This window comes from Plodia interpunctella, chromosome 7 (genome assembly GCF_027563975.2).
Source record: "Plodia interpunctella isolate USDA-ARS_2022_Savannah chromosome 7, ilPloInte3.2, whole genome shotgun sequence".
Classification (NCBI taxonomy): domain Eukaryota; kingdom Metazoa; phylum Arthropoda; class Insecta; order Lepidoptera; family Pyralidae; genus Plodia; species Plodia interpunctella.
Window position 1 is genome coordinate 5,478,784 of NC_071300.1, and position 288,358 is coordinate 5,767,141.

At 32.9% G+C, this 288,358-nt stretch overlaps 5 protein-coding genes and 1 long non-coding RNA gene across 15 annotated transcripts; 4 read left to right on the plus strand and 2 right to left on the minus strand.

The window, feature by feature from the left end:
- The first annotated feature begins 11,668 nt into the window (after positions 1-11,668).
- Positions 11,669-143,269, plus strand: LOC128671609 (uncharacterized protein). 6 transcript variants are annotated; one of them, XM_064436048.1, is made up of 7 exons: positions 53,198-53,261; positions 55,354-55,639; positions 84,480-84,533; positions 90,862-90,891; positions 130,482-130,575; positions 140,661-140,820; positions 141,908-143,269. In XM_064436048.1, exons 3-7 carry the CDS (start codon positions 84,482-84,484, stop codon positions 142,070-142,072), a joined length of 501 nt encoding a protein of 166 aa, XP_064292118.1. In that variant the 5' UTR covers positions 53,198-53,261; positions 55,354-55,639; positions 84,480-84,481; the 3' UTR covers positions 142,073-143,269. The 6 variants fall into 6 exon arrangements, with proteins under 6 accessions (XP_053604232.1, XP_053604233.1, XP_064292118.1 ...); XM_053748260.2 differs by having other exon boundaries at positions 53,200-53,475; XM_053748257.1 differs by lacking the exons at positions 53,198-53,261; positions 55,354-55,639 and adding an exon at positions 11,669-12,123.
- On the minus strand, positions 116,057-117,176 carry LOC128671607 (uncharacterized). Its single transcript, XM_053748255.2, has 2 exons — positions 116,738-117,176; positions 116,057-116,639 (listed from the first exon to the last, which is right to left on the minus strand). The coding sequence occupies exons 1-2, from the start codon at positions 117,083-117,085 to the stop codon at positions 116,175-116,177; spliced, it is 813 nt and encodes a 270-aa protein (XP_053604230.1). The 5' UTR covers positions 117,086-117,176; the 3' UTR covers positions 116,057-116,174.
- Positions 118,979-120,285, minus strand: LOC128671608 (uncharacterized). The gene is made up of 2 exons (XM_053748256.2): positions 119,862-120,285; positions 118,979-119,462 (listed from the first exon to the last, which is right to left on the minus strand). Exons 1-2 carry the CDS (start codon positions 120,186-120,188, stop codon positions 119,034-119,036), a joined length of 756 nt encoding a protein of 251 aa, XP_053604231.1. The 5' UTR covers positions 120,189-120,285; the 3' UTR covers positions 118,979-119,033.
- Positions 143,270-144,892: 1,623 nt separating the features above from the next.
- LOC128671373 (uncharacterized) lies at positions 144,893-146,974 on the plus strand. The gene is made up of 3 exons (XR_008404843.1): positions 144,893-145,164; positions 146,532-146,698; positions 146,797-146,974. It is a non-coding gene; the product is annotated as an uncharacterized LOC128671373 (long non-coding RNA).
- A 24,234-nt stretch (positions 146,975-171,208) lies between these two features.
- LOC128671363 (CLIP domain-containing serine protease B4-like) lies at positions 171,209-175,618 on the plus strand. Its single transcript, XM_053747789.2, has 7 exons — positions 171,209-171,542; positions 171,883-172,077; positions 172,473-172,701; positions 173,582-173,694; positions 173,892-174,053; positions 174,300-174,462; positions 174,879-175,618. Exons 1-7 carry the CDS (start codon positions 171,309-171,311, stop codon positions 175,106-175,108), a joined length of 1,326 nt encoding a protein of 441 aa, XP_053603764.1. The 5' UTR covers positions 171,209-171,308; the 3' UTR covers positions 175,109-175,618.
- Positions 175,619-189,091: 13,473 nt separating this feature from the next.
- Positions 189,092-277,057, plus strand: LOC128671271 (uncharacterized). 5 transcript variants are annotated; one of them, XM_053747612.2, is made up of 13 exons: positions 189,092-189,595; positions 254,311-254,562; positions 255,788-255,966; positions 262,616-262,662; positions 263,450-263,592; positions 268,187-268,345; positions 269,252-269,308; positions 271,508-271,574; positions 272,529-273,052; positions 273,173-273,365; positions 273,677-273,849; positions 273,924-274,293; positions 274,381-277,057. In XM_053747612.2, the coding sequence occupies exons 1-13, from the start codon at positions 189,146-189,148 to the stop codon at positions 274,833-274,835; spliced, it is 3,069 nt and encodes a 1,022-aa protein (XP_053603587.1). In that variant the 5' UTR covers positions 189,092-189,145; the 3' UTR covers positions 274,836-277,057. The 5 variants fall into 5 exon arrangements, with proteins under 5 accessions (XP_053603587.1, XP_053603589.1, XP_053603588.1 ...); XM_053747614.2 differs by having other exon boundaries at positions 273,728-273,849; XM_053747613.2 differs by having other exon boundaries at positions 255,806-255,966.
- The last annotated feature ends 11,301 nt before the right edge of the window (positions 277,058-288,358 follow it).

Below are 288,358 nucleotides of genomic sequence, written 5' to 3' on the forward strand. Positions count from 1 at the left end.
TAAACATATTATATAATATAGAGATGAAGTATGATCCTTATCTAACAATATAATAAATAAGGACCATTAATGCCACGGGCCACATGTTGGGTAATAAGAGTGTATCGGCGTCTTGTATTCGAGGTGATCTGGTCATGATGACCTAGACAACTGTCTATGTACCTCGGTGATCGATCAGGTCTTCTAACTATCGATCGGGATACCCAATATTTTACGTTCAAATTTCAGGGCTTCTAACACGAACTTTTTTTCTTAAAAGATAACACAATAAAACCAGCTACTATATAATATAAGTGTATGGGAAAATTTATATGTAAGTTGGAAAACAGCACTTACGGAATTAGAGGCTTTTTATTTGTGACAAATTTCCTACGGGTTTATAATTCGGTTTTTTGACTATTGGTTGGAATTGGAAGGCTTATGAAATATTTGCGGTATATATACTTACCAAAGTCTCGAATCTTTCATAATAATGTATTCTTACATTATTCTTTTCATGAACCTTAATTTTATAAAAAAAAATCATCGTAATATAGATTTGTTTAGCATAGTTATACTATATGCATTTTCTTGTTACTGAAATATGATTATTATGCCTGTGACAATAACGAAAGTGGAATAGATGTATAAATAGTCAACTTGCACTTTCGTCGAATAGAAAGTGGTTTTTTGACGTTTTGTTCACGTTTCATAAATGTATACAGAATAAGGCTTTCATAAGATTTTGTGTTACCATTAATTTTATGTAACTTTTGTTTGGTATATACCTACACTTAAAATTTTATTGACCGGAAATAATTATATATTTTTTAAATATTATTTTAAGAGAATGCCAACTTCATGTCTCTCATGCCAACTCATGTCTGTATCTAATAACAATGCATTATTACTTAACACCCTCGCTAGACTAAAAAGCAGACACCATAAACGATAACTACAAATTTATTTTATACGGTTTTTCAAGATTTTACTGTCCTTTTGATTCCTGACATTCGTACGTCTGTGCATTTAAACAAAAGAAAACTTAATTGTAATATGATAAATATGTCACTGTTTATATTTCATAATTATAAAATTTAATTAGTTCAATGCATTCCATTCATTTCATATTTACAGCATCATTAATGTTACTGTTATTCAAAGCACGTGAGATGCCGGTATTATTCAATGCTACGATGTCAAGGATTCCTTAGCTTATGTCGAGCTTAGCAACGTCTAAATTATATTACTACGACTTCGACGTAAACAGGTATTCCAAAGATATACATCCCGCTAGACAACACAAGCCTGTTTTTTAGGTTTCCCTAAGTATATAACAATACTTACGCAGAACGTTAAAAATTTAATACGGTGGCGAATTTTTGACTTATAGAATGACTTGCACCAGTCAACTTTGATGTTAACTGTGATCTTCGCGTTGTTTAAAGTTATATAATATGTTATCATGTAGATTGCATATGTACAATAAATGAAAATAAAGTACGGGTACAAGCTAACTGGATCATATTCGGATTAGAGTTAGCACACAGAGAACGAAAATATCAAAATGTCGAAAAAGTCAGTAATCAGCAGCAGATCGTTTTCAGAAAAATGTCACAAGTAGATCCTTTTCCTCATTAGGTTGAGAATTTAAGAAAAAAAAAGACAATGAAATTCTCAACTTTTAGATTTTGGGTTGTTCATTACACTTTTTGCTTCTCTTCGTGAAATCAATTATGATTTAGCAAAACTGTGCTTATGATAATAATTTAATACATACATATATCACGCCTGTTTCCTAATACTCGTACATAATTTAATTTATTTTATAATAGTTAGGGAAACCACGAACGAAGCAAGTAGCGTGATCTAGCGAGTTGTATGTCAATACAGTAACCGATACAAGGTTAAAAATCTTGTGATGTTACATATATAGGTGCCGTAGTTTACTGAAAACCCTTGTGGTCTGTCTGACTGTGGTCCCTTGTTTGGAAATGTCATGTGCTTATGAGCAATTTCTCTGCAGCGTAACCGAAATGCTGAACACATATCTGTGAATAAGTACAATAGAATCATGCAGGCTCTATGAAAATGACAAATTTTGACTTATAGTCACCAAGTTATACATAAGTAATTGATATTCAAATTTAGATATTTTGGTAATATAAATTTATAATTTTTTATCCTACAATTGAAAACTTAATTAAAGCAATAAATACCTTAATAAGTACTAAAAGCTTTAAACCCGAAGAAAGATCTTTAAAGATGTCAATACTTTTTGCCCAATACTCGCTAATGTCAAGGAGATGCTTAAGGTCCTTATTTCCAAGGTAATTAAAATTTAAAGTATTTTCTTGGGAAGAAGTAATAGTTACCTACCGTTTGAAACTATATGACAGATGTGCCCACCAGTAGTGTATCCATGAATTTTTGCGAGAAGATATGCAATAATATGCAATAATTTGTTGAAATTTTCCATGCCTCTTCAGTTTCTATGACAAAGCGTGTTTATGATAATTATGACCGTACCATCTGGTCATAATCATTTAACCCAGAATCGGCTTCTAACGAGGGAACGCTTTGACGATTTATTGCATGGATATTATTTTTTGTCACGGGTTTGATTGTAACAATATCACTGACTAAATAAAGCTTGTCTTAAAAAAGTATTTATATAAAAACCTTGTTTTCGGTTCATTTTGATATTTAGCCTTTATCTTATTAGGTCTAAAAGATCTTAGGACGTGACGTCCTTTATTCATGGTCAATAAATATTTTCAATTGTACAAATTAGTGAATCTGAAATACACCTCTCGTAAGGTTGTCGAACTTAGCGAGGACAAATATAGTTCGTTTATTTACTGTTTGGTTTCAATTCATTGCCTTTGTCATAAAACTAAATTGGCCATTAATTTGCCTTGAACAAATATTTTATTACTTACATTATATAATTAGGTGTATAATAACTTGATCGTTATTTGCTCACGGACACGAGAGTGGATGTAGTATCCTTTCTCTCATTGATTTTTGATAATACATAAAAAAATAAAAATCTACTGATGTTAGAAAAGCATGTAAAAAATAGACATGGATTAAACTTTTTTTTCCAGTGCAATGCATGTAGCCAGTCTGCGGCTGCATTACCGAGGCACCTACTTTCTCTGCACAGTCGGCTCGCCTTGTGATGTTGTTATGTATCATCGCACCACTTGTTATTTTAATTAGCAATTAGCACTCACTTTCTGAGAAATTCAGTGATTCTGATTCTTTTTTCTTATAGGTTCGTATCTGTGTTCTTTTTTTGATAATTTTTAAATTTCTTCTGTAGAAGCGTTTTTTCTTTCTTTAACTAAAGCCGGGTCCACTGCGCCATGTTTTGAACAGAACATTTGTTCAAAAACATAAAAAGGGGCGTGGCCAAATGTATTTTACAATGAAAAAATTATGTTTTTGAACAATGTTCTGTTCAAAACATGGCGCAGCAGACCCGCCTTTACACATACATCAGTAATGTATCCACAATTGAATTAAATTACTTCTTTCTGAAATAAGATACTGACAAAAAGAAAAGCCTAATGTAACTTCTCCTTTACTGACAAAACGAATGGATTTTTATAGGATTTATTAATATTTGTCTTCTATATTTAATTTAATTATGATCATAATTTATTTTAGAAGAAGCTTTTAGTAATCTAGCAATTATTCAATCTTACGGTTTTGCAAATTTAGGAACATTAAAATCTAAAGATAAAATATTAAAAATAGTATTTGTGAATTGCTTAATTAATTCATAATCATTATGATGAAATCAGATCTGTCACAGATTAGCTCTTTTTCTAGCTAATGTAAACACACCACATCACAGATGTTTTAAAAAAGTTCTAACTGCGTCCGGTTTGGAAACAATTTCTTCATTTTTACTAATTAAGTTTAGAATTATCAACGAATATTTTTTAAAATTCCGTTTGCAGCTGGGTGATTAATAATTTTAAAGGTTGAGTTGATCATGACGTTAAAGACGACCTTAACAGGAAAATATCGTTTATTACTTGGAAGCAAGTGTTTATGTGACATCGAAGAGTTGGTTATTGAGTACTCTTTGTACACATGCAGTAAACGATGTTTCTTTATTCACTTCCCTGTAATATTTCACATTGTTTGTTTTTTTTTTAAATCAATGATGATGCTGAAGAAATGTTGATGACGCAGAACACTGGCACAATAGGAATTAAAATAAATTACTTGGAGGATCACTCGCCAAAACGTGAGTATAATTCCGCATACCCACTGAAAGTTCCATATTGATGTCGACATAAATATTGTATATAATGGAGTTAATGTCAGGATCACAAAATAAGATTATTTTTTTGTCAGAATATAGATTGAATTTTCAAGAATTTCAGAAATACTTATGTGAATATGAACCTAATTCCATTATTTTACATTGTACGAGGGCTGCTATTTATGTATCCGGAATAACAAAATTAAACAAACATATATTATTACATATGGTTTTATTGTTTCTCGAAGTATTCTCCGCGATGATCTATGCACTTCTGCATACGATGAAACCAATTTTCAAAGCACTTTTTCCATTCTGATTGAGGTATGTCCAAAACGTGTGTTTTGAACGCATCAACGGCCTCTTCGCGGCTCGAAAAACGTTGACCACGTAATTTATTTTTAATGTTTGGAAATAAATAAAAATCATTGGGTGCCAGGTCGGGGCTGTATGGCGGATGACCCGTCAATTCAATCTTTTGACCCTCCAAAAAATTATTTGTTTCAGCCGACTTGTGGCAGCTAGCATTGTCGTGATGAAGTATGATTCTGCGTTGTGGGTTGTTCTTTCGTATTTTTTCAAAGACTTCTGGCAAACAAATGGTGGTGTACCATTCAGAATTAACCGTCCTACTATTCTCTAGTGGCACTGTAGCTACATGTCCGTTGATACCAAAAAAACAAGCGACCATTTGCTTTAAAGTGCTTCTCGCACGAACAACTTTTGTTGGATTCGGTTCATCTTGAAAGACCCACACCGTTGACTGCTGTTTAGTTTCAGGGTCATAAGCATAGATCCAGGTTTCGTCACCTGTGTAGATATTATAAACAGCTTTTGACGTGCCACGGTTGTATTTTTTTATCATTTTCTTACACCAGTCGACACGAGCCTGTTTTTGATCTACGCTCAAGTTGTGCGGAATCCAACGCGAACAAATTTTTTTAACAATTAAATGTTCGTGTAATATCGCGTGTATACTCGTCATACTAATGCCCAGAGATGCCTCTATCTCGCGGTATGTAACATGACGATCTTGCATTACTAATTGTCGCACAGCATCAATATTTTGTTGTACCACTACCGATTTAGGACGACCCTCCTTAATTTCATCCGTGAGCATAGACCGTCCACGTTGAAATTCCTTAAACCAATAATACACAGCGGTTTTCGATGGTGCTTCATCTCCAAAAGTTAAAATCAGTTGTTCGATGCACTGTTTTTGAGTTAATCCACGCCGAAAATCATAATAAATCATCGCGCGAAAATGTTCACGAGTTAAATCCATGGCAATGAAGACAAGCTATTTTCAAAATTGGCGCCAATTGAAAAAAACAAATGACAGGGACATGAAAAATATTTATTCTCTAGCCGAAGAGTTCTATTTTCAAATGTTGTAATTACTTTTTAAATATTCTAGAATTATTGGCCAGTTCCGGATACATAAATAGCAGCCTATGTATTAAGTAAAAAGGTATTTAAGTACATTTCGTTTTATTTTTTTAAATATTATAATAGGTAGGTGACAAGGTTAGAAAATTGAAAAATTGATGTATTCTCTAGATAAAATACCTATATATATTTAAAATCATTGTGATAATTCATGTCTATGAATGTAACAATAATGATCTAGCAGTCATTTTTCGAAGATTTCAAGTAATAAAATTACATAAATATATTCAACGATCCTAAAAAACTAAAATTTTATTAAGAAGACATCACCATAAAGGCAATAACTAAGGTTGCTGTCAAAAAACCTAGCTATTTTTGCTAAGATAGTCACATTAGAGTATGATTTAGTATGGGGCGTTTGAACGTGTCCGAAAATGTGTAATTTTATTTTTGTCGTCTACCTTATTTGATTTGTCCTATTTGATTGATTTTGACGTACTATGTACTTTGATAAGTAAGAATTACTAATCAGTGATATTTTGATACGAAAGTTTGAAACAACTTTCTATATTGGACAAAATTTTGCTTCATGCACGTTTAGCACAATTAAAAAAATATATTTTGATCAAAAATTTCTTTGCAGATATTTTTAGCTTGCAGTATCTAAATGCTTTTCAAATGTTATTCCTATTTCAGCACGATAAGGTTCAGTTTTTAGAGACAGGTGTGCAATATTTACTAATACTCAAGACGTCACAATATAGTATGTATGCACAAACTTTCTCCTCAAGTAATTTTTCTTGAAGTGACTTTCGACGAAATATTTTATAAATATAGTATGTTCATTTTTTGACAATATATATATGTACGTTGTAGACCCTCTTATGAAAACATTTTGGTTTGTGACAAATTGCATCTTCTACATCAATCAAGCCAAATAATAGAAATAAAACTTCAGACTAAGGTGTTGCCCGCAACTTTTTTTTTATGTGTGTTTTATCTATCAGTCAGCTATAGCAGAGTATAATATAAACTTATGATAGACATAAGTTACGCTGAGTTAGATCTATTAAAAATACGCTAGCAGTCGTAGCTTTACTAACGGGTGAATTCTGGAATCTATCAAAGGGTTGGATTATTGTGTCACCAAAGTCGTGACATGATACATGATTTTTATGCATATAAAAGAAAAAAATAAAGAAGTGACCAGATAAAAGCCTTTACCAACGCACCTCTAAATCAAAACGTTTACCAAACATCGGTTTACACTACGACTGCTTTTCCAAAAGGACGAAGATGGAGGAAAGTTAATAATGAATAAACATACGGCATGTATTAAATATGTACGTATATAGTAGAACCTATATAGAACCAATGCTTGATCAGATTTAATTTTACAACCGTATAAATTTTATTAATATCAAGCGCGTTTAAAGTTTATTATTATTATTTTATTTATTTCATTGAAAACTTTCACATTAAGTACATTATAATAATGCTTTCCTTGAACCACGAAGGTTTGTATGGATGCACTACAATTTGCATACAATCGAAGTTATCATGCACAACATTATAATAAAATAGGCACATTTCGAAATTACCATATTAAATTGATCCTGCAAACTTAACACTTCCATTATTTCGATATTAGAAATCTAGTTGCAACAAAATTAATAACCTTAGCATACTATCGCCGCAAAGATTTACTTTCATTAGATGCTAGATAACATTTTATTTGTAAAATTTGCAGCCAACAACGTGTATAATGAAGCTGCAATAACACTAGTGTACTTATTTTTAATTAATTTTGCAATTTACGCAATTTGCGTTAGTTTATTGTGATATAATAGTACAACATATATAAAAAAGTTGACGCAGTATATTTTTGTGCCAAAATGTATATTGATCATTGTTTTTGAAAAATATATAAAGGTTATAATAAAAAAATGCTTGTAGAAATAAGGTAATATTTTTATCTGGTAATTAAATTACCCTTAGAGATGCCACATTATTTTTGCAGCAGAGATCGTAAACTTTATTCATTTTATTCCACCTTTTAATGTCTACTTCTGATTCCTTAATAGCCTGAGGTTTTTATTGCTCAAGGGTTGATAAGTTAGGTTAGGTGCAATAGCCTCTTCTGTTTTGTTTATTTAGAGTTTATACAATCCATTTCATTGTGCCTTTGTAGTATGTGATAGCAAATTGCGAACTCCTTTTTCAGTAATTCAAGTTGTCTTTTCGGTTATAAAATAAGTTATAAAATAAGTAATATGTGTTAACTGTATACTTATTACATTTTTAATTTTTATCAAATTTATTAATTTACAGTTTAATGAAATGGTTTTATGGGAATTTTTTTAAAGACCGCTATTAGGATTTAGCAATTGGATATGTGGGAATAAAGATATATAATATTTAAAATATCGATATTTTATAAATAAGCGACCCGTTACAATAATTATACCTAAAACGTTATGTTTGTCTTCTCCAAAGTGTTAATAATGCGTAAACATTGACGTCAAAAATAAATAAATCATATTAGTGATTAACGACTAATACAAATTCGTGATTTTTTTTAGAGGTCAAAGTGGCATCTATACACTCATTTGATTGGATTCAAGCAGCCTCATATTACAAATGGCACTCATGTATCTTTTTTGGATAACGTTGATTTTTTTCAAACATAATGACTAATCACACACAGTCTCATACCATTCTCATACCACGGATCACTTTTAAACATGGGTTTAATGATTCTCAGATTATAACATATCATATCCAAGTACAGTAAAATTATAAAGACTCCAAGCTTTGGGTTTTGATCTAAATGTAAATTCCTACATAATAGTAGTCCCAGGAAATTCATTTCTACACTAACTTAGAAACAATATTTGTTTGATTTAGAATAGGCAATGAGAATTTCTCCCTCAATTTAATTGGAGCCCCAATAAGATAGAACTCTCATGCAACTACTAGTATTATAAAACATTATACATAATATTATAAAACGCTTGTATTAAGTTAGTAGAGCTTATACCTACAAGGCTAGTAGAAACTCCTAGTTTCTCCTCTACTATGAAGCCTCTTCTAGGTCAACTGAGCATCCACGTCAGGGTTTAACGACCTATACGTCGGTAAAAAGCGATTTAATTGAAACACCATAAACGGTCTCGAGCCTCAAGTCAGTCGAGACGCACCTGCACGTAGTCGCATCGTAACTTAACATAATGACTCCAAAGGATACACGCCCTGGTGTGAAAACTTCTGACCAAAATTAGGTTTAGTTAGTGTAATTGTTATTTATTTATTTGTTAAGTAGTTTCAGAGATTAGCGATTAAAAACAGAAAGGCAGATATTTTTTACAAATTTTATTCTAGGTACTACTATTTTCACATCACCATAAATTATTTTTTAGGAAATGCATTCAATGTACAGACACAATTGTTTACTGTATTATTATGTATTGATCAGCTTTTGCCCGCGACTTCGCCCGCGTTTTTCCTACGGATTTTTTTTTCTTGGTATTAAAATTACTCTTTACCTACTAGGTATGTCCTTCTCAGTAGTCTTCAAGTAGTCTTCAAACTAAATATATGCAAAAGTTCAAGAAGTTGTTTAAGCAGAAAAAGCGTGATGAGGTAATAAACATAAATACAAACATAATTACTTTCGCATTTATAATTTTAGTTAGGTAGGATGCACTGATACACTAATACAGAAATAAACAAAAAAATACACAAAAAAATACAGATCAAAAGCAGATCTCTTATACAACAATTATTATTTAATATTTACTTGACCAAAAATTATTACACCAAAAGATTTTTAACTGGAGTGTGTGGTGTCCTCTTCCAAGAAGATGTCAACATGGATAAGGAGACTACAAAAGTGGAGAATGGATGAAGAAGATACATAAGTACTTACATAATACTGTAATAAGATATAGAATAATAGAAGCACAATATGCTATGTACAATTTTGATTATCTAGAGAGGTAATAAACCGAACGCGACTTTTAATGTCTAATGCGATGTTCAATACGTGTTTTGTACGATTTTAAAAAATCAATAAATTTCACATGGTATTACATATTAACAACAAATATATATTCTATCACTCGATCATAGTTAATAAACTAACATATCATAGTTAATAACAGGGATAACTTAATTCAAGGTTTGCGTTAAAAATGATGCAAATATTTTAGTTAAAAAGTTTTTTCAGCCTTGAGTTATACTTAAATAACGATTGTTTTGTCTTTCATTATGAGTAGATAGGAATTAAAATATCTAGGTGTACTATTGAAAATGTTAATTTAGAAATCTAAATAGTAATGTTAAAAGCAATCGAATTGGTATAAAATCGATTTGATGAATGGTCATAAACGCGCCATTTCGAATTTTCTCCGCAACTTCGTTTGAAGACATTTAGTTCTGTCGGATCTCTTGTTTCAGGCTTTTTATATGCTGATTTGTGAAAGGGCAATAAAAATCTCACGTACCTACTTATTTAAATAGATTCCTTTCATCAATAGGAAAAAAGTATAGAGTTTTGTTCCCTTTTGTTAGCATGGTAGGGACAGGTGTACTTGTAGGTACCTCCAGAAGATATGATTATACTATTCAATTTCATCTTGAATTAATTAATCTATAATCACAGTCTGTAATCACTATTAAACATTTAAAAAATAATATGCGTAAAGTAACTGTAAAATGAGATAGAATAAGTTTTTTACTTCTGCTGTTGCAGTCGATTGAGGGTTTTCTCCTTTTGCTGTCCCCATGTCCTTAGTCGCTCGATCTACTTCTTCTAGGGGCGAAGAAGTTATTTTAGATTTTTTGGGGGTTTTTATCACCAAATAAGTTAATGAAAACATTTATAGCTCGCTTTACATATTTAAATGTTTTGTACAAAATTAAATAGTTATTGTAAATTTTTGCAAAAAAGAACTGAGCAAAAAATATTTCCGCGTATTCTTTTGTGATTTTTTTTATGCTTTTGTTACGAATATTTTATAATAGTGATATTATACTGAATTTTATGTTTTGAGAAATACTTTTCAATCATTAGCAAGAATAGATCAACAAATAAGGAAAAAAAATCGGTGATTTATGAACATGTTTAAAGGCTTTTTTACCTCGTATGTTTTGAATGGATTTGTATCATTGACAAGTTAATCTAAAAGGTATCTTGTACATTTACGTAAATGTACGTGATACCTTTTAGATTAGGTACCCTTTTTTGTGTTTGGTATACATAATAATATTTGCATTGATATGACAAAATACCATATAGGTAATTTTTGAGCGACACGTTAGCGACTTAGCGACTTAGCTGGCTTAGCTACAAACTACTTAATTTATGATAAGGCAACCGCCTTTGTTTTTTTTACAAATGTGGCTATGTTAAGAACATAGCCACATTTGTAAAAAAAACAAAGGCGGCACAATCTAGTCGTACAATCTAGTCGTTCATTGGACTACATCTAGTACTGTGTAGTGTACGACTACATGCATCAGTCACTTGAAAGTATCACCAACCTATCTAGGTACGTTCAGGGCGAACGAGTCTTGCGACCTTGGGGTCCACCGCGGATATTTTGCTTGTTGTATTTTACGCTTTTTCCGCAAATACACTAATCAAGACTGGCGAATCTTTACGATATGGTTGCAGAAACTAATAACAACAATGCGAACACAGTCACGTTTTTAGCATTTTACTATCACGCAGAGCAAATTAACATTTGAGATACAGTCCATAAACTGTACTGTGCTGCGATTGTAAATACTAAACTACGTAATTTTAACTATAAAGGCTTTCCATGTAATTAAGTGTAAAAACAAGTTTTTAAGTAAAGAGAAAATTACAGAATGGAAATGTCGACATGATAATGAGAAACGGGCATTGAACGCAGCATTATCCTCGAGAGGGCAAAAGGTGGCTTGATATGATAGCTTAGGGCTCTAGTGCGGTCGAGGCCGGGTGTCCAGGAGTGGTGGCGCGCACGCTCAGCTCATTCAGTATACAATCGCGCGGCCCAAGTGCTGCGCGCACGCACCGCTCACTGCAACCCGCGCACTTGTCGTCGTTGACCGTTTTATCGACGCCTTCCGCTCCTTCTGTCGGAATTCCGATTGACAGATGCCATCGCTCGTGCCAAATAATTCGCAAGCCACGCGATAGGCCGAGTGATGCCGTGATAGCGTGCGCCACAGACTTCGCGTCGCCCGATGAACCAGCTTATGTGTCCCGCTTCTGTGTCCAAGGAGATAACGTGATGTGACAGCGATCCGTGCAGTGTCAGTGGAATAGTTTTGTGAAAGTGCACATCAACCGTGAGCAGGCTGCCGGCGCGGCCGGCGCCCAGTGACAATGTTGAATTGCACCGATCTGGAATGCATCCTGCACCACCATCATTACTACGCTCACTTGCACCACATACATCATCTTCAAAATGCCCAGGATTCAGGTGAGTGTCTGTTACTCTGTAAAGAATATTCCCGGCATCAGAACAATGAAAAAAAATAATGGTAAGAACAATGATCTTGTTTGTTTTAAGAGCTGCCGATGAGTGTTAATGATAACAAATGAGAAGAGCAAAACGAATGGACCTCGAATGGAATCCTTCATTGATATAGATGTAAAATGTTGAATTTTAGCCAAAACTGAGTTTTTACGTCGATCTTGACCTTTGTAAATAATGAAACATGAAACGAGTACGATTGTTCTAAAGAGTCTCAAATACAAGGTTCGTTGCGGTAACTAACAGGTGTTAGAGGCAGATATCACGCAACGCGCGGCTCGCTGCAAACGTTTTCACTCGGTAAACCCGCGACTAAGCCGGACGACATTAAAACCTGCTGACGAACTTGACGCGAAATATTTCTACATATTTCTACAAACAAATTTGATTTCGAAATATTTCTACAAACAAATAACTTTATTTTCTCTTCCTACTGGCGAGTAAATCTTATGCTGGGTTTGCTTGCTCTTCTGGTGCTTTCAAATTAATTCGGAATTCGACTGCTAGTGACGTATTATACGTTATCTGAGTGGGCATATCCATGTCAATTAGTGAAACTGATATAAAGGCAAATGGGTGTGCTAATGAGTTGATGTAATGAATGCGGCAGAGTGAGAAAGCCGACGCGTCTCGGTGACTGACGATGACGGCGTTTATGTAAATAACATTGATTTAGCAAATGTATTTTAATAATATACATACTATTTTTGTAATTTTTAATATGCCACACGTATTAAAATTTGTAGTATAGATAAATACTACGTAATTATCCTAGGTTTGAATTCAAATTCAAATTTAGAGGGAACCGCACGACCCGGCCCACGACACCACCACCAGATTGACCATTTGAGTGAGCATGACACACTCGATTCCCATGACTTCATAATCTTGATCGTCATAGCATTCCAAAACATCCTCTCCTCTTTTTTTAAAATCATATTTATGTGTATTCGTTTTAGACATAATCAGAACCGAGCTTCAGAAGGAGCAATTCATCAACTTCTTCTAATAACTTCTATGTGTTGTATCCTTTATTTTTATGCAATCTGGTAAAAAAGTCTGGCGCGTATGAAGTCGTAATATTAAAGATTTATTTATATATTCATAAGCTTAAAATCGTCACATCAATGCGATAGACAAACAAACCATTTCAGTTATTATAATTTATAATGTATAAAGATACATTAAACATAACCAATGAAAAGCTTAAAAACCTAAAACGTTCGAAGGTGTTTATGAAAAGTGTTCTTCAGTGGATACATAATTCAGTGAGATTCATTCTTCTATTGATTCATTGCCTTATTATAATATTGATATAATTTGGACAATGACAGTCGCGTGCTTGTTCATAACATTCCCTCCTGCCTATAGGTAGATATTCAATTAATAAAAACAACACACGTAGTTGAATGTACGAATCATACTTCGCGATGTTTTAATTCGTTTTTATGTCGTAGTTCCGGTCGATATCTGATCCAAAGTATTTATCTGGTCATCCAAAACGGCAGGAGTTTTGGGAACTTTTGATTTGGGGAATATAGCTTTAATAAAAATATATTATGTAATTTTTAAAGTATGTGATTATTTTAATAAGTATACAAACAATTAATTTTATAAACAAAATGGGCTAACACGTCAGTACCACGTCAGTAAACTTTTTCAATTTGCTAGTAAAAAAATAAGAAAATGAAGAATATCAGATCGATATTGAAAACATTATATTTCATTTGCAAACATTACCTACTCACAATAAATCTGATTAGGAACTTTCTGTTAGTCATGTTTTTAACCAAAAATCAAGTACCTATTTAATTATAGAGACACAAGTATGTTTGGCTTGTCTAGATCTGTTTCTCGAAATTATTATTTCCATCCAACCAATAAAATTCTTCTGTTCAAGCCTATGATCAAGCATGTGTAATTAGTGATATTAGATCAGTAGTCCAAGACCACAAGATGTTATTTAATGACTTAAGAAAATTTTCTAAGCGGTGGCTATTTTGTTTACCTTAATTTGGGTCCTACACTATACCTTCATTTGATCTTGCTTATGTCTAGTCTGGAAGGATCAATGCATACCAGATGAAATTTGTGTGAATTTTGAAAAAGAATTGTTAAGAAGACCGAATTAACCATGTAAATGTGGTCGTATATATTATAGGCGGATTTTACTATACACTACAGTATGCTTACAAAATCTTTAAATTATTATTCAGATCTATCCATAGAATTAGGTAACCGGATGTAAAAACATAGTAATAATCTCGCAACACTAACCTTGTCACCTTATTCCTACTAGTTGCAATTTATTATTGTAATTAATACTCAATAGTTTCAATATTATGAAGTTTTGCAAATGTCGGTTATTATAACAGATCAATTGGACAGATTGCTTGCATGATAAAAACACGTAGTCAGGGTTACTTGACAAATATTAAATCACACTGCAAAGACAAATTTGATTCTTGAAGTCCATTTTTTTACATATAAGAGAAACAAGGATCTGCAAGAAGTAAACCTGTGGATTTCTGGAACGTGAATCAATTGGGTTTTCATGTAAACCTACCCTGTGCCCATTGAATTTTGAAAATAAGCCAAATAGAACTAACGTAGAAGATAAAACTGAGGTAGAATTTACTTTGTAGCTAAGAATACTACAATTTGTTTTAAATTTGATACGTATTGATCTTGTGAAGTGTATTTTATAGCGACAGGTATTTTTATATAGAGGACGTTAGATATCACTTTTACTATAAAATTTTAGTTTTAAAAGTTCTATATATCAGCATTAGCAGATACTAATACAGCACCTGCACCGTAGTTGAAGAATACGTATATGTGACTCTCATTTATGACGATTGAGGCATTTCAATCGTAAAAACCTATGACCTAGTAATCAACGGCTTCAACGATATCTTGCAAATTCCGGTTCCGACATTTAATTACTCGTTCTTGATATATGAACAATAATACATAAAATACCACGCTATTAATTTCGTCATTACGATCTGATACTGGTTTTCTGCTCGCATTATTAGCAGCCAGAAACATCATAATCGTAACCCTTTACTTTGTAAATGATTAGTGTGCATTACAAAATCTCTAGGCTTCCAAAATTCACTTCAAGGGTTTGGATTTTTTTAACTTTTCTAATGTATTTATGTAGAAGAGAAAATAAGAACTGCTGCTGATAATAAAAACTTGGCTAGTGTTTCATGAGTTCAGCAACTATAAAGCAGCATTACTGCTAGACTCCAGCTTTATATTTTTTATCTCATATCATGACGTTGTATGTACACTAATAATGAAATATCTGTGCAAAATTCCCCGTATTTCACGATTTTGTGTCTGTAGAGCTACTTACATTCTAGAAGATCATTTGTATGGTAAATTAAAAGAGTGGATATAGATTTTTGAACGTGGATTTATCCTTCTTCTGTATGTGCCTATTCATTACTGAAAGTTGGCCGTCTTCAAATTATTTCTTATCCAGAACTAGTCTGAATAATTGTTCGACTCTTTTGCCTCCCGTCCACTTAGATATCCACGGATATAGATATCCTTATGTTTTTTTGTAAATTGTGCAATGAAGAGTTCTTTACTTGATTCGACTCATTTTTTACTGAGTTTCAAGTTATGTAACTACCACGTCTTCTAGTTTACAACATTAAAATGTAACTGGAACTATTAAATAAGTCGAAAGAAATTATAAATAGCCGTGTTGTTCAAAATGCGATAACATGATTTTAATGTATTTAGTGGACTGAATGAGACTGATTTGATAATTTATGTTTGGACAGTGGAGTGATAAGATACCTTTTGACAAGTTCCTGATATTTATAATTCTGACTGACACGTCTAACTTTATTGTTTTGAGTTATTTTGCATAACCCGATTACTCGGAGCAGTGACATTGTCTTGTATTTGTCAGGTAGTTACCTACTATCTAAATAAGAAAGTAGATTAAACAAATAATTACTTGCTTTTATAACTTACATAGTCTACTTATTCATGTGAGGATTAAATCGTATTATAGTGAACGGTACCTGTGCATGCATCGATTGAAATGTTGGAATGCACTGTTATTTTAAAATTCCAATATTTCATTGGCTGCAAAAAATTAGGTAATTTACATTTGTCAATTCGTATCTTCTTTTTCTTGGACTGCTCGAACAATGCAATGACGATAGTGTTGACAATGGACTATTTATTATTTTGTTATTAGTAAAGTTCAAATAATAATGCTGCTGCACACACATTCATAGTATAATTCCTTATAATATTTAATACTAGCTGTGGACGTCTGAAATATATACTTATAGAGATGTCACCGTAAAAATAATAATGTAAAATAACAAGTTGTTTCGTTTTATGAACCCTTTGTGTGTATACTGTTAATACGGCATGTACAATACATTTTATAACAGAAGCTCGTTGTTTTCACAAAATGGCCATGATAAATCTGTCAAACTTTCATACAACTTTCAGCTCAGTTACATCACTATTCAAACTACAGGCAAAGCAATAGCGTAATCTTTATGCGGTCGTAATAACAGCGTATTTGCAATGTCACGAGGGAAGTGGAAAAGCTGTTAAACGTACTAAACATAACAGGTAATAACATACCTTAGGAAGTCGCGGCATTCAAATAATGTAAATACGATTACCGATTATAAACTTAGTTCGATTTTATAGATGTGGAATGTCGGAATCGAAGGCTACTGAAATCGAGTTAATTCGAGGGACTACCTTTTTAGATTTTAAATAACGATAAAACAGATAAAATATTATACTGACACATTTTTGAGCCATAAAATACTCGTAGAGCATGAAATATACAAGTATAAAGTTCCATGTATAGTCATACATATGTCAAGTTATCCTTCAGAGACCTTTACATATACAGTATCACGTCTTTATCCCTTACGGGGAAGACAGAGCAAACAGTTGAGAAACTCGAAGGCCATGTTTAGTTATATGGCTATGTTGTGTCAATAACGACTAATTTGCAATAAAATTGCTACACTGCCCAGTATTTTCTGTAGTATCAAACATAGCATGTCACGTTATCTTTCAAGAATTTCTGTACCGGTAATTTGGGCGATTTTGCAATGAATTTGGGTAGGTTAAAGTTCTATTGAAGTTATATCCGACATAAGAAATAAAAAATATTCCCGGATAACTGTCTTGCATGTGACATAGTCAATAATTATAATCGCGTGTCAGAACTGGATCATTAATTCTGATTAAATAGTGTGACTTCTAATAAGTCAGTTGATTGCTATTTGTCTCGGATACTTATTATCCACAATGATATGGTCAACTATTTGCTATTTTCCCCTCAATAAAATTCGAAGTGGCTACAACAGAAGTAAATGATAAATTCATCTTTCTTAGCGCTTAGGTTATAGGCCTCTTAATGTAGGCCTCCTATTGTTGATTATAGGCCTCTTAATGTTGTTTCAAATTTCTGCCGATCGTATCTAGGTCTTGCCGATAACTTTGTAAATATTATTGGCATCAATATTTACCTCCAGCCGGTTCTAGGTCTCAAGTCCGCAATCTTGCACGCCAATTGACCGTCTTCTCTCCTGCTCATGTAACCAGCTAATCTCCATTTCATCCTAGTCACCTATTAGCGCAATATCAGTTACTGGTCTAGGAATATCGCTTAAAGATCTTATACGAAACACGCTGATAAGGAAATGATAAATTAATAAAAAATATATATACATAATTATTATGGAGTTCTTCCTATTTTATGTTTATATTAAAATATAATATGTAGGCGAAATAAATGTCATGATAAATCGTGTTATGGTTTTCCCAAGACGTTTATTTCATTGGTGATAAAACAACTGGCAAATACAGCTTTACACAGGGTCACTGACATAAATGAATTAATTTTATTATTTGTTAACAGAAATCCTATTATTATTTCATTTCCTATAAATAACTCGTGTATATCCTGTGTCTGTATCAATGGAAATGATATTTACGTCGTGTTTTGATGTTGACCTATGAGTTTTAATGTCAACGTGTAACGAAATTGTTCACTATGTTTGTGTATGAAATGTGACGGAATGTATGGTTAGGTACTTTTTGCAATTTTATATTTTGAAATCTAATGTTGTATAATAGACCTCACTAAAATTAACAAAAAACTTAAAATGTACGGTAATGTTACGGTTACTTACATTAGATGGCGCATAAAGATAAACGCGGTAAAGTTTGTTTCACATGATTTTTATAGGAATATGAGTTATTAAAGGTACAGCTAACTGCATGTTAAGTATTACGTCGCATTGAAATACGCATTGGGGTTCCGTAGAAAGCAAGAAAAGGTCTCAAACTTATTTAAATAAGTTTGAGACCTGTTGCCTACTATTAATCGTAAACAATTTATCGTAGACTAAAAAAGTCATAGTATAGGTAAATACCTATTTAAGTGCATTTATCTATGAGATTGTATGCAGGAAATTAAACACATTTTTATTTGTACCGTGCTATATTTGTCATGGTTTCTAACTGTATTTTACGTAAGATTCCGTAACATTAAGTTATCGAACGACCTACATACATTTACTTTATCTAAAACTTGTCTTCGATAACCACAAACAGGTCAATAGTGATCTAGTACTTAGCAACTAATAATGTTATTATATATTTTCCCCAACAAACAATTATTATAAATGTTTCAATAAAGACAAATAAATCGATATCGGAATCGAAAATGCAAGTTGATTAAATAATAGTTGCATTTCTTTTAAAGCCAGTCTTATGTGGCATATGAATGCATAATTAATATTAAAATTTATAAATACTTAAGTAAATATGCGATTTTTGACAAAAGATTTTAGATAATATAATTTTATCTAATAAAGTAACTAATTATTTATGAAGTAAGTAGTAACATTAGTCGTAAATTTTATATATTCGCAGTAAATGATCTGAATTGAGCGAAAAAAATTACAAAGTAAAATGGGCCTCCTGTGATACCATTAAGTAGATATTAAGTACAATCACTTTGTTACTGGTTAATTGGAAATGTTTTGATGAATACTTAAGCTGATAAAGGTGTCTTAGATTTTTTAATTGTGTAACTTGACATGAAAATAATTATACATCAATGTATAATTATTTTCATGTCAAGTTACACAATCAAAACATCTATTTCTGTCTTATATCCTAACTGAATACACGGACCTCTACATGAAGAGGTAAAAATGATGATTTATCTATTTGTTTTTAAAAGTTTATTTATTTATTACATACAATTACAAGTCATTTGTTACAATTAAATATTCTACAAGCTAAAAATTTCGTCTAACACGTCTCCTCCAGACACAGTGCCCAAAATGCTAGCAGCGTTTCCTCTTTGAATTATAAGGCTGATTCTTTGAGCCAGGAAGCTGCCAGCTCTGCGGTTGAGTTGTCTCGAAGAGGCGTGCCGATAAGTCACCAATTATTTTTTTGGCTCCGGGACCCCAGGGACCCAAAGCCTCAAAGCCTAATGGCGAGAACATGTAGCTTCCAGATAACTCAGATTTCAGATCTATTTTTATCTTCATGTACAGCATATCTCCATGTTTCAGATGGAGATTTTATATTATGTCGTTCTAGAGTCCACTATCGAGATTTCAATTTAGGTTGTTATGTTATGCAATATTCTTCTTGTCATAATGATTTAGGTACTTAAGATTAATTTCAGTCGTTTAACAAACATAATTCCGATTATCCATCCTCACAAACTTTTATGACTGATTATATTATTGGGAAGTATGGACCACTATTGAGTTATCTATGAGTAAATACACTTTACCGCGTCGGAGGTCAAGTACCACTACACAATATCACGTGAAAGCAACCAAGGCTTGAGTGAATTCATCGAGGAACTCCGCGTCAATTTGCCTCTACAACCAAATAGTCCATTTCCTATCCTTCTAACTGCTTGATCGTTTGACAAAATTTGCATCAATTTCGTTACATAACAACATATCTATAGAGGTTTCTAGATGGAGTTTTTTTGGAGTATGCCTAATTATTTTGTAATTGTTGTGATATATGCTACCTAAACGATACTAACTATAAATTTTATTTGGGCTGTTTATTTACGAGATATTTTTAAAAACTTTGGCAAGAAGGTGATTATAAATCAAGTACTTAGAAATATTTTTGGAACGAACTGAAAATATATATACTGAGATTTATTTTTCTGTACTAGTTATTTATTAAAAACATGATATCTAAGTTTAGTGGATTGCTGATTTGTTTTACGAAATGAAAAATCATTAAATCGTTCATGATGTCAACCATCCGTATGTACCTCTAGGATGTGCACATGCGTGATGTGAGCCTTTCTTTACTTATGCAATCTGCGGCCTTTGTTCAAGAGACATCAACAAATAACATGATGGACTGCCATTTGTTGGAAGATATTATTTATACGTTAGTATATTTAAAATGTCAAACCACATAATGTGATAGGTTTCCTCGTAGTTCGTAGAAGCATATATCAAGATCATTGATCACTTGAAAAAGTATTGCTGGATATCACACGTGCAAGATGCGTGGATTGGATTCTTTGTAGATTATGACCTAAAGGGAATATAAGGGAACATATTACGCACGTTAAAAAACTTCAGTAAATAAATAAATATATAGGGATAAAACACACAAATACGTCTCTTAATGATGTCACTTGCTCTCGGGTCCATCCGGGCAACTATCTTCACACAAAAAGTCAAACTAATTAATTTCTCTGCCTTGATGTAAAATAGACTTGATAGAAGGACATACAATCACACATTTACAATTGTAATTTACTAGCTGCGCCTGTGTCACCCCCATCTCCCCAACTAACTACATACAAAAAATTCACTTCTTCATTCATTTACTTGGTGTCTTTCCACTTGTCAGCTGAGCTATGCATGCCACATGTCACGTTCTCAGATGATATCTAAGAAGATCGGTTGGTCGTCAACCTCATAATATCTTAACAGATAAGATGATATCGTAATCTCTTTCTCGAATATCAACGAATGATTTGTATATGTTTTTAGATGATTAGTTTATATGTTAACGGTTCGTATATCGTTTTATAATTGTGGCGAGTGGTATCGCCCTAGACTATGACCACACCATATCCTTCCTTGCCTTGTCAGCTGTCAGACAACAATAGTATTTCAAGGACGGTTGAAGTGAGGCAAGTTGCAGGTAGATCTTCATAATTTGTTCATTTTGTATGCAAAGATGGGAGAGATATCACACTATCACAAAACTCTGATAAAGAACTTCAGTAGTCAAGTATGGATACAGACCATAGGTGTATGTGTGTATGGATGTACCGGTTAGCTGTCGCAAGATACGTTTCTCAACAACTGACACCGTTGCGTTATTCGTATTCATTGTCTTTTTACGATAGATATTGTAAAGAAATTTACGAATAAAAGTGAGAAAAGTAAATCTTAAGTAACCTATTATTATTTAGAAATCTTGTCACAACGCTCAGATTAGAACTTGTAAAAGTGATTTTACTCTTTATTATTTCGCTATGCGCTATAGAAGACAACATTTTGAATGCGTTGGCGCAACCTAGACAGACAAGATTTTCAGTACGAAGAAAATGCAATGCGGAATAAGTATTTCATAACGCCATTTCATATTTTCCCATGAGCAATACTTACGAACAATTCTTTAACCAAATGTATAAAATTATGAGAAAACGTCTTCGAACCACAGAGCGGTTGCATAAACGCTTCAGTTGTGACAGTGGGCAGCCATGTTACATGGAGATCACGCACTTGACCCTGCCTATTGTTACGTCCGTCGTAGGCGGTAATAGCGCTAAATTGATTAACATTGAATTACATAAACGTCTGGACTAGGAACTGACGTCATCGGGAATTATACATTTGGAAAAAGGAAATGTTTATTGTTGAACAATTTTACAAAATATTAGGAGTTAAAAGCTATTGGAATGTTCACTGGATAATGTTCAATTTATTTTGTTTTATTCTAATTCTATTTTAATTATATTGCGTTCAAGTTTTTTTTCTTCTTCTGTTTTATTAATTATATTTTAATATATAAGGATAAGTCCTTTTATAAAATCCATTTTTATTGTTGGATTCATGATTTATGTTGTACAGTGTAAAAAGTTTTTTTTTTCCGAGATAAATGTCATGCAATAATCGTACTTTGGTTAACCCTAGGACCACATTAATAGATCAGTCCTCATTGACTAGTTCTCTTTAAATTATTTGGTCAACAAAAATTTTGAAACAAAAATGCAAAATATACATAGGTAACGGTTGTCATACCATAAAAAGATTTGTTTACGAAACGGAAGTTGTCTAATTTATAGAACCCACATCTAACATGGAAAATAAACATTTGACCGTTAACTTCAAGGCGCAGCGTGTTCTGTGTTGTGGTTTATAGAACAATGTGTTATACAAAGTACAAATAAAATAAAACAAATGAGACGTCAATAACCTTAGTTTATGTTTGTGTACCGTACGAGTAAAACATATCTCCGCACGTCATAGTATTAGTGGGGATCGGCCTTAATATATATTTTTATTTTTTTATTTATTAGGCACACAACCAGAATCAAGATAATACAGTAGTACATAATTTCATTTAACAATAGTTTTAAACTAATGTATAATCCAATACCGTGTACACAGCATAACATAATAAATTTATTGGATAAGCAAGCCTTCAATAATTGTATCAGAATAATTAAATAAGTATATTAATAAATTCTAAATTAATGACATTCGTGATAATCACATGTCTAATGATACAGCTAATAATTTTATAAACTGTGAAAAATTTGAGTTAAAAATATCATAATATATGCAATATTTCAGATACTTATATAATTATTGTCCTACAAAAATAAAATATAATGAAATATTAATCTATGACGACAGCGTATTGTATAATTATAATATATGCCGTTGCTAAAACCAATCTACCAATGTCACAAACAGCCACCTGTGTTTGTAAAATAGACTATTAGTTAAAAATATATAATTACATCATTACATATCATAAGAATGTTATATTAAAAATCCAATAAAGAAATGCTATTGTCACTTTCATGATAAGATGTAATATAGAGATAACAACGTAACACTTGATTGACAACATTGTGAACTTCATTAACCTAAATAGAGGAAACGGTCACCAGAATCAATAGATCTATCACTTGTAGGTGTCATGAAATATACTGTCGACTCGTATGGGAGGTAAGGTTATGTTGGTTTTGTGTAAGGTCAATGTTTAGATTGTTTACAGAAAGCCTAATGTGGGTCATGGGTGTTGAATCATGCGTGATACGGTCGAATTCGTAATCAGCAGGGTATAATTGAGCGTTGAAAGGGACATTGACATTTTCGGTTCATTGGGCGGTTATGTAAAATTTATTATGCTACTATTATGTCTTGATCTTGTCGCGTCGTGTGCGATAGACCTTAGAGATAGCTGACAAATGTTCGGTTAAACCCGATTGCTTTTTAATTTTAATTTTAATTGCATAACTCTTTATGATTTCTCGGAAGTTTTATTTACAATTTCGTGGCATACCTTAATCGAAATTTAATTGCGATAGGTGGTGTAATTTTCCTGTATTATTTTGATATTAACAGTAAATAACACGTGCATGGTATACACAATGGCGAAGAGGCGAGTGATGGTCCTTCCTAGAATAGGATCTAATATCCTACTGTAGAAATTGTTGGCGACAGCCTTGGCAACTATAAGCAACAATAGCATTTAAATTGCGGCGTCGCAGCCTGGAATTTAACTGGGAATATGTGAGAGTATGATTAATAATACGTACGATTGGAGATAAAATTCATCGTGTGATTTGAGAAAGCGGACTAAGATTTGTGTTGTTGTGGTTGATACGGATGGCGTATCGGAATTCCGCCACGCCTTATCAAATTCATACGCTGGTTACAGTGCACAACGTGATGTTTAATGTTAACGTGAATTTAGCGAATATTCTGCATAGGATATTGCTTTTTAAAGTACTTATCAAGGGCTTTCCTGCATACAATTTTTTTTAGTTATAATTATTTTATCTGACATGATCTATGAAGAAATAATTATATATTTTGGATTTAAACTGTTATTGTTAATTCGTGAACATAATTACATTTAAGTACTATAAATCGCGATTGTGCTTATCAAATCGATGGACCTACCTACCTAATGCTTATAATAAGTACTTTTTCTTTGTTTTACTCACTTGACGTAGTAATTAGTAAATAAATCTCATCTTTCTGGATAATATTATTAATTTTCACACGAGATTAATATCTTTTTATTTATCTCTAGTTAAAATCGTAAAATCCAAAACATTTAAAAGTACATTCAATAGTAAAATATTGGTCATTTGGTTAAGGTTAAAACAGTAATAAATAAACTATTTATTAATAACAATAAAAATCAATCGCTCTACATAAAGTTTGCACGCGATCCGAGTCGAACCTAACATAAACGGTATCTTTTACTGACTATTTATCTTTGTAGTGATGACATATAGGGATGGCAGTAAACACTTTCCATAAAATGATGGATGCGTACCAATGGTCTGACAACTAGGTAATACTGAAGACCGTGTGTGAAGTGGAGATGAAAAATTTAAAAGCCTCCAGGTTTTCATTCTCAACGGCTGCAGAAGAAACCAAGGAAACGCCTGAAAGAGAGACTTATATCATAAAATGTGGGAGAAATGAGAATTGGATATGTATAAGATATTAGATATATTGTAATATGTATAAGAAATCATTTAATAGGTAAGTTACGGCAAATACAATCGTCGAGCAATATAGATGATCTATATCGATCTAAGTATCTGTGGAATACCACAGATAATATTCTGTGCACAATGGAGGGGCATTGTACACTGAATATTATCTGTGGAATATATAGTATTCTGTTTGACATTCACATTATACACCTGACATTTGGGCCAAAAACCGCGCCTCGCACAGTGTCGAAACACTGCCATACCGAATTCTGTGTTGAAAATTTCCAAGTTGTAACAATTTGTTTTAGTGCCTTATTGCATCTATCTATTGATATATTTGAAAGTTAATGCCAAAATTATGGACCGGAGATTAATTAAGTGCTCAATTTCGAAATACATTTTGTAAAACAAACTATTTATTCTGTTATTTTAAATTTGTGACCTTTTTTATTATTTATCACAGATAGTTTAAAAGGGTCATTGTCGTTTTGAGTCTTCATTAAGAGAACGCGTTGTCACTGAAAAATATGAGTATTTGTGTATTTATAAGAGTCTACTTTAGATTAATAAAAAAAATAGACCCGGACATTTAAAGCGTCAGAAAATTTTCGGAATAACTACGTAGTTCGACGTATTTCAATTCAAAATATACAAATAACTTGAAAATATACAATAACTTTTGCAATTTTCAACTCTACTGACTGATGCGATAAATCTCTTTCTACACATAACATAAGATTGCCAATGGCTGGAACTCTGGATTGCTGCTATGCTCTGCTGTGCTAACGGAAGCTAAGTTTCTAACGACCAATATAATTTTGTTATTGACATAGCAAAGCATAGCATTAGTAGAGATTGACTTCATCGACAATATTGATGCGCTGTAATCACCAGCTAATTTATTACACGTTTCTAGACATGTGTGGTGTGTCTATCTCTGAAAATATCACGCCAACCATTTGCATATAACTACTATATTACGATAGTTGCAATATCATCAAGCACCGCATAATCAGCTCGTTAAAATATAATAAGTCATGTAAGTCAATATTTATTATCGATAAATAACTACAACATTTGTAACATTTGTTAATGCGAACACTTCTGGACTTTGATATTTTTATAAGTTGGTTCAAACTATAGTAATAAATTTAATAGGATAAACTTCATTCATTATATAAAGCCGTCATATTAGTATAGAAAACAAACGAATTGCATAATTTTTCTAGCACATCAACGGCCAGTAGGTGCATAAAATAGAGAAATCATGTCCTGTCTGCGAAGAGTTGCGAATAACCTGAGTGGAATCATTGTCGACGACCGGATAAGTCGGGTTTATCTGGTTATTTATATGCGGATGTGGAATCTACGTTAGATATAGCTATTACTCTAATATAAATCTCTCTCTCTCTCTCTCTCTCTTTCTCAACTGAATGGGTTTTCTAGTTTCATTCTAAGTAGGTGAATTCAAGAATTTTGAAGATTCGTCTGTAACTTTACCACCTGTTTGGTCATCTAAGGTGGGATGGGAAACATATCTAATAATCTTTCCCTCACTCCAGATTCAGTAACGCCAGATTTGCCTGCTATTCTATTAGATACAAATACTTAGGTTATTAAACTTTGAATGCATACCTATCTGCAATTTCAAAATAACTGAGATTTTTTTAGTCGCACATTATTATCTATAATCTAAGATAGTTATTAACCCACTTACATTCCAGTAAGTAAAATGTAGTTTTAGATTTTTGTCTATTTGTTTGTCCAGGATAATCTTTAAAACGACTTATCGTATTTTGTTGGGATTTGATTTGGATGATCACGAGATACGAGGAAAACAGGCTATACAATTTAGTCATTTAGATATAGCCCGATGCATAAAATTATACTTTTTATGTAAAGGAAATTCACGCGGGCTAAGCTGTGGGCAAAAACTAGTACTAGTAGTATCTAGATATTAATATTGATCTTGAATTTGAATCACTAAACGTAAATTGAATTTGATCTCTCCGTTTCATTCATTCAATAGACAAAGCAGGGATTGGAATAATTATAGGCGCCTGTCTAATAAACACCGCCTGGTGTTTATCGCCACGCCGCGAACAGTCTAGAACAGTTGGGCACTGAGCTAGATTTTAGAAAATTCTAGCGACATTAGAAAGTCATACGCTTAGTTGCTTATAATTTACATTTACGCGAGTAGTATGGTTCGTTTGCAACAGTCACACTATTTACGTTGTACATAAAGTGTATATGAGTACCCGCAGCATGTGGTTCAACAGCATTCCCAAGGAGGGTCGACCTCAAGCCGATTGTAAAATCACAGTCTTTGTTTACGCAGACTCGGGCTTCGCGGCGCCTTAGCCCCATTACGCAACCAGAAAGATGCGGAGATGAGAGAGAGAGAGCATATTGCATATTGGTTCTCGTTTTTATATATATTATTTATTATATTTATTTCCGATTGGTTTTAGTATGTGATAACATACGAAACTGAATCAGATGTGATACAGCCACAATATTCTTGACCTGTTAAAAAACGAGTCGAGCGGGAAGTCAGCATGCAGAGGTGAACGAAAAGTAGCGCGTTTTTAATGATAAGAGATCCCGCCTCCATGATATTGAGATAATGATAATGGGAATATGTCATTATTGATTATTACATCTCACTTATGGCAAAGGACATATTTTGACTATAAAAATGATCCTTAAAACGGATACGGACAGCGTTCTCTCCGTAATTGGACGTTTCAGCAATATGGGCTGACAATGAGTGGTAATAACAATAAATTAAATCTGCTATAGCAATTTCCAACCGTATTTAAAAACGTAATTATTTATATTTTTATGTTGAGAAACAGAGGTGAAGAAAATGACAATATGTGTAATTTATCTCTAATGTTTAGATGTTAATTGTACAATTATGAGTCTCTAAAACTAATGAGTTTCTGTGATGATTCTATAAAATAAATACTAATTCTATCAATAGAAATATATGAACTCCATTTTAAGCTAACATGTAATACTTTAAAATACTGCTCCACATTTCTTACCTATCATTAATGCCGCTCATTTATTTGCTTGTGTGGTATCGTGTTCGCGCAAAAAGGAAAGGGTATTGAAGGAATTTAAGAAACGGAATGGCATAAAGGTTACTTTTATACCAAAATTCTCACTGAAACAGTACAATCTAAACAACAGATCTAACTAGTTACCTATATAGTAGACTAGCTGCGCCCTGGGACTTCGCTCCCGTGGGAATTTCGGCATAAAATGTATCATATGTGTTATTCCAGGTTATAATTCTACTCATGCACAAAATTTCATAACAATCCGTCCATTAGAATTCGCGTGAAAGAGTAACCAACATACACATACATTCTCACAAACTTTCGCATTTATAATATTTGTAGGACCTGGATACCTGTATGTTTCCTAGTGCCTGTTACAAAATATGAAGGGTGGTGGTTCCTACTTACTGGCTTAGAGCAATGAATTTACATATTTATAACATAACTACTACATGCTGCCTTTGTATTGCTTCATTAAGAGAACTGGGCGAGAAAACTTATGGTTTTTATGTCTGTTTGTTATTTAGACATTTGTTTGTTGCTTAATGAGATTGACTGTTACATTGTCTGTTACATGTATTATGAATTAGTCATTTTTCACCTATGGAAAATTACTTTAATACGTCTTTGAATTACGTATAATCTAGTGGCAGAGAATTTCAAGTAAAAATAACAATGTTTTTTCTTAATCTAATATTATCATCTGTGTACAAATATGCCAGTTACAATTTTCCTCTATTGGGTATAGAGGCTTTTCTTTTAGTGAAGAGTATTTGGTATTATGATTAACTTTTCAATGTAATATTTCAAAAATAAGTATTTCCAAAGATAAAAAATATACCAATATTTACATACAATGGTTTGTATTTTTACAACTAATTGAGTTAAGATATAAATGTATTTGAAAATTTACTTAGCTGCGCATAAGTTTAATAACAACAAAATTCCATTTCAATGACATAAGACTTTTCTAGAATATGATTAACTGTCGCTTATATTCTCAAGGTAATTGAATTTTATACATTATTTAATTAGGTGTGACAAAATGACAATGGCGTTATGGCATGAGGAGGAACGTAATGCTTGGTCTGCAATATCTGCCATGATCGTCACAAATCGTAATGCCGGCTCCACAATATCATCAAACTCAGACAGATGCCGACGCGAATGCACGAACATTGCGTTGTTTGTATGAGTGTTTTTATTTATCGCAATGAAAAACCTTACATTAAAATTAAGTAATGTCAATTCGCCACGAACATAGCCAAATGTGTATGTATAGGACTGTAGAAGCCGAACGGTACTGCCGGCAATGTCAATATCAACAAAATTAATTTCATGTAAAATAAATATTTGTACTCAATTTTGTTCGACGAAATCTAGTAACATTATAAATTTTCCACATACATAGATACTATGCTTTATGAGATCTTGTATTTTTTTCAATCTGTCAAACCTTATGACACTCCAAACCAAGTGACAACAATTCAACTAATTAACTTCCAAATAAAATCAAGTCGTTACGAAATTGTTATGAAGTGGTAATAAAACATCCTCCTTTTCGAAATTGGTAAACAAAAGATTAACAAAAACGTAAATATGGTAAATACATTTAGCCCTGTGGAAAAATAACGAAGTCAAGAATAATGACCAGAGAATCTTTACGCGTTCCGTGTTGATACAACTGAGCCGTTTACGATAGCGTTTCCTGATGTTTATAAATTAAACGTGGGAAAATGGAAACCTCCAGTTTCGATCTGAAGTAACACCTCAGTACAGCGATAACATTGTAGTACAACACACATTATAGTTTAAAAAATAAATTACGATTTAAAAATACTCGACACATAAACAATATTCAGTACATAGAGAATTTTGCATAATGACTTCTTATTTAATTTCGCTAAATGCTCGGCATGGATTTAGAAATACTTCGAGTTCTCCGTCACGTTGACGGATCAACCCAGAATAACGTACAAATTGTATGAGGCTTTGCCGTACTTCAAAACACGTCATTGTCAAAACCGACGGAGTACAATTACGGAGCCGCAACGTACTGCGACATCGCAACGGAGCGCGAATGAGCAATGATGCCTCGCTCTTAATCAACCTGTTCTAATTTTTAAAAGCTTTTTCACTTATCATTTTAAATAGTGACCAGTTAATTCGATTCTATTTTTGACCCTGGCCGACAGATGGAGAGGTGTTATAAGTTTAACGTGTCTGTATATCTGTAACTATGTCTTTACCTTTGTCATTGTAACAGCCAAATAGCTGAACCGAGTTCGATCTAGTTTTTTTTTATTTAAAAGAGAATTCAATTGACTGTTTTCTTAGATATGATTTTAAAATCATATCTAAGAAAACAGTCATTTCAGATTCATCTGTTTGGAACCCAACAGCTCTTTTAGCAGACGAGAGGCTGTAAGCTACTTTCACAGGCCGGTTTGTGTTGTTGTCATGAGGCGTAGTGTATTTTTTTTAAATTAATTTTTTATTTTAAACCACCTTGTCTCCGTAATCATAGAGGATGAAGACCGAAAATGTCACAGTGAATTTCAAAGAGAAGGTCGTTTTCGTAAGCAATATGTTCTCAATATGTTTAATGTCTTTTTAAATAGACTCTCGATGTCTGAGACAAATAAGTTATGTGGAGGGAGCTTAGTATTATCGGTGCTATATACATTTTGATTATTCTCATGGTTTTTTTCAAACGAAAAAATATATAATAAAATACGACTCCACTAAAAGCAGAGCGGAGTTTTCATGCAAGCAATAGAATTTCGTCATTTGTTTTTATTGATTGTCCAAAACCTATAGAATTTCAATTTCTTTTCAACCTATAAAATTATAAAAAAAAAAACGGTCCTATTCGCTAGAGTCCTAGCCTTATCCCGTATCTAATTGGTGTCCGTTCTCCTAATATGGCATTCTGTATACGAAATAACCTATTTCTATCTATCTATCTATCAATACATAGCTTACGTATGACAATTAATTATATTTTTGTAATGATAATTATTATTTTTTTGTTCGAAGCCTAGTAACGGTCCGCTTCGCTAGTATCCTAGCATTATCCCATATCTAATTGATCTCCGTTCTCTTAATAGGCCATTCTGTATACAAAATAATCTATTTCTATCAATACATACGCTTACGCATGTTAATTATCTTTTTTTTGGGTTAAACCCAAACAAGAGACGCATTTAGTTCAAACCTGGATACAAAAAGAAGACATAAATTACATAAATAGTGCGCATCTCAGTTTGTTAGTTAACAGTAAGTACTATCGACTCATTCGGCGATTGCGTCAGGGAGGCACAATAGCTGTGAAAGTATAATAGAAAGTGCAAGTCGGGTCAACTCACGTACACATTATATCAGAAGGGGATTTACATAACAATTACATTTGTGGGTAACTGGAGCGCTGTTATGGGTAAAGTATTATTTAACGCGAAGGTCACGCATTGATCGATTGATAATAAAATAGTTACGATCTCAAGTCATATTTTTTGGCATTAAATAAAATGCAAAAAAAATTGAAATGTGGATAAATTATGGATGACTAGCTGTTGCCTGCGGTTGCCTCATGTTGGACCTCGATTAACTATGTCTATTCTAAATATCATCAAAATCGGCCCAGCGATTTACCTGTGAAAGCGTGATAGACACAGTTTGGCATTTATAATATTTGTGTGAATGTAACGTAAATGGAAATGTAAATGTTGGTAGTTGTCAACTGTTTCAAACAGCTAAGTCGAATGGTTCATCAACAAAGCACTCAAATCTATAGATTTTGATTATGACCTGAAATGAGTTTATTGTATATGTAATTATTTCCTAAATGCCGTACGCAGGGATGATTTATAAATTGAAAAATTGCTCGGAACCTCGTTATCCTCGGTGTTATTTATTACAATAACATATCCAAACAATCTTTGATGTAACGTTTGAATCTTTAGAATTATAAAAAAATGACGGAGCAGTAATAAATTTTTTGCCGCCGAAACTAAAATGATTTCATAATTAAATACGATACAAGCTATAAATGGTATTCCCACAGTCACAGTCAAATACTGTCTGTTATGCTTTATTAATTCGGTCAGACTACGAGATAAACAGATACACACAGTCGATACCTTTGTAACACAATTCATTCTATTCATTGTTAAAATTTTGATTTTTATCATTCACTTGCATTACTATATTTTACTTCACTATATTTTGCATTTTTTAATCTATACATATATATATATATATATATATATATATAGTAATATATATATATATATATATATATATATATATATATATATATATATATATATATATATATATATATATATATATATATATATATATATATATATATATATATATATATAGTAATATATATATATATATATATTACTATATGGCTGATTGACAGACTGACATACAACGCACAGCTGAAACTACTGGAATCGGATCTTTACACACATACGAAGTTGTGGGCAAAAGCTAGTAAAATATAAAAATAAAATATAACTCCGAATCTTACTCACTGTTGAATTAAGTTCTTGAAAACGAGTCTAATTAAATTTTTTACAATAGCTTCTCGAAGTGAATATCCCTCCTTTTCGCTTCGACGTACTCGGATAAAAATCCGATGTCTCTCATAAATATTAAAAAATAAGGACTAATAGTTTGCTAAAGTTGTTGCAATTATGGTTATTACTAGCTGTTGCCTGCGGCCAAAATTATTATTATTACACTCTGCTCTAGCTCTCCAACTATATCCACATCAAAAATCACCATAAACCGTTGCTCCGTTTTGACGTGAAAGATTGACAAACAAACACACTTTCACATTTATAATATTAGTATGGGTAAAGAACACTCAATAAAAGCAGGTTAACTTTGTAAAAGCTAGTGAAAAGCTTCTATAAATACATTTGGATTTAGTTGTTGTATTTGTTATAATTATACATAGGTTCAGAATTAAAAAAAAAATTAACACAGTACTTTGCTAAATCAGTATTATTTCAAGATAAATATTCGTTAATATAATGTTTATAGAAAATAAATTGTTTAATAACTTTTGTGATCGTGTGTCTCTCATTAGTTTGAGTTGACGCTATGGTCTATGGTTGTCGCAAAAATAACAAATAAGTAGTTTGTTATGTAAGTCTGTACAATTTACTCTTGAATACTGTTGTATTATAACAAAACGAGTAACCGAAACCGCTGTTTGACGTAGAATTTATCAGTCTTTCACATAATTTTATTTAGGGTACTTAGAATATAATTATTTTAATGCAATTATGTTCTAAATTAAATATGCTACCTACAAGTAAAGAAGAATAAGCTCAAAATCAGATTTTACAAAACAGAAATTACTACTAAGTTCTTGATAGTAATAATAACGTCAAATAAGTACCAATATTAGATCGCTGTGCTGTAGTTAAGTCTTATGTCGGCTCCACATTGCCGTGCGGAAATGTTCTCGAACTTTGAAGGGTTCAGCATACATTGCCGGTTTTTCATTACGAAAGTATTTTGTTAAACAAACGCAGTTATTTTTTATTATTATTTTTAGTTTAGTGAAAGTTTTAGCATGAAGATTCACGTAGCGAAGGTATTAGTTCTGGTCGATTTCCCGAGATGGCACTCGTTGTCGTTAAACATTTAGTCAAGTACCGCAATTTTCGTACTTACACAAGTAATAATTATATCCAATCAACTATTTATTACCTATGTACAAAAAAAACTGACTCACGCAATTAGCAAATCAACGTGGATTTTACATATTCGTAAGAATGAGATTTCCCAGTTTAAACACTCAGATCATACCTTTAAAATATATTTTAATGGCTCTATTATAAGATTAGTGGCTTTATTTGTCAAAGTCATTACAATGTATAGGCTTTAAGTAATGATTTGGTAATCACGCTCGGTCACGACGACTACATTTGACAACTATGCGACAAGGCTGCGCACTTTGGCGCGATGTGATAATATAATGCAGACTCCACACTGTCGTCGAACAGTTTGCCAAACTTGGCGGATAATATATTGCTGGTTTTTCATTGCGGTAAATAAAAGCACTCATACTAACTACGCAATGTTCTCGCATTCGCGTCATGCTGGCACTATGCATGTCAGAAGACATTTTACCAAACTTTGGAGGTTGCAACGTACATTGCTGGATTTTTCTTGCGGTAAAAAAGCACACGTACTAACTAAGCAATGTACATTCCTTACCGTCAGCATAGTCTGTGTACATACATTGAATTGAAATTCAGTATTTTTGCTCAAGCTGATCACCCCAGCTGTATGAACGCGCACTTCTCTCGCATTTCGGCGAAGATAATAAGGTAAAGAATATTAATACATTTTAGCAATTACTGGATACATGAGTAACTAGATGTAAGAAGTACCTACCCGTATATTTTGGAAAACTCAACCAGACGAAGCTATCGACCATAATAGTACCTATTTAATTATTTTCAGTAATCTAAGCTTATTTAAAAGGTGAGTTAAGAAATAGAAAATATAATAAATTGTTTACATCTTCACATAAGTATTTGATATGTGGGTTGCTGCTAAATTAAAAATGAGCATTGATAAAGGTTATTTACGGCAGCCTTAGGCATTATCACAATAGTCCACGTTTATTGTAGGTCAAGGTGTTTTCCGATGTTCTCGAAAGCACTATGCAAACAGGTTTTCAGCAGACAATGAGAAGGCATATGAATGGTAGTGGCGTAGCTATGTAGCTACGCCACTACTCATATGCTTTCAGAATCAACAGAACCTATGTAGGCTCTGGTGAAAAAATCAGATTCAGATTCAAATTTTATTGCAAGTCACAAGTTATACAGGTTGGTTACATGCATAAGTTGATTTTATAGTTCAAGTGACACCCTGGAAGGGCTTAGCAAACATAGAGGGCAACTAGATGCCTGTTTTACTTATAAATTTAATTTAATTATACTTCAGATTACATTATTCGGTGGAGAAATCAAAGCATTTCACATTTGTCGTCAAAAAATTCGAACAGATTATAACAGCATTTAGTAACGAGAAACTATTTTACATCTGTGGCCCGCACATTACTAAGCTGGTATAAAATGGGCAGGGAGGCCCTGCCACGGGGCGCAATGGATAATCCACAACCGGTCTCAAGTTCCCAGGGGACAGTATCGAATGACCGTCTTCAGTGTACTTACGACGATAAAAACAGGTCACTTGTCTGGTTTAAGGGCTCTCTGAGTTTGGGGAGCCCGATGCGGCACCGTATATCCCTCCGATAGCTACGTCACTGTGGAATGGTTAATGGTAATGCGTTATTGTCTTTTATCGACGAACTAATGATTGTGATCTCATCAAGGAAATGGATCCATGCATTCAAAGTATATACGCAGCTCATTTACATTGATTGGTTCCTAGGAAATAAGTAATGCAATAATATTTCGGAGAGATGTATAATAATCAATTATCAGGTTAATAATCAATTACGAGGTTTATGTGAAAGGTACGATAAACAGCAGGGATGATGAAGATTCTATTGAAAAAAAAATCGATTATCTATCGAATAAAAAAGCTACGGAGGTGATCGATGTTTCTGTATAATATTTAATTTTGTTTAATTAGAAAGTCAGTAAGTAGACACTTAAATAATGTTATGATGTCACGGTCCACAGGAAGTGATGTTAAAGAGATAAAACGACGCTTTTAAATGGGTATATGCAGGTGGACATTCATACTCATATCCCATACACATTCTCGTGTCATTGTGCAAAACACATTAGTTACGCTCGCTGCACATTTAGATAAATCAACTCCAGGTGGTAAATTAGGGGCCGTATACACTATGTGAAAACCACACAACATAGTTAAAGGTACATCGTTTATATCGCTTCACATGACATCCATACTATACATACTAAAATGTTAAAAAAGAAAACATTTGTATTTTTTGTTTTGTTTGTAATTAATATATTTAAAACTACTGGACTAAGGTAATAAGGTAACAAACTCGCTAAATGCCTAAAAAGATGCACATGTTTCAAAACATTAGAAATAAGATTATTTTTACTGATATTTATTTTAATGGAATAGAAAAAATATAATTTGGATAATAAATAGACTCTTCGATCGAAGAGGCGAAAAAGTACTAGTCACGTAGAGAAAGACCTTACAAATTAAAAGTTTGTGTTGTGTGAACTTGACTTTATTTAAAAGCAAGTGTCTCGTTACCTGGCATTTGCCTCTAGATTATGGCAAGTTCAATAGACCGCGTTGTCCTTAAAATCTGTCCTTGGATAGTATTTAGAGCAAGAACGATTATTTTGATTGAAAAAAAAATTGTGATTGAAATTATTTTTACATTGACACCGGGCTTTGTGGCATCATAGCCCCGATTGCAAGCGGAAACGGAGACGAGAGAGAGTTAATAAGTTAAGTTTTTAATTAATTACACTATTATCTTCTCTTTGTATGTTGAATGTTGCATTTCCTTTACTTTCTCAGCGAGTTTTTAATTAAAATAGGAAATTTTACATTGCAAATTAATATAAAGATAACTCATAAGCTTCTTTATACATATAACAATCTAATTAATAATGCAAAATCTTGTGTAAACCTTGGACCTGTACCTGGAATCCACTTACTTGCAAATATTATTGAAATAAGGCCCTTAGGCAGGTAAACATGTCATTTACCCGTACCCTGATTATAGAGTTGCTAAACTACCTAACAGCCTCACTACCTAAACTACCAAATTATTATTCTCCGATTCAATCTCTCAATTTTGGGATAACTATCGATAAGCATAACAGTGAAAAAAAGTTTTCGAGCCATCAAAATCAGTTTCTAACCAAAATTATCTTTGAGTTATCTGCAAAACATGGAAATGTATTTTCATTTTAGAAAATCTCGTATATCTGCTTGCCTGTCACCAAATGTTTACGTACCTGTATTTTGAAAATCAAAATATTGCAACATCCGAAATAGCACAGTATAATCACACTGGATTTGACACGGAAATCGAACCCGTAGTAGTAGCTCACCTTAAGACTCACAACGTGATTAACAACTCGACCGTTGACTACTTTATGTTACTTGATAATTCTTACCCATAATCGTAAATAGAATACTGAATGAATATGCAAATGGAGAAAGAACATATGAACATTGCATATAACCACTTTATGTACAAATACATCCATTTAAGGCAATGCCCTGCAAGTAGGTACGTTGACAACATATCATCAGTTGGTAAACATTATAATTATTTTCGATATTTTTCGTATAAATACCGCGAATTCTTATTTCCTGTCAGGATTCCCGTTAGCAATGAAAAGGTACGAACCTGGATAGACTAAGTAGAAACATACGTTGATATCAGGTTTAGAATAAATTTATTTATCATAAGAATTACATAAAATCTTATGAGACAACTCAATAGTTACAATATATTTTATATAATCAATAACAAACAAAAAAAACAATGAAACATAAAAGAGCTTACATAATCAATAACAAATAAAAAAAACAACAAGGTACGATTTTATAATTTTTAGGATTTTCGGAAGTTTGTGGGCTATTCAGACAGTCTAAAAAATAAGTGTATAACTGAACAATGGTTTGGAAGTTTAACAATGACCGATAAGAGCAATTGAACCGGAGCAACCAATGCTTCAAGTCAGAATACTAGATTATAAATTGTACCTCTAAATAACCAGTTATACTGAACTAGGGATTTCGACCCAGCTTCACGTATCAGAACAGCTTCAGTATGTAGTATACTTGAAAACAATACCAAAATTTATCACTTAGGCAGTTCAGAAGATCAGACAGATAGAACTTTTATTTGTAATAAAAATATAATATGTTGTATTCGTACGTAGGTAGATGAAAAAGGGCTCATTATTTTTACAAAGTTTCTTAACCGATTGCCGGGGCCGATGTGGTCCAAGCGAGGAGTCAAGTCTGACATGGTCCAACTTTTTATACCGTTGTGTTGGTCAATTTTCATGTCATCTTTCAAAACGTGAAAGACAGTTTTAGGGTAAGGTTAAATAATGAGATTCTTTTAATTGCATAAATTACTGAATATATTTGTAGGTAGGTATTCAAAAACTTTCTTTTTCTACCAATAAAAAATAAAATATCAACCATTACGACGAATTGTCGTACATTGTTTATTTTTACCCCCGATGATAGAAGGTTCATGGCATCGTACCAGCCACACGTCTGAATCGATATTTGATTTAGTTTTTTTCTTATATTATTACCAAAAATTTATTGTGGAATAAAAAAACAAGAAAGAAATCTCTCAGGCAAAATTCTGGTTAAGTCAATTAAAAGTCAAAAGATTGAAAGTCATCAGTATGGCGTGATAAAAAGCCGATTTGCCGAAGGCTCAGTAAAATTCGAGACAGGTTTTAGCAATGTTGAAATTTTACGAAATTACAGTTTTTTGGAGATAGCGGCATCTCGGATGGAGGGTAATTTTAATGGGATAGAGTAATGATATGGTCGTTCATTCCATTAAAAAATAATAAGGTATAAAAAGTATAGATAGATTCTTTAGGATATATATAGATAGGCTTCAGGAAAGGACCTATTACACAAGCGAGCGTTAGAACAACGTGTCTATAAAAATATAATCTAAAAGTATTTCTAAATATAAAATATTAAATAGGTCGTTGTTTAGTAATTGGTAGTATTTATCGATAGTAGATATGGTTATTCTATTCAGTCTAGCTTTTGGAAATTAGCAAGCACATACCTACGTACTTGCAGTAATGGCAATGTGAGCAGTTACAAGTAATCTTGAATAAAGAAGTTCTTTAGCACAAACAGGGACAGCTAGTGTGTGTCAATGACTACAATTTATATTGTAGTCATTGACACACACTAGCTTCTTATTGAAGATAATTTATACGTAGTCTTATTATCTTGCTTACATAATGTCCATTCATGGCTCCATGTGTGGTAAAAAATTTGAGTTTTTACGGGTTGACATCAAAAGCAGAGTTCGACGACCTTATGACATCATTAAGAAAGGTATTGGCCAACCGAAAATAATCGTGTAAAAAAATACTCGTTAATATAACATTGTTACAAAAAAATTATGCTCAACAAATACTTTCTTTGACCACAGTAGTAACAGTAATAAATTGCTATTAGATTTGCTTATACTTTCATGTGCCGATAACATTAATAGTGATCAAAGCACAGATATTAGAACATTACATGTAATTCAAAGCAGCTATATGTATAATAACATAAGCTGAGTAGGTATTGATTTATTTAGTTACATAGTTCTGCTGGTTGACAAAGAGGTCCTTTTTATCTTAGTTGCAATTAGGAATAGCAATGGTATGCATTGTAATCAGTAAAATAAAGTAACTATTTAAGAACCATACGTTCATAATCTACATCCTAAATCTAGCTTCAATCAGTCAGCATTTATAACATTAATGTATATACACATAACATTAATGTAACACAAATATGCATACTCGATCGAAAACGCAAGTAGGTACGTAAGCTTTACTTGCATAATTTATCTTAAAATTGTAAGTCAGCTGGTATTAAAAACAAGCGTGTTCCAAACAATAGGTACGCTTACTTCGGCCCAAATTTTTTACAAGCTTTCATTTAACTGGCAATGTAACTGTGTACGTCCATATGTCTATATGAATAAATCCTTGTCGTTCTCGGCCTAAAATCACAATTATTCTATAAACCCTCGTGCATTTAGCACAAGGCAATTAAGGTTTAAAAACGTTCCCAAAGAAGGTTGACGTCAGGCAGGTGGTTATAAAATCTCTTGACATTCACTAAACTACATCTTGTGTTATTTTCTTGCGTATATCTTGGAATATAAATGTCAGTTGGACGAGTTCCTCAATAGAAAAAAAACAATCGCTATGATAACAATGCACACCTGCTATTATTTCACAGTTATGTAATTACCGTCGACGGAATTAATAATTATGGCCATCTATGAAATAAGTGTATCTGTGGATTTCTGAGTTTTGATTTGATGCATTATGTCTGTATTAATATAATTTTATCTAATTTTACAATTATTTACTACATAGTAGGTAATTAGGTACGCCACACAATGTCAATCTTCCATTTTTTTAGTTTATTTTTCCCATGATGTAGCCGTGATCATGAAGATGTTTACAAGAAGGTAGTTGCGAGTAAATTTGATAAAAGACTGCGGAAGCCAAAAGTGTGGTAACAAATATGTTGGGATTATTTGATGGATGCCGGTTTACAATTTGCATAACCTACCTGGTAGATGAAGCAAAAGTAATCTTAATTCAAATAAGTAACTATTTATGATAGAGAGTTAAAATTGCATATACTTACATCCTTTATCATTAACTTAATTTTACATTATAATGTCGCGAGAAAACGAAAATTGTTGATGCGAAATGTTTAGTAAAGGCTCCACTTTGGCATTGTCCATATGTTACGATATATAAGCATGTTAAACTAACCTAATAAGTCATTAATAAATGCGTTGCTCAGCTTCATTTTATACTTACTATGAAATGCACGCTGGCAACATTGCGCGACTAGCGCAACTCCGCAACTCCGACAAGACGAAAGAATAAATAAACATCAAAATAGACAGATGTCACTGAAAGTAGGTGGATAATTAATTTGTATTGTTAATTATAAAATTGTATTTGTTATCGATAGACTTTGACGTTTATATTAACCCGCGCAAAAAAACGCAAAGAACGTGCTGTGCGCGCTGCGTATGTTAAATGTCAAATGTTAACTGGTACAATTGTATATGTTGCTATACTATCTGGAAATAATGTAATCATAGTTCTAGTTATTCTTATGAAAATGTCATGTGACATTTTCATTTTCACGCCGTGCTACAACGTGCCACTAATCTCTAGTTGTCAAAAGTGACACACTTCTAGTCAACATCTAGACAACTTCCACAGATTATGTCATACCATGTACTTAAGCTGTGTTCTCACTGATTACAATGATGTTAAATATCTGTCTAGACTTCAATCTAGAGAAAATAGTTTTGTGTAACATGCATGACGTGTTTGATTTTGTTGAGTTGTAATTTTATAGAGCTTTCTTTTGTGCAGTGCCTTCACTTGCGCGCTGTTGCAAGGCAAGGGTTGTGGTCAAGACTTTGTGCTACAATGCATTAATGCTATCTCTTTCGCTAATTATAATAACGAAAGGGCAGTTCCATGGAATTAGTAGGTACTCCGTTAAATCCTCGGGCAGTTTACAGTATTCATCGCGTAAACTGTCGTGACAAGCTTCGTTATGGTCAGCATTAAACAAATAACACTTGTGCTCTACATATTAAAAGTACATTTCTTTTTTCTTATAAACGCAAATCCCTGGTCTTATTATGAAAACATGACTTATGTAATATAAAGGAAGATTATGGCTAGTGCGTTCTTTATTATGTATTATGTGTTCATGGTATGCTTTTTATGTAGAGCGTAACACAAAATCTTGATAACTACACTTATAACTACAATTAAAATATGTACCAAATAACATTTTATGCTATGTATGATGCCTATGCCTTCTTTTTTTATTTTAGTTAAAATTGCTGTAAAGTCGTTATTAATTTAAACCGAATCTTATCGAATTATTATAATAAGAACTGTTATGAAATCATCATCTTTCTACCCAACTATGTATGTATGCTTTTTGTGGAGTGGATTCAGCATGTCCCTCCACTCTGATACCAAGTGTTCAAAATCATGTTATATCCCACGTTCCTTTCTCCAATTCTTATTTCATTCAAAGAGAAGAAAAAATATTTAAGTAATTAAAGTGCAAACCTATAAATTATAATATAAAAAGACACTAGAACTAGATTTTAAAAAATAATTTGCAAAATGTAGTCAAGATCTAGGTCGACTACAAAACAAATCTTATTGTAACGGTGCCTTGACAAGTTGTATTCGCAAACAATCATTAAAACATCGTTAGTTATTAGTGTAGCAGGAGATAATATTAACTTTTTCTGACGATTAATTTCGTGATAAAAACTAACGGAACGATCCCCGCAGTTATTTGGTCAAGGCTTAAACTATAGAACTGCTTAGGATAAACGAGTTTCTAATGTTTGTTTCATTTGTATATTTTTATCAATATTAGTACCTATGTAAATAAGTACATCACCTTTTTTTATTACCTAATTATTACTTTTATATTTTAAGTAAATAAAATACAAGAAGTTTGAGTTTGTTCAGTAACCTTACTTAGCTAGTACTAGCTTAGTGTAGCTTTAATATACATATATCTTTGATCAGTTCTCGGAACCATTAATGTCCTTATTATGTTTTTTAAGAATCAATGATATTGTATATAGTGTCAATTATTAGCTTAACCAGTTGCTCTTAACAAAGAATTTTCCTCATGACGTCATTAGGTGCGAATAATTTTGTGTGTCTGTGTGTTTAAGTGATATTTAAAAAAATCCTGTTTTAAAAATAATAATTTCAAAAATATGAAATACCATTGACATATCACAAATAAAATTTTGACAGAATTTTGCACATAGGTTATAAGGTTCCAAATTTCTGACAAATTTTATATACAACTGTGACATTATCTATATAAAATTCTACGATTTATTTAAAGTTATAGCTAAAAGTAATAATTAGATATTCAAGAATCTTTTGAGGTACCGTTATTTATTTTTCGAGTTCTAGAATTGAATTCGTGTAGTGAAATATGATACTACGTATAGTACATTTGACCTCGATATATAGAAACTATGCGAGTTAGAAAACTGGCATAAAATAAACTAGTGTGCCTTGATCCGCAACTGGCCAAGCGTGATCATGCGCGTATGGCATTAAGTCAACATGCGTGTATGACCTACCCCATTGCTCAATATAAACTGCACACGCGCTCAATTTCCATTGCTAATACTGAACTCGGTGACAGTGTGGTGTGATTCCCTACTATTAGTTTTCGAACGAAAGAAAAAAACGAAATAAAACACAAAATATTTTTCATAATTTTGAGCTACAAAAGTTGTAAATATAATTAAGACTATATAATACATTGTACTGTTTAGTCAACTGCGTCATCCAGCATGGATTTCTATACTGTTGCTGGTAATAGAGGCGAATTTGGTAGTCGACGTGATGTCGCCTGTATTTATAATAAACATCGTGGGTTTCAAGTCATAGTTATTTAATTCATGTGGCTTTAAGGATATCCTTATATATTAATAAGGATGTCCTTATATATTATAAAATAAATCTCTTTGTTGCATCTGTCTATATAAACGCCGTAAACTCATAAACTACTGGACGGATTTATTTAAGGATTTCACCAATAGATAGTGTGGATACTTGAGGAAGGCTTAGGAGCAAAATTTATGAAGGTTTTACCCGGGCGAAGCCGGTTTGGTCCACTAGAGTAATATGTAATTGAAATTTTGAATGCGTGTTTCCTTAAGACTAATCATAAACCAAGAAGTTGTTATTAATTTTTTAGGCATTAAGTATGTACGGTTCAATAACGAAATTGTCAGCTTAAGTAGTTATTAGTAGTTGTCAGATATTATATGTGTATAATTTAATTACAACTTCTGAATTAATATGATGGAAACATAAGGATGTAATTTTCTCTAATAGAATTACATTTCTGATGTAGGTAGGAATTCATTTCATATCCAAGTGCACTATATGCAATATAGTATTTTTTATTAAGAATGATAAAAATGTTAAATTCAAACCAAGTAGAAAAGGCCATATATAGAAAATATTTTTTTCTAATTATAATTCCTGATACCTATTTAATTAACGGTATGTTAGATTAAAGGGTTTACGTTTCACATAGACTATACTTGGGTGTGTAGTACGGCGTGTGGTTCCACCCTAGAGTGCGACCACTCCATTCTTCGCGTGGATGTCATACGAGGCGACTATGGGACACATAGTGGTAGATGATAGGCAACAAAACCATTCTCAAAGAGGGTTAAAGTCAGCCGGTCATAATATAACAGTCGGCTGTTATTTGAAAATTGTAACTTGAGGACGAGAGTGAGACATCAATATGGTAAGGGATCTAGGATCGCGTGTTTCGACGTCAATCTAGCACAAGCATTGCGCGTAGACTCTTAACTCACATGATAATGAGATTAACGGTAGTCTTTCTGTTAGATTCTCAAACTAGTTTAATTTTATAAATACATGTAGCTCGTAAAAAATAATAATGGAAATAATTTAATTTCAGAAAGGAAGTGTAGAGTTTATGAAACTTTTAAGCACAAATAATTCAGTGATTGTGCATGTTTTTTTGATTAAACATAGTACGTTTTTTTTGTAAAGCAATTGAAATTAACACTTAATAGCATTAAAAGTAAATTTATGAATTTGAACTAAAACTAAAGTGTTTAAATAAATGTCCCAACTAGGAAGTTAGTGAATGATCACTTGAAACAGAAATTATATTGCAAAATTTTAAAATGCTGTGTTTCACAATTAGAAATACCGATTCGCAAGTAGTAATAGATATGTGGACATCGAAAGTTATAATTTGTACAGATTTTCCTGTTCTGTCGTAAGACGAAATTTCCACGCAATATACGTAACAAAATATGATTTGGCAGGTTTCATAGGGGTAGGAAACCTATCACGAATATCTTACAAGTTAGGACATAAAGTTGAAGTAATTATTATAAATTAATAATAATTTTATTAAATAAAAAAATATTTTTTTCTCAACTGTTTGTTTGATCCCAAAGCTTTGTAGTGTATTTCCCTATTACTAAATTAAGTATTGACATCATCATGAGTTACTACTCATGATGATGTCAATACTTATATTATATATATGTTTAAATACCAAACCGAAGTCAAAAATATTTTAACGTCAAAAAAATATTATATGTAAAAAAGTATGTGTCCCAAAATGCTACGACGTGACTGGTTTTTTATTTATTCACAGTTTTAATATTTCTAACAAATTTATCGAAGTTATTATATTTGTTAAAAAAAAACAGTAACCAACTTAGTAGAAGGTTTTATTGCGTATATTTTTCGCAACATAATATAACATTTAAGGAACTCCCGAAGCTGGACGTCCTCCAAATATTCATTACCATAGAGCTAGTATAACTTTCAGATAGTAAACTATTTAGAGAGCGTGTGCAAATCAATATGCATTAGCATTGAAAGATAGTAACACTGGGCACAACATTTGGATTTTATTGCAAAAAATTTCACGATTAAAATATTTATGACAATTTTTATCGAATAAGGTATAGAAAAATATTTATTAAGTATTTTGATAAATAGAATAGAAATAGGAGTAAAATAATTTAGTAATATGTAAGCAATTTTATTGAATAATTAATTAGTAGAGGAGCATTGACACTGGTAAGGTCGCAGGAAAGCAGTGGATGCAGCTTTCAACCGGTCGACCTATGCTATCGTGAAAACTTATCTCCTTTTATCAGTGGTCCCATGATCGGACTGTTGAAACTTTTCTACTTACGGTACTGTGTTTATGGGAAATGTTTCTTTAAAAGATAATTAACAAAGTTCTATTTTTAATAATATTTTTATTTATTTACTTCACTTTATCAGTAAAATGCGGGTTGATGCGGCGGATCGACTTCTAGGCTAGTATCATCCATAATCGTGACTATCTATCCATCTTACAATAACTTCGAGTGGAAAATAACTGTCGATCGAGCGCTAGTTATCCTAGGTCGTGTTGTCAGCAGGCGTTCATAGGAAATTGACTAGTTTAATTTGATTTTTCTGACAAGATTTTAACTCCCTTTTACATGTGATATCATTCACTACAACGTATCCCATGTGTTTCCATATTTCTATATTTGAGAGTGCTCTTTGGGAAGCCAATATCTATTACCTTATCAATTTTATTGCCGAATAAGTTTTAAAATTTATTTTTATTGACACGCTTATAGTCGGTAAGTAATAAAAGTTAGAACGATATGTCATTTTCCTTAATTATTATGCAGAAACTACTTTACTAGAGATCATCGAATACTTGAGAGACTTTGAATGAGTTATTGACTGTGGGATCAAAAAATGTTATGGTCAAGTGCGCCTGTGGATCGAAAGGCCCCAGATTTGAATTCTACTCGTGCCACATGAGTTTGTATATCAATCTGACTCATGTATTGTAGTTAGTTTTCATCGACCAACACATGCTTCTAGTGAAGGAAAACAACGTGAGGAACACAGGTTTGATTTAGTAACGTGTGTGAAATGGAGAAGGAAAGGGATGATCCACGATCCTCAGCCATGGAGGAATATGACTATGAAGAAGTTCTTTTTATCTGGAGTCTTATTTGAGACTATTGATTCGATACTATAATATATTTGCCATTTCATCAGTTATATAGTCATAATCCTGATAATTTTACTACGGTATTTCCTTATGCTTAATATTCAGCTGCAAATTAATGTTTACTACATAATCCGGCGTCCTAGCTGGGCGACTGAATGTTGAACGATGCGTTGGTATGCGCGAATGACGGCTACATATATTATCATCCTACATCTATTCTTTCAATATTTATTTACCCATCGCGCTGCATGGTGCTGCCGTGTAGCGTTTCTCGCTCACATAGGACACGAGTAAAGCAACATGTAACATATGATGCAATGTTGTTAACGCTGCATCAATGACGCCGGCGAGTGTAAGGAATGCCATATAAACATAGTAGAACTAGAATTACTTGGAATTTCTACCGGAACTGTCTTGTCTGTCGGTTGGACTTGAATCGAAGCATTTATATTATGGAAACTTTGTCGATTTTATTTAACGCTATACTAAATAGTAATAAGCTTAATTAATATCTTTGATTTTATTTGATTCAGTTTAGAATTTTGGAATAACAATTCTCACGCAATTCTCGTAGTTAAAATCTCATAAATTTTCTCAAAAATTTAAGGTATTAAACAAAATCGCTTCACAACACAAATTTTTTGTAAGGACAGAAAATATAGTCATAATCGGTCTCAGACAGAAATAAACGTTAAGTCATAGATTTTAAAAGGGTTGATAATTTCCTTATATTTAACCAGTATTGGATATCATTAAAAATTTAAACGATCCTTTGTTTTATTATTTATATATAATGTAATTATTTGTTTTATTGTCTGTGGTCAGTCGTAACATCAGAGTAAAAAGAAATCGCTGGGATTTTCCTAACTCGTCTTCACTAAATAATAATTTTGTAATTTTTGTGCTGATGCAACTCGACCTTTTACAAAATATGGGGCCGAACTCATTATATATTATGCGAAGCAAAAACTCATCATCAGGATCGAAAGAGTGTGCAAAATCAAATAAATATTTGTGGCCGACTGAGTCCAGTAGGTTCAAAATATATAAATGTACTTATTAGCTAACATGGCAGCGTTTTAGAAGCTCTTTTTTCCTACAATCTATTTTCGATTGACAAAATGAAACAATATAAAAAACCTACTCTAATGAAGGCTATTGATCAAGGAAAATGGAAATTTTCTTTAATTTTTCTTTACATTTCTTATAATTTACTTTCCCTGTAATTTTCAGAAGTGTTTGAAAACATGTAGATATTTATTAAATGGTGAACAGTAGTGGAAAATGCCATAAAAACGTGTTTATTAATAAAGAAATGTTTTGTTTACTTTTATTTTCTGTTGTTTTAAATTGTCAATAAATAGTTATATACAATTGTTGATATGTTGAGTTCAAAATCCTGCAGACTTCCTGCATTCACTACAGTGTGCAGTTTTAGTGAACGGACAGGACATCGCCATTGCCATGCAGAGTTTGGGTGAAGTGAGTTGAAAGCTTAATTAATTCAAAAATTCTTTATTTCTGTATATCTGCCCATCTGTCCGTCCCTGTCACAGATATGAGAGATATTTGATAATATCACTGTGGTTGATTTTTATTTTCTTCTTGTGATGCGTTGTGTCTGAAATCTATGTTCCATTGCAGTTTGTATGTAACTGTGCAAAGTGAAAATGATAAAGTAAACGCACTTTGAGCTTTGACGTTTTGTGACTGAGAAGAAACCAGGAAATAGCCCTGATGAAAGAGAGAGGAGTTTAATTTTAATGTTTTTATTTTTCAATTTTGTCGAATTATTGAATTCACAAGGTATTCTTTAATGTGGATCATCTACAACATCTACATCTACCTAAAGGTATTTTTCAGTTTTGGATTTGAAACCGGAAGAAGTATCTAATTTACTAAACATACTATTTAAACTTAGCTGGGGCGAAAGATACTTATCTTCACCTTATGTCCTTATTAAAACCTGTAATTGATACCTACTTGTTATTAGAATTTCGATAATATTTTATTTATACCTACTGCCCTATAGATTAGCGAAAACCTATTGTTGGAATGCGTCATAAACACCACACTATACAAAGAAGCGTGCATCACGAATTACGAGTAAAATGATAATTGTCTACACTAATATTGTGTTGAATATCAAAAGGATTCCTGATCCTTCAATTTAAACAATCAGGTTATTTTATGCACATTAAGTTTTAAAAGCATGAAGTAGCTCTAAACTGAATGTTATGTTTCAGGTAAATGATGTTCTCACAGATATTACATATGGAAGATTTATTTATGTTCATAAAATTTGTAAAACAGTAAGTAGTAGCAGTGTGGTGGTAAAACTGTATAGTTTTACCAACGTAAGTTATAATTTGTCTTATACATATAATTTACTTATATTCTTTCCCAAAAACTGTGTCTATAAAGTAACATATTTATACACAAATATACATATATTCTTTTTCTGATTATATCATATTTTTTACAAAATGTAAATTTATGGATCTAGGTTTATTTTGATCTGAGATTTTAGTATGAAAAATGGAAGTTCTCACATAACGGGTGTATGTGAAAACTTCCATTTTATCATTAATTACTATTCAACCAATTGCTTGACGTAATATCTGTTTTCGAAAATAACTGTAAAAAAGACTCTCTGATAACAATAAAAGCTTGTGTCAAAAATTTAATTTTTGTAAAAAAACTTATTATTCGGACATTTCTGATGGGTTGTATCCGCGAACAACCGGAAGATACGCGCGTTTATTGCTTCTCGAAGTACCTACATGTTATAATCAACGGAGTCTAATTTGTGGAAACATTTTGCTCGACAACGTTTCGTTAGCAAAATTAGGGGTTACTTGCAAATTGCAGAGCCGCAGCCGGCGTAATACTGATGAATCATTTGTCAGTCACGAACAAGATACAATAACAATTTTTTTGTTTATACTTTTTGGTACTTTAATTTCTAAGTCTCTACAGCATCTTGCATTGCATTGCATTGTATGATTTCATTTCGTTTCATTCAGTATGCGAAAAATACTCATATGCTCTTGTTCCAATACTCAAATATATGTTTAATTATGTCTATTTTTGAACACAATGGCTGACATATTTTGGACAGCCATGTAAAAATGTATATGATTTTTCTCAAGGTGAAAATATTTGCCTATATCATTTGCAAATTATATGATAACAAAAATTTATGTCGTATTCAGTCGCGGAAAGATAAACCTGACCCAACAAAGCTATCAAGTTAAGCACGGATTTTTGAGGAGTTGGAGGCGGTAGCGATTTTGAAAAATGAATTCTTTAAAAAATAGGAATATAAACAAATCTTAGGGTGACGGTTTTCTGTTCGGTGATCTATTTGTATTGATTCGCAATAAAATCACACAAGAATTAATAATAGCTGTAAATTAATAAAATATTAATTATTTTAGTTTTAATTTTTAATTTTAACTTATAGTAGGAACTTATGTTGTAAATACTTTTATTCTTTTATAATAGCTTGACAATTATGTAACTTAACCGTAAGGACATTATAACTATGTTTCGTTCAATTCTTCTACAATACTTCTGCGATAAGGTTACATATCGCTAAACAGTACGCCGAAATTTGGCGGATTCGGCATACATTGCTGATGAAGCTATTGTACAAACTACGCAATGTTTATTCATTCGCATCGGAATCTGTCTGAGCTCGTCGATAGTGTGCAGGCATAATACGTTAAAGATAAATTGTAATATGTAGCTTGTTCCAAGGATTTTGTGTTTAAAATTAATCATTATATGTTTGAATGATGTACACATCGTCATATTCCTCAACGATGTACTTACTATGTACTTGCTACTTATATGCATACCATTTAGTTGTGATCCAATATTTAAATATGTATAAAATCAAAAACTATATGGTTGCACTTGTTTTATTAAGTATTTGATGTAAAAATTACACAGACTTTTACGATAAAACAATAATGAATCATCAAACTTGAATCCCATTAGTCGAAATTTTTGGCGGAAAATTGGTTGAAAACTAACACTCTGCCCATTACTTTTTAGTATTATTGACTCACGTCCAAATGTGACGTAAATATTACCATAATCTTCAATTGTTCAGGCAAGACAGTGTACATACCATGACAATTTTAATTTCGTTAGAGATTCGTCCACTTTGTATGCAAAAGGAATGAAGTAGTGATAATATTTCTGTATCTTTATATAAATGTAGAATACAGAATGGAGGCCTGTTCTCGGTAAATTGTTATTCAAAACATATTAACAAGAAAGGTTATAAAGAAAACATGCAAAGACGACGCCGTTCTGTCTGCTTATTATTCAATTAAGTGGTTCAAACCTGAAAAGTAACTTATTTAACATATCTACTCGTGATAAAATCGAGTTTCGCCCGAGTCTCGTTTTCATCCTGTGCAATTTATTTAAATTTTTAGTTGATATTTTGGTCTACTCATTATATTTTTCTTTTGAGTTATTTTTGGGTTGTATCAGTAGGGGTAAGAAGCTCTCTATTTCTTTTATGTTAGCGTTTTCCTGGTTCCTTCATCAGTCGCAGAACGTCCGCCAAATCCATACAATTGATTTGACCAAAGATAGACTTGACCGACCACCTGCTTGACGTCAACGCTTCAATGCCTATCATCATCAGGGCATCATACCCCTTAGTCGCTTCACCAATCCTTATCCTTACGTGGATGTCGTATGAGGCGACTATGGACACACCTAGGCGGCTGATATACAACAATAGTATTCATAAGGTGTGTTGACAAAAATAATATTTTTTTACCCTGGCCCCGGGCTTCGCGGCTTTACAACCTCGAACACAACAGGGAACACGCATAAAATGAAAATTGTCTCAAAATAATGTAAGGGCTTGATAACTGTGATGAGATTCGGAGTGCTTAGTTTTTATGACAATTCTTAAGGAAACGTGTCTTCGACATTTTTTAACACGAATAATTTCACTTATTATGTAGAAATAAATTAACGAAAACAAACTACGCAGTACATACAAAACTATGTTTTACTAGGTTTTACTCAACAAACTAATATATCGTTGGTTTTAGTTGACATTTATGTTTTTAGGGTTCGGTGCCTCAAAAGATCTTAACAGAAACCTTATAGGATCACTTCGCTATCTGCCAGTCTGTCTATGGGTACATCTGTCAAGAACATTTTTATCTTAAGAACGCGTAGACATATGGAGTCAAAATGTAATTATATATCTAAACTCGACGGTCTTTTTTAGCTGCGAAAAAACTTGAAAGCTAAAACAATAAAAATACGAAACTATTTATATCGCATATTTTGCAATTTCGTTAGCGAACCAAATCCAATAGCACTTCCAATTGATCATTATAGGCTTTTAGGAAGATAGTTATCATGGGTTACAATACAGATAAAAGACAAAACAATATATATAATTTACCTATGTTGTATTTTATTTTATTTTATTTTTTTCTTTATTTATTATGTTGGGTACGTGTATGTAGCTATAGTCAATGTTTATTGTATAAGTAATATATCAATCGTAGTTATATATCTCCTTCTTCACTGTTAATATACACACTCACCGTTCGCACACTGATTCAGGTCACATCTGAAAATCAGTGTGCGAATATATCGCCCCTCTGGGTGATATGTGTACTGAGATGGGCCTTTTTGTATTGCTGCAACACAGTACACTTGCTCAATTGTGCTATGTGAATACTGCGTTTTATTTTGTATTTTTAGTCTGGTTGTGTATTGTGTTGTTGCTTTACAAATAAATGTTTTATCTATCTATCTATATATAAAAATGAAAAATACTAATGATGCTCCGGCCTCGGTGCGCGTGTCCCACTCGCATTTGTCCGTTTTTTAATAATTTACTCGTAGTTCGATATTTGTAATAATGTACATATTATACATATATATAATACCATACTTATGTCATAAAAATAATTAACTACTCGATTCTACATTTTTGAAAATGTATAGTAGATAAAATTTGAGTGGATCGTACCTATATAGTTTTTATATATTTATTATTTACTGTTGTTATATTCATTAATATATATATACGAATTTACATACAGCAAGTACGATAGCACTTGTATAATGTAATTACTCTTTACCTATTCACTTTTATTTTAATACGTTTTTTGTAGAATTAATTTATGGATCAGAAGGACTTCTTTCAGAAAGGTATATATTTTTGTTTAATTTTTCGATTAGATGCCATATAAAAAATTCAGTTTTTCTTTTAAATCTAAATGATTAATGATTGAACAAAATCTTTGCCAAAACTTACAAACCTACTAATTTCATCAATACGTAAGTCTTTTGGTCTGTCTGTCATGCTTTCACAGCCAAACTGTTAGGATGATTTTAATAACATTTGGAATAAATATAGTTAATGACCCGATGTCAAGCATAGGCAAGGGAAGCTGCGGTTAATATCTAGTATTACATAATGCTTTGATATCTCTAAATTATTCAAGCTTTTTTACACACATGTAGTTTTGATTAATTGAGTGAATCATGATGATAAATTGAAGGGTTCACACGTGCAAAAGTGGTCTTGCTAATGCCCGATTGATTAATGTAACAGATAAAAAACACAAGTCAGCATACGTAAACGTCCGCTCTCCGAGCCTGTTTCGGAACCGACGCAATTCAGATTCGATCCACGCTCATTTTATTCGTTTATCAATCACCAACGCTCATCGGTGCATCGATCATGACGTGCGCTGGACACCGGCCAGATTTTCCGCCAGCAAAGCCTTCGGCCGCCCTGCAAACTCGATCGAAAACGTAATTATGGTTGTAAACAATGGACGAGACGCAAGGCGGCATTCGTGCGTTGAACACCGTGCTGCTCGCACGCGCGCCTGTATCGCAAACAGGTACAAAATTATCGCCGGCAACACCTAGTTTATTTGTGCCTTATCGTGTTCATTACGTCCTTTTTTTCGACATTGTTCCAACGAGATGCACTTATCATGACGCGCTAGGGCGGGATGTGATATGGACTGCTTTATCGCTGCTCTTGAGATTGAATGTTCTTGACATTGGTAGCAAGCGATCTCGCGTGAAATTCGTTTCGAAACCCGAAAATAAGTGAGTTAGAATTTTTAAATTTTTCGTGTTAATTAATTGTCGTGATTACAGTGGCCGCCTTCGTTTTGAATATTCATGTTTTTGTATTTATCCGGAAAACGGGTTTATCTTTGCTTATTGTTCTGGAAATCATTGTTATGGAGATATACGCTGGGCTCGTTACACGTAAACAGTACAAAATGAGTAAAGATTAGCGGAAATGACGATTCAATTACCTTGTCATGTGGTCTCGCTTCTCGCTTATTTTTTTCTAAGTATAAACTATCGGCGACATTAATTGTATGGTCTCTTCTTTCCATCACTGAACCATTGAGCAGTCGAGACAGAGACAGTATGTATGTGAGTAATGTATATTATTACTACTCCGGAAAATCTATGAAAACTAGTGCTGTATTTTGTCACGTGCTTGTTTGTGCGAAATATTTTTTATATTTTTATAGTTTTTATTGTGACAAATTACATTACATGCTTTACACAAGTACTGTTGGTTATTTGTAACTTTACAAGATTTCAGTAAGTGACTAAAATAGTTTATTATTTTGCTTATTTTTACCATCATAATGTAAGATAAGAATATACAATTTCCAGTAGGTACCTATTAAATAAATAGACAATTTTGTTTTTTGCTTTTTGTGATGGATATGCCTATTGTTCAAAAAACTTCAATTTGGTGGAGAACATATTTTACAAAACACTGCCTTATCATTCACAATCACAACGAGATTCTGACGTTCAAGTGGCATGTGACAGAAATTGTCAATGTAAATAAAAGATAAACATAGATAAACAGTTATATAGTCAACAAAACTAAGAACCGAGCGATTTTGTCACTGGACCCTATTACATACATTATACTATATGTAACAGGGTCCAGTGACAAAATCGCTCGGTTACTACAAGCCTTCAGCAATATGATACCTGAACCTGACCAAATTTTAGTGCTACTAGGTACCTAATACAAAGTTCCATTATTTTGTGTCTCATCCCGCATTTGAACACATTTAAGATTCTCTCCTGAGCCACAGAGAGGCTCTGAGAGGCGGTTCCAGCCTTCTTTCATTTTCTTCTCTCCTTTATCGATATTTTAGGTTTAAAAAATACGTTAAAATGTTTCATTGGTTATTTAATTGCCGCTACTAATACATTTATATTAATCAAGTTACACAAATGAATCAGCAATTGTTAAAATTACTACGAGTACCATAAAATATTTCGCACTTTACTAGCCTCCACCATAAATTCCAAAAAATAAACCATAAAATACGCGACGTGAGTGATGGTGGTGACACAGCAATGAAAATTCACGTGATTTATTGTCGTGTGTAACCTAACGTTCCTTTAGTTATCATTAGTTGTAAATTCAATTTCGAATTTTCCAATACAGATAATGAAACTTTTAAGATTCAACTAGTTTTAACACTAAAAAACTTCTACTTTATTTGACATTGTTATAAAATGATAGTATCATTACAGGCTGTAAACATTTTTTGCGACAACTATTGCAAGGTTTTTCTAAGAATAACCTTATTCATCTTAATGCCAATGATGTATAAACATCAGATTTGCGATAAGTAAACCGGTTTCATTAACACGTGAAAATTGTATAATTTTTGTGAAAAAACCGCAATAAAGATATCACAGCAAGGCCAGCCAGTTGATGGAAATAATTGTTGCACAGGAAAGAAGAGACATACATTATTTACCTATATTATTGAGTACAATTGTGATAACCTAAAATTTTGTTAGATAAGTTTATTATACTTAATTAAAAATCAATTTCATAGTCGATCGTTAATAAAAGACGTGTATTCGAATACTAATATGTAGTTTATTGACAACCTAGATTGGAAAATTATACCATTAATTTTTCTTTTATAGAAGTCGAAAGATCACCTGGATTGTTCAAATCTTTGATCGATCTGCAACGAAAAGAGAAACGGAAGAGGAAACGCTAAGTTTCACGCGTCAGTGACTAAAAAGGTGATTTATCCAGTGACTCCAGAGTGAAGTGATCGTGTGAGTGAAAGACTGGTGTACTCGTGATGTCACGTGTGCCATAACGTGTTCGTTTTGAGTTAGGACTTAGAAGAAAAACTGGAGGTCGACACGTATGAGGTGTCAGTTGTCGTCCAGCTGACAACAGATGTCATCCCGATCGAAGACGGTGAGTTCCATCCCCTGGGTTGGGAGGTTTTTCGACTTGTCCACCTTCACATTGAGCCTTCACATTAAGTTCAAGTAGTGTACCAAGGAGAAGAAAAAAATCGCTTAACATATTTATTATATATAACATAATTACATCATCACTCAAAATGTTCCCGACATAATTCTCATTCTTCAAGTATTTTAAGAATGTCGTATAGACTTCAGTAAAATCTGAATATTACAAAATTATAGGGTCCTTAATAAAAAATATGCAGATTACAGTTTCTACGATTTCTATGAGACACGGTAATAATGATGCGGAAATAAAATCAACTTTTATTTATAAATCAACGGTATATCAGATCTAGCGCATATTATTATTTTTCCTTGATCACTCTGTACGTCAAGACATCGACCTTGTTTGCAGCTCTAGTGTTATCCTGTCAATTGCTGTTTACAAAGATATGAGACACAATGGATAAGGATAAATATTGAAGAAAAGATTTAAATGACACTATATATTTGTCTCATCGAGAAGTAATTGTTTTTCATTGGTATCAGCTAGATTGCACTTCAACTAAACTGACGGTAAATATTTGCTACTTACAAGCGTGCTTGTTTGAATGATCGCAAAGCCAATTATGTAGATATATCGATTGTCTTATGTTTACTATATTATTAGAAAACTGTTTTTCAGTTTGTATGGTTTAAAACCTTACCTTGAAAGTGTTAACAAAAGTCTGATCAATACTAATTTACATACATCGACTCTCCGCAGCATTTATTATTATAAAAACACAAACATTTGCTTAGGAGTTATTTTTGTTCCTCAATCATAAAAAAACAAAAGGATTTGAGTAAATAACATAATTTGGACTTTATACCTATAATGTTTGTTTGTCTAAAATTTTTAGTCTAGTTGTGGTGTGTGGTGTGTCCCGCCCTAAAATTGGACCACTCCATATCCTTCCGTGGATGTCGCACGAGGCGACTAAGGGACACATAGCCAGTTAATAGGCAACAATACTTTCCCAAAGAGGGTTGACGACAGGCGAACAAATATACCGATTTTCAAAATTCTATTACCTACATTACTTATGAGTGACATAATAGGCCACTTTTTATTCTGATATTTCAATGGAAGCGAAGCAATAGAAAAAATAACGCAACTAGTGTTTCATAAAAACAGCAAGTAAACAAAACCATGAGGAAAACTTTGTAATATTTTCATAATTGGGTACCCAATATTATCAAAATATTGATGGACTATTATTATTATCAATAGAAGAATCTTTTTAATCAATTTCTTTTGAAAAAAAAATACACCTATTTTCATTGCATAGATATAGTCAAGCTGTGCGCCGCGGAGTGGAGGGTACGCAGTGTAGAGTCGTAGGCACAGTTCGTAGCACGGTGGAAGAATATTTATGGCTATTTCAAAATATAGAATTACACTTATTAACATATCTTTAATACTCCAAGTTAATACGTACTTGTGATAATCCGCAAGGGTTAACATGTCTACTTTGTTATAACTTAAAATATAGTTATTTTATGTTATTAGATTACGACAATTTTAGTTAAGTAAACGCAGATACGATATATATATATATAAGTAAAACATAAGATTGAACAGTGATGACATGCTCTCCGGACAAACCTTCATGGTGATGATTGCATAGAATTTTTGATGAATTGAAACTACTTTTATGTCAGTAAATATAAATAAAATAATAACTTATAAAAAAAATCCGAACTAGATACCTAATAAAAGTATTTTCTCCCAGCTAATAAGAAAAAGCAGAGAAGAGAGATGAAAAGGAATGATAAAATTATGTGAAGTTAATTTTTGTATTGTTAGTTCTGATAAATTTTAAATTTAATAGAAACCAATAACTCTTAGGTCTTTTTCGAACGGATGTAATTATGACGTCGCATTAGGGTGAATATTTGAGTGTTTCGACCGCGCTGCTACTCATTATTATACTGTGCGGAGTGTGTTGCAGTCGTGATTATTATATCATATCATCATACGAACATCATTCTTCATTATCATAAAATAATAACCGTTAAAATATTGCGATTATTTTATCATAGAAAATGTTAAAAGAACAGGTTTTTTGCATTTGATATGTAAAAATCGCGTTCCAAGAGAAACTTTTCCTTATTTGAGTTAGTGTGAATTTTTAGGTGCGGTCTCTCAAACACAATATTTTATTATACTTTATTTTTATATGGTAGCCCTATATAGAGTGCCTGTGTTATATATAAGCCGCACACAGGTGTCACTCGAAGCGTCACGCTCAATTCGTTTGACCTTCGCAGGAACAATATATCATGTCGTCGAGTTACCTCACAAGGAAGCGCGGTTATGAACTTCCAGTTTGTATTAGACAACGTAACTACATAATACCTATTTGTACGCGTGGTATAATTAGAAATTGAAGTGATGGGGGTCCAGTAGTTGAGACCGTCCGCCTGTGGACAAACTTGAAAGTTAAATTACATACGCAAAAGGCGACCATATCGCTGCGAACAATTTCATCCAAGCAACCTTATGGAGAATTACATGAAAATAATAAAGTAGTACAGGATGGTTTCAGAAATAAATGAACCTGGAGTAAACATACATAAATACTTATTTTATATACATAAAACTGATATCTATAATAAATTTTGATGTCGTGTTTATAAAAAAAATGTGTGTGAAAGATATGAAAACGCAATAAAATAAATATTCATAGCAATTTGTTAGATTCAATGATCTGTCGATATATTATTATCTCCGCGTCAGTTACTATTTGCTTATCGCTGCGAATATAAGTCAAGTTTATTTGTCCCTTTGTGCTATTTTTACATTCTAAGATAATTGATAATAGTATTATTTACATACTAAACTGTGTGAAGGTCGACGTACTCTCAATCGTCTAGTCAAATTCTATTTACGGTGTGTGTGTCTTTTTTATTAACTAAATAACAAGAAATTTGCGACTATTCTTTGAGTACTTATACTATTTTATTAAGTCTCTCTGACGATGTTGTTCTCACTCCTGATGCACAACTAAGTTTCAGTTCAGTATGCATGGGATTTTATAATTTTACTTTTCGCCGCATCAGCCGCATATTCATTATGAAACCTTATTTACCTTTATTATATGACACTTTATAACGTAGAAAAACATAGAAAAACACATTTTTACAGAAACGAAGCGCATATTTTTACAACTTATCACTCAGCATTGACAAAAAATTCTCTTTATTTTGCATACACTACTTACTCCACAGACGACTAGAATCCACCCAGACTAGCCAATCAACACGTCACAGAATTAAATGCCAAGCCCAAATGTCAGCCCTAAATAAATGAACAACCATGCAAGTATTAAAAGTTACAGTCTCTACGTAGATGTTCATTTGAAATTCCGACCTTCAACTGTCAAGCATTACTTATGAGGTGGGTTCGGCTCGATTTTCACAGAGATAATGTTTATTTTAAGATTGTTTACATATTTTAAGAGACGACGCAAAATATATATATATACTTCAAGTTCTGAAAAACGGCTTATCTCATATTTTATTAAAATTGTTTAATTTTGCATTCGTGAAGAATTTTGAATTCTGGACAGCCTAAGGAACTCTCTCATGAATATGGATATTATCCTTCAAGTCCCACGGGACTACCCAATGGCACATATATATTTTTTTGGATCAGTACTTAGTAATACTACGTTTTATTGAAACAAACGAACTAAATTCTGCTTTATTTTAATGTATTTAATTTATTGAGCCTTTATTTTAGTGTATTCTGCCTAATTTTATTTTTATTAAAATAAATTAATAAATTTTATTAATTTAATACACTAAATCTCCATTTCATACACTAGCTCATTTTCTTTTATTGAAAGTAATATATAAAGAAATGACATATTTGTTTAGATTTTTTTTCCATTATAATGATATAATTATGTATATATATATATATATATATATATATATATATATATATATATATATATATATATATATATATATATATATATATATATATATATATATATATATATATATATCTAAAATCAACAATGTTGGAGATAATATTTTGGCCACGAATATTTTGTATTTTTAAAGTATAGCATAATACAATGTTAATTTTAAGCCAAATCTTATTACCAATTTAAATAACAATCATTTGACACATGTAACAGTACAACAGTACGAGAGAATACAATTTACTTTACCTTCACAATTGGTATTTACATAATTTCGTCGCAAGTCGAATGTATGAAAACACCTGTTAAGTCACACAGTCACATAAAAGTATAATAATTGAATAAGTTAACAACTATTTAGCTATTAGCTTTACATTGATTCCTTCTTGTATCACATTTTCAGACTTACGAGAATTTCTAAATATGCAAGTGTAGATCAGAGGCACAGTCGATCAGTATCGACTAGGTATATCATCTACGTTTGAATGTCGGGGAACAAATTAAACTTTATATATTTATACAAATCATAGTTTTGATGATACATATAAAAAACGACGGAAAAGCCATCAAACACCCAATCAGCCATCATCAAACAAAGCCATCATCCCCTAACAAGACAATAAGTGACGCTAGTATTCATGCGGTGCCACCCACATTCGACCTTCGCTCCAAGACGTCAGAGCCTCTCCCATGTTCCATTTCGCCGACCTTCCATGCTAGTGACATTGAGCTCGCAAAATAGCGACAAAAAATTTAATCTTAAGTCTTATTGCAACCCATTGGATGGATACTATAAAAACAGTGGCCCTTTCTAGAGTAGATATAGTTTTCACCAGGAACAAGCAACAGGTAGAAGTAAAGCACTTGTGCAGAGCGAATAGGTGCTAGCACGGGATCTGGGGTGGTCCTGACATGTGTGCTAAAGTCATTTAGCAAAATAAGAAGAAAATAATTGGCCAAAGAATGGTTACGTAAAATCATGCCAGCATATGGCCAAATAAGCACTTCAAAGACAAAAATTATTATATTGTAAAAACATGAGTTTAAATTGTTTTACAATGCGATGTTAAAAAAAACTTCAACAGTTATTAGCTAAAACTTTATGAACCGGACCAGGGACCACTCTGTCGGGTTGCAATCAAATTGGACGGTGCAACTCATCATTAGAAAAAAGAAAATTTTGGATCTCCTTTTATTTTTCTTTCTGACCCCAGGCGGACGATATGATGAAAGTCGCAGATCGCATATGGACGATAGACACAGCACAGGGGGTAGCGTACACACGAATACAGGTCTATACTCAGCAGTAGGCAGAAAAATTTGAACTGATGATGGTAATGATGACACCAGGCTCAACTGTGTTGTACTATTAAAGAGCTATTATTAATGTGCCCAAATAAAAATAAAATAAATTTATTTCAGCTGAGAACTATAAATTGATATAAAATTAATAAACATGTCAGTAGCTTTTAATAAATAACATTAAATGCTATAGGAAGGGTCTCTATTTTCCACTATGACACTACCAAATAATACCAGTAGTTGTGTTTTTTAGACTTCCGCGCTTTGAACACATAACTACATAAACTATATTAACGGGACTTAGCACGAACCTTTTTTATTACTACCAATATTATTTATTAATATTATAAGTACAGATACCAGTAGTACCTCAGGGATCTGTTCTTCCGTAATAACTCTTCCTTATGACACAACTAATCACAATCGCGATAACAATCCTCGTTGTATTTAGTCGGTAGGGATAAGTTAAATAATTATTGAAATAGAATATATTGTAATTGGTTTACAAACTCTCAAATATATTGTTTATGTATAAGTAATGTTAATTAAGTGGATTTCCCCATATCATTTATGAAATTCAATTAGGTATAATTCCATTATACAAAGTCTTATTGAGAAACATTAAATTTTTTCTCTTTGACACTTAGGTGTATATTTTTTGTACCAGTATACAGTTGTATCATTCTCAAATCATTTTAGTCTTATGAGTGAGTCAGATGTACAGAAATTATAGTTTTAAATATATACATAAACACGTGACAGTACCTACATTTTTTATGTCCACACAAGACTTATACATGTTACATTGAAATAACGCTAGGATTTTTTAACAGTTGGTCACAGTAATAAAATTAAGTAATATTTACGCAATCCTAACTAATATTGTAAATGCGAGTTTCTTTGTTACCTCTTCACGCTCTATCTACTCAACCAATCTTGAAATTTTGCATATATTTTGTTTGAAGTATGGAACAAGACAGGGTACATTTCATCCCGGAAAAATAACTGTTCCAGTGGGAAATTCATTCACGCGAGCGAAGCCGGGGGCATAAGCTAGTAAGAAGATAATTAGCACAAACATAGTTTATAGAAACCGCACTTGCTTCCAGGTAATTATTACGTGTCATTTTAATATCAATCTAAATCAGTTGCACTCACTAGTAGTAATTCTATGGTACTCTACTTTTGAATTATATGTAGGTAATCTGTGATTAAGTAAACTTACTTCATTTGCAGTAAGTTTCAATCCTACTAATAATGTGAATGCAAAAGTTTGTGAGAATGTATGTGTGTATGTTTGTTGATCTTTCACGCGAAACCTATTGGACGGATTGTCATTAAATTTATACAAGTAAAATATAATCTGGAATACCACATAGGGTATTTTTCAAACTTGTAGGTACTAGATAGAAGCTATTTTAAACTATTATTTTTTATAATGTAGGTGTTGATAAAAATATGTAATATGTAGTTTCTTTTTTATCTATAATTTCTTTCTTCAAAAATATTCAAGTTTCGTTCATAATTGAAATACCTGTCAATAAATATAAGTACCTTGAAAACTTGGTATAATTCAAATTGTTACACATATTTAGTTAAATTTTAGTGTGTTACCGTCCGTATATATTTCTCTATTTCTTCTAACGGTCTGATATCTTTTTATTTGGGATAAAGTTTAATAAATAAGTCCACGGGACGATATAAAGAGGTTCTTTTCTAGGGCGGGAGCACGCGAGTCCTAAGTTAACTTTTTATGCAAAATATATGGAGAATAGTAAGAAGGCCAGTGTGTGTAGCTATCAAATGTTATTCTATTTTTTGAATGGATGAAATTGTAATTTCACAGTGATAACTTATATACGTGTTAAGATTATATTATTAAGCGTGTTTTAAATTATAAGTAGGAAATAAGTAGTTATTAAAAGTTATTAGTTATTGTAAAAACAAACAGTGTGATCTCGTCTTTATCTCTTACGGTGAAGACAGAGCACAGAGTTGCGAAACTCGAAGGCGATGTTTAGTTATATGGTGGATTGATTGGTGGAATTATTAAATAACAACAGGTTCAAATTGTGTCTCAAATGCAAATCAATACAATAATGAAATTAACCTACCTTAAAGCTTTTCCTTGATTAATTTTTACAATTTGACTTTGAGGAGAAGCAGGTGGCGCATTCAATGTTTTTCTTTCGCTCTCAAACAGTAAAAATATGAACAAATTAAAAATGTTAATAACATTTCATTACATTTCATTTATTTTATTATACAAGTACAAGTACACTGGTGTACTTTGTAAATAAATAGAAAATATAATAGCTAACGAAAGTAAAATTACTGACTAGTAGTCGTAAAGTGTAATTAGTAATTACTGAGAATATTGTAACGTAAAACACATAGCCGTAACAGAATATATATGTATAGGTACAGCACTGCAATAGCACCTATTTCAATTAATGTAAGTATTCCCTGAACAATATATAAATAAAAAGTTACGGTCAAAGTGAGGAAAGTGATGTTATAAACTTGAATAGACACTTCTTGATTATTAAAATTTAACTCGCATTATGACATATATAGTGTTGTAACATTTTATGCTTGACTAATATTTGTCAGGGTAGGCATGACATTAGTAACAATGCTTATTTCAATAATTATTGGAAATACTTATTTGTACCTATATTTCTTTATTGAAGTAGATAAAAATAGAGGTTTAAGCATAGATAAAAGAAATTAGGTATATGGGATTAACACTTGCCCGTACAGGACTACTTCAGTTTTTCACCCCTTAATATATTAGCCCAAAAAAATACTTAGAACTAGAGTTATTTAAAAATATCTATACAGTCCATAGTAATAAAAATAAATGGTACGAACGATAAATTAATACAAAGCGTGCGATAAAAAATAATGGATCTTGTAGGAAATTTCCTTGAGGCCAGCGCAGTAAACACGTCAAATTGTCTCGTGAAGTGATCCATCATGACAAAATTCGCACTATTCTTCTTGTGACAATGTAGCGATACACAGCATAGAAATTAAAGCATAAAGCTGTTCTCGGTGGTGAGCAGATATTCTCAATTTTCATGGCTTGGTGGTGAGAAATAGTTCACCATCTATACTAATGTTCTTCATTAGTATAGATAGTGAACTATCAAATTTATTGATGGTGAACTATTTCTCACACAGTTTGTATGTTTTATTAGGTTCGTCAATACGTTTTGAAAAATGGTATGGGTACCAAAGTTTCAAAACTTTCACGGAAGTGAAGCGGGTCATAGTTTGATATTTTTAATATAAGTGTGATAATGTTCTTAGGTGCTGATACTAGATCTATATGACCACATAACATTGACATAGCTCATAGCTTAGCTTCATCACTCATTCGTGCTGGAATAGAAGATTTATTTACTATTTTTACAAAGTCAGGGCCAGTGACAGTGTCGGTAATTTATGCAACACCTTTGTTACATAATGTGCTCACACTTAGACGCTCTTTGAGTAATTTCAATATGCGACGCTGTTTATACCAGTTGATTGAAGGTCAGAACCCGCAGGTACAAATATTGTGGATACCTATATTGGATCAAATAAAACATAACAAAAAATGTTGCTGATACGGTTGACCAGTCAAGTGTAGACTTGTTTTCTTCCACGTTTTGGTTGCAAATAAAATGCATTTTTGTTTGTAATATTGAGATAAAAGATGAACTTAAAAGAAGTCACACTGCTTCAGTTTTTTATTATTTTTTGTATTTGGGAAACTTTATAGGCTACATGAATTTTTGTTTGATTCTTTCTTGGCCCCACTGATATTGTCTCTTGATAATTTTCTACTAGTTCCTTATCGATATGCTTCTCTCTCTCTCTTATCTCTGTTCCCGGTTGCGTTTGGCGTTGTGAAGCCCAGGATCAGCGTTAAAGTTTTGAAGAATCGGCAGTGATTTTACAACCTGCCGCCTGCCGCCTGCCGCCTGCCTGATGTCAACCTTCCTTGGGAATGCTATTCTCGCCTATCAACTGTTAAGGCTATGCATCCCTTAGTTGCCTCGTATACATCCGCGAGAAGATATGGAGTGTTCTAGGGCGGAACCACACGCCACCTTTCTTTCAATCTCATAATCTTCCAGGTCGAAGATGTTGTTAGGGAAAAGCTAGGCTTTCTACCACCAATTTGACTAGTTCCCACAAGTGATTGGTTTACGCTTGGGCGTAAACTTTCTTGTACTGCATAAATAATGAAAAATTCAAGGGCAAACTGGATGGAAACTTTTTCCCGGAGCAAACCTAAGCTATCTCTGGTACTCACTGATTGCAACTACCCCAAACTGCACTGTAGCCATCATAATGAGCCATTTAGTTCATATGGAAGTGAATAATTCGTTATGATTGCTATAATTCGATACGTGACTCGCATCGAGACTGTACCGCAAGGTCCTATAAAATCACCTGATAACCCCACACAATTTACCCTCTTCCCCCCTCTGATATTAGGTTGATTTTCGTTTGATAGAAATGACACGTGTAGTTTTGCGCGCGACTATATGGCCCACGTAAGGATAAACAGGAAGGTTTCTATTGGGGTGACCTTGATCTCTCTGAACCTTGCTATCAAGTTCACTGATTCACCGACACCAGGTATAAAGGTCATCATATCCACGTGACATTGCAATTTTTATCTAACGCTGTTTTTTTTTAATAGTTATCATGTTTTTTTGACAAATTAAACATAGATATATCAAAAATAAAATAGATATATAAATATAAAATCTGCCTTCCAAAACTACTTGCTGGGAAACCAATACAAAAAACTAAGTTGTCTTTATTCATTGTAATGACCACGACCCTCAGGCATTAGGAATACGAGGAAGGAGGAAGGTACATATGTAAATGTATAGAATTTAACTGTAGTTCTAGTTAGTCACGATTTTTAATGCAGCGAATTGGCAAGAATTGGTTGATGTCGAATCGAAAGGATTTCCAAAAGAAGACACGTTGAAGCAAATATTCCTAAATAATCATACTACCTTACCTGGAACTTATCCTTATTTTATTCGTTACATTACTTATCCATTTTGTTTTTTTTTATATATTCATGAGCAGCCAGTTTGACATATTTTTTGTGAAGTGACAAAAAGTTTGCCGAAAAACAAACATAAATTATATATTTTTGTCACCTACTGAAAAAAAAAGAATAAATACACCTGCATACTAGCTGTTTCCCGCTGCTCTGTCTACTGCCAATGTTTGATTTTGGGTAATATTCCAAATGTCATTATAAACGGACATCAGTTTTTCTCATTTAGTATAATATAAGTATAGATATATAACATTTATAATATTAGTATCAAGTTCGATTCAAACACGTGAATGTGCGTCTGTCAGTGTCGATAGGTAATCGTTGCAGATGCCTCGACCGGTTTATGCTCTCGTACGTCATACGAACTCTTTATCTGTAAACAATCCATGATTATATCGCAAGCGTTCATGTAATTTTGAACCTGATTAAAAAAAGAGGTAGGTACATATTGTAAGTTTGACGGTGTTTTGTATGAAAAAAGTGTGACTCTCATTTTTTATAAGTAAAATTATCTGACGTTTCAGAAAAACGTCGTCCTCATAGTTTTTCAGCAATTTTGATACTTGCTATCTATCTAACTACTTATTCTTACAGGATTTTCTGTATTATACAAGTAATTCAGATTTATCAGAGCTCAAGTACAGTTAGTGTGAAATGAGGTGACAGTCCAGAATAATCAAAATGATCCGAAAATCACAGAAGCAAAATGATATACACGGTCCAAATCATCATAGTCAGCACACCAGATGTTCAAAATATTTGTTTGATATTTGAACACACTGACTGCTCATATAAATATGAAACAATGAGTAGTAAGATATTTTGAATAGCTTGTGTGCTCATAACATTATGATGACACGGAATGCGTATATAGATATCAAATTGATTTTATATTTTTCAGATAATTTTGACGCTGACTGTCCCTAAGACTTAGTGCGTAGGCATTTTTGAGACTACGTTGATAAATGGTCAGGGAAAATGATTTATTAGGACAATGATTGATTATCATATACAACGTTTGATTTGATATGTCACGATATTCATTATATATTTAATAATTTTAATACACACGTTTAAGTCGTGTGAAAAAAGTCTAGAGTGTTTTAAAAGCAGTTTTGAATGTATATTTTTAATACCGTCGTAATTTCCTTCGTGTCTTATGTATAAGAAGTTATTTGAACTATAATAGATATGATATTAAAAAAAAACTTATTTACATAAATATACCTAAGTGGAATGCATCTATTTTGCGTTCAATTTATACATGAAAAATTATAATTTCTCATGTATGCAGCATCCTACTTCTATAATATGTCAAACACTTTTTTCTGATCTCCGGATAAATAATTACACAATTAATTAACTTTAATCTTTTCTGAATATTGCACACAACATATTTGAGTTTTACATCAAATCACAAGAGATTCCGTCGGCTAAAAACCATTGAGACGCCTTCAGGCAATCAAACTGTCGTTTGTGCCAAGAGCCAGCAAATCAAGACGAATGATTAGGACCATATAAGATTTGGGTACAAAAAGCCTATAGCCGAAGAGATCTCGTCCTCTCTTTCGCTATCGTATGAGACCGCAAAGTTCACTGACCGCGAGCCATTACCAGTTTCAATAACTTACTCCGTCATGCGTCGTCTTGGATTTGATCTTTGACGTAATGAATTTGATACACACGCAGTGATAGAAAAACTTTGGGCAAGTTTCATTATACATATATATACATATATAAAATTATAATTAGCATTTATTGTATAAAATTATATGAATGGAATACAGCTCTCTATTTCCGAATGTCACATGCAATTAAAGTAAATAGGCCCATAGTTTTATCAGTCTTTGCTAGTATTCTTCTCAACAATTCAAAAAGTCTAGCTCTCTTATCGGTATGCATGGACTGTGGTGATTGCAACATACCCACATAAAGGCATACAATAATTATGCTCGTTTTCCCACTACACTTACTATAAAAAATCGTCAAGCGCATGTTTGAATCGGGCTTTGAGGGATTCATAAAATACCCTTATATTGCTATGTACATACAACTTACATTATGTATTTGAACTTGATGCTTTTAGAGGGTCTTGATACTCGTAGATGATAGGCAAACAGACAGGACATAAGGACAACGAAGTAATCCTATAACCGTTCATTTATACCCTATTTATTCTTATAAAATTACTCTTATTCTATTTACGATTTCACGACCATCAAACACAATAAATAACTCTTTATCTATTCTAAGTCTCGGATAATCTGTCATCTGCAAAATAAAAGTCGCAAAAGGCCGTAACCTTGAGGTGATCAATGATCAAGTGGCTGAAGACGATAGCATGCTTAAAATAAAGTCTTAATAGGATTTTTATGTAGTGTCTCAAAGTTTCATTCATATTTATCTGTGTAAAAAAGAACAATGTCTTTCCAACAATAAATCAGTTTATATATAAATGAGATGGACCACTGGTTGAGAGTGATTATATTTTTAATATGTATTGATACCTAATAATAACTCATTAATATGAAAACAAAATATAAAGATATAAATCATGCTCGATACGAGTCTTCTAATATCTTTATTATTATTTATTTTTTAATATTATAGATAAATTAGGCGAGTTTTATTTTAGCATACAAGATTTGCGTAAGCAAACGTTTTTTTTTTGTCATGGCATATGCTAGTATGACAAAAAAAAGTGGATGACGTACTTTTCTACAATATCTCCGAGATGGGTTACTGTTATTTATGGGCAAAACCTACTCATTTCATAATAAAATAATCGGCCTTTAAAGTTGTATGTAATAATTTCCAATATTTTACAGGGTTAAGGTCAAAGTTTGCCGAATATTCATAATAAATTTGCTAAGTAAATGCATAATTTCCATACAAAGAGTGCACATCATGTGACGGTCGAAGGGTAACCTTATATGATTCACAAGTTACAAGGAGCTTCCTGATTGCACTAAATTAGAACTCAGGGCAAAGTTATCAATAAATATAAATAACTTTTGCTTACTTCCTGTGGTTTTATTTTTCAATAAAACTAAAGAAATATTCTAAAAGCAATTATTTAGGACTGGTTGACAACCGTTGATTTTCGCATTCACAGACCATTTTGCATTTTAGTTAATGTAAAATGTTGGCAGACTGTAATGAAAAAGTTCGGTACTTGTAATAAAATATGTATAATATTATCAACATGTTGACGTCAAAAGAATACAAATTAAGCCGGCAATGCGTCGCAACCAACATACTCGTTTTATTGCAGTTGCAAACCGCACTGTGTTTTCAGAAAGTGCCAGGTTTCGTTCACACCGTGCTAAAATTGACTTCCAATCTTGACATGTCCTGAATATAAACTAATTTAAATGTGAAAAACTTCACCGTATAATGCAATCAAGGGTAGAGTGGTTTAAGCGCTTTTACATACAGTGTAAGAAAATATTGTAATGATCTGAAATGTTTTCGCCAATATAGGAAGATAAATAACAGATTGTATCATATAAAACATTTGCAAGATTCTTTATATAAAGAAGGAAGGTTTGAACTCAATGCCGCGGTGTTTGTTGCCTTATTGTTGTCCTCTCATCATACATAGTTAACCACCTCAGATGCTGACAGGCTGTAGAAATTGTGGTTTTGAATTCAACTCACAAGTCGCAACCCATTCTATGAAAAAAAAAGAACCTTTGTGTGTCCACTAAAATAGCTGAGCTAATAGAGCATTGAGTATTACTGTTCATTTGTTAATTGCCTTCACGATTTTAGATGCGAAGTTAATATTTTGAATAATTTTAAATAAATCTGGTGAATATTTTCAGTGTCGATAAGACCTATACACGACGTATAATTTTTATCGTCCTGGTTCGTGATTCTTTCATTAAAATGCACATTTTAATTTAATTTTGCTTTCGATTTAAAATTATCACCTGGTATACCTATAGATAAATCAAATTGACTCTTATATCAAAGCTTATAAACTTTACTTTTGCTATGCCTAACGCTCATTTGAAACCAGTCTCGGTCGACGTCGACAAACCGCATTTTTGCGAACAAAAAATTCAATATTCATTCGGCTGTGCGATTCTTCTGAGTGATGGCAAAAAGTTCAATCTAATATTGACCCAGTCGAGTAGCGAGGTTTCTTCCGCACTTATATGAACGGTGGTGTACAACATAACACTGAGTAAACAGACTAATGTTCTAGGTGAATCGCACTTATTATTGATAAAAAAGTTATTCAAGAAAATTATCAGAAGGCCAGTGCCCTAGCACGTGATGATGATGGCCAGAAAATTATTTTTCGCTATAATCAAGGTATAATTAAGAGTAATAAAAATCCGTAGCATATAAAAGCCAAAAATGTAGAAATTTCTAAATGTCAAAAAATAATTAATGGAACAGTGTAGTTGAAAATATTGAAATTTGTTTTAAAAATACCTGATAAGTGGGAGAATAAACTGGTATTTGGCTGAACTAATATTCAGCTTAGTGACGTGACTTTGTTTTGTTACTTTATTGTAACCAAGTATGTAATATTTAATCTACCTGTCTAGTTAATCTTGACCTCTTGTTGACCTTAGAGCAAAAGAACTATAAAACTTAAGAGCTTATTAGTAGTATAGGTATTTGACCTCTTGCATGATGGAGCACAGTTGTGGGACCTAGTAGCACTATATTAATTTTAAAAAATACGAGTAACTACTTAGCTCATATTTTATTCTGATTCTCTTGACATTTTTATGTTCCTTGAATTTCACGAGAAATATCTAGTATATAACTAGTGCTTTAAACGCGACCATGAAGGTGCGAATAAAACCGTTGCTCAAAACGGAATACCTCTTATAAGGATTCTGAATATGAGAAAATTAAGAAGAACGAATAAAGTTCGAAGTTACGAAAAATGTTGTTTCTCTAAACATCCGTAGCGCTTTGTTTCTCATATTAAGTTATTCAATATTCAGATCACCGTTATAAAGATAAAGCAGTAGTGTTGAGAGAAGCATCAGTAGGGAGCAATATGTCATTATGTGGGACGAATACAAGTCAATGTGAATTCGCGAACCATTTAATGGCCAACCGGTGGTTCTTGACAAACCTGTTCCCTCGTTCAGTTAGTGTTACATCATAGTCCAATTAAAGGGTAATACGAGTAAATTCAAAATTCTTTATTCAACTTAGATTATGTTAAAAAAATTGTTAAAACTAAGTCTATCGCCGACTTCCAAATACGCGCGCGCATGCTAAAGAACGGGCTACCATAACAAACTATGATACCATAGATAGAAATAAGATTCTCAATTTCAACGATCACAAGTCTGTAACGTAGATAGAAGATAAAAGTATGTTTACAGAAAAACAAATTGTATGGAATTTTCTCTTATTCATAGATCCCTGTTTATTTTTCTGAATTTAAATCAAGAAACCTTTTTCATCAATCTTCATCTTATCAGATTTTCGGAATGTAAATCACAATAATCATGTCCTAGTTAAAATTATCCGTCCACTACGAAGGCCGGTGACCCAGCTGATGATGATGATGATGACCAGAAAATTATTTACTGCTGTAGTCAAGGTATCATACACTGAAATAAATAATCTGTAAAGGTGGCATATAAACATTGCTAATTGTCAAAAAATAATTTATTTAACTATTATGTATGTTTATAAATGATATCTTTATAATGTATGTTTGATATTTATTATCTTTCATAAAACAGTTTAATTAGTTCAATAGTTTAAAGAACTCTTATGAACCTTTGAAACGATAATGTACTTAATTATCTTTAGGTGTTATGTTGCTAATTAGATAATAAAATAAAAATAATTAGACTTTTTATTAACTAAATAATTTACTGACAAATTCGTTTTATTTTGTTTCAGGTAAACCACTATTTTGTAGTACCTAGGTAGCAGGTATGCAGATTTAAAAATGAGAAAACCTCGGTGATGCGGTCTTATGATTATGGTATAGTTGGCACAATGAATCTACAAACAAGAAAACATTTTTTTTTTCAATTAGGCTTTTTTTCTGCTTATTAGTGGCCAGGCCCAATTGGAATGATAACAATCTAAACTGTTCATTTTAGCGATTTCTCCTTGCGGTATCATTTGCAATCAATTGTCTAAAAGCCCTACCCCAAAACACGCAAGGTCGCAGTCGCAGGGCTGGTCACTCCATTACAAGAAGGTCACGGCCAAGTAGAACTACGTATTATATTTCTTAATGAATTAGCCTATTGACAATGATTTATTTCTGTTAAAAATATTCGCGCTCTATTTTGCAGATGACGTCAATTATATTTAAAACTACGTCTGTCTATTTATATTATGTCCGGGATAAGATATATTTAATCGAATGTAATAAAGTTACACATAAAGGTCTTTAATTCCCAGAATTTTAAAATTAAGAGATTTTCTCACATAGCGTATGTGAGAAAAGATTTCTAAAACGCCCCAAAATAAATTGTAAAAATTCCACCACCACCACAAACGGGTTAAAAGTGACATTCATTCGAAGCCGCTTGTAAAAGCTAGTATCATATAAATCAATCGTACCACAGATCGGACCTTCTGTGTCGAAGGTTGATATATTTGCCCGAGTCTAAATGAGATTGAATACTGGCCTTCGACCATAAACTTTTCCACTCAGTTTTCGTTCTGTCCAGCGCACTTCATGACAACGACGACGGTGACGGCACAAAAGCGATCATTCAAGAATTTAAAATACAATACAAAAAATTGTATAATCGAAATTATAAATTAGATCTTTTTCGCTGAATCAATTGAATAAACAGAAACTAATCAAAATGACCTTTGCCTGCTCTGCTCATTCGTAATATGTGACGCACTAATCTGTTTTTGCACAGAATGTATAATGATGATGATGTATGAACTTTATACGGAAAAGTATGAATGGAATTTGTAGTGTAGTCAGCTACACTAGAAAATCCATTAGTTTTTTGAAAGAAGTAACGGTAAGGGACTATTACATAATAAAGACTAAAGACCTTAGAATCACCTTAAAGAAATTTAAAATTAGTTGGAATCATTGAATATAGGTAAATCGTGAATGTGCGTGTGTCTGAGGGCGTTTACCTATTTAATTAAAGTAAATCAATATTTTTAAAAGAAAATAGTAAGGACTTTTTCTCTCGCGACTCTAAAATAATTTGTGTTAAAGTTTGCGTTTTTGCTACAGCTGATTACTATGGCTTTGTGGACCAAGGTTGGTTGGGCACGTAATGGAGTAGTGAAGACAGGACAGGTCTATTGCCGTCTGAAACATCACAGGAATTATTTATGTGTACGTATCCTAAAATTCTATATAGTCGGCATAACAGTTTTTATCATGGAAGGAAGCCTCTTTGGTCGATTTCGAATTTCATTCATATCTATCTCTCTACGAATCATCACTACGATCTCTACGAATTGTAAAACAAAAAATTTGTCAAGAAAGTACATTTATTTATACAAACTTTATATGTACCGAACCGGTTTATTCTCTACCAGTCTACCTTCGACAAAAGCTAAAAAAAGGAAGATATGTATTTTCTAAAATAAATAATACCTTCGATTGGATAAATGTGAAGAAACTAATATTCGATTGTTATTAAATAATAAATTATTTGTTTTAAGGTATTATAATATTAATTTAATAATCTTCAATACTGGACTACTGTAGTGGTCTTTATTTATTTACGTCGAATAAGTGTAGTGTCTCTGTGGTAGGGTGTAAATAAATTGAAGGGTTGACTCACCCTCCAGACGGAAGGGAGACTTGAAGGGAATAACCTGGTCTGTCACGATTGTAATGCTACCTACATTCGTTTTATTTTTCTTCTTAGGGTGAGTTGCACTGACAAATTTGACCTTGCGTTTTTTTGCGCACGTTAAAGCTAACGTCAAAATTTACTGTAACCCATCCATAATTTTTTCATTTCACTTTGTAGCTTAGTTGATTAGAATCAAAATTTCGATTCAATAAGTAAGTAATTAGTACCAATTTGTAAGTAATGGTTTCTAATGCAGTTACCAAAATATACAAAGATGTTATTGAATTGAATCATAACATGTGTCTAATTGGTAAGTCTGTTTTAAAAATTATAGTGATTTGTCAGTCAGACGATGAAATAATAAGTACTTAGTCTATTTTAAACAACGATTATTACATTTTGTTCTATGTTTGTCTTATACGCCAACCCAAATACATTATAACTATGATTACTGTTTTATTATAAATTCAAAAGAAGCACAAACAGAAAACAATAATGCAAGCTAGTGTTATCAATTATATGCCTCTAAAATAAATAAATTTCTACAATACGTAGTACTTTATCTTTATTTAGGGTAGTGGTAGGTATTATAAAATGCTTGGATGAAGAGATCTCGGATATTATCTATTATGATTTCCAAGACTAGATTCTGTTGTTATTATACAGAATCTAGTTTGGTAAATCATGTATATTATGGATTTGAAATATTCCCATTTGATGTTTTATATTTTAGTTTGCACGTTTATGTTAGTGGGAAGATAAGCAATATTGTTTTGATAAATTTGTAACTATTCTCACATATTTAAAACTAGGGACCGATGCCGGCTTCGTTCTGGAAAAACTAAAATAAATTATAAGCCTAAACCTTCCTTAGGAATCATATTATCGATTGGAGAAAACCTTACGAAAATCTGGAAAGTAGTTTTTCGAGTTTATCACGTTCATAAAGACTGACATCTTTTTATAACATGTAAGGATATCTTTAGGCGCTACATTTTTTTTGTATTACAACACTCGAAAGCCAGCTAAGAATCAATATTTATTTTGTTGGAAAATCCAGGGGAAATGTTACATAACATACTATTATATTTTGTGCGTTTTCTTACGTAATCTCTCTCGGTTAATAAATCTCTACCTGCAAATGTCTTGATTACATTCTTATCTTATACAATGCTGATTATTTCAGCAAGTCAGCGTCAGCCACAATTACGTATGATGTAACCTTCATAGTGGACATGCAACAGAACTAGAAACTATAAAAAACTGTCTCATAATCATACTTCAATAGGTTGTAAAGGTTTATCGGTTAGAATAATTTATGCTTCATTCGAGACAATACAAAAAATGTAAAAAAAAATATTTCATTCAATGGCTATGACGAAAGACCGATTCATCGTTAGGCCAAGCTTAAATCCTACTCGAGCCACATTTTTTTTCCATTCTGACTCACGTACGGCAATTAGTATCCGGTGAAGGAAAACGTCTGGAAATCTGCACTCTAGATGATTTATCAGGTTGAATTTGAAATAGAGATGGCGGAAACGGTACTGTTTAATACTGAAATAAATAAGTTTATTGCTGAATATTTCTAGACTAGAAAGCCTTGCTCCATTACTAACTAATAAATCTATCGACCAGCTAGCTAGCTAATAGCAAGAAGTTGAAGTTTTAGAAGTGAAGAGTATGTGGTGCATGAAATTCCTATCAAGAAATCTACAGTCATACAAAATTAAGGTGAGTTGCACCGTCCAATTTGACGTTGATTTTAACCGCTGACGTTTAGACAAAATGGCGTACGTTGTGCTGTGAAAGCCACACTCATTTTGACAACAACTAACAAATGACTGTGACATACTGACATACGGTGAATTTATCACAAAATAGGTAATATATAGATAATAAACTTACTTTGTCGCTTCCTTATCTTTTAGAATAAGGCAGATTGAATCATCATATTTTGTTTGTGAACAAGACGTTTCTCGTTTTGAGAAGTGGGATTATAAGAATAAAGATAAAAACAAGGATTTTCCTTTTCGTATTATTCATATCACGAGTGCTGTCCAAATAAACAAATAGACATCCATTAGCTTAAAGTTAGCAAATATTCTGTTAATAAAATAAATATTGACATTTTCAATTTTTGCGACAGGTTAATTTTAGTTTAAAAAAAAACATTATAAGAATTTCAGAACCTAAGAATGTATTTACGTGCATATGAATATTTTTTAATTAAATTCAAAGTAGATATCATCGTTATGAAATACTTTGTAGTGTAATAAACATCTCCAATCAGCATCGGTAACATGAGTTAATCGCGTGTTAGACACATTACTATGATGTTAATTTTCTATGAATCGTATAAATTAACATCGTGCTATATCCTCATCATTTACACTACACAAGTGATTGATTCATGTTTTTTTAACACTATTGAATAATTTCGAAGGTTAGTTTTTATTTCGATCGACTACATAGCATTTAAATTGATTTTATAGTTCCTTCCCTACCCCTTCGAGGACCAATCCGACAATAACTTCGACTCTAAAACACCTCGAAAATATTTATTTATATGAAATGTACTTTTAGTAAAATACAGTAGGAGCTATTCAAATTATTAGTACTCTGAAAGTAAAACCCCACAAAATTTAATTCAACTTAAAATTGCTTAAACTGTTATTTAGAATCCATATTTACAAATAATGGCTGTTTTCCAAGTAACTTCAAAGTTAACTTCCAAGTTTCTCAAATATTATTACAGTAGTATTTACTAATTCTTTCCTTCGTAAGAGCGATTTCTTCCTTGGCCATAAAGGGTCGAAGCTCAGGGTCCACTACTATCATTTATTCTACACCATTACAATGCACGGTACAACGTTTGCGCACGCAAACTGCGGTTTTCCCTCAGTTATCTATTCTCGCTGGATCTCTGAACCCGGACCACATCTCAGTTGCATACAAACATCTTCCGACCTCTATCTACCTAGTTATCTTAAATGGCTCATATGTCTTCACATAATTTATAGGTAATTGTAAAAGTTAAATTTCTGTAAATATAAAATATTATTTATTATAACAATTTATTTAGCACTAGCGGCTCGCCCCGGCTTCGCTCGGGTAAAATCATAATAAAAAGTAGTCTATGTCACTCCTAAAGATTTCACCTCTCTTTCGATTTCGATCTCTGTGCGAAATTTCATCAAAATCGGCCTAGTACTTTTTGAGTTTATCCATTACAACAAAAAAAAATAAAAATACAAATATTTTCTCTTTATAATATTAGTATAGATTATAAAATATTTACCTGAAAATTTTTATTACAATTTAACTTATAGAATCACCTGCCTTAAAACTACTAAGAAAAAGATGACGTGCACTTGACAGCTTTTTAACTTAAATATTAATTACTTGTCTCGCATATATTACTGTCATTATAATAATAGAACCTTTGTTATGATATGTCCGCCCAAACACGGCATCGTTCGATATGACTGATGAGCATTCGGCACGTGTTTTAACACGTGGCAAAATCAACTATGGAAATATTCTAATTAAAAACTTAAATGCCCAATCTATCGATTGTCCATAAACGAGTTGTATTATTTTTTTTATAAAATTAGTTTCTTTTTACATCATTTAGTATGTCCTCGTCAATGACTTTGGGCAAACTTTGTGCTGTACAATCAACACCGTAAGCAACCTACCAAAAGGTGGGTTGCACCGTCAACTTTGACTCTAACTTTAACGTGCACAGAAACACGTAAAGCCATTTTGTCTAAACGTCAGCGGCGCGCCTGTTAAAATCTACGTCAAATATGACGATGCAATTCACCCTAATTGATAGGACCCTAACTTGACATACGTAAGACCTTTTTTGATTTGATTTAATTTATAATTTCATACCAATAACCTGTATTTTATTTTTGTGTCGTGTTTCTAATTCGGTTATAGTCCGTTGGCTTTTCTAAAATTTTACGAGAAACCAGTTATTTGAACACGTGTCCCCAGGTGTTAATTATTTTTAGCTTTGAGATTTTAAACTAATCCTTGTCAAATACTTACATGAAGTATCGCACACCTTGTTCTTAAGCTAAGGCTCTACCAAATATCACTGCAAAAATTTTAAAGTAAATTTCGATTTGGAAGTAGTATTCTTTATACTGAGCATATTGAAAACCATGTACACATTACTTTTCATAAGGCATATAAATGTCAAAAGCAAAATTTGAATATAAGTAAGTTCGCGTTTCATTATTAATATTAATTATTATTTTCTATTATATAGGTATTTAATATTATAATATGATATATATTATATTAGTTCTTTTTTTCCTTCTCCACATCGCACGGTCTTCGGCATCATTACGTAGTCAACGTTAGATCATTATAGGCGCGCATATCTCACAATCTCTATTGAAGTCTCACAACACTGATACTATAGTTATTTTATAATCGCCAAGTCGGAAAGTCCGTTACTCCGATACAATCACAACTCCGATCAAGGTCCAAACATAATTGAAGCTCCATAGTACAAAGTCCCACACATCAGACTTTGTACCTTCATTCTTTCTGCTACACGGATATGGGGCGCTTTTTCTGCAAAACGATGACTATAAGCTTCATACTATATATACTATATTCTAACTATTCTAAGAATAAACATGACCTGTACTTTGCATTTTGGTCAACATTTGCACATTTTTATTTTAAATCCTGATCTTCATAATCGCTCCGAATAGTCGGGAATAAACTTTTGACCACCTTATTTTGTAAACCACTGAACAAAGATATATAAGAAAAATGTATATTTGCTGTAATAGTAGTGCCTAAAATTAACGGTACAATTCGACTTCTGACCTCTGTGACGTATAACTTAATGGTCATACTCATTCAAGAAAAAAAATCATGCAGGTGGACATTATCGGGTGGACGGGATCTAAATATTTAAGACGGTATTCAAGATGAGGATATCTGATCCATGAAAATGACGTTTCAAAATTACTTAAGAAAGATTCCAATTTTAATCAGAGGGTCATGTAATTATATTTGATATAATATGTGCGAACGAAAATCATGGAATGACTTGCATAAACGCCTCACACACAAAATATTTGACATTTGTGATTTCACTATACATTTGACTGATTTACTAGCTTTTCTCTTGATTTTGAAAAGTATTCGAATAATAATTTGCTTTTGTTCTTCTCAGGCATGAGTAATGTGTATGGTGAATGGCCTTTTGTTTTTGCTAAGAATGTCACATTGATATACATTTCCGTTAGGTATAATAAACTTGATAAACACCAGTGTTTTCGAAGTAAAACGTCTCACGCTTTCAATTTTATAATGTTTTTGTGAGCACAATCTAATTTTTTTTTTGTTTACACGTTGTAGTGTAGGTAAAACGTGCATTAGGAAAATTATATGAAAGGACAATATACGTATTATTTGCTTGTATTGGTCTAGATTTCTTTCTTCTTCTATTGGTTTATTTTATAACAAGATATTAAACCGATTAACCAGTCTAAAAGAACACGCAAATCGTATTAATCTAAATTAGAATGGAGTTAAAATTACTTATATTTTTTATAATCGGAATAGCGAGTTTGACTAATGACAGTAAAAACCAGTCCTGTGGAAATCCAATATTTTATGTTTCCTTAATATTCCTCCGATTAGAGTGGGAGCGGTCATACCTGTTTTGCAATTACATAAGTCAAGATACCTACATATTTTCTCGCTTATGGAAACATTAACAGAAAAAAAATTAAACTTATTAAATATTTTGTGTACTATATGTAGTAGAACCATACCCACTGTGATATTTATATTGATCTTTATTCAATGCAGAATGTATCTTTACAGAACAATTTTATTGCATTTTTTAAATTATTAATCGATTTAATATATAGTAAGAAATGTTAAACATTTTTCATCTCGAGTCCCGCACGCGATGGTTCACGTGACTTAAGTATTAAGCAATAAACAAGTATAGGTCATTTATGTAGGTTATTAATTTTATTGGTATTATGTTCATGAAAAAACGCGTGCCTTAACAATTTCCATATCCCGTAACTAATAGTTAATAGGAACCAAGCCAATTTTACAAAAATTAAAGACTACGCCATTGTCAATTTCCGTGTAGTTTTATATGAATTTGCATGGAAAATGTAAGAAATCACACCTCGCCTCACCTCACTCGATTATATTTGTAAAAATTTTATTACATACTTTATTAATAAAGTCAATAATGTAATCCGCCTTTTTAAATAATGATGTCACAAAGCCTGATACCCTGGAGATACATGTAAAGAATCGAATGATGTATCACTGTTTCACACATCGATAATATGGTGGAAGCATACTACAAAACAACCCTCAAATCATGAACACTAAGGAGTGTTAATGATTTGAGGGTTGTTTTTGTGCAGTTGTGTAATACAGGACGAAATGGTCAAATACAACGACAGTTCCGTGTAAATCGTGTAGTATTTTCCCATACCCTGCACCCGGGACGATCTAATATTGCCACCGATGAGCCTGACTGGGAAAATATAAAATATAATCGCTAATATAAGGGCTTCGACTCGCATAGAAGAAGTATTTTCCATTTTCATTCTACTCTCATTTCTTTCTTATCGAGCTTATTGCTGCTAACACTGATGGCTATTATCAACAAATATCTGTTTCCGGCATCCATACACGGCTACAATACTCGATTGCTCAAACAGGATAATTTTCAGCTAAACTTTCTTATATTTTCCTCGGAGGCACACGTCAGTACAGTTGATACAATGGATGTCGTGACCTCACACACTGTCGGAATGCACTGCATTTGGCAGCGCGGTAAGCCCGCCATGGTGTGAATACAAATTGAATGACCTCCGAGATTATGTTTACTTCCGATAATCTTGTTTTGTACTTAGGGCATGGTTAAGGATACCTTTTAGTCACTCACTACCTGGTGTGTGACTAAAAAGAATAAACAATCGATTATTTTATTATCTACTGTCTCGTCGCCTGTCGCCTGTCTGGGCTTCGCTCGGGTGGAGCTTCGCTTATGAAAGTTTCGTCTGTCTTATGCCAAATTGTTTTGAGTTTTTTCATCACAACCAAAAAAAACTATCTTTTTCTCTGTATAATATTAGAATTTATTTATGGATTATTATTTATGGATTGGACTATATTAAATCCAATTTATTTTACCTTCTAAATTTAATTTACTAGATTGACTGATATAAACAACAACAAAGTACTTATTAAGAATGATAATATAATAAGTTTTTTGAATATAAGTAGTACCTTTTAATTCTAACACGATAAGAATTATCTGGTTACGAGACAATCTTATTTTGATTATATATTTTTTTGATAATTCCAAAAAGAGAACTAAGTAGCAACTTCTATGAATTTCTCAGATTTTTACAAATAATACCAACCTGTCTGTTCAAATTTACATCATTATATTCATTATCAATACGAACAATTATCCCTTAGGCACTTTAAAAGTTGACAAATCTACACTAAATAAATAATAACTATGTATTGTTTATGTTCAAATTATGAAAAAATATAATAATGGTTCTAAATATCGCAACCACCAAAGTAACTGATAATGACATAACTAATAGTTAGCGGTCTACTGCGGTTATATTTTTGTAACGAAACTGTTTCAAAAGTTGTTATAATTGTTTATTACTAAACCTTTGTTTCTAAATTCTATCTACTGGGCCATTTTATGATTCAGTATTTTTAAGCATACTTGCATCGTCGTGTGCGCCCTACGTGTCTTCGAAACTCCATACTACTGTGTCTCCGAGCCCATTCGAAAGTGGTGTGGTGCCTCTTCGAGCTTTACCTAACTCAACCAATATTTTTGAAATTTCACATATCTACCTACTACTTACTTGCATTATGTAATACTAGCTGCGTCTCGGGGTTTCGCTCTCGTGGAAATTTTGGGATAAATAGTAGGTTCCCTATAGAAAAAAGTGCTGTTCCCATGGGAAACTCGTACGGACCTATAGATTACAATTATTTATTCCAGCTTTTTGCTAGTACTTTGTTCCAAAGCAAAAAAAGAACAATACCTACCTCATACTTGCCTACAAAGCCCCTGTGTGATTAAAATATCTATTTTGGTAGATAAAATCGACAGCAAAAAACTAATTGTGGTCTAAATATGAATATCCTTGAACTGTGAGTTGGGCGAAATACACAACTAATTTTGCATGGATGGGAACTAGATAAGTTGTCTGTCTGGGTGGTCTGTGGCCCGGAATCGAGACGTAAACGTTTTTGCTCGGCGTAAACCACGTAAACCCAGTAGAGTAAGTAACTACAGAAAGATTTCAATGAAGATGTCCTTATTAGGAAAATCAGTATATTATATTATCATTATATTATGTAATAGGTACGTAATAGTAAGAAGAAAATATTTAAGTAGATGATTTGCATCCACCGTACATCATTATCAGTAGCGCCAGCAGCTTTCCACCCTTTGCTATGCATAAGCCATACTTCCATGCTTTAAATGCGAGCGTAATTATTTGTCTGTCACGCCTTCACGGCTAAACCGCTAGGCCGCCTTGGATGGAATTTGGAATAAACACAGGCTGCCTCCGGCTGAGCTAGGAGCAACAGCCAGTAATACTGACGTGACATTACTATTGCTACGGCGAAACGGAATTATTCTCTTGAAAATTGAAAATTTCACGGAGTCTCCTTTAACTTATAATTTTTTTATTTGAATAATTATTATATTATTATACATTTATCATATTGCTCGAAACATTTTTTACTAACTTCGTTACATTTATATTTTGACTTCGAAAAGTTAAGTCCATTGAAATATTGCCTAGTTTGTAACTGGTTACGATAAAAGAGAAAAGTTTCTTCTTTTGTAAACGGTTATAAAATACAGTTACTTATGCGGCCGAAAAAGATTAAAGAATTTTGTATACTTAATATCTCAATGATGAGTGCATTGCTTTATAAATCATCAACAGATTTGTGTAAATTCTGTGGTGTGAATATGAGAAAATCCTTGTATTCGATATTAATGACATCTATGGAGATTAGCTGTCGCCCGGGGATTTTCCGCTCTTTTGCAAATATCTTCTGCAATTACTACTGAATACCTAAATACTTATTTGATACCTATAGATTATTATTACGGGGCGATTATATTGTTGTAATCATAGAGATCTGAATAACGTTTTATTATGATAATCTGTAATAGGAACCGTGAGATTGTGATAATGTTCTTATGTATTAAAATATATTTATACAGCAGTATAAAATTAATTGTTATTTCCTTATAACTACACTGTATTCATTGTTACTGATCACCTGGGCGACGGTTCTTAAAATGTGGCAAGTTTTATTAATATGATTCAATTTATTTTACAATGTTTTTATTGAGAGCTACGACTTATCTACTTATAAAATATGAACTTTATTGAAAGTCTGACACCTAACAGTGTCAACTGTTACGTCACCACTCATAAAACTAGTTTTAATTTTGCAACTTTTTATTTAGGGTTCCGTGAGTTGCTCAGGTTTCCATAAAAAAATGAGAACTGCTGACCAAGAGACCGTGGCAGAGTTTATCAGCGAATATCAATCCTATTCACAAGCTTTTTTTTAATATAGAACCCTTTTAGAAAGCTATACATATAACGGAGCCCTAAAACAAGAGTGAGTTGCCAGCCAACTTTGACGTAAACTTTACCTGAGCAGAAAAATGCAAAGTATGCCATTTTGTCTCAACCTCAAAGTTGCAACTCACCCTAAAACTTGTAAAGTTATTTATTGTGTCGACGACACACGATTCAGACGACTGTGACACTATGACAATTACTAAAATAATGAGCAATGATGAATCAACGAATCATTGCATGATCGGCGACCGTGTCGCTCGCGCAGTCACGCTTGCCTGGCGGAGGTGGCCTTCCATCAGTCTACGGTGGAATTCAATAATTACATAATGTTATCAAATGCCTAGGCCGGATAAAGCTTCTTATTGTGGTTCAAATCAAAATAAAAAATGGTACCCAAAAAGGATTTTCTTTCCGTTTTTGTAAGGTTTATTTCATTCTCCGTCTATCTGTCTATCAAGACCTCTAATTCCAGGAATGAGTAGAAGTAGATATCTATTTAAATTATGTACCTATAAGTTATTACTAAAGGACAAGTACATTTGTTTTTGTTGTTGGTACATTTGTTTTTTGACTATAATAAAATCCATAGACCCAAATATCTGGACACTTCTATGATTCCGAAAAAAAGGGTCTTTCTTCTCAGATAGACTGACATAGAGTATTTAGCCGCCGCATTCTTTTGTGAGGAGAAATATAGTTTTATCATATTTCTTAAAGTAAATCTAAGTGGTCCTAACTTTGAACTTACCCGTTTCAAAAATAATTTGGATAACTCCTACTACTAAATGCAGTCCCATTGAATTGCTTCAGATACAGTATTTGGGCGTCTGTTATTTTTGGGCGATTAGGCCATCGTGGCAATCAGAATATATCGCGATTTTCGGTCATTCATAAAAATAGACGTCTCAGTGTCATTCAATCATACAAATAATTTTAACCTGATGAATTTTTATTTTATTTGAATGGTGGTCATAAAATTCATGTAAAGAAAGCTAGCTATAGGAAAATTCTTAGCATTCAATATCTCATCAACTATTTATTTTTGTTACAGGGATGTCGACCGATGGGTCGACAACGGATATCAACGTATTGCTCAACGACACCGGTAAGTATTTAAATTAAAATACTGATATAACTTTTTACCGTAAGTACTTAAACTATTTTGGCTTATCTACAAATAATGGACGATGATTTGTAAATAAAAAACTGGATATAATAATGTAGCAAAATAAACTGCAAATTAATGGAATGTAAAAAAAAAATACAGCGCCATCTGGTAAAGAAACCCAAAACTACTGTGTAATGAGTTTACCTACTGCAGTGTGCCATGCTTTTCCAATGAAATTGTTTTGGTAGATATCTGTAGATGGCGTTACTGTGTCCTCTTAAATGTTATCAAAGAAAATTAATAGATGGCGCTAGCATTGCCATCAAATACATTGTTAGTTCTACAAACACACATATAGATGGCGGTAGTAATGGTTTTCGACACCATGCTTTCTCAAGTAATTTGAACATAAAAATATAGATGGCGCTACTAATCCTTTTGATAAAACTTTCAATTGTAATTCCTATTCACTATCACCATGAGAGTATTTTAAGTAAATAGAAATGTAAAGTTTGTTTATAATAGTAACTTTATTAGTCGACACCCAAATAGGGTGTCTTACCCTAGGTGTGTCTATGTTCTTCTTCATCCCTTGTCCGATTTTACTTGGATCGGGTCACGTGACTCTGCTCCAGGTTGTCAAGGGCTTTAATTTTGCCTCAGAATCTCTTTTTGTATATTATGGCATTGGCCTACCAGGTGGAAGGTGGTATCTTTGGGTTTCGAGTATAGTACCTACCTTCCGTATTCCGTACACGTATTATTATGTGTCTGTACTAACATAGTCGACGCAACTTACCCTATGTATTTTACCCATCTAATTTACAGTTGATACTATTACTAAAAGAAAGAAAGAAAGAAAGAAAGAAAGAAAGAAAGAAAGAAAGAAAGAAATCATTTATTCGGCAAACGAACTTGTACGTCACAAATTACATCATTGAAATGATGTCTATAGGTAGGCACCTATAGTTTAAGTATTTAGTACACCAATCCGATTAGTGAAGATCACACTAGCAGTGCAGCGTCATCGATTTTCGTTGTGTGAAGTAATAGTGAATGGTGACGGCAACAATAAATATGGTAAAGCTACCTATATGCGTCAATGGTCCATTGAAATTCATTGACCAGAATAGAAGCATCAATAGTAAATCAAGATGTTAATTGATAGTGACTTACCGTTGTTGGCCGTTCGTTGCTTGCCCGTTGACGAATGACGCAAGGTCTGGTGATATCATTGAGATTTCCACTAATCTTTGTCGTTACACCATAGATTTATATTATGTTACAATTGACCATTTACGTAGGTCATACTAGGTATTGGGGTGTTCACAGGAAGTGGTTATGTCAATTTGGAGAGTAAACTTAGGATTAGATATGTTTTTGCCTGTACTAGGCCAGGCAAAACTAAACTACGTAGACTGTGGGCTGTTATGGAAATGATTAAATTCTTTTTTACTTCTCATTCTCGTGAAGTTTAACAATTTCTTTACTGCATAGATTTAAATGAAAATTTGTTAGAAGGATAGAATTATAATCTGTAAAACTCTCATGGTAGCTAAACTTTGATTGTAAAGATGTGTTTCTATTTATTCGAGTAGGTAAGTAACACTTATTATGTATTCCTGTGTTTAGATTTTAGACTTCATATTGAAAAAAGACCTGATATGTACCATTACCTTGATGAAACCGATGAAGTGAAAATAAATTGACCAGGACAAATTTCCATAGTAGATAAGTACATTGTAGCATAAATAATATAAATATTTGTTTCTAGAGTATATGTTATTAATGTTAAATATCTGCAATACTCTGACCCCAAGTGGCGAAGGGAAAAGCGTAACTATGCATAGATAGAGACTACTACTTATCTTTGAACGACCTTCTGGTATTACTAGGTGACTGGTCAAATAGATTTTTAAGGCTACTATCTTTCTTAATTGCACATCTACAATAACCTTTCAAGAAGAGTTAAAACTGGGTGACTATTTTAAGTGTGAAAATTAACAAAAATATTAGGCGGCACTAGGAAGTTGGGATTATCTTAATTAAGTACTTAGTCTCAATCGATCAAGCAGAATTAAACAACACATTACTAAGTAAAGGCCACTAAGGATACAAGTGCCAGGTAAGTTACGAATTTCAAGGGAAAACCTTTTAAAAATATGCTATAAAAGATTAAAATACAACAACATTTTCAACTATTTTTAATACGGAGAAGGCGTCGAGGTTGTAAATACGTTCTGGCGCGGCGCCCTCATTAGGTTTTCACCTGAATTTCAACGTAAACAATGAAAAGTAGAAAAATCCCCGTATTGTTTAGCAGAATCAATACTTACCATGTTTTAAAATTTCTTTCCTTATAACTAATTCATCTTCACATAATGAAATATAGGAATTGTGAAGATAATAATTTTCTATTTTCCCTATCTAACATACCCTGTATAAGGAAGACAAATTCCAAATTTTTCTATGAAAATACCGAAATAAGAAATAAAGTTATTTTCCGTGCACTTTTCCATACCATAAACAATGATTCATATCATGAGTTACTGTGGTGTGTATTGTGATTGTGTATAAGTATTGTAAATAACGTAAACCACAGATGAAGCAATGGCCTTTGACTCATTGTGAAGACGGCCTTATGTAACGAAATGTATTTGTTTTTTCCTTGACTGCATTTTATTTACTCAACAGTATTTTATAACTAGGATAATATCATCTGAGACAAAGCTGATTACATAGTAACGTCTAAGCAATAAATACGGTTGCAATTGTTTACCAGGAAGGGTGTTATAAACAACATCTAGGAAGTTGCTTCTATACTTATTACATACAGTCTAAGGTTGACCAGTTTTGGACACGTGTGAAGTTTCTAAGTTTCTCGCGCCTCGAAGGTAAATACTTTGATCATACTTAATAATTGTAAAAATGAAGTACTTACCTATTTCGTTTATTATTAAATGAAACCACTTCCTTACCAAACAATGGTCAATGTAAATCCCCGACATTCTTCATGAACTTGAGGTAAAATTATTGTTTATTATTTTTACGGTTGGTGGAAGAACATCATTATTTTTGTTATTGGTTAGAGACAATTGACAGATGTGAATATATAGTTTCTACTTGTCTCTGTTTTTGTAAATGATAGTATAAGTAAGTTGTATTCTAACCATATTTCACCAAATTCAATCCAATAGAGTTTGGTAAGTACCTATCTACATTCCACTGCGTGTTAAGTTATTTTAGGTGGTAATTGCGGTGAATTAGCAATGAATTTGGTTGGTGTGCTGTCAGCTGTACATAATAACTATATTATGATTCATTTCAAATTTTACATAATAACTATATTATGATTCATTTCAAAACTTAACTAAACAAAACTATTTGTTTAGTTAAGTTTTGAAATGAAAAATAATCATAGAAAGTCTTAAGGTATGAAAGCATTATATTATTAATACTCTGATCTTTGATGCACAAAATTACAAGCAGAAAATTAATCGCGACAGACTGCACAATATACTGTAAGTACATATTTGTTTACAAAAACGCAACTATATGCGTCGGTTGTGGTTTAGCTGTAAACATATCGTATGCAGACAGGCGACACACCCAGTCCGATAATTATGTACTTATATCTAACATAGGTAAGTGATGTAGAGGATATAAACAAAGAATATGTACCTATTTTGCGGAGCGCATTAAACCTTACGACCCTGATAAGAAAAATAAAGAGATTTCTTAATAATGGTGTCACTGCATATTTTTGACCTCGTTAAGAAATTTACACAAACGCCTAATTGTATTTTACCGCAATGTGCTCATAAGCTAACGTTTTTCCTCATACCTACTCCTGTTTTTGCATAAACTGATAAATAATTAATATTACCTAAATTATAATACAAATGATGCAAACACAACAAGTGATTGCGAAGATGTCATGCACCAGATCAAGAAACATGCTAAGGAGTATTCCACAAGAACGTCAGATAGTCATGGGTCATGTGTCAGGAGATTAGCTATTATTGGCTGATAACACTATCAGCACCCCCCAGCGATTTTAATAATAGCCATGCGAGATATCTGCATTTATAAATGTGGGATATAAACCTTTGAGACTGACTCATGGCTGAGTCACAAAGGTGAGTAAGTAGGTAGGGATTTAACTTCCTGAATTACAGTATCAAATCTTAGATAAAGTTAATCTTATAATGAAGATTTATTTGCCAAAATCTCTTCATTATGGGATTATTGTGAGCAAGCACAAACTTTGGTCTTCGTACGTGGTTCACTTACTTAGTTCAAACAATTACTTATTTTTACCAAATGAAAACAGAACAAAAATTCTTAACAATTACGAACAAATATTGGTTTTAGGACTTCCTATTATTGTTTACTATTATATCAGCTATCAAGATCCAATTGCTGGGCGAAGGCCTTCCTATCTTCCCTCCATTATCTCCTTATTTCTGTCTTGAGTTGTGGTAATCTAGAAATTGGAAATCTTGCCATCGCCATCACCAGAGCCACCAAGGACGACACCCTGGTTTCATTCTGTTGCACTCATTCATAATGTTGGTGTGTTTTGGCATATGGGCCAACGGCATGCGGGCGATCCAGGCCGGCCTAATCCCATTTTAATTTACTGGACCGCAGCGTGTTAATTCGGATTTGGTCAATAATTTTATTGTTCCATCCGTACTGCCGTAAACTGTAGGCTTACGGCAATTTAAATGTCATAAATGTCACCTTTTCTTCTTAGTATGATTATTAAAATCTTTGACAGCTTGTTTAGTATATGTTTGATAATGAATAATAAACAGTTATAAATGAAGTGAACTCCACATAGCATACATAAAACATAAATAGAATTAGGTCGTTTGTAATTCATATCAGTATCAATGTCGTAAGTCAAATCGAAAGGCTGTTTTGACCATTTGTATTGTTACTAATACTGTTAATACTGTTTTCATGTCACTTATATCTCCTGCGTCATCGCTGACCTTTTTTGTAACATATCATGTATTATGAAATATAAATCAGTGCGTCACACATCACCCCATTATATTTGGTTGTAATACGATTTTTAATAATTTTGTACGTTTTACGATTTAAAATCCGCTGCTAAGTTCCGCCGCTAGGTGGAAGTCGTTTCGCCCTTTTTCCCCGAATCTCTGTCTTTCATCGCTCATTAGGTAGTTCGTCTACAATTGTCTTCGAAGAAACTACAAATAATTTTTGTCACAACAGTAGGAACAACCGTGACAAATATCTAGGTAGTAGAAATTCCACTAATTCCTTCGAAAGGAATATATTGGTCTCGTTTAACAATAGTCTAGTTATTTAAAAATACCAGATTGCCAGCTCTTTGCTACCAGGAAGGCTCTGACCTAAACTTTACTTTTAAATAACTTATTTGGGTTTGATAAAGAATTTCACTGATATTTGAATGTTATCGAACGAAAATAAGAACAGACTGGAATCCTTTCAGCGAAGCTCCACGAGATCAAATATATTCTTATAAACTCGTGGTCAACATCATTTAGGGTTCCAACAGATATATTCAAACAACTTGTCAAAAAACAATCCATTAATATGTAGGTGCCTAACTTATAATCTTAAACCTAAGGTTTTATTTTACAAAAGCAACTTATTAGCTATTCAAACAAAATTCTGCAAAAACTACTTGTACAAACATTCAGAACACTTTTGAAATTCTCGTCACGCAAGAATGTTGTGCCTCCTGTCATGCATATCAATGCATAAAACATTCCGAGAAACAGACTTGGATCTGATCAGGGAATATAAAAATAACACGTAGAATATTGTATTAAATAATAGCAAATTAGATAAAAACTAAACAAATGTGAGTTACACCAAATGCGGAGAGTTTCAGCCCAGTCCTATTCAGTAGGCATAAAATAAATGCATGCCCGTACAGTTTTTATTTACTACAAAAATATTTTAAAAAAACATAGTTACAATATTTGAAAAGTTTATTTTACAATCAATATTACTAAATAAATATGTATGTCTGTCATTATTTTGTTTCGTGCATTTAAATCTAACTAATTTTTATTTTATTAATGAGATCTCTACTTTCTATTTCACACAGTCTTATGTGAAATATTTTATTTATTGTTTTTTTTTTTATTTAATTAAGTACATTACGTAAACCTTACTCATATGTGACATAATAACAGCAAAGCAAGATTGTAATTATATTATTATCATAATTCCGTTTAATTGCATGTTCACTGTTGTTCATTACATTGTTTATTGCACGCCTTGTCATTGTTTTCACGCGTTTTTTTTTTCTTTCTTTCAGAGTCAGATCTCACCAGCCTATCGCATGTTGGTAAGTGGATCATATTTTTTTTAAATTACATAAATGTTTTCTACACATTTTTTGTGGTGGTGTTTGGATGTTTAAGATTTATTATTCATTTCATGTCACTGTAATTTATATAAGTAATGTAAATATCTAAAATGCTTATTGAAGTTAATTTCTAGTTCAAGAAAGACAGATATTTAATAAAATTATTAAAATATCCAGACAAATATAATAGGTAGAAATTAAAAAAAAGTAAAATGATGACTGAAAAAGGATATCCCAGTTAACCGTTACAAAAGGCGAAGGTAACGTGATAACGTTATGACTATTACATAATCTGTCAGTAACAAACGATGTTATCCAGTCAGTAGTACTTTCTCAGGATGTTTTCAAGTGCGGCACACGAGGCGAGTACTCAAAACAATCTATTCACGTAAAGCAACAAGTATCACCTCATTGCTGCATTGAAATTGAGCAATTTGTTCTGGTGTTGCCGAATTGTGCCGCCTCCGTCGATTCTTTTAAAATTACCGCTATATTAATGTCGGTTTGTAACAGTCTTCTTTGTAGACTTTTAAATATGAAATGTTAGCCTTAAAATTGAACAAGTTGAAGGCCTGGTGTTCTATATATCCATATTCGAATTTATGTTTATATATTATAAGTACTTTTAGTCAAACAAAACCAAATTAAGACTCTTTCTTCAACTTTTCCACAAGATTCTAGAACCGATAAATAATTACTTATCGAATACCAGTCAATAGGCATATGGTGGAGCCAATTATAATAACCATGATATATGTTCAAATATGAATGAGTATCATTGAGATTGAGACGATACAATTTGCTAGAATACTGCCCATTAATATGTTCAAATTGCTTCGATACGTGATAGAGTAGACAGTGGCCTTATTGTTATATGAGCATGCATTTCAATTAAGGTTCATAATGGTAATTGGTGTTGGGTTTATTACCAAACAAATATATCGTATAAATACGTATTATATATTGTTTAGTCTTGCTTAAGACTTACTTACTTTTTCCATTATTTAGCAACATATCTCAACTAACCAATGAGTTGTTTTCTTAAAGTTTGCAGGTTTCTCCCAACTTTCTAAATCCATTATCTGAAAAATCTAGTTGGTCCTCTCCACCCTTTTTGCGTGTTTTTGATACACCCCGAACATTGTATAATGAGTCTACTACCTGTAGTTCTATTATATACCTATCTAATCTTCCGTCTACCTTCACTGTCACACACATCCTGATTACTTATAAAAAATATACTTATCTCAAATTTTCTTACATATTTTATACGACTAATATAAAATAAAATATGAGCTGTACAAACGATTCAAAAACCTATAGAGGTGGTAGTTTCCTTCACAATATAAAAAAGGAAGTAAAAAGTGCCCTTTATATTATTCCAGGTTACAGATTTTGCATGACAGAGTAACAAATATACATCCTCACAAACTTTCGCGTATAGAATATTAGTAGGATTCAATAATGAAATTAATATGCCTGGATTTATATCCGAGTACTGACGCGAGTACTATTGCCAGGAATAACGTTATTATTCTCATTACTGGTTCAACTGGATATGAAATTAGATGTATAATTGTGAGTTTGATTGTTGATAGAAATTACTGTCCTGGACCTGGACGACCATAAGGAATGAGCAAGCTGCTAACATGTTATTCCGCTTTTCTTATACATTATAGTTTATTGTAAATATGTGTAAGACGTAGGTACTTAATGTTTTAATGACCATCAACGTACTTATGATCATGTTTATCTTAATCTTAAGGTTAGAATACCTACCTATATACTAAATATACAAATACCTATAATTAATGTTTGTTTGTATCATTGGTTGCACTGAAACAAACTTACAAAATCTTTGTTTTGTAAAATAATTAATTGTAAATAATACTTTAATCTTGGAAAGGAGCCAGGTTTTCAACAAACTGTAAAACAAAGAAGATTATTTGTTGACACTGAGGAACAGAGACAATGAACTAAAATTAATATTATATTTAATTTCAAAGGAAGAAAATTTAATTCCTTTGTTGGACTATAACAATGAAAATATTTCTCAAGTACTTAAATATGTCTAAATATGTACTTAAATATAATACAAAGATGTATTTGTATAAGTCGTTTACCGTTTCGGACCCTCATAAGCTAACCTTTCCTATATTTTTTAAGGATCTATTCATCCTTTGTTTGTATAAATCATTGTGTATATGTTATCAGTTGCAAACAGAGGAAACAATACAAATTCAATATCCTGTAGGTAAAACTTATTATTTTCTTTAATTTCATTCAGTGCACGTTTCTAGCACGTTGGCTCGTTCTGTTTATACTTCAGTCACATTGCCGGCCACATGTACTTGCAATAAGTTTTCATCTTATAATTGCTGATCATTAACAGTACAATGACGGGAGTTGTTTTGATCACTCCTCGCTCAGACCCTGTGATTATCATCACTTTATGTGGTTGCTATATTTAAACATTCGTTTATTAATTGCAGAAAATGTGCAAATAATTTGCCTAAGTGTACGTTTACATTTACAATGAGGATGTATCTTTGAATAATATACGATATTGTTTTTATTTCTGGACGCTCATCAACATTACGGTGGCGAAAACACGTATGAGCCACGTATGAAAACTGCACGATTATACGAAATAGGAAATTAAACTTATAATTAATTATGACATTCGAATTCCATTCGAAGTAGACAAAAAATTTCATCACCGATAAATCTATTAAAAAGTTAAATAAATAATAAAAATCCCCGTCAGCTAGAAGACATTAAAATTAAAAAAGCAATTAGGAGGAATTAAAGTAATTTCCTGCAACAACCCAACTAATTGTGAGATACGGTTCTTGGAAAAGAACACGGTCATGTTTACTGAGACTATTTTTGATTCCCGATGCGCAAAATGTTTTGTTCTCGTTGATACCGACCAGAACATTTTTAATGAACAATTAAAGCAGTCTGATTGTTTGTGCAACCGAAAAAGATCAATGTCGGCTGCCTCATGCTTTCTGTGCAGTGTTTCTTGACACTTTTTCAAATCGTTTTGGCGATTAACGGCTTAGTTTTGTAACCATATCACTATCTCTACATTATCTTTTATCCCCACATGTGAATCTGGTTATGATATACTGAAAAATGAAAGAAAATTATTTTCATGCTGTTTTCACCTACAAAGTGAACATGAACGTATGTTCATGTTTCAGCAAATCCAGCTCTTTTTATTAGCTTCTTAAAACTAATTATTAGGTTCTCTAAAACCATCGACAAAGAGGTGTCCGTGGCACTACACTTGTCCGGGAAAATTCTGTCATCGTTGGAGATCGTCGTCAGGTAGAAGAATATTTTCATAAAAATTCAAAGAAATGACCTACAATGAGATATTAGGTATATCTTATAGAATTTTAGACTTGCACTCCTACCAGATAATGCATATCTTATCACTAAGGACATCGTAATTTTCCCATGTACGTAAGTAGTTGTTAAAACTTTTATTTTGATGCGACATGCGTTGATATAGAATGACCTTATTTTCATGATAACCTTAAAAACTGAAAAATATTTAGGTCAAAAAATGAATTGCCTAACTTGTTTATGTATATTCATATTTATAATATTTTCATTACGTTCATTATTTACTAACTTATAATATATTTGTTTGTAAGTAGGTACATCCATAAATAAATTAATTAAGCACGCAAAATCTTCAGTCGACGAATATATATTTTTTGTAAGTATCTGATGAAGAGTTAATGTTTTATTCAGACATACTGAAATTCCCACAGGAATAAGAGAACCATGTAACAAAGCTGTCATAAAATATAGCAATATATCTTCTCATTCTACCTACAAATGTGCCCTTGTCATGGTATCGCGGCCTTTTGTATTTAATTTGATGTTTCGATAAACGCAGTTGCATTTAAATAAATGAACAGGAAACATTATTGTAGATATTATTTTCTATATTCTATATTCTATCTTCTATATAATATTATATTAATCTATAAGATATTGTGGATTTATTTTAAAAAAATTAAATACTAACAGTGTGCATTTTTTATAAGTTTCTTGAACTAATATAGAAATAATTAAAAAAGTACGATGAAATTAATTAAAAATAATCTTGATTTCATCGAGCACTATTTTGGTATTGGCAGTGTGGGATCTGGATAACGTGTGCAAACGAGAGTCTGCTAAATAATCCAAGAAACAAAGTCCATATGTTTGAGGAAGTAAACACCATCAACTTATGTATACATATAATGTAAAATTATGTTCAATAGTAAACAAATGATTAGTCAGCTATTGCTTATATTGGCTTGCAATCATGAACTCAGGCTATACTTGTATGAACGATTGGACTGATTCAACCGCTTGTTTTACGTACGATAAATAATTTGAAGTAATTATGTTTTTCGTGTATTTTTTCAAACGTTGTGACTATTCTATGATGGGCCAAATATGTAAAGTAATGATTTCATCACGCATTAAAAATATACTAATTCGATAGACAGTCTCGTTCAATAAAGTGTTTGGTTTTTTTTTTTTACTATTTGCCACTGATATTGCCGTCGACTGCTTGCCAAGGCATATCAGATGATCACAAAAATGACTTGTATGTATATACTTACAAATAATCTTGAGAATATGAGTCCTCAGAGGAATTTCAATATTTGTTTGTTAATGTTTTCAACATAATATTGATTTAATAAGCTGTAAAGTGTTATACATTCTAATTAAGTTTTATATAAATCAACGTAACAACAATCAACAAGAAGTAGCTAAAGTACTTAAGCAACTTCTTTACAAACTATGTTACTAGCGTTAAAGACTCTTGCTACTAGCGTTAAAGATATAATTTAGTTTAATATTTGGACTCCATTTTTTTAAATAAGTATAGGAATTGACTTTGACTTCACAGCGTTCTTTTCACTAGCTCTACCGTAGCATAATAAATATTTGCAATGCCAGATACCATGTAAACAAACATGTTACACTATTATAATTTTTTTCCGTATAATTTATTATCTATTAAAACGGAATGTAAATATCGTAAGGTTTTCCCAAAATTTCACTACTCGGAAATATTTATAAACAACAAATTTATTTTTCCTCTTTATTTAGCAGAGCAAAACGAGTAAAGTAAGTTTAGCAAAGTATTTTTTATAGGTAACATACGCGATTTTCAGGCCATTTTTTCAGCTTATACATATCATACAATTCTTGCAAAACAAATTCACTTTGTCTTTGACGTCGGTCTCGATTGTGGCTGAGCATATCCGCAGCTAATGTCGACATCAAAGGCTGGGCTCAGCTATTGATGGAAATGTTATGCATACCAGTTAGTTAATGGCAAACCATCACAAAAGATTTTAAAAATGTACCTAACTAAATATATTATATACACTGCCACTGCAAGTTTTTATCGATGTAGTATCCTTAGCTTTTTTACAAAATATGTGGTTTATTTTAGTATTTTCCTCATAAAATTCATTTACTATCTGATATTGTATCAGATTTAAAATAAATTGTCACTTAAAACTTAGTATTATGAAAATAATACGTTCATTATTGATTTATTCCTACTATCATCATAAAATTATATCAACATTACGAAATTAATTGATTCAGTAAATTTACTACAACACCGTATAAAATTCAGGAAAATACGAAAATTACGTTACATCACGGACAGATGGAAAACTGTTAAAAAACGTGACGTGTCATTTGGAATATGCGTAGGCGCACAGACGTCGATGTCACGCGCAATGTTACACGGCACGCATTTAGACGAATGTCAGTATCATTGATTTCGACAAACAGACAAAACCAGTCTTTAACGTATCATACAAAGAGCATTGATTTTCTTAAACAAATAGTATCGCAAAACCGTCGTCAATAGATAGGAATGTCGGGGAAACAAAAAACGAAATATGTTTTGTGACGATTATGATCTTATACGAACCTCATCATTGTTATGACATTTCACAATATTGTTTTTAACTAGGTACTTGTTTTTTCTTTAGAACCAACATAAAACTCCATAAGAGCAGGATATCTTTCTACGACTACGACTACGACTTTTCTTTACGGATGTAATGTGACATATTTTCGCCATCAAGCTTATTGCCAAAATTATTAATTAAATAAACGAGTAACTAGTTACGCTAGATCAACTTCAACTTATATAATTTCCATAACATTACGTGTTTAAATAATACCTATTTTTTTTACACAGGTTTTTGATCTTTATGACGTAATGTTAAAAGACTGAGTGGTATGCTCGTAAATTATACGAAGCTATAAAAACTCCTAATGTGGGAGCCGGTCACGTGTACTATTAACAATTCATCTGAACAATGTTAGACATTTTCTAGACGATCAATAACACGGGAATGACGCAGAACTACGTCAAATGGCCTACTACCTTGACCCGACTTGGCCTTGGTACGGTTACCATAATAACGACTTCTTCCATATCTGAAACAATAAAGGCTTCTAGGCGAGATATATCAGTAAAAACACCTGATAATGGAGAAATATTCTATAATACATTGCATATAATAGAAGATGCTAAAACTACTTCAAAGAGGTAACCCTGTTTGTTAGTTGAAAGTACGTATATTTCCGCTATTACAAACTTGTACCTGAAACATTTTAACAATAACTGCTGCCTCAAGAAAAGTGTCCTAGAAAATGCTCATCCCCAATCGTAAATGAAAATTCCATCTGTACTATTGTAATACACCGTATTCGTACATTTAGCCTCTATAGTTTACAGAATGATTAATACAGAAGTTTGAAGCTACTTTTATTACCACTTTTGAGGGTTGTCCCGAACACGGCTACCGTTGACGTCACTCCAAAACTTCGTAAATTAGATAATTTGATGTTTGAAAGTTGAATTTATAGTAAGTGACCTGTGAAAATAGGTATTCTCACAGATCACTTATTAGTATAATTCAAGTACTTACCTAATGACTTTTTGTTTTTTGATGATGATTTCTTCATCGTCAAGTTGCTGCCATTTTTGCTGTCAAGGGTTATTCGATATTATTCAGATTCTTATTAAGTAATAGGGACTTTTAACATCGGTTTTCAATGGTTCGCTGTTTAACACTAAAACTTGTTAAATCGTGAAAGTCGAATTAAGTTGTTGACTTTAATAAAATTCTGCGCAAACTGTGCAAATGACTAACTTTATATTTCAGTCTTAAACGATAATGTAAGGAGTGTACATACCAAGTCATATCCTCTTAATCTAGGATTATCTACGTTTCAAATATTTTATTTACGTAAAAAACAAAATTTGTTAGTAAACAAACATGTTTTTGTGGCTTGGTTAAAAAAAATAAGTAAGTAGTCAGCTAAACGACATATTTTCGTTATGTGTTTTGTTTGATTTGGATAATTCCACAGGATGTAATAAAATGCTAAATCGACATAATCTGAGATGATTACATCAATTTATATTTTATAATGGATGATTCATGGATTTAATGATTATAAATGTGAGGTGAACTAGGTATCTTAAACAAAAATATAGGTACTATTTTTGTTTAAGATACCTACTTTCTTTTTATGAAGAATACTGTTATGAACAACTTGACCACGTAGGTGATAAATTGAATGAATAAAAATGAATGGAAAGTTTCATTCCTAACACATTCAGACGAACCACCTGACTCAAAATAACCTATGTTCCGTTGTAGGTAAAAATAACAAATGGCGGAGCTAGCCAGATGTTATCAAACCAATACGAAGAAACAATCGCCAAGATTCATAGTTCCTAAAAATCATTCAGTACCTGTTCTTTTATTTTACAACCATACAGATATATAGCAAGTATTGCATCTGGTGTGTTTTCATTTAATTTGCCAGACTAATTTGAGATTCCATCATCAGAGATACCTATTCATTGGTGAAATGATATGGGTATTAATGTGTCACTTTTGGTGGTCTTGTTACGAAGAAAGATAGCACAATCAAGTTTCAGTGGATGTCACTTATCACTTGCGTGAGACGTGATATTGTAGGTACGAGTAGGTGCTTTATGTCAATCGTGCGAGCTGTTATTGTTCGCATTTTCACTTGCTTTAAGTTTCTCTTTTAATCATAAACTATTTCTACTATAAATTTCAGTCATAAATCGTCGGGCATACACTTTTCTACATTTTCTACTCCACTTTACACTATCTTCGCGATCCTCGATTATCAAACAATGACATCTGAACCTAATAGTAATTGCGTGAGGTTTTTCAATTTTGACTGGAACTAGCAGAACTGGCATGGCCTTATCACATAAATTCTTCTAAACGGAGTGCAATGTTTGATCAACGATGGCTAATATAATCGGGTATACTTAGGTAGGTTTGTTACAGGAGCACGACGAATATTGCCAATTAAAAGTTCATTTTAGTTTGATACTACAAGGCTTTTTATTTGTGAAAAGAATGTGTCGTTTGCTTATCTCTGAAAACGTGCAGTTTCCGTGGCTGACGTCCAAAATACGCAACTCAATTTTTGAAGACGAGTTTAACGACAGATCCTGACCTCGTGGTGACGCCAACACCAAATTTTCTTCGGGCGGCGACGTTGCCAGAGTAAATACACCGGTAAAGAAAATTTCATCAATTTAAACATTATCAATTATTTATAGACACAGCTACAGAATTAAATCTACACATGAGCACATTTTGACGTTTGCTAAAAATAAAAGCAGTTGTAAATTTATAAGTAGTTTTTAACCCCCGACGAGAAGAGGAGGTGGAAGTTATAAGTTTAACGTTTTGCGTTAAATAAAACATATCACTCAGTCTAAAAGATTTATCTTTACAACGACGACTGTATGCTTTAGCATTGGAGAAAAAAAAACCGATAGGATTACGGCTTATCTACAATTTTAAATCGTCTAATTTCCATAGATCCCTGGCATCAATCAGTCTGCGAGGTTAAGCAAGAAATCAGGCCACTTGCGGTTCGAAAGGGTTACCGCGCACCGCTATGACGTCAAAACTGCCCTACAAAGCTGATGGTCTATTTTCGTGGGTTTTTTTATAGAACGCATTGAGATGCAGTCTCGGCTGTTACGAAATAGGTTGATGTATAGTTTGTTTTCAATGTGTGCTATTTACGTTTCGATTATGAATCTGTGGGCGCATTTGGGGTTACCTATGACGCAACTGATATCAAAGAAAGGCAATCCATTAGGATGTTTCGTAGAAAACTTGTATTTCAGTTTGTTTTTATCATTCTATTTGAGATAGATTTTATTTATACAGGGGTAAATATTTTGATAAAGTTAAAAACGCGTTATTTTTGTCGCCATCACAAATATTATTTATTATTTTATAATAAAGTAAATATAGATGGAGAGCAAATTAGAGTTACGTTAAAAAAGAGCAAACCAAACAATATAGCCAAAATATTGACGACTAGAGACTTCGTTCGTAACTGACTGTCCAGGATTTTATTTATCCATAAAGAAGGCCAGTGCGCCTTCAGAGGTTATACCTAAGTGCTATTTGATATATCTAAGAAGATTCTTGACGAAGAGCGTTACCAAATCAAAATCTGTTAACTTCGATTTTGCCTACATTATTGTTTTGATTTACATAAATTACATTAAAACTGAATGATTCCAAATAAAAAACAGTTCACGACATAGCTGTTTAAGTAATTTAGGCCGGCTATTTCTAGTATTGTCGATTAATTTCTAACAAAAACAGGCATAATAAAGTCAGTGACCTTATAATGAATGCCTGCCTTTTTACGGTTGAATAGCTTTTAACTTCATGAATATGTCATTACATTAGCACAGGTCACCTGTAAAGTTCACACGTTGCGTGGTAACCTTCATCATACAAATTACTGGCCATTTAAGTTACATTATGTGCCATGCCACATATATACAATATACATAAGTAAAGTACATGCCATAAATTATTATTTTTATTAAATACAATTTATTGCCTTTGCTAAAAGGTCTATCATTCAGCTAAGTTATCGATAAATATTTATAAGTACAAACCTTTTCTTTTCTAATTAAAAATATTATTGTAGATCTATTATCTATGTCTATGATGTCCAGCTTAGTTTCGTAAACAATAAACATGTTGAAGTGTGAAGATGTGTCTAAATTATTATCCATCTATCCCACTACATGACACACTGTGTCACTCTCTGTTGTTCTTTCATCATCGCTTCCTTGTATATGACATGCTCATCACATCACAGGTACTTTTAGATAACATCATGTTCTAGGTTGTGTATATTGATAACAATATCATCTTTCATTCGTTAAGCTTTATTATGCATCTATATATGGCTTGAATCAGTCCAGTCCTTATTCATTTTCAATAAAACTACCTAATTATTATTTTTTTCAGTATCTTTACCAGTCTTAAATGTAACAGTTTCCTCTTTTGTTAGATTGAAAGGTCCCAGGTTTGATCCCGGTCGGGTCATGATGGAAAATGATCTTTTTCTGATTAGCCCGGGTCTTGGATGTTTATCTATATATGTATTTTTTATAAATTATAGTATCGTTGAGTTAGTATCCCATAACACAAGTCTCGAACTTACTTTGGGGCTAGCTCAATCTGTGTGATTTGTCCTTATATGTTTATTTTATTTATTTACTTTTTTTAACTTTTCAATCTTATAGCACGATATTGAAAAAAATAAATATTCCTTTTAAGAAATAGTCGATCTAAAACACCTGTATTTAGATGTCTTTAAGTACTTTCCTGTGACGTCACGTCGTGTTGTCTGCTATCATGCGTCACACCCGTACACACTATCGATTTTTACTCATCTGTGTGTAAGCCCCGTTACTCGTGGTGGCTCGGTGGTGTTTATATTTAGCTAACCCGCCGCCCTCTTGACGTCAATACTGACATTTGGGAGAGGTGTGGCAATGGTCGTGCCTTGGAAAGCAAGGATCTTGATAGATTAGTAATTTATTTTTTCAATATAATAATCTGTAAACTATCTGCTATATAAGAACTATTTAATAGACGAGGTGAGACGCCGAATATTCACAATTTCAAAACATTTCAGGAAAGCCAACTAAATGTTAAAGTGGAGTAGATTTGTATGAGAACAAAAAATCTAACGTCAGTTACGATACGATAAATTAGACTGAGTTTACTGCGCAAAAAGATGTCAGACCGTTCTCGATCATTCTAATATTTTTGATGCTAATAATGTGCCTTTAATAAAAATATTATTTGCTCCAGTCTGCTACAAATATGTTTGAAGATGCGACAGGTCAAGTGGGCATTGAACTCTGAAGAAACAAACAAAACAACCTTTGCGATGTTAATCATGTCATAAGAGAGCTGCATGGATGTTCGTGGTGTAGGGTTAAACATAAAAAATTTCTTATATTAGTTATTGGTTTCCGCATTTTACGCTAGCTAAAAATCATCAATCAGAATGCATGGATCCTCAGGATATCTTCATCGAAAACAAGTGTTGGTCAGATTAATATACAAACTCATGTGACATAGTTGGATTAGAACCTGAGACATTTTAGGTTCACAGGCAATCGTCTAAACCATTTCAAGTTCAAGTCAATAAATTTTATTTAATCGTCATACAACTCTATCGACCTGTCTGCCTTTCAATTGACATTATTATGGGCTTCATTTTGTATATGTACACATACAATTATATGTATAGTATGAAAGAGAGTATTGTCTTGTAAATATTGCCTTTGTTAAGCTTGGGACGTGAAACTCTCATTGTACTCAATGTGAAATATTGTTGTCTGAGTAAGAGAGCAGTTGATATTAACGTCAGCCTTACTAGCTGTCTACTCAGGCTTTGTATTGAAAACACATAAGTAAACCATGTTTAATTTTATTTTTTATTTGTATTTTTAAACATTGGACAAGTTTAGTAAGTTTCAATCTCTCGTATGTCGTCTAGTTTCTTACTTCATTCACTTAGTGTTTATTTTATTTCGTTTTGTCTTTTATTTCAGTTTGAACCATTGTTATGAATTGACCCATCATATCTATTATAGAGGTACTTAAAACTATTTAATTTTATTAAACTTTCAGCGACTACCCGAGTTAATTAATATCAAATCATAAAATAACTAGCAATTAATTTTGACAAAATGAAGGTCTGAAGTGATTGATAGAATTTATGATTGCATTAGTGGCTGCAATTGAGAATTATCATTGCGCAAGGTTTTCATATATATGAGTCATTTCAATCGCAAATTTATTAACGCCTATGAATATTTCACCAATTTGAGCCTTATTATGATCTTGTTAAGAAACATTACGTTCTAAAATATCCACTTTATTTTTGGACGTGACGGTACACATGCCAAATATCGATAAATTAGACTTCAAAGTAAACACTTTGCCGTAAATAAAGTAGTACCAGACTTGCTGTCTGAAGAGTTTAATAAATGTTTTATATATGTATCTTTCCGGTATAATGTAAAGCCTTGTTCGGACGGGTGTAATTATTACATCGTGTTAGAATTCACGTTGGGAAATTTCAGAGCATATGAATAATGCCGAAAAAATATCTTTACAATTTTGAACGTTATATGTGTGACAGCAAGTCTAAAATTCGGTAACGTGGAGTTAACCCAACATAAAAATCTCGCTCGTCCGAACACGGGCCAAAAAGCATTGAGCATTTTGGGACTGATTTTGCATGAATTATTGTTATTTTAGTTCATTTCCAAAAAACTCCTAGAGTTCCATTCCAGTTTGTTTGTTAACTTGGTTAAAGACTAAGGAACGAAACGGGGAAATTGATCAGGTGAGAGAGAATGCTATAATCCGAAAGTAAAGTATTTTAGAAATTTATTAAATAAAACTCAAATTAATTTATTTAAACTTAGATTAAACTACATAACATTAAAGAATACTACGTAACTGAACAAAGTTTATTTGCTCATATCAACTTAGAAAAACAGGTTTAGTTTCTATGTTATTTAGTGCTACCTTGATTTCTCTTCCTCAACCTATTAGATCTTCCGCATACGGGTCCAGTTATCATTGATTTTAAATTATTACAGGAAACGTGAACTACTTTTTACATTAAGATTAAATTAATAACAGAAAATTTTAGCCACAAAATAGGTCGACAATCTTCGCCTCGCCTTCACTTCATGTACTAGTAAAATATTGTTCTGTAGATATGTAATATGTGAAATATTGATTTTCCGCGTCACATCACAATGAAATATTGTCATTTTTTTTTATCTATAACATACTCATTGCTGAAAAAAACATACTAAGAATAAATTAAATTTGCTCTACACTGATAAATCGCAGAACACTGAATGGACTAGACAAGACCGATACGTAAACTTTTACGGTTTTACATTCCTTTTTGAACAAGTATTTCCAAATACGATTTATAGACGATCATAATTCATATTCATACGATCAACGTTTTAGAGCCATAAACTGTTATTGATAAATTTTATACGTATACATGGGCTTGGCAAATAATATAACACAATTAAAAATTCTCATAGTATTTTCCGAGAACAAACATCTCAAACGGGACATTATATTCGTGGACCTCCCACAGATTCGACGAATCAATTCGTAGCTCGTTGCGCGTCGGTTGGTCTGCTAACTACATTATCAGAAATAAATAGGATGTCAGAATTAGCACACCTATCATCGCTTTTATATAAGTTTTTCTACGTAACTATTTTTACGAGAACTTTCGATTCTAGACTCCGTGATGAAGATGTAGGTGTAAAAACATAAAACGTAAAAACTTTTAATTTTGTAGTTGATATTGGTTTTTTACCAATTACATTTAATAAGCGAAATAATAAACAATAACATTAATCAATCTTTAGGTATGCTTCGCGATTTTTTATACATTGCAATACGCAATATTTTTTTTACGTCAAACAACGTATAAATAGTTTGGAAATCAACTGGAACACAGTTTTATTTTAAAAGAATTGAATACTTATATTCTGGTCAAGTTCAAGGCGCGATATAAAATAGCAGAGAATGAGGACAAATGACTATTTTGATCTGACCTCTACGACGACAGCGGCGGGCGCTCTAATAGCTACCGAAAGAAAGGATATTCTTTTTAGGTTAATGTAATTTGTTTAACTACTTCTATTATCAAATTTATAGATTAATCAAGACGTATAAGACTATGTAATGTGAGACATTATAGTTCTAGACGTTTTAAGATTTTAAAATTTTAACATGCAATTCCTTAATATAAGGAAGGATAAGTATATTCAAAAGTTATCTCAACATAAATTTTATTTTGACCTACCCATTTTTATACTGGACCATGGAATTAGTACGTACCTACTCCAAAGTACCTACTAATTCCATGTACTGGACTGATATTTGTATTGTCTTTGAATTTTGAAGCTTGTCATTAAAACTACGTTCTATATTTAAACGTTAGTTACCTCGAACGTGTTATGCATAAAGAGGAAACATTAATTGAAATAAACTGCGTTCTAATTGTAGTAAAAACGCAGATCACTAGGCATCGCGTGGAAACGTTGTGACATTAAAAACAAGGCATAAAATTCAATAAGTATCAATTGCGATAATATAACAGATTTAATCACAGGAAAATATTTCAGATTTATATTACTATTAATAAAGTATACATTAATTTATACGCTTTGGTATAAATAATTAGTTTTTCATAGCAACTAGGTACAATGAAACAAAGCATTTTCCTCCATTTAAACTACGCTCTATAAACATCTGTCCATACAGTTGTTAAATTCACACTGAGGAGACAATGGCTATAATTTCGTCGAGTAATGACGTCCGAAATTATTTAAACACAGCTATACTGTTGCTTAAATACGTCCTCTTCTACAAAAGAATATTAAGGCGCATTATGTCACTTGCATTTACAATATTATTATTAGCCTTATCTTATTAGGACCTGTATATTTATAGTATTACAGTACAGTTTTTATGCGTGAATCTAACAGAAGTAATAGTTTTATTTTTATCTAAAATAGAGAAAATCTAACTTTAAATTACATTTGCATTTAACAACTTTGTATGCCTGAATGGAAAACTTAAAATGAATAAAGTCATGATTAATCATGACTTTATTCAGTTTTTTTTTATATGAGCAAAAAAAAATTAAACAATCTGCAGGTGTACCTAGTCTTCGCATTCGCAAGAATCAAAGAAAATTAGTTATGATAACAATACATAAGTAACTAAAACATTATATTTATGTAGTTCCGGCAATAATGATAAATTTAATCTTTCTACTTATCCCCATTCAAGATGTGGATAGCAACAGGCACATAGCAACAGTATACCCACGCGATTAGGATGCTTGCGTAATATTAAATCGGTCGCAACCGAAGTTTTAAATATACGAGAGACACCTGTTTATTTCACCTTTTTTTCTTTGATATTTTTACATAAAACCCGTAATTAACGCCAGTACCTATGTAACGAAAGAGCTTGAGAGAAATACCTACCCACTTAATTTATAAATAAAATTTTTGAATACGAATGGTTAATCAATTCATGATCTAGGCAGCCCTGAAATTATATGGTAAATGCGATATTTTTCAAAGATTTTGATAACCATATAGAAATATCGTCAACGTTTTGAATGATGACACAAATTGATATTGTAGGTACATCATTAATGCTTATTTTATTCGCCGCAAATTTTATTTTAAAAGTATCTTCAGTTTTACTTTCTCAGTTTGAAAAAAAAATATTCTTATTGTTTTATGAAAAATTATACTAGTATGTAAATATATGTGTAGTGGTGTAATCCATCCATCCATGTATATTTATCCCAGTCAGATAAGTGGCATCTCTATTTCGGTCGCACTATCGCAAAGTGTCACGCCTTCACATTGTTATGGTGACATAGTTATCAAGACGGGAAATTGTGATATGCCTGCATGAGCCTTGATGAGCAATATAGTAATAGTAACCCAGTTTACTAAGTCCACAGTACAAGTAAACATGGCCAATATTTTTAAAGTTACAACCTACGAGTACATCTCTAGTATTGAACGTACTCTTCTTTATTCCATAGTCCTGTGCGTATTGAATACTGATGAACTTGAGAAATTCAAAGACATCTTGCTTCCGGGGAAGGAAAACATCAAAAGGCACTGGTTGATAATTTCAATCGCTGGTGTGTGTGCGACACTTGTCGCTATGTAAAATCTGACACCAATGTTAGCATTAACACACTGGATAAGAAGACTCCGGAATTAGTTACACTATTCTATCGATGAAGGTCACAAGAAGGTTCAACTCTTGAAAATATAGTTATCAATAGTTCCTGATGAATACTATAAAGTAACTCCGTAATTCATAATCATTAGTAAATTTACAACTAAGGTAAAACTCAATTCACAATGCAGAATAACTGCTCTATAGCTTACAATAAATTCTGGTTACACATCTGAAATAATCTGGACTTCTTCGAATCATAACTTCCTGCTGTGAACATCATTACAAGCACATAAAATAAGAAATTGGTATTTTAAACCGTACGGTACACTTTTTAATTCCGAGAAATATATATTCGGAACACATTGGTCGTATAAGTTACCTTTATAATAGCCCTGTGAAATCGAGGTGACCTACTAACTGACAGTTTAGCAGCCAAGGATCCGAAGTACGATTTTTGAAACTCATCGATTGATTTAGATTCCGCCTGCTAATATACATATTAGTATATTAACAGGCGGAATCGAAAAATTTGTTCAAAAATTAATTCACGCTACAGCGTGAGTTAATTTTTGAACAAATTTCATTTTTTTCCTTTACTCCTTTTCCACTGGTAGGTATAACGATATTTAATTGGTACGTTTTCGTTTCAGAAATGACAACTTACAACTTTGTATAACTATGTATTGCAGATAGTAACATTCTTCATAGCATGAAATGATTAGCATAGTTTTTGTAATGTTAAAAAGTTTGATTATTTATAACGCAGTACGTAAAATTTTTACAAACGCAAATAAAACTGGTTGTTAGTGTCTGGCTATGAAAACATGTTTATATGAATATGTTCGACGTAAAGATGTAAGTAGAGCTGACCCATTTCTTTTGAGGGTTCCCCAGTGCTCTGACGTCAATCTTTATAAAATATTTAACATTACCATTGATCTTTCATAGTTTTATGCCAACTACATAACTGGCTGATACGATATTGCGCAATAAAAAAGATTTATTGATTACTATCAAACATTTCAATTTATCAAGTACCGTACTGTATATTTAACGAATATAAAATATTGATTGATTTACGATTGAACTGCAGTTACAGATTGTAATTATTCAATAGGAGAACGTTATATATTTCTAGTTTACAATACAAATAAGGCGTGTGTCTTAATTTTACTAAAAAATGTTTACTAGGTATCCTAACGTTTATATAAACAGCAAAAAAAATTAGTTTTAATTTGGGCGAAATTGTATCATCAAATTTAGTGAAATTAATATCGAACTAATATTACAGAGGTTTGTAGATATTGCAATGCACTAACTGTGTAGTGACGCGTTTGGTTCTGATATATTCATTGTTTTTGGCAAACGTCGTTGCTTTATTTTTAGATTGAGACTTTAGAATCGCGACACAAGCTACGATCGAAGTAGGATCGTATAGCAATGTCTGGGCAGTTATTAATTTGGCAGAATGTGCATTTGGCCGGATTTCAAGCGGTCTCACGCGCTGGAGCCAAATAGTCAACAAAATGTTTTGTCTCGAACTTTGTGGTAAACAAAACGAAAATATAGTCACTGTATTTGTTTATTTACTGAATTATACTTATTAGACTTAACCATATATAACATTTACTTTATTTACACGTATTTTTAGTTTAACAGTGGTTCTTTCAAAGTCGTTTCAATATAAAAACATGCTGGGTGACGTGGATGATTATAACACAGGGTAGACTAAACACTTCTAAGACCTGTAAATAATTTTGCAGAAATTACTCGTAGTCAATCATAGTTACTATTTCTTCCCTATTATTGTTCGAAAGTCTGCCTTGAGCTTCTTCTCTAAGAAAACCCAATAGAATACATCAATTTATTTCTTGCCAGATTCATTTATTCTTGGTTTTCTGATGCTAGGTATATCGCAATTTGTATCATAAAATAATTTAAATCATTCATGTTTTAGAGTTTAACAAGCATTATTCTTTATAAACCACTGAAATCTTAACGATTTAATTTGTTAGTAATGACTTTAACGGTGTCAATTAATAGGACATTCAACTTTAAAATGTTTTAGGGAGTTTCACTTTTACTCTGCTTATATTTTTTTTACTTATCTAGTTGCATTGAATCAGCTTCCTGACATTTTTTTGCCATTTTTGGAGCCGTAGACATTTTTTATGGAAAGGATGCTAGTTTTTAAAGAAATATCTTTTTATATTCAATTTGACAGAGTTAATCCCGATATTTGAAAATTGACGTGATTCAGTATACCCTTGAAATAAACCTAATAAATATTGCATAAAAATACACATCAATAGTCGGAAATTGTAAAGAACGATGAAACATGTTCGTCTCGGGTAATAATCATTTAATTACGATAATTCAGTCATTGGCGTACTTTGCAGGTACTGCGAAGATAAGAATAGATGCAATGAAAAAGCTGTAAAGCCGTTCCCTTTGTGTTGGCAAGTTAAGAAACCTTCCTAAGTAAACACAGGCTATTTCATCTCATTTTTTCTATAAATAGAATACTCGTCGCTTTCTTGATTACCCTTAAATGTCCATAACTGAGTGTTGCAATGTAAATATTTTGAGTAAACAAGTGGAAAACAAATAGATATAGCATAAGAATTAATAGTATATTGATAGTATAATACATGTGAATTGATTAGCCCGATGCATTTCAGTATAAATAGGTAGGCAAATCGCCGGCAATTTTTCCGGTAAAATTTGTAATAATTCGAAAAAATAACACACACATTTAGAATGGCATATTTCTGAATTTAGTAGCTTTTTTGTATTAACCAGTAACCTGTACGTAGGGATTTTTTGTAAGTACCATTTATAATGATTACTTTTAATTGACCATTCAAAGTCAAAATTGACTTGCTATTCAATTAACAATCTAATCGTACAAAAAGTGGCCTTCTCTCGGTTGTTTCCCTTATCTACATCGTTGGCTAAATTTGGTGTTCCGTGAACATGCGGGTTCACGCCCGACCGGGGTCAAGAATCTACGGGTCCCTGACAGCAAGTCCTGCCCTTGAATTTTTAGAAAACCAACGGTTACGAGCGAGGCACGCGGTCACCGGATGTCTGTCTGTATGCTATTATCAAAAAAACCGTATACATAACTAAATACAGCGGTTAGTCGCTTTTTGCCTGTGGTGATTCGAGTTCGTTGATATCATTCGTCTGATGAGTTTATTAATTATTTCATTTCAAGATAGCACTTCTAAAAAATATGACCGGAATACTGTTTGTGATTTTCCATATCATACTATTTATTATCACTCTTGACTCATTGCAAGGGTTTTGACAAAATTTAATGGCGCATTTAAATATTCAGTTAAATATGGATCAACATTTAGCAAACTTAGCCCATATACTGATTCATCAAAGAAACCTTAGATTTTTGGTCTGTATTAACAATAAAATGATAACATATTGGCGTTTTCCTCTAAATCTTGAAACATTTTACAGCAGCAGCAAAAATAATTTAACATAAATAACAAACTAACTACCATCAGTAATCTACAGGAAAATACATCGTTTAAGTTTAGGTAAGCAGGATTGGGTTTTTCATGACGACCACAAACTGTGTATGGTATTTTCCCATGACTTTTAGACTTTTTCCTTTTATTTAAATTAAATGTACGTTATTATTATATATTTTAATTGCTACTGAAATAAAATTTTCGATAGCTATATTACTACCTAGTCCTACCTAGAAAAATATTATTCGCTTACATATTAGTGGACGACATTCGATGTTTAACCGAATGCCACGTGTATTCGGTTTTTGATTGTACGTCAATGCGACCGTTACTAATTGATACAAGTGTGTGGATGATTATAATTGTTTTCAGTATTTTAACATGCGATTTGATAATATTTACATATTTTATAAGTTTTATAAAAACACAATTTTTCTAATATATGTACAGGTAACACAAAAATTAATGAACACAATTAAATGTTTTATTTAAATACCAATTATGTTTACATCTAAAATAAATAAACAAAGGTCACAAACTTATCGATAAACAATCGGTGAAATCCGTGTTATCAATAAAATATATCAAAGCAGACAGACGTGTCTGAATGCCGAGGTCGCTTTATCGGCCATAAAGCGAAGTCCGCGATTTGCAGTAGGAGAGCAATAAAACAAAAAGTGATAACTGTATCCGTTGATAAGAGAATTAAAAGATACGTGACAAAAGATTTGACGATACACAACATCCGTCTGACAATCACGAAATTGACAAATGTCTTGGAAAAATACAAAGATCATGCCATGGGTTTGTTTCGTTAGATAATGTAATCTGTGCGATAAATTTGAATTACCCATTACTGAACGAGATATGATATCGTTGGTGCACAATACACCTAACCAAAATATTATGTAAAATATGGAAAATTTTAATGTTACTATAGAAAATTACCAACATAAGCTTGTAGATAATTAACTAGTATAATCGTATTCGTTTACATTTTACTAAAATGGAAAGTTACTTCTATGCTCATTTTTAATAAATATTATGTCAAATATAATTAACTTCTTACAAATATATTTCTCAAACATACATTTAAAAATATTCATCATTCACCTGCCACTAATATATGTCACATAATAATGGATCGTTATTGATAGCGTTTTGTGATTTTGATGCGATATTTTTATCTACATTCCTGCCATGTTTTGGCATATCTATCATTGTCTTTGCTATACTAGTTCTATGACTCAGTCACCCATTTTTTGATCAGCTCAATTTGGCGCCCTGGTTACCGGGCATTGTTTGTTTGATTAACAAACACGACCTATTTGGTAGTGTTATTGCGGGCGTAATCTCTACATGGACTCGATTTCATTATTGATGTGTGAAAAAATACTTTTAAATGCTAAAAAACTTTGATCAGTTTAGCAGAACACTACCTAGATCCGATGCTCAATTCTAGTTCATTATTTCAGCCTTTTCTGTACACTACTGAGCATATATACACTCTCGTCCAAGGATATTATTTGTACTGTCTGCTCTTCCCATTGCAGGACGTCCAATACTTTTTTCTTTCTCCTGTCTTTATTAGGCCACCATTCTGTTCACATTTTTGGCTAAACTGTTGGTGCTAAAAGGTCTGATAAGCAGATTATACAATCTTTGGCACGTTATTATTTGATAGTTCTTGAGAACCAAGTAGAATTGATTAACAATAAATAGACTGCATAATAAGTATTACACTTACATAACTGCCAACTTATATTCACCTACTTTCTATTAATTTATATAAAAAAGGTTTATATAACAGACACTATACATGACAAGTGTTCCAAGCTAAAGAATTAAAATATTGAAATTTAAAAATGCTATTGTACGAGCTTTTAACAACTAAATACTTAGACCCTAAATAAAATAATAAATAGGCACATTGAAAATTAAAACAACATTATAATAAAATAAAATAAAAATAAAATCAAGTGAACTTTATTCAAAGTAATAAACTATTTAATTGCTAACTGTGATTAGGAAAACTTTCTGCAGGAATTAATATCATTATTATTATCAATGTTTATTTTGTGTTAAAATTAATTACAAGTTCAGTAATTAAATTGATATGGAACAGAAAAACAATAAACAGCCATTTGGTTTCAGCTGAAAAATACACGTGCCACGTAAAGAGTACATTCGCACACGTAACCAATATTTGTTTGTAAGTTTGTATGTACGAGTACGAGTATATCTGTAAAATTTCCTCGACCATCAAAGGGTACAGAACAGTGTCATTTGTAACACTAGCTGATCGTGGTATTGATTTTTGTTGACAAAATTTGAAGAAAGAATCTTTTTGACTCGAATACATAGTTTCAAAAATAACACATTTTTTTTACTAAGCAAATTATTTCACGTGTTTGTTTACTACTTAAATAGTAAATTTTCTGAATAAAAAGAGAGGTAAATAGCTGCCGATGACGGATTTTATTCTAATTAAATTTGAAATTAAAAGCTCCTAAGTAACTACTGCCTGTAGATATAAAAGTGAAGTGGTTATTCATCTGAATCATGAATATTCTATGTAACCGCCATGAAGAAATCACGTGCGCGTGTCATACAATCATACGGCGGACGCGTGCGGCCTTTCTGTCTGGACTGCCTTTGTTAGGATTGGCATTTGCGGCAAACCATTGACATGGTCGGATTTGCTTTGCACGCTATATCTTATTTAGATTTATAATGTACATTGGAATTTTCCCTAAATAATGACTATTAAATTAACAACTTTGTGAATAAACAACTGTGTAGAGAGTATTACTATATAAAAGATAGTAGGTACCTATTATTACCAAATAACACTAAATCCTATTAGTATGGAACACCATAAGCTATTTTTTAATCCAGGACCCACTCATGTGAGTGGTACCCAAGGACAGGCTTATTATAATATAGCATGCTTATTTAACTGTGGCTATCAATGATTGTGTACAATTTATATCTAAGCGCCATTATAATATGTACCCATTAGTTTTTCTTTGATAAGATTACGATAAATCGAAATATCAAGTTTAATAAATGCACCTATCAATGTAATACTTGTTTTGTAGACGTGCCCGACGTGCCTATTCGTATACAAACTATATTTATATAACTGATATTTATTCATATACAAACTATATTTATATAACTGATAAGTAAGAATAAGTCATAGAGGGCTTGTGTAAGCCCTCTATGACTTATTTACACTGAACCTCAAGCATCAAACAGTGATTTCCTAACATGTTTTGTGTTTATATAATTGAATCATTTTTTCATTATATTTTCTATACTAGTGGAACATCTACTTACTTCATGTAGACAAATTGGTAGTAAAAATCTGCACTCGGTCAATTTGACAATATTTTTGACCTAGAAAATTAAGCTAGCCTAGCTCTCTGGTAGGTATCGTACCTCATTTCTTTTTAACCTTAGACATACTTAGATAATGAAAATGTGTTATTGTTTCTTTATAATAAATTAATTATTAAAACTAATTTATTTAGTCGTATCGGCATTATTGTATAGTCACTCTTACACTTAATTATAACTATCATATTCGTTTATTAGAAAATGTTTATGTAAAATATTAATTTTCCGAATAAAATAAACATAATATACTCATAATGAAACAGGGTCCAAATACAAAATGTGATGTCGATAATGACCGACTGATACGAGGAAACGGAGAAATATAAATGAGCAGTAATTAAAATTTTATTATGATTTTTATGATTTTATCTTTTAAAAATCACAACACTAACTTGATTAATATTACTCATTATCGCATAATGAATAGCTCTCCATTTCCATTTATTATTTATTACTAGAAAATGACCATGACCATAATTATAAGATTATTGTCAATTGAATTACATGATGTTTGATCTTTCTGCCATCGATTCCCTTTACAGTCGAATCCAAGAACGATATATACTACCTACTCTACGTTATCTGTAAAGATTTACTATTTCGCCAGAATCAAACTAGGTAGGTAGGTACTCTTAGGCTCATATTGTAGGCAGGTGCGCCATTTCCTGTGCCTTGGCCATGCCGGACAACATAAGTGCACCATTTTGACTAATTTCTCAAAAGGGAAATTGGCGAGAAAGAACTTAAGAATATAAACTTTATGTATATAAACTGTATATAAACTTTATGTATATAAAAATATTATCGTTTAACAACCGCCCTTGCATTTTAATTAAAATCTGACAAACTTGCAAACCAGAAAAAATATCCCCATATTCTCCAGGTTTGCAAGGAATTCACGGCCGAGAATTAGGAATGCGACTGGATTAAAACAAAAATGCATATAGGCACTCAAAAAATAAAAGTAAAATGTCACTTTGATCTTTGAACTGATCAAAATCAGTTTTATTAATTACTTGATATATTATTTTTTGCTCTGATGTAGGTACTTTAAACTTTACAAATGCTGTTTGATGTGTAATACAGCTTGTAATTATTATTACATTTTTGCTTGAGATATTTAAACAAATTAATGTTACTATTTGGAAAATAGCTAATTTCCCGCCGCGGCGGCATGCGGCCTTCACTACTAGTGACTAGTCCCATTATTGTCATAGTTCTATAGATAAAAATATGGATTGATCCCACAATCAGATATGGTTGAACAATTCCATGTGAATTGTGTTGTGGATGTACGCCATACTCTCCTACTTATCTAACTGCGCAACAATTTTTAATAAACATCCTGCGATCAAAATCATGTGGTGAAGTTTACACATTACGTTGTTTGATAGCAGTTTTTCCCCGTGAACATTTTTCGTCAAAAATTTAACTTACACTGTACTTATTTCTTTTAAAAAATCCCTTTATGTAAATCGTGATTTTACATTCCGTATACAATGAAATAATCTGTAGAGATGTCTAGACGATTATTGACCTTGTACTTAAAATTAATCTTGTTTATTAAATTTACTACGACAAATATTGGAAGACTAGATATGATTTTTGAATTGTCTAGAAATAATGAAACCAAATAATAATGGAAATGCAGCCTATTATGGGTAATAATAAAATATTATAACAAGACTCAAAAAAAAGCTAATAGAAACACAAGATAGCAATCCTTATTTTCTTAAATTTTGCTAAAACTGTGTAGACTTAAAGAATATTGTAAACGGCTGTTTGAACTGAAGTACGTTTATATTACCACGTGCCAGCTCTGACATGCAAGGGCCCAGCCTCATTGTTCTCCGTTCAGCAGCGTTACGATGCCGTTGTTACATAAGTTTTGCAATTGTCGTGCATTGAAACTTCATACAACTTCTGCGGTGATGCGTCGACAGACGTCAACGTAATGGTGGACGAAGGAGCGCATCGGGGCTGGACCCACGGATGTGTAAGACCTCAAAGTTCTGAGGTGCAGGTAGACAAAAATAAAAGTCCATATTATTTGTAGTTATGTATGTATTATTGGGAATTATAAATGCAATACCATCGTTAAATAAATAGGTTTAGCATATTTTATAAAAGATGGTGACGCACTGAGAGAGGTTTTATTCAAATTTTATATATCATTCAAAACAGGACTGTAAAATGGGAATCCTTCTTCATCAAAAATAATGTGTATCTCATTCTGCATTTTCTTTGCAGAATTTATAGACATGTTTCTTAGCTGTTCAGCTACGTGGTTGGCAAACATCTGAAACTCATCCATGCCAGATTTGGCTGGACTATCGGGTTTGCGAGGTCTTTTCGCGGGCTTTTTGGCAGAAGCGATCCTTGACAGCTGGACGGGTGGGGCAGGTGGGGATTTCTGCGACTCAACCAGCGTAGCTGACTGAATTGGCAAGTCCGTGTCCTCAAAATCTACATCCCAGCTTCCCTTCTTCACCCCATCTATGCACTCCTGTTTGATTGAAACAACTATGGTATCCGTGGGCTCCGTGGCGTTTGGGTCACACGATGTTTCCACTTCGAAGTCGAACTCTTCTTCTGATGCAATGTTTTCTTCTTGAAGAGACATATCTCTCTGTAACAAAAACAATTTTCTTTATTAAGTGCTTACATGAACAATTTAAGAAAACATAATGTTATCAAATAGATACCTGAAGTTAAGTGAATACTTACAATTATGTCTGTTTTCTCTGTCGAATCGAGCATTTTATTATGTTCATCAACCTTTTCCATTATCTCTCGGTAATCCTTAAACCATGGCAATGTAGGTCTGTAAAAGAACCCTTGCTTCTTAGCTGCTTCAATTTTTTTTATTTCTGCGTTGTAAGCGTTATTCAAATTAAAATATTTAAATTTCAGCGCTTGGAATGGCATATCCAATTGTTTGGCAATTTTCTCGAATGTCTCTCTTCTTAACTTTCTCTGCATATTTGATGGCGACCTATAAAATAAACGGTCGTAATTTTCTAAGAATAGTTGTAATAACAACTTCAGTTTGCATGGTGTCCAGTTTGGAGCCATTTTAAAAGAGAATCAGCTATTGTCAAAAATAAAAAAAATACGTCAACACCGTACTAACGATATAATCGCACTAAACAAAGAGAAGAGAGACGCAAGCGAAGCGTGATAGAGTGAGATATCATCATGCGTCTCGAGTTTGGATTTATTCCAGTCTAGTACGCGCTGTGACTGTGTGCGAAAGAGAGAAATGGTTTCGCTTTGTACCCATTGCGATTGTAACAGCCGTTTGCCTGCCGCTGCCGTCTCGAGTCGAGACAGCCGCGCTGCCGACCTCTACTAGCCCGCCGAGCTCGTTTGACCACACTATTTTATTTTACCGACTTCAACAAATGGTCGGTTGTACGTAGGTACATACATAGCCATGTTTTGGAAATTTAAAACCAAATAGGTATGTATAGGTGCTTGTATAAAAAATATTTATATGATTAAATTCATGTCAAGTTTGCCTATACAGTAGGTAGGTATGGATAACATTTGTTTAGGTGTTATTTGTTCGTTCAGTTAGGTATTATTTTGTTCGAATTAAAAAAATATTTAAATTTGTTATATTGGTACTCACTAATTTAATATCAGCTACACACTGTAGTCGAACTTGAACAGATGCCGAATCGAATGCATGAACGTTGCGTAGTTTGTATGAGTGTTTTTATTTACCGCAATGAAAATCCAGCAATATAAGCCGAAACCGCCAAGTTTGAACATACGACATTATAACTCATTTAGATTACAAAAACTAAGTCAACAACAGTATTATACCTACTAAATTACCTATGTAGACTTGTAAGAAGTACCTAGGTATGGTACAGAGTATGTTACAGAGAGAAAGAGAGAGTATGGTACATAGTAAGGTAACCTATGTTTGAACGGGAGTCTTAAACTAATATTCATACCAAATTTCATCAGAATCGGTCCAGCAATAGCCGTAAGCCAAACAAACAGATACTTAGACAGACTTTCACGTTTATAATATAAGTATGGATTCATTATACTTACACATACTTTACAATGAAATATTAGTCCAACTTCATAAATGGCGGTTGATGTTGCCTTGGCATACTTGCACTGCGCAGCTTGTTCCTTGTGCTACCTACTATACAGGGCCGTGCGGCATCTACTTACAAATTCAGTATTATTTAGAAATATTAAAAGATTCATTAATTTTTACAAAAACTCGTCAACTGCAGAATCTACAAACTTGATACGGCAGAACTAGATAAATTATAAACTATGCTCAAAAGGCAAGGCAAAATTATAATTGGTAAACGATAACCTTGAAATGAATGACTATAACATACCTAATAGTTTTGTATCTATATTTGTGAAAGAAAATCATTGAAAGGAACTATGAACATGTTTTGATAAAAATTATATTGAATATGACACGTGACCTTTTAAAATTTAGTCCCCCACCCTGTGCCCCCACCCCACCAATATACCGCCGCGTGACTGAGGCGCGTGTTTACTGCAACCGTTGATGACCCCAATACTCTGAACTTGACATCTATCCAGAATTCTTTAAAGTTAACGGCTATAAATTAATATTTACAGCTAGAGATTGCAATAGGTATATATATATATGAAAATTTCCCGCAAGAAGTCCAGTGGTGTACTAAATCGAATAAATTTTGATTAGGTAATATTATTAGTAAATTAAGGGCACAGAGTTTAAAATTTCTGTTAACCAAGGTTAGGTTGTGAATATTACTACTTAATATTATTCAGTACTACCTATTAGTAGTAGTAGTAGTAGTAGTAGTAGTAGTAGTAGTAATAGTAATAATAAGTAGTAATATAGACAAGACTGAAGACCCAAGAATATCCGTCATGCTCGAACTTGTGCCGGTTGCCATTCCCCGATTTCAAATGATTTGATTTTTATTTAATAATTAAAGGTTTTTTTGTTAATTAATAATTAAAGGTTTATTAATTACAATTTACATTACATATTTTATTCAATAATTTCGTCATCCTCCCCATCATCATCATCGTCATCATTTTTTAACATATCTATACGTTCTTTCGCAATCACCGCTTGAACCTCAACTTGTAAATTTAGAGCTGTATCTAGAGGCATATTTCTTAGTTGTTCGGCCATATTATTGGCAAACAGCTGAAATTCGTCTAAGTCATCTTGATTTGATTCTCGTTTATATGTACCCCTTCTTTTCTTTTTGTTGACGCCTTCATTTGTTTCAATTGGATCCATATATTCACTGACTATAGGACAATAACGGACGTCTTTGTCTTCCATTTCGTCAAGAAATTCTTGTTTAATAGATACTACTGTAGTGTCACAATTTTCTCTTGCACTTTCACTTATTTCGAAGCCTTCACCGTCAGATATATCATCGTCTCCGTCTGCTTCCGTTTCGGGATGCTAAAAACAAGAAGTGAGTTAAAAAATATGTGGCGGCAATAGCTTCTACACATCTTGCCATCAATCAATACGCAACAAAGGTGCTCATTCTGCAAAACAATTTCACAGATGGCGTTCTGTTTGCTTTCACACTTTTTATATGAAAATAAATGTATAAGTGTCGAAGACGTGCATCAATAGATATATAAAAATATGGAATTGATTGTGTTCCTTTACTAATCACTTTATTATTAATCATAATTATACGCAAATGTATATTAAAGGAATACGTCCTGCGCCACCTAGTGGCAAGTCAAAAACAACTAAAGCAACACGAGCCTTGGTTGGTTTGTTTTGTTTTTGTAAATTTTCCAAACAAGCAGTAAAGAAATAGGTTAGTAAACAGTGATAATCACTTACCTTTTTATTTTTCTGTATGATCTCCATAATATCATTAAAACTGTCAAACCATGATAAACCAGAGACGTATTCTTTTCCAGCATTTTCTACGGCACTCCTTTTCTTTATTTCCTGATAATAAGCCGATCTTAAATTCTTAATTTTGCATCTTATATCGCGTATAGTGAGTCCTGGTTTTCCCATTGTATTTAATATATCGATATAAGCATAGTTTCTCATTTGTCCTTTCTTGTACATTTTACGAGAACTATCCCATAGAAATGTATATGACTTGTATAATTCTATGAGGTTCTTAGTTTCTTCATCACTCCAACGGATACCTGACATTTTTTCAAAATGAAACGAAATCAAAATAACTGAAACAAAAAGCAGCAAGCACGCGTCTATCTATTCGTATAAGCATGCTTTTACTGGAGTGCTTGACACATTCATGACCGCGAGATCGCTTCGGTGAGAAAGCGAGACATAAATACAATAGTCGCGGTTATCGGAAAGAGACGGAAAAACAAAGACGGAGCGGCAACAGCGTACTTGATTTCGATTTCATTATACCTCTCCTTTCGTCGGTCTCACTCAGTCAGTCGGCCGGTTCACTCCACAATAAAATAGCATTATGCATTGAATTTTTCTTTAAAGGTTAATTAATAAATACATGCGTTTATCTATAGATAAACGCAAGAATTGGTATTAAAAATACATTTGATTAATGTACATATAATGTACCTATATATTTAACCAATTGTATTAAAAATATAAGTATGTATACGTATATTTCATCAAATGTATTTTTTTTTCTTTATTTAATTCGTTTCATTTCCCGTTTCCATTCAATTTCACTTATTTTTATACATTGTATTGTACTTAGTTCCCTGTTGTTAGTTATTAGGCTGGTAGCCTTTTATTCAATGGTACTTAGGTAGCTTTGTTTTGGAAATTTTGGACCTATGTAATATAATTGTTTAACATAAAATAGGTATTTACTTTGTGGGACCTAGGTAGATTCTTATCTTCATAATAAGTAACAATGATCATAAGTACAGTCGAGAGTACACCAACCTATCAAAACAAATTCATTACAAACTCTCGATATTACTGTGGTTAGAGGTACGTGTAGATACATGGGGTCTTTTGAACGACATAGGCCAAGATCAAAAAAACTTAAAAAATCGAAACATAAAAGTTTGTATGAACTTGTTTACCTATTGCAAAACAGATGAAGGTTAACTAGGTCTTCACCGGTGGTGGTCGTATGTTTTGGAATATCAACCTGTCATGCATTATTCCTATTTTAGTCAGTATTATTGCGCCATAGAAATTAAAATCAAGCTCCCTTAATATGTCTGACTTTTTTGGGTTAGCATATGGTCGTAATCTCTAGCCCCATTTGTTCTCGTCTGGTGGTCGGCGGCGCTGACCTGACATCTGCGCCGGATGTATGACAGTTAACGGCTGCCAATCAGGAATGCGTAATGCGTCCCGCATATTGATAAAAGTAACAACAAGGAACACTTCAATTTAAATATAGAATCTCCAGGAAGACGCATCGGAGCCAGACGATGACTCATAGTCGATAATGTGTATGTCTGTGAAAATAGAAACTAAACGCAGATCTGGAATTATATTTGCTAATCTAAAAAAATAATTAACTACGTTAATAGTTAGTGATATTCATTAATTAATATCACGAAGTATGTAGGTAACTTGTAATGTAACTAAACAAGGCTTCATTAATCCGCGCATTGTATTTGAATAACTAGGTATGTAAATCTCGATATTTAAATGCGATTATATATAATATTCGGCCGAAAAATGTAGAAAAACCTGTCAGAATTTAATCGGTAGGTAACCCTCATAGACTACGATGACATAACTAAATGTGAATATGTACAGTACAAATAATAGTAAGTATTTTGCTAAGACTCGGTTCCTTTCAGTCACAAAGAATCGGAGAGCAACAGGATCGGCTCCAAACGACGAAACTCTTCAACGGCTTCAACGGCATCACGGATATGATTTTTTTTGTCACGTGCACGCATGCTACAAGATCTAGTATGAAGATACATTAAAAAGCTTGTATTAAAATTACATTTTTGTAACTTTTTTATCTTTTCTACTTCCTACGGTTTTCGGCGTTCATTAGCACGCATCTTATCCTTGTTTGCTACTTATTTTGCTAAGAGTTAGTATTTATTATATAGTATAAGCTCAAACAATACCTGAATAACTTGTTGTTGTCCCGCTTGTTCATATGTGACGTGGTGTCTCTGATGCCAGTCACTTTCTTACCACTGAATTTCAATTAAGTAAGATATTGAAATTTACTTAACCTAATCCCATCACCATTTGCCACTTTCCAATACCTAGTTAGAAAAGTGAAAGTGTTTCATGCATATTTCTTCTTGGATGTTCATTGTTTTTTTTTCTATCCCTTTCATTTCTTTGACTTGGGTTGCCTCACACGAGTTTTGGTTTATTTTCACTTTCTTATTATGTAGTCTCATGCCTTAAATAAACTTCACTGTTTATTTGTTCTTTCTATAAAAGCTAATTGTATCATTTTCTCACCTAATATATCCTAATATATATTTCCTAAAGAACATGTTACCCTTCTCATACATTTCGCGTACTTAGATAATTTATTTTGTAACAAAACAACTAGTGTAGTTAAGTCATTAAAACATTTTACCGAAAAGCAGCTACAGTTTTGAAAGTTAAGAAAAACTATACTTGCTTAATAAATACAAAAATTAATAATATTTTCCTATGGACAAGGTATATATTTTTTTTTCTGTAAAAAATACTTTCAAATGGTTTCCACTTCACCGTTACCTCGGACATAAACGTGGGCGTATGCTAGTTAATACATGTTAAAATTAGATAGTTAAATTGAAATAAAACGCATAATATCATGAAATCAGTGAAATCTGATCGTATCAGACAGATTGACAGCAGTAGACGAGACTTGTCACGCTCTGCGTGTTTATCTCTCATAATAGATATAGATGATTTAAATGTTATTGCCGTGATTATGATAACATGGATAACATTCATTGTGTCATATACATACACTAAAGTATTGCTATAGAGGTAATACTGTTTTCCTATCGCGACCTATGAGACGGGATTTGAACAATACTTATACGTGTTGCATACGCGTTACACTAGAATTATTATTTTGAAGTTGAATACATGGGAACTATTAGTTACAATATTAGTAAGTAGAAAACATAATGATGATTTATGGTATTCCAAATAATTATCTTTCGTACCTTACCAAAAGCACACCACATCTTTGTTTTATTTCATAAAAGTAATCGTAGGCTAACTTCTTCTTGCATTTTTTAAAAACTTTATTGTACAAAATTACAATAAAAGTATTTGTACAAAAGATGGACTTAACGCCATGTGGCGTTCTCTACCAGTCAACCATTAGACCAAACAGAGATAGCAAGGTGGAGCCATAAAGTGCAAAAAAGGGAAAAAATAAATTAAAAGAAAATTTACTCTATTTTAAAAAAAGATAAAACTAATAAAAATATTAATAATATATATGTAAGTATATAATAAATACATTGATAGATATATGTAACATACATAAACTAAACCATATATATAAATATATATAAAACTAAAAATATATATATAAATAAATAATAATATTGTATGTATAATAATACTACGATGGATGAAAAGAGGAACTAAGGAAATATTTACTATATAATTATTTACTGCTCGCTTGAAAGCAAGGCGACTGGGAGCTTGACGTATATAGACGCCTAATAGCCTGGACTTGGTACGACTTGCTCATGAAAGAGGTCCGATAAAGGGGCATTGCAAGGGATAGGTTATTGGAAGAACGAAGATTACGGGAATTGGTGGAACTAAGGAAACTGAATTTGGATTTGAGGTAAATGGAAGAAAGACAATATCATCCTTCTTTCCCAGGACTGGGGCCCGATTCTCACGCAATCGAAGTTCATATTATTATCATCAATTTTCTGAATTTTTTTCGAAGGTTTTAAGCAAATTTACAATAGGAAAAATCGATCGACTGATGCATTGGATTAAACTCTTTCAATTGTGATTTTTCGTAAGTCATGAAACCGTGTTAAACCTTTTTAAAAAATTGGGGAAAATTGGTAAAATGGACATCGATTGTATGAGAATCGAGCCCCAGGACTACTTATAATTAGTAATGTAATTGGTAGTTAGGTAGGTACATGTAATTTTTACTTAGATTTACATTTAAAATTATTATTTAAAGTGGAAACATTCAAAGTTAAAAGAAATTACTGACTAATATCTATTTTAAGTGTATCTTACTGCAACTCGATGAGTAGATCTGAGCAACATTTGATTTAGAACCGTCTGGCGCTGTTGGCTGCCTCATAATCTTGAGCCTGGAACAGCAGTATGAACCATAGTTTATTTTAGATAACTATGAGTAAACCTTACGCGGTCATATTACTCATAATAGTATCATCCTCTATTGGAGGAGTGCTCGATTCCTGTTTCTCATCGCGGAAACAATAGAGGACCCTGGCTCCCTGCAGAAATATGATCATAAACACAGATGACCCTAACATTCACATGCTAAAGAACTTCTTTATTATACAAGAATATTTTTAATGAGCATTTTGGAATACCTATCAAGTTTACCTCTTAGAAACAGTGGAGCATTTGTGCTGCCTCGAAAAATATTGTAATAAAGTAAAAAGTTTATTACAACGTTTTTCAAGGCTGCACAAATCGATTATTATAGTTACATATGTACATCAACCGAAAGTACCATCTACAAATTATATGAAAACGAAAAGATTAAATCACTCGCACTCTGATTAATTTAAGTTTTTATAAATCTAACTTATTAACATTGTATTACCCATTTCCTAATTTAATGGTGATTATGCATGTACAGTGATTGAAAATAAAAATGTGTGATACCGCCATTAGTTTTTTGTAGGTATCATTGCTGAAGAACTACTTCCATGTATCAAATTCGGGATCCCCTGAGCATTCCACGCATGTGTCGCCATTTGGAACTTTTGTTTTTATTGTATCCCTTTTTAAGTCGGGTTGGGTTGAAATAAAACTTGGTAGCCAGACAGCTTTTACATCTAAAAAAGTAAAAGTAAGTGTAAAGGAATCCTAAATTACAGAGTAGGTATTAGGTAAATATAAAATGTCTCTATAACATTGTTAAGCTACATAAGATACAGGATATAAAACACTCACTTATAAGGTTAATATTTAATTATCGCTTGGATCATAACTAATATCCTTGCTATAACATTTATAATACGGGTTCTAAATATAGAAACCCAACGGTTAAGTGGACCATAAGTCATCGGCAGCTTTCTCTGAAACTGGATCGAAGGCGCCTTGTGTAAGAGCACGGACATTGGCAGTGAAAGTATTTTGAAAAAATTGCTCAATCGTTACCGAACTGGACGGATTACTTGTTAAATATGATGGTAAGATCGTGTGTGATACGATGATATGAATCTGTCATCTCATCGTCAATCATCCATCGCGAACTTCAAATATATTACTGAAAAAACGTTACAACATCCGCGAATTCATATTTTTCATTCATTCAACCATTTCTCATTTTTTGAGGTTAGTGCAATATTTAGATTCTTCTGGCGGAGTTAACTTTGGATAAGTATGATATAAAACAATACTTATAGGTTCCTGTTTATATGAAATAAACCATTTAGATGTTTTTTTTTATTCATGTTAGCAGACTCGACAAGTCTATTGTTGTCCTTTCAGAGGTCAGACGGAGATCTGGTGGATTTTACCAAATTCATTCTTTTATTAATCGTTTAATGTTCAATTAACTCATTGAGTTCTATAGCTTGTCTTGTTCTTAGAATGACAGGGAAATAACAAAACCAATAAGCCTATTTATTCTGAACAATAGCAGGATAAACTACTTTATTGCTTCTCATTAATCTAATTTTCTGACGCACAAGACTGTTTGTCTGAATAGTAGAGTTATGATTATATGGCCGTTGACGCAACGTGCATACTAAAGAGACACGACTTTCAGACGTGATGCTATTGAGGTTTCAGCTCTTTAAGGTAAAAGCCTCTTAACTGTGGATTCTGATAATTATCATATTCTTTAACGACATAGAAATAAAGCTCAAAACATATTTAGGTGTCAAGAACGTGCTTTGTCAGTACACGTGCTTAGTAGCTCTTTCGTTTTATTAGAACGTGATAGGAACTTTGTATCTAGAATAAAACACGTGTTGCTATTGTTTTGTCAGTTGTAAACTACTGGCAAATAGGAAAAATTGGTGTTTATTTTACATTACCAAAGACGTCAGTAGCTAACATTGTACGTGATGACGACAAATATGTCATGCCGTAAACTTGCTCAACTGCTGTATTACCTACAAAGGAAATACCGTATGTCACTGCTTAATTTTCTATCATAATTCGGAACTTTGTTATGAAACATTTTTTATTTGATTAAACACACGAAACAATTGAAACTAAATAAACGCCTGTAAAATGGAGAGGTATCTGTGGGGCCCTTGTCCACAAATGGAACATAACACCAACAGGCTAATAAAATTTTTAAATCGGCCAGCCGGATGCTTAGGGTTTCATCTCATATGGATAGTTTGTAAACTATCGAAATATTGTAAACGATTTCTATAGAGGTAGTTATAGGTCTTGTTATATAAAATACAAATACCTATTAGAACATTAAAATAGTTGTCATGATATCATGTTTTGCTTCAGGAAGACGCAATATTGCATTATTACATGGATACAATGCACATTCTCGTGCAGAAACACGATAATTTATTAAATAAATATCTAGTAACTAAGTTGTTTATAATTTTATTGATTCAATACTTCAATGTGCATAGGTAGATGTGCAATGTAATAAATCAATTCTTCTAGGTACACTTAGGAAAGAGTTTTAAAAATATAGTGCTTTTTGAATATAATGACAAAATATAGTCTTTAGTATAAAATCAATATATCATAATTTCTTCTTTGCCTTTTCGGAAATTCCACAGATAAAATGAATAAGATATTTCTTTTAAATTTCTTATTATTCCATTATATTCGTACATTAGTAAAAATTTGTGAACAGCCATTCCATTATACGTACATGTAAATGTCGACATGACTCATATTGAATAACAATTTAGAAACAAATAAATCAAGTGAAATAATATTGCATCGCTATCGAAAATCTGTTACGTTAGCTTCCTTGAGATATACCTGTACATATATACGACAGGTTGTACTGACTATGTGTAATGCGATATAGTGATAGTAAATCGCATACTCGACAAGCAAAGCAAGGGCGTATCGCACCTTTTTTAGAATAAAGGTTACACGTGTAACATAATGTCTATTTCGCATAATGATGGCGCCAGTAGTATCAGACAGGGACCTATTCAGGACAGTGTTATTAAATTCTGTTATAATTCTGTAATATTTTCATTAGTGTAAGTAAAAGTTGAAAGTCCTATTTTCAAAATCTCTGAATAACTAACAAGAAAACTTAGCTTTTAGATATTATTTTTGTTGTTGTAATTGAATATATACTTCTAATTGATTTTCTTATGTTCTGATTTACGTCATGGATGTATTAAAAGAAAATATTTACTTTCATTTTTCAATTTTTTAATACAATTTATATCTTTATTGGAACTTTAACAAAAGCTCGCATATAAGCTATTACTCTTACATCACAGTCGAACTTTGTGGTGTAGCATATAGTGAATAAAATATCTAGAACCACATATCTATTGCCCAGGAACATTGCCCCAAAGAGCGTAGCAAAATACCCGTCGAGAGTGCATTCACCTCATGCGGAGTGCAGTTACACACGCTTCCAGCGTGCAGGATGCTAGTTGGCATCGCCAACCAATCATTATAAAATATAATTGATTAAATTACTTATCAAATTGCACATTATAAGAACATCAGTATTTTAGTGGAGAAAATCTATCTTATGCATAACTGTTGTTAAATGCTTTATTTCATTTAAAAAACTCTGCTCATAACTCCAAATACTTAAATGCCAAATAACTCCAAAAAATATGCAAACAATACCAAAAGACTTTCCAAGAACATTTTTGCAATGATCGGAATAACCGAAACGTTATTTTGATATTGCTTAATCAATGCCAATATACTTTTCCGAAGAAGAACAAGCAATACGATGGTTTTCTTGAACTTACAGTTCGAGGAAATTATTATGTCATTGGCACTCTTTATCGTACTTCTCAAAATCTGTTATCAGAAGTATTTATTATGAGTTTACTTATTAACAAAAATGTTTTTTATGTGAAACTTACCTATCTACGAGTCGTTCGCATTGTACAAGAAACATTTATACGAATACAATAAGAAACATATACGAATTTTAATGTCTTATATAAACCTAGATAACTGGTATCTACTAGAGGAGACAGAAACTAATTTGTAATAATAGAAATAAATGTATGGAACTCCTACTACTGACAAGTGACAAGAGTCTAGCTTTTAAATTACGATGTTGATGATACTTAACTAAAATAACGGTGATGAATGTAATAATTAACGATATTGTATTACACACTCTATGTCGATTATTAAATTTTAACAATATATCCATTTCGTGTAACGTAGTAATGATTCACAGGTGAATGCACCTCGAATCTCAAACCTCCTAAGAAATGTGCTTTACTTATAAAACAAAGATAGCGTGTGTCTTTGTTCTAACTAAAGTTATACCTGCGTTGTCCCTAATACAGGTATATAAGTTAGTTACGGTATTATTTTATCTGGATAGGGGAGCATTCAAAACTGCATTCCATTCAATCATTACAATTTGTCTTTTCTTAGAACTGCTTAGGAGTACAAACTCTTAGTATTTTTAGCCGTGTAACTACTTCTACTAACTTCCCATTAAAACTTTTTCTTCGAAAGCTCTTTTGAAATACGTTTTGTTATTGCACATCAATTTACTTTGCTTACTGTAGTTTATTGGTAAAGTTTATTTGTGCTAACTTAAGAATAGTATAAAGTAGATACAGTAGTTAAGTATTGTTCTGTGATTTATTACAATAAAAGAATTGCGTTCCAAGTGTACCAAATATATGTCCGTGTTGCTGTATAAACCATGATACCATGCCAAATACGCTTGTATAGTTACGAATCTTCTTAAACATACAAGATGGCTTTATTTTACATGTATAACAAAACGAAGTTGTGCAAAATATATATAAAGTAATATACGTATATTACGTATACATATAACACAAAATAAAGTAATTTACACAGAACTATACAGTTGCGCTAAGCATGGGCCCCAGAGCAGGGCCCAGCCTAAGTACGCTCCTATACATCACAATGTATACCTACAAACATACATGCACATTTAGCTAAGTATATTAGATGTGTATTATTGTAGGTATTTCCTACAATAATACATATCTCATATACTTACATACAACTACGTCACTACAACTACGTCTAGATGGTCACCATCGGGGGAAATTTCGCCATTTTTTATTTTGGTTTTTCCACAAATTGGCTTGTACAGTCAGCAAATTAGGATTTAGCACGAAATGGCACTACAGTGGTTCAATTACAGTTGATGGCGAAACAACGGTTTAAAGAACCGTTTTAAAGCCACTTTTGTTGATTTTACGGTATTTTTAACTTCAATTACCTAAACGAAAAATAAGGCTGTATTCAGGTACATATCCTAATGACATGTAATAAGTATGCTGGAATATGTAGGTCCTAATGAAATTGTAAAGTCTAACATTAATGACAGCGCCTTCTCTTGTTCATTGAAGCTAGATTGATAACAAAAAACCAGTTTCTTTTCTAAACATTCATAACTTACCGTAATATAAGCGGCGTCAACAAAAACTACAGCTTCGGTTAAATTGGAGTGATAGCCATATCGCGAACCGGTGCAAAGCGGTATCCGCTATTCTGAATCCCGTTTTATTGCAAAGTGCATTTTGTATTGTTAGGCATGGTTGTAATTCGTTATTATGACTAATGTTATTGTTACTTTGCTGTAGAAATTGTGTAATATTTCGCCGTTAGTTTAAACTTGTTTATTTTGGAATTTGAGTCGACAGTGTCGAGACCCTTTTTGCACCCCCCTCGCTCAGTAGAAGTATATTGAAATATAAGTTAACTGTGAATTAACTTGCAATTTTGTATTTGGTATTCAGTATTATCAACTGAATATTGATGAAATACTTGTACTTATTTCATTTTAATTTATCATAACGAATGATTGTTATAATAAGCAGTTTAATCAACTTTGTTTGTGTTTTTTTCCTCTAATTAAATACTTAAATAGGTACCTATCATGTCATGCATGCAGGTCATTGACGTCACATTCTTTATCTCCTCAAAATATGTTACCGAAAAACATTTCTTAAGTAAAACAATCACCATGAGAACCAGAAATTAAACTAATGTTCTTTTTTGATGAACGAAATTTTTTATTCGAGTCGGTTAGGTCATCATCAGGTCATATGCCTTTGTCTGTTTCAATACCATATACAATATTACAATTTAGACACCAGTATCTTTTTCAAATAACGAGTTATTGAAGGTTACTTTTTGTTGCAGATGCGCCGAGTGATGCGAATTACATGATATGCGGCGTCGTCATCGCCATGGCCCTGGTTGGGCTCATCATAGTTCTGTTGGCCCTCACAATAAAGTAAGTACCTATAAACCAAGCCCACGCCGATCACAATGAATTGGGTTTGTCACCAGGTCACCACACGCAAACATATTCATTCAGTACACTGTTAACACAATTGTAAAAATTATTTATTGAAAACAGAATCTGAAAGGGCAAATGTATTGGCCAATGATAACAAGAAACAATTTAAACAAAATAAACATTGATAATGATGCTTTTAGATCGTCGTAATACGCAGCTCATGAAATCGGTTTATTACTGGCACTCTTGTACGTAAACAGAGATCGCTTGAAAAATGATTATTTTGATCGATAACGGCTGAAAAGTGATGGATGGACGTATAAATCAAAACTTATTGCCTACGCTATGATGTATACGCCAAGTTTTTGATGCTGATGAAATTGTACCATATCGTAGTGTGTGTGTGTGTGTAAATGACAATAACAAATTCATGATTTTTAACTAAAAAGCCACATCTCAAACACTGAAAATACTTCCCGGAGTTTTGGAAAGATGGTCAGGAAATGCATTTCAATTTCTTAACTTTATATATTGCCATTTTAGCGATGGAGATTGTTTTCCTGCAATTTCTACATGATCTTCGTATATGATGGACAGACAATCCATCATGCTTCTACAATATCTGTTTAACTGGAATATCAATGTTATGTACGAAAAGCATGAATTAACTTTACAGGTATTTACACTACTTTGTATCACGCTGATCATAAGAATTATATATTCGCTAGACAGTGGTACTGAAAATGATATCACCACCTATAAATGTGGTGGAACCTCTAGCTAGACGTCCAAGATATTTGGTAAACAACTCGACAAAATGTATGTGTAATTAGCGTAAGCAGTTGGCAGTTTCTCATAAACTGTGTAGTTTTTGCATTCTCGGTCAACAGAAGCTCATCGCACAGGAATTTCTAACATCTTGGGTGATCTTATCAGCAACTCATAAAAATAATTTAAATCGAAATCGGGACCTTTTAAATGAAAACACAATATATAGACTTCGTTAATTACTTCTTTCAGCAGACCCGTTACAGGAAAACAAAAACATCAACCATGAAGTCGGATGTAGTAAAATTTTATAGCTTCGATCGAGGCTAAATAATTATAAGTATTGTAAGAAATAAAATAAACTATAAAGACAAATGTTTTCCCTCATGCTCTCGATATAAAAGTATGAATATTGAATATTTATAAATCTCCAAAATATATATTTATACCATATAAATATAGTTTACTGGTATAAATGTTATCAGAAAACATACTTGATTAAAAAAATATTCGTAATTTACTTAGGTAGACGTAGATGATATCAAAAGTAGTTGCTTTTGTTACTACCTATCATCTGCGTGCGTTAGGTTTCTGCATAAACACATCAGCTTTGAGGGATTGACTAACTCGTATCAGGTAGCATTCAGATCCTTTGTGGATACTCAACATAAGACGAATTATAGCAAAACAAAAAGCACCTAGGTTACTAATATTTCAGTTTTACGGTTACGGTTTGCTTTCTATTTTCCTTTCCTGCTTATTAAAATACCAGTATTTATACTTCCTTCCTTGTTTCAATAACTGTCCTCATTTTCTTATTACACTCATTTTCCTCGAGCTCACGTTGATGATGAATGTAAAATAAATTTATTCTTAATCGATTTGTTAATTAAAAATATCATACGGGAAAAATTATACGTCTTGGTGAATATAATTGAAAATTGTAATTGTACATTCATCGAGTGCATGGGTAGTACTGAGTACTTCGACAAAAACATTGAGTTGAGATTGTTATTTTAAGTGCATAACATGCTTTTGTGATTCTTTGTTTATAAAAAGTAATTTGTTTCTTGTACTCCAATCTATGCAGATTTTTTTATCTAATACATATAATTGATTGCAAAGCGTCAAAGCTAATTTAAAATGAATTGGCTACATATTGAAATGTGACTTTACCCGGATGTATACCACCTAGCGTTGTTGTATGTTACATGGCATACATATTTGTAGACTTCTAAACAGTTCCGTCTACTGCTCGCAAGTAGGCCAACCCGCCTAGGGCCGGCTGATAATTCCTATTACAACTAAGATTACAACCTTCCATTCCACAATTCTTACCCAACAGCTGTGCTCGATGACGTCATCTTTCCAATGTTGCATTCAATCTATCGTTTACGTCTGGCCATTTGACAGAAATTATGTACTATGCTCTTGTTTTGTTTGAATTATGATTATGACTCACACTGGAAACCACTTATACTTGTTGTAAATTATTCGATTATAATTTTAAAAACAAGAAAATAAACGTAACATTTTAAGTAATAATAGATTTGCAGTAAGTTCAAGGTGCATAGAATGTATACATTTTATTTGTCCAGCATCTGCATATTCAGTGATATTTTGTACATCTTAAATAGGACATACTCATTCAATATATGTTGGTTTATTCTTGTATTACTTAGTTTATTTTTTACGAAGGTAGGTCTCAAATTATAAGACCGTTGCTACCTTGCTTAATATGTAAATGTCATGCAGTATCTTCGTGGTGACTGGTGAGGTCGTAGTGCAAGCGTTGGAATTTCACGAACATTAGTTTGCTGTTTTTAAAGTTCTATTTCGACATAAGTATAATTAATGACTTAAAAACGTTGTGATTCGAAATGTTTCTAAGTTTGATACATAGATCCATTCGGAAACTGGTGAAAAAAATGTAAGTAGTTATCTTGCAATAGCAAATAGCAACATAATACACGCAATAGCAACATATTGAATTCGTTATAATTTTAGCAAAACTTTCTAGTGGTGGATAATTTTTATTTGGAAATAAAATGTTTTTGAGGATGGTGTTCTAAAATGGTTGCGAAAATTCGATCAAAATTGTTTTTTCGGTGTTTTTACAATATAGTTAGTACCTATCAATTAGGTACCTATCAATATAGTTAGTACCTAATATTTGTTAAATTATTTCGGGTAACATCCGTATCCGTGTAAAGTTTAGGACACACTCACTCGTCTTCATAATAAATATTAATACTACCGACTCCGTAAGCAAGTAAGTATATTTTACTCGATTTCAAACTACAGCCAATCCATTTTACAGCAACTCTCCGTCCACATTAATTGCGCCGGCAGCGTTGGCTGAAGCCCTACATGGCGCGCTCTTATTGTTGTAAACTGGTTCGCTCTGCTTCCAACCACAAATTTTCAGCTCTAGTTTGCTCTGTCCTTTGCATGATCTGTAATTGCTGTATCCGTGATGGCTTCCATTACATGTTTATATAGCTAATTAACACCATGCCATGGAAATGTTTATGGTACAAGTTATTCTCAATGTCACATTTGTTGCGTGCAGAGTACTAAACTACCACCACTCATATAGTATCAATAAATTAACTATTCTGTCTGATTGAAGGATCTAATATTTATTTTAGCCACAAACCTCATCCTCAAAATATGTGAAGTAAGCATTAATAAACCGCACCTATTTTACGTAAATATTTAGGTTTAATTGTCATAATAGAGAAAATTATTACGTTTCGTGAGTTAATACGCGCAATGAAACTTCAAGGCCTACTATGAAGCAGACTTTGGAATGTTGCCAAATTTTCAATCCTGGACATTTAACAATTGTGTATTTTAGACAACTGCGATTTTTACATCGGCAGACGATCTTTTAAGCCAACTTCTAGGTGGAGTAAAAGAGGAACACCGCGTTTTGTTTCAGTCGGTTTTGCAAGAATGTTCTAAATTTATGTAACCGTTTGTTATTTTTATGATGTAATATTTTTGGCAATAAAAATCAGTATTTTGCATCAGCTCCAATCATGTGCCTGAAAACAAATAGTCCAATGAAATACCTTAACAATATAAAACTTCATATAACACATAAAAATAAACAAACTTATATAAATATTGATTGATTGATTAGAATTTTGTTGTTATACCGACTAGTATCATCGATCATACCTATTTTGGTATTGGGTACGATTCTCAATAGTCTGCTTAAATGCTAGTAATTTTTAGCTTTGTCAAATGTAAAAACACATTGTACGATTTACGTACAATTGGCCCTTAGACCTATTTAGGTCTAAGGGCCAATTCTATAAAATAACATTTGGTACAATACCAAATGTGCTAATACAATGTAATGCAGGTTATGATGAAGTAATTTTCACCCTGTCATTTAGTATGTGAGTTGTATCGCAATAGAAATCGAGGTCACATCTTGTGTCTGTGCCTGCTGCCCGTTCCCACGGTGACGCAGTTTCAACAATAAATTTTGATCACAGTGAATCGCGTCACATTATTATTAGCCAAAAATAATTGTAGTTTATGGTCTAAAACCTATGGAAATAATAGTTACTACGCATTTTTGAGAAATTAACAAGAAGGATTCTACAAATGCTCATACTCGGACTTACAATGATGCAATCGTTCGTTCGTTTGCGGCTTTCCGTTGTTTTGTTCTGTACTTAATTTTATTTATAACAAAAAGATACTTTAACATCGAAATTATATTAAGATATTTTAGCTAAGTTAGGGTATGTTTTTATTAGTTCTGACTGAACAATTACTTCTGAATAAAGAATACTTTAATTTGAGGCACTGTGCAGTTACATATCATGTTAACCTGACCTGTTGTTGCATGTTATCTAATCTGCAACAAGGGGGTTTGAGCCCATATCGGTTTATAACTACGACGTAGATCAATGACGTAAATTGGTTATTTTTATGTTAAAAATTCTTTAGTTTACACGTACGTAGTCTAGGTTGAATTATTCCCCTGAACCCAGGATGTTGGGCACAAAATGAAGAATATCTAATATGTTAGTTTTTATTTTATCTAATAACGTTAGCACTTGTGTTAATTTGGTACAATGCACATTGTGTTGACAGACTGTGAGGTGACCGACTATATTAACTTTGCCTGTGCAGTTATGCATATCAAGAGATAATGCAGACAATCTCAATGTATTCCTTCGCTCATGGTACATGTAAGTACATTGATCATTCGATTGTCTCCGCCGGCCTATTTGTTATGTATGAGCAGCACAGGCACTGGCATCCGATGACGTCCAAGTGTTTTCAGTTACGAGTAGCTCACAGCGAGCGAATAACAAAGACATATGCTTATTTCAATTTGAAAGACATTCTCGCCTTCTGAAACAATGCTCGAATTTGTAACACCTGTCACTTACGAAGCGTATAATGTGGGACGAATCTTCATGCCAGAGAATTGCGTGACGATTTACTCATGGCAGCTGATCAGGAGTGAATTGGAAATATACATACATAATCGAGTGAATGTAACATACCGTAACGATTACGGAGGGCTCTTGTAGTGCGGGGTCGAGTCCCCATAACATAGCAATAAGGTAACGGGAGAGTGCGTTCAGTCGCTTGCCACCCACCGCTGCGCGAGGCGTGGTGGCCGATCGTCGACGCTGGCAGACCGCTGCGGCAGTCAAATAGTCACCGCCGTCCGGTCGACCGTATGTATTGAAACTTCGGTAAGGCGGCAGTCTGGCCGTCTGCGCCAAATCGCGCATTCGCGCGCCGTGGTTGGCGCCCACCACAAAAAATCTGTGAAGTGTCAGTGCACGCCTTTCGATGCTCTTCTCTTCGATCGCCGTCGAGGCGATGAAGTGTAAAGAGGAAAATTGCGAAGTAGGCGTGGTTCTGGAGCACAATTCTCTGATTGTTTTGTCTGTCAACAAGACCATCGTCTGCCTATGCGGGAGGGACAAGAACAACCCCTTTGAACGCGGGTAATTTCTAAGTTTCGTATTTGTTATGACACTGTCACACACCACATAATTGATATTATCAGTATCAGGTCATATTGTTTCAATATTAACTTGAATCTCATTTCTTTACTCTGCCTCTGGTTTGTTAGTTTCACTGTCATATCTCTTTTACCAAATTTAACGATATCATTGTTCTCATTAGTACGTTTTAGTACTTATTGCGTTGTAATAGCTGCCAAGATAAGTTGCATTGGTATGTTTTATGCGTAGTCCACTGTAATTACAGCGCCGACTTGTTTGATATCATTCTGACACTCGACAAGGTTGTTTTATCTGGTCAAGGCGAATTCCTCTCCATTTGCCATATACCTTAGTCTTGCAATTTGTTTTGTATTTAAAATTAAAAACAAAAACTTAAATGTTTATTATTGCAAGCCTGTATTCTATTTAAGAATTTAGTTAATCTAGTGAGTCAGTCTAAACTATTGTATTCGAAAAATAAATTGTTAAGCATTAAATTCGAATGTACGAACCAATCAGGAAATGTATGGTCACCAAATGACTCGAGAAGGTCGTGGCCGGTCGTACAACGGCTTTCAGTCCAGTTGAATAATCTACTCCAATTGGCGGGATCACGAATCGAACTTCGTCATAAATTATGCATTAACTGTTTGTGCCACAAAATTTTTAAAGTCCGCCTAGTAGTTGATGATATTTTCAGAGTGACTATGTTGAAATTTTCTGCAGATTTGATTAAGTTTATTTTACAAGTGTTATGATGCCAAAGAAGATAAGGACTAGCGGAAATTAGACGAGAGACATATAAATCGATGGTCACGAGCACAGATCACGAGGAAGTAATAGCACGATCACATATCTATTAAACAAGGCATTAATAATAAGGTTAAATACCTACTTGAAGTGAAGCAGATGCTAACCTTCTGTCTATATCGGTAACATGTTAACCTACACAGATGTCGACAGGTGTGGGTAACATGCAGGTGTGTGCGAGACTTTCTTCCAACGTTTATATAACGATTTTGCCGACGGATTCATAAACACTGACATGTGCCTTATAAACAGCTTGTGTAGAAACAAGAAACGTGCAAAATAAACAGTAGTAGGATCCTACCCGTTTCTTTCCCTCCAGAACGATCAAGTCTAAACAAACATTGATACCCGGGAAGTCTAAACATTACTTACCTGGTTTTGAATTTTGCAGATCGTGCACTCTTGTACACTATCTGTATGTTAGTGTATTTTAATTTTTCTCGTATTACATTTACATTACATATCTCAGAACTTCAATATTGACGGTTGGCAACACTCTTTAATGCTTATCTTCGAAGTCAATGTCGAATGATACAAAATTTGAACTTGAAACATCAGATGCTGAGAGAAAAAACAGTTCCATACATTAGAAATACCAAAGACATGCGTTTAAAGCCATTATTGGCAGCCCGACCTTACTGCATTGCAGGTAAATCGATACTTATAAAGTTGTATTACTGCTGCTACTCAAGATTTTCAAGGAGAAAAAGAGTATATTATGGTAATTTCGTAAGGATATGAAGATATGAAGAAAATTGTTAGTTCGTATTGACAGTTTAGAATAAATTATTAATTAAAAATAGAAAATACTAACATTAGTATCAGTTTCATCATTACAGAAACTTAACTAACTTATCTTTGGCAGTAAAAACTTGGGAGATTGATAATAAATCTGAAGCAAAGAATAGGAAAATTAGTAGTACCCTTTTTTGTACCGCTATCCCAGACAGTTCTTTTTAAATATGCACCCCTGTTAACCCATCACGCTCTGACGCCAATAGCAATCAGGCTTCAATGTCACTCTGGTAAGTGTTTCATCAACGTTGATTGGAAGCAACTACAAGATTATGAAATGTCGTCACTGGCTGGGGTTGCGTTTGAATTTTTCATTTGTATAATAACAAAAATAAAGGTAAACAGAAACAACTAAAAGTGCGTAATTTGAATTGTATTTCATTCACGAATACTCATGATGTTAAGAAATAAGGATCTAGTTTTGGTCATCGTGGATTCCATATATTTTCTACCTTAATAGGAAGAGCTAAGAGAATAATAAATGTTGTTCAAGCTAAATTGACTCCATATTCGTTCGTATATTATCTTCATTCGAAATAAAGACAGTTAAATTGTTGTAAAAAATGGAAACGAATACTCACGAAAATTTCATAATGATGAGGAGTATAGAATTATAGAAATCATCATAATTTTATTTTTGCATCTGTATGTTTTTTTTGTTTGGTACAATGATATTTGAATTTTATTGTTATTCTACCATTCGCAGTGGCACACATTTGCACGACGTACGAAGATTTTCTGCTTTTGGTGTCGTCCAATAATATTCTGTCAACTATACAGGAGATTTAAAGTAAAAGTTACTTCATCTACCTGCTCACAAAACATGGAATTGCAGATCATTAATTTAGTGACCTGATACTAGAGTTTGATACCCTACATTGACGTAAGTAAAGGTCAATCAATTATTGGGGCATGATAACTTAATTATATGAAAAAAAATCACAAAAAATAAAACACGCGTTGGTGTAGTGGAAATTGATATTGGGCATAGCGATAAAGAAGTGAATAATATCACAGGTGTGGTAATAATTGAAAATAGGTATATAACTTATTATTACGATTATTTAACATTAAAAGTCATATACAATATAATGTAACAGTAACATATTCCAACAAATTGCGAGTTTACGAAGAATCAAATTTATCAATAAAATTGTGTAAAAGAAAACAATTTTTTAATATTTATTAAATTATCTAACAATTTTTTAATTTTTTTATCTGATAATTTTTTTTTTAAATTTACATTTATGAGAACATTACATATGACAGACTTAGAATGCTATTATAATGGGCTGTTGTCGTTATGTTTAAGCTATCTACGTGTGTAGATATTAGGTAGCTTTAAAATTTATTTTTTATGAGTCTGCGGCAAATGTTTTTTTTTTGCTGATAGATGTCTTCTAGACGCGTTTCAAGGGCAACGATCCCTTGGAACTACCTGTGTTTTTTATGCCGACAACCATTCAAGTCGGCCGGAGTTTTGCTTGACTTAGAAGCGGGCAAGGGCATTGCACCTTCCCGCTCTCCCTTGCCCTCCAGCCCTACTTTGCCATCGGGAGCTATCGGAGTTAAGTACACACCTCCCTTTTTATTTCCCATATACCCGAGGCTGGTGAAAAGAGATGCAACGTCATCGTCAACTACTACTTTATGTATAAACTCAGCTGTGCGCATATTTTATTATATGTATGTATGTATCTATATCGATGGAGTATACTCGTATTTATATTGTGGACTTTGAACTCTGTTAATGGTCAATGTACTAAGTTATCTCCCATGCTATAATCCAGATGAAGTTTTGTTTTATCGTTTGTTACATTGTGTCCAATTAGATATTAGGTGTAAGTTCATCATTGCGACCTGCTTGGATTATTTTATAGGCTAGATATAAATTTGTACATATTTCTGCTGGTATGTCATTGCATTTTAGTATTGAATTTCATTACACTACACACAAAATATGGTCCATTTATTGTCGGCTTTGTCAACGCAAGTATAATTTTAACTTTCTCAGATTTCACTCATAGCCGCTGTATCGTGAAAAGCTATTATTGTGTTGGTAGATATTCCCAAATGTTATTGGAAATTAAGTAGGTATATGGGATAAACTAACGGACAAGCAAGTGGTACGCCATAACATAGTGGCCAGTACGATATCCAACATAGATGATGGCGGCGCCGCCGCTACAACAATCTATAGTTTTCGCGGAAATCAGCCACATCAGACGTAGCCCCCCTGCCTTCTCCCCACTTATCGCTCTGGTGCCGCGTCACACGCGTATCTATAAAAGCCACGTCCGCCCCTCCACTTCAACTCAGACGCATGGAGTACTCCGTAGAGGTCGTTTGGCACGAGCGAGCGCTTTGCTAGGCACCTGCCGGCCTATCTTCACGAAATATTCTAGTCAAGTCACCGCGCAGCTGAAGTTCGCGTAACGCGGTCTCCCGCGCGTTCCTACGCAGTGATATGTGCAATAGCCTAATTACAAATTAATTGTGATAATTTATTTAGATTAGTTCTTAGTTTACGTGCGTCGAATAGACCGCGGTACGGCTGTGAGTGAAAACTGTGAAATTGAGAGAAATGTTGTGACTGCCCGACTGGAACTTGTTACCTGTGATCCAGCCCAGTGTGTTCAGTTATTCTTGCGTTGACGGACCATTTTTCACCATGGTTGGGAATAATGGAACTATGATGGCGATTCGTATCGTCCACAGCAAGCTGCGTAAGCGAGAGGAGCACTCTGCTTCGGTGCATCCTGCTGAAGTGATCCAAGCTACCCCGGCGCCGCCACCGGAACCACTCGCCTTCCGCCAGCAGCCGCTGTGGCAATTCCCTCCGCCGCTGCCTCCGCCTTACGTCTATCATCACGATCAGGTCAGTTTGCAATACAAACATTGTCAAATTATTATTACTAAATCCCTAGAATAACTACCTATCATACAAATGAAACCAGTTCCAGCCGTTGTACTTGACCTCAATGCTATTTTGACGCGTAACGTTAGCTGCATTCGTGTTCCATTTTAATCTCTGCGATTACCTTGGTGGCAGAAATAATATGGAAAGTTAGTGGGAACGTTAAGACACGAAAGAAATCGTGACTGGTTCGACCCACGTCCCCGCCATTGCAAGAGAGAGTTGATTTCGTATCAACGCAAAGCCACGGTATCTAAGTGTGAAATACATTTAAATGACGGGACACGCTTGCAAAATAGAAAGCTGCGCAAGGCGACTATGTTGTAACACTGCGACTGCGACCTTCTTTCTTTATGTTGTGATTGTTTGAACAAAAGAGGTTAATGCAAATACACAGAATATTTCAATCTAGTAAAACGGTTTGGCCTCAATATCATGCTCCAGTAAATTACCCGAGGTCTACCTAAATCCGTTTCATTCATTGTTTATCGAACATGACCGATGCTTGTAAATCGTTTGCATGATCACATGAGACGCCACACCAGGAAGCATATAATGCTAATACGTCTTTGAATAGCGTATTCAAGGCTTGTCTCGTTCTTGTGTGGCCTCAAAGTTTATTTTGCAATACTAGCTTCCGAGTCATTTGGGATTTCTTCCATTGTTTCAAAAGTAGGTACCTGAGTACTAATCTAATTCTATAGGTAAATTTGGTTCTTAGTTTTTGTTAGACATGCCAACAGTTTCCAGAAACCAGCTTGGATTACTAAAGAAATCCGGTCGGTGACAATAGGAAGTATTGTATAGTGAACAATTGTAAAGAAATATTATTGCCAGTTTTTGTGCCTCTCATTTCATGGCAACTATCTTAAAATAGCTCTCATTGTGTAACAGCTGGAAGTGGTTTCACCGGTGTGAATGCAGCAAATGCATTGGGAACTTTAACGGAACCGCTAAATCGGGCATCATTTTAGGTCAATAAACTTTGTGAACTCAGCAACAACGGCTTTGAGAAGTGTTTCTAAAGGTAGATTGCTTTTGTTTACAGGACAACCTAATGCAGCCTATCGGAAACGAGCGAGCGAGTTTCCGCAGCCTCCGTAAGAACATCGGTGGTCGCTGGAAGCGTCTTGTGAAGAAGAAGCCTGAACAGGAGGTGTACACGATCCCGCCCGAGCTAAAGCCTCAGCTCAAACAAATTTACGTGTATTAACCCCATGGAAGCAACACAAATACTTAGTTAATTAAAACTGAAGCTGGCTCTTTCCACTGATATGTATCTATGACTTCAACCCTCGTGGTTGTAATATCATTAATATTATATTGTTCTCGAATATCAAAAATTTAATCAACGCACGGCTCTCAATAGCCATATCTTTAAACATATCGTTTCGACCAATATATTTGTATTAATTGAATTGTAATGTATTCCTTCATTCAGCACCATTGTGATGTAAAGCTTAGGTTTGTATTATTAAGTATTAGAACACTGATGTTTGTGAGTGCTGATTCGCTGCAGAGGCCTGAATGTAGTGTGAAGTGTTCGTGATAGTCAAATGAATTAGGTAGTAATTATTAATTTAATGTTATGAATGAGATACCTATTAGGAAGATGCGGTCGCGCATACTAGTGACGAGAATCCAATAATTATGATATAAAATTATGATGCCTTGTTAATATAATTTTGACTAATTAGGGCATTTCGTAGTTCATTAACTTATTGTAGACATGATCGTAATGTTAAGAGAACATCGATCAAATAGTTTTGTGAAGAATATTATACACGTGGATGTATTTGTGTCTAAGAACAGAAATGATATTGTAAAACAGCTTATGGTTTGCTACAGTATTTTTATATCATTCATTTGTGTTGTGAGTGAGACTGAACAACGGTACAATTTAACGTAACGTGACTCTTGACTAGAAAAAACAAAACAATATTTTCTGATATTAAAGTTTCAAAATTTATTGTTGAATTAGATACTTACACAATTTCACATTTTAAATTATGAATGACCTACTTAGTTATAAAGGTTACGTTACTGCATGCTATGTAGAGTAATTTCAGATTTTCGCCGGGTCCTTGCTGTGATGTAATGGAATTAGAAGGAATATTTAAGACCATTGACGTAAACATATCGAATTTCAGATTTGCCTTAACCATGTCAATTAATCGTAGAAGGACCGACGGTCGAGAATTTAGATAGCTCATATTGAGCCTGATATTTGATGAATTAAGTTGATAGCTGTTAGGTACAATTCAGCCATGATTATTTTGTTAAATTCTAACTGTTGACAAAAAATGGACCATAAAGTTTAACAGTAATTTTTAACAGCATGAAACGTTACTTTTGTTTAGAAAATGTAATCTTTCGTTGAAATAATGAAAAATAAATTCCATCGTGATAATTTTTTGTTTCTTTTCCCTTTATCTAGTCTATATGATAATGGTCCTCGTAAAGTATACCTAATAAGTTTCTTAATGCATAAAAGGTATGCTTTACGAGGTCCTCCTCGTAAAGTTCTATAGTATCAATGTGGTAATAAAATTAAAAAATTAAAGACCTGTTTACTATAATTAGGGCAGTAAAGACCCATACAATACGACTTCGAGCGAAGCGGTCAGTAACAACGAAGCGCAAAAAGCATCCGATCGATACAAACATACATACATCTTTGTTGTTGTCCGGTTTTTTTGCTTTTAGTTCAGTGACTTTTTTGAAAATACAACCGGTAGTGACCTAATACTACGGTTAACATATTAAATATATAGGGACAAATGACACAGATTGAGTTAGCCCCAAAGTAAGTTCGAAACTTTTGTTATGGGATACTAACTCAACGATACAATATTCTATAACATAAACATATATAGATAAACATCCAAGATGGTCAATCTGAAAAATATCATTTTTCATGTTGACCTGACCGGGATTCGAAACCGGGACTTTTCAGTGTAGCAGTCCGGCATGATGACCATTAGGCCACGGCGGTCATCAAAAAATAAAACCCGTACATCGCGTTCTATCAGTTATTTTCAGTATGTAGGTAGGTACATCAGTTTATGAAATGGTACCTACGAAAAAATAATATATAATGCTGTCGTCCTCTATAACGTTGACGTCTATTGACGGATAACGCAGAGCAATATAGACATATATAAACCTATAGAAAATAAAGGAGCCGCAACGTACCAATGCGGCTTAGCTCTTTTCACAAAAAGTATTAAAAGCGCCATCTATACTTTTAGAAATACATTTTAGCGTCAAAACTATAGAACACGCCATCTAGTATTTGTAATCAGTACTAACGCTGATGTTATCGTGACATCTAGTTATTATTTAAATTACTATTTAATAATCCAACAAGCATTAGGTAATTGCTTTTGAATCTCAATTTTATTTTTCTATATTTAGAATAGATGTCGTAAAGAATATATTTTGTGGCAGCATTTTTGTCTTCAAAATTTAATTTAAAATAATTTATATAACATTAATTTTCTTCTCTCTCATGCTAGCTACACACTATCTTCGAACGCAAACAGATGCCAAGAGGACGACTAATTTGTGTAGTCTGTATGAGAGCTTTTATTTACCGTTACTTACATACGTTGATTGGCGTACGAGTAGCTGTGATTTCTAGCATATATGCGGAGTGAACCTTATGGAATTTGTATTACCTACATTCGAAGATAAGTGAGACAGATTTTTAAAAATTTATCTATAGGAAAAAAGATGATAAATCTTTCAATCTCAGTAAGCTCTAAGCTCTGTCCACCCCGCCAGGAATAAAGTCATAAGTATCGAAGCATGTCCGTATCTAAATTGCAATACTGAACATGGGGTCAGTCGGCCAATTGTTGATTGATTTTCATTTGAATCTCAAAAGAGTAAAGACTGAAATATTTTGAACAGGTAATGCTAAGTTTCTGACCGGATTTTCTCAGTCGAAATCTGCAGTAGGTAAGTAAACAATCTTTTTGATAAGCAGTCGTATAATAATAGTTCAAAATTTGAATGTTTCAGTATTGCCACAAAGCTGTCAATAAACACAATTTTATTGTGCCGTTATACTTGTGCACGAGCTATACCCAAACGATAAGAGTATCTCAGAGCTCCATCAGCCTCATTATCATATCATATTGTCCCGCATTTCCTTACAAAGTCGTGTGGAGGCGACATCGCAACAACTCATAAAGCATCTTGGCCAGATCATCGCATCATAATGGCGGCTTTTACGACACTCGTAACAGCATTCTCGAATGACTAACTTGTATTCGATTGGGACATGGAGCGGAAAATTGAGTAAGTTTCATGCTTTTGAATAATATTTTTCCTTTTAGTATGTACGCTTTTTACTTATGTTCTCATCTGAATTTCAAGAAAAGGAACTGACGCTGATTTCTATTTTGAAACATTAGAAAATCTAAGTCATGAAAATATAGTAAGCATTTTTCTTGAAAGTGCACTTTTCTCTCTCTTCCATCTACTAACTCCTTGCTGTCATCTGAGTATTCTCTTGGTTGCTGGTAAGCGAGTCATCGGAGTTCAAGTCGGAGCCCAGGGTCTACTAGCACGTATTTTATTATCACGGTTGAATCAATTCGTCCAAAATATTTGCGTATTCAAATATTTGCGTAGTCTGCACAAACTTTAAGGTCTGTAGACTAACATTTTTGACGAAATGACACGACAGCATATTCGGACGTTGTTTTCTCAAACGACTTACCAGTTTACAGTATTATTAAAAATAATAATACTGTTTATAGTATTATTAAAAATAATAGTACTATAAATAATACTATAATTTTTCAGTTATTTAGCGTTTAATAAGTACTTTATTAAACGCTAAATAACTGAAAAAAGCTAACTAAAAATCATTGTCGTATAACTTGCTTTGCTTACATGTAAACTACTCCAGCCATTAGTATATTCAGGTGTTAAAATTAAAAGCATAAATCCTCCCCTTGCTGAAGTGAAGTGTAATTACAACAGCTATTCGGAATTCATGGCTGGACCGGGTCAGTGAGCCATTAAGCGAGACCTCTTTACCACATAATGAGTACAAGTACGCGGTTATATAGTGCTTAGAAACATTGGAAGAGCCAAATTGTATGCAGAGTTTAAAGTAGTGACTAAATACATAATTTATTTAAATATCACGTGTGATTCTATATCTCTAATCAAAGCCCACGAAATAATACACCTTTTAACTGAGCACTAAAATGTCTTAATTTGAATGCTATTATTACCTATCAATGATATTTTTAGCCGCCTCTAAAAATGATTATAGGAACTAGGTTGTCAATATTGTAAATATCTAACAAAAATTACAAAAATAGACCTCTTGTTGGAATTTTTTTATCCCCCACCAATTTTACCCCCTCTGGGTGTGAAAACTAGGGTAGTCGGTTGGGCAACAAAAAAAAATCTATAATTACAATGAAAATCTCATGTTTGAATTTAAAGGTTGATATGATTTTTTATCCAATTATTTGTGTTTTTTCAGCTGTTTTACATTCCACAGCTGGACGAAGGTCCCTACTACACTCTTCTTTCAAAACTTCCTCCCATAGTTTTGTATGTCATGACCTTTGACATGTCGACATGACATATTTTCAAGGCCTTAATGCCCAATAAAGTGTAATATTAAATAATTTAATCTATTTCAGCACTTCCAGTGAAACGACTCTTAGTTTCGAGCCTCCAAGGGCCTGTTTTACTGCCTGATGATAAGGTATCTGACAGCCTTAATGTAATATATCCAGATAGTGTTGAAAATTGTTTTGACCAATGTTGGATAGGGCCACCTGAAAAAATCTTCAGGCAGATTTATCTAGTAGGTAATTTATGTTTCACCTTACAATATGATATTTCATTGGAAAGTTATGGGCATTATTGTATTAATTTAATATCTATAAATAAATTTTCTTTCAGCACATCCAGTGAATGTGAAAGTCCACGTGTCTTATATCCACGTCCAAAAGAGCGCGTGGCCAACAATCGTCGTTTGAATGAACAAGGGACTTTCAGAGTCTCTTTCAGAGTAGTGAGAATTAAATAGGTTTAAGTGAGGCGTAGAGCAAATTGAACGTGACTACTCCGGCCAGGGCGGAATAAGGTGAGATCTACTGTTTGCTAATTTTGAATCGAATCCTCTTTGTAGTATTTCTTGTAGTCTTTCAAGTCAATATAATCGTAATTATTATAATCACAACTAACGCCCCGTCAAACAAAAATCCGTCGTGTAGCTTTTGAGTTTATCGCGTTCATACAGACAGACGCGATGGGTGAGAATTGTTTTAGCTTTAAGTTCTCCATTTATTTATTTCATAAGTATGTTTTTATTTGGAACAATAAAGTTTAATAAACTTACTTACTTGATTATATCTACATAGTATAATAATGCTTTAGTTTATAATAATAGTATATGGTACGAGTAGTATGTTTTATGACAATTTAATCGATTAGGTCACTGGATAGTTATTTACAAAATACAGAAACTTATAATTAAATTTTAGGGTTGCCTCTTAAAATTGTCCTAATCTAGAAGGAAAAAGTATTATATATTATTGATTTAGTAAATAAATAAGCTAAAATAGTGCTTAGTTATTTAATGTTGATTAATTTGAATGTAAAAAGTCATAATATTTTTTATGTGCCAATTATAATATTACAGTAACGGGCATATTTCTTTTACAATTAATGCAATTTATAAAAAAATATTTTTTTTATATTTTAAAATTTTTATGTATAAATTATAAAATATAAACTTACTATACTTACACATGAAAGTCTATGTATGCGCTCAACGACCTATGATTTTCGGTGAGCTTTATCTTACACAAAATCGTAATATAAAAAGAAAAATAGTATGTTGATCTTGAACGAAACGTCTTGAGTATTCAAGGTACGATTAAAGCAATTAATAAAAATATTCTATGTCACTCAGTCGAAAAGTTCAGAATGTTACCCTCTACAAAACAGATCCTCTTTATAATATCAGTTTTAATTAACTTATTAGTTAAGAGTGCTTTTAAACCCAGTCTAATTAAAATACATGTTTCTTAATTCCAATTAAAATAATTAAAAAGTTTTCCCCCATGCTGAATGCACGGCTATATACAAAGACTTTTGACGAAAGTATTTTTTTTAGAATTCATACTTCCGATGTTGTTTATAAGGGTCTTATCGACTTTCGTACAGTGTTCGAGTTGTAAAAAGTTTAGCCCCTTCATGTACTTCTGTATGGCTTGTCACTGCCTGAAGTGCGGTTAGATCACTCTGCGCTTTCGTATTATGCTTCTTATTTGTTTGTGTTAAAGTTTAAAATAGCGTGGAATCCGTTTAAGAGTATGTCATAACGCCGTGGCGTTAGAAGTTCGCTCCATATCTTGTCATAACGTTTTACTGTCGCATTACGTATACATACGCAAGTTAAAGTATGAGAATGTTCCCCGGAAATTGGCTTTTCTGTAATCTGTACCAGCTTACGATACGTTTTGATGTAAAGATGTCTCTTGTCTTATGTTTATTGATATGGCTTACACAGGAACTAATTAACATAGCATTGTTGCTTTCTCTTTCTTCATATAACAACCTTCATGCCTATATATAATAATTAACTTTTTTGATAATTTAATTACATTATGCAAAACGCGACGTCATAGCGTTGACTTATTTGAATGTAAATTAAAACATGTCTAGATAATAAATTGATTGAAATGGTAATTGAAGCTTATTTGTATCTAAAAAAGGAACAATTTCTAAGTTTAAGCTATCTTAGGCGTCTGAGGATTTTCCATGTAATTTCTCATAAATTTACGATACGGAACGCTTATAACCAGAGAGCTACTAAATTTGCAACCCAGATGCGCCTTCAATCTCCTTGCCAAACGAAGCGCGAAAAATAATATTCTATCCTATATGGAGTTATCGCGATGTTAACAAAGGATATCTTTCCGATTGACTTACCGATATCAAAGGGAAGCATTAACGCTATATTCCATTGCAACGATAACATTTTGTGAATTTAAAGTGTATGCACCCTACGTATATTCATTGTAATATTTGAATACTGAGCTTTTGATCTTAAAATTATGTATATTTGACATGTAAATGCTTAGTTCATTTAAATTTCTCTAAGATATACGATAGTTTTATGTTTAAAAATTAAGCTGGATATAACAGACTGTAACTTCTTGGAAATTCTTGGAATTTTTGGCGTCACAATATTTCCATTCCAATTATTTTAAACGAAGCAATAAAGAATATATCAATAAAAGCCAATCAGCCGAAAATGAAAAGGAACAATCAATTTATTATTACACCCAACACCGATAGAACAGAAAATAAACGTTGAACGAAATCAATTCCTTTGTTCGCAAAATCTTAAAAACACTTTCTTATTCGTCAATTACTTAAAATATTCTCTATTGGGGACTTTTCATTTGTGATGTTTAACCAAGAGATCGACTTTTCGATTGACTTGAGCAGTTCAAAGGGCGGAGGGCTGGCGAAATTAACGCAATGTAGGGTGTTCAATGAAGGAGCAATGGTTTTAAAGGGAGCAAGATTTTCTTATTTTCTTTTAGAAAAAAAATGTTAGTACTTACATGTAAAACCAATAGCTGTTGAGAGTTTATACTACTTTTATTATTGTAGTGCTTATAGAATTACCTTTACTTTGGTATGTATTTATTTATAAGTTTGTTGCTTGCCGAACGCCAATAGATGATGTTGTTAATTGCTTCTACAGTCATCAAATGATAATCCCTGACTAATGATAATTAACAATGTTTTGAACTTGGGTAAATTGATTTTGATCTGATTTAAAGAGGTGTATTATGAAAAATGTTAGGATGTATTTTTATAGGCAAAAACATCGACGCAACGTCTAAAAAAGGAATGGACCGATTTGTTGAGATGTTCAGTACTATAATGAGTCCATCAGAATGCAGCTTCAGAACCGAGACACTTGCACGCAGGCTGAGCCGAGACTTGTGGATTTGAATGAAGAATTGCTGAATTTAGCTGATTAATTTCTTAGCCTCAATCGTAGCATTCACTTCATCATTCACAAATACAATTTATTTCTGCCATGATCTAGTTCCACAATCAGCTCATGGAATGATATAATGATCAACATTATTTTCAATAAATTTTAAACGAAAATAAGTATTTATCTAATAAATACATGAATAAAAAAGGAATCATTGATTCAAATCAAAGAAACGGCAATTGATTGTAGAACTCTAATAAAATGAGATAGTACTCTGTAGAAATAAGAAAATGTAATTACTTTGAGCGATCTCTCTTGTCTAGAATCTTTAAGATTAGTAAGCCACTTAAGAAAAGTTCAACATAAGCGTTTACTTACAATCGGAGTTGTACGTTAACTCAATTACTTAGGAACTTGCTAACGGAATCCATTGCAACAAGACTTTCAGTTTTATTTTTTCTTATACGGCCACTTGTAGTTTTAGACGACCTCTGTAATGTATTTGATGGTCATGCTGGATTACTAAATTGGAGGTCCCGAGTTCGATCTCTGTTCATGTCAAGATAGAAAACGTTTCAATTGTTAACAAATTTTAACCAACTCTATTTGGGTTTACGTTAATTTGCCAGCGTCTATTTTCCACATATAATATATCCGACATATTTATATACAAGCTTTTCTTAAGAACTCTTCCCTGATTAATTTGAATTTATCTACGGATCTAATGCTGGCTAAACACTATCATAGAATTTAGGCAGATGCCGACCCGAATACATGAAAATTGCGTAGTCTGTACAAAATTACTTGTAATGAAAAACCAGCAAATGTATGCTGAAAGTTCGAAATGCCGTCAAAGTTCGAAATGTTCCGCGATATTTTTGAGCCGGAAAAAAAACAGGTAACGAAAATCTAAAAATGGTTACAAATAGAAACACATATATATATGATATTATATAGGCATATATTTAAGATTTAATAATTAAACAGATAACTTGGAACACAAAAAGAATGTTAGTAAACCACCGCAATACTAAATTCGGTTTATAGGTTGTTTCATACAATAAAATTGTTATGACCTGCTTCATTATATAAAAACAAGGTAAAATGCTAATAAAGTTGACAAGCTGTACTTTATAGCGGGGTGTGCCCTGCCGGTGGATACTAAAAGTGTTTTAGGCATTATGCAAAACAGGGGTTATCATGTCATCGATTTCTATATTTAGGTCAAGAAAGAAAAAATCTATTTAAGATACTAGCTACGTATAACAATCTTGGTAATATTCACAGCATCAAACATGTAAATGATCAAAATTATTTTATTACACGCGTGCTTACCTACGAGTATGTACTGAATTACGAATGCATGTATGAAACTATGGATTTCCAATTACGAACGAGTTACGAACCTTACAGATCTCTGGTAATTAATGTAGTATATGTTATTGTGTCGTGGTGTAACATAATATTATACATATTTAGTTATAATATTGTACAATCCATGCATAATATTTTAACAGCAAATCTATTAAAATGGCAGAATTTCGCTGTAACCATCATAATTCACTCTTTATTGATCAAAATATGAACCAGAAATATCGCAACAAAGGACCTCAAATTACCACGACGCGTAAAGGCTAAAATCTTTCTAAGATAAAAGTCTTGTATCCCACCGTCTACGTACGTGTTCACCGCCCCATAGAACATATTACGATCGCCAGAAATTTCCGTAGCCTCGTAGATCCTGCTACGGGCTACGCCGTAGCGCGCGCTACGAGAGATATAAATATTTCAGTACAGGAAATTATCCTGCTGCCAATATTGTAACGGCGCCTTCAATGGAAGTGATGCAGGCTTCTCAGGAGAGTAGATCTTGAATTATACATTGTACTTGGAATATATTTAATTGTAGGTTCTCGTGTCCGACAGGTATTTTCTCTTTATCACACTCAATAATAACTTTAATAGAACTTTTGAGGGTCGTGGAATTTTTAAGAACAAAAGGAATAAATTAAACGCGATTATGTTATGTAAATTTTTTGTTAATATAAAATTATAGTATATAAAAATATATTCAAAGAAGTACAAAATAGTGCAACTTTTTTGGCAGATCGTAATTAAAATTCAGTTTTCTAATACAAAGTGGGATCATAATGGATTTACATACACAAGCGCATATTATCCCGCACCTGTTAGGGAGTTTGGGCGTGAATAGACAATGCAGTCAATGCATCACTTATTTATACACAGTTGATACGGAAATTGCACTTTTGTAATATTCATGAGGAATTCGAATTAATGATTAGATTTAAAGCAATAGCTGAGAGCGATATTGGACAGATCTCCCATGATCTCGTACGAGGCAAGAAAGGCATTTAAGTTGTGGCAGCTGGTAGGTAATTATAACATTGACAAATTGACAGGTTTGACTTCAGGCAGTATGCATCAGGTCGATCGCAAAGTCGATTCAAAATTGGAACGTATATTTTTTACCTATTTTTATTTTTTTCTAGGCCTAGAATATAATGGGAATGAGACAGACTGATAGCGGTATTGAATTGGCTGCTCATTATAGTATTTCCTCATTATTGAGGGCTGCAGTCATCAAGTGTAATGTAAAAAACAACTTTCTTCACTGGTGATGGTCTGAAAATGTCTTCAAAACATTAAATAGGTACCAACAAATAGTCAAAAAAGTTTAAGAGCCCCCTCAAACTTTTACGAAGATGGATTTTTTTAACACTATGAAGCTACATTATTTTTTAGTGAAGTAGGATATCACGCTGCTTTGTACTTTTGGAAAACAAAACGGAAGAAAATGTGAGACGATGAAATTTTTTCGGTCTGTCTGTATCTTAAGGGAACTATAATTCGTCGACGAACTACATACACCTGCCTAGTTCGTTCCCTCACATTGGTGTGTGAGTAATGAGAATAATACGCATTCCATAAAACATTAATATTTTCAGTTAAAGTTGTAAAAAAAAAATTTATAACTTGCACCATAAGCAAAACGGGTGCATCTAACCCTCCAGACGAGTTAGCGGGTTGGTTCGAATGATTCGACACCTCCCTAGGGACTAAACCCTTTACTGCAGATGTAATGATGTACTCTTGCTACATTTCAACCCGTTACGCACTTGATTAAAAGTAGAGTTCAATAACATTTTTCATCAAAAATTTACTTGCGATACTTTATTTATAATGTTTTGTAAATGAAATTGTTTAAACATAAAAATATACTACTTACAATCCTAGTCTTATATACTACATATACTACTTACATATACACTATATACTACTTACATCTTGACCTGACCGCTGATCGAATCCGGGACCTCAAGTGTAGCAGTCTGGCATTATAACCTTTGGGGTACAGAGGTCACCAAAGTATTTTTGCTTTTTCAGTTGAAATTACCCTAAAAAATTAATGCATTTAAATTAGTTGTCAAAAACTGGCATGCCTTCACATATTTTGAAGAGGTAGGGCACGGCAAGCTCAAAGCCCTAGGAACCTCGAGCAATACCTGACACTTTCTAGAGGTTTCGATCAAAGGCTCGCTAAAATATTAAAAGGTCGTTACGTTAATGAATCGTATCAGATTTCGCCAGAGTCTGCAAGCCTTTCTTAATGTCTTTCGTCTCTGAATACTGTCTAAGACACCGGCTTTTGTGAGAAGTTCAAGTTTTCCGCTTGCATATATGAAAACGCTGAGAGGTTTTACAAGGGACTGAAGTTTTCGTACCAGTTTTCATATGTGAAATATATTGGCATATTAATATTAATTCAATAACTGTCAGAAGTTATTTTATTTTTAACTTTGCAAATTAATTACGAGTAAATATGATGTTATGCGAAATAAATTTTGACAGCAGAATTTATAACATTCATAAATTCTTTAAATAAATAGCCATTAATTTATTTTATTTTTAATAGAGCACTAACACCAAGTACGTGTATCATAGTTACGAGTATAAATTGTTTCAGTTAGCGCCGTAACAAAAGACATTTACATAGATAGAGCCATTTGCAAGCCCCGTGCTGCTTATAACTCATTTGAAATGCGACACGACAGTAACAAAGCGGCTGTTAGATTATGATTTTGCAGTCTTCTTTGCTTTTATCAGGCAATAGTGATACTGGTTGTAATAAAGAAAACGTTTTCCTTTGTCATATTTATTTAAGTATGTTTAAATACTGATTTATGTTCATATTATTATTATTAAAAATATATATTATATACAGAAACTTTTCAAAGTAATCTACTCTTAGAACTTATGGTAGGTTGCATCAGATTTTAATCTAATCGGCGTCGGCGCTCACGTTACAGCTAACGTCAAACTTGATCGGCCCAGCTAAGCCTTAGAGAGTTGACTAATCTTTAAAAATATAGATATGTAGTAGTCGTGCAGCGAGAAGCACGTAATTGGAAAATATCTAGCCCATCAGATAACGGGTGGTTTTTGTATGTAGCATAATAGGAAATTGGACTGCAAGAAATATTAAGAAGAAAATCAATGTCATATATATACAATTATAATGTTTCTATAATGCTACAAAAAACCGATCTTTATTACTGCATGTTTCAGTAATAAAATTCAAATAGAAATGCTTTTCATGCCTTTGTATAGAGAAAAAATACGAATTCCAATTCCAACGTTTTTTGTAATTTATCCAGTTTCCTTATGAGGCATGAGAAAGTATACAATTACATTCAATAAAAGAAAACAATGTTTTAAAGATGATTTGATTTTATTTATATGATTTCCTAAAATGTATTAGGTATAACAAAGGTTGCAATTTATGTAACAATGCAACCGTATTGGCACGCGCACTGGTATCATATCCATCGCCAGTCATAATCGGACTGTGCAATCGAAACGCATCGACTCGAAAAATATTGGAATCCGTCCAATAAGTTTGGAGTAATGAAAAGTTTACAGTGGGGCTAAGACGTCTGCAATTTCCGAACGAAAATGTTGGTACGTTTTACGAGCAAGACAATGGGTGTTTACAGCGGGTGTTGGCAGAGGGCCGGCGCGGTGATGCGAACAACTCATTTTACGGTTCATGTCGTCAATGCGATCAATCGGCTCGGTCCGACTCGATCGAGAATCGACACTTGATACGACTAAGTAGTTACGTTGTTTTTGTTCTGTGGTTCGGAATTTGATTTATTCAATTTTGTTTATTTATTACTTTTTTGTGAAAAAGTGCTTTTCACTTATATCAAATGTTTAAAATCATTTGTTACCTTACCTACCACCTCTTGCAGAGTAAATTTTATTATTCTGACTTTAAAATGTATGTATTCTGTCTTTTTGTAAATCTCCTCGTTCGTAATGAAGTTTAAACTTTGTTGTTAAATTTAACATTAGTTTATCATTTCAAATTAAATTGAAACTTTGAAAATTTTCGTCTCTTTGCACTTTGTTAATTAATTGTAACACTGATAGTTGCAAATACTGCATGGAAAAAGTAATTTGTCAAATTTGTTACATTAGCTAATTAGAAAGTCTTTGTCAGTAATAAACTTGTCTGCAAAGTTGTACTTCACAAATATTATATTATACAACATTAAATAGAAAATTTCGGAACTTTTTATTCTAAATTGTGCGACCAAAATAATAATTTTAAACCAAAATAATTATTCTTTAGTCACAATGTTCTATAAAAATATTTACATAAATACCACAGAAAATGAATGGGAAACCACAATTTATTTGTTTGTTATTGGAATGGCAAATACTTTGACCGCAGCATCAATAACGGTGATTATTGCATTACCAAAAAACTTTGTTCAAACCAAACATAAATAACCACTTGAAAATAAACAAAAAATCTGGCTATTATATCATGTGTTTTATATATATAACACGATTTACGACACACACGATAAGAACCTGATGAAAAGTGGTCATGATCCTGAAAAACTTTTCACGCCCTTGCTGTAAAAGAAATCTTTATAATAATCATGATGAAAACAGCGAATAACATCTTAACATTATATATTTTATTGCATGTTAAGTAATTGCTGACTCATATGTTGTTTTCCCAAGAAAACGCCTTCGTAATCATTGGGTCGAATAGGAAATATTGCAATACACAAGGATATAACTTGCCAATATGGTTGTCCACTCGCTAACCTGTCCCCCACTGATTTCATATTATGTGCCTCTATTATTGACAAAAATGGAAATAAGATAAAGATATACAGTACTGTTATTATTTGACAAAACTAAGTAGTTATATTTCATGTAATAATATATAATTAAAACAATTTGGTTTCTAAATCTATTGTTTATTTGTTTTTTTTTTAATAGAAGCTAATTCATTGAAAAAGTCTTATAACTCAAATAAATATATGAAATTTCATAACAGCTTATAAAGCTTAAGCTTTCACAATGATTCTCCAACAATAAGGCACTCTCACACTATCTGGATCACAATGGCACAATGGCACGAGCCAGTCAGTGCAATGTTACCATTAATTAATCTGCGTATTTGCCACGGAAAATATTCTTTGCCACTGAAGCCAACGTTAATTGCATTCCGTGTATTTTTAATGAATTGTACCAAAGACATCCGTGTAGCTTTTATATTTTCAAAAGCACAGAATAATAGGCTTTGTTGCTTGAAAAGGATTTGAATGAGAGAAGTAAATGTGTGAAAATGTGACATGACAATAATTTTTTAAAACTCTTTTCTAAGGTACTGTAAAACTTTCAAAGTTTTAAATATTTCACTTAATAACGTTTATAGTTTAAAATACGGATAACTATTAGATATTTATAGTTCGTATCTATTAGATAGTTCTCACGTACGTCTTATTAGTTTTTGATATAGATCACCAAGAGTCAGTTTGGTTACTCTCCGTGAGTATTCACCGTCCGAGTAACCCTATGGTGCATAATCTTTATTACGGACGATAGTATGGTTGTAATGTCATCAGCTTTGGTCTATCTGAATAACGACGCAAAAGTGACTAGAACTAAAGACGCAAGTGAACCACAGAAATAACAGTGTCTGTTATCTATTTCTATATAATATTTGAACAAAAGCAAACTTTGGAAGTGGTCAATAAATTTATGAAAAGACATGAATGCAATAAGACTATTTTCTCAAATAAATAAAAAAATATATATGACTAGTCATATATAGTGTACTAGTCATAGTCAAATACATTGAAATACGTCATTTTGTCTAAAAGTCAGCGGCATACAAGTCAAAGTTAACGTCAAAGTTAACTGGTGCAACTCACCCTAAGTATTTGACTTAACTAAATTCATACTTAAATAAATGTGGTTTGCAATGAGCAAATATCCGCTCAAATAACAATCTCGTCTCACGATACGTAGCAAAGTGATGAACAGCACAATGCTCTATGTATGTTAGTTGCAACTAACAGCGATCATAGACAACAGAGAGCCAATAAGTACCCCGAAGCACATTTCAGTGTTTGCCATTGACAAGAGCCGGTTAATACAAGACAGTCGTGATATATTAATTAAATCTGTTTGCTGTTTGACTGGATCTATTTGCTCCCATCTTAATTAACATTCTCGTATATTGTACATTTACAACGTACCTACATATGTCACTCAATGTTCAAATAATGCCAGTTTCTGGTATTTTTATTTTGGATCACGTCTGCTTGCAATTTAAAATAATGTCTGGAATTTATTCATTATTTATGTTCTAGACTCCTGACGTGTTTTAAAATAAACTTCGCGATTTCATCAATTATTTCGTTTAATCAATTATTCTCATAAGTTTGTGCTCATTTTTTTGAATTGTTTCATTCGAATCTCAACCTCAAGAGGTGTAATTACTTTTGAACGTATGTCTCTCGAAAAATGAACTTAGGTTAGATAATAATAAATAAGCGTTTTTAAAATAATTGATAAATTATTAATCTAGAAAAGTACACTAATAAAAACAATATAATTGGGGCATGTGGGTTTTCAAGGACGGATTCTTTAATAAAATCGGAGAGGGTGAGTTTCTGTAAACAAAGACGACAACGTACAAAATGAAGCCTTACAAATTATCTACTACTCCATTACCGCACCGACGGATACTAAATCGACATCGAGCAAACAACGGAAGCGAATAGTGATGTAAATAGTATTTTTCCGCAATAAATCTCTGGAGCGGTCAAATCTGGTACATTAATCAGGCGTGTCGTATCGGCGATCCCGCAATACCAAGTGGCCGTGATTTATCGGCTACGGCTACGTCTGCCACCTGTCTCGCTTTAACGTCAAACCTACACAAATGGTTAGAAAAATGTACATGTAAAATTATTTGACGATATTTTTAAACAAAGTAGATTTTAACATAGGAGATATGAGCAAATGATACATCATATGCCTACAGGCATACTAAGTATTTTAGTATTTATACTTTGATCATCATTCCTGTCATCAAATATACATAATCTAGGAATTCATTTAGATTTTTATTATCAGTAGTTGTTACTGGCAGTTCAGCTCGCTGGCTCAATTTGTGACAATCATACGTCTGTATGCTCAAAAAGTATACTTTCCCGTTAATAATATTCGAATAGATGGATTTATTAATTACACGGAAAATACTTGTGTGTACATTTACAGCAACAAATGAAATGTCCTCGAAAGTCTGAAGATGCAACCCATTAATAAATGTAAAGCAGTAATATAAGAAGGTATCGTAATTCATAACTTTGACTTTATTATGAAAGAAAATAATAGATATGCTAAGAACGAGAATAGTTCTAGGAAACAAATAAAAGAGGAGCCATGTCTGAGACTACACTAAGCGCAACAATAACTAGTCTGAAAGATACAAGACAAGGTATTTCTTCAAAAGGAAACTTGTAAAAACAAACTAGCCGTATCCCCCTGCTTCTCGCATAAACGCAGTCTCTACACTCACCGGCAAAGGGAAAGTTTGAGCTCAAGAGCCTGAAAAATATTACTCAACTTAAGTTTAATCTCTTGAAAGAACCGTCGTAAATAGGAGTTGTTAGACAGCGAAATGTTTGTTCAGATATGACACGGTTTGTGAATCATTGCATTGCATTTGTCTTCATAATTAATTGTTAAGTAGCTCGTTGTACAGCCACAGAAACTGCACAATACGGAATTATACAAAAATCTTTGCGTACGCTCATCATTGTAAAACTAATTTTCATTTATTAATTTACATTTTTACATTTTCAATCTAGTTTTTGTGCTTGTGTATTTTGAATCCACTTAAAAACATATCCAAATACTGAACTGAAAACATACATCTAATACATAAAAATACCTACGAATTTATTTCATGTTAAGTAATGAGGCGAGTATTGGCTGGCAAGTAGATCGACACGCATACTATTATTTTTATTTAGTTTTGTGAGTTCATCCAGCTCCGAATGACGCGAATTGGACGCAAATTGGCAATAAATAACAAATGATCGGCACTAGCCTTAATTTTTATCTGAGATATACAGTTATATATACAATGCATACTGCAAAACATGTTTTAATCATATTACTCAATATTAAACCTCACAGGACTGATTACACGTATGGTCAAGTGGTTAAACTCATTAAAAAATTTTTGTTCATTTACTATTTGACCATACATTTAGTTGATACTAAATGCATGGTTTAGCCACGTAATCAACATTTCCCTTTTTTTTTGTTTACCCAGGGGAATACTTGTTACGCACTGAGTGTGGGACTCCTGGGCCGCTAGTCGGCCCAGCCTACCCACTAAACCCCTGGGGCGTTTTCACGCTGCCGTTATGGGGGACGTCACGGGGTCGCTAGGCATTTCACCGCGACGCCCCCCCGGCCGGCCTTTCGGCCCCGACCTGGGCGAGCAGCAAGTACAAGTGCTAACCACCCGCCCCTTACGCCACGCGAGCGTGGCGCGGACCATCAAGCCCACTCCGCACACCAGTCAGAAAGCTGACGGGGGGAGCGGGCATCACCGACCACTGGTTCTAAAGGGACCAGCGGTCACAACACACATAGGACACACACAACAAAATCCTGGGTGCCACAGGGCACCCAATTCTGCCTCTGTACGGGCGCAAGAGGTGATAGGCAGGTGACACCCACACATTGCGCCCGATACAGAGGCAGCCACCCTTCGGCCGCAGAGGACAGGGGGGATCGTCGAGAGACATACCGACTCTCCTCTTCCCCTGCGGCCGCACCGCACCGTGTTCAGCGCCACGGCCGCGCTGTGGTCGCGGAGGACTGTGGTGTGGCGTGTAGGGGTGGTAGCGGTGGTAAGAAAACACAAGGCTTGAGGACAACCTCTCGGATAAGATTCCGATTCTATCTGCCTTTATTCATTATCACATATACTTATATATACTTAATACTACGTGATAGAAAGCTATCAACCTATCTGATGAATTACATACCTATCTGACAATTACTTATCTACATCTATACAGTAATGTTATCTCCACAATAATGTGACGTACGTGACATCACACCACATCACCCTTCCTAATGAAAAAAAAAAATATAAATTTAAATCTTAATATTTTTTTCATTACAATACAACTTAGTCCTATTTTTATGAATAACATCTAATTTTCCTTTACATTGAATAACAACATTTGGCGATTCATCTTTTACGACTACAAATGGTCCATCATAAATACAATCAAGCTTACTACCAGTCTCCTTTCTTACTAAAATTAAATCACCTTCCTTATAATTTAATGGATTTATATTTACATCATAACATTTTTTTCTCCTTATTTTACTAGTTATTACATTTTGTTTTGCCTCGGCTTGCGCTCTTTGCAACCGATACTTAAATTCTAAAGGATAATCATCAAAATTATACAATGGTTCAACAGTCTCACCTTGTAAATTACTTGGTAACTTGCATATTTTCCCAAAAACTAATTCGTAAGGCGTATATTTGGTTACAGTATTTACAGTTGTATTATATGAAAAACACCAATACGGAATCCAAGAACTCCATGCTGATGTATTATTATTCGTCTGTATTCGCAAATATGCACCTAAAGTTTTATGAACATTCTCTAACGATCCTATGCTCTCATGATGATACGCAGTTGATACCGTTTTACTAATCCCTAAAATGTTACATAGCTCTACCATAACTTTCGAAATAAATTCGGAACCCCTATCTGTAGCAATGATTTTTGGTACCCCATATCTCAAAATAAAATTTTCTGCCAACGCCCTTGCAACCTCCTTTGCAGATTTATTTTTTAAAGGATAAGCCTCTACAAACTTTGTAAGCTCACACTGTAGAGTCAATATGTATACGTTCCCATAGTCATCCCTATCAAGAGGTCCTACTAAATCTAGGTAGATTTTTTCAAAAGACGAAGTTGCGGTGGTTGTTATGGTCATCGGTTCCCTAACATTCCTATGATACTTTTGCTTTTGGCATTTTTTACACTTACGAACATAATTAATGACATCACGTTCTATTGATGGCCAATAAAAATACTTTTTTATATTATTCACCATTCTACGTATTCCTGTATGTCCACTCGTAGGCAGAACATGAAAATCATTCATAACAATCTTCTTCTCATCGTCGTCGTCTATTCTCCGCACACCCGATACTACACAAAATTTAAAATTCTTACTTAAAGTTTTACCGTTTTCCTTTAAATATTTCGCCATTTTCTTTATAATACGATTGTTGCAACAATTTTTTAATATCACCACTTCTTGTATGCCGTTTTCTAAACAAAATGTAACTATATCTTTCGACAACTCGTCTCGCGATGATGCCGATAAAGATTCATAGTTTAAATAAATACTCGAGTTTTCCGGCATATACATTAAATTGCGCGCCTTTGAAATTATTTTCTTACGAGAGCTCTCTAATAACTTTTCCCACTTGTCTACACTTATTTGCAGAATTTCAACGTCATCTCCTTGTTTCTTAAGAACTTCTACGATACTAGGGTGATCAGTCCTACTAACCGCAGAGTCTTCCTCACAATTACTTGAACCTTCTAACTGTTTACATTGTGCTCGCGTCATCACAGATATGGTTTTCTCACGCATGGTCTTTAAATCTTCACTTGAAATTATAATCCTAGACAATGCATCCGCTAGCACATTTTCCTTCCCTTTCACATATTCCACAGTAAAATCGTACTCTTCCAAGCACAACCGAAACTTAGTCAACCTACTCGATGGATCCGTCATGTTAAATAAATACAAAAGAGGTCGATGATCTGTTTTTACGACAAATTTTCTCCCATATAAATATGGCCTAAAATATTTAACTGACCAAACAATAGCCAACAACTCTTTCTCTATTATAGGATAATTTAATTCACTTTTATTCAAAGCTCTACTAGCATAAGCAACAGGCTTTCCGTTCCCATTGCACAAGACACTACCTACAGCAAATCCTGAACTATCGGTCTGTAATATAAAAGTGTTGTTATCAGAAAAATCTGGATAATCCAAAACTGGAGGATTCATTAATGAGTTTTTTAGTAATAAAAATGACTTCTCGCATTCATCGGTCCAGTCAAACGTCGCATACCTTCCACACAGCTTATTCATTGGAAGAACTATCCTAGCAAAGTTTGGTATGAATTTTCTATAATAATTTGCAAATGCCACAAAACGCTTCACCTCATCACTAGTTGTGGGACGCGGGTAATCTTTTATCGCTAAAACCTTTTCTGGATCTGGTGAAATACCTTCTGATGAAATAATATGCCCCAAATAAAGTATCTGCTTTTTCAAGAACTCGCATTTTGAAGGATTTAACTTAAGGTTCATTTTTCTCAATCGCGAAAAAACTGTCATGAGGTTCCTGTTATGCTGCTCTAAACTCCGTCCAAAAATAATCAGATCGTCAAGGTAAACCAGACATTTATCGTAATTCAACCCAGACATAGCTACAGTCATCATTCTACTGAAAGAACTCGGACTAATCTTCAATCCCATCGGTAACCTACACATTTGATACTGTCCCTTGTCTGTAGTAAACGCTGTATACTTCCTACTGTCTTTTGTAAGATTGCATTGAAAATAAGATTGAGATAAATCACAATGACTAAAGTACACTGCTCCTGATAAAGAATCTAAAATTTCAGTTATATTGGGCAAAGGAAACTTATCATCTTGTATCTTGTCATTTAACTGCCTATAGTCTATAACTACACGCCACCTCTTTTCACCGCTACGATCCGCCTTCTTTGGAACGATCAACACCGGACTAGACCACTCACTAACTGTTCCTTCAACTATACCATTTTCCAGCATCTCCTGCACTTGCCTATCCACCTCTTTTTTCTGCACATATGGTATTCTATATTGCTTCCTATAGACTGGAGCGGCATTTTCTTTCAACCTTATTGACTGTTCATACACGTTTGTGACCGTCAACCTATCTCCCGGTACATGAAATATATCTGGATACTTGGCACATATCTGTTCAATGCTCAATCGCTCTTCCTCATTCAAATACTCAAGTTTAAGCAAAGAAAATATTTCCTTAACACGTTTCACGCTCATTTCCGGTTCCGCGAAACAACAATAATCGTAATCTCTTAACGGATATACTTCCACGTCTGTCATACTGCAAACAACTTCTGAGGAAGTCGTATTCAATATCCTAATGGGTATTATCCCATTCCTAGGTCTAGCTATTACATTAGCCAAAAATACACCCTTCTGCAACTCTTTTCTCACGACCACACAATCGTCCGCTCTATTCACCGGAAAATATTTTACTACTTCACAACGCGGAGGTATATTCAATGAATAACTATAATACTTAAGGGGTATTGAAATCACGCTCCCTTCACGCTCCCTAAGCGTTAACTTGTTTTCTGAAAAATCTATAATACCGCTATATGTTTGTAAAAAATCTTGACCTATTATACCAACTGACTTACAGGGTAAATCATCGAAAACATAAAATTTATGCAAGAATGAATATTTTCCGCATACTAATTTTAAATTAACATAACCCATAGACCGTAAATTACCACCTACACCATTAATTATTAACTCGTCCTTAACTAACTTATAACACATAGCACTTGATTTTAAGAAACCATTTTTTATGGCTGACAACGATGCCCCCGTGTCTACTAACCATTCCGAATTTATACTACCGACTACAAAGTTAACCCAGTTAATACTATTACAAGCTAAAATATGCTTAGTCTCGAAAAAACTGACTTCTGCTAGACTCGCAATACTTTGGCTTTGACATTGTGCCAGAGTCATGGCCGTCTGACGTATGATCAAAACACGCTACGTTTCTACGATTCTGCTGACCACGTCGACCGCGATATGTAGCATTCCTCACGTCACGACCTTGCGCACCGTTGCTAAAACCTACGTTAGCATTCTTGCTCCTTTGGAATGTACGTTCGACAGCTGTTTTCTGTTGTGCATGATTATTACGCGTATATGTATTGCCACGACCCCTATTACTACTTGAAAAATTATGTGGCCTATACTGACGTTGAAAAGTCATGACCTGTCCCGATGATGTACCATTTTCGTCTTCGGCTACCCTTATTGCGTCTTTTAACAACGTCAAGTTCCTTGCCGTAATAATGGTACCCAAACGTTGGTTGCGAAGTCCGTCTGAGAATTTTTTAACCGCGTATTTTTCATTCAAGGGCCGCAAGACTCTGTAGGCTTCTTGACTATCCCCTGCTTGAGAAATAGTCAAATCCACCATCAATCTCTCTATCTCTGCTCCGAAATCTGCAATAGACTTATTATCTTGCCTAGTACGAGCTAATTTAGCTTGTATCGCAACATCTGATTTTGCCGTTAGAAGATGCTTCTTCATATCAGCCAAAAGACTATCCACTGTCGCGTATTGTGAAGCTAACCGCATCCTAGCCCCCTGTGTTAGACGCGTGGTGAGCACGAACTTTATTAAGAGATCATTATCGAGCCCCTCTAACATAGAACTATACAAACTTATGGCTTCTATTAAATCTTGGGTAACAGTTTCATCACCGTTCATTTTCGGAAGCAAACTAACTGCCGTTTTTAACGAAAACTTTTCCAAATTTCGCGACTCCATCTTTGCTGGTACTTCAGTTTCGCGTTCAAACTTAATTGTTTTTACGTACAAGTCTTCTATTCTACTAATCAACAGTGTCAATTCGTCTGAAAATTTTGATACGCCCGATACTACATTTTTAAACTTGTCGTAAAGGGCCTTTGCTTGACTAAGCTTTGAGTCGAAGTTACTCCCCGTTCGTCTACTAGGTCCTAACTTAACAATAGATTCCCTAATAACCTTAAGTTGAACATAAATTGACGTTAACTCTATTTCCATTTATAACACAACAATGTTTACACTAATGTCTCTATTTTATATAGTTAACACAAGACCGCACAAAAAATATCACTTCCTTAATTATTATTGCCACTTACTGCTTGCTCATCAGGCTGTCTGCACCACTCGTTGCACTTCTCTCCGGTTCACTTCTTGTCTGATCCATTCAAGATGACATCTTCTGTACAAGTATATGATTCCACCCAATATACCAATAGCGAAACAGGTCGCTATGAACAGGACGGCCGCGCTTACCGCCGAAATATGTTCTTGTATCACCGATGCATCGTTAGACCCACCTGATGCGACTTGGGCTATGACTACCTCTTCCTTGGACGTACTTGTGCCCATGGTGTACTTCAGCAAAACTTTTCTGCGCTTAGTGGAGTCAAAATCTCACCGACGTCTCGACGATACTAACCAACAGCTACGCCATCCGTCCGAATGGCAGGGTCGCCATGTGGTGTGGCGTGTAGGGGTGGTAGCGGTGGTAAGAAAACACAAGGCTTGAGGACAACCTCTCGGATAAGATTCCGATTCTATCTGCCTTTATTCATTATCACATATACTTATATATACTTAATACTACGTGATAGAAAGCTATCAACCTATCTGATGAATTACATACCTATCTGACAATTACTTATCTACATCTATACAGTAATGTTATCTCCACAATAATGTGACGTACGTGACATCACACCACAGGACAAACACCCGCGACCCCACCTCTGATCCCCTCTAGTTTCCACATCCAAAGGCTGATGGCGGGTCACCAGCCAATGGCAGTATTACCGAGGGGACCGACCACCAGGCCCAGAGCACCCACCAAAGTCTCTGGCCTTGGGTTCCTCTTGGTTCACCGGGGTGGCTGGTTGTGTCAGACCAGCCCCCCCCGGTTACTAAGCCCCACCATCGCGACAAGATGGGAACCCGTCGGTGGGGAATCAACATTTCCCTGGTCTAACTCATATGTAAAGACCAAATAATATTTTTTATGAAACATTCATTAAATAAACAAAGTCTCATAGCGAACTTCATCACCTCCTCCTTATGAAGTCATAGTATCTAAATAACACGGTTTTATTTCCAATATCATGAGTCAAGTCATAATAAGAATAAAGTGGCTTCTATTTGAAATATATTTTGATGTAATATGTATTACTCTTCCATTATGTTCGGCCACTTAGCCAACGAAAACGTTTTGTTTTGTCTCGAGTTACGATTAAAGTCTGATAAATTATATCGCAGATGTCACACAGACGAATGTCTTTGAAATGAATCGTTTATCTTTCTCTAAAATGATTTATAAAGTTCAATATAAAAAACAAAAAGTTTGTAGGCATCCTTCGTATCTATATGATAAAATATACGTACACTACTAATGTATAAAGATAATTCCACACATAGGAGCACTCATAATTTTAATCAATAATGTCCAAGTACCTGCTAGTTAGGTTCTACAACAAGGCCTCAATTAGGAGCGATATGAATAGACGAGGAGGTAATAGATAGTGAGAGCACTCCCAATAATCCACTAGTAATATCACTCCACCGAGTGCTCCCTATTGTAAGTCCTGTGCTTGGTAAATCATAGACGATATTGATCGTGGTGGTAAGAGGCACAATAGAAAAATATTATTGACATTTTCTAATATAAGCTGCCTGAGTGCGCAGGTAATCCCATCCCAATCCCAGCTAATAATATAATTGCGAAAGTAAGTTTGTTTGTCTGTTGCCTCTTCACGCGTTTCTAGATAATCAACCTTTTCGCATATACCTATACACATATATATTATTAAGAGTGTGGAGAAGGACATAGTACCTTACCTTTACCTTTGATCCCGGAAAAAACTATTGTTCCCGTGGGATTTTCGAAAAACCTGTATTCTATGTGTATTATAGGGTGGCGCTAAATGCTAATAAACTTTACAATAAAAACACTAGATGGCGCTGTGCGTATTTTAAAATAGCTATGGATATTATATTTCAACTGTCCCAATCCTATTTTAACACGAAGAAAAAACAGTTCCCGAGGTCATTTAAGCGGGGAAGCCGTGGGTAAACAGCAAGTATACAAGTCTTAAGCAAATGTAGGTACATTTGTTAATTGTTATCTTTGAAGGAAAGCCTGCGGTGAAATTTGTCGCGTCGCATCTTAATCGCCTGCGTTTTAGAAGTCCGCGGTAGACTTCGATTCAAGTACATTTTGACGTCAATAAGTGACGTATGTCATCCTAAGTTGAATTAAGAGTTTTGAATTTAAATTAGCTGGTGGGTCTCACTATTCCATTAACAATTGCAAAGGTAACATTTAAACTGCACTTTTTCAAAGCATCAATATTTTCAATTTCTATTTAGAGTGTTTCTTTATGAAGACGCGATCTTCATAAAGACGCACGCGACTTTAAATAATCGTAAATTTTCATAATAAAAATTAATTTAATTTAAATATTTACCAATTATTGAGATCTCCAAATAATTGTAAATTTAAATTGTTGATCATTACCATTTTTAATGGAGTAATTATTTTGTGATGGGTATGATTAAAAGAAAATATCTAAATATCAAAGCTGTAACTAAATTCTACGATGTGAAATTTTGGGCATATTTGCAATCCTTATAAGTATTGTGTCAATTTCGCCCTCGATATGGCGCGTCTGGTATGCTTTTGACTTTTGGCAACCCTTGTACTCCTGCCTTTGATAAATTTTATTAATTTTCCACAGCATGTTTGTGAGTGTAACTCATACGTTAAACTCTTTCATTTTTACATGTTCCCTTTATCATTCGGGGCTGTGACGCTGCGAAGCTTCAATAAATAATATATCTTAAAATGTTGATGACTTGGTTGTGGTTTTACAAACGGTTCTTTGGGAATGGCTATTATTGTTTTTCATCAGTTGCCGAGGTTATGTGTCTCGTAGACGCCTCATATGTGCGGAAATTGTGGCTCCAAGCCACAACGTATGCATTCGAATATTGAACGTTTAGATCAAAGTAACATAATAATATTAGTATACTAATGGACCCGGCTTCGCTCGGATAAGAACATATTAAATTATATCTTATTAATCACACTACCTATTGAAAATTCGTGCAACAGACAGACGCGACCATAGATAAAAGAAATATATGACGCGACAGAGGACTTTGTTTTATAACATGTAAGGATTACGAATTTTAATTATGTATTTCTATACAAAGAAACCTAATTTCAGAACCACTGTTAAAAGTTATGTTGGTTATAGTATAAATGGTAGGTATATCTACAGTACCTAGTTATTTACAACTAATCATTAATATTATGCTGCTGTATTGTAATTTATAGTTACAATAGTTACAATCAAGACAATCAGCTACAATCTCTAAACATGTATGTTTTGGTAAAAAGTTGCAACTAGGGCATAAATTTAACCCCGTGCTAATAAGGTACGAGCGTATACGCGTATTAGACATCTATTAGCATGGGAAGGCAGTTAGAACCTGCTATATTTTGTTGCCAATCTATGGAGGTTCAGGCAATGTTACAGTAATAAATAAGTAGTTCTAATAAAAATCAAATAGGCTACGAAAGATAAGAACTTTACTAAGTACAGGGATCTAGTCCTATTATTCCGTCATATTCCATTAAGTTGACGTCCGTCGACGGTTCAACGCAGAACAACGTTTTATGTTTATTTTATTATGTATATAACGTGGAACGGTATCGCATTATATATATATATATATATATATATATATATATATATATATATATATATATATGTATCCCCGTATAGTTGTCCGATAAATTAACTTTTCAACGAAACTAGGGGTCAAGTACCACAGATAAAGTGTGTGAGACATATATATACAGGCTGATACAAAGCTGATTTTATTTTTTGCTATGAGAGGGAACAATGAAAAAGAAATTGACGAACTGGTTAATTTTTAACTATAATTTTTGCCAAAACATGTTTTGTTTTGTAGGTTACCTGCCATATTATCAGTAAAACAGCTCGTATTCAAAATAGTACTCGTGGATAAAGTGACTCATAAATGTCATCTGCCTGTTGTCTCCCCACCTGTGTGTTGGCTATAAAACGAACGCAAGAGCTTTGAAATGACTTTGTCTTAGCTCTGGCACCGTACGGGGCGGTTGTGTTCTGTTGTGATTATATGTGTATGTATGTTGTGTTGCAGTCGTTAATGAACAAGTGAAGTGATTGGTGAGGTAACATTGTAGTATTACTTTATTCAGTTTTCTATGATAATAAGTGAAGCGGCGGTGTAGTCAGTCATTGTTATTTTTTGTATGTATGTATGTTTGTTCGGGTGGAATCTTTTTTTTTCGCCGCACAAGTTTTCTCTGTTTCTCCTAATGGTTAGCTGGGAGAGAATGCTTATAACATTAAGTTCGCCATTTGTTTATAAGTATGTTTTTACTTGGAACAATAAAGTTTTATAAATAAAAATAAATAAATAAGTCTTGTTACTCCATTTTGAAGATATCTTCAACCGATTGAGCCGAAATTTTGTATACACGTTTAGTTTGTATGACAATACACGATAAGCTGTGTGACGTAATTCTAAATCCAATATGGCTGACTATCCAAGATGGCGGAATAGTTATTTTTAATGCATTTCTACAATATGGGTATCAAATGAAAGGGCTTGCTGTGTGAGTAAGTCTAAATAATGACTTCATTCTAAACCCAATATAGCGGTACAACAAGATTATTATTTTTTAAGCACTTCTGCAATATGGGTATATTATGCTTCCTTAGTATGGGTATTAAATGAAAGGGCTAAGAATAAAAAGGTAAGCAAAAAGATTATCTCTGCTGGTCAAGCATACGTTGCCTTAAGTAGGGTAAAATCATTAGAAGGTCTCTTTACAAAAGAACTAACCGAACCTTACCGTGTTTAGGTAGGGGTATTCTCTATATACCTTTAATAATAGTCAATGATATCGAAGCAGGCAGGGTTGATGCTAGTATTTCTTTATATAATTTACTGTGAATACCTACCTACTCAAAGTGCCAGGGACAATACTCACTTTTTCAGTTCACTTGCTAACAACGAGAAGTTTATGTCGTAAGAACTTTGCCGTTTCAGCTGTTTGATGACAATAATATGCAGGTACATGACTGAGGCCACATTAAGTCTGGGCACGGAATGTTTGAGCGAGACATCAGAGTTGATAAACACACACAAACATTTACTAATTCCTGATTTTGCGAAAATCTCCTACTTGTTTGTGTGCATCTCATCTATACATATGTATTTTATCTCAGAGATGGCAAATCTTTTAAAACCAGAAATACCTGTTTGAGCTCTGCGTGTATTTTTATAAATAACACAATATAATTCTAGATAGGTTTTCAGAAAATTCACATTTTTATTCCGTGTAGCTTCGTACACTGAAATTGAAATGTTGGAACTCTCATAGTCACACGATGATTTTTCACGTTTTTGCGCATCCTACCTATTGATAAATAGAAGTTTCTTTATATACAATACTATTTAAATATTTAATATTTACGTTCTTTAAATATCCATAATAGTTGGGTTAAGTGAAAAGCCCTTAGTTTTTAGGACAATATTTTTAACAATATATATCTATTGTAACTATATATGAAATGTTTATTATATATGTTTGGAACTAACTATTTGTATTTCTTTATTTTATTAGGTATTGGTGATGGTAGGTGAATTTATTAAATGGTATACATTTAACAAATTCACAATTTGCTGTAGCTGTTTTTTCCAGCTGTATTTATTTTAAAATTTCAGGTCAATGCACTAATATCTAGGCTATGTTATAAATGTGGCATTGTTCGCAGTATTATAAAATCCTTTGTCATTAATGACTAATTGACAACAGTGCTCTAATTTAACGTTATTTTATTTGCATAAGGAATATTTTTGCGTAATACCTGTCTAATACACACTTGAGTCACAGAAACTTTCACTTAAAAGGACTGAATTTCAACTGACCACAACCATTTTCTGTGAAGCGATTCACATGAACGTGATGTTTGAACACCCTGTTTATTTATAAGTTGTTGTTTTATCGTCAGTTCCGAGATAACAATTGAGTATAAAATTTAGTTTCAAAAGAACATTGTGTCATATTGGTTTATTTTGTAAATAATCATGGAATACTTATTAAAATTGTTGTTGTGTCTAATATGTGTGGTGACTAACGCAAGGACTATGTCTATTAATGGTTCCGCGTTGATGAGATATGATCCTTGTGGATTAGGGGTCTTATATTTTGATAAGGTTACCGATCGGTTGTGGTTGGGTGTGATGAATTTTGATCTTTACAGTAACTTGGCCAATGTGGAGGCTGAAATGAGTTTCGGTCATGAAGTGTCTGTTTTTTCGGTGAGTTTTTCTTTTATCAATTGTTTAGAATTTCTGTAGGTACCTCTATTAAAATTAGAACAATATTTATGAATAGTTTAGAAAACTAGTTTGGATTACTAAGTTACTACCTACCTAAACCTTAGGTTAGCCAATAGACTATGCTATACTTCATACGAATGACTGAAGAGAGGTTAAGGATTTATGTTTATTTATACAGTAAAATGGAATCTTATTTTATGTAAGACTTATTGCGTCTAATACTCTTTTTTTAATTTATATTTTTATAAAAGATTTACAAAGATCGAAGATACAAACATCTTGACGAACATTCGAATTGTAAAAATTTTGTTCATTTCAGGATAAAAATCTTGCTGTCTTCAATAACAACAGCAATAAAAATAGATACAAATTTATAGCTAATATTAGCAATGTAAAAAAAATTACATTTTATGTGGGTCTAATAAATAACAACAACAATGACAACTCATCAAATTTGCCACTTGTGACTGAGTTCCAGTTGAACAACATAACTCTATGTAATTCAGACATCAAGGTAAGGAAATAGGTAAAGAACTACGAAAAATAATGGTATTTTTATACATAACTGTTGATTATCTGTTAAAATAGCGACATTAATATCTATGAATAAATGTCAAATATGGAAATCGTAAAAATCAGTTTGCTGTACTTCGATGACTGATCTAGGCACACACCTACACTCGTTTCACTTTATCTAAGAGAATAATCTAAACTGTAATTGTAACCTGTTTTGCATACCTTATGAATAAATGAAGTTTCCCTTGATATTTTTTTACAATCTGTGGGAAGAGAACAGCTTACACATAGGTACTATGTTTTTGACACATTCCGTTTTTTTTTCGCTTCAGAATAAGCACGGAAGTCTACAACATATATTACAATTTATATTATGTATTATTAAAATTTCAGACATCAATGGCTGTAGAGAATTTGAATGTGACTGAAAACGAGGTGGATGATTATCATCACTTGTGCGGGAGAAAATCATTAGACCATACAGAACTGCTCTCAGTGAGGACTGAAGCCCGCGCTGGTGATTTTCCTTGGCACGTCGCGATATTCATAATGGACTTTAACACAGCCGATGAAGAGTATTATTGCGGTGGCAATATCATATCTAGAACTGCTATCTTAACAGGTTTAGTCTCTTAAACATTTTATTGGGATATGATAGTAGATACAAATGTGAATAGATACGATCACTACTACTATCACATAATGCGAGAATCTATTACATAAAAACACTCATTTGTTAATTTAAGGAGATTAATCGCAATGTGTTATGTGCGTAAGTGTAGACGAGAGTGTAGATGTGGGTAAACCCAAAATTTTGAGATAAGTGAGAAATAGGTATGTAAATTCGTATTAAAATTTAATACAATCCAACAAGATGTATGTCTATAATAAGAAACTGGAAACCGCATATTTATGTATGAAGTTGTTATAGAACTCCATCTTACTACATTTACGGATATCTCGATCGGTGAGAAAGTCTAATAAATCGGCCAAGAAAATGACTTGAAAGTTGCCAATTTTGATCAGCGGGTCAAATATCATTGAATATCAGGTTTTGTGTGGTATTTTGTCTATTCGCACAGTTGTCTACGGCCTCGATATTTTCTTAGCGGCAATAAGCACGAAACTATCAACGTTTATTGTGAGCGTCGACTGTTGTTGCGTGTTGGATCTGTTTTACTGGCCTTCTTCACGACCGTCTACTTTGTATATTGAAATAGATAATAAATATGTTGACAATCTGATACAAGACAAACAATGTTAAGATGCTTGAGCACTTCCACTATTTACTTTTACGATTAGAAATCTATCGAATAAATGGGTTGTATTTTTATTTATTTATTTTATCCTAACTGATTCCGTATTATTATTTGAAATATCTCATTATCAATAGCCTCACTCCAGTTCTTGTTTGTCCGTCTTCATAACTAGCTTTTACCCACAGTTCTGCCTGCGTCAAAATGTATCAAGTACATGTACATAGGGATGTTGTTAATTTTCAGCTGGTCATTGTATGCGGAAAGGTGGCAAGAACATAGAGACGAATAGAATTAAAATAGTGGCCGGAGTGAGCGACCGAGATGACCTCTACCAGGTTGGAAGGCAGGTTCAAATTGTAAGTAAATTGTTAAATTTGGCTCTTTCATTTTATTCACTGCAATGTAAAACCAGCACTGTATGCCGAATACGCCAAAGTTTTGGGAAATGTTCATAACTCAATATTCAATTTTATAAAATCGCAAAATCAACTCAATATTCAGTTTTATATAATCATTAAATTGTCTGTAGAGTTATGTAAAATAATATTTTCAGGCCGAGGAAGCAATACTACACCCAAGTTATACAGATAAGCTTGCCACAGCTGACTTGGCTGTGATCAAAGTCAACCGCCTGGAGTATACAAAGTATGTGCAGCCCATTTGCTTGTGGGGACCGGTCTATAACAAACAGAAGTTATTTGGCATACAAGCTATTGTGAGTAATTATGCGAAAGTAGTAGTAGTTAGTAGTAAAGAAAACATGTTCAAATGTTAAGGAAAAACAAAAATTACTGAGTTACTTACGGATCATACAGCAATCGCATGAGTGACTAGGTAGACCTATGTTTCTTCCATAGACTTCAATTTCTCAATCAGTTTAAAAAATATATGTTTTGTTTTGTAAGAGTTAATTGTAAACATATGAGCTTCTATATATTGATAAAATTGTACATAATTTCAGGTTGTAGGGTTTGGGCAGACGGAAACTAACCAGCCATCAAAGGTGCTGAGGTCCACTTACACAGTTATCCAAAATGACACGACCTGTCTCGACTTTTCTGCCAACATATACCAGGAACTTCTGAACGAATTTACCTTCTGCGCAGGTTACGGACCTAATTCCAGTAAGTATCTTAATTTATTACCAATGTTTTTAATGTTGCCGTAGGAAATTCACACGAAAAAGCAAGTTATTGATAGTCATAGAATATTTTCCTTACCTTACCTTAACCACATATACATTAACGGTTCTTAGTACAAAGCAATTTTATTTAATGTAACTGAAGTTTCAACTTCACACTGCAAATACTTCAGTCTGGCCCCGACTACGGCGACTGCAATGTTTTCAAACAACGGCATCAACTACATTAAATAAAAAAGGTTGGTACTAAGTCCTGGTAATGTCATGGATAAATCGTAGATCAAATTTAGTCTTCATACATGACTAAATGTAACCTATGACTGCATATTAATATTACTACTTAGATTAGGTATACATTTGTATATTGTACAAGTAATCGAAATTAAATGTATTTTATAGATATAAATCCTAGAAACGGCGATAGCGGTGGTGGCCTAGTCCTGGGGGTCTTACAGCCCGACCATCGCATCAGCCTGTTCCTCCGAGGGGTGCTGTCCAAGTGCGGCGTGTCTCCAAGGCATACAGACTGCGACCCCACATTCTACGTAGTCTACACTGATGTGAGCCCTTACTATGGGTGGGTGTATCATCACTCTGGGCTGAAATTCACTGTTAATATTCCTAGTTAAGATTTTTCTCACGAATTGTGATATTTATCTTTAAGATTTAATTTTAATTAAGGTAAGTGTCTACTCATGTATCGATTATATTTTGAATTAGTGAAGCATGTAGGTAAAGACCTGTTCTAGTTTTTAATCTAGTTAGATTTTTACAACTGAAAGTATAATGTATGAACGAAAACAATTCACAAAGTAGTTAAATAACATATTTTTACTTAAGTATAACACTGATTAAATATAAATTATTATTCAGTACCATAGCATTTTATCTAAATTAAAGTTTCTCTTTTGGTACATTCGCGGGTAGTAAAATATCTGGCCTTTGTATTTCATTTAACATTTTTCAAGGAAATTAGTATACAAGAAGGTGGAGTGGAGTGTCTTCCAAGAGAATGAAAAAAAAAAACAATATACCGGGGCGACGTTAAATCACAATAAACATAAAACAGAAGAGATACATCATGATTCACCAAACAAACATCCACATAAACAGATGTAAATAAATCGAAATTTCCAAAATATTTCTGTTTCACTTTTCGACAAAGTATTTCACCGAATTGAAACGACAACAAAGTAAATTAATAATTATATTTCTTATCAATAATATAATTATGTACGAGTACACAACTACGATTAATTCTAATTAATATCAGGATTATCTATAAGCACTAAAAAGTCATGAGTTTATAATATTACTCTAAAATTTAATATGGAAGCATTCCAGTATCAGAAAATTTTATTTCTATTTTAATTTAAATGTATATTCTATATTCACGATACTTTGTGACACAAGTCGACGCTGCTCTTGCATAATTTATTAAAATCTTATTAAAAAGTGTCACCGAACAAAAAGAAGGCCCTGTATTATAAAAGTCTCCATTATGGTCTTCTTATCTTTAGATTGTTGTATCCAGTTTTTTAATTAACTATTCAGAGAATAACATTACTTAGTGTTGTGTTGTATTTCTCGCTCGTAGTAGCGGCTCATTGTGAATTTGAAACAAATAATTTTAAATTGATACCTAATTTGGACTTGTTTACTCCCCAAAATGAACCTAATTATATTGATCGAATATTTCTTACTACTAACTTGTTGTAATAATATTAAAGTTATAAGGTAGAGAACATGTGCCGCTTACACCTGATTCCGGCAGAAGGGGTAAAATCAAAACGTGTTAAGCTGATTTCGTCAAGGAAGATTATGTGTGCCGATGACCTGATAAATTTATGCCGGAGATTGTGCGAAGTGGAGTAAAAAGTAGGAAAGTGGACACTCTGCTCCGTCGGAGTATGGTTGAGGTGGCATTTGCAAAATTGCTAAGATGAGTATAGGTGAGATACTATATTAAATATAAAATAATTCGAAAAGAAAATCTTCCGTAGTCATTAGCTTCGCACATATTTAATTTATGTACAGTATATTGTGTATTTATATTGAGGCGGCATGTAATTGGATTTCTGGGACGCAACACGTCCTCGATCTTCAGCGGAATATAAGGGTTTCTACTTTAATAATAAATTGCTGAGAGACACTGCGCCGCTCGATGTTCAACAAGTAGGTAAGTAAAATTATGTGTGAAATGTTTTTAAAATAATTGATTCAATAAATATATCTCCTCGATATAATGTTTACTTGTTTACAGGTCATACAGGTCCAAAATCCACATTTAAAAATTGTACTTCTAATGAATTATCCCGGTAAATATTATAAATATTTATATACGCCGGTAATACTCAACCGATATGGCTTGTATTGAGCGCAAAAATAACTAGAAAATTAAGAGATGCCTCAAGATAGTATTGAACATTACAATCAGTTGCGTCCTAAAGGTTCCATTTTGAATGAACTCTTTATTGAATTATTTTCCACTTTGAATTAAAGAACCTGAAACACTACCAGTCGGATATGTTACTAATAACAATAACCAACTATGTAACGGCCCAACCCGTTGCAGTAAGCGTCGTAAACACAGGAGTTTGTGGGCACCACCGGCCCTGCAGTCCCATAAACCATTAGTGTTGATTGTTATTCGAACTACGATTGGCAGTCGACAAACTAGGATTCTGACTAACATTTTATGCTTCGCAGAAACCAGCACTTTTGTTGAAACTAAAAGAATAGTGTTGCAATGTTGGCTTTTCAGCGAATCAATATTTGAGAATCCAGAATTTCTAACATGCTAGCATCCATACTAATATTATAAATGCGAAAGTCTATCTGTCTGTTCATCTGTCTGTCTGTCTGTTTTACTTTCACGGATAAGCCACTGGATCGATTTTCTTCAAAAATCGACCCCCAAATGGCTACAGTGGGGATTTAAAGTTTGTATGAAAATCTTTCAGTTTCGCAGATAAATACACGAGCGGAGACGCGGGCAAAAGCTGGTATTTACTGTTTATGAAACTACGATTTTTTGTACCTAATTTACTTTGAATTAAAGGCATAATATGTGTATGAATGGTAAGATTTTTGTTATATTGGAGTAGAGTGGTTAATTGGCACATCAGTATTAACAATTGGAGTGTATCACGTGTCAAAGTATTAAAGTAAATGTGAACAATCATAGAAGGATCAACGATAGATAAATAAAACATTATATAGAATTTAACGTAATATAGGAAATATATCCTAATGATCTGTATAATTATGGTCGTCACAAGCGGATGTAGATTTGCATTGCACATTAGGCAATCGATCGCAACTGTTGTCAGAAGATAAGGTACTTGGTTATGAAGATGTGATGCACAGAATATCTCGGTATTGCTTACTGGATGTAGGACAATATAAAAAGAATAATATTTTCTTTGTTCTCAATCTTGTATTAAAGCAGTGAATTGAAAGTTTATAATATCATATATTGAAAGAAACAAATTCATCTAATTTTATTTTGAAATGTTGAATATGGAATTGCCGTAGTCCATTTCAATATAATAAAATTCATATTTTATAATATCAGTTCATTATACTTTGCACCACATAATAACGTTTCTTTTTCATTTCAATCTAAACTAACCGAATACAATTTACCTTAGGTGGTACACATTACCTACATATAATATCGTACAGAGCGCGATTCCATACGGTACATTTAATTTTATTGTAGAGGCATGTCATTAAATTTCGCTAGGGAGGTAAACCTATGCATTCTCGATTTCAATTCGATTCGGGGATGAAGACTCGTGAATATCCAATTTAACTTCTACACTTAAGTGCTGTTGTACAACGTTTTATTATCTTTCTGTTGAACTTTCTGTACCTTTATTTTCCATGATATTTTTTGTTATCTACATACGAAATTGTTTGTTTCTGTTATTGGTAATAATCTATATTATTACCAATAACAGAAAAAAATAACAATAACAGAAAAAAGGTACAGAAATGTATTTTTTTCCTATTACATTTCGTACTTTCGAATGACAGCAATATTCAACGATTTGGTATTAACAAAATAAAGATCACATATTTCCAAAATGTTACAAAACGTTTTCGAAATTACTAAGGGCACCAATGGTATAGACCTTAACAAAATCTCTTATGCAACAATCTACTAACCTGAGGCGATAGGACCCCTTGCAGCAATGATTATGCACAAAATTACTTTGAAAAATACATTGCGTTCTCCTATATGTTTATTTTTGCTCTGCTCGTGAATTCAATCACCAAAATAAATATTTATTCTCCTGTTTCATATTATCTACATCAAAAGTTTTAGATTGGAAAACGATTCTTTATTTTAGTGTGGTTTGCAAGACCCATCATTTCTTAGTGGTGAATTTATAAATATTTTGTCATATAAGACAGCTAAAAACCTAATTAAAATATTCCAAAGTTATATATTTGTAAATCAACACGCATATATATTAAAAAATCTATGCTAAACAAATTTTCTATATAAGAAATATTATTATTAAATATTAGTATTAAAAAAAAAATCTATTATCTATTATAAAAACCATCGATTTTTTCGCCCGATTTTGCTTTGAGTCAAACTACTAGCATGGTAGTTGCAAACTACTAGCATGGTAGTTGCAAACTACTAGCATAGTAGTTGCAAACTACTAGTATAGTAGTTGCAAACTACTAGCATAGTAGTTACAAATTACTAGCATAGAAGTTCGTAATTTTTTAACTGAGAAGAAATGACGAAAGAGACTCATTTAACGTTATTGGTCCCTATCACGCCTGAAGGGGTTATTTTCCTATACTCCCTTCGATTCGACAATGTAACTCACGAGAACTCTGAACATTTTCCGTTTCAGCTGGTCCAAGACATTACCCACATCATTTGCGTACATTCTAGCTTCCCTGGGTTAAATGGAGCAAAAGACAATTTCCTTCATGGCCACTGTCTCCTGAGCTGTTTAGTTACTTCTGCAAATATTTTGCTTAATGTTCCAAAAAATCCATTTGTCATTTTAGATTCCTTGTTATTGAAATTTCAATTCATAAATTGAAACTAGTACCTCCATAAAGCGTATAACATTTTGTGATTAATAATTATTCATATAAAGATGTACAATAAGTGCTAGACAAAGAAAACATAATATAGTATACATACAATGCGTGTGTACAATGTAACCTGATTTGCTATTGTGACTAGAAAAACTTCCTCAGCAGCAGTCACAAAGACTACCACTTTTTACTAATTTTATTCGAAAAATTCAACCATTAAAGATAAAATCTGTCTATGAATATGAAAAGAATAACTTTACGACACTGTCCTTTTGTGCATGATTGTACATTGAAACGCATTGTGCAGTTTGGATCATATTGATAGATCATGCTATATTTGATCGAAATATATTGCATTAGAATTTTCAGAAACCGAACAGAACCCTTTCCCAAATTTTAAATTCATAATCCCTTAATACCTACATGATTACTTGTCAAGAATCTCCATTTTTTGGAGTACATCATTCGAAACGCGCTTATTGAGTGTATTCAACAAAAATAGATGTCCTGTTTCTTCTGTTACGAAGCGTGAAAGACAAAATGCTTTCGCAATCGTTCCAGAGACCTTTCACAAATAAACTGCTATAAGTTTGGGAAGAAATCGACGTAAGTATATTCACCTGACGGGACGGAAATAAGGCATCTCACGTTTTGCACGAAGACACCTGTGTACGAATGGGACTTTCTTCAAGGTGACCGTGTTTGAATAGATGTCTTATTTCAATGAAAAGATCTATATCGACCGACATTGGAAGACCTTTTTTCAGCTAAAACTTTAATTTCGATTCTAGATTATACAATATTTGTGACACTTAGGCCAAAATGTTAACCTGTAAAATGACTTAGTTAATAACGGAAATATTTAGCGGAACTTTGTTTTGCAAGTTATTCATAATATTGCCGTGTTGCCTTAAGTACCAATTTCAATATTATGTTGTAGATTAAACGTTGACGTGAATATGACAAAGAAGAATTGGACCCTTTTTATTAGGTACTTGATACTTAAATACTTGTAGATAAAATTAAGTACCTAATTACATCTGTTGACGACATTTACGAAAGTATAACAATTGTACCTACCGCATCAGGGAAAAATACGAATAAATTAACCTTTGAGGCACGGCGTAATATAATGTCCGTGGTTTCTGGATACGACTGATTGACAAATAATGTTTTGTAACTGTTTGGGAAATGTTGTTTTCCTCCGCAGGAGACAGACTTTATTGGGTGTTTTATTAAGGAAATAACACTTCGGAGGATATATCTACAATCACTGGTCAGCTTTGTGTCTGAAATAACATTATTTATAGGTAATACCTACTAGCTTTCATGAAGATTGTCTTAGCAGAGGGATGTTGTATAATTTTGTTGTATTTAGAGACATGATTATTAAATTTCACTCTAAAGCAGTTGTAAGTAAAGAAACACTTAAAAATTACTCAGTCTGTAGACCACACATTGACTTTTTCCCAGTTGACTGATTCCGAACATGGCTACGCCGTGACATTATAAAATGTTAGCTTACCGCTTCAATGAATATTTAACACCTGGCGGATATTCAACTAACCATGTATAAGTACTTACCGGTATGAGTCAATTTTAGTAGCTTGCACATATTGCTGACTCTGGATAAGTACTAAGTAAGTGTGAATGTCAACAAATAACTCCATAGCTAAACGCACTTGGGTGCCGATGTCAATTCAAGGACCGCAAAAAATCTACTAATCTCGTATCTTCTGTGGCATTCTACAAAAGCAAATGGAGAAATGAAATCTATTGTTGTTGATACTAAGCATGTAGCAATTATATACCAAGTTTCAAATGTTTACTTAATTCATTAATACAATCTTAAGCAACGTATATATTTTTTTCCGTATTTAGGCAACTCCTTCGGAAAATATAACTACTATGAATCTTGTAGGATTAAATAAGTATGTAAGTGAGGGTGTAAATACTCAATAAAAATCCAGCAACAATTTATGGCGTGTAAGTCACAGTAACGCAATTTAATTAAGTAATTAAGTCGAGAACTTCTTAATCGCATGTCTGAGTGTCGTTATACAGACTATGCTTGATATATATATAATACCACTTAAAATTAAAACTTCGTAACTTTGCACTACTTTATTTCCATATAAATAAGATTCATTTTGAATCGTTATATTGACGAAAACATGGGAAAACGCCTTTAAAAGTCGGTGGTGTATCGTTTCCATTTTTGGTATTACAAGCGTCAAGCAGTCCTGTTTCCCATGTAAGAGCATTCCACACCTGGGTTCGTTACGTGACATTCTGCAATAAACGCTTCGGTGTTGCCCTTTGGAAAATACTACCATTTTCAACTCTATTTCATACAGAATGAAGAAAACAAAATAAAGTTTGAAATGAACAGTAATATGTGAAGGTAAATAAGGTTAGTGGAGCTTGAGGCTGCGAATATAAAAATTGGGCGACACGCAAATGCGTGCCAGTAGAGTATAGCCCAGGCCATGACGTATTATAGTAGTCTCAAAACCCTTTGCACGTCGATAGTAGTATAATTTGGGCCACGCACGATTTTGGTATGAACAGGCTTGGAGTACAGTACATACATTACATTGCAAGGTAAAAGTGCTCAAAATAAACTAGATTACTTTGTTATTCTTTTAAAATAGGTATGTATATGAATATACTTGTACATAGGCGGAAATTTACAGTATTCAAGAATGAAAGACACCTTTTTCTTTTTAAAGCCCTCTTCTTTTCCGCTTTTGATGGGATCCTTACCTTTATTTTATTTATTAATGAATGGTCACAAAACATTCAATACATGTCTACAAAAGAGCCGAGTATCTTCATTATACAAAATAAGGCAATGAATGTGAGATTACAGACTTGTTTCCCCACTTTCCCCATAAAGAAGATAGGGCATTATATGTACGAAAAGAAAATTTATTCTTCGGCGATAACAAGAACACTTTTTTATATCAAAATCAAAGCGTTGTTCGCTTTTCTTTGATGTGCCACAATTTCTTTGACCGACTTCTATTCCGAGCACGTACTGTTATAATCATGTTCGACTCCGACAATGTTTGATAAAGTCTCGTGTCTTGTGCGAAAAATGACGTGCAATTTGCCAGCGTACCAAAATATGGCGATTGTATGAATTCAGGAATTTTCATTTTTCTTATTGCTGGTTGTTTTTATGAAGTCTCCTCGATTATTACATGTAAGTAAGTATAGACTTATCAGAAGCTCTCATTTGATACCATACTAATATTATAAATACGAAAGTCTGTCTGTACCGCTTTCACGCAAATTTGGTATGGGGCAGGTTTTTTTTTCAAAAATAAATAACTACATTTGGGGGATGAAAGTTTATTTCACGCGGGCGAAGCCGTGGGAAGTATTTACATAACGTTGAATTAAAATGCATGTGAATTTTTTGATGTAGGTACTCGTATTTAAATATACATATTTTATGCCCACTAGATATTGTTTAAGCTCCTATAATAGTTATAGTTTTCATAGTCAGGTATTTGTTAGAGTTGGGAAGCAGTTAGAGCAGAGAGCATCCGATTGGCAGGGTTTAGTCGAAAATTGGCCAAATGAAAGCTCAATGAACGTGTCACGGCGAGTCGCTGGGCACATTTATCCACGTCCGAATAGTCCGCATTGCCGTACCCTAGTGAGGCAAGCAGTCGATGGACGACGCATTCTAACTATTATAATGAATAACCTTGCGGGGTTCATTTGTGCACTTAAAATGTTATAATAAGACCTAATGGAAACAATAAAGAACTATGAACTATGACGATATGATATGATCTTCAAATAAAATTTCAAGTTAAATGTGTTAACTTACTATAAATTTAAAAAGCAAGATCCGGGAAATGTATAAATGCAAAAATAACGCGTATCTACGACATGGAGAGCCATTGTCTTGTTCACTCGATTCTTTTTTGGTAAAGTAACAGAACTGGCAGCTAACACATCAGCCTACCCTAGGTTTGAAGACAATCATCAATGTGAACAATGACACGACTGTCGTGTTCAACCGTTGCTCTTTATTTAATAAACTATATTATCGATGGCAATTAATACGTCATCCCACTTGGTTTTAGTAGTGAGAACTGTCCTGTTTCCTAATCTAATAATGTCTATAACAACGATGATTGCTGCTTAAATTTTTGCTTTATTCAATAAATTATTTTATCGATTTTTGCTTTATTCAATAAATTATTTTATCGATATAGTAACAGCACTGGTAGCTAAACATCACCCCACCCTAGGGGTGGACGGAGGTCATCAGTGAGAACGATCCTGATTCCTGAGCTATCTCTGTCTATGACTATGACGCAGCGTACTGCGCCATCATTTACCTAACTGCGTATTTTTATTTTATTTCAAGGCCAAGCTTTACATGCGTTACCTATCTACAGGATTTGATATACGAGTAAGATAAATATTTAAACTATAATTAAATATACAGACTACTTACTTAAATAAATATTATTAATATTAATTTGTTTAGAGGGTATGGTGGTACACACCATAATTATCTGATTGTATAATTTTTCAAGTTTCGATTTTAGAACGAAGATTTATTTGTCAATTTCAAATATAAGTCGATTAGTCACAGTTTCACAAAATGCAACTGTAAAGTATCGAGTTACAATGCCATAACATTAAATTAATGGATAAATAAATTTATTTTCAAGTTATACAACGTCACAACTCACTTGATAACTAACATTGTCATTATGTATAAATATTTTATTTCGTGTAGCATTTTTATTTTCGCATTATCTTTATATTCTGTTATTTGAGCTCTCGCCGCCTGAGTTTCCAGTAACACCTCAGACATTTTCCGTATAAGAGGCGATTAAATTAAATGTGTGGCGCTAAGGAAAATGCCACATTTGTGGTATAAACGGGATATTTCTTTATCCTACGTCTTTTCGTGTGTGTTTGTATGCAGTGTACCGTGGTGTGGCTTAGTGTAATGCCGCTGCTTCAAAATTGAGCTTTTCTCAGGTGATTCAAAGCATAATAATATAATAAATTATTCTGTGTTTATCAATATATTTATTACTAACTACATTGCAATGTATATGTGTAGTATATATTAATATGGGACGAAGTTTTATATTTAATAATAAATACTTGCTTTTTGTTTCAATAAATTTTAGCTATATTTATTATAGCTAAAATTATTTCAAAGCTTATTTCTATTTGAATCATTAACAACTCTCAATTGAGTGAAATACTGATGCTGTAATCACATCGATGTGTCTTTCATTGTACCAACGGAGGAAAACATTCGTTGTGGACCGAGAAAATAACGTAATACTTACGTCGTCTAGGAAAAAAGCTTTTAACCGAATGTTAGTCGAAAACATGCACAAAGCCTTTCAAGGTCCAATTGACCCAAATGGACATACAAATAGTTGAAAGGCACGAGGTCATTATTCGCTCTGTAACCCGGCAAAAGTGTCAGGACGGGATGGGACGAGCATTTATCTACATCCTTAGGGCACCACTGATTTCGGAAAGGATATATTAGGACCAAATAGGCCTTTTCATGAAATCAACGGGATATAAATTATTGCAGTGAGATTTTTTGGCGGGATGCCAAATAAATGAAATAGTTCTTTTTTTGCTAATATAACAATTAAATTTACATATTGATGTAAAATTTATTAACATGAATTTAGCTTTTCACATAAATTCCCAAATGTATAAACTTTGATCTTCGGTGCGATTTCTGGACTAATTTCTAATTACTAAACTGTGAGTGCCTAGGTTACAAGTAACGGGCAACTTATTATCATGTTGGGAACTTGTATGCCTGGTCTGAAGGGAATTGCGTGAAAGCTAAGTTCGAAGCAAAGTTGGTGTTTGAAATTTATTCCTATATGTAACGGACATTAAACATATTTGACATAGATTCTAAGTATGCACTCCTAAATATATAAAGTAGCTAATATAGTATAAAGAAGCGTTCTCATATTTGATTTCGCCAATGAGCATGCGTGATGCTAGAGTATCATGTCTTACTAGTTGGTCATATCATGTTTATACATTCGCAACGATTAGTTCCAAGCTACAAGAAATAATTTAAAAAAAAAGGAAAAATTAAGTTCGACTTATACACGTATCTCATACCATTGGTTCCAAACAAAATGAAGATATACATTAATTTATATCATTTATTTATTTTTGTCGACCGAAATATAGTTCTACGTATAGTAAGTCGAAGTACAACGTGTGTCCCTTACAATCTCTCACGAGGAACTCATGAGAAAACACTACTTTAAAAAAACATAGAAGGCCCAGTGGACGCAATCTTTTGCTCCATTAAACCGTTCATGCCCACCGCCTATGGAAATTGGACGTGAAACGAAATAATGTGTAGTGCGGAATAGTCCTCAGATTTGTAGGGCTGCCAAGTTTATTTTATAGGTATTCAACAGAAGTAACTATTTTCATGGTCTTCAAAAGATGTTTTGAAAATTAAGAAATGTAACTTGGAGATTTTCTATTGTAAGGCCATCAAAGCACTATGAAAATAACGGATTGTTTTGGCTATATTTCTTTATTTCTACATTATGCGATAATTTATATTATCCACAGGCGGTCCAACTAGGGAAGTTCACAACAGCCATAACTGTTTGTTATGCATTCAATGCAAGTATTTTGTTTTTATGGAAAATGTTTAATCTGTAAATAACCTTATCTGGTTACCTACTGAAGTCTTGGGAATTTTTCTTGCAGCGGTAAGCAAGTGTACCTAATATATTTTATAAAGATTTATATTTATTTTTTCCAATACAGTTCATTAATGTATATTTATATTTGTTTCGATATTTCCTTATATTCGTCTGTCTCTATTTAATAAAGATAACATCAGTTGAAATTGTTATTATATATATTTATCTGGATATTAAATCATTAAGGGTGGGTTGCACTGTCAACTTTCAACTTAAATTTTAACGTGTGCAGTAAAACGCAACGTACGGCGCGCTGGTTAAAATCAACGCCAAACTTGGCGGTGCAACTCACCCTAAGTTATCACGCTAAGATAATGCAGTTTGTAGATAAATTTATTTTTAAATAAATATATATATACATTTTTAATTTTTGAACTCTTATATCAGTTTATTAGGTTAGTTACTGTGAATTTCTAACTAAAATACGTAGAGGTAAATAGAAGATGGCTTAATATTCGATACACAAATTCAATTCATTGCACTGCTGTAACTGTGTTTCAATAAAGTTACCGCAGATTCCAAACCACTAACCATTGGTTCCAAATAAAACCAATTGGAGTTTGAATACAATTTAATGCAGTATTTTATAAATGCACCTACGATGCAATATCGGAGGATTCTAATATGATTTCATGGATCAATTCACTTCAGTTAAATCATACCGGCTATACGACTGTAAGTACCTATTCATAGCCGGCTGGAAGAGAAATTATCTTATGGACAATATTAACTTTTTTGACAGATGACAAAAAATATATTTACATTTGGTATTATTAAGCTAAAGGCGCGGCGCGCGGCGCGCGGCGGCGGCGACGCAAAAGATGGAGTCAACTATTTGTTTCGTCGTTATTTTTTAAGTTTAAATGAACCAAAAAATTACAGATAAAACTTCAGCAAAAGTGATTATTTATTTTATTTTGATATAGCTCGCTGAAATAGTAAACATATTTCACTTCTGATATCTAAACGTCACATCAATAATTTCAAGATCAATGGAAACTAGCGAGTGGAAAACTAGGTCGGAATAATCTAGTCGAATAAGCGAGCATATCAATTAATTTCACTCAGTTTGCAGTTAAACTTAATTATTTCTCTTTACAATCCAACCGGTTAATTTTCAGAAAGTAAAATCTTCAAAGATCCTAATCTGAATGGCGAAAAGTTTTATCATAATCAAAATTAGTAACTCTTGTAAAAGTTTTGATACAACACTATGCCTTCTTTAGATAAATTATATTTAGAAGGAAATGTAGAAGAGGAAAAGGCACATGAAAGACAAGAGCTATTTACACCAGGCAAATAAAAGAAAATGTCGGCGTCGTGTCGTCTCAAGAAACGTAGATGATGATGAACAAAAATTTGTGCAGTCCACGTGAAGTCACTGCACGTTCTTACAAAGATCTCTATGTCGCGGCAATAGTGGCAGAGCTTAAAATGACTTCAAATAGGTGGATGTGCAGTTATCTGTAAGTATTCAAAACTAAATTAGTTGTTTCTGTCCTATCGTAGCATCAAGTAGTCTCCAATTTTCCGCTCTTTAACTTTCCAATACATAAAGTCTTAGGTATATTAAAACAATTCAATTCCATCGTCAGCAAAGTTAATTACGCAAAACAATTGGGGAAAAGTTGGCTTAAATCTGTTGCTCATTAAACTTCTTGGACCTGTTTTATCTGGTTTGGACCAAGTTATAACTAACTCAATGCGGGCTGCGAACAGTTTTGGGGATTTATTTATTATCTAGCAGAGAACCATTTACATAGCATATATTTACTTGGCACTAGCATACAAACAAGTGTAAATTTAAACTTCCCCTTTCACAGAGATTAATGGCCCAGTACTACTAGTGTTTACAATGTTAACCTTAGGACGTGGCAGTTGTGTGTTATGTTAATGACTAAATGTGCCATATTTTCAGGACCTCTAATGTACCTATAATGGTTGTCAACGATCGTGGTCAGATGAACATATTGCTTAGTTTATAAAAAGCTCATATAAATACTAAGTAATACATCGAAAGACCGCGATCTTGGCATTTACAATGTCTTGTGTAAGTAGTTAGACAAAGTTTTTTATTTCCTAAGTTCTGCTGGACCAAAGAACATATAGAAAAATTTACCAATTTTGAGATACCTAGTAGACAATTTTTCAGTTCCTACATAATTTTATGTGTATGGACAAATCATACAGATTGAGTTGGCCCAAATTAAGTTCGAGACTTGTGTTACGGGATACTAACTCAATGATACTGTAAGTATTTTGAAACATATACATATATAGACAAACATCTGAGACCTAGGTCAATTTGAAAATGATCATTTTTCGATGTTGACCTGACCGGGGATCGAAGCCATCATCAGAATCATCATCCAGCAGTGGGGTTGTCGCGTTTTTGCACTTTTTCTACACCATGTTTTTATTCATTTGTATGGCAAAATATTTATGTGTTCTTTGAAAAAATAATTTCTAAATGTATAAGTAAATTGAAATGGAGTACCTACGATATTTTTCAGAATAATACACATACTTATATCGCAAAACTTTAAACAAAAAGTTTGGAGTGCTGAGACTTTTGGTGATATTAATAATTATATATTTTCGAAAACAATTAACAAATGACAATTAAAGATGACGTGGCTTGCTCCACCGACGAACACCTCTATGAAAAGAAACGATTATGTATGCTACAAAATGTCAAAAAGCAAAAGCAAGAAGGACTAAGGGGCGGCGACCGCGGCTTATGGAGGGGAAAGTGGGGAGAAGGGGAGCTTGGCCGACAGTTTCTCGCCGACTGCCGCGCCGCGAGCACGCTTTGTGATGCGCCCCGCGTGTTGACGCGACATGGCCTCGTCCACGACCAGTAACATCGTCGTCGAGTGGTTGCGATCCCTGCACTTGGGCCAGTACGCAGAAAGTTTTATAGATAATGGTTATGATGACTTGGAAATTTGTAAACAAGTCGGAGAACCCGATTTGGATGCAATTGGAGTTCTCAACCCTGCTCATCGTCAAAGACTGTTACACTCTGTCCGATCTTTGAGAGAAGAAGGTGCTGCGGCTGTCTACTTTACATTGGAAGAGGCAGCTGCAGCCAGAGATACTTGTCGATGTGAAGAAGAGACCAGGAAGGAGCAAGCTTCGGCAACCGTAGAGCCGACAAAGTACGCTGACGAATATGAAGAAGGAAAAGCTGAACTTGTGAAGATACCACGGATTCAATTGAAGCGGCTTCTTCGGGAGCGTCTCGCTCAAGATGGAATTCGTCTGAGCTTGCAGCCTTATTCAACAACGGTCAGTGCTTTTTTAGCCCGACATAGCGGGCAGTGCTTCTCGCGGTTGACACGTGATTGTGAAAGTGATGTTAAGATATTGATGAATGAACTTTGCGTGTGTCTGTGAGACGTGTCGTGACCCATAAAGAATTTGGCTCGATGCCGCGTAAGACACTGCCTGCGTGTTGTATTTATTTTGAATAAGCCTGTGTGTGGTATGGGCCGTCTTCGGGTGCCCCGAGCGTATCGCTTCTCGGGACGTGTTGCCATAAAGTTTGTTGCGTGCGTGATTTCCCCCGAGATGAGGAGTTTGCGCGCCTTCCTGTCGTGAGAAGATTGTAATCGCGTGCCTCCCGGCTCTAAATTGGGTTTTACGATAAATCGCGTAGCCTGTTTAAGCTCCCTTAGGCGTTAATTAGTAATACAAGTTGTTCTGATACGAAACAAAGATCTCAATCCCGTAAACTAATCGTAAGAGCCATTACACAACGTGAATTTAACAATAATACGGTAAATAAATTGTATTACGCCAAGACAGCGTTATGTAAGTAAACATGATTGAAGCATTACAAAATGACAAAATGTTCACGAAAACACAGATTCCAAATAGTTAATACCATTATTACTTAAATAAAAACATAAATACCTACAGATCGAGATATCAAGTAGACACAATATAGATATTGATATAGCAAGTTCAAATTAACTTAAACATGTATTCATCTATTCTATCTAGCCTATAAATTACGCGTAAGACTTTGTGACAGGAATTTCAACCATGTTAAAAATAAAGAAATCATCAGATAAGAATTCAAGAAACATTCCGAAACAATTTGTGGCGAGTGTAGTTATGCCGTATACATCACATGGGCGGAAGCGCTTTTGGTTGATATTTTAATTGAGGTGTTATTAATTATTCCGCTGGGTAGTGATTAAGAGGGCGGAATATTACGCCGAGGGCACGCCTATGAGTGTAAATTGTAACCAACTTTAGTCTGCAACTGCGTGCCATATCTTTATCAGTCAATGCCTAATTTTTCTTATCATTTAAGGAAAAAAAATTGATAAGTTAGACTTCTTTGTTTTTAGATTATTTCTTTTCATACTATGAATTTAATCTAACGTTACTTCACAATTTACAAATTCTCCACTGCAAGAAAAATGGTTGGCTAACCTGTCGCATACTCCTTGCTTTTTACTACTTTCAGGAATTCTTTGTTTCCAACGAGCATACAATGCATGGTTTCTAATAATTTCTCTTAACATGTGTGGTTGGAAAATGGCATGTTCACAATGGACAGTATAATACAATGACGCTAATGTTAAAATGTAATGGTAAATATGCCTTTTAAAAGAAAGAAATTTCTATTGTTTTCTATTGTGTTCTGTTTTAGAATAGTTACGTTGTCGTAAACACGTTAATAAAATTGATAAAATTCACAAAGTAAAATGGTTGTTTTTCAATTTCCAATACCATTACATTATACTACTATATCACTCGCATTCTAAAGCGATGAGCCTACCGTAATTACCTGGGATGATTTTTTACCGGTTTTCGGTCCCCATGTTAAAACCTGTTCATGCTCAAGTGCGCCAAGAATCCACATCGAACAGTCGTCGCTCGATGGCTCGTCGGCAAAAAAAAAGAATCTAAGAAAGCCACTGCCTGAGACATCCAACGAAGCCGAGTCGCCCTTTAATAAGACGACTAGCCAAGCTTTAGTAAATGTTTACTGTGTAAGGTTTGCGCTGGACACTTACTAAATCTGTTTATCAGGAATACAGTAAACAGTCATGCATTTGTTTATTTCGCCGGCTGCAAACATTTCATATATCAGATTGGCTATTTCACTAATGGTGACGTTAATTTTATTGATGTGGCTATTCGCATTAATTTTCCCCCTACTAATTGTCATTGAATTATTTAATTCTGCCTATCACCATGTTACACATTGTGTGGTGTGATCGATACAAACTCATATCTACCTGGGATTTCTTTCTGATCCAAGTAAACAATACCGTTAGCTACACTTTTTTGTCTGCCATTTGTAAAACGATTACCGCCGGAACTGTACACAAAAGCTCTGACAAATTTCGTCGGAGTATCGATATCGTAGTTCCGACTAATAGGCCAATATTTATGTTTTGTTGTCGCCCATTGTGCGTGCAACATCCGCTTTCTGCCGGAGCAGACCGAAATAAATGCCAATAATTTATAAAGGATCTATGATACGGAGGTCATGGCCATGATACGTCTAATATAACAAAGCAGACAATTTCCTTTCAAAATGCGTAACTGATCTATGTAATATCTATCTTGCTTGGGGAACCCATAATGATCCATCAGTTCTCCATATTGCTAATTTTATTAGAGGGGTGGCAAGCAGCAGCGGATATAACGGATTAAATCGACATTAGCGCCTTTTAAAGGATTAGGAACGATTTTAATGAGTGAAAATCATACTTGTAAAATGTGGATTTCAAACCTAATAAATATACAGCGTATATACATTATATTTAAGATTGATGTTAATGTTTGAATAGCTACAATTTTCTCAAAATATTTCAATGAATATTCTGAGATGTCAATCGTAAAATTAAATTAAACTTCAATTTTCATCGTTTCATCATCTCTATTTTACACCAGATAGCTTAGGCATGTGTTTTATTTCCATATTTTCAATTACTTCGATTAATCATGCCAAATTGTCTATTTTGTATTCAGCACGCACTTGGATTTGGATCCCACATTCGCGTAATATTTGTTTTAATTAAAATTATTTCTATACAAAAGTCTTGTTTGCTCTGTAACAGGGTTTAATATTAGCTTGGGTGGGTTTTTCTCTACCTATTCCCTTGTTACAATGAGCGTGTGTGAAGTCACGGCAATGTGGCCCTAAGGTCTTTGGGTATTCGTTGGTTGCTTTACGTTTTATGAGCGCGTGGTAATTTTATCATGTAATATAAGTTGCCTGTACTATTCATAATGTTTTACTGGAAGATAACATTTTACGGAACGGCATAAAAATTCTTTTGTTAATTTATTTATACTGCGGCTGGTTGATAGGTGTAAGTAATAGTCGAGTTCTATTGTTAGGAACGAAACAAATACTCGTCTTATTCATAAAAAGTTTAACATTACTTTTAACATTATTTTTGTTGAAAATATTACCATATTTTATTCTTCATATCTTATTCCTATATTAATTCCTCAATATTTATATTCCATAACTACACAAACGAAAAAACATTTTTCAACTAAAAACATTTTTTATCCGTCTATAGAACGAAAAATCATTTACCATCCAAAATTTGTTGAAATTATTTTTAATTTCAAAATTCATAACAAGAGTTTTGAATATAAAAAATACATTTTGTGATACAGTTAAACATTAAAATGTTAATATTGGCAATGTAAATGCTGTCAGTGGGCTGGCTTGGGAGTAATTGAGTAATTTAATTGCAATAAACAGGTCGTTGCTTGGGACAAAATTTTGCATACATGGAAACTTTGCCCGCTGGCTAATGAAGACTAATTAACGGACCCGTTCGTTAAAGTTACTTAAAATGGTAATATCCCATTTTGACTTTCAGTTTGTTTTTGGTATTACAAAAGTTATGTATAACAACAGTCAGGTTATAATTAGATGTTCAAAATACTTGCTATATTGAATTCATTGATCTGAAAATCTGTTGTAATCAATATGTATAAAATAATTTTAGGTATAGTTAATTGACAGACTACTCACATTTGAAACTACTAGGCGTAAACTAGGCGCTTTGGATCTGTTAGGAGAATATGATATCCCGAAACGGAAAAAAACATTTTTACATGAATATTATAAATTTAGACTTGTTTATGAAATAATTTTTAACTAGAAATCTATCAAGATATAATTCAGCAGTTGTATTATCTGCCTACGCAATCTGCCAGATACGCTACTAACTTGACATTCCTCTACACCCCACCTACACTTTCAAATAAAAACATCCGTTTGGCCACTGTTGAGTTTTCTTCTTCATTGTCAATCTTATCTTAATATATGAACATAATACAGGTAGTAGGTTCAAAGTTATGTATTGACTGGTGGTGGCATTTGACCATGCTGCTTTCAGCTTTGCTTTTTATTCATCTTACTCAATACGAATAATCTCACACTTCTCAGATTTTGCACTTTATTTTTTGGTTTTATTATTAGGTCACGTTTCTTTTTAGGTCTTCCTTTTTTAATTCGGTTAACATCATATGTACAACACCATCCATTATAATAATCACTTCAATTTGGCATTTGAATTTGTAAGAAGCTTTAAATCAAATGTAATAATAAATATCATGCTGATTTTTTCATCTATCATTGCTCTAGTGTTTGTTCCAAACCTCAGTATTATACTAGTCAAAACATGATCTTCGACAAAACCGATTCCTTTAGCGAAACTAGTTAAAGTATTTCCGCAAATCCTTGCTTGACCTTATAATCTTCAATGCTAATCTTCTTGAGTGAGGGCAAAGCCGCAGTTTGCCAACTAGGTCGGAGATGTATGTCTAGAACAAACACAACTAGAACTGCCTCGGTTCGTCTTTCACCTGCTGAACTTTGATTTGTTAGTATTTCTGCACTCCTGGCAGTTAGCTATCGTCAGCGGCTGTGACTTTCAAATCAGGTCGAAAATACAATATTGTGTTACGGGAAACGGGATAGCTTGTTCTACTAATGGATATGTTCAAATCTTAAAAATGTCTACAGATAAAATAAAACATACTCTTCGATTAGTACAGATTGGGACATTAATATTCGTACTTAATTTTACGTTGTTATAATAATTTCTATAGAATATAAATTACCAAAACCCTCCTGCCTCACGTAATACATACGTAATAAAACACAATTTGAAATCACACCCACCACACCACATAACACCACAACACATACACCACATAATATATTTTTTATAAAAAATTTAATTTTCTATTTTCTTTCTGATTCAAAAAAAAATATAAATCCAACTTTTTCCCGTCAACAACTAAAAATCGGTGCTTTAATTTTTCAGCTACTGTCAAATTCAGCTCATTCTTTTGTATAAATTAATTGAATAAAAATGAGGGTTCTTTTCTTCACCTTCGCCCACAGATGTGAAGAACAATGACCTCTGCCTTATTTTTTTATATGCTAACTTTAATATTCTTCTTAGAAATTATTCTTTTCAAATACCGTTTTTGTAAAAAATGTAACGGTTCAGTTGTTTGAAATAAAAGCGTGGTTTTATGATCAGTTTTCAAAGCAATTTTAACAGGTTAAAAATAAAGATAAACGTTGAAAGTACATACTGATATTTAATGAAATACGTTTTAAACTATTTTATTGTAAATATCGTGAGAAATTCTTGATCGATTTTTAGGTAACGCATGATTTGCAAGTTTTGAATATTTTTTGTATCTTAAAGGTTTAACATTAATAAAGCCCACTTTAATTCACATAAATATTTGTTTATAGCACGGTACTAACGCAGTCTGTCACCAATATTTCAATCTCAGATGTTCCTCAAACACTCATAGCTGTATTTATTTATAAGAGTTCTCGATCAGTCACAAGATGTTCTTGGAATAAACTGTTACTCCCTTTGTTTTGGCTTCTTAGCTTTCTACTGTCTGTTAGTTTGTACAATGCAAATAGACTGAACTATTCAGTAAATATTGACCATTTTCATTGTACAGTAACTAATTAGATGTGCGTGACGTGAAAAATTAAAAATTATTACAATAAAGAGAATGATGGATAAAGGCAGACAAATTACTAGGTACTTATTACATTTTAAATTAGAAACGAAACATAAAAATGTATTTTTTACAATGTCATTTCACGATTCTAGAACAGCTTTATATATTGGGTTTTATTTTGACATGCTTCTGTTTTTTTATTTATTACGTAGCCCTAAAATGTATCGGATATTATGAGCTATACGACCATGTACCTGTCAATCACTCGTTATGTACATAGACATAATATCGCTTATCTAGTTCGAACCTTCTGTCGCACATTTGGTGTCACCGATAATGATTATTATGATAATGATAACGCAACTGTAAAATATTCGGGTCCCCTTAACTCGGTGTCCTCATTAAGCCACGGAGTGCTGTACAACGCGATGCGTTATTCTCTGTATATGAAAGGTTAATATTATAATGTATCTTAGAGAATCCATGTGAAAGCGCTAGACACGGATGATCCTTCCAATAAACTGTTTCGGCATCACCAAAGACCACACGTAAATTCTTTATAGACAACGTCTAAAGTTTGATATTGTAGCATAGCATAGCGTGTCGCGCCACCTTGTCGCATTGGTAGCTCAGTTAAGACGTCGGGTTACGTAGCTTATCTGAAATTAAAATAGTAATGCGGGCTTTATCTAAACCTAAATTTAACGATTGCGGTAATAAAGTCTTCCTAATTAAATACGTATCTATTTTCTCTTGCGAAGATTAAATTAACTTTTTGATTAAATCACGATTGATCAATAATTTATTGCGAGAATAATTCTTTATTACACTTCTAATTCATTCATAACTGAATCCAAAAGAATGTGAATAAATATTTATTTTAATATGAATGTCGAAAAAAGGCAGATTTGATTTATGATTTGTATAAAAATTTTCTAATATGACTTAACTATTATTTTTTAAACTATTATTTTTTATACACAAAGGCTCAACCAATCATTTTTACACGTCGATTATTTTTTTAAATATATTATAACTAATGCCGCACACCGAAAAATGTAGCTGATTGTAAAAAGTTTACTGAAACGCTTCGTGGGCCGGTACAAATTTTTAACAATAGCAAAATAAGCGCGCCGGATTTTTTTTCATTTGCACACCGTTTCACACTTCATGTTGGCTTTAAATTTTAGCTCTGTTATACTGGCCGACGATCAAACAGCGGGTGAACTGGCACAATAGTTGGCTATTTGCAAGACAAATTTGTCATATCAGAGGAATGATCTGCATTATTTCAACCTTATTCAAATACATTTTAATTTTAGGCGACATATGTGGCTTTTGGACTACATGGAGTTTCTCTTTGACTACATTGATCTCTGTTTTCGGTCAGGTCAAGAAGAAACATTTTCTGGAAGAAAAATTTTTTTTGGAAACATATTACATAACATGTAGGTAAATTATTAATTGATGCACAAAAATAAAGTGAGTCCTATCAATGAATATACATTATTTATTTGTCTGGTTCAAAGGCATCATAATAGAAATAGCCATCGATCGTTTATGTAATTAATTATATATATACCATGGGACACCATATATATATATATATATATATATATATATATATATATATATATATATATGGTGTCCCGGGTCATGATGAAAAATGATCTTTTTCTGATTGATCCGGGTCTTGGATGTTTATCTATATATGTATTTGTTATAAAATATAGTATCGTTGAGTTGGTATCCCATGGTATATATATATATATATATATATATATATACCATGGCATCATAATAGAAATAGCCATCGATCGTTTATGTAATTAATTATATATATACCATGGGACACCATATATATATATATATATATATATATATACCATGGGATACCAACTCAACGATACTATATTTTATAACAAATACATATATAGATAAACATCCAAGACCCGGATCAATCAGAAAAAGATCATTTTTCATCATGACCCGACCGGGGATCGAACCCAGGACCTTTCGGTTCAGTGGCTAGAAGAGGTCGAGGTCGTCAAATTGACATAATGTTAACTATGAAAGAAAGATTGATAATTTGTTAACGTGACAAAATTAGACTATTATTAAATAAACTACCTACCTAACATTGGAAATGGGTTGATGTGATTGAACTTTATGTTATGTTTATGAAACAGTACATCTACATATAGAAAATAATATTCTTTGCTGTACTTCTAACTTTACTTATACGTAAGCGAAATTTCAAGAAGATTGGTTTAGTTAAAACAGCAGCGTGAAAAGTTACCACACTCATTAGTTTTCGAATTAATATTAGACAGGCTTAACAAATAATTTTAGTCACCTTCATATTTAATTGTAATAAGTAATCATGTTCGCTTTGCAAATGCACTATATCCAGAGCAAGCTCTGACAAGTTTCCCTCGAATACCCTCAGATCGTAGTTACATATCGTCCCTGATCTTCGGCCTTCCTCATCCTTCTCTTTCAGTAGGCATACAAACATTGTTACAGCAATACGGTATTTACAAAAATGTCGGTTAAATTTCCTTCAGTGCTTATTACAAAGAAAGCATTGATTGTTTCGAAGAACAGGTTGGATTTTATTACTGTAACATGATATTTTCTAAAGCTGAGGAAAATCTATTGAATTTTAAGCAATGTGGGCTTGATGTCGTTTGATCTAATATATTATTGTACGAATATATACTGATATATTATTTATATGTAAATATGGCAGCAACTTCAAATGATAAGATTGTCGATATTATTTTAATTTCTAATAAGACGACAATGAAAGTAAAAAGTCGTTATGAGATTTCAAGTCTACACGGAATATAGGTACTTATATATAGGTCGATCACAGGTTAACATTAGAGAACTGGAAATGGAAATTGCCAATAAATATCAGAAAGCAATAACAAATATTAGGGTTGTGTTTTGAAACTTACTGCCTTGAAGTGGTCTAGTACACTGGATCTTTATAATAGAATCAAGCTGACATATAAGAGTTCAAAAACAAATTACACGGCACCTTCAAAAAATGATCTTACTGATGACATAAGCTCTAATTAAAAACGGGTACTAGACCAGTAAAACGCTCAAAACCCATTCTAAATTCAGCTATTTTAACATTTAGCGCGTTATTCCCATTATATCACGGTTAAAATGAGCTGGAATCTAATGTTATTATTTTCATATTATCCCATGATCGGTTCAGGCCACTGCATCAATTTGGTCTCGCAATCTGTAAATAATAACAGCCTACACTGGAACAGTGATTGCGGCCTCCCGGATCATTATAAAGTCGTATAAAAACTTATTTTTGAACGATATAGGTACCTGAGCAAGTAAAAAATTTAAAACCTTTTAATATTTTGTTTCTTACTGAGCTCTATTAAAAGACAATATGCAAAGATAATGATGACAAAAATAGTATTTAAAAATGATTGATAATAGTTGAGAAATAGTAAAACCTAAACGGTTTCCAAGTAAAATCCATCGAGTACATATAAGCCAGCGTGTGCAAAATTGTATGTGAGCCTTCTCAATTACGACGCTTGGTTTTAGTAACAATCTAATTGTGTTGGGTAACTTAATATGGGAAACTATGAGGAGATTTACCTCCAAAGGTTAAACTGCTCAGTCTCGTGTTACGTCCGTATGAATGGGACAATAAAGCGTCTAAGTTAATAGCATGCGTGGGCAGGCTACGCACGGACGGGCAGGTTTTTTATGTATATCCATCAAGCGAGGCGCCGTTTTCCCAACTCCTTTCTCAGCGGGTATCAACGGGTACAGGCACGTACACTCATGATTCATTTAATTTATTATACACCTGTAAATTGTCCTCTCCTTTGCTTTACCAGGTCTTTGGAACATTCAATTTGTTTATCGGTTTTCTTTTGTCTGATAAGAGTTTTATCGTTGGGCATGTCATTTTGTTTTGTCTTCAGAATTTATTTTTTTAGTTACATTTCTTCTCATAAAATTTTTAATGTCTCGTTTTGTATTGCTTTATATGGTATTAATTGTACAATATTAAATATGATGTACGTTTTATTTTTATGACAAGATTTATGTTTGCGTTACTTCATAATATTTTATTTACTTCTAACTCCGCATTAAGCAATAATCGTTTGATAAGCTTCCATATCAACTAATATTATCTTCATTGTGACTCACTCTCTACTGACGCATCCAATAAAGTGAGTAATTCTATGGCAGGGAATATTGTGTCATTTCTGGGAGACTGTGAGCCAGGGACTCTCAGAACAATGCATTCCGGGTTGTTCGACCAACAAAAAGCTCAACAGCCATCGTTTTTTGTCGCAACCCTCGCTAAATTAAACAGAGAAGCTGATTTTATTTTATGTTTCCTCGGTTTTGTTTTTGTAACAACTTCGTTGCCAAATATTCTTATCACACTTAACAAAAATATAGACATTTCATAAACAGCATATTTTAGAATTCGCTCTGTCACATTACCGTCAGTAAGAAGTAAATAATTCTTTAACATAGTTATGCTCGACTCTAATCGTGGTAACTTGACTAAATATTTTGTCGCGTGCAGAACAAGTTTACAAGGCATATTTGAATAAAAGAAACGAATTACTGTACAAGTTAAAGAAAAAGCAAAGAACAACGATTCAATAAAAAACAGGTCAAGCGAGGGTTACCGTTTATTTATCACAAAATCATTTAGGTTTTTTTATTTGTCGGATTCAGAGAAACAGTGTAAACCTTCTTGATTTATGCTTTGTTTTATGTCAATTCTTCGAAGCCCTATATTTATTTGTATTTTTATATCGTTATCGACGAAATGTGGTTAAATTCCATTGAGTTAAGCTCAGATTTCAATTTGTTAGGTGGACAAACAATTGAGCAAATCTGCAAACGTTTGGGCCAAGTGGTTTGCCCACTTGTACGGTAATGGTTGTTTGTTCTCCATTACCGGGATAGTACAAGCTCGGCCCAATGTAGTCCAGTTGACCCTCCGGTTCGATTAACATTCTTCCGTATGACCGCTCGGGGACCGAACCAATCTGTTCAACGACGATCTACTGACACGTTTTTATAGGCAATCTTCTTTTGCGTATTATATTTTTAGTGAAAAACATTCTACGCCTTTGATATTCAAAGACGGAGCAGCTATTTATTTTGAGCATTTTGAACAATTTCATTGGTAAAGTTACTTAGTAATTAATCGTTATAAAGTTTTAAAACGATAAAGAGAATGAAAAGAAACTTTTGAGAGCGAGGCAAAACCAATTGATAAAAGAGTAATCTCACATGAGTCAATACTTCTGTCAAACTGCTTATACCACGTACCTCGCTTACTTAACAACAGCTTACTTATACTAAAGTTTAAAGTTTTGTGAGTGAAATTCAGCCAATATCATGAAAGTTTTTAGTGCTATTCTCATATTCATTTAGTTTTGGTAATATATGAGCATCCCGATCAGTTAATTCTTATTCAGTTAATTCAACTAAAACTTAAATAAAATAAATATTATATTGCAAACTACAGCGCGTTCCGAATTTACCGTCATTTTGAGAATTCAAAGGATGGAGACTGAAAATTAATCAGTCCTCGGAAATTGTAACAAACTTAGAAATTTCTCATTTCCTTCAATTTTTGAGATTAAATTGTTTATAATCTGTACCCGTGATGGGTTTGAATAACTGGCGATTTACATGATGTGAATAGATAATTACTTTGAATGGTTGACCATATTTCATGATAAAATACGTGCATTGATAAATTAAATTGAGTACTTCGATAAAAAAGAACCAGATGGTTGCTGAATAATTCAACGTAATAACAAATGGTTATCCTTTTTTAAACTTGTGTATTACATAAAATATAATGTTGATATACGCGAATATAGTACTCCGATGAAAAACCTGCATGCTAATTTGCCAAAAAGTACACTTAATTCTCCACCTTAATCCAAACCCAAAATGTCCTGTCCGGCTTATACGAGCGGACAGTGCAGCAAGTGCAGCATTTACCTGTGACCGTACATCGTCCTAATCCAGCAGTAACAGTTGAACAACAAAACTCATTACTTGGCGCTATTCGTGGCCGTGCTACCTGCCAAGCTTCGGGTGTGGCTTAGGTGGAGCGCAAATGCGGATACATACTGCTGTGATAGCTGCATGTGTTTTACATATGATAATCTATTATAGGTACAACGTGCACTGTTTTTGCTATAAATTAATATATTTCTCTTGATAATTTTCAATCCTATTATCAAGTTAGTTATCAAAATAGGATTTCCACGCAGATAGATTTTGTGCTAATTTTAATTATACAAGAAAGCTCATACTAATTACAACTAGATTGTTAGTTATTATTGTTGGTTTAGAATTTAATATTGTATACTAATAAAAGTTTAGTATAAATAATCTACACATAAATAATTTTTAATCCAGCCCTTCATTAAGCTGTAACCTTCGATATCTTCACATTCTCTTTATATCCTTCATATTTCAAGTTTAATATCGAAAGTTTATCACTTGTGCCAACTCGTTACTTGGCTTAGGAGATTAGCAAATGGGGCCAACTTGTTCGGTTTACTGTAAGGATAAGCTAGGCTACTAAAGCTTGGAGAACTTTGCCACTACATTGAGCTTGGGATTTTTAATTATGTCATTAAAACAGACGAGCGTGCGTGCAACTGATTAACCGGTACGCCGCTAAAGGCACGTTTTGTTGGAATTTATAAGGTTTTGGGGCAAAGCGGATTATTATGACGCAAGGGTCGAGCAGGCAACCGAACGCGATAATTTACTTAGCGTATACAAAGATGTAGGGTGGTACATTTAGCCTTATATGTTACCTTTTATTTGATGCTTTCTCGGGGCAATCAATAGAAGGTTATTTGATGTTAACATTATTATGTCGATTAAATTAGTGATAAATTATATTAATTAAAACAAGTTTTGCGCTAAACTTTGTCCAGGGATTCGCGTAAAAAAATTACAACGTGTCACGTGTCGCGTGTGCTAATGATTAAAAATCTCGTGAGTCTCAAATATAGCAAAGCAAAGGCACGCTTCGCAAGATACAATATTATGTTTATTGTTATTATGAACTAATAACGAACTATGAATATATGTCTTAAGCATTATATAATTTTTAACTACTGTGAATAAGATTATACCGTGATTTCATCCTTACTTTGGACATTTCGCGCTCCAATTAAAATATCGATCAACGTCAATCTGTTAAAACCTGTCTAAAATCAATTAGAAGTGGTTTACAAAGACTTAACGCCGATTACTTATCGGAAGATCGGATTATAAATTTGAGTTTTTATGACCCAATTAAGTGCCGAACTTTAATGTAAGATCCTTTATCGAATGTACTGTAATTGCTCTTAAATTTAAGTTACAGTAATAAATAATTTATGCATGAATATTTCAATAAAAATGTTTTAAAAACAATCAATTAAATATGATTTTCTTTAATTTATATACATTTAATAATTATGAGTAGGTGACACAGTTATAAGGTAAAATATAGAAAAATATAGAACTGTGTCACAAAAGCAAATTTCATTTTCTCATGTTAACAAGTCTAGACATTTTTAGAGATTCTTGCTACGGTAGAGTTGATCTCATGAATAATATAATTAAAGCCATTTTTGTGTCACAAAAATGGCTTTAATTATCAACAAATTGAGGTGGAGTTAGTAATAAGCATGTGCACATGAGTAAATTTGAATCCAGGATATAAAAATTATTAACAAACATGGTTGCACAGCACAGGCTGCCAGGTGAAGTATGCACACCTGCTGCATTTATATGCGCCTTTGCGAAACTTAATATGTACACTTTTAGAGTTCTCTTGTTAAGGCATGGTGACTACAAATTTATTATGTTTAATTATAAACTTAAATAATCCACTAATATTCGAAAAAAATCGCATGTTTGAAAAGGTTGTGGTCCAGTTGTGAAGTTAGATGAAATCTTGGATTGAAAGGTTCTAGGTGCAAATCCTACTCGTACATGATTGTGTTTATCACTCTAGTTCATGTACCTATAAAAAATTTCACTAACTTACCCACTTTGACCTTCAGGGGAAGGTGAGGAAAAACGAACTAGGAAAACTTACTAATTTCTGTGTGAATACTTGCCACTAATTGTTTTGTTTGTAGGCAGTCGTAAATATCATATTAGATACCTTTAAACGACATGAATAAAATTTGACATAAAGTTTGCTAACAAGTAACACTCGAGAAAAAGTAATTACTTCAGCAGCTGTGTCCAGCATTTTAAATGCAATTTTCTTGAATTAAGTATTTTTATCAGAAATATCAAATTGTAGTTCTTATACTTAGGTACGGAACCTGTAAAGTTCGGCAAATTAGTCCTTTATTTTTATATTGCAACCTGAAACCCCTTCGAAGGACAGATGAGCCACTTAACGCACGCTCTATTGAACTTTCGCAGGGTTGTTCTCCAAAGAATATAAATATAAAAGAAATTCCACTCTGTCTCCATACTAAACCCTTCATCGATCTATTGAAAGGGTTAAATAGCCATTCAATCCTGACGGTTCCTATTCTCAGGTCCTTGAATTCGTAATTTTTAAAGTGGCTACAATGGGATGTACTTACATTATAAATGGGTACATTTTCAAACTCCTAAATGGAAGAAAGTGAAAGAAAATCATTCCTCAACAAGAGTAGAAATTTTATTGATTTATATTCCACAATAATTCTTTTCAAGTTAATAATGCCAGGTAGATTAGGCTTAATAAAATCAATCGAGCCCTTAATCTTACCTTTTCATTTGCCAAATGTTTTGTATTGCTAATACTAAAAATGTAATTTTACTAAAACACCCACGTACCAATGGTCTTTGGTTGACATTTCTTGTCACTGCGCTCAAATGGCAGTCATTTATTAGAACTCGAAAACTAACTAGGGTAAACTGCTATAGTAGTTGCGTCACGGAACCAGCTTACTTTTTCATGACACACACGGCCTTTACGTTCCTTTGTAATATTTGACTGTGAACTTTTGCATATTTTTTTTAAAGATCTAGGTCTAAAGAAACATATAAAACTAAAAAATGAAATAGGAAAAAAATTCAAAAATGTTTGGCGTAGTTCAGAAGTTTAATTATTACATCACTGAAATGGATCTATTTGGATTATTACTTTCTAAACTGGTCAACATTACGTCTCTCTAAAAATGGGGAACGGGGAAATTGGGCCGGTCTTATTAAAACAAAAATAAATTATAAAAGTTATCACTATAACTTGGCTACTTATAAAATGTTATAATTATAATGTTGTGGCCGTTTCTGCTAGTTAAATAACACCAACTTGAAAAATAAATGCTACTTTTCGAAAGTAACTTTACTGAAAATTTATTCAATAACGAATGTAAACAAACTCGGAGGTAGTGTGTTCATCGCGTTAGCAAAGAAAAGAGGAAAACTTTCATTTTTACGCCGTCTAACGGATTCAATATCGACGCGGCTTGAATGAGTTTGGGGGTAGAAAATCGTTAATCATCCCTTTGTTGGATTTTTGTTACAGACTAACTCGTTGCTCGCTTGTTTGGGCTCCCATTTTTCCCTTTGAGCAAAAGTGGGGCTGTTTTCTTGACGAATTGTTTTTATAGGGGAAGCGGCAATCTGAGATTTAAGTGGTGAAAATATTCTTTTGATGTATTGTTAATTTTTCTAGTTTTGGCTTTGATCAATAGTTTCATTGTACTTGATAAATCACATTGTATACTTTACTTTGTTTAGTAATGTTTTCGTTCATGTTTTTTATTTGCTTCAAATTTTCTAAAATGCTAGGTTATTTTAAAATTTTATAGTGACTACTTCAACGAATAGAGTATTTGACAGCTATCAAATTACCAAGAATTACCATGGATTAACAAATTGAATCCAAATGTCAAAGGAATTATCATTTAACATTTGCATTCAGAAACATTGATTTGAACATTTTGGTATGAAAACAGTTATTTAACTGGTAAGAGACAAATAGCTTAGTTTAACCTGTAATATCGCTTCATTATACAGTCGCATGTCGTGTGAATAATACTTGTTCCTAACACGATTGTCACGACACGTATGAAGACCGGCCAGTTCTGTTTGATACCTATATAATTACACAAACTTACGTTAATTTCGTTATTGGCATTAGCTTTGAAGGCAAATTTTGCAAGTTTGAAATTATAATTGCGTGTAGTAAATTAAAAACTGTCTTACAATTCGTAAACTGAATCCAATGCGCACTATAAACAAAAAAAATCTCAATGCAAATGCATGCGTTATCAAGCTCGCACCAAAAGTAACAAAATCAACAAATTAAAACAAAGCGTGACCGACAATAATTTAACGAATGTTGCAGGTTATCTCCTGACATTGCTTATATAAACAATATTCAGAGCTAATTACTATACTACGACTCTCTTGATAATTGTGCTAAAATGTTCTTCTTTTAATTGAACAATAAAGTTTTGTAATTAAATCTTTAGAGTATTTGAAAGGTTCAACATAACACCTGACTTATCGAGTTGAGGCATGGTTCTTAGGGCACGTCTTACCGCCGAAACAAAGTTTCTTTCGTTTTGTTTACAAGATGGCGTCAACAGCTGCGTTTTTGATAAGTACAAGATAAGATTTAAAACTTTCTTAATATATTTTATCAGGTAACTAAATAAAAGAGAGATACTTTCCAAATGACTGAAGATGGTGGTACTTTATATATACTTGTCTAACCACAAATGCCAAGCTAGCATTTTAGATCTTGCTCGCGATTTCGCACGGAAAATCCTCTCTTAATACTCCTCTAGATTTTCCAAGGAATGTACTTAAATATTTCATCTTTCTACCCCCAACTGGCTGTGCGTTATCTATAAGTCAGCTAAGTAATAGATTTATTGTAATCCGATAATGATTATGAAAAAAAATATCAATCAGCCTATATCGATTTATAATTTCAAATTGGTTGTAAGCTCCACATAGCACTGCTTCCACTGTACTACCAGCAACTGTGTCAACACGTCGGAGATAAATCGAATATTGTGGAATGTTTTTCTTATCTCTCTGGCCGGCCTCTTTGATGAACTTGTAACTCGGACGTAAAATCTGTAACATCTGTGCCTAAATACGTATGCCATTATCTTAATTAGTTTGATGGGTTTTCGAGTGAGTAATTTATTTCTAAAGCGAATGAATGTAATTTGATAGGTTTATATGATATTATTGTTCGCAACTTCGCCCGCGGTAGCTTATATTTCACCTCGAGTTATATCTATAGAAAATTTCGAATTAAACAAATTCGGCATAGGGGTTTTTTAGTTGTTTAAATAGGACTTGTAGGTTTGTCTTGTTTTTGAAATTTAATTATAATTTGAATTTTCTGTTAAATTATTATCTTTAATTCTTAACTATTCTAACTAATATTATAAATATGAAAGTAAGCTTTATTTTTTATTCATTTGTTTGTTTATTACCTCTTCACGCTTTATCTATCATCCAAACTTCTTCAAATTTGGTTTAAATGTAGTCTGAAGTACGGAGAAGAACAGGTTTCATTACGGAAAATTAACTGCTTCCGTGGGAAATACACGTGGGCGGAGCCCGGGTAAAAGCTAGTTAAATGTTAACGACAGAAACTAAAATCCAGCGAAAGAAATATAAAAATAAAAAGTATTAGTAGAAGTGGCCTCAGCAATTACACCTGACTGCATCATGCATTATGATAAGCGGGGTCGACGACCCTACCAACAAGTTCAAAGCCTCGCCGACCGACGTACTGCGATGCATTTATATCATTATTGTAATAGATCCACTTTAAGTGCACCATTGTTTTACTCCTTGCTGTCCATTTGATGCGAATAATTAATTTGTTACTGTATTCATGATACCATTTCACAAGTAGTCTCTCATCTTTGCGTGTTTCCCTTATTTGTGGCTGTGCAGCCACGAAGCCCAGGGTTATCGTAAAAAATTACAACCAATCGCCTGCCTTACGTCAACACTCCTTGACAATGCTACATTGCGAGGCATTTAGTTTACATAAAGCCTATGTGTATAATACCTATGTGTTTATTGATGAATAAAGATCACGTGAATTGAAAGTAATTTTCATATTAATATTGGAATTTGTAATATTAAATTTTATAATAACCTGACTTTCTGTTTCCACCGAACGAAAATATTTCAATATATGACAGGCAAAAGAGAAACCTAACTTCGGCCTAAAACCTGAAGCTGATGAAAAATATTTTATTACTTATTTCCTTGGACAAAGAGTTCAGATTCAATACAAACTTTTAGCAGTAAACCTCCAGGAAGCACACACGCGATTTGATTATAAACATGCCAGAGAATAGACCGCCTTATAACTCCATATTTTATAATATAAGAACGTATATTTCGTTATAATGTACAAACTTTTGCGAATTCAGTGGCTAAAGTTTGGATAATTTGTTAGTGTTAAATATGATAAAAGGTGCAGGATTTGTAACTTTGCTTAATGTGCACAAACATAACTTTGCCTTTAGGCCGATAGCTTACTTTGTTTAAGGAAAGCTATAAAATATTTCAGTGATGTTAAAAGAGTCAATAAAAAGATGGTTTGTGCAAATTAATGGAGATAATTTTTTTGTTTTCCGTATCACGGAACGGTGGAACTAAATGTTTACAATATGAATATTTAAAAAAAAAGTGTAGGTATTTTATTTACAATATAATATTTTTGAGTATATTTTGATACATTTCATTTTAAAACATAATATAATAGGGTTTCTTAATATAATTTCTGAAAACCACAAAATTTTGTGCGTATAGTACCTACCTATATTATCTCCTTTCACTATTACGTGCACTATGCTGCACAGCAATACGTAAGATTTGATATTATTATTAATGTTAGGATGGAACCCAAAACAAATTCTTCCGTAACATTATACCGTTACAAAAACAAAGAAAATAAACATTAATACAACTCATCTGTATTCCTGACAAACTGCCCTGGACAACACTACCGGGTCACCCGGGAGCCCTTTGAATTGCAAAATGCTGGCTATCACAAGAAATGGTATAAAAACCAAACGTACTAGATGTAAACATTCTGGATGTGCTAAGAAATGAGGTTCTAGCTAAAATATTACATAGTCATATCATTACAGTTTAGGTAATCCCATGTCTTTCATTTACGTTTCTCCATAATTCGCGGTCTTTCAGTCAATTTAATTTAAAAACATTATTATAAATTTTCCGAAACGATTTTTGAAAAGTAACTATTTTCAAATGTTATCAGTTATCATTAATGAATTTTAATAAACGATGATGTATTGTACAACCTTTTACTTGGTATATTGATAAACCTTAGCTACAATATAATGTCATCAAAATCCAAAACTTTCTTACCTATAAAAAATAGTTATTTCTCTCTTCGCTGTACCTACTTGGCTGTTTCGGCATACAAACAACGTAATGTATTCAACGTTCATGCATTCGCGTCGGCATCTGTTAGAGTTAGGTGCAAGCGTGTAGCCGGCATTTTGTTACTTCCTATTCTTGAAAGTCACTTCCAGCACTCGGGAGTCATGGCATCCCAGTCGTCCCACTCGACGGTAATGCACGGCCGCCCTTGTTCGCCGATCGGCTGGAAAGATGAACTTAATGCTGCTATTAGGATATATCTCACACATTTGAATGATCCCGCACTTCGATTTCAAGGAATTTTCCGCCAATTGTCACTTTTTTTCGGGTAAATCTACTCGTCAAGTTGCTGTTTACGCTGCATTTCCAATATAGATTTTATTGCAAATCCGTCAGAGAATACTTCTACAAGGAATATGATATGTAATATTGAATATAGTTGTAATATTTTTGGTACCTATATTTTTTTGATTTATAATGTTTTTTTAATTTATTTCAGGTAAGCAATAGAATGAACTTTTCAATACAAACCACTACAATACTGGTAAGACCTACGTAATACTTTGTCTTCAAATGATTACTAAAATAATTCTTATATTCGCATAAAAATAAGTATATTCTTGTTTGTTTTATATTTACTTCTGTAACATCTAAGCTAAATGACCAATCATAATGTTCTATAATAACTTTTTCAGTGCGTTTAGTTCATTCATCCCACAAGTCATCCAAAAAAGTAAGATGAATACATTTAAGTGTATAAATTAGACATGATGACCTAAGTGATCAATGAAACGAATTAAATAACAGCACAGTGGTCTACTAATTTAGTTGCGACTGCCAAATACCGTTACAAACAATTCATCATTATTTATCGAGCGAAAAAAATCTCCAGGCGTTCTTCATTCGTGCGCGTATAATCTGAATCAGCGCTCAAGACACCCAAATGCCAAAAGAAACGAGCTGGTACGTGCGATGCAGAGGGATTCGTTAAAAGGGTGAAACACGTCACATTGTTTATTCAGGCCGGATTCGGCCACGCATAGGGCTGCTACTGGCCGAATCATCATACATTGCCTTTAATATATTGCAATGAGATTCAATAAGTGCAACATACGATATGATATAATAAATGCAAAAAAATATATACGAAATTAGTCTGCTGTTACTATTTTTGTTTGTATGTTTTTAAATTAAACAGTATCTGAATATTTAATAGAGATAAAGTAGATAAGATATATACATAGTTGTGTACGGCAAAATGTGGTGGGTGTAGCTAATATTTATTTTCAGCTTATATTCATTATCATATCCTACCTATTTTCTTATATATTTTTGTAATTTAATTGCACTGTAGAAATGAGAAATGGCTATCAAAAATATATTGTGCCAACCCTAAAAATCCTAATCCCGATCGATCGGCTCCGGTCGAATACTTGCCTTCGCTTGTGCGGTGGCGGCAGTCGGCACGTAATGCGTTATGTTTCTACTTTTGCTTGTTTGCGTTTAGTTTCGTGCCCTGTCGTGGATCATATCGTACACACAATTTAACAGTGCTAATTTTGAGTAATTTGTTGGGCGTATATGTTACCTAATTCTTTTGTAATAAGTACGTCCATTTTCTTTATTCTAATAAGCAAAGCACAATAAAATTTATCAATATAATATTTCGATTTAGTCAATTCGCGGTTATAGTTAACTTATAGTCCAATTGCGATTCAGTCTATTTGTCTACCTAGGCTTATTGAGATGTAGCTTCTAATCCAATAAAACAAAAAACCATTAATAAGTGGGTTGGACAAGTCAACTTTGCCGTTAATTTTAACGTGAGCTGAAAAACACAAAGGCATAAGTAACGCCATTATGTCTAAACGTCTGCGGCGCGCAGGTCAAAGTTGTCTGGTGCAACTCACTCTTAATATGCAACTTTATTGAATTTTCTAAACATTAATAAAAGTTAAGTTTAAACAGCAAATATGAACAAACTTTTATTAATAACAGTTACTAATGTATAGTTAGCCTCTCACTTTAATTACAATTCTAGCGACGAATATTAAAACATATTATGAAATTTGGGTCAAACGATTTCAGTCATATCATATATGAAAATCAAACTCAACTCGATATTGATTTGGAACTTCATATTAGTTTTAAACGGTTTTACAATTATTAAACATTATACTTGTTCATTATAACAGGAATACAAATACTTTATTCATACGACTTCGATAAACCAACAATCAAAATACGGAACCCTAATAACATTTCCGATGTTGTTTATTCTAGTACAAACTGAATGTCTTAGATTCTTATTTCGGAATTGGTAATTTCTTTTGAAATTCGTTTTATAACTGTAAAATATATGCTCAATTAGGTACGAGTACAATAAATAATATCCTTTTGTTGTATTCCAAAATACTTTACTATAATGATTTCTTGGCCACATTTCGATAAAATATATTCAGATATGCCATATTACTTGACATCTTACAACCGTTAAGCGAATGACAAATTATGAACAAATATACTCCACCCCAATTACGCCAAGAACCTTTAACAATTTAGAGTATTTCGCTATTAAATTACTAGCAGGAAACGTCGGCTTAATTTATTCGCACTCGGATTGTTCGCAACTCGCAACAAATTCTAATGAACCCGTTGTGCAAGCTACAACCATTGTGCTGCTATATTTCTATCAGTTTGGACTAGATAATGATACGGTTAAGTATCCGCCTGATATACGCTATCCATTAGCGATAAAGAAAGGCCGTGAAATCAAGGTTTGCAGGATTTAGGATCTGACTTTTAAAGTACATCATTTCACACCGTACACCGTTCTTAATTGTCGTCGAGGTATAAACTTAATTGTTTTGAAATAAAGAATATAACTTCTGAAAAATTAAATAACATAGGTAAGTAATCTTAAGGCAACAAGATAAATGGAAGGGAATTAATTCAAATAACAAAACGAGAGCCGTAAACCGAAGCGTCAGACTATTTACGTAAACAAAAAAGTCAGAGACTCAATTACAATAAGCCGCATCGATATCGCTCAAGCGCAATATTGAAATACTCCAATTTGCATAGTTATTATAAACATGAGTCGGACGATTTGCACGAAAGAACAGAAAGGGATAGTTCATTTGTAAAATAGTAAGTGCAAAAGAGAAGATGATGTTGTATATAGAAGAAATGCTGTATGTGAAACCAATCATTTTTGATTTATTGGCACCATTTATATTGGTAGTCTTATTGTATCTTTTTACCATAAATATCAAACAAAAACCTGGAATGCAAATAATTGAAGCAAAAGGCTTTTTTGCACTGAAGAGGAGTATTTAAATGCTAGTAAAGCAGTTAATTTGAGACCAAGGAGAAACCTTGTTTCATTTACTTGAGATTGCTCAGAACTAAACATCATCCTCAGTGCCTCTTAATCGTTACGGAATATTTGATCAACTTTCATAGTTACATTCTATGTATTCCACTCATCAAACCCAATAAAATAATTGAAAGATAAATTTAAAGCAAATGCACTCTGCATTTGCGTTGAAAGATCTGACAATAGTAATAACATTAAAATGGTAACAATTCACCGGTACGCAACCCTCGTAATTTAGGGGCACAATTACATTAGCATCTTATTACCACATGCACAAAACCACCCTTCGCAGACTTGTGAAAACATCCCTTTGATCTTACATTGTTCCCTTGACCATTCCATTGAAATTTATTTTAACCCTCGGGTGAATTTTACTTAGAATCGTTAGAATAATTTTATGAAAATTCCATAACAGACGAAATACTTTAATATCATCATCAAGCTATGTATCAAATATAATAAAATATTCAACGTGTGTCGTTAGAAATCTTACTACATTGATCTCGTTTGAGTACCTGGAATCATTATAATCTTTCATCGGTTGACATCTGTTTGTTATTATTTCTACATGGGACGTCTTGCAAAAAAAGCAAGTTTATTGTAGATTTAATCGCTGGGATCCATAATTTTGTCGTGATAAAAAAAGTGGCCTAAAAAGTACTTAAATAATATATAAATAATATTTATGTAATCTACTTGATGATTGATTACTAAAGCGATATGTAATAGTTTTGCTAGTTGGGTGCTTTATTATGTAACTAAAGATCAAATAATTCGAACAATTGAAACAGCAGAAATAGTCTCAATAAAATTAGTCATCCTTTGATAAAAGTCATAATTAAGTTTAACACAAAAAAAATGTTCCTGTATAAAAATTACCCTACCATCAGGTAAAAACTCTACTAGAATTTGTCCAAATACTTTTCCCCTAAGATTAAGATTTCTAATCGTATCGTCTGCGTCCCTAGTGATAAAGGGGAGCTTGCGGCAAGATAAGTACTCAGAGGGCTTACCTTTCAAAACTCAGGCTCTATAAGGGTAAGTCATACTGGAATGCTATGATAAGACTGAGGAATTTAACATTGGCTTTCGTCAGCACTGTTTTTAAATTTCAGCAATGAGCGCTTTTGATTTCTTGATTTTACATTACTTATAACAGGTGTTCTTATTTGTGGACTTTGTGGATTTTTATAAAGCATTTCAAAGTTCATTTATTTTTAATTGCGTGTGTTTTATTTAGTTACGTTCTGTAAGGCAATGCGTTTGGATATTTTTATTTATCACTTCGACAGCTTCATGTGATATCCACTTTATAAAGTGCATATTAAAGGCAACCACGCTTTCTTGTAAGCTCCCTTAACTGTGATTAAAGTTCAGCGAGCAAATTCAGGGTTAAATAATTTCTGCTATTCTTGTTTTGTTAGGGTCGTTTTTGTTTACCTACTTGTAATTACATTTTGGTGCGTCGGAAGTTACGAATGAAAACTTTTGGAACTTGTAAAATGTAGATGGTTTTGCTTGACTTCTGCGCCGTATTCTGGCAATACAAATATGAATATTTTCTCTTGTTTATGTTGTGTAATAATTTTGGAAAGAAAAATATTTTTTTTTATATATATAGTTATGTTTTTGCAATTACTTAGTGCTTGATATATTATTATATATCCTACCGATATAGCCAGCATAGCACTTTTTATTCGTCACAAAAAGTAATCTATGAATCGACCAGCGTCGACCGCGTTAGTTTACACCTGAGTGACTTCATGAAGTCTCTTCTTACTTGGAGTGTAAAGTTGATAATCGATTGAGTTTGAGTTTGTGATGCGTCTAATTTGATTGGCAGTGTAACATGAGATTTGTGGCTTGGAAGCAGTGTCGCTGAGCTTTATGTATTAGATTTCTCTCTTTGTGGTTTGTGGAAACGGTATGAGCATTGTGGTTGAGTAGTCTCACGGTAAGAAATGCTCGTGAGTCTTAGTTTACTTTTTGGTGGTTATTTTCTATTTATTTACAATAGCTTTTATCTTTACTTTGCCTTGATTTGTGCGAAGTTTAATAATGTATGAAAACGATGTGTTCTGTCATTATGGTAATATGTTGTCCTTATTGCTAATATTGCTGCGTAAACTCTATTCAGTAAGATTAAAACATAATTAAAAATAAATTAAATTTTCATAAAACATAATTAAAAATAATAATAATCCACATAAATCATACATAAATACTAATTTCGCTGACCAAAATAGGATATTTTTTGTATTCCACGTGAGCGGAGCCATAAGAAACAGCTAGTAAAAAACAAAGGTATCCAGTCCGCCTTATTCTTAGCGAAATTCCTGTGGGGTCTCCTAAAACTATGGAACTGTATGCAATGCAGTTCTTGTGAATTCGTAATTTATTCTTCCCCAAAGCGGTGCATCACCGAAGTTGCCGGAGTGGGCGGCACCCACCATTGTGACAAAATAATGTCGCCTTACTTCACCATCTAGAAACTTACTCTAAAACAAACCGTTTGCCATTGCAATAAAAGCTATTTTTCAACAAATTATCCGACCAGATGGTGGACCACGATAGCACGGAATAATCAAGCCTTAAAACGTCTGGAAAAGGAAGATACAGTAATGTTATATGAATAACAAAACGACAGAGATATATTCCTATTTAATTCTTATTACTTCACCAACAATGGAATATAAATTTGTTAGTGAATTTCAGCACAAAATAAAATGTTTATAGAGCGAGTTCGTCGCATAACCCTTTCTTTGATATTACAATACAATAATGTTTAGAGATAAATATCTGATTCAACCGCATGTACTCATTATTTTGACAGTTGATCGAGTGTCGACTGTACTTAAAAGAAATGTAATTGACATTTCGATATCCAGTCTATTATTTTAACATAGTTTCTAAAAATCATTATGTTACAGTATACATTTCCTATATAATACTACAATGCGTATGAAAACGCTTCTGTACGTTCAATACTTTGTATCTTCGAAAGTCGCAAATCATAGGTGTCGCTGTGAGAAAGGCCAACTCGCTCAAAGGCTTTCGGTTAATGAAATATAATACTTAATAATGCATGATATATAGACTTGCTTGTAATACGGGAAGTTGATAAATAGTAGCTCTTTATATACTGCTTCCAAAATATAATATGCGAACCTATTAGACTTTGCTTATTGAATATCACAGAGTCGCAGATTATTAAACCAGATAAGAGGACTTTGAATCATTGAATACAATTAATCTTTCATTTTAAATATTCAAATGAAAGAGTAATTGCATTTACTGTTCTATAAATAATGTCTAAAATGTATACAAGAAATGTTGCTTATTTTTTACTTTGTCATCTTTTTTAACATGCTTCCATACTTTGAATATAAAGGCGAAGTCTTTCTGTCTGTAAGATTTACCTATTAAAGTGTAACGATACACTTTAATAGGTAAATAGATGTTGATAGAAATTCAAACACAGGCTACTTTATTTTTCAAATTTCTATCCACAGAGACCAAAAGTAGGGTCTATAATATGTATATAAACTGTACATTTAAAACTAACATATAAATTGATACATATATGTATAAAAGTAGACCTAGGGACTTTTATTTGAGTTGGTACATACAAATAACAACGACTGAAAAAGTTACTGCTTGTCACAATGTTTTTCATACAAAATATTTACTTAATAAACCTTGTTCTTTGCCATCCTCATCCATTTTATATTAAACTTGTAGGCCGGAAGATGCGGCAGGGGTTTTGGTAGCCTAGTTTAAAAAACCACGTAAAAAAAATTATTAAAATCATAAAAATATTGCCATCTACCAAAATTTACATTTTCCGCTGCGTAAGTAAATTTTTTTGGACAAGAAATAATCAATGGATACCGACTCTCTATCCATACTATAATATTTTGTCACAAGTTCAAAATCCATTTTTTTCTAGTTATAATAAAAACAATCTCAGGTAAAAACCCTTCTTTAAAAATGGAACATAATTTAATAACGGCCAGTCATCTTCAGAGAATGAGATCGGTTTCGCGGTGTCTCGCGTCGCTGTCTAATTTTCCGAGAGAGCGGCTCCGAGTACTGACGCGAACTGATCTGGTGACAGCTTGACCTTACCATGAACTTTATTTTACACTCATTGGAATATAAAACTTATCGAGTTTCATTAAAATATAAAAAATATGTTATAATTAATTTAACAGTTTCGGCTTTGCCTTTCTAAGGCTGAATCTACGGTTTTATTAGTATTGTTTTAAAAAGGGCCATAAAAATATTTTTTCAATGGAACAATTAAGTGAACTGGTGTGCCAAAATTACTCTGTATTTAGGCATAACGCGCGTCAGTGTTAAAAATATAGTATGTGTGCTATCAACTAATCAAAGAACTTTTGGTAGTTGTGTCTTGATATAATGTTGCAATTATTTTTTAAAGCATAAATTTAGAGGATATAAATTTGGATTCATTGACAAAAATCTATTTCTGTAACCCGCTGTCATTTACTCCACTACTGTGTTAAACTTCGCAAACTATGTCCACTTACGTGATTAATCACCGTCAACTTGTATGTTTAGATTATACTTTATAATTATGATGAAAGCTTACGAGAAAATTAGATTACAGGCCTAGCTTGACGTTCAATTTTCATAAAAAGTTATGGAGTTGCAAGCGATGTAATAATTTGCTCTTGATTAATGACCATTTGGAAAATTTTAATGACATGTACTATCTTATCTTTTTGCACTTGAAGCTTTAGTTTTAATTAAATAATTAGGTAGCTAAACATGTAATAGAAAACATAATTATTAAATAACTAATTTTAAAAGATTCATATCACATTTTTTGCGTACAAATTCTGCCGAGAATGTATGAGATTGCATCATAAATAAAATAAAAAAGTTGTGAAGTTATACAAAGGGATAGACTATATATATTTATGATATGTTTTATTTATATGATTTTATAATCATATAAGTGCAAGACTTGTGGTGCCGCGTCCCTTCGTATAAATTGATTGAAGCTCACTGTCTCAGAAAATTGCTAAGACTATATTTATGCCGGGACGCGAAGGTAAAAATACAATTTATATTCTAAATTGTAGTTTCTAAGTTAAAATGGTAACTAACATTTAAATGAGTAAATTTTTAATCAGTTACTTATGTAGGCTGTATATTATTCGTATAATTTTTATTATACTGTGATAGTACTGTGTATATAATAATCTATTTATAAAAGTACATAATCTATATTAATAAGTTCTAAAATTACCGATATGGTGAAAATAGTTTCATATTATCAATCTGTTATAAATCATAAAGTATTTTCATCATCATATTTTTTTATAGTGTAGAAATCAAATATGACACGGCTTTATGTGAAAACATATCACAAATATTATAAGTTACTCACGTAAACAAAATATGCATTTATTATAACTTTCTTTTACCCACTACATAACAAGTTGGTGAAGGCGCGTACGGAATGTGATATGTAGACCCTAGACTTATGTATGTATAGATCTGTCAAATAGGCTATCACTATACACACTATACACTTATACACAAAAATAAAATAAATTTAGTAAAACAAGGTCTTGTTAAACCAGGAATCTACTTATAGAGATGTAGTAGCTTTCAATAAAATCAATTGAAGAGTCCAGTTTCAACGCTTTTCTGCGTCTGATTCAATTACCAAATAATGTTTCGATAATTTCAGTTAAAGCCCTAAACATTCCTGGATATACGAGGCTGGCTCGCAAATTTCCCCGAAGACCATTTAGATATTGCGAGCTAAATTTAACGTCGCATCGAACATGACCTAATTTTAATGTCCTGTAGTGCCCGCTCTATGGGCGAGTGAATCTATGAGTACTGCTTGATAATTCAACCGCTGGGGTGCGTGGCTGTATGCCAAGTAAGCGGTTTTCGACCCGGCACTATGTTGTGTTGTGTACCCTGATTTATAGTAGTACAACTTTGGCAGTCAAAGGTACGGGCGTACTGGCAACGTATATCTTTGTTGATGGCTCTAGATGCTCAGTCAAGGCGCAAAGACATTGGCAACCACAGAATATTTTAAAACTAAATGTGAAAAGAAAAGGAATGGGGCGGCACACGAACAAGCTAGGTAAAGAATCTAAAATAAAATACTTAAATTAAAATAACCAAGTAATTATTCTACTACTAGATACTCGAGTAGACCTAATTCTTCCCCATCGTCACTCCGCTAAGCCTATCTTATTTATTTATAGACTGTCTGTGTGTAATCTCTGTTCTGTACGTAATCCCTAGGGGGCTAGCATTCGGCTCAATCAATAGCTACAATTGCCCCCTATCGAAATTTTATTTGTAGAATTAGTAGAAATATAAATAATGCTGCAATAAATATAAAACTGCAATAAAAATAAAACATTATCTTCTAAACTTATATAATTTACTCCAAATGAAAATAAGGATAATTACTATATTTGGCAAGAAAATTTATTTTATCTACGTACTACTTTCTTCCTGTAGCTCTAAAAATCTTTATGGATCTTGGCCTCTTCCACGATCTTCTTCCATTGCGCTCTGTCTTTGACCTCCCGGCGCCAAGAAGTTTTCTTGGCTAGTTGAAAATTTCTTTCCATCGCTTTCGGGCGTAGCGTTTCGTCATCTTGCCAATAATAAAAGCATTTTTTTACAATAAGATAATAATGACCGCAATATACTTTACTTCTTGATTCAGTTAAGACAAAGATTCGATTTTGAATACTTAAAACGACTGCAATTGCAAATTACATCACTTTTACTAATAAAAAAATCTGAGTTTGTAAGGAGAACACATTATTTCAAGTTTATTGTAAGTCGATTTGGTATATATAGGTATAACTTTTGTTAGGCATTGCCAGTTTATCTATGAAGAGTCTCACTTGCAACTCGAAAAATAATTGGTTATAGGAAAAAAACAATTATGCAAGCACTCTTGATGAACAAAAACCATAATTTTGTATGTTGCAAAATTTAATGATATCAAATTTCTCACTTATGCCGCTACAAAATGGCGTCATATTCCACGCCACGCCACGCCACGCTACGCCACGCCACATGTTGCTCGTCCTAACATTTGCATATCAAAGCATAGGCTCTCAATTACAATGTGAGGCCTGTGACATGCTGTACTGTAATAACGTTGATTGACTATCTACAGAGTAATTAATGTGCCATTTGACGTTATAAAATAATGTGACTAATGTACAAACGTTCTAGAAGTTTACCAGAAGTCAAAATAGAATTTCAAATTTGCTTCATCCAACAATATTTCAACGAACCCAAGTTTCTGCTGAGATATTTAGGAACAACTTTTATAAGGATCTCATTTACTATGAACGAATCAGCTTTCATAATTATTGTCAGCTCGTAGCTTAATTTCTGTGGCTTCTACATCTCGAACTTGTTTATCACTTTCTTCTAAATATAAAAACGAACTTTATAATTAAAATGATCTATGAAATAAAAGTAATTTGTCAGACAATTTTCAACCGTGTAGCAAATAACTTTCGTGTCAACAAGTGTATTTAATTCAGGAGCACCCTTCCAAAGGCGTTACTTGAAAATTGACAGCCAGCATTTGCTTTGATATTATTGACAGGCTAATTCATTTCGTGGGAGCAACCCTAACAAGCTTATTAAAATCTGGGGATTTGCTACCCTACTGCTTTGAAATAAGGGTCCAAAACATTACTCAGCCAGTTGCGTTTTATTTTTAAACTAAAACATGGCTTGCTCTTACACCGCATTTAACAAATAATATTTATAATATTAAAAAAAACATCACGATTTTAATATTTCAACAGATAATAATACAAAAAACAAAATATGTTATTTAATTATACTTGAAGATAGTACTTTCGAAATATTTAATACAGTTTTATATATAGAACTGTATTTAAAAATGATGTTATAACATTGAGTTTTTCTATATTAATCTAAATAATATTACCAAAAAAATTTATAAAAATATTTTTCGCTACGACCCGTGTAAGCGTCAGACCTTTTTCAACTATCACGGAGGGCACACGCAATTCCGATTAAAGCACCTTGTATAAACCCCCTTTCGCTTATTGTATCGTCCCGTCTCGATTTTTCATACAAGCTTTCCCATCCGCTCTTGAACACACTTGATTTGCGAAGCACGTACACTGTCATCAACAACCGTGTCGTTCAAAATTCGCCTTTAAACATAAAGACATAAAGATGCTTATCTTGCAAACTGGTTATTATAAGGGTTTTATGTGTAAAAGATGTTTTGCTATGGCGGTGGCGTGTCGTCATCCATTCTACCATATTGGGATTTTTAGTCGTATTTCTATTCCAAGACTGGGACCGAAATGATCACTATGATCCTTATTGTCTTCTTCTAACTTTCGAAACGCGAGGAATCACTTGATTAACTAATGTAACTACAAATATAATATGCTTTAATTCCGTCGGTATATAACTGTCTGCTTGGGAACTACGACTACCTCCAAAATACTGAATCACTGAGACATTTAGTAATATGAAAGATGTGGCAGACTTTATGATTTCTATTACACACAGTTACAAAAAAATAAAGTACTTAAAACGAATAATTTATGAGTGCCACAGAAAAGCTACAGCTCAGTAACTGTAAATAATTAACTGTCCTCTCGACACTGTAACGACAAATATGCCTGAGGTGCCACTGATAACTTCTTCAACTCGATACTATTTTAAGTCGATAACGTAAGTAAGTGGACGTTTAAATCAATTGGTGTTCGGGACAGGTTCTGTATCGATGTATTGCTAACGACGAGCAAACACGAACGCCTGATGTACATAGATGATTGCTGACGTAGATTCTTATATTTTACATAGGAGTATGTGACCATTTATTTCTTAGTACTTTTATTTCTACTTTTGCTTCAAATAACTTCTATTTGCAAATTTAGCACTATTGTAAGCAACTTGGTTTATCATTGATAATATTCGTGCCGTACATAAGAATAATAACTATTAAGAGCTATAAGGAAACAATAAAAGGGTTTACTAGATAGAATCGCATTTCATTACTCGTACTCGGTCTTCATATCCGCTCATAAAGATAAATGTAAATTTTCATAAAGTTTATAATCATAATAAATTTGAAATTAAATTTAAATTATTTAATTATTATTAAATGATTGATCGGCAATTTCATGAATTATGTACGACTATGGTTGTAATATAGGATCATTTGATTACCACAAACATTAACTGATTCTTCACGAACCGCTTCAACTTTGGCTTTCATCATTTGGCTTTTTTCTTGTATTAGCAGAAAATCAAGCTACGCAAAATCATTCCAATTTCGCCTTTGTTATCATAGCATAGAGGTCAGATGTTAATGTAGAGGATAATTTACCTACTCAAACTTTAATTTTATAATAAATCTCCTTTCCGTCCATAATTAAAATTAATTGTAATGTACTTTTATAATTAATTTGAATTATACATTACCTAGTTCAACTTTGCGCAATTTGTTACTGCATAAATAGACAGCAACTTTATATAATTCCGGATATGTCCTTAATGTGATTACTAGGCTTTTTGAGGTTTATTCATTATATTTAGATTAAAATATTATATCTTGAGCTTGTTATAGAATTCGATGAGAACTTCCATTTTGTTTTCTGATAAAATAATAATTTAAGAACAACATTGCTAGCTATGAACTTTAGATTCTTCTCATAGCTTAGCAATCTGTCATTATTTCATCTTAATTATACTAACGAACCCGCAACTAAACGTGGTTTTTGCGTTTCATCTACAGATCTTGTAAGGATAAAATATGTTATCACAATTTTTTACTTACAGTAAAAATTTACTTGCAATAAAAAACAGTAAAAAATTTACTGGGATACATTAAAAAATTGTGAAAACATAAAACTTGTGATAACATAAACAAAATAATAATTAAGTTCATCAACTAAGGATTTTGCGATTTATTGATATGGGAAAATGACGATAATATTATTTCAAGCAATAACAAAATAAACAATATTAAACTTTCGTGCCCGTAAACTGGAATTTCGCTCCAAATCTCCCCCTTAAGCAGTGGTCAGTCCACTGACTCCACACAAAGCAAATAAATCACTTCGGGCCAACGATGTCAAAACTACTCTGCCGATAACCGAGGTGTTCATTATATGGATAAATAACTCCGTTCGCCTGACAAATCATCAGGAGGTTTCTTCGCAAAAAATATTGCTTATTCCCTTAGTTTTCTTTTTCATCTTACGAAGATTTCACATAATCTTTAATTGGGTCGCAACAGTCAAACAACAGAACCCTTTTTTTACTGAAACCTATGTGTCTTGAGGCTTTGAAGTGTTTGTTTTAAAAACTTCAGCATAACATACTCGTAGGACCTCTATAAAATTATCTTTTTGAGTAGAACTCTAATGTTAAAGTTCTAATTATTATTTCTCTTTTACTTTTGAGATTTCATTAAAACTGATAAATAGTGTGCTTAGTTTGTTCCCAGTTGTGTACGAGCAAGTAACTACATATTTGCCTACCTATATAGATACAGTAGAAGATATATTAACAATTGAAATTAATCAACAATACCAAGTGAAGTCCGATTGATAACATAACAAACGATCATATTTCATGCTGGATGATTGATTGATTGATCATGCTGCTTGCTTTCGAATTCAATTTATTGTTTCTGATCAGAGCGAAGTATATATAAGATTGAGTTAAACTGTGCTTACTGGATGAGATGCAATCAAAATACCAGTAATTATACTTGAATGCCACAGACTTATTAACGCTTAAGACTAACCATTCACTTCAGTTCACCTTTGCCTTTCATTTAGACGGGATATCATATTAGTTTCTTAATCAGTTGCCTTGAGCAGTCAATGCACTTTAATAGTTATGCTGACGTATTGGTGCCACATATATCTATTATCCGTACTTAATATATATATACAATATATATAATTAACTATATACTATTATATATTAAAACAAATGCGCCGATCAAACAATTGTGTCTTGATTAAATTATGAATTAAATGAGCACTAAAACTTAAACGTATGTATACATATTATAGCCTAGAAGTCTTTCTGACATTTCCATAAGTATCGTGTTTTTGTAGATCCCAAAAACACATGCAAGGCAAGTAATTGACTCTCACCGTTTTACTGCAAGAAAAGGTCGCTTTACAACATCAAGGCACTTTCTCATCAAGAGAACTAAAGTTATTTGCTTAGGACCATTTGCGTGATGAATGGCCGTTATCTTCGTGTTGTGTTTTAATTATCGAAGTCAACCAATAATTAACAATTCCAATTATAATATAATTACTACATTTATATAATTTTTAAATTATATGTGTTCTGTTTGTATTTAAAATAGCTCTAATACAAAATTAATTTTATCTTCAAATAATGAATTTTATATATCCGTGTAATATACAAAATTCATTATTTCCAAATAGGAAAATAAAAATATCCTGATATTCTTCAATAATTCTTGTGTTTCTAGTTCAACTATAACAATGTTCTTACAATTCTAAGATTGATTAATAGTCCAGGCATATTCGGAGGTTCAGGCAAATAGTTATTAGAAGGGGAGTATACATTCAGGCATTTGACTGAAAACAATCTGATAAGCATTTACTGTAGAGTTATAAAAAACGAAGATCTCTTCATCATTTGATGTGTAATTCAAACAGACCAGCTACGCTTTAACGGCAAAAGTTGTTCTGCGTGATAAGTAATTTTACTTATTTCATAGTTTAGGATTATGATTTATGATACATAAGGTGGGTGTTTGTTACTTAGTTATGCCAAACCAGCTGGTGGTTTGGCATAACTAAGTAACAAACATCCACACTTTAGTATTTATAATTTACTGGAGTCATAGAGTCCACGCGAACAAAGTCGCGGAAACCAGCTGGCATAAAAAATATATATGAATATTTAAATTCGTATTTGCAGAAATGTCGCTTAGGATAAAAATTAAACAAAAGTAATGAGAAATTGTAAATTAAATTATTACTTATTTAGGAAAACAAATGCATTCGTTTCCTTCAAATAGATTTTTACTTAGATAACTGTATTCGACATACTTGGGTTGCCATTGATATGATGTGCGAATTATGAGACAGGAAGGCGGGCTATTGCTTCATCCATCAGAGTAAATCATGCCTGTCCATGCAGTCATTATTTATTTGGCAACAACCATTATCATTACATACCACATCCTCGTAAGTCTGAGTGTCGTGGGATAAGAAATATTATTTTTTCTTCGTCTATAGAAAACATAAGCTAATTAAGTAAAATCTAGTAATTTTATTATATCTACTTAAATTTTAAAACTTTGGACTTGAATATTATAATCCTATTGATTTAAATGGATTTGTTATACATGTGCTTTTTAACTTATTTTTGAAAATAATAATAAGATGAAAAAAATTCTGGAATCGAACGGGAAAAATTTAGGAATCCTGCTCGATTCGCAGAATTTTTTCATCCTATTCGATTAAATAATCGCAAAACATGGAAAGCATACCTACATTGTTTAAAAATACATTGGTTACGAAGACTATATAGGTCCTAGTCCAAATCTGCATACGTAACAAAGCAATAGCCAACAAATTGATATAATAAAAAAAATATAATCTTACTGTACAAGGCCTTTGATGTGCGAGTTCAACTCGCACTTGAGCACACCAGTTTTTGAAATACAATCCTCAAATAAGATTTCTGAAATGTAAATCGCTATCACTAGAAGCTTGTGCCACTATTTTTTGATTTGTGAACAATTACATCGAATCATGGCTGACGTTATTTGGGCGAGATTACTTTAATTCTATTCGTTACAATTTTGTTGTAAATGGCATATGCGTGACTTAGTGCCTCACTAGTTGTAATGTACTTCTTTGTGCCTCATTAGTTACAGCTTTATTTTTAATATAGTGTTGTTTTTACACACATAAATAATTTGTAAGTTTATTTATTACATATGGATATATAATCCTCTTCTTTTCCTCCAGGTACTATATACAGGAGTATATAGAAGGAAAATAAAGCCGTGCCAGGAGGCTTGTGGCTTTATTTTTAAATCGTCCATTTCAATATAGTATAGTGTAAATACATCATATCGTTTTCAAAAAAATCTGCAAAAATATACCAAAAATATATTATGTACGTATTTAAAAAGTAATATATATTACAATAAGACATTTTCAATTCATATTTAAAAGGCTATTAAGATAATACTTGTTGTATTCAAAATGTAAATCAATGCAATCAATATGCCATGAGTGATAAATACATTGTTTTCTCACTACTTACTCTACTCATTACCAGTTCAGACTAATTTGCATTGGGTACACGGATTTTTTATTAAGTTAAGACGTCAAATTTACATACGAAATTATACATTTCAAGATGCACATTATTCATATTATAATCATGTGACTCGCTTAATGTTTATCTCAGTAATGATGTGGGCACTTCCGCTGCTTACAAAAACTCATAAAATATTTAAATAAACTTATGAATAACGTGCGTTGAAATTAATTCATTTCTTCAACGGATTTTAAACTTACTATTACTATTATAATAGTCGATAGTACTATTTCAGTTGTCACAACATTTTATGAGACACATATTATAAAATATCTTAAATTCATTGCTTTTTCACTATAATTCTTCTTCATGGTGTAAACATTAATGTAGAATTATATTTCTTGTGAGTGTCCTCTTCTAGAAATGTTTTGCCCAATAGTGAAACTTTTCGAGATATTTACTTGCCCGTTTATTTAGGGACGGAGACCAATCGAAGAATTTATGTACATTTTGATATACAATAAATTCTATAGTCAAACTTTTCAGAATAGAGTCCAGATCAACCCTTGCTAAAATATCTCCCCCACAGAGGGAGCTAAATGATTAAACTAGTATGTAGACACATGTCAAAGGGCACGTCATAATCCACGAGAGAACTCTCAGATTAACATTTAAACAAGTTTTATGTAAATCGAGTTACGTTTTTCATATTACTTTTACATTCATCCGTATTGTCGTATTCAGTGAAATTGTACTCGTATATAAATTGGCTTTTCTATTATTATTTCTATATATACTTCATTTACTTCACTTATATTTTTTTCTCATTTCTATTAATTTGTTGGTATTTTCAGTTTAATATTATTTATAAAAATAAACTTTGTTCCTCTGAAGCTATTCGAACCTCGATGCGACTATAATACCAGTGACTATTTCGATTTGCATTGCATGTAATGAAAGTCATATTTAAAGTTATAATCAATTAGCTTTCAATGAGCCTATATAGTATACTCCCCTTCTAATAACTCCGCCTCCTGCAAAACCCCACTTCAAAACTTATAGGGTTTATCAAGGAGAACCTGAACAACTATTGTTCTTGTTTGAGATATAACGCCCCCTTGCAAATTTCCAAAATGGTCGCCAGTGCAATCTACACTTATATCTGCTAATGTAATTTTACTTTCTTAATTATAAAGAGCCAAAAGGTTACTGCTATTACCCACAAAAAAATATTTGTTGTATGTGGGACTTTTAGGCATCTGTTGTGATGCTGCTACAAAATGACGCGAGTACGAATGCACATTTTAATTTACAAACAGCGAGTCTGTTAAAGCCATTTAGCACTGAAGCCCAGAAAATCAATCAATTTTCCTTTCATTACCAACGCTCGCTGCAAACCTATCCGTCTACCGTTCAGCGACAAACAGAAAAAAAAAACGCGTATGGAATTGTGGCGAACAAAAGGCGAATGGGACGCGTTTAATCCTGGCGGGTCGTCATTCCGATCGTCGCGGAAAAATTGAATTTATTATCGGATGTTTTTGACTGACGTGTTATTTCACACGACGCGAAGAAAAGCGACGGAGCGGTCCAATCCAATCAGTCGCTGACGATAACTTCTATATACTGCGAACGAACTGACAAACTGAAAATGGTTTCTATTCGCTTTTTTATTGGTATTTACGCCGGCTTAGACCGTGTGGATTAGATTTTGATGCATGTATTGAATTTTTATTTCAATTGCTCGGTTTCAATATTTCTTTTTCTTGTAAATCTTTCGTGAAGCTACCAGAGTTACTAGAACTAGCTACCAGAGTTTTGTAAAAGTGACCCGTTTTAATATTCTTATCAAATGTGCACTTGCACTATGAACGAGTTCTCCTTTCACTACTGGAAGAGATTTCTTTTGAAATGAGTACCTACCCGTTAATCATATAATATTATACATACATAAGGAATAAGCGAGAACTTAAAAAGAAAATAGTTACTTACCTAATTTGCTATTTTATCGCATGAAGTAATACAACGCAATAACCCAGTATCATTAAGACTAAATGCAAACGAGCAGTGATAAAGCACACTGTTGCATAAAGTGCAATATGTTCACAATAAGTGTGCGGAGGCGTTTCTCAGAAGCCCTACCCGTGTACCTCTGCATCGCAATGCCAATTAAACCGTGCTTTTACTCTGCTTTTTATTTGCACACGCCACATACGCGGCCTGAGTTCTCTCTAACTTATGACCGTGTTCCAACCACTGGAAAATGAAAAAAAAGGAATCGTATTCTTAATATAAAGGTATTCAGGATAGTGCATTTTTAAAACTCATAACGGGGCAATCGTAAAACGGAACAATCCATTTATTGGCAGGATATTACGAAAAACCCGAATACGTTTCGACCAGTACCTAGACGTAACATCCAATTTCTCTGCGAGGCTATGACTATGGAAATTTAATTTCAAAAATCGAATAATCCCATCAGTCTTGAAGCGTTGGTCATCAAAGTTCGGTTTCTTAATAAGACTGAGAGAAATGTTTTACGAGTCCTGCCGGTGCCGTGGACATGGACTATTAATTCACTTCTGCTGGACATATAGTCAGGTTATTGCCGAGTAAAAACCGTACTTTTATTGCTTGTTTAATCGTTTCCTCTCCATATTCATATATTTCTTGTTTAGTTTATTATGTACCTACGCTAATAAATAATTAGCATCTATTCAAAATAAGCACCAAGCTTCGTATAGAAATTGAAATTGCTTTGCATGTTAAAGGGTCGATCAATACAACCCCGAAATTTGGACGTGTTCAATTAATCGACTTTTTTATTCAGAATAACGGCACTCGAAATGTTGCCAATAACAAAATTAAGGTCGAAAAAAAATACATCGAAAACGAACGAATGGTCGATTTGCATGCGTAACATGAGCCCGTAACTACCTCGCCTGCCCGACATTATCCGGTATAAGGTGCTATAAAAATATGCCGTTGTTTAACATTTGACTCACGATCTTTTATTAACTTACGTGTCTAGTAATGGGGGTATTTGGAAATTACACAAAAAAATCTTATTGATAAAATAACTCAAAGAAACAAAAGTTTTGCATTTAGGTTATGTCAATCTACAGCGGTTTCATTTAAATATTTGTTATGTTTTTCTTCGTATAGTAAAAAATAACAACTGGGGCGTAAAATTTAATGATATCCAAAGGGTTAGAATTATTCATGCCAAACTGAACTCTAAAACTTGCATGTTAGAAGATAACTCTCCGGGTACTGTAAAGCGTGTTTCATATACCAAGCTACTAATCTTCTTTATATTTTTTTCGCTTTTATGGTCTCATAGAGATTCATGTTGGGCAACTAAACATGGCATTGACTGTACTTTTAGTGATCCTGTGGTCAAAAAGAAATGTAAATATTACAGTCAGTATTGCTAGATGCCTAAAAAGTCCATTTATAAATCAAATGTAAAAACCACTATAAATACCGTTCTATTGCAGTTGTCTACATTCTTTAATTTCAAAGTCTAACATAATGTTAACGTTATAACATATGACGTTATATTATAATCGGCGCAGATTGCAAAATAAAACAACTTACAAAGCCTCAGACTGGAGCAATTAAAGTCCAATTTACAACGTTTAATTTAAATGTCTTTAAAACTCAGAATTTTAATACTTCAGAATCTCTGTCTATTATCGAGTCCGTTAAAGGTACCGGCGGCGTCGTTTGAAATCTCGCTTGTTCATTCTTGGCATCTTGATATGATGACAATTCAATACTACGCCTACAGATGGCGACGCGACGCCGACGTTACAAATATCGTCTGACAGAATGAACGACAGTGAACATAAAAATCTATGCAGGGAGTCCTTTGATATCGATGAAAATCTAATATTTTTTCAATTCAAATCAGTTTAGTTTCTTTAAAATTTTTAAGGATCATCAAACTTGTTTAATTGGATTAAATATCATTTAAATATTGAACTTTTGTAGGCTATATCTACTTTAGAGTAAATAAGCATTACAATACCTATTGCAAATTTTTTGTTCTTGGTTCAAAGTCTATTTTCATCAATGAAATATAATAATTTATTATTACTTCAATGGATTCGATTTGATTCATGAATATTGATAAACCTTATGTTTGTTTTGTACTCTTATCACAAAAAAACTTAAATAATGATCAAAGAAAACCTTATACGTTTAAATTTTACATTTTAAAACGTGAGAGGAGTCGGATATAGTTATTTTCTGACACTCGGAGAACAGTTATTATTAACATAAATATGATATGTTTATAAATTCTAAGCATATATATTTTAGGAAACTTAATATTTTGAAATACTGTTTGGTTTTATGCACCAGTGACACGTAAAAGTGAGTGGGTTTTATTTCCAACTAATGTATTATGGTATGGTATATATATTCAATAAGTTATCTTCTTTGTTTATTACTTGGAATGGTGCGGGGTTATCTATGGGCGTTTTAGGTAACTCTATCCAGCCACTATTATTGCTTTTCTAATCTCATAGAGGTGAATTTTGATTGAGAAATATACTTAAAGTAGCACGAAGTTTTGTTTGTTTAGTCTGACTACGGATACATTGTGGGTGGTTCTAAATTATAATATTTTCTGTGTAAAAGATATGAGCGGTAATGGAGCTTTTTACTTTATGTTATAGAGATACCCAGTTTTGATAGTGTCAGAAAAAGATTACAAATTATTCTTATTAAAATTCGAAATCACATAGAAACGTTAAAAATTCAAAACGTAATATAAAAAGATCAACGTTGTTTCATAAACAAAAAACCTCAGGGTACAACGCTCCTTTCATTTATATTTGCTTGTACATTTTCTAATCCCAATGGACATACAAGTCCTATTCCAACTAAAATCATGCAATTTCTCGTCAGACAAGTAAGTAAAATGTATTTTCTTTTTCTTTGTTGCAGGTAAGAGCTCCGAGGACAATTACTGTGCACTAACTTCTAATGCGGAGTTAGTATGAACGGGTAAATAAAATAGCATTACAAATGTTGCAATGGAAATGTGTTCTTTGAAGTTAGAATGGCGCGTAAGTGTCGTTCAGTAATAAATAGTACGGAGATGAAAACGGCTAGATGTGACAACGTTCCTATGATGGTATGTGCGTTAATGTCAGTGGCCGTAAAAGTGAACCTTTTAACTATTCAGTTAAGTATGTCTCATAAAATGCACGTGAAATCAAATGAATGAGATGTTGAATGAGATTTCCAATGATGTTCTTTGTGAATTGCTCTTCAGTTGTGGTAGGAAAATAAAATATTGAAAAGTATGTAAACAAATGGACTACAGGTAATATAATATCAACTTAACTACATAAAAGTGAAACATAAAACCATTTTTGGTATTCAGTTGAATGAATAAATAAAATCAAATCGAAAAATTTAAAAATAAATATGACAACTTTCATAGTGAGTCATCAAAACGCGTGTATATAAATGACATTGGTTTAGGGACGTCTCAATGAGTCTTGGACAAATTACTTTATAACTTGAGAACCCTTCCAGATGCAATATTCTATGTTTGTCACGATGATTACACGTCGCATCGAAAGGACAGGAAGGTCTTTGAAGTCCGCCGTCGTGGCCGGTGGTCCACGGGTTATAGTTTCTTCCTTTTACTTCGCGAGCATATGGCTTCCGTCGGGTTTGTGTACACATTACCAGGTTCAGACCGACGACCATTATGCTAAACTGTAGTCGAACGGTTTATAGCGTTATCGTTTCCATAATTTTATAGCCTTTGGTAGTCTCTAATTAGCTGTCGAAAAAGTTGTTGTAGAAATGATTTCAAGAGTTTTAATAATACACACGACAAATACACTCAAATTAATAATTTGAGTGTGATTGACCTAAATCACTCTCGAAGATCACTAAATTGTAGGGTTCCGGGATATATATCCCGGAACCCTACAATAAGTGCACTTATATGATAAAAAACAACAATATATAATGTAACAATGAGAGATTATATTTACATATTTTTATTACCAATGTCAAAATGAAAACGTTAATCCAATGCAAAAAGGGAAAATCACATTTCCTTATACCTGAAAGTTGCATTCCATAAATCCATGTCACAGAATAGCAAACTTAACCCTACCCTTTCAGACCTTATATCATAAAACCGCACGTCACTGTCCTGCATAAAATATCGATACAGTTTCTATTTCGCAGCCTACGGTAGGCCCGCTAAGAGGATTTCGTCGCTGCGAGACGTTTACAAGAGCCCTAACAATGTTATTCTTCCGTTGACAAGCTTACGGGCGGGACGGCGGGTGATCAATCATATTCCAGTGCGGTGGCTATCGGCAAATCTATCGACTATCGATTTGTCACATTGCGAAGTCAATTACGATGAAAATAAATGTATCAATCGAATTTCGTGTCCGGTTATTGTGTATTGTTTGTTTTTTTATCCAGTTTTAACGCAAAAAAAAAACTAAAACAAACAACAATTTTTATGCTGAACGTTGCTTTGATAACAAAATCTAAATTATATAAATACTGCATCATTTAATTTTATAGACAGTGCATTAAAACATCGATTAAACAAATACTCGCCAAGACATCACTATCATCTAAGACCCTTTTCCGGGGGGATTTAATCGGGATAATACATGTGTCGCATCTTATTACCAATCTCAGATTGTGGCAAGAGCAAACAGGCTTGTAGCCCACGAGTCAACATGATATCACTTACGAGACCTTTCCTACAAAGTGTATTTGTATAGACGAATTCTTTTTCATCTTTTAGTGTCTGCTTACACAAAGACTGTGTGAATAAATATAGATATGAATATGAGACGATTGAATTCCACAGTTTTATGTTATTATTTACCAATAAAACTAGTCCGACTAGTTGTCTCCGAAAAGTTTGCGTACCTACTTTATTGGAAATATTGATGTTATATTTCTCCATAACGAGCTTCGTTATCATCAATATTGTAAAACAAATCATTTTCTCACTATTATTTACTTAAATTCTTGAAAAGTGAATAATTTAGACTTGTAAATAAAAACAGCTGAAATCAAATCACAACAGTTATTTTCTCAAAAGTCATGATTATTTATATCAAAAACAGAGAAGTAAAACAGTTGACAGTTATTCACGCTGAGTTAAGCCGACAAATTGTTTATTTATAGTTTGGGAACCCTTCAAATCGTAGTCAAATAAAATGTGTTTAACTTTATTAGCCCCTTTTTATTAGAGCGAGAAAGCAATAAATTCCGTACTGAGAACTCGTAAAAATTAAAGAGTACTGTTGTAACTGCACTGTGGATGACATTGAGTTAGCCGTATAGCGCTTGAGGAATAAACTGCAATAATAATAAGATTTTCAACAGTCAACAGTTGTTTTGATTAAACTTTATACTGAGCATAAAATTTATTAAAAATTAGGTTGTTGTCTTACAATTACCTACTTTCCTCAACGTATAAAGATGCAGAATGCAAGATAGATGTTAAGTGTAAGACATTATAAGCCATATTATATTTGTAATAGGTAATTTGAAATAAATAAAACAAGCAGAGTAGCACACGAAAGTTTCCAATCACATCTATAAAAACTGCAAAACCACGTTAGGTCTATGAGCCACGGTATTTGTTTTTATAGCGGGAACAGAAATACATCACCTGTAAAAATTTCAACTGTTTATCACGGTGTTTGATATACAACTTTTTGTAATAGGGCGATTTTACCCTTTTGGTAGGACCCCTTAAAGTCATATCGTTACCGTTATTTGACAAACGGTTTGTTGTTATTTTTCTCGTCATAAAACTTAATCTTTAGAAATAAATGAAATACAGAAATGAGTTCATTTCACGTAAAGTTTCCTAATCATTTTCCCAAAGTTTCCGACCCTCCTGTAGTTCCAACCCTTATCGTTTTTGTCTGCTTGACAAATGATCAGCACCCTGTAGACAAAGAACATGCGCTGATTAATTATATAATTATCATATCACTAATTTATTTTACATAGAGACTAGTATTTACTAGTAATATAATATAGATTACGCGATTCAATAAGAAATAAAGAATTGGTTTAGCTGATATTTATATGTATACATTATTTAATTATTATAAATAATAATAAATAAACCCATAATATAATTTTGATAAATATTATTAATACCATATACCTATGCAAAATGAAGAATAAAATTGTAGATAATGTAAACTTATGTTCTTGCAAATAAATTATATTTGTTTTTCTGTTTACGCCTATATGTAATATAAGATAAATAACTAAATGAAAAAAAAAATTACACACACGTGTAAGTGTTAAGATCAATCAAATTAATTAAGCATGAGCTATCTCGATCAGTTATTGATTTAATTATGAATCAATTTAGAATTCTGTTGGAGATATCTTTTTATAGAGTGTGAAGTATTTCTTAATTGATATAATACATTAAATGGGCTCTCGGTATATCTGATGTTAGTCGTGGCATGGGATTAAAAGAGTTATGGCATCGTCTCACCACTTTTTACGACCCATCGGTCTCTGTCCTTTTTAAGAATCTCATTCATATAGGATTTCCCATACTGTTAAAGTGTTAACATGTGGATTCGAATTCAACACGGTATCGCAGTTACTAATTTAATAACATACATTTTCTAAGTGAAAATAGAAGCTGTAACATATCTATGAAAATCAAATCCCTAAATAATAAAGAGATGTTAAATGTCGTTTGTACCTTTCAATATTACAATTTTCCTCAAAACTAAAAATAGAACTTATTGACTTGAAAAACAAGCGGATTTACCCTTTTTTATTATATAAGCCGAAATATGTTTCAACTCCGTGTGGGAAAATCAAATCTCGCAAATATTCGTCCCTCTGAAACCCCATTTGGCCTGTATCTTAAGTGAACAGTAACAATGGGACTATAGTACATTACAATTTCATAGCTTGAACGATCGCCAGAGAATTTGATTTACGCAGGTACCCTCTTATCTACAAAATCCCGGCAGCTAAAAGATAAAAGGAATAAATCGTGTGTCATTGGAGCGACTTACGCTGCAAGAATCCCAAATCTTCTTATGTCTTGTGATGTGTAGATCGCTTACGTTTCGATTTGTTATTCGGTTTCAGACAATTGCCTGTACATCACGCGCGCCGTGTAGGGATGGTCGAATTGGTGAAAATGGCTTTGTTGAGATTTTTTTTATGTTAAATTATATAGAAGATAAAAGTTGAGGCCTTCGCCCAGCACCAGGACTATTGAATAGGCTACTAAAACAGAATAGTTTACTAGTTTTTAAATTATTTTTATCTTACTTAATAACTTGTTAATGTGGTTCTAAAACTAAGACTAAATGAACAACCAAAATCAATTTATCCATCATTCCAAGAAGTATTTCTCAAAAATATTTACTAATATCTTCTCTAAAAGTATATCATCATTAAATTACAATAAAAAACCAAGACAGAAATAAAACCACCTCGAAGTGTTATTCGAACGGTCTCCACGTGATACTGAATCAGTAAGCAATATGGCGTCCGTATAAGGCGATAGAGTCTAAAATTCTGTTTTGTGCTAATGAACATGTCAACCAGTTCGGAAGTGGAAGGCCAGGTCATTAGTGGCCCAAATTCAGTTCGATAAGATAAGCGCTTTCGGTGCCTTTGTTCTTATCGAAACGTCAAAATATTTTATGTCTCCACTATAGTGGACAAAAAATATACAAAAGCGGGGTAATTATAATGATTGTTTTATAGTGTGGGAATATTTTTTTTATGATTGAAGTGCTCTTTTTTGTGTAAGACGTCAAATGGTTGATACTATAGACGTAATAGTCGATTTTACTGCGGTATGCACTGCTTGTGAACATCATTAACTTTCATCGCAAGCTTTCGTAAGTTTTATAGTATAGAACAAATGTAACAGGAAAGACTTTTAAGTAAAGAGTATCTTCAAAAAAATTATCATATTTACTATATATACATAAGTAGTTATAGTAGGTAACAAAATGACTCTATTCTTGGAAAAAACCAAGCCGTTGTCTAACAAATTGATGGCCACTTAATTTTCTCGGGTGACACCTGGCTTTAAATAACAAAATTATAGGTAATTTGGTACTGTTACTTAATGTCTTTTTAATTCTTGACCACCTTTGTTGGGGCCTGTACGGAAATGCCTTATTTAATGTCTGAGATATTATCAAAATTAAAAGTGAATTTACAAATGTAAACGATGTAAGACAGGCAGACAAAATTTCTCTAATCTTCTCTCTCTCGAATATTAGATACGAGTACTTTTAAACTTATAAGGGTCCAAGGGTCAGACATAACCCTTATGTTTGGATTTGATTTGAAGTTCTGATTTTATATTATAGTATCAGTATCTATGTGCTGAGTGAGTATCATGAATCTGTGTTGATGTTTACCTGCACTCAGCATATAGGTAGCTATACTACTGATCAATTTTGTTGTGTTAACCCTACAGCAATGCAATGGTGTACAAACTGACTGACCATTCGTTGTCATTTACTCGGTGCTTTGTTGATCCCCTGCCGCTTCGGCCTGGTTATAAAGCCAGTACCTATATAACTTGTGATGGCTATACATTATCTCTGAACAATTCGCCAAACTTTGGCGAATTCGGCTTGCATTGCTGTTTATTCATTGCGGAAAATAAAAGCTCTCATACAAACTACGCAATGTTAATTCATTGGCGTGGACATCTGTTTAAATCGGTGAATAGTGTGTGGCCGGCATGAGATCCGGTTGGTGCACAACTATCGTTTCATTTATGTCTCTGCTCGAAATTCATAATTTTGGCGATTAAATAAAAATTGTATATTATGTTCAGTAGTATAGTTTACGATGCAAATGACATTTCACTTTTATTCGCATTGGTGTCGAAGAATTATTTATGACATGATTATTTTTCTGTACATAAATTAATAAAAATAGACATCAACATTTTCTTGATTGTGCATAAAATCTAACTGCATTATCCTACAAAATTATTTATACAAATGAATATCGAAACGGAAATTCGAACACAAGTACGTAAGTGTTATGTAACACTTACGTACTTGTATTATTACGTATATGTATAAAATCAGGCAACGTATTGAATCGTACAAGGTGTAAATGAAACAGTATATCTAATAGCTGCGCATTCCAGGAAGCGGCTAATAACTACTGTTGATATTGAGTCTGTGTAAATGCACACTATTGTACTGCATTGTGACTGTACTTTGAATATTGCTAGACAGTGGCGCATTCAGTTGTTTCCAAGTTACTCTCTACGGACCTCTATGTAGCGATAATAACGGTCAAATTGCAATAATTCTGGAGGTTGGTGTGATGTTGACTGCACTAATACAATTGGCAGTTTGAAAGCTGAAATGTATAATGCTAAGCAGAATGGTAAGGTTTACGTGACATGTGTGTAAATAAATAATATCTAAAACATCAAATAAATCGAAATTTGATTTTGCATGCCAGTATGAAGATCAGTGAACCAAAAAATTGGTACAGACTGCACTTACATTTTTTTTTTCTTTTTGTTGATATTTGCGGTACTTACAGAATACTTTAGCTTAAAATAGTAAAACCCATAGACAGCTCCAAAAGTAGACGCGTGTACACTGTGCTCCACCATCCCAATCATCTCTACATCAAAGAGAATCCTGGTACCTACTAGAGAGGGATCCTAATAATTGATGCTGAGCTCCGTAAATAATTAAAGGCGCTCTTTAACTTATATTGTAAATGTGTCTTTAGAATGATACTATACTATCATCTTAAAAACTCTTATTTAGCTGTGTCTATTTTTGATAGCTTCCTTTCGGATATAGCAGTTTTATATCTATCATATACTTATTGAATTATTAAATTTATTTATTTTTGAATCGAAATATGTAAAAATTCTAAGAAAAAAACAATGAATCTCCATACACAAAAAAATAATATTTCAATTATTTACTGCAATCAAATACCAAAAATTAACACCTACAAAGGTGTTACCTATTAATAGTGATTGTTTTTATTCAATGTTTCCTATTCAAAAAAAAAATCGATTTGAATTAAAAAAAATATCGGCACACATTCTTACCATATAATATTATTTCGAATATGTTTTTAAATAACATAATGCAGAAATAAACCAGCTTTCTTATAACTATAAATAAATCTGAAATGTCATTTATAACACTTACACTAACAATTTTGCTTACTTAGGCCAAAGCAAACATCGAACGGATACTATAAAAATAAGGTTTCGTTCTCGTGTGATGGGCTGATAAAAATAAAAAGATCATAGAATTTTCCAATGTTACAGATTTGCTGATGAGCGTTACAGTAATATTTTGTTTCAGAATAGTAAAATTAGGTAATCTAAAATTATATTAATACAAAACAATAATTTCAGATAGTTTTGGCACGCATATCCCATTTTGCTCATCGAAATACCAGAAACGTCATTATTAATTAACGTAACGACTGCCTGCCACTTGATTCGTAAAAGTCATATCAATTGCCTTTAGGCGACTTAAATAAAATCTGATACCAGTGTTAGCAATAAATAACATTCGATATGATGATGATGATTTAACGTAATAAACTATCAGCACTGAGATTGTATAATAGTTGTCTTCATAATAAATGCATAAATAATAAAGCCAAAGATAATATATTTTTATTTGAACTACAGGTCAGATATCAAAAAAATTAAGATATCACTTTCTGTTCTAATTTTATTCTGTGACCAGACCCTCCTCAGAGCTGTCAGTTCACTTATTAGTGTCATTGCAGTTTCCTGTGCTTTTGTTGATCACGCAATTCACAATTCACACGTACGATACATTGCTAATGAAGGGGGTCAATTTTGTTTAGACGTGATAACAAATCTAGCGGGCTGTGTGTACAAGTAGGTCAGTCAATTTGATTTGTATTGTGTTAACAGAAATTAATTTGATCGTCTTCTTGCAACAGACTAAACAGGTTTTACAACTTATAACTGCTAACTTTTAGGGTTAGTTGCACCGTCAAATTTGACGATATGGCGTACTTTGAGTTTTTTGTACAAGTTAAAATTAACGTCAAAGTTGACGGTGTGTTAACGTCAAAGGTGACAACCCAGCCTTAAAATGCTAACAGTTTTAAAGTATTCAGTTATAAGGAAGCAATACTAATAATACAATTCATCATGAAAAGAAAATTTGAAATCAGTTGTTACATTAGCTTAATTTACACAAAAAAAACAATTAACAATTTATGTTCCTCAATAAATTCGTCATATTTCGAATCGCGTGAAACTATCACAGAATTTAATTAACCACCTGACTATGAGAGAAAAAAAAAGTGTTTCTCGCTTTGCTGTATATTGCAAGAAGGAGATGGAAGATGGTTGGGTAATACCATGGCAAGGAAGCGGCGTCGGAGCGTACATCCGGTCCCATTCTTGCAATTCCATTCTTAAATGTCTTGTGGCAATTACTTGAAGGCGTAAATTTGGACAATTATCAAGACTAAACTTTTATAAACTTAATATATTTGGGATTAATTATTTATAGCGATTTATTTCACACACTTTAATTTTTTTAGCTAATTACTATTTTGTTTCTATAGCTTTTACCATAATTAAACAGCAAGAAAATCATCGTTCCTTAATCATAAACGCGTACAGGTGAAGAAAGTTTTATACTAGAATTTTTACATTAACAAATTTTAATTAAAACAATTATACTATGACAAATTTTAGACTACTATAAAAATTGAGGGTAGATGTTTCAGCCGCCGAATTATTATTACTAAAACAATTGCCATTTCAAACCTTGCACACCCCGGCGTACTAAATGACGCGTGGAATCTACACAGAGCAATTTGGCAAGAATTCCTTTCTCTCTTGCTATAAGATAGGTAGCTACAATATGCTGTACGTTGTATAATACTTGTATATTTATGGATATTAGGATTATTTCAAAGTTTTTTGTAGAAAACTAAACTTATGTCAATAACATTTTATCCGATATTTTTATTAGATGTAAATTAAAGTCTTGTATATTTTTAAATAGGTACAATAATTAAAGGAGTAAATACAGGAGTGTATATACTGTATACAATACAAAACGTTATGAAGCAATAAGCTTCAAAAGTGTGTAAATCACGTAAATAATCTGTTCAATTGGCCACAAATAAGTGTACAGATTGCGTATATTTCCCCGAGCCTGCAAAACAACTTAAGGAGATTTGGCAAGGCTTCCGCTGAGTGTGGATCGGCATTTGGAAAAGGCGAATATCGACGCTGCCAACATGCTTGTATCTGTGATTTGTGACAATCTGGCTTTTCATCTCATAAAATTTAAGTTTATTATATTATTCTCGTATAATAAATAAATTAATCGTAATTGTAAAAAAACGTATTTTAATGTGTAATGTCGAAATATACATTTTTTGTTTTTATTATTTTGTGAAATGTATGTTCTATTATGTCATAAAATAATATGAACGTGTCTGTAAATTGCTGTATAAATTATATAATATAAATGGCATTGTAAAAATAAAATTTAGGTTTTCTGTAAAACGTTGTTATTTTAATGGAAGTTTTACTAATAGTGTTGACTTATTTTTTAAATCAAGAAATCATTATTTCGGAGCCTCATCAAATATATTTTAAAAAAACTAGCTCTTGCATTTAATTGTTTTATTTATTTTATTAAGTATTTTCCCAATAGATGCCCACTACAAACAGCCATAAACTGCCTTCATATAAAGTGTAGACAGTGTTTTATAACTTGTTATTATAACCAGAATATAATTCCTGTAAAAATAAATAATAGCTCTCCACAACTAGTAGCTGCATAAAACAATTTCTAACCATCACAATGGCTAGATTGGGATCAGATAGGGCTATAATTGTAACTTCGTAGGAACTATCATTTGTACAGTCGGATAATAGTCGCCTGGTCGCCCTGTGTATTTAGGAAGAACAATTCTGTTTTGCTTAATAACCGGTCTGTGGTTTGAACTGAATATATATATGTATAATTTTAACAGCCTTTCAAAATGGTCGCTTATGATGGAGATAAATAAAATATAGTAATTAATGTAACTTGTATTTATTTGTAAAATACCTTAATGTATAGATATAGATCATTACTGATGAAAATTTTCAATAAGAGAATAAACTGAACTTTTTAATATTTATATAAATATATGTTTAGTTTTTGTATCAGGTTGAATATAACTTGCTTGACATGTTTTTATGTAGGATCTTAAGAAGGCTCATGAAGTAAAACTGGAATGTTCTAATTAATTCTGTTGAGCTGTTATTAATTACCTAGTTTGCATTTGTAATGAGTACAGAATTTCCATAGAAACGGGTGTGCAGTGTGGTTTAAAAAACCTAATGAGTATTAAGTCCTGCGATAAAATTGTACGTTAGTTGCTTGTTTTATGATTAGCTAGCATATTCCTGCGACTTCGAATGCCTAGATAATTCCCACACAGGAACAGTACTTTTAATATGGAATATTTATTGAGGTAGGTATATATTACAAATTACCTTTAACGCTCTAATATTATAAAAATTATACCCAATGTAGTTACTTTCATATAGTAAGTCTCAACTCAACACAAAATCCCTTTTTAATTGTCGGAGTAAGTCAACAATACTTGATTGATTGAGGAAATCGTGTCAACTATTTTTTGGCGCCAAAAATTGTTTAGTGTACTTCAAAGCACCGTATCTTGAACTTAATGCGTTTTCTCTTAATGTTTCTGAGATAAGGAATACCAAACACAGTTGAAGTACTTGAGTTGGTAATCATTCATTTCAAGCGTTCTACTTATGGGCCAGACTTACTTAACATCACTTAATTTCACAATAAGTAATTTTAGAAATGTTGATAGCATAGCATGTGAAATCAAGATATAAAACTTTTGCTGGAATGATTTTGAATAACATAATAGTTATATTATTAAATTCAATGGGTCTAGGTATAATAATACTTGTAAATGTATATTTAGGAATGTCTATAACTCTCACTTCATAATGTATAGAATTACAAAACTTTATTGTTCCAAGTGAAAATATATTTATACAAAAATGGTTACTTATTCTCTCCCGGTAACCGTTGGATGTTTAGTTCGTAATGTTACAAATATAACATAAATATAATATACATAAAATAATCAATTCGACATGGATATTTATGACGATTTTTACGAACATATTTTTTATGGTGGATATACTTATTTTGCAATACATACGTATTATAGACTAGCTGCGCCCGTGGACTTTGCTCTTGTAAAAATGTGGGGTTGAAAATTACCCTATATATTATAGGTTCTATTCTATTCGTGTACCAAATTTTATCGAAATCCATCCAGTATAAATGGCGTGATTGGACAACAAACTGCCCCAAACATATCCAAACTTTTTTGCATACTAGTTTGATAGGATGACAAGAAAAGTTTTCTATCTTTATTGTCAAATGTGTGAATACAGATGTCATATTTTATTCAAATATACATACAAAATAACACTTTGGATAAAATATGACGCAAATGCACCTGACACCGCTAGTAAATATTCTCAAAGGAAAAGTATTTACCACGTTAAAACATTGATTTTCTAAAATGTGCCAGCCCTAATCATCTAAAAATTTGCGGCAAGGAGTCATGGCCGGGGTAATATGCGTGCTCGGTATCGTAAATATCAAAAGCGGCCCGCGTAAATAGTATAAGCGGTAAACATAAATCCCGAAGCGGTCGTAAAATGCCGCATTGTGACCGTCAGCGTATTGATTGCATTACGTGAAATGTGACCGCGCACTTCATGTTAAAATTTCAAAACGAATACAATTAATTAAAAACTGCCACAGGTGAGAGGTGCCGGGATTTTAAGATTGGAGAAAAGTAATAAAATAATTCATTGGAGTAGTTTGGAGTGATCGATCGTATTTTGTAATTGATTTCTAAAAAGTGTCATCAACAATCTGTGTGATTTTTCCATAAATATTTTCTTTTCTCGCTGTCATTCAGTTAAAGAAATTACCTTTAAAATTTATAAAATATTTTAAAGATTTTTTCCTGACTAAATAGTTACTTAAGATTCTAAAAACGAAACAGGACGCGTTTTATCAACTAAAATAAGTAAAGTTTGACGTGTCTGTCCCAACAGTTGAAACAGTAATTACTAGGGAATCGTCTAACGTTACCCCCGGGCTTTAGAAATGTAATTTACGCCGGTTGAAATCCGAGGGATGTCAACAAAAAACGGTCTAAAAACATTAAACGACAAGAATTGACATCGGATTTAAAAATTCAAATCCGCATCCGCATGAATGCATATATTATTAGTTCGTTCTTTTTTGTTAAATATGAGTAGGTAATAGTTATATATACATATATGCCACATTTTCACTATAAACATTTGCTCTCTTATTCATCAAAATGATAGAATATATATTTGATCACTATCGCCGAATATTTTGACATTAGCAGCACTTTACAAATATATTAAATTTATTCAAGAATTCGTTATTTAAGATATTTACTACCGTTTAGTACTTTTCTGTGGAACGTCTCAACCAAAGACGTTTTTCCACTTTTTCATTAGAGAAAATATAGTCTCTTCTATGCCCATAGTAACTCAATGTGCTATCTACATGTCGCTTCTATTTGACGACGCGTCTCATTTCTGGGAAGACAAATTACGAAATCGGAGCAGTTGGCATGAAAAAAATGCAGCAATTAACTGAACACCCCAAAATAACTGAAACTATTTTCGTGGTGATCATTTTGCTCTTAATTCCAGTTTGTTTACTCTTTTTGACATTTTGAGCGGGAATTTACAGATTTTAGTATGTTACTTCAAAAGAAGATTTAATTTGTTGAGAACAATATTGTTAAAATGTAAGTTTTTTTTCACTTTTTAACTACCTGTTATATAATTCTTATTGGTGTGTTATTTGCTTATGCGGTTAATCGGTTATATACATGGTATACTTATGCTCAAGTTTTAGCTGTACCTACATGAAATCCAACTTCTTTCAGTATACAATGTAAACGTCTAGGAATTTATGACCTCACATCCAGTAGAAAAGTAAACGAAAAAGCGGGAAGCAAATAGCGTGTTGCGATGCCAATAAATAATAAAGCTATAAAAAATAAATCTAAACTTTGCCTTTCGCTTGCTTTCATCGTGGAAGGCTTTAAAATTTCATAGATTAAATAATCGGGTAAAAATTTAATTGCCACACTTCGCCTAATGGAGAGATTTTAGTTTGGATGATAAAATTATGTTACTGTAGTAGACGGCGTTCTTTAATGTCTTCGGATAGCTTGTCAATTAATTATAAACGCGAAATGCAGTGTAACATAATCAGTTATTTATCATTAGGGTGACAGGGGGAGTCGTTTGTCACTAGTTTCGCCCACGTCTCGGACATTCGTCACAACACAGAGATACTCGTCGGAATTTTGAACCTTCCACCCAATTAATAAAGGAGGTTCTTCTATAAACAACACCCATTAGTTAATGCGATGACAGCAAAAGATTGTCGGCTTATCTGATTTCATCTTCAGAAAAGATCTATTTTTAAGTTCTAAATCCAACACTATCAGAAAAGTGATCAGTGGCCTTAATATGCAAGAGACTTAATTTATATATTATATTTTATGTATTTTAATACATAAAATATGTTATGTATTTTAATACATAAAATATGATGCAGAATATGAAATAAATAAAAGGGGAAACTTTCATTCTTATTACTTGCAGGCAAATAAATTGGGGAATACACGTAATGGATTCATTTAATTGAAATCGTGCGGTCCTGCTGGGTTGTGTACATTCAGTTAAATGAAAAAGCCGCAATCAATGGTGCTGTCTTCTTGTGCGACGAACAGAATTCAGCGCATGCAGCGGCGGCTCCCACAATCAGACGGCGGGCAACCGAATAAAGAGAAGAATTCGAACAACGGCTTTTTCAACGGCCCTCCACCATTCAAATTAGCTTAATGCGTTGAGTACAAAGCTTTGCGATAAGCGAGGAAGGCGGGAAGCTGCTCGTTCCGCTTTTTCGAATGATTGGCTCGAATTTTATACGGAAACTTTTAATCGAATCGAAATTAAAAATGTTTTCAATGATATACGGGGTAAGGCAGTTTAACGTACTTTTAATCATGTTGTTTTTCTTACAAAAGGGGTATAAGTTCCGCGGCAGACGCAGACGGCATCAGGACTAACAAATCTCAAAATAGACAACAGATGTAGGTATCGTTTGCAACCATTCGTCGTCGCACAACACACGCGCTCGTCCGTTGACAGATTGGACGTTTTAAATTTAGACTCGGCATCCCTTATTTTAGTTGGATGAAATATCGCCTGTCGATTTCAATTTTTATTAAGAACTGGAAACCAATTTATTTCGTAGTCAGTCTTCACAGTATTTCAATTTTGAACAACGTCTGCCTAATACATTATTCGTGTTGGACGTACATATTTTATGGCTAACAGTTTCTATGTGAATAGTAGAAATACGGTGATATTTACGACCACGGTTGAATGTGTAGCACGCATCGGTTGTCCGTCCTGCTGCCCACGTGCAGTATTCAAATACTTTTGTTTATACACGAAATATGTTCAAAGAAATGTTTTATTTGTTGTTTTGTAACCATGATTCCTGGCTCTTACTTGGCTATTGTTGGGATAGTGACATTTATAGTATTTTTAATGGATCAAATTATGTACATACCTACATATATGGAAACTCGGATAAGAATCTATTTGTTACCTGGAATCAGACTCAATTCCGTAAGGAAAAATATATTATGTGATAACTGATCATGTATTTTTAACATGAAAACGTTTGAGACATCTTCTTATAGCCTGTCGACTCAGTAAAACATAATTGTTTATATTGGAGCTTATTAGCTCGATAACATCTTATTTACAAATCTGTTTGCTCTATTGAGCAAAGTAGTGGTGCCAGTGGTTCGGGGTAGGCATATTTTCTTTGCTTTGGCCAACTTGTATCTGTAGCCTGTTTAAGACTTCGCCAAGGAGAATATCGAATGCAGGGGAAAGTTGCTTTGACGGGAGGTTGAGTGACGCTGCGAGATATATATATATAAGAGACATCTTATAAGAAAGATCAGAAGAGAGGTCACCTTATTACCTTATCGGATATATTTCGTTCATAATCTCATAATATTTATTTATCTGTCACTATGACAGTATCGTCTATCAAAGGTTCAGATCCATGAGTCAGGGCGTACAATCCAGGTTATTTCACAAGCGTGTTATTATACGCAGACGATGGTATCATTCTTCGTGTAGCACCCACGTGAATTTAGAACGCAGTATACACTTTATTGCTGTATAACTTCGACAGTGCGAGGAAATAATTCGTCATTGTCAATACTAGTTGTTAGGCAATAAAATATACCATGTTTCACATTTATAATTTTAGATTTTCTCATCTCCCTTTCATTTTTTTTTTAAACTTGTTATATAAATTCTACCTTTTTCTACTTTTATCAGTTGGATCTAGGAATGAGGGAAAATTAAGGTACTTATATTTGTTGAAGCGGTAATATTATTTTGAAAAATCTTACAAGGTATTTAGAGTGCATATGGGTTAGAAATTGCTACCGTTGTATTACTTTATTATCGTGAGTACTACTGAGTGAGATATGTCATATGACATCAAAACTCAATATCCGTCCGATACATTTGTTATAGATTTCACATTTCCTCTCGCAGTAAAGTGCTTCGCTGCGCGATTTACTGGGATAATATTTTGAAATATAACTCTTAAGTAGACTTTCCAATATTTGTGGTGGTTTTAAACTTTATGAAGGTGCTTTAGTTGATCTCAGTAGCATTATAGACGTAGTAAATGTGTCTATTAATATCGTGGAGTGGCTGTAGATGAATTCATAAAAATATTGATTTGTCAGTACAAAATACTAAAAGCGTGATTATTTTCAGCAATGATCAGAATTATAAATCCTTCACGACAGGGACAAGTGTGACACTGATGCCAATACATGAGACAACTCATATTTACTTCCGTAAATAAACTGTCAAATCGCGGTCAATTAAAATAGCTTCCTTTCTTTGTATATTTTGCTCGTTTTTTCGAAGGCTAGACTTAAGATTTTCTTTTAGCCTTTGTTCAGCAATAAATTAATCATGAAACTAAATTTGAAATGATCATCAAAGTAATTTATTACTGACTACTTAAGGAATTCATATTTCAGCTACGAAAGCAGAGCTAAGAAATTCCTAAATTGCTTTATTCGTGATGCCCATGTCTCGTTAAGAAGCGACATTTGGGGAGATAGTGTCTGTAGAGTATAAATCCCCGCTGTAGCTGCCCCAGTAAATTGTCTACGGAAACGAGAAACCAAGTTATTGAAGAAGATTCATGGCTAGTGCATTAAATTGCAACATTTTAACGACATGGATAAGTACACCTACATAGTCTTGTGGTTTTATAAAGTACCTGGTATTTATTGTATATAACTAATAACCACGATTATAAACGAATTGGCGACGTCGCATTTCTTCTTATGACTTCTGAATTCAATTAATACACTTTAATTATGGATGATATTCCGATACTAGTCACTAATGAAATAATTGAATTACCTTTTAATTTTAAACAGTTCACAGTTTAAATAATGTGATTTCAAACATTATAATTGAAAATCGATACCTTTTTTATATTTGGATGGTAAGATTCTGGATGGCAAGTTTTAAAGCATAAATCTACCAAAACATGCTAAAAACGTTTTATCCGAATAGACGTAATGTTTGTAACAGACCTCCTGGGACCATTGGAGCATGAATGAAACCAGCTTAGATTTAACATAGGAGGGCAGGTGATACTGCCGGCTATAAATCGTGTACAGTCCTGTACAGTCGCCTCTGCGGTGGCACGCGGAACTTTGTCTTATTGTGGCCATATTTGTTTTGTTTAGTACAGGCGAGATGCGTTATTTCGGATTCGCAATCTTTGAACGCGGTGCAGTGGCTGGATTTATTTTCAAATTATATTGTTTTATGGTAACACGTGCTGGCTGCGTTGGTTCATCATTAAATGCCTAATGAAATGCCTGTGTAATAACGATAATTCATGGTAGCATATGGCAAAGGGTAAGACAAGACTTCAAATACTGTTGTGTTTTTTTGTTTTTTTTGGATGTGTTTTTTTTATATTAAGTTTAAATATGATTGCAGATCTGATCATCCTATTTTGAAAACGGTTGATAAATAGAAATTAAAATTGGGTTGCCACATTTCAAATGAACCCGTAAAACGTTAATGAATATTTCATCAAGAACTTACTTCATCATTAGATAGGTTGCTGTACTTTCTCTGACCTCAGTATATAGGTGGATAGAGTTTCAATCAATTATTGAGGGAGGAGAGTGAGGAGGGAGGAGAGAGTTGATTTAATTTATTTTGAATGGTTTTAGGCTAGTTCGTAAGTCAAAATAAATAAAATAATTTGAAAAACATGCTAATTGTTTATTTTGTAAGTTTAAAAAATCTGCAATAATTATTGGATAGTAAATTATTGTTTAGATATTTCCAATAAGTCTCCCGTTATTCACCTTCCTAGGTCGTGTAATTTACCCAAATGTACAGGTTAAAACACCTAATACATATTATTCCAATACGAGTGCTATTACCCATTGTGCTCACGGTCTTCTTGTTCGAGTCTGAGCATTGCTATTTTAGATTCGTGATCTCTTAATAGTATTCGCCATTCCGATGCGCGCTCCTGAATAAGCGGGCTTCGGGAATTATTGCATAGGCCAATATCTAGATCCATTCTCCGTCTCTAGACTGCGCAGACTTCCATGCAGTTTCTATTGAAATTAATTAGATTAGATTTTTATTCTGAAAATTAGATTAGAAAAATCATTTCTTATCTCGTAATAAGCTTTCTTTTTCTAAATTAATTAATGCTAGGTGATAAAAAAAAATAAACTTTTACATTTTATTTTATTTTTCATTATCAAAGTAGTGCTTCATGTAAATCACTTTCGCTATTATTGTAGATAGAAATTTTAATTATTGCCTAGTGGTAATTTTAAAAAATCAACATTACTGTGCACGAAATAGGAGCTAATTTTGAGTGAAGTATTCAACTTCACTGGGCGGCTAATTGGTGAAGTTACGGCTTCATAAATTATTTATGGCTCTACAGTGTTACTTTACGTATTAAACAGTCAATGTATTTATGCGTTAACTCTATTGAACCCATATAAATTAAACTTAGATTTTCTTTTCCAGTTTTGGTTAGGTTTATCATCAATATATTTTTATATTTGGATGTTTAACCAAAAGTAAAGTAAGATCGTAAAAGTATCGTTGTGTTAGTATCCGATAACATAAGTCTCGAACTTACATTGGGGCTACCACAATCTGTGTGATCCAACTTATATTTATTTCTTTCTGAAAAATTACATGCATTATTAACATAATATCAAATAAAATAAAAGCTTGTAAAGTTTCCATTGATATTTTCTGATCATAGCCCTATACATAGGAAATTAACTGTATACTTTGTTATAAACATATTTTCATATTAAGTACTTCCATCTTTTGGGAAATAATAAAATTAATCAACTATCAAAAAATGAAAAAGTAGGGTTATACATATAATGTTAAGTTGTATATTGTGTAAAATTTTTAGAGGTGCATTCACCTATTCCTAATCACAGATCATAGAAATTAGAGCTGCAATTTAGGCAACACCATTATGAGACTTAATAGACGTTATGCAGAAATCACTGCTTGCGTATATTTCCATTTAACTAAGTAATCATCTAACGCACTATTAAATTAACCGGTTTTTCCCCATCCTAAGAAAACAAACATAAAAAAACAAGTCGTAAATACTACACTATACCCTTGCACCAAATTAATATTACGAATACCCGAGGGGCAATGACCCCGTCTGTATACAATGGAGTAATGGTGCAGCATCAGCGTATCCTCACAAAGGTTGACTGTCACTGGTCGTGTCAGTTAACTAGCAGACGGTGTAAGTAACTTTGAATATGCTTACATGCTATGCTTTTATATGTTGATTTGGCATTTAACGTCAGAACTGTTTATGTATCACCCATCTGTAACTAATTTTAAAAATAAATCTGTTTATTTTTTAAGTTTGTAAAATTAATTTAGAATTATCGAAGTTTATAATTTTTTTATTTAACTACATCTTCTTCATAGTCGTATTCCTCATGGCTGAGGGTCGTGGTTATTACGTGGAATGAAACACATACAATAACTTTCTTGGCATTATTAATGGAGTGGTTTGCCATTGCCTTCTCCATTTCTCACACAAGTTAATAAGAATCAATCAGTGTGCAGGTTTCCTCACGATGTTTTCCTTCGCCTTCACATATTTGTTGGCAATTATGTATAAGTAATCATGTACAAGGCTATTACAAAAATGCGGCGAAGCAAATGTCCTCGCATTAAGTTTAAAAAATAAATAGGTACATACTTTTTCATATAAGAAGCATGTTTAACTTGAACACAACAATGTATAACCATCAATAGCATATCAAACAACAGACTTTCAAAGGGAATTCTCCGCTATCACCACCACATAAGACCTCCTGGTAACTTTTCATGCAGTTGATAATAATTCAAGATCTATAAAACGACCACATACATACCGCATTACTATCAAGACCAGTTTTATGACATTACCTTAATGATTCTGACATGTCCAGTTCCCATCTGCTCATTTCAAAAGCATAAATTATAATTAGCTCATTCGTATTGCTATTTCAAAACCCTTTCTCGGGTAAACCGTGTAAGAACAAAAAATATCTTAACCGATTGAATTAAACATGCACCTCAATAACTCCGTATGATTTTTAAAATTAGTTGGAGTTAAAGAGTAAAAATTAAAGTTTTACCGTTGACAGGTTATGGGGAGCGTAATGTGTATTTTATCATTTGTTCACCAAGGCATTACGTTAAACAATTTGTCGTTTACGTTATGTACGTTAAACAACGACAACGATTAATCGGAACGATGATTGTGATAGCTGTATAAATAGAGCGATCAGGCTAACATTTTATAAAAAAAAACCACTGCCTCCAATAAAATTCGTCCGAGCGGAATCGGAAAATTCAAAAATAATTGTCACAGAATATTAAGAACATTAATCAAGTGAAGGCTCTATGACGTTTAATTTTCTCCTTTCTGCATTTCACTGACACGTACTGCGAGACGTGCTCTTAATTCAGCTTAATATTTAAATCTTCGCGAATAAGCCAGCCGTACTGAGGGAATATAAATTATGAAATGATATTGTCGCTCCTTTAAGGAATGGTCCAGTTTTGTTATTCCCAAAACGAGGCTAATAAATTTTCTTCAGACACCTACTTGTATTTTATTTGATTACTGGAAATTAAGGGAACTGAGTAATGAAAGTAATTTGTTGTAAATAGAACTAATAATTCTTTAAGTCACTTCATATATTTTATTGTAAACAGTATCGACACAAAATTTATTGATTTATAAATTCTCCGAACAACTCAAGGCTGTTTATTTTTCGTTAATCTTTTGTGTTTCTTTTTACTACTCTTTTACTTTTATATCTAAACCTAACAAAGGCGAAAGATTATGAAACGTGAAGCTTACTTTGTACCCGCACAGTTATGAGCTGCATATGCAATGAAACACACCGCTGCATATTCAGGGGCTTTGAATATAACAGCGGCTGCGAAAGCTAGTGTGTTACACCCTTACCTTATTTTATTAATGAATGAACAGTTAAAGTGGACTGGAAACTCATTTACTAGCCATTACCTCGTGAACTAACTACAGTAAGCACATTAAAATGCATGTCAAAAGTTTAAATTTATGCACCGGACACGGTCTTCAATTAAACTTGTTATAATGAAACTCTGGAAAAACGGAGTAAATTGCCTTGGAGCAGAGACGCAAATAATTCCCAAGTTTTGCAATTTATACTCATTTTAAAGTAAAGTTCGATGGCGCAGACGTTACGGTACCTTCGGATTCCAAAATCGATTACTTCACGGCTCCGATGTTTGGGGACACCCGAAAATTGTCTCTCCGGTTGTTTGTTGCCAAATTCCGAAGCTGTTTAATTTAAATTCGTCAAATTTAAGCAAAGAGTATTTATATCGCTGCCGGATTTGGCCCAGTCTTATTTGTATCCAACAAACAGCGAATCATTTCTGGAAAAGTTTTACTGAATTGTAAATTTTGTGTTTATATTAATTTTGTACTCTCGTTTCATTTATGCTAAAAATTTTTATTCAAACTTATGCAAACTTATGCTCAATTATATACTACATCACCACATACCTTGTGGATTCAATTATATATTCCCATATATTTACATATTTATAGAAGCTACTTGATTGATAATATTTTTTCTTGCCAATGTTACAATTATTACATCTCCAGTTATAAACACTGACAAATGTTTAATATGAAAGATTACATTTTCAGGTGACAATAAATGCTAACCTATGCTTTCCACAGTTCCAAGAATCAGCTATTAACATTCATTGTATTCAGAGATAAAATATAAATCGAGCAAAGAGATACCCACGTTCCTTGTTTTGTTTCTGTTATCTAACTTTTCGTGGGTCGTTTTTAGTAAACATTCCTCCTGTCGTTGGCAAACCATTCAATGAACCCGTTTCTATGCTCTGAACGACTGGACGTGGTCTAAATATACCATTTAAATTCAAGAGCAGTTACTATGCCTTCTGCCAAAGCATCATGAGCTATTTATTATTGTCTTTATAGCGGCACTTTTGTCTTACTTGGCCGATAGGATACTTTAAGATCCGTAATATTACGCAATACAATCTGAACTTTTCAAACTTTGTAAGGACTTTTTAAATTTTCAGTCCAAAGTTTTTGAACTAAGCCTTTTCATGGCAGAAGTTACCAGGGGCACTCTATTCAGACAGTGTTAATGAATTTCTTTCATTTGGGATTCACAAAGCAGTGGCATTCCACTAAAACCTCAATCGAACAGGGTTCCCACTAAAAATAAATAAAATCGACTCGGAATTGCGCAGAGTGAGTGCGAAGCAAGGTCCCGCGAGCACTTTCTCATGCAAAAGTCGAATGGTTACTTTAATTCTTAGCTGAAGCACTTGTCGGTTTTACGACCGAAGCGATTTAATCCACTTAAAACGCAGAGCACAAACTCAGGGCCGACAAAGCTCTCAGCCGCTCTCATTTAAAAATGGAAATAAACCTCGACCATCTTTGACTGGGCCCCTCACTGAATTCTAAGTTCAGCTACAACTACAAGTGATGAATGAAATTGACGATTTTGTTTAGATTATACTGAAAAAATTGTCAGGCACCCTTAACGATCCATATCATATACCGTTTATTATTATCCGCAAGTTTCTAAGACGGCTTTGTTCGGATTTAATCTTTTTTCCTAAATAAACACCTTCGTATACGATAATGAACTGATTTTTGTAATTGGCAATGCTTTTTTGGTATATTGTTTATGTCCATAGTTAAAATAGTAGTAGTTTTAATAAGCTTTTTACTTAACCATTCCAATATCGTTTTGTGAATACGTTTCATGTTTTTGATATTTCTATGGCCTTTTCTACCAGTATACTTTCAAAATCTTGAAGAGTAAATTTAAAGTTTAATCAATGGAAGTCTGTTTACCCAGGCGCGCTATACATTCATGTCTTTGGTTCATTCTTAATGAAAGAGTTCGTTCCTCAAGATAATTTCGCTTTTGTTTATTTTCCTACGCTCGGCACCGCTCTGGCTTAACTTTCAGGCTTTATATTAATTTTCGTTGTGCACAAACCGCTGCTGTTCTTTTAGAAAGTTTGCTTAAACTACACATTTAAACCATTGTTGTCTTTAGATTAAATTACACAAAATAACTTTCAAGACTAGCGCGAATAGTTAGTTGTTCGGTCAAAATCATTCCAACGAATGATAGAAATATTTTTTTTATAATGACTAGGTATGTCTATTTTTTTTAATAATATCTCTGGAAGTAGGGAAATGAACCAAAACAACCTGTCCATAATTTAAACCTCCTGTAACTAATTGCCTACCCTAGCCATGTTTTGTTTTTTGGAGCTCAACGGAAATTGCGTGGAAGAAAGGATCACTCGAAGCAAATAGGTCTCTAGGTACAGGATAATTACCGACTTTTTTACTCCCTTAATTATGGTATGTCCTTACCGATTACTGTCGCTGTTGACTGCAACGTCTACACTAATTATTGCGTCTTTTAAAAACAAGTACATTCAACATGTCAGCTATAAATCAGCTATGGAAATCATGGCTTTATACAGAATTTTCATGTAAATTGACGATGTAAAACATTAACTTTTGTTTTAAACATCGAATAAGAAAATTTGTAACCAAATTATGACTGAATTATATTTCGAAAGTTTTCGCAATTTCTTAATGGGGTCTCGAAATATCTAGGGAAGTAACGAGTCAAAATGTGTATGGTTAAAAATAAAAAGACTGGAAGATTTTGGGATAAGTCCTCAATAGATCATCATTTCCTGTTTTTTTTGTTTCTATGTGTTTTCTTAAGCAATAAAGTTATTTTTCTCGTCTCGTACATAAAGTCTAAAAGGAGAATAACTATTACTTAGAGAAATAATTTAGCCGTCATAGTATCTGTACTGACCCGATTAAGCATAGGCAGGGGCGTGAGTTCGTTTCCCGCTCCAGCCGTGAATTTGTATTTAAATTGATGACATGCAAATATCGCAATATACAGTTATATCAAACAAAATATATTTTTGTTACAGGATGGCGATAGAGGTTACCTGGAAGGCCTCGCATCGCGCTACGCAGACTTATTTTCAACGCACTATGGTGACGTTTTGGATCATCTAGAAGAGCTGAGAAGACACGAATGGGAGGAGATGTCGCCGAGGATGAGGGTCCTTGGAGGACCAGGGACTCCACAGACACCACCATCTGCAAGCCCTGGGTCATTGGCCTTAAACAATCTGACCACGTCACATTCACAACCGATTTATGTGCCTGGAAAATATTCGGTGAGCATTAAAATCAATTAATAAAAACCAATTTTTTTTAGGTGTATATAAAATACTTGCAGCCTATTGAGTCTTCGTCCACGGTAGCCCATATTTCTTCTTAAGTTCAGGTCAATATTTATTCAAAATTTCAAAAAATCTGTAGTTTTTGAGTTAAGCATAACATTTGAACTTTATGTGGTGTACGTTTCAGCGTAATCCAATGTTACGTAATTAGATTCCCTATACGCCTTGTCTTGTGTAAGAAAGCTAATACTCGCATCCAACTTATAAATCCTTGGAATTGTTGCTTAGCACGAACATGTGACTAATGTATGCAATATATTGTTGCGATGTATTGCAAACTTTAATAGCCATTTAGCCTGGATTACAGTACAAGGTTGTATGCTATAAATTGAAATACGGTAAATCCAGGCTTCATGGGTGCTTGCTATCTATGGAATACCAGCAGCGAATGTTGTAGATTTATTTTAGTCATAAATTAAAAGCAAATCATCAATTTGAATTAATTCAGCTTCCGATATTTAGATATTTTTTTAGCTTAACCCTTCGATTCTATAGACAATGAAAATAATTGAATAACGATAAAATCGCAAATTTTCCGTCTAAATCACATTGATATCTCCGAGAAAAGGTTACCTAAGAAGCACATGAACTTAAAAGTCAAATCACATGTTGCGAAGCAAATTAAAGCAAAATTTACATGAACTGCAACTGCAGTTTTATGCATATTTATTGAACTGCACTGAATCCATGTGAAACTCAACGCGAATCAGTCAGTATAATCGAATTTCATCACGTCCAATGTCATACATATTAAGAAGGATGGGACGTGTCTTGTTTGTAAAATAATTCAGTGCTTAAATAAATACCCAATTAAAATACCACATGTTATCACTCTGTAGTAAGAGAAATACCTATTTTGAAAACATATTTTGTTGCCCCGCTTCTTCTTCACCTGCTCTTTGAAAGTCGACAGTGGTATGGGTTTTAGGTAAAATTTTGACGTCAATAATGTTATGTATATTATCATATTCCACTCGTATAATAAAGTTCATCTAAGTCCGCTAGATATATTGTTCCTGATTACCAAACGTCACAAGTATTAAAATTTTAGCATTACATTATTAAATCAAATTAATTGTTACTTAATTTTAATACTAGGTATTCAATGTTAAGTGAAAGAAAAAGTTAATTCGCGGACAGCATCTAGTTAACAATTAAGTGTTCTTCTTGTTCGCAGCCGTCAAGTTGCCTCACCGACAAGGAAGAAGACGAAATTTACGGGTTCGGCTACGGTGTGTTCGGCAAACAGATGTTGCAACGACAACAGCAACAGAAACAACTGTTGTTGGCGCAACCCACACAACCCTTGATGCATAATCAACAACACAACTATCAAAGGCAAGTTTTTTCACATAATGTCGTACCGTATAAATTCATAAAAAATAAATAAAGAAGAAAGAAAATTTATATTTTGTAAATGAAAAATGAAATTTAAGGCCATATTAATAATTCTTTATTTACCAAAGGTATACATTAGAGTTTCTTTGCCTAAGTTACCCATATTATTATTAGCTGAAGCTATGTAAGCAGCTAAGCAAAGTTTATATTATTTATCTTTACTATGATATAAATATATTTAATTCGTAAATGAAAAAAGATTATTGTTTAAATAATCTCTTTTTCATTTGAGCGTTTTTACGATTTCTTGCCTAGTTGTTCGTCGGAACTCATCACTATTTATTTACATTATTTATTCCTTCCTTTTTATTCATTTAAAGAATAATTTTGGGTTAAATTTATGATTGATAGATATCGTAAAAGATAATTTTCTTTTCTTACATTGCATACGATAACAACATCCTATTATCATTATGTCATTTCTTTTAATATAGCATGAAGACGGCAGGAATTTTGATTTTTGAGACTGGTTCAACGAAACAGACTGCTTACTTATTATAGACCACTTACAATTGCAATTCGGCATTACCGCCACATAAAGATCAATACCGTGTGACATGCTGTTGAATATACTAAATATAAACAACGCAGATAGGTAAAGTTAACGTAGGTGTTTATATACATGCGGTTTTAAGTGGATTAACATCGGAAACCTTCACGAACACTCAAGATAAAGTACAAACACTAAACAGATTTTAGTGGAAACAATTAACCTAAAGATGATGGCATATATAATCATAAAATCACCAATAATATAACCATGCTATTACATACTGGCAGATTGGATAAATAGCATGCAGCGAAACTGATCCTTGTTTCGTTAAAATACGATTGAAATTTAAATGTTTGCAACAACTAGAATAGCATGGGGCGTATTCATAAATTATTTGGACTTTAACAGGTGTACTCGTTAGATAAGGCTTTACTCTGCATGTTTAAGGTGTAATCTAAATTGAAATCAGTCGTTCGATTGGCGACAGAAGTAGTCTCGTGTAGCTGACGGTGGTAGGCGGGCATGATTTCGCTTCAATTGTAATTTGAATGAAAATTCTAAGTAAACATTTCTTTTGCGAATCACATACCGGTATTCCGATTAATTTATGATGTATTGGGCTCAATAAAATTCAGAGTTGTACTTTGAACTTTTCATTTTTTTTTTTAATTAATTTAAGGTAAAAAAAAATTGTTCACTACTTTTTTACACTTCTTTTAACAATTAATGTTAAAAGTAGCGTAATTATAATGAAAAGGTTTGAAAACTATTTTTTTAAATGCTCCGTACTTGAACTGAAGTTTTGAAGTATTTCACTGATTCAACTTGATAGCATCACCAGTAATCTGTTGTATCCGTTTCTGTGTTTGTCCATCTTACACAAACACAAAAACAAGCTTACATGTCGTCGCGATACAAGCTAAGTGCTTAGTGTGGGCCATAGATCAACAAAAAAGAAATGTTGGCCGAAGAGTGATGTCATTATTTTCTTTATCATAAGAAATGGCACGGCGAATAACCCGAGCGTGAACATATTCTGCGGCGTCAACCCATCTCTATTCTAAATTAGATTTGAACCAAATCGGTAGATTCGATCATAAATTAGCAGTAGGAAGCACGACTTCGCCCACACAGTCTAATTCGCCATGTCGCTGATGCTAATTAGGTATTTACTGGCTCGGCCCAAACGAATTACCTCGTAAACTCTACGATATCTACCATTTTATTTAGGCATTAAGTGAATTTATTTCAAAAACATACTACTACATAAAAAGCGAACATAAACCTACCAACTTAAAGATGACACATTGAGAATAGATATAAAATTTGTTTTTGTGAAGTGTAATTATAGTACAAGCACAATGGGCCGAGTATCTCAACATCGTTTACAATACAATCAGTACTATTAAAAAAGTATAATGCATAGGACATCGTTCAGGGCCCTGAAATAGTATGGTCTATTATATATTTAACAATACAGAAAAAATCTAATATCAATCAACAAACACGCACTAACATTTATATTAGATGAAAAACGGAGATTTTCTTTCTTCAGCCAATATGCATTTTCGTGTATACACATTTACACTTAGAAAAAGGTATAAAATGGTCACAGACTTTAACATTTTAATGCTAGAAAGAAGCCATTATGCCTCAGTTTTTTAAAGAACCACCTGGCTTTCTTTGTTACTTCGACTTAATGTGTCTAATGTTGTGTTGTCCCAGCTTTATTTTATCACGCACCCACACAACTATGTAAATTTAGTCAATTGGTCACCGTTGAAAAAAGTATCATAATAATGTAACATAATTGAGATTGGTCAAGATTTCACTATTAAATAGGACCTACCAACATTTTAAATAATATGTCGTTATTTCAGAATCGATAAATTTAATAAACGTAACGTATTGAGACATGTTTTACGACTTTTAAATCTGTAGACCATTAAGTACCTACCTACTATGTTCACAGGAAAAAAAAATACTGAAACACGCGAAAGATACTTTTCTAAGATAAGTGGGTGCGAGAACCGTTGTTTGAAGACCTTAACTTCTTCGCCAAGACAACGTCAAAGTAATACTTTTTAATTTCAAGTGGGCCCTTAAGTTTAATTTATGCTTTGGCAAACTTCGCTAATCATGTTACTTGTCACTTTTTGTTTGCATTGTTTTGTTTTCCGTGTTCTTTAAATTGCGTAGTTAGGAATTCATTACAAAACAATCGAATTTATCCTAAGATTATCTCATCTCGACCAGGTTTTCTCTTCTGTGCTCATTATCTTTGTCGTAGAACATTGAAACAGATAATTCGCTTTTCTACTTTTTCTTTTCCACTTTGCACCATATCCGGCACTCAGTATTCATATAAATTCCATACTATATCTAAATTAAGCAATGGTTTAACATAGACTTTTGTAATTTAACATCTGGCAATGGAATGGCATTAATTCAATAAATTTAACTGCGTTCAATTCATTGAAAGAGAAAATTGTCTCTATAACAGACATCACTTATGTAGCTATGACATTACAATAAACATCGACCATTGATTACAGTCAATAAATTACAATTAATCCTAGCATTAAATAAAGAATGTATTGAATACACTAATAAGCTTGTTATAACAGCTTTTTCACGAAATGCCTAATACGATATCGGATATTTTTTATGATAGTATACGTATTGTAATTATTTGTTACATAAAGAACTTTTTGGATACTTTTTGTCATCTAAACTTGCTGTAAAAATATACTCGTTGACATATATAATTACACTGACTCTTGAAAACACACAAATACAGGTTAAATTATGAAAAGTAAAGAAAACAAATCTGTTACTGTTGACACACATAACCTTAATTTTCATTCGTAGCCGATTTTTCTATGATTTCGATACTTTAAACCTCTGATACAATTAAACAGATGATATTGAAGTCATTGTTCCGTGAACAAAAGGGCTCAATTTCCGGCATAGAGTTAATAAATTACGAGATAGATAGTAAATATTTTATGTACTTATGTGTTACGGCTACGGCTAAACTCCGAAATGCGGCTGCACCTATGTCTAGCCGCACTACGGAGTTTAGCCGTAACATACACATATGTTATGGTTCTATGCTATGATATAAATAGATAAATATTTCTTAAACCTGTAATATTTACATGAGCTATCTTACTTTTCAAATTATACCTATATGGAGTCCGTTCCAAACGACTTTTATTCATAAAATTGTAATAATTTCGCATCTAAATTTGAAACATGAATTCAGCATAGAATAGGCTGCGCCTCCAATCCATGTTAGTCAATTAACACTATGTAGCTGCGGAATCCAACTAACAAGCAAGATAGGAGAAACGCCAAGAAACCCTGATACTCTAGAACGAGATACTCGTACATACGTCGCTTCAAAGGGATTTATCTAAGTGGCTGTATAATGCGTAATGCTTCGTTACGTCGCGCTATCTCAAAAAATATTTAGAGAACAGAAGTGACGTTCGTTGAACAAAGGTACATAACGTTTGTTCACTGAAATCCAGTAGCTGTAGATAACATATTTGGGTTGTGAATGTTTCAGTTCAAAGTTTTGAATTCTCGAAAGAAAATTATTATACCTACATGAACATACATATAAAAGTATGACGTTAATTACACATTTTTCTTATAAACACCGTTCAATCTATGTCGATTAAATTAAATAAAAATCCACGCTAGACTAATTGGTATGCACACAATTAGTTGTGTCATTCCTTCGTTAATGTCTTTTTCTCAAATTAATTTACACAAAGAAATCACTCGTAAGCAAACATTCAAAGTATATTATAAGGGGGTTTCTATATTTGTGTATCTACTTAATTTGTTCTATTTCCTTCGCTTCTTGTTTAAATTAGGACCGGTTTTGGACCCATTTCGAAAGCAATTTTGTGGTATTTGAAGCTCCTGGCCATTTTGTGGAATGCGTTCTAATACAAATAGATGATTGCAATATAAACAGAGTAGTACTCATAATAGATGTTAGGCTTAAACAGTCGTAATAATAATTAAAATTTTAATTTTTCGTTCGTATTCCTGCCCTCCCACGATTTATTTTGTAAATTACATTAATGAGATGTCATTAGTCCTGAATGATATTTCAATTTGTAGACCTCTAGACATGAACATTTTTAGATTTGAACGTGGTTTGACAAAAAGTGCTTTTATCAAATTATACAGCTTCTTACTGTAGATAAACCTAATAGAATAGCCCGATTTGAAGCCCTCACGGTCTCCTATTCAGCTAATGGCTTAATAGCTCGTTATCTAATGACAATACCCGTGACTGACGGGACGTAATCTCTTCCTTGAAGCACGAATCGACTTCAGGTCGACTATGGACCACCGGGGTTTTAGAAAAATCACGATTAAATTCCGATGGGATTTTAGCGAACTCCGTTATCAATATAAGGACGTCTACTTTCTTATCGAATGTGTTTTGATAACACTATTGTAACATTTTATTAAAGTGGCCAAAATATATCTTAATGAACTTAAAATTATTTTTACTATATCTACATTAATATATTTATTGAAGTATCTACTTGAATAAATATATTAATTAAATTTTGTTCATATGTGACTATATCAACAAAATTTAATTATTTCATTTTTGAAAATACAAAACCAATCGGGATAAAATTCGAGATATACTACCTATACAAAGTATCAAGGTCCGTGAACACTGAATACGTGTACACCACAAAGTGTTAGAATTCCATATAATTTTTATCAAATTCACGTGAATTTGCAAATGACATTTTCGCTAATTGTTATCATTCATTCACCCTCCTAAGTACCTAATTTGATTCAGCATAAATAGGATTGCGCACTAGGCGTCAAGCTAAGAGGATTTCAAACACCGGTGAAGGAACGACGGAATAGTCGACACAGCAAGGAATCAATAAAGCTTATTTATTATTACTAACATTTTCAGTGCATACTACAAACGACCATAGTGTCTGACCACTGGAACCTTATAGACGATTTTTGTATGTGTTTTTATATTTGATTCGAATAGTTCAAAAATAATTACTTAACAATTCGCACATTACGTCACTGGAACTTTTAATTGAATGAGAGATCTTATTAAGCCCTCGAAAATGAGCCCTTTACGAATTTATCTTTTCATTAAACGGCACTCATTTCGTCTACAATCATCATTAGCGGCTGTATTGTTAATGTGCGTATCCATTAATTTCCCATTTACCGAATTCCGTTCTGCAGCGCAAAAAATAAATAATTCACAGAAAGTATGTATCTCTCATGAACGTAAACATTAATTTTATCAATCACTAGCTTTTGCCCACGGCACCACCCAGGTTAATTTCCCATGGGAATGTACATTTTTCCGGAATCAAAAATAGCACTAAAAGTAGTACAACATGTATGAGAAATTTCAAGAAGATTGGGCGTGTAGAACAAACAAATTTAATTCGCATTTATTATGTAAGGTATATATGTCATTTGGGCACTATTTCCGCCAAGATTATGTTTACATATATGACGTTAATTGCTAGAAATCATAAAAGCTGAATAAATAATTTAACTCCTAAAATGTTTTCTTCTAAATTTATGAAAGGCAAGGAGATACTTACTAATTTACTATCGTCTTTGTTATAAGGTAACACTAGTTATTTATCACCATCAAAAAAATATTTGATAACTTACAAATTTTACAATATTCAATAAAGTAAGACTACAATAAAGTAGGTACTTTTGTATTCTATTTATTTTATGATGCTGGATTGTTTTTACCTTTCCTGCTGCCAATAATCAAGTATTTATCGGATATCGAAAATAATTCTGCTTTAATATGATTGCGTTTTGATTATTTCGTCCGTCTGGTGATTTATTGGAGTTGAGAGGATTATTATATTAAATGAAAACAGTATTTTTATTGAACCCATTTTCAAAATCATATTGTTTACGTTTCATATTGTATGGATACACAAAAGTACACAGACGTTTACAATTATTTCCATGATGAAAGGTTTCGTTAAAACTCTTTTATGAATATAATATTCACAGATAAATTATATTTTAAATAATAATATTTTGTTACAGTTGCCTAAGTCCACGGTCTGCGTACTTCTATGAATTCCCGCCTAGTGGTAAGTGTGAATAGCTACTTCTTTATATTTAACTAACTTTTGCCCACAACTTCGAATCTACGTAAAAATCCATTTCCCGTGGGAATTTCAGGAAATTCTTTCTTAGTGCTCCCCTACACTCCCCGGGGAAAATACACACCAAATTTCAGCTTTCTACTCCCAGTAGTTTCGGCTGTGCGTTGTCTGTCATTCAGAGATAATGGAATTTAATTTCAATATTCAAGGAGTCATTTTATACGATACGATAGTACTAACATTTTATTTTATTTTGAACTCTGTGGCATCGTAAAAACCAGTCTACAAGGTAGTTACTAGAAGATCTAATTTGAACGATCATCATTATGGCTATTACATTTATGAATGTAATTGTTGCATCTCCAGCCAGTGTCCAAGTCCACTTACTTAACGAATATGGCGCATGTACCCTGCTCCTCATCCATAATTCCCTCATACATTATTTAACTCCTGGTTAGATACCTTGCAGAGCCACTTGTCAGACATTTTATGTTACAATAACAACGTTATATTTTCTCTATATTTGGTAGCAAATGATGCACATCCTTTTTACGGAAATCTTAGTTACTTATATGATTGCTCTTCAGTTTTATTTTTTTATTCATTTGGTTAAAAATAAGGAGTAGAGATGAAAAGATTAGATAGTATATGGAGACTCACAGCATTAACCATTTTTGGACTTGAAACAAAAGTGCAACACGATTTTAACTGCCCGGCATTATACGATACAAATTACATGGTTGAATATTGATATCTTATTGTTATTTTATAGATAACTGCCTGGGCACCGCAAAAAAGAAGGTGACCACATTTTCAAGACTGCTTCGGGGGCTGAAGTCTCACAGAAAAGAAAAGCATGGCTCCTGTTCGCCGAAACACACTCACAGTCCTCGACAAGTGTTGCCGCCACAAAGGGTGAGTTTCACACTATAATGTTTTGCTATTCACATCAAAAGCGTGGACGTGGATTTATTTTCAACTGAAACAAAAGTACATTCGTTTACTTAAATGTGTTCATGCGAAGAGATTTGCTATGCCACCTATTTTACGCCGCCATGCTTTTGATGTGGCGTGTTGTGAATGTATCTTTGTTGTAAACTTTACCAGAGTAAAAATTAAGCTTGGAAAATGATAGTCTGTGCAACCTGGGCATTAATGCACATTTATCTCGTAAATAAAAGTTACTGGCAGGTAGCTTCACTGTTATAGGGACATAAAGTTTGCATTATAATATTATGACGGAACTTTTGGTATATAGAACAAACAAAAGTACAGAATTTTCAAATTTTCTTTTGAATACATGAACAAATATTTTGAATTTTTATTTATTTCACATGCAAAGTATGTGAAATTTAGTTACACGGTTCACAGCAGAGCATTGCATACGTCATACTAATTGCAAGTGCGTCAAAGAGTACCGGCGTCGCGGATATGCATAATGGCGGATGGGGAGGACGCGTGGATCGCTGGCGGCCAAGATTCGGCGGGAAATTGTTTGGGTTTTAGCTTCACGACATTTTTCATATTTTCCATGAGACATTTTTATAATTTAAAAGTCTCAAAATTAAAATTTGTAAGTGGAAATCCTAATTATGCAAATAAAGTCAATAATTTGTTTACAATTTAAATCCCAATATAAATATTTCAGTAAATATCATCACAAACAGTAAAATGACCATTTACGATACCGCCTCTCTAATAAGAGAAATAGTACGAATCAATACATAAAATAGAATCGAAAGACGTAATCCAGTGACCCCTGATCTCCTAATCACAGCCAGTGGAGCCATACCGAAAAAACTGTCAGTACTAATCCTAAGTGCAAGGCGGCCGATAAGGATTACCACGCTCCCTAATGGCCCTTATCCTTGGGCTCAACAAACGGTCATAACTCACGCCTCTTCTTGGCTCAACCGACTTAACTTTGGCAGGCGTCATTTCTCAAGGCACGCGGTGACGTATTCCCACCCCAGAGATTAATAAATATAGGTAGACGTGGAAAAATGTAGCACTTAATTCGGCTCGGATGAGCGTAACTGATGCGAACGATATTAACTTTCCTTATTTTGACTTATTACAATAAGGTCATTTGTTATTGATGTAGGTCATGCTGTGATGAATCTACCAATATGTAATGTAAATAACATTAACACTCACTCAGATGTCAGATTATCATGTTCGTTCAATGATGTCAAGTATCAACAAACGGCATGATGCGATGCGACGCGAAAATATGTACATTATAACACAGTGTCCTAGTCTAAACAGGACTTAGCTATATACGTCCATTGATGTATTCGCATCGCGTCGCGTCGCTGCTTTGTCTCAATGGGATAACCCGATAGCGCAACTTTTTCTATTTGTTTAATGCTATACCTAACCATCATTCCTAAAAAGGCACGACCTAGTTTCCTGATGTTCCAATAAGACTATATTGTAAAATTGAGTTACGTTAAAAGTGCGTTAAAAATACAAGTATTACTAATTGATCGAAATATGATTATGTATAATAATTTCTCTGAACTTGTAAACAACTGAATAACACTGTAGGAGTATGTTGCCTCTCATTTTCATAGTTAGTCCTTGTCAACATGATTTAGTTTCGTGTAAATTTTGTCGTCTGTTGTGTGGGTGTAATTACGATCCTAATGTGATAGATAGTTCTCGGTTCCATAAATGTGGCATGAAAATGGAAATTGCAGACATTTCGTATTCATTGCAATGGACGCAGCTCCATAATTGTTAAGTAATATTATGTACTCGCGTTTGTTTTACTAAATGAAGTGAAACCACATTTATTAAAATGGTATTTAGATAATATATTTCCTTGTACCTATGTTTATATTTATTAATACAGTATGCACAATATTTCTAAATCCGGCATCTATAGTAAAATATAAGTAAGTACGTAAGTGACGGAACACATAGAAGTATCTCGCACAGATTGTTTTATAAATAGGTATATTATAATCGACATTGTCTCGTATATTATCAATATAATTACTCGTGAATCCGATTCTATTAGTAGTGATTGGCTGTCTCTCAATATTCAATACTAATTATCAAGTGCCGATTGCAATCCCACATTGTATATTGATGCCTAATGACGATTAGCTAATATAGGTTCTATTACTAGAGGTTTAAACAGCAGTTTTGTGTAGAAAGGTTGATAGATCGGGGAATACGTCACAGGATAGAATCGCATATATGCATATTGAAAACGTGTTAATGTCACGTTCCATCGCTGATTACGTTTTGGGATTATTTACTAAAACGAGGAACCAGAGTGTTATTGCTACTCGGAATAGATTATCTCACCACGTTAAATCATACACCATTAGTATGACTAAATGGAACTTCATTGACTAAATTTCATCAGATGTCACTGCAATCGTAGGTGCATCTATTGCAATTCAATAATTCGATAATGTTGTCATTCTAAATTACTATTAGGGTGCGTTGCACCAGTCAACTTTCAATTCATCCAAAAAGTTATACTTACAAATATTATTACAAATATAAGTTTGTATATTATTTGTGTAGCTGATTATCTGTTCCCTAAGTTGAAAGATTACTCAAAGTAATCTCTCGGGTTAACGTTTAACTATTCTAAGATTTGGCGGGAAATTGTTTGGGTTTTATCTTCACGACATTTTTCATATTTTCCATGAGACATTTTTATAATTTAAACGTCTCAAAATTAAAATTTGTAAGTGGAAATCCTAATTATGCACATAAAGTTAATAATTTGTCTACAATTTAAATCCCAATATAAACATTTCAGACAAACAAATATAAGTTTGTATATTTTTTGTGTAGCTGATTATCTGTTCCCTAAGTTGAGAGATTACTCAAAGTAAACTCTCGGGTTAACGTTTAACGTTAGAAACTTAACACGTTTGTTCAAACCAACGTTAAGTTTCTTACCTACCTGCCCATTTTATCTAAACGAATGCGGATCTGATTTACATATATTATGACCTCAGATAATGACATACAGTTAAACGTGGCTTTCGAGTTTCGCAACTGTTGGCTCTGTCTAGCCCGCAAGGCATAAAGTCGTGAAATAGTATCTCTATCTATGTTTATAACATCATGCCATTTTAAGTTTAACATTTGATGAAAGTAAGGAAAGATTTCCAAAAGTTTCCTTGCAGTTTCCTTTCCTTTAAACTTAGAGTTAAAATAGGTATAAAATATTATTTTCTACAATTAAGGAAGTTATTTCAGTACAAAGTTTTATTTGGCTCAACAGACAAAACGATTTATCATTTACTTGAGCGTGGAAAAAGCTAAGGATATCTGCATCACAAAGCGGGTATGTACGTTTTCAATTAATCATAGGGCCTACAAAGCTTGCCCATTAACTACATGATAAGGGCATAATGCGAGCATTCGACAATGGACGTTTCTTTAATGTGAGACAACCCTACGGTCCTGAAGCCGACCGGACAAAATTTATCGGACTGACATCATTTCCTAACACATTTTCAATTGAATTCTAAAATATAATTTGAAGATAATTTAAAAATGAATGCGTATTATATGTATTAATAATATGATATAGAACTTAATGGCGAAAAAAATAAAGTGAAATATTTAAAAAATACTTTTACTACATGTATTATTTAAAAGTTGACTGTCCAACGTAGATTTTGCAACAAACTTGTAATTTCCCGCTGCATATATCAACTCTGTTCCACCGAGATACAAATAGTCATAATATTTCCAGCAGAATTTTCCTTGTAAGATATAAAACAAATTCAAGAAATGCATTTATCTCGCCGCTTGCTGGGAACGCGTTTCATGGGATTGCTGCATTTGCACTGTTTATGAGTGTTTCATGACAGTTTTCAATGTTGTTGCATGTGTCTCCACTTTGTGAATTCGCATTAGTAGCACAGAATGTAGTAACTGAAATGTTAAATACTGTAATTATAATAATAGTATAATAATAATTAGTTCCAATTTTAATGGAGCGTATCCTGAATTGTTCAAATGAACTTTATTAAACAGAATATTTACCATGATGCATCATTAAGCAGCTGTTATAGTATTTATGTCTAAAATTGTACGTAATCCAATAGCACTTAATTCAAAATGTTTGGTGTTTATAGACATAGCATGTATATTAGCGATATTTAGGATATTTTCGTTAATTTATCATCGGCTTATGCCGTGATTCGCAAAAAAGTTTGACCCTTCGAAAAGTAAAGTGTATTTGCAGACTATCAGAAAAATAACTGCGTTTTCTGATAAATTATCCTGTATTCGCCTTCAAAAAGTTTTCATCGCCATGATCTTGCAAAATATAGTTAATCATAACAGCATACTAATATAGTATTTTTTGAATAATATTTTTTTAAATATTGATTTTAGAAAAAATAATACGACGACGAAATCATACCTAAATACATTGTGAATTTGGTATAGTTTTGAGACTAGTACATTCTTGTACTCGTAAAAAACAAAAGGTCGTGCTGATTATAAAAAGCACTGCTTTCTTCAGGTCGACACTCCAGACAGCGTGCTCCAAAGTGGCCTAGGTCTGGGCCCTGGGCCTGACACAGTGTTGAGGTCAATGATCGACCCCAGGGACTATGATCGCCTCCGCTCCTTACAAATGAGTGCCGCCCAACCAAACACCTTTGAGGAAACTATTCATAGGGTGAGCTTTCGTGTCGTTTTCTCGCCTATATTTGACAGATAAAAATTGTTGATTTGAATTTTTGGAACACATACTTAATTCTGTCAAATATATTACGAGAAATCCAATGTTATACTCTGGTTGGCAATGACGTTATTAGATAAATAAAACGCTTTGTATCAAACAATTCGCAATTCCGGCACAGTTACAATTTACCACTGCACCGCCTATTTGCGGATTTTCACGCGATGTTTCGAGTTAATTAAATTCAGCTATAATTTACAATTATTTTAATTACATTTTCGACATTACCATATATAGTTTGGACCATAGAGAAAATAGTAATAGTCGTATTTAATTATAATACATTGCATACTTATAAAGATTTTTTTACACTATTTTATTTTATTATTTTGATATACTTATTTATTTTATTGAAATCTTACTCATTATTTCTCAAAGTGCTATATTTTATATTTGTTTATATTTACTTTGCCAACAGAGGTATAACAAAATACCAAAATTCAAAATTTCGTATAAATTGTTTTGGCATTTATTTCAATCGGCATGCTCATTTAATGGAGGTGGATCACAAGAAATACAATCTATAAAATATGTAATGCACGTTTAATTTCATGCACCACTTTTTAGAGTTATTTTTGATTTGCACGATGGTACATGCATACAGACACGTCAGTAGACAGATACCTTAGTAGGAGTTCGAAATGCATGGCATGGTTTCTGATTTTAAAATATTTTAACATTGTCGTGAATTTGTATATTTTTTCTACAAACAAAATTTGTTTTAAGATATGACGTTATTCATATAAACAAAATAACAAGGTAGTCCATGTCATCAAGATTCTTTTATAACGATATACCTAAATGTAGAAACAATACTATTGATTAATTTTATTTTTGTTGCAGTTAAAAGTCCAAGAAGCAATGAAGAAAAAAGACAAACTTGCTAGAGAGCAAGAAGAGGTAATTTATTTTTGACGTAAGATTTGTTATTGTCTATAAAATTAAGCATGTCATGATATAAATCACTTAAAATGTAAAAAAAAAAATAAAAAGTTCATCAAAGTTTTGTATAATCTGATGCGCGACTCACACTAACTTGTAATCTTCTACGGGCTTGAACATCGGACGCGAGAACCGAACCATGGACTAATCGTGCCCTAATCTCGAGCTAAGCCTATTAGAGGCAGTTGTATCGCTTCCCTACGAAACTTCGGAAGCCCCTTGCTCAGCGTATACCCTCGTAAAACTATTGGATCCTGGTACTCTGAATATCGAACATTGCAATTTTACTGCTGTAATAAATTGTTTGTTTGTATTTTGACTAATTTGACGTGACACGAAATACTGTTTTTACTATTTCTCTATTTGATTTATAGCATTCGGAACATGTCGAAAACATGAAGCTAAATAATTCGAAACAGTATAACGTTCACATACATAATATCTTTTAAAACTCTTTTAGCTCTATCAACATGTGTAAATTCATCAACTAAAAGTAATAAAAGAGCAGATAAACCGAGTAAAATTTACATTCAACATTATGTAGAAATATTATTAATTTACACGGACAGAGCTAACGAACCATAACATATTCCAAGCACACATTTGTTTCTATTCTAACAGTCGCCCACATCTCACACGTGGAATTCTCGAGTTCATTAATAATTTTAATGGCACTTTGTACATTCTCAGTTACAACATAGCTACCTACACCAAAAATTAGCATTACAGCATATGCATCTTATCTTAACAGCAATAAAGTTCTCTTCTGTAAAATATACGCACGTCCACATAAGTATTCAAGTCCACGATTCGAGAATAGTCACCCTAATTGCAAACGTGCAATTTCTAAAGAAAGTAAAGTTTATTAAACCTCTCAAAATGCTTAGATTGAAGAAAATTTTACAGACAATATTCTTTTTTCATTATTAGATGTATTTGTACACTCGTATGTGGTTGTAATATTAGATAAAATATAAACGGCCAATGTTCTATTATAAATATATATATATATATATATATATATATATATATATATATATATATATATATATATATATATATATATATATATATATATATATATATATATATATATATATATATATATATATATATATATATATATATATATATATATATATATATATATATATATACACATAATATCATACACAAAATATGTTGTTTTTATGCTACATTGTTTTTTGAAATTATTTATATATATAATTATATATATAATTTATATATAATATATATATATATATATATATATATATATATATATATATATATATATATATATATATATATATATATATATATATATATATACACATAATATCATACACAAAATATGTTGTTTTTATGCTACATTGTTTTTTGAAACGCAGTCTCATTTACTAGAAAAAACTAACACGCAAACGCCTTTCATGTAATCCAAACCCGAGGAAACAAAGTGTGCATAAATTAAGTTAATGTTCAATACTTTCCTACTTACGGGAAAGTGGTCGTTTTATTGCCCCCTTTTGAATATTTATTACCATGTTCACGCATTCTTTTAACAAAATTTTATGATTCAATCATTTCGGTTGCGTAATTCAAAATAAACAACTTGTTTTAACTAAAAATAACGTGCTACGTTATTAAATAGCAGCTATAAACATATCTGATTATATAAAATAGAAACACTATTTACGCATGCTCAAATATTACGACTTATAAAACGCTGCTCTTATTTTCGTATAAAATCGTAAAATTTTTATAGGGCACATTAACGTATCAATACTCATGGGGAAGGTGAATGTCGTATATCAACCTGAGTAAACTTAAGGAAATATAAAATATGGATAGCAAAAATAATAACGCAATTTCATAAAAAATACGATGTGTTATAGTTAATCATAAGTCGTCGCATAAATCTATTAGATCGACATTGTGTAAATTCACCCTGTTTTCATAAAAATGTAATGTATACTTTAGTATACTGTAAGCTAATGTGTGTTTTGTCTCGTTTTGTCAATGTCAAATATTGTAAGGCGCGATAGTGGTAAAACATATTTTAGATTAAGTATGTTTTAAATTGTTTATGAATAGCAGGGTTTATATATAGTCTATTAATAAAGGTTAATTTAAAAAACTAAATTATAATTGTTGCAGATTCTACGAGATATCAGACATGGCCTTATGAATATGGGAAGAGACGGCGTTAGAGGCCCTTTCGGAGGTAATTATTTTATAATAATCGGGTTTATCTTTAATTTAATAATGAATGTTCATTCGATTTGCTTTTATTGTTCTAGTCGCTTCTTCGTGTTTATAAATGTGTATATGAAAGGTTTTGCGCTAAGCTATAATAAATATTTTTTTAATAAAATATTTTCACTGTTACAAAATTAAACAATACTTATAGAAATATGTCGGTGCGAATATTAAAGAGCCTCAATTTACTATACTATTCGGTTAGAACGTGATGTTTGCGTCACTAGTAAAATCACGGGTCAATTAAAGGTTCTTTACTTTAAATTCGTGCCGAAAAATATTTCAAATTAATAATAAATTAACTTAATACAACCTTTATAATTGCATGTCCGTGGTAAAATTTGTTACTGCACGAGAGGAAAACTAATTTTATCACGTCAAAATGAAGCGTCTAGATTAAGGGGATTAAGGGGATAATAAATAAATAAATGGTATGACGTAATTAAAAACCATATATCGTAATGCATAATGTCTGCACGTAAATTGAATACTGACGTATTTTTAAACAAATAGAATATAAATGCGAAATGCTTGTTAAAATGTTTAATAGAATAATTTTTTATTTTGTGTCATCCGGTTATGCTTTTGATGTTTCTCGATCATGATCCATCATTACTTAATTCGCAAGTGATTACAACTCATTAAACGCCCACTTTAAAATAAGACTTGGGATCATCATTACCATCAAACTATTTATTTTGCAACAAAATGCTCCGCATGTCGTTTCAAAGATGATGTTTTGCATAAACCACGCACGGCTTACGTTCGTTCACAGCTTAACTGCAGTGTTGTCAGTGAACTCGCCACTCTGTGAAAGGGCGATTAACGGTAAATTTTTTGCTATTTTGTTAGCACGTATTTTATTTTGCACTTTTGGAAATTACGCTACTCAAAATTTTAATAGAGGAATCGTTTGCAGACGACACGTATATGTACGACGATGAAGCGAGAGGTCTAACCGGAAGAGGTCATTGGTATGACGAACCCCCATACGAGAGTGATCCAGAAGACTTTCTCATGGGAGGAGGTGCGCCAGCAGCGACCTTTCAGAATGGACGTGTCTGTTTCACGCTGAACCTTCGCAATGAGCCGAGAGGTGAAGGTGTTATATCACTAAGAAGTGCCGGAGATATAAGTTTAGCTAGAGCTCCCAGACGAGGTTTAATAATTCCGCAAAGCGGCCCCTTCCCGACCACAGTGATCCCGTTACGGACTGCAAGAGATCGAGAGAGTGGGGATTATGCGGCGTCCGACATACAGTCAATAGGTTCTAGATTATCCGGCATTTCATTAGAATCAAGTCGATCTGAGAGGGATTCCAGGCGGGGTTACAGACAAATGTCAGGCTATCGGATAGGTGTTGATCCATTGTCACCCGCTTCGTCAGACTACGAAGATCAGGAAAGCGAAACTGATTCTCAACATATAGCAACAGTACATAAGGTAATGTATTGTTTGAAGTATGTGATATTAATTTTTCGTTTAAATAAAACAGCTTTATAAAAATTATTGCTTTTAATTGTGTTTCCTCAGCCCATAACTTGTTTTTTTTTATACTTTCAGTCAGCAGAGGATTGTGAAGGTGTGTCCAATTTAGCCGGAAAAGTAAGAGGACTAAGACAGGATGTTCAAAGAAAAATTTCGAGATTACGACAAGAGCGGGGTCCTGAAGGCACCGACCGGCGAACTAGTGGTGATCAAGCATTCCCATGTTCTAATAGTTCTTTCGAAAGTCTTCCCAGCGGATCAGGCAGTAGTGAGTGGATTTATTAAGTTATTTGTTATCTGTGTTAATATAAACGTTATTTGTAAATATGTTTGTCTTTCCTTTCTGTGTACCATAACGTCCCAAAAGCTACTTACAAATTATACTCTTGCATTTAGTGTACTATTATTTTTATTCTTATTTATACTAACATTGGTGTTTTAAATTTTATTGAATTAACAAATCCCTACCCCATTCACAGTCGTTCAAAGTTGTAATTGCAGGTATTAAAAAAATCAATGAGTTGGTCGTAGGTTAGGGAAACAATTGAGATTTCTAAGTCTAAATATATTTATGTACAGGCACACAAGCGTTGGTACGAGCCGGTAGTAATCACTCATCTCTCTCGGCAGAAGAAAACATAGAATTAAGTCCAGCCGGGCGGAGTTTGCTAGTGCCGCAAATGCTGTGTCGGGCCCGCGCACTCGTCGATTACGTACCCAATATTTACGAGAAAGAAGCCTTAAGATATAAGGTAAGATCTTAATAAAATCGTACTTGAACTACTCATTAACTAACATGTTCTAATAACAACTTATTTGCCAACAGAAAGGAGACATCATAGAAGTTATCAACATGAATGCTTCTGGTATTTGGCGAGGTGTTTTGAACAATAAAGTTGGAAATTTCAAATTTGCTAACGTAGAAGTATTGTCTGATAGAGATACGATTCGATCAAGATCATCAAAATGGTGCAAAAGTCGTGAAAGACTTTGGGAAACTAGACCGAGGACTGTTGAAGAATTGTTAAGGAGGATAGATTTACCAGAATACACTGTAGCATTTGCAAGAAATGGATATGAAGATATAGAACTATTTAAAGAAATAGAACCATCAGATTTAGATTATCTTGGCATTATGACCCCTGAACACCGTACGCGTATTTTAGCCGCTGTGCAACTGCTGCACCAACTTGAATGTAAGTAAAATGATGTAAAAATAATTAGGCTAAAGTAAATAGGATTATTCACTAAGTTATAACTGAAGTTATAATTGATTAACTTAGGTGGCGAAGGTGACGGAGAAGGAGAGGGAGGTGGTTCCAGTTCAGAAGGTGGAGAGTCGCCATTTGGCCGGCGCCAGTTTCCTCGAGACTCTGGATGCTACGAAGCGAGCGTAACGGGTGGAGTCCGTGTTCGAACTTCACCTTTGGTACACAGAGCTGATGAGCCTTCACATAGGCCACCTGACCCTGCTCCTCAAGCGAAGAGATCAGTTAGACGTCGACAGCCCGATGACGCCGAATGTGATAGAATCGAACGATATCCAGGAACGGTGGGGGAAAGAACGGTTGCAAGAACTGGGTTGCCTGGAGGAGCCAGAGACGATACATGTGAATCGGACCATCGGTTAAATGTTGTCAAGTTTGTAGCTGGTGGTGAAAATTGTGCATCAGAAAAGAGTAGTGACTCTGGTGTGAGTAGTTCGTCGTTGAGTTCGGCTCACCCGCACCGGCCCTGAGCGCGGCCTGGCGCGCCGGCGCTGGCGTAGGCGCTAGCGCGGGCGCGAGCGCACGCCGCGCTGTCGCCGCCCGCTGACCCCGCTGCCGCGGAGAAGGCACCGCCCGAATGTATAGACCTTAACGGGGACACCAACTGAAACTAGTTCCACTTTTGACTGTTATTCGTAAGTTGACTCCAAAATAAATATAGAATAGACTTCTGGTACTTAATTATTGAATGACATTTTTTAAACTATTCTTCGTCAATGGGTAGTATCTAGTATCTAAGTAATGACTAAATTCTTCAAGACATGTTTTGCATTCAAAGACTGACGCTTTTTTATCACCATCTTTACCTTCACCATCTTTTATTTTTCTATCATGATTTCATTTATTATTTAGAAAATACTTAAATGGGCGGTGCCGATATTTGTTGAATTCAATGACATCATTTCTGGTGAATTTCTCATAGATGTGGTTATAAACATGTTTAAGACAGTGTTTTATTATTATAGAATTTGCAAAAAATAGAATGGGCAAAATGTTTAGAAAATCATTTTTTTGCCAATTACACTGCTATAGTTAAATTGCTACACTACGTAATATCTAAAATAATTAGTTAAATACATGATTCTTTTAACAAATAAGATCCTTCATTGTGATGCATTTCTTTTTTATTCAATATTACATAATAACCTCACCCATGAGAAACCTATCGCAGGAGATAAAATATTTTGATAAAAATTGTTGAAAATATTAATGTTTATTGAAATATATTGAAGAGCAATAAAATATGAGCAAGAAAAAAAAGCTATCATGGCAACAGTTATAATTAAAAACGAATATATGTAATATAAATGACTTGCTTGTTACGATTTCGAAATAAATTTTGAAAGCGCTTTTTTTATCATTCCTTTAATAAATGGCATATCAATGACAGCGCCAATTTCAGCTTTAGTTGATTTAAATCATATACTGTAGATTGAAAAGTCTTATGTTAGTTGTAGGTTCATTGATGTTATTTACAATGACCTTTTTCCAATTTCTATTGTATGTAAGGCGTAAATAAATTGAAATCATTCTTGTTTTAATTTCAATAATTTCTAGATGAAAATGATAGGTATGCCCATTATTTTTAAATTTTAGTGTCTGAGCATAAACACGCCTTAGTAGATTATAATTTAAGTGCTGCAAATTTAATTGCTATATTTAATTTATAGTTAGGGCAATAAGCCAGTATAGAACTGGAGCGTTTAAAGCGCAACCCAATAGCAATAATTGTAAATAGTATTATAGGTAGGTTAATTTTATTGTATGTTGAGAAGTTTTGTAATTTTTTAAGAGAGCTTTATGCGGTATCCCGCATGTATAGTTAGAGTATGTAGATTTGGGTGTTAAATTCTGAATTTCGCTCATATCTTCCGAGTCATGGTTTTGATATTCGACCTTTACGATCCACACTTGTGACTGAGCTGAAACGTAAAATTTTGGGCTGTCAATTTTGCTTGTTTTATTTTTTATTTTTACGACTATATCAAATACTTGATATCAGTTTTTCATGTCTAGAAATTTATATTTTATAATCAGAAATATTGTACAATAATTCACCAATTTCGAATTTTATTATTGATAAACCATCTATGCCTTGTTAATGACATGTTCATCTTGATTTCGTTTATGAAAGGGTTACTATTTATAATCGATGTCACCTAAGAAATATATGTAAACATTTCATACTAAACCTATGTAGAATGACGCTCCAGATTTTAAAGCATACCCAAGTGGACACATTTATCTTTTAAATGTGCTTTCTATGTAAATTATGTAAAAATTCTCCTTGCGACACTTTTTGACTACGATTGTGAACTAGTCCAAAATAAATGTACATAGATAAATGTTTGTTACTTGTATATTGTAGATAGTATATATTTCTTTAACAATTATTGTATATTCAATAACGAATTCTTTAAAATTAATGTTATCAAAGTAATTTATTTATAATGTTTTTTTTTTCAAATGCTCTGGAAGATCACTGGATATGTTAAAATAGATTATTTTAGAATGGATTAATAAGATACTTAAGCTGTACATTTCACTCCTCCATTTAATTTTTTTAGCCATATTATACTGCAGCAACTTTTTGTAGCCATATTTATATTTTTTTAAACAGACCTTACTTGTAAGTTTACAAATCAAATGTTTACAAACATGGATTCTAAATAAAAAAAAATCCTAAAATATCTATTTTATTTTATTTTAAATTATATATTTTGTATATAAATATAATTATATCATAGGCATTTCAACTTATTTATTATTTTTATGTTATTTTTGTAAATTTGTGCAGCTTTACAAGAAACATCAGAAACGAATGAACCGACTAAATAATAATAGGACTAGTATTATATTACTTGAAGTGTACTTTAATGAGAAAATCTACAAGAATTATATTTAGCAAACTTTACTAAAGAAAGAACAAAAAATCAATTGCCATAAATAATCTACTACTTACATTTACAGTTCTTATTTACACGCAATGAAAATTACTAGAGACGTGATTGACTTTTACGTTAGCAGAATCGAAATCCTGGCCACACACGAATAACAGCCGAACTCATTACGAGCGTGGCTGGAAGCTAATAGAAAATTTTACTACACAAGGAGGCTCAGTATTCCCATAGGTAATGTCTGATCGGGGAGATTTATAATGGTGCTAACTGAAAAATGAACGCAGGTACGTGATAAAGCAGCTATAACGGGATGTCGTAACTCATCGAGTTGGTGATTATATATGTAAGGGGGATTGCACATTTTGCATTCAAGAATGTGCGTGACTTTCATTTCACGCAGGTAAGTGTAAAAATATGTAGTTGATTTGGGTTATTGGTTAAAAACATTTTCCGAATTGAACAAATCATATTATAAGAGAAATATGTCATTAGGCACATAATAACAATGAATTTCTAATAACTTCCAAATTAAAATTAAAATCAAAATTACGTAATATTAATTTTATTACTTTTCTATTCAATAAAGAAATACGTAAATTAAAATTTCTCTGGCAGCTATTATTTATAAAAAAAATGTCCGTCGTGTGGCATGATTAGATAACTAAATGAATTATTGCATTATCATATCCTACAGAAACATCTGACTTTACTGCAAATAAAATGAAAATTGCACGTTACATGCTCAATGCACAATTTGCTATCTAGTCTTGAGTTAAGTGAACGTTCAAACTAATTTGCAAGATCAGTGTCTGTGTGTACAGCCGATAGTAATTACGATGTATTAAAAACTGGTAATACGGCGTGAATATTGATGCACGACAATAAGAAAAGGTTCATATTAACTGATACGGAGTTGTTGCTTTTTTACTTGACTTCAGAAGTATAATTTAATTCAGAATTTAGATTTACAGATGAAAAATATAATATTGAAAATACTCCGAGTATAGTCAAATTAATCATAGATTTGATTGAATTGAAGTATGAGCTACCTAATCTAAGACGCTAATCTGTGGCAAAGATATTCAAATAAATACTCACTTATGTACCGATCAAAAAAATAAAAATAAACAAGCAGGCAGCAGTAAAAGAAAAAGATCGTATCAAGCCGAGGTACTCCGATTCTACGTAAGTACACGAAAAATGTAGCATAGAGGTAAGTAATAGAAAACGTCATTAATAAGAGTGGAATAGTTTACCAAGACAATACCAACAACGCGTTCTCATCACTTTTACAGCGAAGCTACAGAATATGCAACAACAGTCAATTTAGCAAATGCATACACGAACGTGTACGGTCGACGCTTTGGCTTTCATAGCATATTGCAGTCATTGTGTTCTACAGGGTGCTCTGCTCGCCCCACGTGAGAGTTTATGGTCGTCGTTAATGTGTACCTACGAGTATGCTGCAGAGATAGGATTACGCCCAGTTTATTTCCGAATGGTCCGACGAAAACCGATCTGTTAGTCGGATTTTCACCGGACTTTGAGAGAAGACATTACTGTGGTTGTGCTATGCTGTCCGATCTGACCCTGTGAATTTGTACCATTATTTGAATGTTTATTGTGCAAATTGACCATTATCTAGTAGAAAATCTGATTTCCATATAGTCCAGTATATCTCATAATGTACTTTCAACAGGTAACACCAATACCAGTATCACTTATGTATAAATGTACACTGTAGAATTTTAATAAATCACCACGAGCTTTCAGTTAACATCGTGAAAAGACTGAGAGACATTTGTTGTAACAAATGAGATTTCATTCAAGTCGCGTTTAATGCCAGTGAATAAAAAAAAATCTAACAACTGTAAGCAATACCACACTTGAAAAATAAGAAAAAGCAGCTAACTCTTAATTATTTTAATATTATCGTCTGGAAATTTGACATATTTGAGACATGTTATAGAAAAAAATAAAGAGATTTTAATATTTCACTAAAAATACAAACAAAAACGCGTAAAAGCTATTGAAAATAAAATAAGAAACAAGTTACTTTGTAAGTTAATTATTAAATTATATATATTAAATTATTGCAAAAACTTGCTCTTAATTCATTAAAGGTTTATACAAATATTGAATAAATTACCTGGCATTTAAGAATGATTGCATTAGTTATTGAAATAAGGAACCCAAACAGGTCCGTGAATATAAAGCTAGTTTTGTAACATCGGCTTCCAACGTTGATGCGGTAGGAATTTATGTTGTGAAAATATTTATTAATAGAACTTATAACTAATGCATACTAAAGTACTTATTATGTTATTAACGTTCAAGTTCTTTTTAATACCAACAAAATTTTCCACCATATTTGGCTTATGAAACTGAGAAAAAGCAAACGACATGTAAAATTTTATTGAACTTAGTCAATGCCAAAATTCTATTTCATATGGGGGCCTATATGTGATTATTATGAAATTATAATATACTTTGTTTACGAAAGCTGTATAGTATACACCTCAAGGACGTGCGGTTCGTCTCGCAGGTGGTCTGAAGAAACCGTAATGGACTGTAAGTGCTATAATTTATGTCTAGATCTAAATATTAAAATTTGATAGATAAGGATTATCATGTCCCTGTATAGCCCAGCCCCGTATGTCAGTGATATTAGACCTACAGATTTATAGCTAACAAGTTTGTTTCATATTTATACCACTAATACTTCGTATATTATTTTCTTAAAGTAATTTTATTATATTTGGTTTTAAGAATTAATGTCTGAAAATGTTTAGGTAGTATTTTTAATGTATTGTGCTTCTTCTTGTAATGGAATATTTTTTGAAATAGTACAAAACATTATGAAGAAAATACTGAAGAAAACGTAGGATCATTTAAAAAAATAAAATATTATTAGCAGTTATTATAGTCGTGTTATTCAACTTTGGTGTTAGTATTATACATGTAATTTAAATTATGGTCTCAAATTGTAGTAACAAGTGGTTCAGTTTTATCCAAGTACGCATAATTACATAACACATCCTGGCAGGTGGTCGACGAAGATCGCAGACCATGGTTCCTTAATCGATGTTTACTTCAATAAGTCACGGACCAACTAGCAATTTGTCTTGGACGTTAACAACACAAATACAACAGATGAATAACTTGATCTTTTTTAATATTTCGACTAAACAAGACTTTTCTATATTGTAAACGTGCTTACTACACCATTTCTAATTAGGGTTTTTTTTTTATTCGTATAGAATCTGTACAATGACGCTACAGCATATAATACCGTGTGGTCATAGCACAAAACGTACTAAATACAGAAAGTGTCCCGATGAATCAGAGTGAATATATATATCGTCTAAAAGAAATAGGGTGACTACATGAACAATAGATCATTTTAAGAACTTTGTGAAATATTCAGTTCTGTAACATCTATATTTTACTTACGTTGCTTTTAAGTTGCTTATTTCTGGAGATCTAAGACGAGTTTACAGTGAACAGTAAATTTATTGAGCGATCAAACCATAATGCATGAACAAAAAAATAATGAAATAGATTAGTATCAGCAATTTAAATATTTGACATCGACCTGACTATTCTAATCGCTTATTGTTTTCAAATTGATTCGGTTCCATTACAAAATGTATCAAAATCAATCACAATAAAGATTACTGTTGTCTTCTGACACATATTATTTAATTGGTTTCAATTATTCCTTACAAATGGCATAATGGTGCTGGATGGTTGAAAGAATAGTTATAGTAAATAGCATAAGTCTATAAGCTAGTATCATAAAAAACCTTTTGACAAGAGAACACAATACAAATAACATATGAGTACCTACAAGGCAAATAAATGGTGGCAATTACATCACTAACCGAATGGGTGCTTGCAATTTTATTCCAATAATATGTGAACTCTCTTCCAATAAAACGTTCAATTTGTCCACTGATAATGTAGAGATAGCACGAGATATTATCTAGATAAAATAATATCTGCGAATGTACATCCTTGATAAGTCGATGCAGATAATGCGGAAATAAGTGAACATTTTCAATTGATGATTAGTTACTAGTGTCAGCTTTTACTATTCGTTTATCGTTACCGGTAATAAATTGAGACCTCCCGTTGTGTAAAATCATGTAAAATCATATGTTTGAATAATCTCAGAGGTACTGTAACCTCGACGCATTTTTTTATAATTTTTGTTTTACATTTTTTAATATTATATTTCCTACAATTTGGCAACACCAGACAATACATTATTTAGAGTCATCTTTTCTAATTCGATAAAACTGCTTTGTTAGACATGAACGACGAACAAAAAATAAATTAAGATACTAGATAATATGACTTTAATGTCATTGAACGAACCCAAAAATACCTAAAGGATTTTTGAGTTAACTATTTAGAAATATTGTTCCACGCACATCAGACCAATTCTCCAATTAAACGACGATTTATTGACTGAGTGGAAGCAGCCAATTAAGGACTACAACAGATGACAAACTTCATTAAAATTAATTCATTAAAACTGTATCGCGACAATTTAAACGCGAGTTAAACTCCGTAGCATCTGCGACAAGGCGTAACTGTGGCATTAATAGCTAACTCTCAGATAAGGCATTATGTACTCTATTTCAATTGTGATAGGGTATTTGATAGAAGTACACTTGTACGTAACGTTAACAATGGACACTTCTTTTTTCCACCGGTCCGTTGAGCACCGTAGTGTTGTGAAAAAATAAAAGGGTACCAGGATGCGAGCTGGACGTTTTAGCACTGTCTTTTCGCCTTGAAATTAAATAGGAAAAAAATAGTACAAACCCATGAATGCTATTCGCACGGTCGGTGGCTAGATTGTTTTCAACTACGAGCTTTGTTTCGTCTAACTGGCTGCTATCTGATATACCTAGACTCATTGTTTTTAAAATGACAAAAAAACTGTTTTCATTCTTATCGAATGTAAAAATACTTACTAATTGCCTAAAGGAATCTGACATGACTTTTACCTTCCGGCCTAGTGGCAAGCCGTTGTATATACAATAGTGAACTAAATGTAGTCAATCAGCAAGTTTTACTTCACTGGAAGCATTTCGTGATATATGAAAACTACGTGATTCATAGTTGTATACTAACTCATGTAGCACGAGTAGGATTTTATAAAAAATCAACGTATTTTGCGATGCATGTACCCAGCTGATAGTATTCGTTACTGGTAAATAAATAGGTAATAACCACCTAGAAAACTATCGTCACACATTGCCTCCGGCAGTTTTTAAATATATCATTGACCAATGACCATGTATGCATAAAAGATGAATAAAAAGATAAACTTGCATTTGTAAAAGCGCTCTGCACCGTACGTACAACTTTGGAGTAGGTCACTACAAAGTTATGAAAAATCGTGCAAGTTCAAACTTTTCCCAGATAAGTTGTTAGTTATTACATTTTTTGTGACAGTACTTACATTCTTTATTCGTACGAAATTAACGTTAAGGCAGTTGAAATAAGAGGGGAAAATGATAAAATGTAATTTTTAATAGAAACATGGAAATATTTTCAGCCAAATTAAATCTGTCAGGGTAATGTTATAGATATTTTATTCGAAAATCGATAATCTCATCCTGACCTATTTTGGGAAATATATACTGAAATTCTCTAGATTCCGAATTTCCTCATCGAAGCCGACGCAATCGAGTGGAAAAGTGACTTATAAATTGGATTTAATCGCAGTCCATTACTTGCGATAACTGCATGCAGTTATAAACGTCACGCTTATCACTGCGAAATCGATTTGTGGGCGTCGGAGTGGAGTGTCCGGGACACCGTCGTGTGACAGCGCGGATATTGACACTCCATGCTAATTGTTCCCAGTTCAATTATCGAGCAACTGTCGACGGCGAGTTATAGAGACGACCACTAGTAGTTAATTTGGAGTATTTTCATTCAGTCATTTCTATTTTATCTATAGGTATTTTTGTCGGAAATTAATAAATTCACCTATTCTAAATCACTTGTGATCTTCTGTATTATACACATCTAATTGGAATATTTAATATCTAGTCACATTTTATTATACGCCTTATTTTGTTGTAATCTGTTTAGTCAGGAATATATTTAGATATCTATATAGCGATAAATAGCGAAAATCTACAAACAGAACTGATTCTTTGAATCAAGAAGGTATATTTCCTCGGGGACTCTCCTTACGAGATGCGTTTTGCCGCTGTAACTATTCACGGCGACGACAACGCATCTAAAGTAAACATACAACACTGACAAGCGTGGCTATATCATAGCGCGAAAATCTTTCAAGTTACTTTTAATTGTTATTGACATTAACAAAGGTGTTTATTTTAACTCAAAAAGTAGGTAAATGCACCATTAGATGTATTTAATGCATTGAGAGAGCCTACTGCAATAATGTTATCTTTTATTCTGTTTCAGCTATACTTCAATGTTGTGAATCGCTTTATTGATTTTTAATTCATGTATCTACAGTTAAAGTGCATTGAACTTTAGACTATTATTTTTTTAAATAGGGCAATATGCGAGTTATCTCTTTACTACAGAATTGTCAGAATAGAAACTGTAATTGTATTAAATAAAGGAATAGATATACATACGAAATTACCATTTAACATAAAAATACATTTCCTAAATACATTTACATTTCCTGTCAGAAATTCTAAAAATATCTTATTACGCACTTAGTGGCATTTATTGTACGGGAAATGTGTGGGCGTGGTTTCAAATATCTTTAAAACTTTTCATCATTATAATAATACATTCTAAAAATATACGCTCGCTCATACTTACCTCGTAGGTAACTCCTTCTTCAAAAAGTTGATATACTCACAGGTATTTATGAAAGCATCATAAAAAAATATTTCTAGAATAAAGCCTATTAAAATATATTTGCTTAGCCAAGAAGATATTCTATATAAAGGGTGTGAAAATAATATATAAATATATACATAATAATAAAGCTCCTTTATTTCCATAAATGGTTACATTTGATTCATTATACTATAAAAACCAATAACAACAATAATTAAAAACGAACTTACACTGAATTCAGTATAGAATCACAAAAATTCGAAAATTCTATTGTAAAATGCAAGCCAGTAATTTTAATAAATGAAATGATAAGAATACGCCTACCGAAAACAATTAGAATGCCACCCGTGGGCATAAACTGTAATTGATATTTCGTAAAGTAAAAACGTTCATTTGGAAAGTGTTCGAGGTATCAAAAAGGAATAACTACAAAAAGAGGTTCGTCACGCAAGTCGAGTATAACATCGGAAATAGGACACACTGTTGTAAAGAATAGTCATCATTTGTTGTAAGAAAAAGAAAATAGTTATTGGTCTCGGATATCAGCATCAGAAAAACCTGATCATCCAAACAATTGAATTTGAAATATGTGTAAATATATAACATCCATTTTGGAAATAACATGTAAGTTTTAAGTGTACGTTATTTTTCACTTCTATAAATAAATTAATTAATCATATACAATTTAAATTATCGCCATTTTATTATAAGCTACAGCTGATTTCAATACAGCTAATATCAGCGACAGCGACCTTTGCTTCGAGGCACGTCAGCCGATGAGTAGAACATTGTGTCACAAAATTTAAAATATTGTCACGGCTCACGCACCACACGACCGATGCACACCATACACATGGAATATAAATAATTATTGTGCTTCTCATTACGATGTAATTGCCATTAAACGTCCGATGCATTATTTATTGCCAAGCACAGAAATAAGGTCTGATTGGAGAATCTCTGATATTTATTGCTCGCTGTTTAATACGCGATTATTTGATGTCGGCTGTGCGTTAATGTTTCATCGTTTTGAGGTTATTAATAAAACATTTTGGTGAGTGAAAATAATTATAGGAATTGTTGATTAGCAAATTAATTTGATCGAATTTATTTCAAAATTGGCTTTTGCAGATTTGTTTGATTGTGTTTGAAATTTCATTGACAATGCGGACATTATAAAACAAAATAAAATAAATTCGTTTAAATTAATAATCAAAATCTATCTAGTGGTTTAGACGTTACCATGTAACATACAGATATATAAAGCTCGAGTTTATCCCATAAATATACATTTATGGGATCTCATAAACTCGAGCTTTAAGTGGGCCTAATCCGAATTCAGTTATTTTATTTTATTGATAATTTAATTTATGAATTAGGGTATCTTAATTAATAAATTAAATGACCAATAAAATAAACACAAATTAATCACAAAAATTGTGAAACCGTGTAAAATGTAAAACTTAAATAATGCACAGCGTAAATCACAGTATAAAACTATTCCGCGAGTTTCACGTATCATTTCACTTAACCCGAAGTTATGACGTAAACTTAAAATGAGCCCAACACGCTCTCAGCAGTAATGAGGAGCTGAGTGCAGTTTCTTGTTCGCAAAGTATACGCATGTCAGTTTTCACAGCCCGCCACAATGATTGATATTAACGTAAATATTTTTTTTTCATCGTGAAAAGGATATTTTACTGAACACTAAGAAGATTTTTATAAAATGCCTCATTCAAAGGTTGGCTAGCTATAGCCTGTGGCCAGTTCGGACCCGGCGTTATAATGACCGGCAACCTGCGTGACATTAACCCTGACTATAACAACAACAGCTGATGCTATCATGGCTTCACGTCCTTTAGTCGCTTTGAACGACTTTCGTGGAAGGTTCTGAAGTCGCGCTCTGTCATTTTGATGTCCGTCCACATAAATTGTATGAAGTACGTACCGCGTCGTCGCAGTAGAGTGCGACTAAGCCGAGGCATGGCTCTTTTTCTAGACTTCATACCATCTGTTTTTGGCATCCAATAAAACAATAGGTTTTTTTTACAATATTGTCGTTTTTGACACAATCTTTTAATATTATCAGAGAGATCTTATTACATTCAATGTGAGACAAAATATCATGTCCGTGTAGGTAGATAGATAGTCCGTAAATCGTTAAGGAGTTCTCACCTCTGGAGCCGTTCATGGGTGCACCATCTAGTGATGCTTATCATAATTAATGCATTGTCAACTAATTTATTGGTAAGTCATAAGATATTTTATAAAATATTCATATAGACATAGAGGTGGTCCACATATAAGTTACTCGTATCTTGCAATGTGACACGACAAAGGTCGCCCCAAGGAGGTAACGTATTGGCGGGCTTACCTCTGACCTGACTGATTTATGGCATGCGTAAATCTCCAATTTGCACGACACACCTACCTGTGTGATCTAATCGGCGATAAGACTCTTTTTACTCTATTTTATCTGAGCGTTTTCCCGGTAACTTCCGCAGACGCAGAGTGTCGAAGCCCAGAGTTCGATTTCCTACTTTTTCTTCTCCACTTCGCTCGATTTTCGACACCCTTAATAGTTAGACTATCAGTACTGAAAATCAAAATAACACCTATCGCCTACATAATTATAATATATTGTCAATACAATTACACATGCAATGAAATTTGTAATAAGATTTTTTTTCTTTTTGCTAAAATTGTGATATATATTAATTATAATTTATTTACTAATGAATAATACGAACAGAAAATAGATTATTTAGCATTTTGACCGTAGGACCTATGCTATGCCCCACTAGTGGGTCCATATATATTTTCGGATATCGTTACAAATATTGATTTAGTTTAGCTGACTAAACAATTTGTTCAATGCATGATCAGCTGACTATAAAAGTTTAGTTTTAAAACATTGAATTTAAAAAAAGTAGGTTATAAAATAAAAAAGCAAATTTGGGTAAATTTTAAAAATCTTTCTTAAACAAGTTAACTAATAAATCTTGTTGCGAAAGTTCTGACACATGTAACCCTTTTCTTCTTAAGTTTTGTAGGTTTGGGCTATATTGGCGTTAACGTTAACAACCCTTCGTTATCGGGGTAGTTTTAAGCCTGTTTCACTGGAAAGGTGGAATCGTGGGAAGATTTTACTTGTAACTTTTAAGTAGAGTCATAAATTATAGAATAGCTGTGAACAATTATAACATACGTTTTGTGAAAAAAGATAAATATTTTGCAATATGCAAGAAATTGTTATTAACATGTATTTACCAAATAATAATAATATTATAGCGAAATTTAAATATGTAGGTAATTGCGAAAGTCTGACAGATAGACTTTTAACACTGATGATAAACTGACTGATGAAATTTTGAATAGATTATATATAATGAGGCGAGATCAAAAATAGGTTACTACTGGTGGAGCTGCTAGTAAAAACTAGTTTAAAATATATTTTTAATATTTTGTTTATGATCACCTCGTGCTCATAAACAAAATTGAAGTAGAAGATTAACCCAGTTTTAGAACGCTATTGCCAAAATTCAAGCAAAAATAAATTGTTTAAAATACGCACGAGTTTTGGCGAAATACCAAAATAGCCGGAATTGACTTAATAAGTCATTCGCCAAACACAATCCGATCATAATAAAACCCATTGTATGACAAAACGTATAGCAGTAGCAATGTACTTCTAAATAAATAATGCCTAAGTCCGTTTTTACATTAACACGGCTTGGCTACAAAACATATGTAGTGCAGAAGTTAAGCTTCTTAAAAACATAAACGAAAATTATATTTTCGAAGCGACTACTGCACTTTCTTTGAAGAAGCATTTTCTATCTTTTCTGCTTTCGATGTATGTGGCTGATTGTTAATATACTCTGTTTAATTATACATTTAGCCTGTTTAGCCACTTAGGTCTATATTGTATAAAAGTAAACAACATATCTTCCTAGATTATGGCACATATTTTATCATGCTCTGTACGAAATGACGTACGAATCGGAAAATGTACTGATGGTAATCATACTCTACGAACACTCCTATGAACGCATTCATAATTCCTCTCTCAGCCAAAGATCGTCAAGCCAAAAGCCCAAGATTTGTATATCTATTTTTTCTTGCTTGTCAAATTTGTTGTTATTTTTTATACTTGACGACTAACTAGTATATCTTGGGTTTGCCTTCGCGCATAAATTGCATCTGCGCAATATTTTCTCTATATAATATTATGTTTGCTAGCA

Excerpts from the sequence above, each read along its gene's own strand:
- LOC128671609 (XM_053748257.1), top strand. The coding sequence starts at position 12,027 with ATGTTGAATTGCACCGATCTGGAATGCATCCTGCACCACCATCATTAC. Across the intron at positions 12,124-84,479 it reads TCAAAATGCCCAGGATTCAG|GGATGTCGACCGATGGGTCG; the intron begins GTGAGTGTCTGT and ends TTTTTGTTACAG. Across the intron at positions 130,576-140,660 it reads CTGTTGGCCCTCACAATAAA|CAAGCTGCGTAAGCGAGAGG; the intron begins GTAAGTACCTAT and ends TATCGTCCACAG.
- LOC128671608 (XM_053748256.2), bottom strand. The coding sequence starts at position 120,188 with ATGTCAGGTATCCGTTGGAGTGATGAAGAAACTAAGAACCTCATAGAA. Across the intron at positions 119,463-119,861 it reads TCATACAGAAAAATAAAAAG|CATCCCGAAACGGAAGCAGA; the intron begins GTAAGTGATTAT and ends TCTTGTTTTTAG.
- LOC128671363 (XM_053747789.2), top strand. The coding sequence starts at position 171,309 with ATGGAATACTTATTAAAATTGTTGTTGTGTCTAATATGTGTGGTGACT. Across the intron at positions 172,078-172,472 it reads TATGTAATTCAGACATCAAG|ACATCAATGGCTGTAGAGAA; the intron begins GTAAGGAAATAG and ends TTAAAATTTCAG. Across the intron at positions 173,695-173,891 it reads TTGGAAGGCAGGTTCAAATT|GCCGAGGAAGCAATACTACA; the intron begins GTAAGTAAATTG and ends TAATATTTTCAG.
- LOC128671607 (XM_053748255.2), bottom strand. The coding sequence starts at position 117,085 with ATGGCTCCAAACTGGACACCATGCAAACTGAAGTTGTTATTACAACTA. Across the intron at positions 116,640-116,737 it reads CAGAGAAAACAGACATAATT|AGAGATATGTCTCTTCAAGA; the intron begins GTAAGTATTCAC and ends TTTTTGTTACAG.
- LOC128671271 (XM_053747612.2), top strand. The coding sequence starts at position 189,146 with ATGGCCTCGTCCACGACCAGTAACATCGTCGTCGAGTGGTTGCGATCC. Across the intron at positions 189,596-254,310 it reads TGCAGCCTTATTCAACAACG|GATGGCGATAGAGGTTACCT; the intron begins GTCAGTGCTTTT and ends TTTTTGTTACAG. Across the intron at positions 273,366-273,676 it reads TCCCAGCGGATCAGGCAGTA|GCACACAAGCGTTGGTACGA; the intron begins GTGAGTGGATTT and ends ATTTATGTACAG.